Source organism: Phalacrocorax carbo, chromosome 3, assembly GCF_963921805.1.
Source record: "Phalacrocorax carbo chromosome 3, bPhaCar2.1, whole genome shotgun sequence".
In the NCBI taxonomy this organism is placed as follows: domain Eukaryota; kingdom Metazoa; phylum Chordata; class Aves; order Suliformes; family Phalacrocoracidae; genus Phalacrocorax; species Phalacrocorax carbo.
This window is the reverse complement of record NC_087515.1, coordinates 96,291,790-96,500,923: the sequence shown is the minus strand read 5'-3', so window position 1 is coordinate 96,500,923 and position 209,134 is coordinate 96,291,790. Positions and strand designations below refer to the sequence as shown.

Below are 209,134 nucleotides of genomic sequence, written 5' to 3'. Positions count from 1 at the left end.
GAAATGTCTGTCTTGCTGCAGCTCTCTGGAAACCCAAAAGTGTAAAGCATGTTTTTGTAATTAGCAAAGCAGAAGTAGCTGCTGCTTTTTTTTTTTTTTTTTTTTTTTTTTTTTGTTTAAATTTTTTAATAGTAGATCCCACCCATGTAAGGAGGCTTGAATTTGGTTTGTTCTTTGAGGAAAAATGGGTGGTGCAGGAAATCCTGTGATATTTGCATGTAAGTTTATAAAGGAACAGGGCGAATAAAGAGAACATTAACTTCTCTTTCTCTCCTCTAATTTCTATTGCCCAGTGCAGCCCGTACATAGCCCTCTCAGCACTGGAGCTTTTACAGGGGCTGTTTGACATCTTGAAGTCCAAAAGGAACAGCCACTGCTTGTGTGCCCTAAGACAGCCGTGAGTGGCACGGTGACCACAGCGTGTCCTTGAAGCATAGGAAGTTGCACTTACAGACTGTGTCGTACGCTGGTGGTTGCTCTCTGAAAACGCACAACCTTGGATGTTTGGGACAACTGTGCAAACTCCCGCATATTTCTGCCTTCAGTTTACTAGATAGAAGTATGGACTCTGTATGCAGAATTGAACGTCATCTGATGTGGTAGCAGCTATAAAGTGCTCCATCTCACCCCTCTTCTGCTTGAATCAGGGCTTCATCTTCCTGTAGAGACAGTGACCTCTCCTTTATGCGGGGATCCTACAACTGCTTGAAAGAGAATTACGCTGCTTACGGAATGAGAGAGTAAAATTAAGGTCTTCCCATTCTTTCAGAAAGCTGCCAGTCTCTTGGTCCCTGAAGGCAGTAGGCTGCTACTGCTATTTCACAAAGCTCTCAACGATGTTATTAGGAGGTTATTGCATAAAATAATAATAGTGTCTGAACTTTTGTTTGCAAATTGGGAAAAAAACGCTCACGTTCTACTGTGGAAAACACAAGGCTTTCCAGCAGAGCCAAGAAATTCCACGTTGATGGAAAACTTTCTCTAACCACAAAACAGCCTTCACTCCAAGCCAGTCTTACTTGCACAGCCCTGATCAGGCATGGTGTTCTGATAACCAGGCTTCTTGACGCTGTAAGAGAGGACGAGGAGGCACTCAGGCAGAAGCGGGACACTTGCATGCTGCCTGTGGCGGTGCTGGTTGGGGTACTTTGCAGACAGCCCCCATGGCCAGCTTGCCTTCTGGCTCATCTGAATTGACCTGCTGCAGCACTTGTGGTACCTCCGAATGTTCTATCACCTGCTTGGTAGATGAGCAAAGCAAAGCAGCATACGGTGTTGTTTGAGATAAATAATTGCTAAACAGAGGGAGGAAGGCAAAAAAAGAAAACATTGCATTTAATCATAAATTAGAAAATTACTGTGGCATGTGCTACATTTGTATTTACCAATGTTCTGATTTATTACCTCCTCATTCACAAGATCTAGAATACATAATTCAGGAGTAAAAAGTAGATTTTGCATTTTTACAGCAATGAAATAAATGAAGAACAGGAGAAGAAACATGCTTTGAGGACCTCATCGTATTTTTAGGTGGAAGAACAGTTCCTAATTAATCTTACTTTGCTGTTTCATCCTTACCACTGCACATAAGCATGATTTTTCATGGATTTGTGTAAAGCTGTTTAGGAACAGAGCTTACTATTCCTTGGTGCCTGCAGACAGCTTCGTATGAGTATTTTTCAAGGTAAGAATTTCATGATAGTTTTTACAGTATTGAGAACATGCATGGTAAGTTCTTGAAGTTGGAACAGATCTGGTTTTCCTTCTTGCTGCTTTTGGGCAGAAGAGCATTTTTTTTCTGCGTGAGCCATCCATTATTCCTCTTCATTCTCTCTGATCTAGAGGCCTAGGATCTTGCTGCTAAAGAATAGGGTTTCTCATTAATTTTCATCTCTAATATCAAATTAACAATGTTATATAAAAACTGATTGAGAAAATGTCACACATAAGGTAGTCAGTTAAATTTTATCACTTCCAGTAGGTAGGCATCGCCAGATGTAGTGCAATAAACTCAGCGGAGTGTTGCTGCTGTTAATCTACGGAGGAGATCTACTTTCTTAAACTCTTCAGACGGGAACACAAAATGCTATTTCAGACTCTTACCTGAAAGGCTGAGTGAAAGTTTCTTCTGCAGTTTGGTACCTGTAGACAGTGTTTTGAATTTTGTTTTATGGGAGAACAAGGTTAGCTGGAGATGTTAGAAGACTGACAAAAAGAACACGTAGCCCTTTTCAAAACATTAACTGGAGCTCATTCACTGGTGCTCCACCCCATAAGCCCAGGTGTTACTTATCCCAGGGTTAGGTTTGTACTGAGAGAGGGTAGTGTCCCAAGCCCCTTCACTGGGTAAACTGGGAAACTGAAAAGATGTGGTCTGAAGTCCCCTGGTTCAGCACTTGAGTGCAGTAGCTCAGTTTCTTGCTTCCTTCCTGGGAGGGTGAAAAATGTCTGTTCGAGTGCAGAAAAGATAGCAGTGGGGTTATGGGGCCGAGATCAAGTTTATTATTAAATTAATAGTTATGATAATTTTCAGGTAACTTGGAAGTTGTACAGCCTTTAGTTTATAAGGATAAACACTAGATCTGTACATCGCTGTGGCATCAGCCTAAATTATCTCACATTCTAAGTTGCCTTTGTGTATTATTTTCATTGCTTAAAAAAAATATATTGCAGGGCTGCAGTATACATTAAAGGAACGGGTCATTTCAGCAGCAAACTCTTCACCGCATGGGAGAAACGACATGCCTTTGCTCTAGGTTTGGAGGGCGAAGAGGAGAGTTACCGCTTATTTTTCGAGCGCCTCCAAGAGCCCGCAGTTCCCTCCATCAAAAATGAGGCTCGAGAGCCGCCCCGCCCCCGCTCTCGCGGCCCCTGGGTGAGCGCCGCCGCCGTTTGGGCATGTGCGGTGCGCTTGCGCTGCAGCGTCTGACCCACCGGCCCGCCCCCGCCGTGTCCCGGCTCGGCGCGGCGATGGCTCTGCGGCTGGTTCGCGGCGCGCCGAGGGCAGCGAGTAAGAGGCGGGCAGACGGAAGGAGGGAGGGGCCTGGCTTCGCCTCTGAGGGGTTTCCCTGCCTCTCCTCCTCTTCCTCAGGCGGGGGAGTTACTGAGAGAGGGGCGGTTACCGGACGCGACTGTTGGTGTTGGGATTGCTGAAGGGTGCCTAAGATGGCGGCGGGTGGTGGGGAGGGTGCGCGGCCCGCGGTGTGATCCTCGCCTCTTCAGCCGACGGCATCTGTTGAGTGCCGAGGGGTGCCGCAGTTTTTGCTTCCCCCGCCCCCCCCGCCCAGGTTTTCTCCATTTTTTTTTTTTTTCCCCTCTACATACTACTGTTCTCTTCTATATTGCAAACCTATTGCTGTCAGACCTCCCTATCAGTTCCGGAGGTTTTCTTTATCGTTGCTGCGAACCTTTAAACGGTAGTGAAATATTAAGCCTTGGTTTAATATTTGTAGAATTGCCGGAGAGAACTTGCAGTGGTCTTGGAAGTGATTGGTCTGTGCCCTTTATGTGAGGAAATTGAGGTGAGCTGTTCATTGAGAAAGCTAGGCTGGAGGACCAATAAAGTAGCCCGATTACAGTCTGTCCCACATGCAGGCTCAGCTTAGGCTGTTTTGTAGGGTTGCAGGTCAGGCCACTTCCTTCTCCAACAAAAGTTGAGAGTTCTGTGATGCTATTGATAAAATATTCCTGAAACAGACCAGTACAGTACATGTTAATAGAAGAGCTGGAAAAAAATGTTACTAGATATTTTTGGGCCCTCCTAGGCTCTATTTGGCTATTAGGTTTGTGGCAAGATTTGGCCGATGCTCCTACCTACCCTGAGCATCCCACTGCATGAGTGGCTTTGTCATGATAAATTGCGGTCTGTGGGCCACTTCAACAAAAGACTGGGTATTGCAGGTGCTGGCTATGAAGCAACTTTAAAGACCTGGGATTTTCAACTTTGGAAGATCAGCTATATAATTAATACACAGGATGGCTTTGTGACTGCCTGTAAAGGATGAAGGAGTCAAAGATCAGTTTGTAGAGTTTGGTTCATTGATAAAGCTGACTGTTCATCTCATCTTTTTCAGAGATACTTAATGTTGAACCTCTGTCACCTCTGTGTCAAGAAGAATGTATGTTGGTCAACAATATCAATTATTGCAAATAGGAAAATGAATTTTGCCTCTTCTCTGCAGACTGAGATAATGGATTTCATATCAGTACCTTAATCTGACTTTTATTTGAACTTGGACTAGAATACCAGCTTAAATTTAATTTTCTAGCTAGCTTATTTTTCAGCTTGCTGATGAATTACAAGATGCTTGGCAGGAATAGAAAGATCCAAGGTATGCAGAAGGATTAGATTCTTCACTGTTGATAGTCCATTACATCATCCTTAAAGTAAGAAAGAAAGTTATTCCTTTGGGGCGTTGGTAACAGCTGGCAGGAGCAATACAGTTTATGTGACTGTAGGGTTTAATGTTAAGGTTGTGGTATTTTAAGAGAAATGAATATGCTGATCCTGGGAATGCAGGTGGCATGGCGGTTGGTGTACATATAGGTGAGTCAAATACACGGTGCCTGAGGAGGTTTCCTGATGCGATCTCTTTAGCAAGGTAGAATAATAGTTCTTAAAAGTCCTTAGCACCCAGTCTGATATAGGGTGGATTTCTGTTTAAACCTTCCTTCTTAAGGTAAGTCAGTGTTGCTTTAGGCATGTGTCCTTAGCTAAAATATTTTTAGAGGGTACTTAATGCTCACTGCGGACATTTGGCTTTTTAACCAAATGCAGAAATATCAGTCACTTTGAGAGATCTTCAGTTTTTGACTTGTTCATGACTCTAGAGTTATTTAGGAGTTAGGACATCTGTGCACCTCCATTTTTATACTACTTGAAAGAACTTTAGGTATGGATATTAATAGGCTTTCTCCTACATTTGTGTTAAAAAAAATGTTAGTAGGACTTTAAAGGAAAAAAGTTTATGCTTTTAATGAAAGTATTTGCATGCAGTTATATAATTGAACTTAAATGTGCTCAGAGTTTGTCCTGCTTTTGCCTACCAGCTGAATTATTTTACCATCATAAGGGAAGCCCGACTATTCTCTACCAACATTCTGGAAAACCTGTTACTAAGGGAACAACGTTTTATTTTTTAAAGCTTTCCTTTGGGAAAGCAGAAGCTTTTTGTGACTCAAAAGCTGTCGGAAATGAGCCAAGACCTGGAAATCAGCAGGCTTTTTGGGGGAGGATAGGACTTCTCTAGGAAAACAGAATGTACTGGTCTGTGCTAGCATAATTACTGTTTAGGGTCTAAAATACAAGATAACAGCAACGATAAGCTCAAACAGTTTAAAATACACTGTTTATGTGAACAGAGTTACACAACTAACACAATTTTGCCTGCATGTGTTTCTAGGGCCAAAAATAATTATCTGTGCTGATTTCTTAGGTGTTTGTGAGTTGAATGTTAAACTAGTATTTGCAGTTTGTTTTCCTGTCCTTCACTCCATGATTTCTGAAGGGAGGGTTTTTCAGAGGTGCTCTGAACAGTCATAGAGCTACTCAGTACTAATCTCTCACATTTATGCTGCATGTGTCCATTTGTTTGATAGAGTCATCACTGCTTTGCAGCTCTCTGAGGAGCACCAGCTCTAAGACAGGAGGAAGACCTGAACCTGCTAAGCAGTCACTTAAGAAACCGAAGTTACCAGTAGGTCGATTTGATGAACCAGAGGAGTCCAGTATAGAGAGGGAACCCCTGGAAAGTAAGTCATGTTTTACAGAATTGAAAGCCATGTTTTAAAGACAAGACCCTGAGAAACAGTGCTGGTGTCAGTTTAAGAAGCAGTGTAGGCATTCAGCACTCTTCAGAGTCGCTTTCGAAGCTTAATGGCTCTGAAAAGTGGCAGGGCAGTGGGCATAAGTTGGAGCAAATGATGTATGATGCACAAAGTTGTCCAAACAAGGGTGGTCAAACACTGTAACAAGTCACCCAGAGAATCTGTGATCCCTTTCCTCTTGGAGATACTCAGATTTGCCTGGATGTCCTGACCTAACATCAGCCTTGCTTTGAGCAGGGTTGGGGCCAGACATCTGCCTAAAGTGCCTTCTACCATAAACCGTTCCATGATTCTGAGAAAAGTAGCTGGTATTGGTCTGTTATAGTAAATGTTGTAGTAAACTCAGGAGGGCACCAGCTACTTTTTATTATCCAAAAGGCCTGTCGTATTTCTTAGTCCACAAAAGATTGCTGACTCATGCTGTATTTCATGGTCAGTCTTCTCTTAGTTTTGCAGGTAGTGTTTTGAAAGCAACAACGGATACTGACTTTACTGAGCCACTAAATGGTGACCCATGAGGCCTAATGATAAAGGTTTTTTCCAACCTAAACGATTCTATGAACTGCTATTTGTGTTGTGTGGCAGTGACCTTAGTGGGGCTGCATTTAGAGAACTTGACAAGATTGAGGCATAGAAACATTGCTGCTGAAGTCACTAGAAACATACACTTTTTCATCAGGCAGGAGAAAGAGAGAATCTCTTTTTTTCCTTCTTTTTAATTAGCTGTCTTCCTTAACTAAAAATGCTAGTCATGCTTTATCTTACTCACCATAGTGTGATGTTCTGTTCTACTGCTGTTCACCAGTAGTGATAACCCATGTTTATCTATTTTGAGGTCTCTAGGACAAGCTTTTTTTAATGTATCAATAGATTACTATGAATATCCACATGGCAAAATGACTGAAAAATTATAGTATCACCACCAAAATGGCTGCAAGCAATTTCAGATTGTGACTCACTTGAGAACCGACTCAGAGTTGTAGTTACTGTGTAAGCAGCTGTTTAATTCTTGTCCTTTTATTCCCAAGAAAATAAATGCCATCACTGCTTCATTTAAACAAATGCATAGTTACTCTCTTTTGCTTTTTGCTTGGGTGTTACATGTTTAGAGTGAGATTCAGGGTTTCTTTTGGCTTTAAATTTAGTTGTACCTGTATAGTTTTTACATATAACACCAGCAATAGTTTGTTAGAATGCTGACTGCCCATTGTGTCCTCAGTGAGTATTAGGAAAAAATGTAAGAGTTTATGCTGGCCATTTGAATTCCCACTGCTGCATAGCTGTCATGGAGAAATCTTCTGAGCTTCTGCATCTGCTGTCAGCACACCAGTACTGCTCCGATATCGGGGTGATATCTACAAAGCAGTACTAGACGCATTTGCACTCCTTGGACTGCCAGAGGTGCTCAGATACTGACATCGCCTGTCCTGGTCCGCATGTTTAAACAAGTGTCCCAATATGTCATTCTGTATAGCCTGTAGCTACATGAGCCTCCCTCCATCACTGTCCTCCTTTTTCCATGCTCCCCAGGATTTCTGTTGGCTTTTCTCATTTTCAGCCCTGTCCTCATTACTTGTCTTGCCCATCAGGGCTGAGTTAGGGATATGGCTGAGGGAGCCATGAGTTATGCGTATATATGGGAGGCTCTGGAGAATCAGTGTGGCAAGGGGGTTTGTGGGGTGTGGCGAGCTTCAGGGAGCCCTGTGGTCTGGTGCAGGATGAGAAAACGCCCAGCCTGGGATGGTGCTGTGACAAAAAGCACTTCATGGCTTGGTGATGCCCAGTGCGACGGCCGTTGCTCAGCATGGGTGGCCTGAGTTACTACTCTTGAGGGAGGGCCCTCAGTAAGGGAGCACCGAGTAGCATAAGGATGTTGACCTTGAGGAGCAGGAAGCTCTGTGGTGTTCAAGTAGGTGGCGTAAGCTAGTAGGGTGCTGGGAATAGAAGCAGCACTGCTAACGTGTAAGGATATCTCTCTTACTCTCACTTACTGGAGAGGTTGGAAAATCACATTCATACCCCTGCTACAGAAAGTATTCCTCTCCTGAAAGGGCGTGACAGTGACCTGGCGAGCTTAGGTTAAGTTTTAGAAGGCAAAGCGTCTAATTTAGCTATTTAGGGTTTTATAGTACCTCCAGCGATTGAGGTACCTAGTCTGGTGTTGATAAACACCAACATGCTATTCCTTGAAAAAACATACCAGTGTCCATGAAAATGTAGTCTTTTAAATAACAGAATAATTATAAAATCATGGCTAAAATTCTAAAATTAAAACCTGAATGGTTACAGACTTAAATAAACACAGGAAGTGACCTGGTGTTTCAGATGTAGTGACCATGTGTACAGCATGCCTGAGTGGCGCAGGTTATTGCTGGGAGTAACGAGAAACTGTGGTGCTTTAGTGCCTTTGGATATTGAGTTGCGTTTGCATTTGCATAACTGAATATGATAATATATTCCTGACTGTAGTCACAAAACTCTGTGAAACTAATGTTCTATGACTCTGGGAAATGGTTAACTCAAGGTTGCCTTTAAAAACAAAAGAGAATTGATTTTGTATTTGAAGATTAAACTGAGGCAAACATAGTAGATGGTGACATCTTTATATTTGTCAATATTATAGGCATTTCAATGAACTTTCCCTGTCATTTTAGAATTCCCTGATGGAATCAATCCTGCTACAAAAGAGAGGGGTGGACCTAAAGGCCCTGAACCTACACGTTTTGGAGACTGGGAGAGAAAAGGACGTTGTATAGATTTTTAATATATAAAATATCTGTGTCCCTAATAAAATATTTCTGGCTGTTGAAAATGTACAGAAAAATTCCCGCTGGATTTGCTGTGAAGCTTCTTGTTTCTGTCGTGCTTGTGATGAATTTTCTGAGAGATACTGTGTAAATAAACATGATGCTGCAACTCAATTTCTGGAGCTGTTATTTGCTCAATGTACGCCTGATCTTGAATGCTGTTTACACTATGCAAATACAAATGCGAGTTCACTGATGTGAAACCGGTAGTCAGGATCTTACTGAGATGTACAAGGGCTTGGATATCTCTACGTATTTAAACATTTACGTAGTGTCTTAAAAGTGCTGAGCAACCTTTGCAGTTCATGAACCTAGATACTGTTTGTCAAAAGTACAGCCATCTCCAAGGAGATCCGTGCTTGGCTGATGGCCTGTTCAGCACAGGATCTGTTGGTAGAAGCCCCCTCATCAAGAGCCACCCCCTCTGTCTCTGTTAGGGTGGGCTGGGGGTTCTTTCCTGTGTGTCCAGAGGGGATGGAAACGCCATTTTACTTCGTGTCAGACTGACGGGCTGTAAATGTCATGATGGAAATGGAGGCTTAATTCTGAGAGGGTCAGCTCATGATTGCAAGTGGTGTTAGGGGTGCTCTATATGCAGTTTCAGAATACTGTTCTTTATAGCCTAGCTGATTGCGTGCTATTTGCGTTATCTTCTCCTTGACAAGCGGAGATGTCTCTGAAAACTGGCTAAATGCTGTCTGGCGAAAAATAACATTACTTTCTGATACCTTATGGTCAAATGGGACTCGTTACATTAGGTGACCCCAATATTGCAGGTCTTAAAACTAAGTTATCTGGCATTGCATTAAGTATCTTTCAGTTAGACTGAGCTTAGTTCTGCATTCAAGAATTTGCCTACTTGTAAATACTGTAGTAGAGTGCAAATCTACCACTGTGTGGGTACTTAATAACAAGAGTAAACTGTCATTATTAAAATATGTGAACATATGTGCTTTGTATTTCTGTGCAAGTTCTTTTTGATAGCCTAAACAAGTGGATCTTCTCTAGTCTTCAGTTGTAAATGTTTTCTTCATCCCTTTGTGTTTCCTTCTTGGTGTTTTGCTGCTTTTTCAGCTGTCTCTTTTACTTTACACGCTCCAGCTTACCTGTTCACACTTCCTATTGGCTGAGTTTGCCCCAGTGCCACAGTGTGCAATAAAACCAAATAAAAGTTTCTTGGAGAGTCCAGGACAGTCTCCCGCTCTATGGCCTACGTTTCTTTTTCCCATATGGATGTTTTTGCCTTTTGCTATGCCAAAGCAAGTTGTACCTGAATGAAAGTCAGCTTTGCTTCATGATTTCTGTTCTGCATTACTCTGGCTCTCTGTAAGAATGCAGGGCTTTGCCTTTTGCATGATTTTAATGGAGCATTGAAGTGTGTTAGTCCTATCCCAAATCTGTGCAACCTCCCTAAAACTCACCCAGCTTGTACCCAGCGGGGAAGCTGCTCACTGAAATCTGCCAGTTTGTATACCCAGGTTGTATTTTATTGACAGAGTGTCATAGTAGGTGTGAGTCAAGATGCTTGACTCGCTGCAACGATGCCCTACAAAAGTACTAAGTCTGTTCTGTTAGGCTTATCAACGAAATATCTTGCCGAAAAGCAAAATGATGTTTACTAAAGCCTGTTTTTCATAGATGATGTTAACTAGTGGTAATTACGTTTTGAACCTTCAATCTTCTGTAAATTTTAATTCTGCAGCATGGTTTGGGTATCGGAAAATTGATCTGTGTTTATACCTGGTTCATTCTAGTTGCTCCTTGGTAGTGCGGCAGTGGTGTTATCCCAAAATCTATCGAACTTTTCAGTTACCTAGCGACATGCTGGGTCAGCTATCTTTAGTATATGCTGTTTATTAAGACACTTCTAGTAATGATTTGCCTCTTCATTTGCTTGTGGTTGGAAAATATTTCCTCACACAAGACACCACCTTTTCGAAGAGGAAGCAGAAATTTTAATTGGAAACTTCTGTCTCTTCTGGATTGTTATTAATAGGCTTAACATCTTACTTAGCCAAGAGACAGTAACAGTACCATGCTTATTTTTGAATTCTAAATCTTACTCTCCTTATCCGTGGATTTTTGCATGAGTTCATTATCTGCTCTTACCAGGTTTACCTTTCCCAGCACATGCTCCAGGAATGTTTACCTAGTTCCACTTCTTGGCATTCCTGACTTGCAATTCTAATTGCTACCTTCAGCACAGACTGCGGCTGCTGTCCTCTCTGCCTGCAGAATTGCACCTTTTTCATTTAGCGTGTCAAGAACTGGTCTTGCTTTTCTATGGTTTTCTTTATATTTCAGTTAGTTCTCTTCAGTCTCCCCCTGCTTTGCTATCAAGGGCTGCCCAGGCCTCTGCTTTCCTGCGGGTGATGCCTGCCACTGTCGGAGCTGCAGGCGGTTGTTTTTGCTGGAGCTCAGGCGGGTCCTAGCCACTCCCTGCCCGCAGCCATGGAGCACCTGGATTTGGAAGGTGCTCCTGAGAGCACTGTCGGTGCCAGCACGACAGAGTGCTGCACAAGGGCAGGAATTTTGCCTTCTTTCAAAAAGTAAAAAGGTTCTTGCTGGCCAGTGTAAATAGCTGTCAAGGAGCAGGCGCTGAGGAAACAGAGGATACCACTTCAGTCTTACGGAGCTTGTTAGGTTCCTCTTTGCTGTCTCCCAGGTCATGCCAGCAGCTACCAAATATTTGCATAATTTGGTGAGGGAGTGTGTCAATAAGAGATAAGAAACTGAACATTTGGGCAAAATAACATGTAACAGCCAAAGAGCAAATGCCAAGGGGCTGTTTTGTGTGGCCCGGCAATCTGGCATTTACCAAAATGAGGCATCTTGGGCTCTGGTAATAATTAAGTGCAAAGCAATGTCCTGTGGTGCTGCAAAATTGCTTGTGGTATCTGTCAAAACCAATCATGGTTTGAATGCAACGACTGATACAATGATATTGTAGGGCACAAACAATCATTTCTGGTTTGTTTTCTTGCAGTGTCTGCAGTTAGGAAAGAAGCACTTCAGCACTTTTCCGGTGCTGTCTTCCTGCTCTTTCTGGATGATTAATATTAGCCATTCATGGGGATACAGCATTAGGGTAAAGTGATAACTTGTGGTATTAGCCATTAGATTAGCCACAAGTATGTTTTTATCATGAATACTGATTGAATCTATTTTTGTGGCTCTTTTCGTTAGTGTAACAGTGGAAAGCAGCAGGGTTGTATCCATTTTCTGTTCTCTTAAATTTCTGGGAGACAAAGGAAAATTGTTCTGCCTGTGTAAGCAAATTCTTGTAGTGCTGGAGGATGCTTGCTGCTCTGGTTTGTTTTCTTTACTAAAAAGCTCTATGTTGCATTTCTGCAGGAGGTTTTCTTTTTTAAAGTTAAACTTGTTTCTGCTAGTTTGCATAGATACGTTTGGTACATTATTAAAACTGAAGCTTTAATTGTTGGAAGGAATCGTTTTGTAATTATTACAAAATACATAAAGTTGCACTCTACGATAAAATATTTGCTATATATTGCCTTGTTTGGAAAGTATATATTTCAGTGCTGATTTTGCTAAGCTAAAATGCAAGGTTTATTATATAGTTGAATCAGAGTTAAATTACTCTTTATGGATGGTAGCAGCTGTTTGTAAAGGAACGTAGGATGTTCTAAAACTTTCCTACTTTTCCAGTTGACTGCAACAAATGATCACAAATTCCAGCGATCTGCAGTGACAGACATGTTACGTGCCTCTTTACGACACTTATTTTGGTATTGTTATTTAAAATGGCCCACAATGTCTTGTTCTGAAGTGTCAGGAAAATAGCAAAACTGCATATTCATTTACAAGAGAAGAGGATTTGGAAGTCCTGTGAGTTTTGTTGTTCAAGAGTCACTACCATAGCACTGAGCACATCAAAGCATAAGGAAATTATTGGAGATGTGTTTCTGTGTGCTGGTTGTGATCAAAACCATAAAAATCTGTGGTTGTTTTGATGCTTTTATAACATGCAGTATGAAAATACCCTTGCTTAGCGGGTGGTTGGTGTTCTACGTCAGACCGGCTGAGATATGCAGTCTGCATCCTGATGTCGGCATGCCCGTGCTCCCTCTTGCACCTTGGTAACTGGTGGGGGGGTAGTCACATGTCATCTCCCCAAGCACTTCTGTTGCAGAAAGGGTGGCACAGTAGAAATCAAATCATAATTATTAAATTAGGTTTTGGCAAATCCTGAGAAAAGAGCTCTGTTTAAAACAAGTGCTATGAAGAGCAGAACTAATGAAGTTCGGTTTCCTGTGAATGTCTTATACCTCTGGTAGATCCAGTGTCTTTCTCTGTGTTCCCTTGTTGATTGACATTATCTCCACCAGGCAAGAGACGGAGCATCTTTCTGCCCACCTTTTCCCCCCAGGGGCATTATTTGGAGCTCTTTCCCAGCCACTGATTTTCACAGAGCTTGCAAGAACTTAATTACCTGGGATACTCTTCTCTCCTTGACACCTTTTCAGAATAGGTTGAAGTTACTCACTGGCTTCTAAAGTCACAGGGCAGCATGGATATTGGCCCTCCATCCTTTGGAAACCAAGCTGATGAATAACGTTGACCGTATATATTTTCTTCAGAAATATTCAGCATCTCTCTGCATTTTTCTACTGTGAGAACGGACTTATCTTTTTTTTTCCCCTCAAAGAGCATCAAAAGTATCAACTAAAGTTTACAGCAGTAAGGCTTTGACATGCGTTTTCCGGGCATTAAGTCTCCCAGTCAGCTATAGGCTTGGGTCTGTAAAAAGTCACATATTTTAATGTTGCCATTTTTAGAATTAGTGCATTCAAAGAAGCTCTTTAAGGTTCGTCCTTAACAAATTCATTTATAATAAAGCTGACATACCTGGCCATCAAAGCACAGTTGTAATTTTCAGATGTTAGTCTCTGACAAAATCAGGTGAACTATGAAGTGAGCTGGTGGTCAGGTTAGTTCTAGAAGCCAGATATTGAACTATTATTTACACTGGGACTGACTCCTCATCAGCTGCTTTAAAATCAAGTGACTTACCTAGCCATCTGTGCTTCATAATTAATTGTGATGAAGGGAGGTGCCTCTAAAAAGTAGTCCATCATAGCACAGGGAGATGAATTCTTCATTACAGATGGTGAATGGGTGGAAGCTTTAAGTGTGTCCTCTCCATTAACTTTAAAGGCTGCAGTAGCTCTTTTAAGCAAGATACCATTAGGTAGATCAAGTTGAATGTGCCAGCATTGTGAGGGTGACAGCAGAGAAGACGGGGTGTCAGTGAACATGAGGTGTGAACTACTCACTTCCTTCTCAGAGGGAGGGTTGCAGTGAGGCAAGGGGACCTCCAGTGCTTTCACTGCCTGCACCCTTCCCAAATGCCACCGGCAGGGAAAGGGGTGTACAGGGCCAACTCTTAGGCACCTTGTAAAATGGGAGCTTGCTTCTCTTAAAATGAGAGGAAGAAGGCTGAAGCTAAGACTTTTTCAATTCCTTCTGCCTGTCTGCCTCCCAAACAAATGCCTAAAGCATGATACAGTCAAGAGGGTAACACTGGATATATTTATACCTGCATGACAGCAAGTATTTCAAAGCAAGGAATTTGAGGGAGTTTTTTGCCTAATAAGGAAAGGGTGAAATGCGTCAAACTAACAACTAAGCTGCCTTCATCTGATGTGCTGCTGAAAGAGAGGGAGCCAATATCAAGATAAAACCGTCTGACTAGAAAAAAAAAATACAGATATTTGCTCAGCAAACCCTTTGTCTGACTTCCTCGTGAGAGGTTAGCGAACAAAGGATGGTGTGTTTCCATTTGAAAGCTGGGGAAAATTTCTCTGTCTCCTAGAAGATAGGCAGCAAATGTTGCTTAGCTGAGGGAACATCCCGCTTTTGCCCTATTTTTTTCCTCCAGGTTTTTCACTTGGAAGTTCTACAGTATGTCTGTGTGATCTTTAGATAGATTTTTTTCTTTTTTCCCCCAGATGTTTTTCTTGAGATAAGACTGCAGTATAAAGACAGGTAACTCTTTGGTCTGGCAGGCATATGGCTTCATCCTCCCTGTATATGGTGATGTCATTTTTTTTCCGCCTGCTAATGACAGCTACAGCTATTTTTGTGTTAAATTGCATGTTGTTTAATCCGGCTTTTAAGTTTTGCCATCCATAAAGCCATTTTTTGATAGGTACCCTTAGTTCCTTCAGAGTAGTAATGGGATAGTTCACAAAAATTAATCACTAATTGCAGATGTTTCTCCCTCCTTTCTCTGAAGGAAATCTTTTGATTATTTGTATTTTCTGTGTGAGGATCTTGTTGACAGTCAAATAAAAAAGATAATCCCCGTGGGCTGGAACTCCTCCTTTCCTGAGTCTCATCCAACTGTCACTTTCAGGTTCATTAGTCTAGCACAATGAAGCTCTTGTGGGACTTCAGGGATCACTTAGGCGACTTTTACAGGCTTAGTATGCACAGGGAAACCCAGTGCGAAGGTAGTACAGGTCTGACGGGCAGGTACGTTGTTGGCTCACCTGTGAATTACTGTGGGTAGAAACATCTCTTAAATGGCACAGAGCTTTGGGTAAATGGGCTTCCCAGAACTTAGTGACATCATCAGTGATGCGCATGCCTGCTATGCATGATGTCAGCTCAGATGCTGGACCTGACCTTCCCATTTGAGCACTGATGCAGTTGCCTGGAATAGCGCAAGGTTGATCTCTGAGCTGGGCAGTTACCTTCTGGTCCTATTATGTCGCCTCCACTTTGAAGATAGGCTGGGATTTATTCCTCCTTAAGAACAGAGATCTCAAAGAGGTGCCTGTACCCGCCACTCTGTCAGGCGATGTCCTCTCATCCCCTCTCTCAGGAAGACCTCTGAAGGGGGAGCCCCTGGCAGGGAGAGGCTGGATCACACGCTGAACAGGTGCAGGGGGGCAGGCAAACACACATTGGGCAGCTGACGACCAGGTGGTCCTTCCTGTAAAACCATTTGTAGTGAAGCATGGATAACACCGGCCGTATCAGGGAGGCCTGCTGTGCTCCACAAACCCTGTGCGAGCAGGAAAAATGGAATAAGCACAATTTGTGCAGGGATCATGGTGCTTTGCCGGAAGCCAGAAAGCATGACAGTACAGGGATGGAAGGGAAGAAGGAGAATTTCATTTCCCTGTATTATTGAAAATAATGGGGGGGAATGAGATGCCTGGAGCATCACAGTAGCGTGCTGTGTCACTATACCTATTTGAGGTAACTCTGTGTGTGTGTATTACTACTCAGTTGTTATATATTGCATATATTTAAATATTTGTGTCTTCAAAGGCCTCATTTTGTCTGTTTTCTGGCCCACAGCCTCATAGTACTACTTTGGGGCTGAAGAGAAAAAGAATTTTTTGATTGTTGCCACAGTGGCAGCTTAATTGTGCTGGGGCAAATGGGCACCTGAGCAGGGAGAGGTGGACACCTGGAAGGGGGTCACAGCCATTCACCAAAGGAGCGCTGCAGGAGCCTCCACTGCCTGCCCTGTGCACACAGCGCAGGGGTCCATGTGCACTTGCCGCAGCGAACGGGCTAACCTTTGCCAGCAGACACTGGCTGCGGGCGTGGAGGGAGGGGAGGCAGGAGCAGGCTTCTCCACTGGAACTGGTACCAGGCCTGGGCTAAACTGCTGCGGGGGCTGGACACTGTATCCCAGCAAACAGGTCTCTCTTTCTGGAGTCCTTCCTTCCATTCCTGAACAGCAGTGCCACTGTAACATCTAACTGACCTCTTCTCCTAGCCTTTTTCTTGTTGCAGCAAGTCCTGCAGCCCTGGTCTGGCAGGAGCTCCTGCCGTTCAGAAGAACTCCAGCTGACCAAGGAAGCCCTCAGCAGGTCCCTCCTCACGCACCTCCTTTAGCCCGAAATGTTCTGAGCCCTTGAACTGGCAGCATGTGGTGGGGAGCGCTTGTCCCTCACTGACAACAGTCCTGACCTACAGGGATGCATACTTTTCAAGTCTGGTCATCAGAAGAAAATGGAAAAATTACTCATTTATTTTATACCATAACAGAAGTTGCAGTTCTTATCTTTTTTGTACTCTTCCATCTCTGCTGTGACACAATTCCTGGATTTTCCATCACAGCAATGCGTGTGTTTTTTTGTTCAGTTTATGGGAACAAAAAAAGGGTTATGTCCTTTCAGGTTGTGTTGAAATGGGGCTGATGGCAGAGCAGCATTAATGATGGTGCTGGCATTATTTTAGACTACAGTGGCAGCACTGGAAGACACGACGTTGGTCTGTTACCCCTGAGCAGAGGAAAGAACAATTATTGTTCCTGGTGTTTGGGAGAAAATTAATCCATAGAGCTCGCTTCATCATCTGCTGATTGCTGGGAGAGAAATGGGAAGGTATGGAACAAGATGATGAGTGGGGATGGGGAAATTTTATAAGAAACCCCTTGAACATGACGGGCTGCCTGGTCTGCAGGAAATGCTCATACAACCTGCTTTGGGAATAGCAGCCCAAATTTCACTGTGTAGTCAACTGAACCCTTTCCACCTGCTGTGCTTCAACAGCCAGCCACTATTATTAGTGGGGTTTTAAAATATTTTTTTTATATATATATTTACAGTATTACACAGTTACTCATAAAACTTCAGAAGCTCTGGATGTGTCATACTGTTCCTGGACACACAGCAAACTTTTCCTAAGCCTGTGTGGTTGGCTTTTTTTTTTTTTAAAGTTAGGCTGTCTCCAAGGAAGTTGCCTTATCAGAGCCAGTTTTGGCAAGAATACACTGCTTTGCTAGACTCAAGGCCAAGAGGCCTGGATTTACTGTGGATTGAGGAAAGGGCTCAGTGTGCTGGAGACTGGCCGCTGACGCCATGGTAATTTGTTGACATTGATTGGCACGCAGGTGTTATTTTTACTTAGTACATCAGCAGTAGAATGCACTGCAGTGCATCACTGGTGCCACGTCAACAACAGGTTCCGTGGGAAGCCAGCCAGCTTAGTTTCCTGTGAACCGTAAGAAACATACAGTGTGACCTAGCATACCTCTAAGTGTCACAGCTCCCTCTCGTGCACCCTCTGTGCTACCGCCAATCCCAAATTCATCATCCTCTATCACCTCACTCCCAATACTTTCACCTCTGTTGCCCCATCCCTTGGCTACGGGCGGGGCGAACCCCAGCAGCTGCAGACTGTATGAGCCACAGTGCTGTCCCGCTATCCTGTGGAGATGCGGGATGACCTACCGTCTTGCTTGGCAGCGTCCCAACCTTGTCCCCTTGGGGGCAGATAGGACCTGCAGGCTGCTCAGCCTGAACTACCCAAGTGCTCTCAGCCACCGTACGAGCAGCAGCCTGGACTCCTGGCATCTCCTGCCCAGTGCGAGACATGCAGTTCTCCTCTCTGGTCTGCTTTGGCAAGACAAAATGTGTATGTGGTTCCTCTCCATGGAGGGAAATTACTTCAATAAGCCTCTTACACTGAGCCGAAACGGAAAATTGTAACTGTTTCTAGAATGTGAATATCTACACACGTTTACATATCCTTATTAATACATATATATACACCTAATACAGAAACATTTCCAGAGTCTATCCCTGTGTGGGAGGCTGGAACTTCATGAAGCCATTTCACAATGCATCAAAACTTGATAGATAACAATTATAATGAAGTATTGTATGTAGTAAAACTACAGCTAATAGTGTTTCTTCTGGAGTTCGGTTAGTTTATAACTGTTCTATAACATTTAGAAAACTGACAAAGTTACAGGGAGATCAAGACTGGCATAAAAGCAAATACCAGTGTCTCATCTCCACTACTAAGAAGTTGTTTAGCAAATGCACATTTTTTTGTGGTCCTGAAAGAGGAATCCCGATAGGATACGCCAAACTGTAAAAGAATGGATAGTATCTGCTGGGACTATACCCAAAGTCCAGCTAGGGCAGCATCCTTCATCTGGCAGAGGTATCACCCAGTGCTTCGGTCGAAGTCCCCTCATAGCTGGCACTGTGGGGCAACGGTGGGACAATTCTCTGTTTCAGTCTTCCATTATCTCCTACCGTGGTCTTACAGCTTAGCTTTTAAGCATATGTAGTTTTTCAATACAGTTCTGTTCCAGGCCCCATGTTTCTAAAGCAGCTCTATATCTTGAATGCAAAATAAATTGACAAGAGACAGAACTAATATACAGAGGTATAAATTAGCTTTGGAAACAATTTAAGAAGCATTTGATCAGCTTTTCCTTCAAAATTGTTTCTTATGGTTGATTTTTTAATGCTCTGATTAGTCAAGAGGACTTGTAGTTGTTTCCTAAGTGGAAAAAGATAGTCAATAAGAAGATAAACATAATTAAAGACAGGAAGATAGAAAATAAGATACTAGAGACCTGATCAACTCTAACGTTTCTACTGACTTTATGTGAGAGTGAATGCAACATGAATAAAGACTTTTTTTTTTCTCATTTCAAATATTCAGCTGAAGGCACAGGGCAGCATGTTGGGTATCTCTCATTTGTAATAACAACATTACGCTTTTAGAGTAATAGGAGAAGAAAATTTGAAATGCGGTCAGATGTGGTTATATTTCTCAGTGGAGCAATCTCTCCAACTATATCAGTCTTTTTCTTAGTTCTGTTTTCAAAATTTACACTCAGAGGTGAATCCTTGCTTTTGCCTGTTCATATGGCATTCAATCCTATTCATATATATTATTTTATGACTTTTATTTCCACCTGAAATTCTAATATGAACAGCATCTAATTTCCATAATCTGTATTCCGCCCTCTAACCACATGTGCCAAAACAAGAGGTTGGAGGACTGCATCATTCTTGATTTCTCCCCAGGTATGCAGTTTGCTGTATCCCTGACATTAAAAAACAGTTCCTGGCCAAATACAGCCCATATTTCTTGCTCTTCTTACCCAGCTGAGGCTCATGCAGCTTCTGACCTCGTAGTGTTTGCGTTTCTACTTTTAGGCTGTATTTCTGTTCTGTAACGCTCACAGAACTGGCACAAAATGCTTCCTTTGCATCATCAGTAAACAATGGGAAGAATTTGGAAGATATGTAGAGCCTAATACTCGGTAATCAACATTCTCTCAGTTCATGGTCAGCAGTGCTCAGAGCGCTGTGTCATCCGAACTAAACCGCGTCAGTCGTGGCTGAAGTGTGTTTAAGAGCAAGAAAAACAAGGAAGAGTGCAAGAACAATGAAGACTGTGTGTGAATGAGTTCGTTATAGTTGGCTGACGGTGAGGAATGCTGGCTACTGCATGGAGGAAGGAATTAGGGTCTGCAGGGACAATGGTAATTAAAAATTTCTTTGGAAATGTACATATACCCCTTACATACTTCTTGAGTAAGAATCAACTGAAATGCGATATATTCACATAGTTTACCTTTCTAAAGAAACGTGCAGGTATTAATACTCTTGGACATCAATCTGAGATATTTTTAAAGGCAAAGAAACGTGGGTCCTGTGTGCAGCCTGAGAAGGCATCAGAGCAAAGACTAAGTGCTGAGGTCCCATTCTGCTCTCCAGGCTGCTGACACTGTTGCTGCGGGTTTATTGTTACGTTAACAAGTGTCTGTCCTCTCCCTCAAAGAAGAAAGAGGTATCAGCAGAATTTTGGAGAAATTATTGATTTAAACCCTTACAGTAAGAAGAAAGGATTATTTTCATTGCACACACAAGACAACGCAAGCTGAAACGTATGGAGAGAATCAATGACGATGAGCACAATCATCCTGGCCGGGACGATACGTAACATCAACAACGGTTTGCACAACGGGAGGCATCTGAACAAAGTCTGAGATAACACTGTTCAGCCTGGTGAAGGTCAACCTGCCTGTGAAGGAAAGAGCCTGTTCCTCAGACTCGCTGGCAGGCAACATTTGCAGGCTACTCCATACGGCCCAGGGGCACGTGTCAGGAAAATGTACGTAACCAGGCTCCGCTAAAGGCCGCAAAGGAGGGGAGGGAAACAGGAGACAACTGATAAGCTGCATCTTTCAGTTAGACTGAGTTGAAAACAAACACAGGTTGTCCTCAGGCAAGTGAGCTCTTGGAAACATCAGCTAAAACCCTGATTTTAACACACTAAACCACATGTCACATTCAGACTCTACAGTGTGTGGATACTTTGTCAGCTCTTACGCACCTTCCTCAGGACAAGTATGTCTGCGCATGACAGGAATAAAACTTCTTGGAAGGAGCAATCTCATCGGTCCTTGTGCAACACCTTGGGTTCTTTTAACCACTTTGAAGTGGTTCTTTTCTGTATCACTCAATATTTTTTCTCAATTTCTTTTTTTGACAGGGTTTCATTAACATTAAAATCAGGTTAGCTGAAGGAGGAGAAATCCCATTTCTTCTTAATTCCAATTTACTATCAAGTTCTTTGCTTTTCTAGTAACAGCCAATATTTTTTCATAGAGTTTGTGCTAAAAGTACAATTTAAATAAATTGCATCAATAAAAGCTATTTATCTTTGAAAATTTAAAGGAAAAGAGTAGGGCTCCTCACAGCAATCATTCACTAATAAGAAAGCTTCAAATTCTACCAACCTTATAGATTTCACCTGATGTATTTTTAAATGTTTTCCTTCATCTACATTGGTATTAATAAAAGTAAAAATACTTTAAAAAATGTGTTTTCTCTTTTTAGTTTACTAAAAAGGAGCTTTTCCATAGCAGAAAATATGACCTTTTGGTTCTGACCACAGATGAGAGATGGTAGCTTTAGGACTAAACCAGAAGGCTGGACCTCCCCATATGTAAGCCCCACTGCTAAAGAAGGCCTGCCGAGCACCCAGTGCATGCGTTTTCAAGCCCAGCTGGTACACACTAACTGGGTACCTCTCAGCTGGAGACCAGCTCTGCAGGCCCTGCAGTGTACACCTTGGTTTTGAGGGGCAAGAACTTCTCAAACATCATGAAATATTGCTGCCTGCAGACCAGCTTTAGCTGTAGCTCAGGGTCCTGCAGCCTCCTCGCAGATACCCACCTCAGAGGGTTGGGGACTCACGAAGCCCCTTGCTGTAGATCCCCTGCCTGAGCTGGCCAAACTGTCCACACATCACCAGTCCGTAGTAGCATTTTCCTATCACCTGCCACTTCTCACGCTGATGGCTCTTGTAGTATTTCTCACAAAGTAATCTGGAAATGTGCATCAGGCTGTTTTCTAATGCCCCTAAACTTGTTTGTGAATTTGGTGTATTAAGAGTACTAGGCTTCAACTTAAGAGATATGGAATCTAAGGCACATGGGGTATTCTAGTCTCAGCCAGAAATGGGATCAGAAGTGGGGAAACCTGCGTACCTTCCAATTCTGCTCTCCTGATGTATATTCTTGGGAGCTGCAATTCCACAATGAGTCATGCTGGAAACTCTCCTGTATCTGAGAAAGCTTGATGCTGTAAAGGGTCAACAAAGTGAGACAGCTACTCACAAGTGCAGGAAGCAAGCGTTTCCTTGAACCTCAAAATCTATGCCATCTTCTAAAAAGAAATACAAAGCAGATAGATATTTCAGAAAGAACAAATGAGCAGAAGGCAAATGCCTTCACCTTAATCCAAGCTCCAGGGATGCAGGACTCGATAAAATGTTCTTTAGCAGAACTTCACCTCTATAAATCTGAAATCACTTTAAAAGGAGGCCAGTACATTATCTTCACCTCATAGATGGAGAATTAAGCCCTTGGAGGTGGAACGATTTGGCCAAAACCAGACCTGTGTCTGCCTGTATTGGATTAGACCCATTTCATCCAGTCAAAAACGCTGTTCTGACTGCAACCACCAGACACATCACAGGAAAGTACAAGAAAACCCACATTATGTGTGTTGACAAATCTGCCTGTTTACAATATTGTGCAGTGCAGAAGTGACATTGGTGTAATTGCTAAGTCTTTAGTCAAAAAAAAAAAGCCATAGGAAATTATTTTTTCTTTCCCTTTATATGATACAATTAGGTTATGGAAACATGCTACAAAAAAGATAAAAAAGCTTAGAATTGTAGTTTTAAGTTACACCATCAATGTCACGCAAACCATCCTGAAATTAGAGAGCCACTTAAAGAGCTTAGTTAATCTGTCATGTCTCTGAAAGCTGGAACTCGAAGGACATGAAACCTTGTCTTTAACTGTTGAAATGCAGAGAGAGAAAGTCATGGTGAATATAAGGAACTTGTATAACACCAACATGGTGTTATACTGGTGTGACATCCAGGCAAATTTTCTCCTTGGTTATCTGAGGCGCAGGCAGTGAGATTCAGCTGAAACCAGAGGAAGCTGTGAATTGCTTGCAGTGTTTTGAATTACAGGGGACTTCCAAATCATCAGGGAGACAGAAAAACCCACTACTGACCTTGAGAGATTTCATGGAAAACAGCCCCGAACTAGAAATGAAACTAAATATTTATTATCATCCGCATCTAATCAAACTGAAAAACGCCCTCTCCTGTGGAAATAGCAGGGGAAAACACCTGCCCAACACCACCTTTCCATCGGATGCAATTTGAATCCATTTTCATTTTGCATTTTTCCATTGGTTAAAAGTCATACTGTCACCATAAGCCTCCCCTGAGTCAGTTGAAGGGATTCAGTGGAACAGCTTAGCACTCCAATTAGGATTTCTACTGAATAGTCTGTCAGAAGGATGACATTTTACATAGCTGCATGAATATCAGAGTTAAGGAACTGTTGGAGTTTGGTAAGAACTTAGGTTTGTTAGAACTATAACTTAATTGGCATCACTGAAAAGTGCACGACCATTTTATTTTAATCTTAACTATTGTTAATTCACTTACTAAGAGCCTCCTGCTAAGGCTGATCGCTTGTACTTCATAATACAGAGAATACCGAAAGTCTTACCTGGCATTAAAGAGCTGTCATGGACATGAATGCTCTATGCGAGGATATTAAAGACAATTCCTATAAGACTATATGATAGTAAGAATACGTAGAGATAATGGCTGACCCTGGGTGTGTCATTTAAGCTGAAGATTCAGAGATGATCTCACATCGTCAGAGTTGTAAGGACAACATTGCTCATTACAAATTATCCTTTAGAAAGCAAGTAATTATGTCCTGCCTAGCGCTAGGCTATTATTAAATGTGCTGTATTAACACAACAACATTTAAATAGAGCTCTGTGTCTAAATTATTCTGACACACAAAGCATGCAAGTGTTACATTGGACGCCTTATTTCAATAATCTGCTTGTTCCAGGTCATTCCTGCAACTGGCCCAGTTAAGAAAGGCCCTCTCTGCACAGCATCCAAGAACATGAGCAGGGTGTTGCAATGTACTAAAGCTATGAGCATGAAGCAGCAGTTGTTACAGTATGCCATAAAGGGTTTTTTGCCTTTCCTGCAATAGGAGAGGTACACCCTGTACAAAAGGCTCTGACCTGCGCTTTCTAAGGAACACACACAGTTCTACTACTCCATGCATTTACTCGCGTCTTCACAGTTAGCAGGCACTAACATTTTCAAAAAGGGCAGTGTTTGCTAAATAATGATCCTCCTTATTAGGCTCAACATCCCACATAAGATATACTTACATATACTTTTTATTTTTAGTCTAGAATCTGCTTTCTTTTTTCTCTCACTATGTTATAGTACTCAGTAACATGCTTCCTATTTCTCAGGAGACAAATCCCTCCCCCAAAGAGTTGCAGTACACCCTGGAACTCTGCATAGGAGTAAAGCCTGAAAATAGACCATCTTTCTACACTTCAGAGGCTCCAGAATAATCTGGCAGACAAGTGACATTAAAGAACGCAAAATGAAGGTTCAGAAGCAAGAAATGGGTTATGAAAAGTAGATCTTGATCTTGCAGTCAGACAAATGGACATGGTGTAGATCATTCCTAGAAACGAGATTTAGGACTTGTCTCAGAGTCTCTAAGAGTCTTTTTTTATTACTAAACTCTCTTTAAATCTGTCCTGTGATTTTTATAGGATCAATCTTTTCCTTTTCCCCTCTGTAACTTATGCACCCGTTACCTAGCTGGACTTTTTGTTCTATGACCTTCTCCTTTCACTTCCTAAACAAAAAAATAATTTCATATTCAGTAAATTAAACACATGGCTTTCAATGTATGTCTCAGAACAGTACACTCTTCTTCAAGAAAAAGAAATATGGTTTCCAGATAAAACATCAGAATTAAATAAAAACAGAAACAATGTGCCTTTGGGGAGTAAGAAAACACTCCAGGGCTGATTATATTTGCCAGAATGTTGAACATGGACTCATCGGATTGATTAAATCTGTCATAACAGCAAATCATTAAGCCATAAAAGAGAAAATTCAATATACTTTCTGGAGATAGAAGTCTATTTTTAAACAGTCAAAATACTACGGCTTTTAGAAAATCCCTGTTGCTTTGCTTTACTAGTATTTTGAGCAGAACTTTGATATCAAAGATGCTGTAGTAATGAAAGCACAATTAATTTTTCTTTTTTATTACATGACATATCTATCTGGGCCCGTGTTGGTAAAGACAAACGTGCCAGGTGAGGAGTAACCAGTGCCATACAGCACACCAGGGAAAGGAAGCAGCTGAGGGGCAAAGGACCACCACAGAATCTGTACAGAGAGAAAAACTCTTGTTAAAAACCAATGCAGTTACACAGGGGGGTTTCCACAAACACTTCTCTATTCTGTGAAAACCTGATCTGATCTGGAGGGAATTCCGGAGTCAGCCTAAAGTGCAGTGAAAAGTTGAAGCAATCTAGGGAGCTGGGTGGAATCCCAGACGGTCGGATGCCTGACCGGAGGGATATCGTTCTCTTGCATGCGCTGCGTAGGGCCGCGCAGCTCTTCAAGAGTTGCAAATTCTTGGAGTCAGAGATCATATTCTCCTGACACCACACTTCCTGTACAGTATAACTGCAAGTTTTGTACACAGAACAAGCAAAACATCACAGCAGCCATCACTGATTTCATGCTTCAAGAGGCAGCCACCCAGATTTTTTTTAGCTGCCAGATGTAGGCACTGCCCTGTGAACACAGCCAAGTATGTCACTCCTCGAGTGAGTGATCACAGAAGGGCTGCAGGAAGAGATTATTCTTTTTCTTTATTTACAGCAAATCACTTTTCTCATTTCTTGAGTATCCAGTGGCTGAGGAGAAACATGTTTTCCTGCAGATATGAGCTCAGCTTGTGAGTGCTGTGGACGTTCTTTTAGTGACAAAAGACTCACTACTCACTAAAAATATCCAGCTTTTGAACTAGAAATGATCCTTCTCCAGCATCTCTGGACTTGAGAGAAACTCAGAAGCCAGCACAATTTGCTGTGACCTCACCCCCTCGGTCTCCCCTAGTACAAAATTATCTTGGAGAAAAAGTAAAATGAAGTTATTTATTTTTCCTCAACATTTCCAATTCTCTGAGGAAGATTCTACTAAGACAAAAATAGGTAATATTAGCAGGACCACTGCAGACTTTCAAACAGATAAGATCTAACATGCAATTAGTAATTGCTTCTCATCATAAGGGGCATTGAAAAAATACACACTGATTTATTTACACCAGTATTTAAACAGTACTACAGAAAAGAGGAGGGAAAACATACTGTTACAGAGGAAAAATCACCTCAAAAGCTATGCATGTATAGATTCTTTCTTGTCTGCAATAGTCTGAAGCTTGCAATTCATCAGCTAGTCTTTAACCTGCACTCTCTGCGAGTTCATTTCATTGGGGTGAAAAAATGGGCTACACAAATCACAGTTCCTATCACTGAAGAGCTAAAATTAAAATTTGGTCCATGTGAAGCCAAAATCAAAACCTGCCCTAGCTTTAGTGTCTATCCTGTCATTCACCCAGTCAACAAAACATTTTAAAGCTTCAAAGGCCACTTTTTGCACATTAACACATGAAACAATAACAACAATGGAGCTCAGCTGGCCCTCTTTGTATTTTCATATTTCTCCCTAATCTTTCAAATTTATGATTTTGCAACTGATTTTACAGCTGATTATTTCTCCTCTTGGCTAGATATCAAGGGCTACTGATACCTAAGTCTGGTATTATTACCCTCAAAGCCTGAGCGAGCCAAATGCATGACTCACAAAGTTCCATCTAACAGTCTCTCTGTTCAAAAAGCCCAATCTTAGAATGAGATAAACTGAAATGAAAAGACTCAGGCTGAAACATACACATAGCCTTAAATAGCTGAAATACGCCATGAGCTTGGAAAGTGCAAAGCATTTAATTTTTAAGATCTCTTTTATGCTTCAATCGGAACCATATGGAGCTTCCATTTCCTGATATTCTACACCTACGCTATCCTACACTGTAATCCGCACTAGAATACAGTGGCCAAATGCATGCAGTAGTTTACAACGTAATTGTATATGTGCATATTAGCTGTACAGTATGGTATTTTTTTCTGAGCTTACACAATTATGACTGACAGCAAATGTCACTGAAATGCATTTAGTCACTTGCATTCATCTATTTAGTTTATAGTTACCTCCCAGCTACTCGTTTGTATTTACAGTTACAATGCAGATTTACCCATTACTCTCAAGAAAACACGATTGTTGGTGAAGCATCATCATGCACTGGGATGTTACCAGATGACGCCACTTCATAAAAGATGGAGAATCCTTTCTAATTTTAAGAATTTCTGTCTTAATTTTCAGAAGTGCAAATACACCACAATCTTCCAATTTCAGTGTATTTCAAATGCTCAGCGCTTATAGAAATTAGACTGTATTCTCTGGGATGTCATAATGTCGATAATTCATCTGATACCAGGTGCTCAGTCCCTGCATAGAAGTAAAGAAAGAACCAAGAAACTGGAAGAAAAATTTACAACGTCTAACATTTCATCTCTCCCGTCAAGTTGCTGCACAGAAACTAGAAGTCACGGAAAATGCAGCCTCACCTACAAATCCTGCTCTTTTTGTACTTTTTAACCATCTTGGGAGTGACACTGTGAGCGTTTGCTTCACAGGCCAGGCAGTGAGTGCTCAGACTGTAAGAACACATGACTCACGCCACTCCTGGGGCAAGCCCACAACGGTTATTGATCAGACTTCCAACTGCAGTGACTCTACGAGGCTGTCAAACATTTCATAACCATTTTGGGGATGAGGAGATATAATCCTGTTACTCCTACATACATAGCATTTCCAACTATGGTTTAGACAGTCTCATCCCTAACAACATCTGCATTGCATAAGGATTCTTTATCCATCCATTCTGTCCTGTGTAAAGCATAAATTATTATGTTCAAATATACATATAGTTTGTATACTAACATTAAAAAGGTTCATCAAAGCAGAATTAAAATTGAGCTTTGAAAACTAACTCTTCACTTTCTGACTTTCAAAGGCCGGGGCTTGTTGGGGTTATTTTGTTAAAATATTGCATTTTTAAGCACTTTGTTGAATTTGTTCATGGAGCTGTATTTTTCTTTTTAAGCAAAGAAGAAGAATATGAGGAAACCCTTGGTGTAGTTGTAGATTCCCCGATACAGATGTTATTTCATGTAACATGAAGTTTCTATGGCTTCCTCTATCTTTTTTTGATTGAAGACATCAGAACTAGAGCTGGACCAGAATTTTCCTACACAAAGTACACTTCTGAAAAATTCTCATTAATTAAGAACAACGCTGAGAATTCATTTCTGAAATGTCTTTTGTACGCTCTGGTGCGAGACGGTCACCCTCTCTCCCCTTTATAGTCAGTGAGGAGACACAAACGATCCAGAATGTGATTCACCTCCTTCTAACGCAGGCCCTTCCAGATGGTGGCTGAGCTCACGCCAGCCAGACACCTGTCTGAGAACAAGACAAACCACCTTCAGGAATGTCTGTTTCTCTCCACTGGCTATCAAGGGTAGACAGGGCGACTGGCTCATGGCCCAAGATTCTCTGAAGTCCATGACAGAAATTCCATCTAAAGTGTTTGCTGAAACACAGTGGTTAAGGTTAACTTTTCAGGTTCTGCTGTTCTCTGCCAGCCAAGGGCTGCAGGTACCACGTTGTCTGACCCTATGGGCTTCCCAGACTCCGCAGCCTGGGGAGCCAACTTCAAAGAGTTGAGTTTCAGAAACATTATTGAAATGTCCATTTCCCAAGAAGTTGTACATATAGATATCTTTTTTTTATTTTTTCTTAAGAGCATGAAAACATCTCAAGCTTCAAGGGTTCTTATGAATCAGAAATTTGCAAACTGAACAACTCTAACTGGAATCCTGTTTATTTCTGGTCTTTGATATTTGAGGATGAGGCATTAGAGAAACACAGCTATTTTAACACCTGGTTTCAATCCAAGTTAATAACTTTGCACCTCATATATTCTCCCCCATTAAGTCAAATTTATGCTAATACTGTCCTGATTAGCAAATACTATTTAAAGTTGGTTTATGGAATGATTTCTGAATAAGTTAGGTGTCTAGATTCAGTGAATTTCATCCAGGAAGATTATATCCAGTGAATTTCAGCTACCAGATTATAAGACAACATGAACTTCACAAGTTCTCTATAGGTATCCCTGCAAAACAGTGGAATAGCCTCCAGGATGGCAAGTAGGGACAGCTAAGGAGAGGTCTTTTTCATGCTGGGTAAATCTGTGCTTTTACTGAACACAACACAATCTCTAGCATTGAAAACTGCAGAACTCCAGTATTTAATTACTTTACAGAAAATTCAGTTAGCCACATGAAACTCACTCGATTCCAGAGATACAGGTCTTGAAACACACAGGTATGTACTTAAACAATTCCAAACCTGGATTGTGTTGGCTGTGCTCTGCAGGGCTTAATGAAAGGCGAAGCAAAGGGCAGCAAGCTGACAGGCTCAGCGCGACAACTGTGCATCTTTTTCTTCTGAAGGAGCCTTAGGTAGCAACATCTCTGGCCTCTCTGTACTATATTTCGTGGCATGATGTGGGCAGACTGTAACTCATTCTATAAATCACACTGTATCCTGAAAGACATTTTTTTTTTTCCCCTCTGAAAAATGCTTCAGGCAATAACTTTGCATCTACAAACCTCTGCTTCTCTTTAGGATCTAGAAAAAGCAGCAAAGGCACAGAAGGGGTACATTTTTGTCTTCCTTAGATTCATTTGAGCTCTCAGGGAAATACCTACTAATGCATTTACAGCATGCTGTTTTCAAAGCACTATCTATTAAAATATTAATAATCTATTCATCTCAGCCCTATAGTGAAGCAGGTGATTTCATATTTCTGCTGCTTTACAGAAGTGTGGATAAGTACTTTGAAGGAAAGGATAATTTTCAGAGCTGAACACAACAAGCACATCTTCATGCTTGACAGTTAGAAGAGGGTATCCCACATCAATGCACCCAAGCATGCACACAAAGCAGGAGATAGACCCAGGAAATACGCAATAAGGACATCTGGTTTTAAGGCACGAAGGGCCAAAGCACACACCAAACAATTCACTTAATCTGCACTTGTGTGGGCATTTTCAAGCACAGGAACGGAATCAATAGCCACTTTTCATGGCAAGTATCATAATATACATTTTAGTGTCAGAGAAACTGATGCACCTTAAATTAAACCGATTGCTAAAAGCTATTTAATACCTCCTGGCACTATGGTAGAGTGTTTCAGACAATATGTAATTTGCAGGTCAAGTCTGTCACAACATACAAAAGCAACTCCTATTTTCTTCTAAAATGGCAGTGCTGCTGTTACAGTCCTTTGATACAAGAACCCAGGAACAGCTTTCCCAGCATATGAGGGACAAGTTAATCTCCTTTTCCCTCTCAGGGAACTCCTACCCACAGCTCTTGACTTTTTGAAAAGAATTCTGTTCCTCAGAGCCTTGGGATGACAGCAAGGAGCAGAGGTATTCACTACCCTTCTAGCTGAAGCTGGTTCTCCTTATGAAAGATCCAATAATTACAGACACTTTGGGCTAGAAAAGGAAAACAATTGTATCTGCAAGACAGACCGCATTTAAATCAGATCTGAGCCTCAACTTATTCACTGTAGGCACCATCTACCCTAGGACAAGGATTTCCAAAAGAGCTGAGAACTTCTTCCACCAGACCATCTGATAGAAACAGCATCAGCAAGAACATACCATGGTCAAGGTGTTAATGACATTAATACTTGCAGGTAAAGTATTCAGCTAGAAGTCAGTCCTGTTTAATGTCATGTTTAAGTATCCAGGACTACTGCACCCTGATAACTGGGTCCCTAGCCAAGTATAGCTAATACCAGGCTACATTAATGTTTGTTTTACACTCCTTCTGGTGCAGTAAGTCTTTGGATTTAGGCACAGCAGTAAGGCAGCTGGAGCTCAACTTTGCTGTGCCACTCTGTATTATTGGTTTTAACCCTTAATGCCTGCTTCCAGCTAGGATGCTAAACCATCTCTTGGAATTATGCATAAGTACCATGTACTCATTTTGCAGCCTCTTACCCAATATCTCACTGGCCAGGACAATATCCCAGCATGTGAGCAGACCATAACTCCCTACTTTATTTGAAGGAGATCTAAACACATTCTCCCATACTAGGTGCTAGCTTAACTAATTAACGTCATGTGCAGTATTCTCAGTTCTTTCTGTTGTAACTCTTCCAAACTTAGGGGATAATTGGTTAACCATTGGATCTGAGAAAAAGAAAGATACAGAGCATGATTCAGTAATTTAATGGCTGAGAGAGAAAAGACCTGAATTTCCATCTGCCTCACTTAAGTATTTTACAGGCTATATATAGGCTTCAGCTCTTTCCAGAAGGGCTAGATTAGAGGGGAAAAAATAAAGCAAGTAAGGAACGAGCTGGTGAAAAAGGATGTTACTGATGAACAGGCTCAAGAGTATTCAGTGGAGGCAAAGGGACCTCATACAAAATGGAGAAAGGGGAGGCTGGAAACAGTCCTTAAGGTGGGGGAAGCATAGCGGTACGTAGCCTTGGTCACAGAACTCCAGCCTGGGCTATGCTTTCTGCAGGTATGTTGGGTCCAACTCACAGAGAGCCCCGATGGAACGCTGCCTTCCTCTGAGCCTCATGCCACCTCAGCGGGTGTGAAAAAGCACCGGCCTCCTCATTGCAAGGTCTCTGCTTCCCATAATGCTTTCTTACAGACAGAAACACATACTCTTGGAGTAAGTCTGGAGGGCAAATTAATGCAATGGCAATGCCCGTTCAACCAAGAGGCTCTGAGAGCTTTCTTCTCCCAGGCACTGGCCTGGAGAGGGACGCCTGCCCCAAGAACACAGGACTACGTGATACCACCATCACTGGTGGGTCACTTGGCTGTGTGTTTTGGGGTACTCACTGGTGACCTGTGGGCCACCTGGAAAGCCACAGGCCACCAGATACCTCATAGTCTAAAGGGTAAAATAACTGCTTTACATGGCAGAAGGCCCATATTCACCTTGCCACAGATGAAGCGCTGAGCATAGGCCAGCTGCACCGAGGGGGCAGGTGGGCCACAGCAGCCACAGAGGGACAGGCGCTATGCTGTGGGGATCCCAACCCCGGCAAGCCCGGGGGGCGCAGCACGGCAGGCTGAACATGGGCTGTGCTACCGGCCCTCACGGCAAGTCCCAGGACCCGGACCCGGGACCCCCTGCGCGCCCCGGGGCGGGGCAGGAACAACTTGGGAGCAAAGCCCCACATGGGCTCCACGCCCGGAACCCGGCACCGCCCTGGGCGGACGGGTCCGGACTCACGAGTGCAGCGTCCAGGCTCCTACCTCACACCCCACCCCGCCCCGCCCCGCCCCGCCCCGCCCCGCCCCGCCCCGCCCGCACAGGTGCGGCGGCTCCCACCGAGCCCCGCCCTCCCCTCAGGCGGGCTCTACCGGGAGGGCGGGGTCACCCCCGGCGGATGGATACACCCAATACTCCAAGACGACCCTGGCTCCCAGGCATTCCGCTACGCCCTTCTCAAGCCATGTCCGGGCTCCGCGCCGGTGCTGGTCCCTGGAAAACCCCGCAAAGGCGGGTGACGTGTCGACGCGGCGTTACGAAACGGGGGACTATTTTTTCATGCTGGAGCGGGACTACCTCACGGGAGGGAGACCGAACAAGCGGGGAGGGAGGCGGATGCGTGTGCGGCCATAAGTAGTTCCGGTCGAGGAAGTCGGTGCTGGCGGCAGCCGGTTCCCGCGGCCGCGCCTGGGCAGGAGCGCCGCGTCCTCGGCGGTGCCCGGCCCGCACCGGCCCCGCCGCCGCTCCTCCGCTCGCCCGCTGCCGCCGCTGCCATGGCCACCCGCTCCTGCCGGGAGAAGGCGCAGAAGCAGAACGAGCAGCACCAGGCCATTCTGGCCAAGCTGCTGCGGGAGGAGGACAACAAGTACTGCGCGGACTGCGAGGCCAAGGGTACGGTGGGGCGGGGGGGGGGGGGCGGCCGGCCGGGCAGGGCTGGGCCGGGTGAGGTGAGGCGGGGGGGCGGTGGGAGGCCCGGGGAGGGGCCCTGCCACCCCACCCCAACCCGCCCCGCTCCGCTCCACGTCCGCAGGGGCGGGGGCCGCCCTGCTCCTCCTGCTGCTGCCGGCGGCGGCGAGCGTCCCCCTCCCGAAACAGGGCCCGGAGGGGCGGCAGCGGGAGCCTGCGCGGCCTGGGGAGAGCCGTGACGAAGGCCACATAACCTTTAATTTCGTTGCGAACCCATTCCGGCTTCTCTGTCCAGCCGGGCTGTAGCTACGTAGTCCTTAAGCGAGGGACCCCCCGGCCGTGGCTTTATTCAGTGAGTGGCCCAGCCCTTCCATGAAGTTTCACCGCCGCCGCCTCTTCGTGCATCGCCAGGTGCTGGTCAGGCGTGGGCCGTGTCGGTGGGCCTCGGGGAGCCGCCGGCCCACGGCGGGGACAGAGCCCGCGTGAGTTGGGCGCCGAGCGCCCAAAGCGATGCCCTCTCATGTTGACTCGGTCACGAAACCGCCGGGCTCTTGGAGCCCGGGTGTCCGTGCCTGGTTAAGTGTGCCACAGATCGAGCTTTGGTGATGAATGGAATTTGAAAGATGGTGTCGCTGTCAAATCTTACATCTATCTTCAGTCTAATAGTTTTATTCTGCACAAAAACAGATATTTGGGTTCATATTTACCTTGGGTTCTGTGGCTTTGAAATGGAAAAAGGTGGCATTTCATGGTCTTTCATCTAGAGTCGATTCATTCAGATGTTACCCTAAATAAGATGATTGCACAGGAAGTTATTGTTTTAACTATAATACTTCCTGAATAACAACCAGGTGTCTGCAGTGTATGATTAGCTCCAGAACAGCCTTGTTCAGCCCTTCCTCACCTCAGCTCGGGGTTAAGTATGGTGAGCTAGCCCGAGCCACCAGAAAAGGCACTAGTTTGTAATTCCCCTTTCAGCGCATGCTGCTTTTTTCACCATGGATGTAAATAGCGCAGTGATGATGCTGTTTGATGTGTCAGAAGCACAGAAATAAGACTTTGTTTTCCTAGCATATAACCATAAGAAGTCTATCATGTGGATTACACCAAAGATAATGGATCTTTGTATTTTGCAAGTTACTCTTAATTGTTTTCTAGCACAGCTATTTTTGCTCCCAGACTTCTGGTTACTATGTAAAAGACTCACCATAACCAGTAGTTTTCTGGAGAAATCATGCTTGTATGTTTTGTGCATTATTGGCACTTGATATTTCCATGCTGAATGCTGCTCTGAGTTGCTTGCTGATGAAATTCCATATGTGTGTTGTTCCATAGTGTAGGCCTCGGAGCTGGGCTGCTCAAGATCAGAGTCTGGAATTCTCCAACTTAATTTTTGTCCCACCTTCCAAGTTCCCTCTTTCTCATCATCACCTGGTCAAAGTATTGTTTGTTAAGTCTCCATAGTCCTTGGTACCTTTTGCCAGTTCAGTTCAGAAGTGCTGACGCTTTCAGCTTCCTCCTCCTTGTATTTGTATTATCAAGTATCTTTATTTGCTGTTCTTTTCTTTGATACTTCCATACCTCTCTTCTGTCACAAGAGCTTGCTTTCTTAAGTTCAAGCTTTGATGTATCTTGAGTTTGGGTTGTTTCTCTTCAGGTTCTGGAGGACCTACCCATCTCTTGACCAGGCTGCCTTCTGCTGGTACCTGTAATCCAGTTTCCATATTTCTAGTAAATTATTTTACTTGGCTACCTTACTAAAATCTGACTGCATTTCTGAAGGCTTCTGTGTTTTCTCTCTTGCTCAACCTCACTTCTCCCTTGCTGTCTCTTGTATGCCAGAGGCATGGCTTGCTTTCACCCTGTGCCCTGGGAAAGCTGACATGAAAATACTGCGTGATGCAATGTGAGCTTACAATATTGAAGGAATTGTTGGTGTTTTTTTTGTTGTTGTTCTCTTGTTTTTTCTTCTTTCAACTGTAATTTGTGCTTGCCTTATCCTGTTTTGGCAATTCTTATTTTAAATCTTATATCATGTTACCTTCAGAGTGCCATCTGCCTTTGCCAGTACTCCGGTAGTTAAGTGTATGGTTTTCTTATAGTTGGAGGGGAGTGTGTGGAATGATAAACTTATTTTAGTTTCAGCTGTTCTAGAGGCACTTGACTGAGGTGGTCGTATATGGACACTCTGTGTAGATTTCTTTCTGTAAGTTTAGGAGGTGTCCTTCTAGGAAGGAGAGTTGTGTAAACAGTGTTGAGGTGCCTCTGCTATACCCTGAAGTCTAGATTTCTGTATACTTCCAGAAGATGTGTGTCTCAGAAGAAAAACCATGATCAGTTGTTTAGTTGAAAATCAAGTTTGCCGTGAACATGTAATGCTGCTGTTGAACTCTTGTTATATCAGTCTTTGAAACTTCTTGCTGACCAAAAGAAGAGGAAAAGTGAAGGATATTTCTTCAAATTGCAGCCAGCTGTGTTTTCCTAATATGTTGTGTGGTGGCTGAGTGCTAATGGCTTGCTGGTGCCTGGCAAAGTTGTAGTTTTGCTAGTCTCTGTATGCAGTGATGTCTGAGGCAGCAAATTTTAACATGGCTTTATTAGCTAACCAGTGTCTGTGAGCGGTCTGCATGGCTTTCCCCAGACTGTGACACTCTCCTTCACCTCTTGCATCATTAACAGCATCCCTTTCATCTCTGGATGAGTTTGGCACTACAGTCTGGAGTGCCCTATTGGCAGTTCTGCTAGAGATTCTCTTCATCCTGATTTCTGCAGGCATGAACATGAAACCATTCATGACAGAGTATTGAGGACTTCTCCGGTGTCAGTCTGAGCTCATAACATGTGGTTTTCATTTTGTTGATGTAAATGATTCTTTTTTCTTTGAAATACTGTCCCCTTCAGTTTCTGTTATTTTCTGCTTTGCATTAGCTCGGCTCTTTTGTCTGTCATCCTCCTTTCTGTTGTTCAGGTAGGATCCCCAGAGTTCTGCTTTTTGCTTTCTTCCTGTTCACCTAATTGTTCGGTAGTGTTATCTTTGTGATTAACTCTATTTGTGTTAACTGCATTGCAGTTGTATCTTGAGTCTTATTCCATACTTAAATACTTAAATCATTGTTTTCAGTATGGTCTTTCAGGTAGCTGGCAATTCAGCATGGGTTTTTGACTGAAGCTAAGAGGCTGTCATCACTAATTCCTTCCTCTCACTGAAGGTGTTATAGCCTCTCTTAAATCTTATTTGCCCTAGGCTTCTGTTCAGATAGTCACATCCAAGGGACATTGAAATCTTGCAGACTACTTGTATATCTATTTTAACTGCTATTCTTTGAGGGTCTGGGAATTCTTAGGTAGCTAGACATCATTTCAAATCTTATAAATACTCTTTTGACCCTAAAAAATTTAATGTCCTATTTGTGTATTTATCACTCACTGCTTTGATTATATTTACTGTAATACCACTGTTGACCTCTTCCTTCATGTCATTAAGGCTTCTCTGCTGGCTTTTACTTCTCACTTCAGGAAGACAGTTGGAACTTACTACTGTCTTACTGCTGATTCACTCCTGAATTACTGAATTAGCTGTCCTTGCTCTCTGTATAGGACCACCATCTGCATTGCTTGTGAGGAAGTTTCAGGCATGCACCTTTCCTATGTTATCGCATGCTTGCTTTGTGTAAGAATTAAAAAAAAAGCTACCTCTTGATCTTCCTCAAAATAATCTTGCTGTCATTAGTAGTGATCTTGTATCAAGAACAAACCCATCCTTTGGTTTCTGGTCTACTTTTTCAGATACAAGGTATGTAGATACATTAGCTTTGTTCTGCAAGTCTTCTGGAAGGTGGAGAATACAGCTGAGGACACATCTGCCAGAGTAAGCATTAAGCAGTAATTAGGATTGCTGACTCTGGCCAACAGTTTCTGGAAGTGCTATTCACTCTGTATTCGCCTTTAGCTGTTGAAATAGCTGCTATGAATCTGACTGTCCCTGCTAAAATGTGTTGGAAACTACCTGCTCTAGGACCATACTGTAGTTGCCATATGTCACCTTCAAACTGTAAGTCTTACCGCTGCTGGCAAGACTAGATGACGCCTCTGTGGGGAACAAGCCTGAAAATCAAAGGTTCTGGAACTGTCTTTGCAATCACTGAGTTCTTTGGAAGAGTGAGGAGGTTGGGATGACATCTGACAAGGCAATGCTTGTTTTTGTACTGACTGTTCTTTACATCCCTATCTGAACAGCCATCTACATAAGGCAGTAGATATCTTCCCAGTGTTATACTACTGGGAAGTAGTTGTACTACTGGGAAGTATTTATACTACTGTTTCTAATATTTGTAGAAAATAGTAAGGTGTGTTGGCAGTAACTTAAGTCATCCTGAATTTTTCAGAGATAACCAACTGAAATTCCTTTGTGCTCCTCTTTTGTGTATAACTAGGTAAAGCTAGCAGGAATTGGAAGGCTATAGGAGAATGAAATAGCTATAGATCTGTCTGTCTGTCCTGTGTGTAGACTATGCTGAAAGCTTTTGTAAAGCACCTGATTTTTTTTCCTTCTTACTATAGAGGGAGACTAAATGCATTTTTATTGTTTCAGTGCTGATATTTGAATCTCTTAAGCAATAATATCTGTTAGAGATCTGTCAGATGGAGCCAAAATCAAAAACTCTTAACTTCAGCCAGGAACCCTTTGACTGTAGGGGGTATAGTTTGCTATTTCTATGTACTTAGTACCTAGTTATAATGTGCTGGAAGTCTCCTAAGCTTGTGTTATTGCTTGGCAGCAAGGCTGATATTATTTGGGCGCTGATATTAAACAATACTGAATCAAATACCTGGAAGCTGAAGGGTGTGATGAAGTGTAAAAAGACATGCTTTTTCTTAGAAGGGGACAAGATATTCAGCAGTATCAAAGGACTAGCTGTCTAAGTAGGCCCCTAAAGTAAATTGAAGGCAATCAACTTTGGTCTAGTGTGACCACCTGTGCAAATTTGGCCATAAGATTCCAATTACTGTTCCTAACAATGTTTGAACAAAAGAGGTATGTTTGAAACCAGTGTGAATTTTCAAACATGCCTTTTCTGTTTGTTACGCTTCTGTTTGGATGTTGGCTTTAGTGCAAATGGATTGACTACTGAAGTCTGCTTGTAAATTCACCTCTGTCAAGAAGGCAATTAGCTGAGTTGTCAGCTGCTTCAGAATTTTTCTAACTGTAATAAAGTTAAAATAACATAATTGGAAGCTTGCAGACCTTTGTATAGACAATTTCTGAAGGCCTAAGACATCCACAAAGGTGAAAATATTTCTGTGTCAGAGGAGATGTTCTGTGGTTTTTTTGGGGTGGGTTTTTTAATGTTTACTTACTTCATGCCTGGTAGTGCTTGAAGGCTGGTTAAATGATCTTTTACCAGAATCCTAGTACAGAGAGTCACATTGACACTGTTGCTTGTTCAAGCAGATTAAAATTGCTTTACTTTTAATATTACAATGAAATAGTTTTCAATATTTATAGTTGTACTGTACAATCCTTGGATATCTGTATATGACTGAAGACTTGGTCTTTTCTGTCTGAGGAGTGGCAGGTACAGGCTCTTAGGACTTTGAGGAGAGACTGAACAGGAAAGATTGCAGGACTGCGTTTGTGGAGCCAGAACCAATTATTACAATTTTGGTTTCAAGTAAACCTAACTTTAACTTCCCTAACTACTTATCAGTCTCCAACACAAAGTCTCTTAGCAGGTAGGGAGGAAAAAATCTAGTTTAAATTGAAATGGGCAAACTAGCTATGAAAACAAATCTGGAATATTCTAGATTCATTTGTAGCTGTTCAGACTCAGGTTTCTTTTTGTAGGCAGTTAAGTCTTGCATATGATCTATTCTGTGGCTGGAAGATCAACTTATATGTGTATGAACCTCACTTCTTGGGAAGCTGCTTTTGCTGTTTACTTCTTTTGATGGCTGGTCTTCTCACTGTGTTAATCTTGCCTGCATGCTTTAATAAATAGCATACATCTGCCTCAGGAATTAACCTACAGCAAAGGGATAATTCTTATAGCGCTCTGCCTTCAGCCTGTGCAAGGCTTCAGCTTTTGCCTCTGACTGTCAGTGTAAGAATGCTTTGCGTGAGCTTATCAGCAGTATTAGCTTGCTCTAGGACAAGGCAGTGGCTGCTGTACCTCCTCTGGTAGAGACCTTCCATGTCCTCCTAAAGTGGAGAAACTACTGAAGTGGGACACCAGGGGAAACGGAACATAGTTGCGTTATGTTGGAGGTCAGTTCCAGACATCAGCTCAAGTGCAACTTCTAGCCCTATACTGAAGTTCAAACACACTGAAGTAAGTAACCAGGAGCTCTGTGGATATCTTATACCAGTGAATATAGTTGCAAATATCAGATGTGACTTCAGGTTACTTGGATCAAGAAATTGCTGGTACGTCTCTGTGTGATTCTGTTGCAAGGCTGATATTGCTGCTGTGAGATAGATTGGCAAAGATCATATGAGTGCAACAGACCAGAATATGAATTGACAGATAAAACTACTGGAGGCTTCTAGCTGACCAGTGAGGCTTTGCAATATCCTTCCACAGGAATAATGAAGGCAAACTGCTTTGATTCAGGGTGAGTCTTGCTTAAGCTTAGCAACTGGAATGATATATCTTGACCTCTAATAATAGTAAGAAACTATATCACTGGAAATCCTAGTGATCATCTGGTACTTACACTGTCATTTTTCTGGCATCTTTGTGAAAGGTAGAGCCTTCAAAGACCTTAAGGGACCAGAAACTCCCTTCAGTCTCTCCTGACACTTTATCACCAGGAGTTTTTTTCTGGATTTCCTGTTACTAAATAAAACTATCCCAATGCTCTGTGTGTGTTCTGTACACTTTTTACCTGTTGCTGACACTGGTTGTATGAGATGGAAACTTTGTTAGGAATTAGTTGCTGTTGCAGCTCTGAGAGCTGCAATTGTCTCACCAGACAAAAGAGCTCTTCAGAAGGAGTGTGGCAGCTTTATCTTAAAACTTGTAGGTAGGTGGGGTGTTGTAGTATTGGGTGACTAGTGGGTCTTTTCTGCCTGTAAGGAAGGGATTTGTTTCCATCTCCTGAGTCTTACAGTGCAGAAAAAAATTCTGAGGTAAGTCACAGGAAATCTGTTTAGCTTGTAGTAGAACAGAGTTGTTTGCAAATACAGGTTCCTGCTGTATTGTATGCACAGCCTAAAGGCTTTTTACAAAAGACCTTAAAATGGTATATTTGGGTGCAATCTCTGTTGTTCTGGACTTAACTGAACATTACTGGATGAGATCTGAAGTGTTGTCATGTAGCTTTGATGTTATCATTGCTTTGATAGGAGGCTAGGCTAGGTGACCTCTGGAGGTCCCTTTCAACCTGAATTTTTCTTTGACTACTAATAAAAATTTATGTGGGACTTGGTTATTTTTATTGTGTTGTAACTTCTTAGGTTCTCTGAGGTGGATTATACATGTGCGGAAATCCTTATGTCCTTAGTTTGCTGCCCTACATTCAGAAGTATAGGCCTTGGCCATCTAAGCAGTTTCCTTTGTGTGGACCATAAAGGTGGGACAGTTCCTGAAAAGTGACTATTAGTATTGATGAAACCATGTTCTTACCTTTTGAAGTGCAAGACACCCTAGTTCTTCTGGTCAGGGGCTACTGGTGTGTGTCTCCTAATGGTACGTAAGCTGTGGTTCTGCCACCCCTTAGTGACATGAAAAAGATGCCACTGCAGGATGCGGTCCATACCAGCTGTTGATTTTTTGCTTTGTTCCTAAATCTCCTTTTATGGAACTGAAACTGACACTGTCATGTGAATCTGCCCTCTTTGGTCTGAATGCTATAAAGAGCAGCTGTGCTGCAGCTTTAAGATGACCATGTCAACAATGCAGAGGAAGCAATTAGATATGTGTGTGATAAGTAGACTTTTGGGGAGGTATCTCTTCCTGGAGGGGTGGCTCCCTCTTTAATCCATGCTTCCTATAGGAAGAGTCAGTTATCAACCATTACTCAGGGGGTAGTCAGCAGTTAATTTAGCTCAAGTGTTACATTGTCCTGGGCTGGTTCACTAAGGTTCATTTAAGCATGATTTAGCTTTACATCACAAACTTTGTATTTACATCACAATGCTTTGTATTGTTCTCTCGTGGCCATGTCTAAATTCCCCGAGACTGAAAGACTTTGCCTTGTGAACAGTTAAAGTTGTTCAATGATAACTTATTCTCATGTTGAGGTTCTTGAACAGTAACATGGTTGAACCCATGACTAGTTGGATCCATCTTCACTGTACTGTCAAAGACAATTTATTATCAGATATTATGGAAGAGTAAATATGAGTTAAGAGTGAGCTATGACTTTATGGGCATCACAGAGGCAGATATCTTGCACAGCTGAAGGACTGCAATGGATAGATAGAGGCACTTTAGGAAGGGCAGGCTGGGATGGTGATAAGGAGGGCCTGCCATACTCTGTGAGAGCAGCGAGGCTGCATGCAGCTTTGCCTAGAGATGGCTAATGAGCCAGCTAAGAGTTTATGGGTGGGTCAGGATTAGGGGGCAGACCATCATGGGTGGTGATGTGGGTGTCTGCTTCAGGTCACCTGATCAGGAAAGAAGTAGTAATGAGGCCTTCCTCAGACACCTCAAGCCTAACATTCACAGGTCTTGGTGCTCATGGGGGACTTGAACCACCCTGATACTTGCTGGAGGGACAGCACAGTAGGGAACAAGTAATCTTGGAGGCTTCTGGTGAGCATTGGTGCCCACTTCTCAGCACAAGTGGTTAAGGACAAAGGAAGAATCTCAGATAGACCTGTTACAAACAGTGTAGGACAGGTTGGGGATGTGAAGGTTAGGAGCAGTCTTGGCTGCAGTGACCATGAGATGGAAGAGTTCAGGATCTGAAGAAGAGCTAACAAAGCAAAGAATGGGATCACAACCATGATCATCAGGAGAGAAGACTTTGGTCTATTCAGGGATCTGCTTGGAAGAATCATCTGGGAGATGGTTCTGCAGAATAGAAAGATCCAGGAGAGCTGGATGACTATTTCTTTAAGCTCTGGTGTGGCACATCCTGATGAGTAGGAAATTGTATGAAGGCAGTAGGGGTCCTGCTTAAATGAACAAGGAGCTCCTGACAAAACTCAGACAAAAAGGAAGTATATAGGAGGTGGAAGCAGAGGCAAGTGACCTGCAGGGAGCATGGAGACACAGTCTGCATATGAGGATGTGTTTAGGTAGGAAAGCCAATGTCCATGTGGAGTTGAATCTGGTAAGGGGTATGTGAATGGCAGCAAAAAGGGCTTTTACAGATAATTGGCAGCAAAAAGAAGACTGGAGAAAATGTGGGCCTGTTGCTGAATGGGGCAGGGTACCTCATCGTAAGGGATGTGGAAAAGGCTGAGACATTCCATGCCTGCTTTACCTTGCTCTTTACTAGTAAGATTTACCTTCAGGAATTCCAGGCAAGGAAGGCTTACTCTCAGTGGTAGTAGAGGATCAGGTTTGGGAGTGCTTACAGAAACTGGATGTGCACAACTCTGTGGGCTCTAATGGGGTAAACCCATGAGTGCAGACAAAGCTGGACAATGTCATTTTGAGGCCAGTCACAATAAATGTAAGGTCATGGTGACTAGGGGAGGGTCTTGAGGACTGGAAGAAAGCAAATGCCATTCTTATCTCTGAAAAGGGCAAGAAGGAGCATCTGGGGAACCACAGACCAGTCAGCTTTGTGTCAGTCCTTGGGAAGGTGACAGAGCAAATAATCCTGAAAATATATGAAAAAAAAAATAAATGATGGGGAATAGTCAGTGTGGATTAACAAAGTGGGTATCATGCCTGACCAACCTGATAGCCTTCTACAATGACCAAGTCAGATGACTGGCTTGCGAGATGAGGAGAACAATGGGTATTTTTTTTTCCCCTTGATTTTAGTGATGCTTTTGAAACAGTCATGTAAATTCCTCATTGATAACCTGATGAAGTGCAGTCTGGACAAAGTCAGTGAGGTGAATTGAAATGCCAGGCTGAGTTGTGATCAGCAGCTTAAAGTTGAGCTGGAGGCTGTTATGGATTTACGTACACTGGCCACCGTAACAGGGTCTGACCCTAGGATCCCACTGATTAATGCAAGGTCTGAGTGAAGGTTTCCAATTCCTCTTTTACCCGTTCTTGGGTTACAGTTTGAGCTGGGTACCTCTGGAGAGGGACCCCTACCCCAGATCACAAGTTCTAATTATACCTGTACCACGCACCACAGGATACTCAAGTCCGATCACTTAATTCTGGTCCGTGGTATCTTGATTTCTTATTGGTTTCCACTGTTGCTAGGTTGGCTGCCTTCTGAAGTTACCACATTCTCTTGGAATTGTTTCCTTGGTCTTTATCTTCCTCATTCCACTCACATCTGCCGGATTCAGCTAGTTCTGCATTAGCAGCATTAGTTTTATCAAAAAGTTTATTCTTGGTCAGCTCTTGTGGATTGAGGCTTCAACTACTTTAGCTACTAGAGCTAAGCTACTAATGCTAAATGATACTGTTCAGAGAAGAATACAGTTAGTCAAGCTTATTCTACAACATTGGCATAGCTCAGGGCTTGATACTGAGGCCAGCACTGTTTAACATCTTAATTGATGACCTGTGTGATAGGACAGATTGCACCCTCAGCAAGCTTGAGGGGATACAAAACTGGGAGGAATGGTTGATAAACCAGATGGATCTGCTGCTAATCAGAGCAGAAATATCGACAGGCTGAAGAAAGGGGTCAACAGGAACCATGTGAAGTTCAACAAAGAGAAATGTAAAGCCCTACCCGTAGGGAAGAGGTGCTGAGGATGCAGAAGAGATCCTGGGGACCCTGTGGATGACAAATTGGTCATGCGCCAGTGATGCACCCTTGCCTCAAAGAAGGCCAACAACATCTTAGACTGAATTTCAGTAAGAGCATTGTGAGTGACTGGAGCAAAGTGATCTTTCTCTTTTCCCTAGCAATATCTGTAGTGCTGAGTCCAGTTCTGGGCCCCGCATTACAAGAGAAACACAGACTGGAGCAAGTCTGGCTGAGGGGCACTAAGATGAAGAGGTCAGTGTATCTAATGCACAAGGAGATGCTGAGAGAGCTGGGATTGTTTAGCCTGGAGGAGAGAAGGCTATTTGGGATACCTTATCAATTGTGTAGAAATACCTGGTGACGGAGCAAAGATGATGGAGGCAGACTTGTCTGCGGTATCCAGTGATGGGACCAAGAGGCAATTAACACACTTAAACACAGGAAATTCCACTGAAATGTAAGAATAAACTTTTTTTTTACTCTAGGAGAGGTTGAATATTGGAGCAGGTTACCCAGAGAGGCTGTGGAGTTTCCATCCCTGGAGATACTCAGAACTTGACTGGGAACAGTCCTAAGCAACCTGCTGTAGTTTGCCCTGATCTGAGCAGGGGTGGTTACACTAGATGATTTCCAGGGGTCACTTTCAATCTCAGCTACTTTAGATCCAATTCAGCTGTTGCATCACTGATAAGCTGGTATGGAGTCCCACTGCTGATACCATGTAAGTCTCTTCTTGCTCCCTGCCCCGTGCAAGCATCTGGCTGCATAGATTAAAAGTAGATTCTTTGTTTAAAGTTCAAGTACTTTATGAGAAAGGGAAGTGACTGAACAGTAGTAAATACAGGCAGTAGTAGAGTCTTGACTTTGCTTGAAATAGCTGATGCAAAAATCTTGCTGTGGTTTGCCTCCAGGGGTAAAAAGGACCAACTCCAGCCATTTGAAGCAGGTGGGAATTGAGGGGCTATGTAGAAAGGTTACCAGTGTCTTTCATTTGACTGAAATCTAGCTAGAATACCTTGATGACTTAAACTGCCTCTTAAAGCTGATAGGAACTTGCTTAGAACTGGAGTGTCTTGTGTCAGAAATCTCCTGGATCTTAAAACTGCTGGTCTGTCTTATGACTAAAAGCTGTCGCCTGAAAGACTGGGGCAAAACTACTACAGATTCCTGTTCTCACATTCTGGCCTCTTATCTAATTAATGTCTGCCGAGAGCTTAAGCAATATTGCTCTCTTTATGTTTTTCTCTTGATGGCTTCACAAAAAACCACTCACAAAATGGCTTCACTTTTTTTTTGTGAAAACTTGGCAAACTTAGATTTGAATGGATACCTATTTCATATTCATAGTTGTTTACAGTAGATTGATTTACATGGTGTAACGCTAGCTCTTATTTGTCTTCCACTCTTGTCTTGATCACTTGTTGCTTTTCAGTAGGTGATAAATGTATGTGTCTGAATACATACTGTCAAGGAGTTCCTGCTTGGTGTTGATACTTAAACTAATAAAAAGAACCTGAATTCCTGCTTTGTTTCCAGCATATCTAAAATCCTTATGAGTGGATGCCTGTTCCTCTGCCCAGAGGAGCAGGATGCTTCTGTGTTCTGGGGTAACCATCTGCAGATGAGGAAGAACTTGAAGGTTCAGAGAGCATCATGGTGCTTCAAGTCTGTGGTAGATGTGGTTATGGCAAACACTAATTCTGTGGCTTACGGTGATGGTGACAAGCTTTATGGGGGAAGTGAAAACTGCACAAGTCAACTTGCTGTCGAATTTGGTAAATGTAGACCATCAGTTGCCCTCTGTCCCTTCAGGAAAGGTATTTATGACCCGTAGACCATGGAGGAAGAGAGTTAGAGCTTGTAGCTCAGTCCCTGTCAGAGTGGAGCTGTGGATGGCAACGAGTGATACTTAAAGGCAATGTTGTCAAGCAACTAACTTTGCAGCTCTGATTTGGTAAAAGAGCAGTTCTGTTAAAGCTATACCTGGCTCTGATTTTGTGTAAGAAAATGGATATATTGACGAGGAATAGGGAACTGTCCCTCCTGTGTGGATGAGAAAAGGAATGTGACATTCCACGTTTGGCTATTGATTGCCATACTCTTCTTGTGTACTTCCTCCTTAAAAAGGAGGAGGGAACAAGAATCTGTAATGCAATTTTAATGAAGTGCTTGAATGAAAATGGATGAAGCTTCATAGTACAGGACTTCATTAGTAGGATTAAAGGCAGTAGCAGTCCTATAGGAATTCCTGCAAAGGAAGATGGAAGTGATTCATTGTGTGTAACCTACTATTTTTGAATGCAGCTGAACTTGCAGGTAGATTCAAAATGTGGCAGTGAGTGGCAAGTGGGACTGAGATAATTTCAGATAAGCTCATTGTAACATGTGCTCAAGTCATCTGGGTTTATTTGTAATTCACAACAATTTCAAGAAACAGGCAGTGTTCAAAAAGTAACAATGCTTTTAAGTACAGGGGTTTATTTTTTTCCTCCTGTCCCCATTAGGGCATGCACCTATGGGAAATTTGTTCAGTTGCCTGTTATGTGTAGATGATGGCAAAAACGTTCCGCTCTCCAAACATGGCAAATGCCATGCTTAATGTTCCCCCTTTATGTTTTCAGCAGAAATGTACTTGTGCATTTGAGCTCCCCTCCTAAGCAGTGGTTAAGCGAAGAGACTCACCAATAACATGTTGAGTGTAGGCTTTGTGGTCTTTGTTATCATTGTCAAGCAATGTCTAGGTAGGTTATTCTCAACTTTAGATGTACTGAACTGCTGTATTTGGTCTGGCTGGGATGAAGTTAACTCTAACTTTCCCCATAGCAGCCCTCCCAGTACTGTGCTTTGTATTTGTAGCTAGAAAGGTGTTGAAAACACCGATGTTCCGACTACTGCTGAGCAGTGCTTGCCCAGCATCAAATCTGTCTCTTTAACCTCTGCCCAAAGGCCACTAGGCTGGGGGTGGGCAAGAGGCTGGGAGAGGACATAGCCACAGCTGCTGACCTGAACTGACTAGAGGGGTATTCCACACCATATGATGTGCTCAGCAATAAAAGCTAAGAGACAGGGGTGGTGGGGAGAGGCATTTGTTGTTAAGGTGTTTGTCTTCTGCCACATCCACTATCGATACTGAGGCCCTACTTCCCAGGAAGTGGACATTGCCTGCTGATATGAAGTATAAAAAAGATCTTTATTTTCTTGTACTTCTGTGCATGACCTTTGCTTTTCTTTATTAAACTACCTTCATCTTGATCCATGATTTTTGCCATATTATCTTCTCCCCCTTGGTGGGCATGTGGTGGCCAGTCAGTGTTAAGCAACCACAACTGCTGAAGGTTTCTTGTGTGTTCCAAGTAAAAAGTAACTATCATTCTGTTTAATAAAGATTGTGAAGCCTTGATTCACTTCTCTGGCTGTTCTGCAGCCCGTAGCGAGCAGCCTCTAAAACGAGTGATGCTAAATGCCTCTTTGCACTTGTTGTCTTCACTGCAATTTCCATGGAGTTTGGGTGGTCATAGAGTTCCTGTTTAAAAAGGTTATTTCAGAAATATGTTTATACAGCAGAAAGATTCTGTCGAGTGTTCGGTCTTAAATTAGACTTCATAAAAATACAGCAGATACAAGACCACATGCTAGAGGACCCTGCAAAGTTTTGGGGGTATATGTTGAGAATTGATACTTCTCAAGCAACCTTAATTCCACCCTTGAACATTTATTCACAGTTCTGCATTCCAGACTAAATGTGGCTGATTACTGTATTCAATTTCTCTTCCTGGCTTCTGAAGAGAACGGTATTTTGAGGAAGAATATCTTACAGCCACAGCTTCTTCTGACTACAGAAGGTAGCAACCACTTTGGAAGAATAACTTTCAAAAGAAAGTAAGTTTGGGGTTTTTTTGTGTTAAACAAATCTAGTTAAAACAGTTGTGAAGTAAATTTGTTCCTTTTCCCAATCACACATAACTCATATAATGTATGATGTCTGAGTGTTGATGATTGTCATGCTGGAATGCTTAACTGTGTTAATTAAAATTATATTTCATTTAGTATCATCTCAGAGGAGACCACCATAGTTCTAGGTAGCGAGAAGATACTGGTAGAAAATGCAAAGCACATTTCAGCCTTGTGTGGCGTGACACATTCTGATTGGCTATATTTTCTTTCTTTAAACCATGAAGTGGTCAAATATTGCACCAAGTTTTCCTCAGAGGTGGTAGAATGTACCTTAGAGGTGTTCAAGACAACTGAACAAAGTCCTGAGCAGCCTGGTCTAATTAGATCTGTTTGGAGCATCAAGCCTAAATGACCTAAGGAAGTCTGTTCATACCTAAATTCTATAGTTTTTATTCAGTGACTGTGGAAATACAGTAGCTGTATCTCTTAAAGAGCAGGTGTCAAACATCTCAGAGGGCACTCATACCTTCTATTTTGAGGATGTGTATTGAAGCACTCCGAGGTCTGAGCCATTTGCTGAGGCTTTGGGAGAGTACAGTATTGGGGTATAGCTGGGCTGGCATGCAAGCCCTGGGGATTTGGGGGAAGGTTTTGTCTGTGCCACTGGAGGTCAAAGTGGGGGAAAGGCTTGATTCTATCTGTTCTCTTCATCCTGTTCTTTCCCATGGTCTTTTGTGAAGTTAGTACCCTGAGGTCCACAGAGAGTACTGCTCTGAAGATTAATAATATTGTTACTGTAAAACTCAGGGTCATTGAAGAATGGAGTTGCATTTGCATGGTAGGCCAGTCCTGTGCCAGAGAAGTGCGATATATTAGTGTTTGGGAGTAGGCAGATAGGACCCCTCTGTGAGAGGGGTGAATAGTGCAGCATAAAAACCTACTTCATCTGGTCTATTTAACCCGCAGAGGAAGTGAGGGAAGAGGGTGTGTAGGGGAGAAAAGTAGGTGAATAAGTCTCTGCAGTGAATGTGGTGGTTGTGAGTTAATCCTGGTAAGCAGCTAAGCCCCACACAGCCACTTGCTTTGTTTTCCCCTTCCTGTTGGTGGGGGAGAGAATTGGAAGGGTAAGAGCGAGAAAACTTCTGGGTCAAGATAAAGACAGTTTAACAGGTAAAGCAAAAGCTGCGCACACAAGCAAAGCAAAACAAGGAATTCATTCGCTACTTCCCATGGGCAGGCAGGTGTTCAGCCATCTTCAGGAAAGCAGGGCTCCATAACGTGTAATGGTTACTTGGGAAGACAAATACTATCACTCCGAAGGTCCCCCCTTCCTTCTTAATATCTCAGTATTGTATGGTATGGGATGTCCCTTTGGCCAGTTGGGGTCAGCTTTCGCAGCAGTGTCCCCTCCCAACTCCTTGTGCGCCCCCAGCCTCCTCACGGGTGGGGTGGGGTGAGAAGCAGAAAAGGCCTTGATGCTGTGCAAGTGCTGCTCAGCAACAGCTAAAACATTGGTGTGTTGTCAACATTGTTTTGGTGTCAAATCCAAAACACGGTGTCATATGGGCTGTTATGAAGAAACTAAACTCCATCTAAGTACAAACCACTACAGCAGAGAAGACTGGCCAGTTAGTTTACTGTGCCAGTCTTTAAGGATGGTTTCAGTTATTTCTACAGTCCAGAGCCTGATGTTTGGCATTCTGCTTCTTCTCTACAGACTTGGATCTCTGGTTTCCCTTTGCATCTTTTTCAAGAATAGGTTCATGTGGGGGAGGTCATGGAGGTGCATTTACCAACTCTGTAATACAGAATGTATGAGGGAGAGCATCTCCAGAATCACTGAGGGTTTGGAGAGTGTTACTTAAGAGTCTCTTGAGTTGCATTTGAGTAAAAATGGTAAAGGGAAGCTGACTAATGCAATTACTAGATAATTTCTCTCTAGTAGAGAAAGGTAACCTTTCAATCTCGTTTATGGCAAACAAGCTACATTATAAACCTGCCCTGCAAATGAATCTTATTTCTGAGGTTTTCATCATTGTCATTAAAGGAAGAACATCAATTGCTGGCTGAAGACTTTTTGCAGCAGGTGCTTATTTAACCTTTACCCTGTGCCTGGACATGCAGGGGGGGCTCTTGCTACATCCCAACAGAGTAGTATAGATTCACACTTTTATTTATCAGTGATGTTTTTACTTGATGCTTAGCTATCAACTTATGAAAGTGTTTTGTAAGAGCTCACTGTTCCCCCATTTTCCTTTTATTTCTGCATATAAAAGGAATATAAATTGTATACTTAAAACAGTAAGCCTTTTAGCAGTTCCTTGCTGACAAGGGGAAAATAGTCAAGACCAGCTCCAGAAGCTTCCTACTAATACTGTAATATGGTACATAACCTTGTCTGTTATAGAAGGTACCAAATGCTGCTAACAGGAAATGACAGCTTGCACACCTTATTCTTGCAGCTCGAGCTCTGAAACAAGCAGCCTTTCTCCTTACAAGTGAATAGGCAGAATAAAATTAGAGCACTATTCCATAGCCAAATTGAAATTTGACTTCTGAAGTTGTAGGCTTATTAAATATGCCAGGGTTGGCACCTCTGACACTTCTGATTCTTATGGAATTGACTTCACTTTCCAAAGGCTGTGCTGTAGTGAGCTAGGATTCCCCAAGGCTGGTAGGTGTGCTGTGGCAATGTCCCATGCACCTCTGCATGTGCTCCCTACCTCACACTTGCACATGTATATGTGTTTGAGGTAAGCAGGTGTAAGCATGGCAAGCACGATTACCAGCCAAGGATCAGGATCTGCTCTCTGACAGTTCAGTAGATGGTTATGATCCTGGTTGCCTGAGCAGCGTTAAGGATGGTTGGGGAAATCTGTGGTGTGGAAATCTTCCAAGTCAGGAATATAAACTTTGGAAAATTGTTTTAAAGGAAATTTCTGTACAAAACAGTTAAACTGATATTTGCAGTAAAAATAAGTGTGTTAGTGAGGAAGGTGTTCTGTTTAAATCATGTCATCTTATTTGTAAGATGAATAGGAGGCCTTGGTGACATTTTGGGGAACAAATCCCCAAAAGTCATTCTTGATCTCCTTTTTTCTCTTACTTTACATGGAGTGATTATCTCTGTATGTATATAACTTCATAGTGAACTTAAAATATTGTAATTTGTTTAACAACTTAGCATTTATATCATATCATCATCACTTAATGTTTGGTAAAATAAGCTTGTATTTCCAAAATAATAAAAAAAATATCTTCACAGTCTTAACTAAAACTCAGATTTTTAGTAACTGGCTGTTTGTTAGTAGGGCCAAAACCCTATAATTCTTTCATTTTGTCACCTTACAAGGTTTCTTGTCTAATAACCATTTAGCACAAGCAAAAGGCTGTTTATCTCAAGAATAAACTGACACTACCTGTATATCTCCATTCTAGTTAAGGCTTTATACAGCCCTTGAAATAGGGATGCTATCTTAATTTCTTTGAAACACTTTTAGCAATTATTGATGCTATCAAAGCAAATGGATTAGTGAGCTGAAGGAATAATTGAATCTGTTTGGTTTGTATTTCTCTCTCTTCTAGAGGTGGGACAGACTATGCAGGGGGAGAGTTTCATTCAGGGTACTACTACACAGCATCTTTGTTTGGAGTTATGAATAGGACTGAGCTGAATGCATTTGTTGATGACTTTCATGAAAAAAGTTATCCAGATAGAAAAGACAAGCTTAAGGGAATTTTGTCCTTGAAACTCTATATCACTTACTAAATGCTGACTAAAAATAGCCAAATGATGCTTCGAAGGCTTGTCTTCCCACTGTTCTTGCAATATACCTGGAACCACACAAATCTCAGCAGTTATCAAGCTGGGCTCTGGAGTAGCATGTTTAGTTGCTTGGATTGTCTGCCTTCAGTGAAAATCCATGCTGTTGAGTTTGATTTTATTTAAAACTATTAAAACAGCCTGTCTTGTCCAAACTCTCCCTAACATTTTTTAATGTAGCATATTTTAAGGTCTCAAATTCTGGCCGTGACTATCAAAATATAGGCTTACTAAGCCAGCTACAAGAGACTTGTAAAGACTAGAGATATATTTAAACTATGACCTTTTGTCTTTGTTTATATAAAACAGTATTTCCTACATACTTAGACTTTGATATCTGAAAAGCACATAAAGGCTGAGCTTGCGTGGTTTTCTTAGTCTTTGGCTATGGAGGTAAAGCAAGGAAGCTTCCTCTACTGTAGAGGAGAAGAAATCTAGCTTAATGTGGGGGAGTAGATGTGACACGAGACTGCTTCAGGCTAAATAGAAACTAATGCAGTGAATCAGGTGATAGGTAAATAGTCCGATATCAGTAGTCTCCAAAGATTAAAGGTTCAAGGACCTTGATAACACTTTATTTGAGAATAAAAATTCTTGTACTGTGGTTCTTGCAGTTTCCTTTGCTTCAAGATCTTTATGCAAGATCTGCAAGATCTTTTACTCTTTCTAAGAAGATTTGTTCTTTAATTCACAAAGTCTGACATATTTCTCCCTGGCTTCTTACTACTCTTTTGAAGATTAAAACTAATGCAGTGGGCATGATTAATATTGCAGTTAGGCTTTTTTCTTGGGGGGGTGTGTCGTGCGGTTTCTTGTTGGACCTTCCCCCCCCAAGACTCTGTGAATCAAAAAAAAAAAACAGTTGGAGATGGTGGATGTGATTTTACCTTTTTGAGGGAGAACTAAGGAGCCTCCAATGAAGTTAGTAAGAGAAGGTCTTTTGAAGCAGCAGGATTAGACTGAAAATAAATTATAGTAACCTTATTGCTTTTGAGCATTTTAGTATCACGTTGACTTAATGCCTGTCTCTAGTGTGTTATGTTTCAAGGAGAGAAACTCTGAGGAGTCACTACAGCTCTTCCTTGTCTCTTGTTTTTTCCCTGGGTACCCACTGGAGGAAGGACTGTTTTGTTTTGCTTAGCTGTTCTTGTGTTGAATTACACAAAATACAACTGCTGCTTACTCATTTTCCTTCTTTTCTCTGTATCTGGTATATAAGAATGCTTGTCTTCTGTTCGTGATCTTTATCTGTATCTCAGCTTGGAGAAATTACAGATATCCCTGGAAAATATTGATAACCTTGTTGAAATCTTGAGTAGCAGAACACCTGGGCAGTATGAATTGCGTGGGGCAGTAATGCAGAGAGGGAGCACTGCGTGGGCCTGTTGCAGTGATGCAACCACTGAGGCTTTTTTGGTAAGTCCTTGGCCAAAAAGCAATAGTTTTTAAGGAACTGGCTAGCAGCCACTCAGCATGAGTCAGATGCGTGTAGATTTTCTTGCAGTTAATTCGGTATTCCACAAGGTGGAGCCAGCTATTTAACAAATAAAGTTGGTCAACCAGCAGCAGAATTTGGAGAAACAGAAGAGAATTAAAGTAACTTCACTGGGAGTTATAGTCAGAGGACAGGCCGCGTGCAGCTGAGTGAAAGGAAGAATTGTAGTCTGTCAGAAGTCTTCAAAGAAGCCTTTGAAGATAAATTTGCTACAGACTATATTGAGATACGGAGCAGTCAGTGCTCTGTTATATGTAACACTTGGCTTCCTTCCTTGTGGGATTGCTAATTGGTAACTGCAAGAATGTAGAGTGAAAACTAACTCTGTTTTTACATGCCTCTGTAATACAAACCTTATTTAAACTTAGTCTTGACAAGCTTTCTTCATTTAAAACTTTGCTTCAAACTTACTATCCTCCTGGCTAACTGGTTTTATGCACATAGTGTGAAGGGTTCAGAGTAGTTAGCTGAGAGGTAAAACAGTCACCCTTCCCTTTGACAGCAAATATAAAATTGAAAGGCTGTGTGCCTGCTCTTTTTACCCCAATTCTGGCCTCTGTTTGCTCTCTATAAGTTAAGATGTTTAATAAGCGTGGGCAGCACCTGTGTTGCAGCAAAAGTGTTTCATTATTAACCTGCAGTTACAGTAAGCTGAACAGATGGTAGTGGACTGATGGAGGGAAGGAAACTCTGAATTATTGTGATAAGGGAGACAACCATCATCATTCTCCTACTTTGTAGTCATATCTGCAATAATCTTATACTTGCTCCTTTGTAGGCATCTCCCAGTTCTGTCATATCCCATTACTTTTATTTCCTTTAGCCTCTTTTTAGTTTGTTCTGGTCTCCACTGCCTTTTTTTTTTAACTTGCTTGTGTGACAGATGCTCCTACTCCTGCCCAGTCTTGTCTGGTCATGTATAACCATTATCACTAATTTTTTAGCACAGGTAGAAACTGAGTAGAGGATGGAGTGTTGAGTGAGATGTTTAAAGCAGTTAAAATATTTTTATACAAACTAACCAAGTGGAGAGCTAAAGCAACGTTTCACACTGTATTGACTGACTGCTTGGATTCATGTACAGTTAATAAATAAGGCTTCCATGGTTTTTGTAATGCAGATAAAAGTACTTTTTCCTCAGCATTTTACACAAACAGTATCGGGAAGCCTTGTTTTGTACCTGATACAGTACTATGCATCCGCTGATGCAAGATAAAACTCAAGCAGTTTCAAATAAAACTTAAACCTTGGACTTCTGAAAACTAAAGTGCTTCATCTCGTGTTTCCTGTGGAAATATGCTGTACCGGCTTCAGCATTACCATTCCTGTCATTATTCTTGCCCGAAGATCTGTCAGCTGTACCCACAAAAACTTGGTTGTATCAGCTATAATTACATTAGCAGGGTGCGTCAGCAATGCTGGGAATGTTTATTGCGGCTTCTTCAATCAGCTTGCTGATATAATGGAGTAGAACATATGGTCCTAACTGAATGAGTTATAGGGCTAGGGAAGAAAGGGATATGTGGAGGTATATGCACACACATTAAGGATGTGCAAGGTACTAGTCCAGTTTAAATAATATGGAGGAGAAATATCAGAAACGATATCCTGAAGAAGGGAAAGTGTGGGGAAAAGTGGGAAAATTCTTGAAATATGTTGGGAGAAAAGCTTTCACCGCACTGGAGAATATGTAAAAATTACGCCTTTTTCACAACATTCACACTTTGAAGTGCATTTTAGAATAAAATAATGTCATATGAAGATGGATAACTTTTTTCAGCAATTCAAGAATTGATGTGAAATCAACTTATGTGAACACTTGTGCCTAAAATTATGTAAGTTACTTTCAAGCTCTTTATTCCCTAAATTTTAAACAGCTGAAGTCAGTTTTTGAAATGTTCTCAGTTTTTTAGTAGCTGTAGATATTTCTGCAAGTAGGGAGAATGTTACGTACTATAAATGTACTGGCATGGAAGTCTGCTGTAACTGGAAAAAATATCTTCAGGTTGTTTCTTAAATTCACAAGTTATCTAGCAATTCTAAAAATGTAAAGACACACCAGGAAATGTTGTGTCTTCTGGCTACATACTTCTTTCATTCTTAAGTGTCTAGATGGTCTTAAATAAAAGACTCCTTAAATACTCTATATCAAAATTAGTGCTGTTTCTGCGCATCTAATTGGATTCTAGTTTCCACTCAAAACTCGGTATACAATTCCTGAATGCAAGCTAATATAGTAGCGGCTGTGGGGGAGTTGATGCTGGTGAGCAGCCAAACACCCACCTTACTACTTGCATGCTCCCCCTTACCATGGAATGGGGAGAAAATAGAAGGAAGGTGGAAAGACTTGTGCTTCAATATCATGACTGTTTAATAAGGAAAACAAAAGCTGCGAGCACAACGAAGTGAGAGAAGTAATTCACAACTTCTCATCAGCAGGCAGATGTCCAGCTACGTCCTGGAAAGCAGGGTTCAGCATGTGTAACAGTTGTTTGGGAAGGCAAATGCCATAAACACAAATGTCATCATCCCCCCTCACCCTTCCTTCCTGGTTGACAGCCGGCTGAACATGAGCCAGCAGTGTGCCCAGATGGCCAAGGCGGCCAACAGCATCCTGGCTTGTGTCAGGAATAGTGTGGCCACCAGGAGCAGGGAAGTGATTGTGTCCCTGTGCTCGGCACTGCTGAGGCAGCACCTTGAACACTGTGTTCAGTTTTGGGCCCCTCAGTACAAGACAGACATTGAGGAGCTGGAGCATGTCCAGAGAAGGGCCACGAAGCTGCTGAAGGGTCTAGAGAACAAGTCTTATGAGGAGTAGCTGAGGGAACTGGGGGTGTTTAGTCTGGAGAAGAGGAGGCTGAAGGGAGACCTTATCGCTCTCTACAACTACCTGAAAGGAGGTTGTAGTGAGGTGGGTGTTGGTCTCTTCTTCCAAACTACTAGAGACAGGATGAGAGGAAATGGCCTCAAGCTGCATCAGGGGAGGTTTAAATTGGATATTAGGAAAAATGTCTTTACTGAAAGAGTTGTCAGGCATTGTAACAGGTTGTCCAGAGAGGTGGTGGGGTCACCATCCCTGGAGGTGTTCAAAAAACGTGTAGACGTGGCACTTCATGGTGTGGTTTAGGAGGCACGGTGGTGTTGTGCTGATGGTTAGAATTGATGATCCTAGAGGTCTTTTCCAACTTTAATGATCCTATGATTTCTTCCGCTAGCTTTTGTTGCTAAGCATGATGTCATATGGTTTGGGATGTCCCTTTGGTCAGTTGGGGTTTGCTGTCCCTGGCTGTGTCTTTTACCAGCCTTTTGCCCACCCCTGCATACTGGCTGGGGGTGAGAAGGAAGGCCTTGGCTCTGTGCAAGTGTGTCCAGCCATAGCCAAAGCATTAGTGTTATCAGCACTGTTTTAGTCACAAATCCAAATTACAGCTCCATGTGGGCTGCTATGAAGAAAGTTAACTGCATCCCAGCCAGGCCCAGTGCAGTGGGAAATGTTGCTTGGTATTCTCCATTTAACGTGTACTAGCCAAGACTCCAGATTAATTTGTGTGAAGCCATCTCTCAGAAAAAATTTGCACTTGTGTTTAAATTTCAAATCAAAATTTAATCACTGCTTTTTATGAAGGTAACTGAATTACAGTTGCCAGTAAGATTAAATATGCACAATAAACCTTGTGGGTTTTTATTCTGGATTAGCTATTTTAAGGGTTACTTAAATTATTAATGTCATATCATCCTAAGGAAGGTTGTCAGGTATTCACAAGAATGGCCTAATGCATTCAAAATCCTGTCTTGATAATTTCTCTGGAAAATAGCACACACCTTCATAGCTGACCTTAACTAACTAGCTATTAAGAACTGAAAAGGAAATTAAGCCTAATCATTAGACAAATATAGAAAAGAAGGAAGTTTAGACTGAAGAAAAAAAAATATTAGATTCTCATCTTGGAAGTGGCAATCTTGTCTTTGGATTGCTGAAGTTTTTTTCCTTCATCCAGGTAGTGTGTCAAGGACTTAATAGTATCCTAGTATATAGTCTAGTATAAAAATTGGTCATTTTCAGGACATCTTAACTCTTAGGGATTTTTTTCCTTAAATTAACTCTAGCAAAGGATGAAAGAGGCTGAAAATATTTTTAAGCAGTTAAGCTGTCCGTGTCTTAAATGACTGAAGAAATTACCTGAAGTGTATTTTTGTATCAGAGTGGTACAGCAAGATGCTGAAGTGCAGCTCAGCTCTTCTAGTAAAAAGCTTGATTTCAAATAGCTTTCAGAAGAAGAAAATTGCATGAAAACTTGTGTCAAACAGTATTTAATGTTACTATTTGCTGATTAAGTTGCACTGTGTAATGCAGTTCTTGATAGGTAAGATAGTGTTACTACAGACATGTAAAGGAGCTTTAAATAGTGTAAAATAGCAGTAATCAGGTTTCTTAATGTTCAGTCTTCACTTCTGAAGCCAAATGTCTGTTGCCTTAATTGGCTAGCAAAATACATACAGCAGATAAACTAGGTTAATTTGTAAATTTTGCTGAAGAAAAACTTTAAGGAGCCAAGGAGAAGAAACCTGAGAATATTTCTATTAAGTGCAAAATATTTCCTGTGTACAGAGATAAGGATCCTGACTTCATACAGACTTGAGATAACTGTAAATTGTTTATTGAATCAGTCCAAATTACTGTTAAACCTTCCTGTGTGAAAAATGTTTACAGAGTAAGATTTAGTTGACTGGTTAAGCACAGCTGGTTTGATGCCCACACAGGAAAAACCCATTATTTTGTAACTTATTTTGCCTACTGCTTAACTGTGGCTGTAATTGATTTGTATTAATTAGAACATTTTTCATTTGAAGTGTTTAATATTGCATATTGTCATTAGTCTGAAATAAATTGAGATTACACGTGAACATTTTTGTCTGGCCTCAGGTTTGGCTCTTATTCCACTGCTTAGTTTCTTACTTTATTGTTTAAATATATTTGATTTCCCTAAGTTATTTCAGAAATAAGTAGGAATTAATGAAATCTGAGCTTCTGGGAATACAAAAACTGTTCTCTTCCAGGAGAAAACCAGCTAATTCATAACTTGTGTTATGATCTTCCTTTCTGTTAACAAGATTTTAAGTTAAAATATTAAACTACAAAGTTAATGATCACCCTCTTCATTTATTAAGATAGATTTCAGTCATATCAAGCTCTCATTCCAGTCTTCTCATTAATGTAAAACTTGCCTGTCGGGGATATCATAGCTGAGGAAGACTGTGAAGAACAGGAGACTTGTGATGTGTAGTTGTACAAATTCTGTTGTTGTAAAAAGTTTTTATAAGTGGCTGTGTAAACACCCCATAAGGTAAAAATATGGACAGCACACAGATGCTACAGGAAAACATCTCCTGTCCCTATAGTAACCTGTTCAAAACTGTCTTCCCTTGTTAGACGGCACATCCCTGAGTTATGGTTTGGGGGAAAAACTGGAGAAGCTGTTGGGTACACAGGACCTTGCCTTACTTCTTTGTTTATAAACAGCTATGGCTATGTTAAGCAATTGCATAACCTGAGGTACTGGTGGAGTGGCTAAGGAGGTTTTTTGATTAAGTGTCTTCCGGTGTACTACTTTAGCTGAAACTTGATTTAATATGTTGAGGCAAATGGCTTGCAAAACTCTATCCTGGAGCACTAAAACTTAAAGTAGTATAAATTGTAAGTGGGATCTTCCTGTACTATAGATCTACAGACTGTAAGGACAGGGTGAATATTTTGTCTGTAATGTTTTATAGGAGAAAATAAAAAGGCAGGTCAACAGGCTGCTAGTTGTTGAACTATAAGATGTCCATTGCAAGCACCTTGACTGTTTGTTCTTACCTGACAAGTAGTAGTTTTAATGTAAAAGTGCCATGTGGGAAATCATGTGTTAGTTTCAATGAGTAACTGTTAGATCTCTTTACCCTTAAATCCAATTTTATGGTGATAGCACTTATTTTGAAAACTGCCTGTCTTTTGGTCTTAAAGGTCAAGCAATGGACATCAGGTGGTCTGACTTTCTGAGATGTTGAACAAAACAAATTAAGAGCAAGGTGGTGACCCAAAACATAGCCCATATTTCTACTAGTAAGAGGAAGGCTTCTTGCAACAAATCTGGGGAGCTCTGAATGTGTCTTGGGATTCTTGAACACCAATTCAAAAGAACAGAGTCTAACTGAAAGGATTTCTCCTGCTTCCTTGTTTTGGCTATTGCTAAACAGTGCTTGCATGCTGTTAGGGCTTTTTTTTTTTTTTTTCTGTTCTGTTCCCCACAGATGTGTAGGCTAGGGGTGGGTGGGCAAGAAATTGGGAGGAGGCACAGCTGGGACAGCTGCTGACTCCAATTGACTGCTCCATACCATATGATGATGTGCTCAGCAATAAATGCTGAAGGAAAGCAGGAGGAAGAAAGGATATTCTTTGTTATGGTGTTGCCTTCCAACGCAAGTGTGTGTGCTGAGGCCCAGCTTTCTAGGAAGTGGCTGTACCCTGCCTGTGGATAGGAAGTAGTGAATAAATCCTTGTTTTTATTCTTTGTTTTCCTTTGTGTGCAGTTTTTGCTTCACATTTAAAATGTTACCTCAGCCTGCAATTCTTCTCACCTTTCTTCTATTTTCTCCCTGTTCTGCAGGAGAAGAGAGTGAGTGAGCAGCTCTGTGGGTGTTTGGCTGGGGTCAACCCCACACAGTCCTAAGCTAAAGATGAGGAGGGGAAGGCATAAAACTTTTTTCTAGGACCCAGGAAAGTGGTCATACAAAATATTGAAATGCAAAATTCTATAACTGCATAAGTGGTCTAGATGCACATCTGTTATCTGTTGTACCAAAGCAGAAAAAAATTGAAATGTTTTCCAACTCTTTGGTGTGCCGTCTTGCTTTTGATTGTTAATTATTTAATCTCTGAAATCCTTAGAGCTCAGGACTAATAGACTTCAAAGTAGTGCCTTTAACAGTGGTGTACAGAACTGGAAAAAAACCCAATATAAATATGTTTAATTTGAGATTGTGTGGTAACTTCAAGTCAAACATCCCAAGTGTCAGTGTGGAAGTTCAGGCCAGCATACTTCAGTTTCAACAGAAACTTCTGTTTCAACATGCCAACACAGCTGAGAAACAATGGTAAAGTTCATAAATCAACCTGATTCTGTGAGAAAATTAATTGGGCTGTGAATGGCAACTCCTATTGTAGTTTAGGAATCAAGGGTACTGAATGTACTCGGTTTTCCACCATTCTTAGTCATGGATCTTTTCATCAGTTGGTTTAGCAAATCTCTGTATAATCATTCCCTAAGAGCTTGCATGCTACTGTTCTAAAGTCTGTGCTCTATGAAGTATTAAAGGATTTGTTGCATTAATATAAGATTGCCCTGCACTTAATTTCAAGTTAAGTACAGATGTATGTCTTAAGAAGTTTTTAATTGGAGAAAAAGGGGCAGCTTCTACTGATTTCTGCTGATGTTTGCATCTGATGCATAGCTGCAAGGATTATTCAAGATGCAGGCAAAATCTTGGTCTTACTAGTAAGCCAACTTTCTAAAGTTTCTTTAGGTTTTTTTTGGGGGTGTGTGTGTGTGAATGGGGTGGACACAACATATGACTTCCTAGCTTAATGTGGCTAACTCAAATGTTATTTGACATCACTTAGAAGTAGAATGCCGCAAATAAAATTGCTAACAATGGAGACTGTTAGAAGTAATAAATGTCCTTGAGAAACAGCTGTGAGCCTTTTTTCAGACTTGTTTATTCCTGTTGTCACTATAGATTTATGTCAAAGAAAATCTTCACAATATATGGAATTTTGAAAATAACTGATTTATTTCTCTGTTCCCCTTAGGACCAAGATGGGCCTCGTGGAACACCGGTGTTTTTATTTGCATCAGATGTGCTGGAATACATCGAAATCTTGGGGTTCATATATCAAGGGTCAAGTCTGTCAACTTGGACCAATGGACACCAGAGCAAATACAGGTAAAATATTTTAAAATAAGTTTTCAATTTGGAGGGAATGCCAGGAGTCCTTTTGAACGGACTTGAGTTTATCATGATATACTAACTTAAATGTTTTACTATCAAAGTAGTTCTTAATGTGTATATTTCTATGGTAATGAGCTTAAGTTCTGAAAACTCGCTTCAGAAGTTGATTTAGCTATTTTTTTGTCATTTTAGATGTATTGTAGCTTGTCAGGGTGACTCTGAAAGCTACTGCTTTGTTATATCTGTAGAAAATGTGTTGTAAGCTTCATTGTTGTTTTCAGTAAGGGACAGTAAGGTATCATTCACACATCTGTCTGATTCTTCATTGCATTCTTTTGGAGTACCAAGTACTGACTTTTCCGGGTATGCCTCAGTCCAAAGCCTCCTTCTGCTGCCAGGCATATTTTCTTACTCTTCTTCCTCCTGGTCTGAAGAGCCATCCTGAGAGATGAAAGCTTACTTTTCACTGTATAGGTTAGTTTACGCTGTAAACAGCATCTGTGTTGTTAGCTTTTGTCCAGCAAGTCTTGGCAGGCAGCCCTCCTGTGCCATGGGAGCATCTCCCAAGACATGTGGCAGCAGAGAGCTCTCCGAATTAAAAGCTTGCAGTGTCACGTAAGCACACCAGTAGCATTCTGTCTGTTCCAGGATTTAAAGTATTGATGGACATGAACTAACTGTTCTCTACTATTCTTCCTTAGTGCATGCAGGAAATGGGAAATACTAAAGCAAGACTACTCTATGAAGCTAATCTACCAGAGAACTTCCGAAGACCTCAAACAGATCAGTATCCTTTTTTGTTTTAGCTTTCACATTGAAATGACTTTCAATGCAATTTAGATGTTGTGACTGTTTCAAGGAACGGCTACATTTGATAACTCACCTTATTTCATTGATATTGTTGTATAAGAAATCACAGTGGAAGTTTGGGAACAGTTCAGAAAAGGTTTAAATTACTTATAGTAAGTCTACTTTGTACAGAGATTTGGCAAGGCCCGTTCATTTTTGCTTTCAGAAGAGGTGACTTCATAAATTCCCTGCATTTAGGAAGTTAGAGTGATACTAGAGAACTCTTGAATATTCTGTCTTTATCTTGAGTAACTGCCGGCTGAAGTTAGAAACATTTGTACAGGAAATAATGAGCTGAATGGTAAAGTAAAATAAGCCATTGGATCTTACTCAAGTGAATTATGGATTCCTTCCTCTAGATGAGGTATTCTGTAGTTTTTTGGGGTTGAAGCGTATACATTCTATAAAGTGTGTGAGCACACATGACTAGCATTGGAACATCTAAATAAACCAAACCTCCCTGACGGCCACCACTTGTGTTGGTGTGTGGTTATCACCCTGTACCTGGAAGGGGAGGTTTGGAAGAAAAATTGTCTACTGACAATAAATAGCTTTCCTCAGAAAAATACCTTTTTTGACTGTACTGAATCATTAGGGTAATGTATAATGGCATTAATTTAGATTTTTATTAGTTCCTGGTTTAGTAAAGTTACTCCACAGGTAGGATTTGCTTCACCTGATCTTACTGGAACTTTTAACTATAGTGAGATCCTAAACACCTCCTGTTAAGTGAGCTGAATCTTTCCCCAACTCTTAGTGTGATGATGATACAGGCTATGGAGACTGACAAATGGACTTAGTCATAGCTGGATCTTCTGAATGTTGTCTTGTGTATCCAAAAGTGAGTCTGGTTCTTCTGTTTATTTGATGCTATGCTCGATATGCTAAGCGCATAAGATTTTTTGAAGGATTAGGCTCCTCATTTTATAATGCACTCGAGCAAAACAGATATTTTTTCATATTCCAGTACGTTTTAAATTAAACTTACATACACATAAGAAAAAACTAACTAGAACCAGACAGCGCTGTCGTATTCCAGCTGTAGTGTTCTAGAACTTTTGTATTTCAGTCTTATGGCTGAAATATTTGACTAAAACTCAAAAGTGGATTTTGAAGATGTATATTTTGTTCTTACTGCAGCTAACTTGAAGTCACTGGTGCTATTGCAGGAGAAGCAATAATGCTTTAAGTTTTTCATGTCAGATCAGACCAAAAGTCTCATTTTTAGACTTCAGAAATTTTGTTGATGCTGTATACCTTGAAATAATTATATAGCCTTTTGAACGGTTGTCAGTTTCTAAGTGGTGGACGTGGTCAACTGAATCTATTTCATTGTATGTGTTTGCTTTATTAAAAATACAGTGCCAGGAGAGAAGATGCCAACATTTTCTGTTTGATTTCTCAATCTGACCATAACTTTGGCAGCTACTTACCTACTTGGCATTCATGACAAGCTGTTGTGTTGTGGGCTTTTTTGTCTTTGCTCTTTGCCCTTTGTCACTACAAAATCAGAATTGTGTGTCATCAGTATTCTGTTTATGAGTACTCTCAGTATTTTGAATATTGTTTTGGATGAACTATAAAAACACTTTGCATGTAATAATCACTTTCGTATATGTTCTTCTATATTTGTCTTTAGCTTCCTGTAGCACTAGAATACACTTATTTCTATTTTTTAGGTAGTAGAATGGAAACACAGGAGAAACATGTCTCCTGTAAAGGTCCCCCACTGCTTCTGCTGCTTCATCACAAGACTGACTTTTCTGGGCATTTTTTTATTCTTCCCGTGTACCTGGCAGGGATGCTCTGGCATAGAAGCTAACTTTAAGGATCATCTTGATGTTTTTTTTGTATGGCAGTTTTAGCTTCCTGTTTGAAAGAGGGTTTTTTTTGCCAAGAGTAGATTGAATTTTTTTTTGTCTCCATTTTACTCACTACTTAAAACAGTTTTGGTATCTGTTGAGATTGCTTTAAATTCTTCTGTTAACAAGATCACAGTAGGTTATTGGTCTAAAGAAACTTCAGTGTGGTCCAAAAATTCACGAATGTTGAAGTGGCTTAACTTGAATAAAGTGGATGTTTTTCAAAATACACAACTTCATACCCCAATGTAATAGTATTCAGAAGAATTACTCCATGAAACTTAAATACTTGTGATTCTGTGTTAAAAATTTTAAAATGAAAACTAATTGTCTGAAATATCAAGTGTACTAAAGAACTAAAATATCTAACACCAAAATCTGAGCAACCAAAACTTAAAACACTTAACATTTTCAGATGGCACATTTATTTTGTCAATTTTGGCAAATAACTAAGACTTTTTATTTGAAGAAAGGATAGGTTGGTCTAAGGTATTTTATAACAATCAAGTTTTAAATCTTTTCTGTTTACTTCTAAATTAGCTATAGTTTAATACAGTTAGCCAGTTACAGCCCAAAAGTATGGAAAATGAAATTCCATTTCTCTATTGTCTGCCCCCACTGAGATTATATAATATAGTAATTTGTACTGCAGCTTGAAAATACAGTTCTGGAGGGAACCCTGTTTAGTCTTAGCTAAATTTGAAAAGTTGTGGGAGTTGCATATTACACACCTTCCATTCATCTGTAATTTGGTAATACACATAGATTATTTTTTTTTGAGCAAAATGACAGTCCTTCGGTAGGTGTAAATAATCAATATTAGTACTAAGATAGTTGTATGTTCAAAGTCTCAAGATGCCCTTTAAAATGTAGATATGTGGAAAGAGGTAGAGAAGAATGTTTTGGGTTTTTTGCAACTTTTATGAAGCAGCATCTTCACATGATGCTTGCATACAATTTGAAACTAAATGTGAATGACAATATAATTTGCACAGAAAGAAGGAACTGAATGCTCTGAGCTCGCTGTTAATCTTAAGAGATAGTATGTGGAGATAAAGTATCTTTCCATTGAGTGAGGAAAAATTGCTATGGGTGTTTAAGTTGCAATGAATCTGACCTTCCACAGTTGCGATTTTGATTTTTGAATTGATAATCACATTGCCGAACAAATTAGTTTAAAATTTAAAATTAAAATGTATTCTACAGATACCAGAGACACTTCACTAAAGTTAAAGTATTCACACTGCATTGGAAGAGCTGCTTTATGAAGCTGAGAGGATAACTGAGGAAAGCAACGTGTTGTCCTTTTTGTTTGAGCCAGTGAGTTGTCAGCTTTGGTCTTCTGCATCAGCATGCTTGCTGCTGTTTCCACCTTTGTTTCAATATCTTCTGCTCACTAGTGTTTTAGTTCTTTCCCTTTTATGGAGATGTTTGCTGTAATAGGAGACTCTCATGGAGGACTTACTGATCTCAGAACTGTTTTATCAGCTTTTAATGCATGATACAATTTGTGCAAATCAGAACCAGGTACATGCATTTCACCTTTTATCTGAAGAGAAAGTATTTTTTCCCAAGCTATGATGGCAAACTATACTTTATTTACTGTATTTGAGTACATTTGTCCAAGTATCTGCAGTACTACAACCCTGTAGTTTATAAGTACCAAGTGAAAATGTCCTAACTGTGGAATGCTGAGTTAATTGTAGTATATCTTTCTCATACTGTTTCATTAAGAGACAAAACTGATTAATTCTTTGTAGTAAAAACAAGCTCTTTTTGGACACTGCAATAGCAATTGTTCTGAGTAGGGCAGATCGTTCTGTTGTTCTAAAACTACAGAATGAGGTGGAGTAAGAATCTGGTGCAATTCTTTAATTTTAATAACCTGTCAGCTTTTTAGGTTAATGTTGTTATTTATCTGAATGCGTATTTTCCTTAAACTAGCTACTTCCAGAGCTGTTGAATTTTTCATCAGGGATAAGTACGAAAAGAAGAAGTATTATGATAAAAATGCAGTCAATGCCTTCAATGTAAGTAAACAGTTTCACAGTTCTGTCACTTTTCATTTTTGAAAGCTACATAAGAGAAATGTAGAAAACATTATGTGAAAATGTCTTTCCTGGTTGAAAACTTTTTGATACAGACAAAAGAAAGCATTTAGCTATCTCTTGAAAGCTATTCCTAGGTTCTGTAAGTTCAGTCTACATTGTCTATTACATTTGTAAGAGCAAAGCCTTATGATCCAGCAATTAGCTTGTTTCTGACTCTTCTCTTTCAGTGATGGGTAGTTCTTCGACAGTATACTTTGAATCCTTTCTGAGTATCTTTTCCTGTGTTACAGGGATAAGATAGGATTACTGTTTCTTGTGCCTTTGTTTTCCCTCATTCTCTGTAATACCTTGATGAGAAATTCAAGGGTGTTTTGGGCCCCTCTTCTCGGGGGCTTACTGCTCTGCTGAATTCCAGACAGTTGCTTGGAGCAAGGTGCACTGCAATAGCAAACATGGGCGGTTTGGCAAAATGGCTGTTTAATCACGTAGCTGTGTGTTCACTGCAGTAAGTTGGTGAGTGCTTTTCTTGCAAAGCAGTTTTGAGAATGTCAGCCTTTAGTGAAGTGCACAGCCTTGTTTGGGGTTTTGGATACGGCTATTTCTGGGGCATACAATCTAGTTTATAGATTTTTATTTATATAGGTGTATTTATGCTTAAACACACTTCTCTGTACCTACATTATTTAAGTATGGCCTAACACGTAACTTACTACTCCATCTTGCTAGGCAGGGTGCTTTGACAAGGAAACAAGTGCAAGGGTGGGCATAAAGACTAGGAGTTTATGCTGCCTTTGCTATCTGAGAAAATGGATCTTTGAATGATAGCTTCATTCTAGAAGGAAAAAGCCCCAAACCTGGAAGCTGGAGAAGTGTATTTCATTAAACATTGTTGAAGTAGGGGAAAATTGCTTCACTTAAGAGGTAAAATACAACTGTGGTTTAAATTACGCTGCCAGTTATCCTTCTTTACTTTTATTCCAATGTAGAAAATAGGAAGAATTGTTTAAAATCATACTTCTTTAAAAAGTTCAAGACTTTCAAGATCTTTTTAAACAGAGAACCTAGGTTCTAACATAGTGGTCCACTGCTGCCTTAATATGTTTGAAGGAGTATTCAGATTTTGCTAATATGAATTGCTTACCAATCACTTACCTGTTAGAGCACCAAGGATAGAATCCAGACAAGCTGGAGAGATCCATGGTGCTGCTGAGTAGGGAACACCATTTTATTTCTTCCTGCTTGGGCTTTCTTTCATTGACTAATGTAAATGGCATAGAATCATTAAGGCTTGAAAAGACCTCTAGGATCATCAACCCAACACCACCATGCCTCTTAAACAATGCCATGAAGTGCCACATCTACATGTTTTTTAACACCTCCAGGGATGGTGACTCTACCACCTCTCTGAGCAGCCTGGTCCAATGCCTGACCACTCTTCCAGTAAAGACATTTTTCCTGCTATCCAACCTAAACCTCCCCTGACCCAGCTTGAGGCCATTTCCTCTCATCCTATCACTAGTAACCTGGGAGAAGAGGCCAACACCCACCTCACTACAACCTCCTTTCAGGTAGTTGTAGAGAGTGATAAGGTTTCCCCTCAGTCTCCTCCAGACTAAACAACCCCATTTCCCCCAGCCACTCCTCATAAGACTTGCTCTCCAGACCCTTCACCACCTTCGTTGCCCTTCTCTGGACACACACCAGCAACTTGGTGTCCTTCTTGTAGTGAGGGGCCCAAAACTGAACAGAGTATTCAAGATAGGCATTTATGTGCCCTCATGCAGGGGCTGGTGACAGTTTCTAAAGCTTCCTTTTTGCAGTCCTGATGAGATCTGAGACACCTTCGCTCTTCCCTCCCTGCCAGGTGGTAGCTAAGATTCCCTGGGAACTGAGGGGTGGATGGGGAGGAAGGGGGAGATTCCTGCTTGTAGTCTTCAGCCCTCTGCCAAGTGTTCTGGTAGCATCAAAGCACTTGCTAGCACAATACTTGTATGAGTAATAGTCTTGTGAACAGTTCAGGTGGGGTGTCTGTGCTGTGTAATGGCAGGCTCTTTAATGGAAAACTTCTTTACCCCACTTACTTTTGTAGAGGGGACCTGTGTCCTACTTTTAATAAAAAACAGCATTGTTGGGGGTGACACGAGCTTTTCGCACACTTACTACTTGTTATCACCTTTGAAATAGTGATGTATTCTGCTTGGATTAGGACCAATTTAAGTTGGAGATGTGTATGTATGTTGTTGTTTGGTAAAATGAGTCCCTTCTGGGTATGAGCAGGTAATATAGAAGTACAGAAACAGGTTTGCTGTACCCTAAGGGGTGCTTTTCTTAACCACATAATTTAATTGAGGTGGTGTTTAAAAATCTAAGAGGCTTTCCCAGATTTGGTCTGCTGTTACAAGTTGCTTGTGGTAAAAGCTTCCTGTAGCATAAAATTTGTTTTGAATAGTTTATTCTAAAACATGCAGTACAGTATTTCTTTTAGCTTAATTTTGCCAAGAAGGTAAGCTTTTCAGGTTTGTCGAACAGTATAACATCTGTGCTGATGTTAATGTGTCTGTGGGAGCCCAGAACTATATGTCAAAGTTCAGCTCTTGGTTCTGTGATGCTCAGGATTCATGTATCTTTTCTTCTGTTACAAAATTTGCATTTATAATTGTTAATTATGTGATGTTTTGTTTTCTGACAAGACTGTTCTATTACTAAATTTGGTTTTGAGACACACATGCGATAACAAAATTAGCTAGTGCAGAGACCAGTAGTGCCATCAAACATGCAGACTGAAAATATGGAAATATGAAAAATTAAACTATTTTTTTACAGTTCACTGAAAAGCAATGCAGGGTAAAGCTATGGGCAAAAAAAGCATCTGCAGTTTTATTGGTTAGTTAAATTTTAAATAGAATAATGCATTTAAGTAGAAATCAAATATACAATAGAAAAATCTAAGGCTGACTGAAAGCAGCCTGACTTTAAAAAATGATAAATTTCTTAAAATGCATAGATCTGAGTTTTCTGATCCAGCATTATTGGGAAAATGTGAAATTCTGGTTCTGTATCAGTGCTCAGGACTAAATGAGTGGTACAGTTTACTCGGCTGTTATAAGTGGGTTATCAGGAAATAGTTGTTCTCTTGTTTTCTTACTCGGACTCAGTGCAGGCTTGTGACTTGTTTATAGAAGGACCTGAGAGACTGATACCCTTGAACAGTTCAGGGTTTTTTTTTCCCCCTTTGGTTTTGTTTGGTTTGGTTTTTTGTGGGTTTTTGTTTTACTTTGCTTTGTTTTCTTTTCTGTAGTTTTGTTTTGCTTGGTACTGGGAAACATTCTGGTATCATTTAGGCCTAATTCTTAACCACACTCTTAGGCTTTATCCTTGAGAAAAATCTGCAGTGTAGCAGGAATGGTAGCCCCAGGTAGGCAAACTACTTCCAGTCAGGTTAGGAGATGTCGGTAGGGAATTTATCAAAGTGATCACACTATGCGTGTCCCTTCTTGCAGGTATAATTTCATGTGTACTTCAGGTGAAACAAAAAGCAGGAGCTCCTATTCGGAAGGAGCAATGCAGCTGGGGTGGGGAAGCCTGGGAATAAAATATCAGCAGAAAATGACCTTTTTTTTTTACCAGCACTGATAATACAGTTAAAATCAATCTGACATTTTAAGGAATATGTTAATGTGGCTGACTTCTGTGGGTGCCTTTCAGGGTTTTAAAAATTTTTATATTTTTTCAGACCTTGGAACAGAAACCTTTTTCTAATCATGAGAAATCTTTATTATGTGTGTGCTTGCTGTTTCATAATGTTGCAAGAACAAAAAGTTTTAGAAGAATATCTAACAATACATTTGTAAAAATACTTTATTTCCAAAGCACTGGAATATTGCCTTCTTTGAAAATGTTTGTTTAGCTACTGTTACAGTAGCAGTATTTATTTTTAAGTTTTATGCAGAATAAAATAGCCTTCTCAGGGAGGCAAACTGATTTTTTTTTTTTGTACCCCATGGAAGTATCTTCAGATGCATGTCAGCTCTGTGAAAAACTTATAGTTGAAATGATCTGTAGATGCTTAGATACAGTTGTAAGGTTTGATATTATGACTAAAACTGTGAAGACAACTGTATGGTATTAATAAGGATATATTTTCCTAAACATTATAATCAGTGTATATTCTATTTCAACAGTGTAGCCCATGACAGAGTTAGAAGTAGTATTTCTCAAGCCAGTGCCTGTCATAATTCTCTCCCAACATTAACAAGAGTCACACCAGTATAAGAGATCAACACTTCCTTTCTCAGAAACTACTTCATAGTCCCACTGTGTGTAGTGAGACCTCAGTTTGCCAAGATTCTTAAAGACTGACTGCTTAAGAAAGCCATGTCTCTTCATCTGGCCAGCTGCCTTCCTGTTTTGCTTTCATAGGATGTAATTGTGAAACATTCAGGACTTCATGGTTTTATGCTTTTTATGAATGCTTACATTTTTAAAAAGAGGAATAATACAAGTAAAAATACTTGAAGCTGCCAGGGTGTTACTTGGGAATATATATTTGTCCTGTGAATAACACATGATTCGCTGTTGTTAATGGTGGCAACTGGTTTTGCTCTTTGGATGATCTACTTAGGAGCAGCAGTAGCTGTTAGCAAGTCAACTTATTTTAAATATTCTCAGCATAATATTGTCCTCCTAGAATTAATTTTTTTGCCAACCCCCTTCTCGATTTTTAGGCATACATAGCTGTGAATGATGCAAAGTATAGCATAGAATCCAATAAAACAAACCTCACAGCAGTGAAATGAGTAGAGAGTCTTCATAAATGTGGTACATCTAAGATATGGTAACATGAGCAATTTGCCACACAATATGATGTGCTGTTTGACGTGATTTATCCCCGAAAGCCTGTATAACGCAATCAAGAGCTTGCATCACTTCTGTAGTTAACTACAGACAGTTACCATAGGTCAAGTGGTGTGAGGTGATTTTATGTGTTAAAACTCTCCTTCAGGTGGGTGCTGACATGAAACTGTTCAGGAATATCATTCTGCTTCAGACTTGCACCTGGTTATCACTTTGAAGCATAGGCAAATCCTTTTATATTCATCATGGGGTTTTCTGTACACAACAATGCTAGAACTGAAGGGTAAAGCACGCAATGCAGTTTCTCCTCTAGGAATCTTACTCCTGAAGACTGTTGCTTATTAAATCTTTTGTTTGCTTTGGGGTCTCATTAAACTCTATGCTCCTTTAGTTTACTGTCTCCTAGAGTCCTAGAGCACTCTTAGAGCACAGCTTACAATTATACAAACTCCTTTCCCCAAGAATCTGAACTTGTATGCTTAAATAAATGACTTGAAGGACTTTTTCAGAATTGTTGCAGTAAATAAGTGAAGCAAATAGCCTTGTTGGAGACACAAGGTATATTCCAAGAGAATGAAACATAAACCTATTGTGATTTTTTTTTAAAAAGAATAAGGTGCCGTACTATTTTTAGAGACTCCTTATTACAGCAGAGGAGACTTGCATAGTTCTAAATCTGGGTATACAAAAGGAACTCCCAAATGGAAGAACACCGTACAGGCTAGGCAGCTGTCTGCCTTAACTTACTCTCTTTTCAGTCTTGAGTTGTTTTTTGGTTCCTGCCCACTGCCCCCCCGCCCCCCCCCCCCCCCCCCCCCCGCTTTTTCCCTGTTTAGGCTTTTCTCCTATGTTCTTCTCACCAGACTTAGCACAATCACAGTTATTCTTTTGTTTCTGTATATTTTTTTTTTTGTGGGGGATGTATTGGTAATTTTTCCAGATACCTTGGTATTCTCTTACTTCCTCATACCCCTTTCTACCACTCCCAAGAAAAACCTTAGATGAAGACGGTGATGCTGAGCCAGAAAAGAGAAACTTGAATTGGTAAGACTTCTAACTGCAGCCTGTGGATATCACAGCCTGTACATTTATGCAAGGAGATTTTTTTCTTCATTTCCTGTGATGGTATTTTCTTGGAAGGTGTGGCAGAACTAGCTGTTATTGGCTTTTGGGCCAGGTTCTTTTCCCAGTTCTCATGAAATTTATTTTCTGTATTGAGGAAACAATGTTTACAGTAGACTCTCTAACATCACCAGGAGATGTAAGAGTTGTTCAGTGAATTGAAAATGGAATGTTTGCAGTTCATTAATAGCCTGTTACAGGCTGAAAAAAAATGACATCATAGAGTATTCGAGGCTAATTGTCATCTTATTTGAACTATGATAACTTTTCTTTTGAAACACTTGAATGAAACTGAAAGTGGATGATATACAGTTTGGTTTGAATGCAGGATTCAGAATACCACAACAAATGCTCGAGGGCATTTCCTCTTTCCAGTGAAAGAAGGCAGATTTCAAGTGTTAACTTGCACTCCTGACCGTCATGACAAAGCAGTTACTTGACACGTTCACTTTTTGGCCTTGTTGCTTTGCCTTGATTATCTAACAAATCCTAAGGCAAAGGAGTTGAATCCAGAACTGGAAATGGAAGATTGCCAGAGGTATCACTTTCTAGTTTGCAAGAAGTTCTTCAGAGATTAGACGTACCCATATTAGTGACTGTAATAATAAAACCTGAAGAGCAAGACTGCATCATTTCACCTCCATGCTTACATCTTGAGCAGATGATGCCTGTCTGTTTCTTAACTAATATGAAGGCAGTTCCTAGTTGTATAGGAATATAAGTGTATAACGGCTCAGGCTGGTAGCTCTTCACTTCAAAATTAGTACAAGTTTTAAAGAACAGAAATCCTGTTTTTTAAGAGAGAAAAGATGCATATGTCATCTTTCTAATCATTGTTGAAGGATTTAGCTTATCCCAAGGCTGCTTCTCTGCTTAATATTCCTGTCTAATTTCTGCCCATCCTTTAATAGGTTTATCACCAGTACCTGGAATGATGTCTGAGGTGACAATAGTGGGTAGAATTTACTCTTGTTGAATAGAAAGCATTATGAAAGGACAGAGCCCATGGCTTTGTACAGGTTTAAACAGAGCTGATAAAAATGCATTGACTGGGTTTCTGTGCTTGTGTGAGAGGTGCTGCTTGATTTTTGGTTACAAATAGACTAATTCAACATTGTGACTATGCCTGACAGGGTGAAGTGCTCAAAGGGTGTCTTGGCTTATCTTCAACAGAAGCCATTTGTTTGCTCTGAAATAAGGCAGAAGTATGACAAGACCAGTGGGTCCATGACTGGTGCTCTGCATCTCTAAATACTTTGGGATGTTTGTTCTTACGAAAGTAATTTCTGAACAGAGTATCTTGACCGGTGATCTCTGTATTGAGTCCCAAATACTTGTAATCAAAGCTATACAGCTGGTAAGGTGGAGGGACAATTGTTAATGAGACTCATGATCTTAGATGGAGTGGCCAAGAGAAATAGCAAATGATGCTTGTTTTACATTTTTAGGAATTAGTAAAAATCTCCCAAACTTACTGATTAAAGGAATTAAGCTTTGAAATAGACGATTACACAGTTTACCAGTAAGCCAAAAGGAAATATGTGATTTTTAGAACTGAGGTTCCAGAAATAATAAAATCTGTGTAAAATACACTGTAGAGTAACAGCTGCTAGAGTGATTCTCTGAGACACAGGACTGCACAAATGAAGGGGTTTCTGGTACCCAATCCGAATAACTTCATTTGACCGTAACCTACACGCTGCTAAGTTTAAAAGTGTACTGAAATTGCACAGAGGTTTGGGAAATAAAGTTTGAAGCAATCCTATTTTCCAAATCTTTTTAAAACTTAGCACTTCCTCCTTGATTTAAAGTAAAAACTGTAAAAGACAAACTTTTGTTTATTTTTATATCTTATGCCATACAAGTGATGAGGAGGAGCAGTGAGGTCATTGTATTGAGTGTGGATAAAGATTAGCTGGATAGGTTTTATCACAAGCAATCTCTACAGCTTTTAATAAAAATAAGTACATAAGAGAAGAAAGAGCACAACTTCTCAGAATGCATATGGAAATTGCCTTATTCAGGATGGATGTGAATCATCCTAAGTGAATTCCAGAATCTTTCAGTCTCAAAAATTATGAACTGGCACAATCTATTCCACTACATGGCGTGTGAATATATTATCATGTCCTGACAATGTTTAGAGAATAGTAAACAAAATTTCTATATTTAAGGAAGGGTGTAAATTATGTATAGAGCAGAAGTTTTATAAAACTCTTAAGTTCACTGAAGGAGAAGAATAATGGGTCTACATTTTCCATGCTTTCCTAAGATGTTTTGTATAATTTAAGAAGTATGAGCTTAGGCAACTGGATGAAATGTGTTGTGAATTTAGAGATTGTGATGGCACATTTTCCAGAAGGTTATCCTGAAGGAGATTAAATCCATAATGCATTTACTGCACTAAAGTATGTCATGTGGGCACCTTAAGATGGATAAATTGGGGTGTGACGGTGTATGTGAACTGTAAGTTTATAGTATGTAGTGTTGAGAAGCATTCAATCATAGGGTTGAAGAGAAGTTACCGGTTATCCCTCCCAGAATTGCAAGAACTGCAGTAGGTTTTTATTGGTCTGTGAAGATTTTCTGAAAGAAGTGATATGAAATATTTTTGAAATATGCTAATGAAGATAGGCATCAATAGTAAGCACTGAAATACCATACAAGAATTATGACTTAAGGGTAGGGATAGTGAAAATGGGATAAATTGTATTGCAAGATCGTGCTGTTAGAATGGGTTGAATTATAGAATCCAGAATAACTCAGGCTGGAGGGTACACTTGGAGACCATCCAATTCCCCTGTTCAAAGTGGCGTCAACTAGAATGTGTTGCTTACAGCTGTGTCCAGTTGGGTTTTGAATATCTCCAGGACTGGAGACTCCCCAGCTCTCTGGGGTTTCAGTATTCAGCCACCCCCATGGGGTGGGGGGAAGTTTTTATTTCAGTGGAATTTCCTGTGTTTCAGTTTACATTCAGAGCCTCTTGGTCCTGTTTATGGATACCACAGGCAACAATCTGCTTCAGTCTTTGTTCCCTGCCGTCAGGTATTTATGCACACTTATAAGACTTATTCCCTCCTTTCTCTCCCGTTAGCTTTCTTTCCTCCAGGCTAAACAATCTCAACTCGCTAAGCCTCTCCTTATCAGAAAGGTGCTCCAATCCTTTAATCATCTTAGTGTCTCTATGCTGGACTTGCTCCAGTCTGCTCATGTCTCTTTTACTCGAGCCCAGCACTGGCCACGTTTCTAGCTCATGTCCAGCTGCCTGCCAGGGTCTCCAGGTCCTCTTCTGCAAATCTGCTTTCCAGCCAGTTGACACCCAGCCTATACTGGTGCATGGGGTTATTCCTCCCCAGGTGCAGGACTTAGCACCTCCCTTTGAACTTTGTGTGGTTCCTGTTGACCCATCCTGTCAATAGAGCTCTGAATGGCAGCACAGCTATCTAGTGTGTCAACCACTCCTTCTCATTTTGTCCCATTGTGTGGGGCATAGATGAAGTTGTTAAATAGCTGGTCCCTGCATCAACTCCTGAGTGTACCACTAGCGACTGCTCTTGAGCTGGACTTCACCCAGCGATGGTTAAATGAATGAGTTAAAGAAGCCAGGGTGTGGATTTTCAGTAGCATTCTTAAGACCCTGCATGTGTGAGCTACTGTTTTCCCCACTTCCATAAGTACTTTCATTTGAGCAGTAGTTTACAGAGGTGGATTGCCTAGCTATGAGTTACGATGTCCATGTAAACAAAAATTCTGCTGAAGCCTGCAGTGGCTGTGTTGCCAGTTCAGCATGGATCATGAAAATGTGAATGATCTGATACGCAGCAGGGCAAGCCACTTGGGAGAGGGAAAATAAAAAGTATTGTTCTGAAGTGTTGGGAAGCTCTCATGAAAGACAGTTTTCCCTGTTAAAAATACAGAAAGCATCTGTTAGGTTGGACAGGGGAAATAGGGAGCACTCCAGTAAGAGGTTAAAAGCATCTGTTTTGTTTATCCTGTGTCAGCCTTTAGCTAAGCCTTGGTGACTCCCTGTAATATCTCGAGGTGATTACCTAAAGGAGAAGCTAAATAATCTAAAATAATGTGGGCAACAGTAGGTTGCTCTTGGTCAGTTGGAAAAAAAACATTTTGCACTCAAGTCTAATACTATCAAATATATATTTCCCAGAAAGAACATTGAGTAATTACATCTCTGCTTGATGTAAATTTTATGAATGCTTATAGGTCTGCAGGCATGCAGAACTACAGCTAGCTTTTGCATAAGCTTCACCATATTCCTGTAATGAGGTACGGGCACTCTGAAGGGATGAGGGAGTGGTGAGCATATTCAGAATATTGGTGGAAGAGCAGTACCAGCCTCTTTGAAAAGCCAGCTACTGCTGTGTTTTGTGAAACATGGGACACAACATTTTTTATGTGGTGTCCAACGGTTAGAGCAATGAATGAGGGAGACAGTAAGTTTGAAAAAAAAACCTGCCAGTTAGCCTAAAGAACTTAGGCAGAAATTCATAGATAAGTGTTATTAATAGTATGTTAGTATTATACTCCTTTCAGTATTTTGAGATTAGGCCTCTTTAAAAAATAAGCAATTTGTTGTATGTTTATATGCATTTAATAGCAGTCTGTAACTGCTACTGCTTTAAAATAAAACATTAATTTTAGTGGTGTCAGCATTCGTTGAGGAGATATAGTAACTCAAAAGTCTGCTGAAATGAGAAAAACCTGTGTAGTAGCTGAACTTAAGACCTGTAAAATGATTGTGGAGTAGTCCTCTTCATTTAGGTTATTTCCCTGTATATTGTGTGCATATAAAATGGCCACTCGAGGGCACCTTTGTATTTGGTTCGGCTGCTAATTTTCCAAATATATTGACATAGTTTGATAATGCACTCTTTTTTTTAATCATCTTGAATCTTCTGAATGATAGCACCCTAAATATTTAAATGGAAGATTAATACAGCTTTCTAGATCTTTAACTTGAATCCTTTTTAGTAAAAGGCTAAATAACATGCATTACATCAAGAGTAGGATTTTGGAAAAACTACAAATAAAAGTTGATGAAAACTTTTAGTACATTGACCTTAATGACCATAAGTGTTTGTGTGACTGATATCTACCATTAGAAATATGTTAGTACAAACTAAACTAAAGTAAAATCATTCTGAGATTTTGCATGATACGTTCTCTGATAGTTTTATTTACTGCTGCTTTAAGCTTACTTTTTTCACTTAAAATCATAGTTTGGTGCATAGACTACATCAGAGCCGTGGGGCCAAATACTGTTTGTATTCATGCTTTTACATGAACTACTGGCATAGCTTATATTTGGATAGTGCCACTACAAAGTAATAAGAAATACTACAGAAGTTTGTTAATGGACAAAATAGGTACAGGTTACACATTGCCATGTAAGAGGGGCAGGGAACTGGAGTAATGCTGTAAACCTGCAGACATTTTCTTTTCTGATCTTAAATTTTTTGTGAACCTGAGAGTCTCTCTGAGCATAGGTGAAAATGAAATCTTATAGTGCTATTGCAGGTGTATGTATTTTCTTGATCAGCACTGAATGTGCATGATGTTTTACAGACAGTATTGAATTTCATGACACAAAATGGTTATTTTACTTGATCACATTTCTAAAAAGCAGTCCCAAAACGCAAACAATGGAAAGAGAGCCAAGAATTGCTGAAAATGAAATGGCTACAAGTTTTTGATATGAAACACAATTTAAATTTTGAGGACATATGAGTATAAATGTGGAAACTTAAGAAACAGCTCCCTGCCTGCATTCCCTCTCCTAGGTAATTCTGAAATCACTACTTAAGAGCAGTTGGGTCTTTTGATTAAGTTAAAAACTAAAATGTATATTCAGATGCCAGTTGTCAGTTTGCAGTATATTCTCAGTGCATGCATCTACATCAACCTTTATTGTTTTTCTAGTAGCATGCGTGGTTGCAGGGGTTGCCATTGGTTTTGTCCGGTACTTTAAAGCACCGGTAATCAAGGATGTCTTAGCTGACAACTTTCCAGCGCATGGTGCTAGCATGTGTTATCAGAGTAGATCGGTGCATGCTGCTTTACTTGAATTCTGGAAGATGGCTGGAAATTGCTTTTTGGATGTTGATGTAGAAATTCAGATGAATTTGAAGATGTGGCCAAAAGTGGGGGAGGTTTTGGTCACTTGACTTTGGTGGTTATGACGACAAATCTTACTCATAGTACTTGCTTGCTCAAATGTCTTTTTCCATTGGATCTAAATTAAACAAAGATATTTGCTACCTTTCCTGCTGTCTGCTCTACCAGTTTCATAATTGGTGTCAGTATTGGCCAGTTCTTCTAGAAACGGATTCTTTAGCTTTTTTCTCTTTATTCCTACTGGAATGTAACAATTGGATTAAAACTGACAAATGCGAAAAGTGATAACAGAGACAGTTATTGCTGTGGAATAGTGGGGTTTTTTGCCAACCAGGGTTTTGGTTTTTCAGGTGGGATTTTTTTTTCCCCTACACTAAAGAGGGGGAGTGTCTGCTTGTGAACAACAGTATTTTCAGGTACTCAAACTTGGATCCAGGCATGGAGTAGATCTTTACTGGTGCTTCTGATCAAGCTTATAGAAATAACTCATTATTTATAAAAGCTGATAAATACCAAAGAGAAAACCCATATGTTACTTCGATGTGGGATTACATAGTGCTGCTTTTCAATGATCTCAGTCTCCTAAAAAAATGTTTTAAAATTATTATTAAAGCCTTGGTTGGCAATCCTGAGTGGTGATCAGGGTTCCGCTATAAATATTTAAAGTGCATTTGTGGTTTTCAACTAATTAAACGCAGTTTCACCAGGACTGAGTGCAGCACTTACTCGGGCAGACTTGGGTGCATTTACCCGTCATGGGTGAGTGGTTTGATCTGGGGGTTAGCCTACCCTCAGCGCTCCCACTACTGGCCACAAATGTAAAAATAGGTCACTGAGCAGATGCTTCCTCACTTGCCATTTCTTGGCAAGCTAATGAATCTCTTTTGACTACAAACGGGAACAGATCTGTGAACAGATTTAGCACTGCAGTAGTTCTGAAAACAAAGATTTACTGGAAATACGAGCCAGCAGCATGGAACTTGTTGTCAGCCACTGTTCTTTACTGGTGTTTCATCTGTTCAGTAACTCGTATCCCCCATAGCTGATGGTATATCCGCACTGCAAACAGGATGCAGAAGGTATTAATACTACCTTTGAATGGTCTAACCTGGGTTTTGAGAACAAAGTCATAAGAGTAGTGTCGAAGTTGTTTAGGGTTGACTTATTCTAAAGAGAAGGATTGTTCATTGAGGTTTTTGCTATATATTTTTTTCTGTAAAGTGTGCTGCAGTTTGAAAATATGAACATACCACAACCTTTCAAAGTAAGAGTAGGGGGACAGTGCAAGGGAAAACAAAACCTGTGAGGTTTTATTGATGTTTCAGAATATCAAGCAACTTTACTGGTTTGCTAAAATACATAGTTAGTTTGGGTTAGAAACAAATGTTTTGAATCTCCTGGAAACCAAGCACTTCATGACTAAGGTGTTTGGTTCCTCTTTGTGCTTGAAGAGGGTATTAGCATCTGTAATAATGACTTGGATATTAGTGAAAATTCAGTCTTCTAACTGAAAAGATCCCAAGATAATAAAATAATTCCCTTACACTGCAGTGTTACTAGAGTTTTTAGTTTTATTTGATGCTAGTTCGGGTGTATGGACGTGACCCAATGACACCTGCTCACAGATGAGGAGCAGAATAGTTGGCATTGCAGGGACTTGACTCTAGCTGGAGAGCGCTGCCTCTCGCTGAGGCTTCTCTGCACCCACAGTGGGCTGTGCTGGATTGCTGAGGTCAGGAGGCAGCTGGTTAGGTGCCAGCTGGGAACCTTAACAGAGTTAACAGGTCCGTTGTCCCTTAAGTGTCAGTTTGTCCCAATGGCAAGTGTTTTTCTAGGCTTCTCTGGTACCCTGATCAGCTCTTGTTACTCTGATGGCTTAACAACTTGCCTCAACAGACTGTACCCAGCCTCTTTTAATCCCTTTTTATGTTTAGCTTTATCCAGCTGCTCAGTTTGACCTGACTGGATTTTTTCATTCGGATTTCCTTATCTGGGGCAGCGTGGTAGATAACAAATTTAACATGATGCAGTAGTGATAAGGCTGTTCAGCAGCCCAAACTCATGCTATTGCTTTCATTGTATAAACTTAATCAGTTCTTTATACATTGTAATGTGTCTTCTCCTAAAGATTAGCTTCAGTCATATGCCTTTTGTACTCTTGCTTAGTTGGATATTTGCATATGTGAAGTGTGCTTTCAAGTGCTGTTTTTTAGCCTGAAGTGAATGTAGTGCTCCTGTTTATCTTTAAATATTATGCTCGGGCATTTCTCAACTTGTACATCCCATTCCATATCCCAGGCTAGACGGCAATTTCACTCTGCCTCTTGCTTATAGCTTGCATGATGCTTCTCCATTACTTGATTTGCAAAACTATAATAATTGTTTTCAGACCTTCATAGGATTACCTTATCCTAGGTTAGATAATCCCTGAATTTATGAAGATGATGTGCAGATTGATAAAAACTATAATGGGAGGATAGAAATGTGACAGAAATGTCTATAGTGCTGATTTCCCCCCAACCCCCAAATGAAATTCTGCTTACCAGGTTCTGTGTGGTGAGTAGCTGTTAGCTCTCACAGGTGAACAGCAGGTATCAAGCTTAAATTCTATCAAAATCTGAAGCATATGACAGAATGAAAAAAAACCAAAATCCCGCTTTATCTTTACAAACTTCAGCATATACCTAAGATGTTCCATTATCACAATTTCACATATTTGCATTTAATTGAAATCTTAGTAAGGAACATGGTGTTAGAGCTCATAGTTTAATATATGTAATTATCTAATCATTTTCCTGACATCTTTATTTGGTTACAATGTGGTGTAATCAGAATAAACAGGATCTCTGTGTTTCTATAGCAACAGAATGCTACAGTTTGAGAAACTGCTTCATTGCAGCAGTTGTATACATAACTCTTCTAATAACCTAAGGATTTTAAAACAGTAAATTTAAAAATGAGAATTCTGTTTCATATTTCTGTAGGTAGAATGTGGTTTAAAAATTAGACCGTATAAATATCTTTCCTGAAGCTCTACACCACCTTCCAGAATAAATAATAGTTTGAATCTGTAAAAATACTGAATATATTCTATAAATTTTCCAAATACATGTTATGGTACCGGTAGGATTTTCTGTGAGAAATATGGGGTATTTAGACATGAGGTAGGGGTGTTTTTGCAGCTTTCAGTTTCCTTTTAGTGCAAGTGGGTTTTTGTGTTGTTTTTTTTTTTTTAACTAAGTAAAACCCTGTCATCTAAATTGGTTATTTTGATCCAATGTAATGACCTGCTCTGTAATAGCTTCATTTACTTTTAAATTTTCCTTGTAGATAGTAGAGTTGGTACAAGCCAGTGTAGAAATGTCAGCTTTATAGCTCTGAAGATCTTCTACATGTTTGGTAAATGTAATTCGGTTGTGTTTTTGTAGTAAGGGGAATACAAAGATAATGTTTCCATTAAAGTGATCAACTGTGCATAAAGAAATAAGATAAGATGATGTATGAAAATGCATATAAAGAAACCCTATTTTCTTGAGCCAACTGCATCTGTTGCATATATAACTTACACCTTTTGGATAATTCTGGAAGTCTAGTGGTGATAATTGCAATTTTAGATACTGATTCCTAGAAAAGAAGTATCACCGGTCTGGAAGGTCTGGCATCCTACTGCTGGGATCCGGCTTTGTGTTAAGCTCTTTACTCATTTGGAGCTCTCTTAGAGAAGAGTTAATTAGAACTTTAATTAATGGATAACTTTCAGAGTTATTCTGCATTCCTCTTAATAAAAATATTCTGTTACAGTGAACAAGAACAAAGGCACTCTCTTCTCTCCCCCTCCTCTGGGACAGTGTGCCTTCATGCTTCAGGACATTAATATTTCAATAGTCACACTGGATAAAATTGAACAATGGATGAAACCTAATTATTTTTCTTAGGCCTGTGATAGGATCTTATCCAGGTTCATTTTCTTATATTCTATTCTAGTGAGTTTCATTATAAGTCACTCATTCCTACCTGACAGATTTCCTTTAAAAATCATCCTGATAAAAAAAACCCAACAACCAACTTCGTCTTGTTTTTTCTATGTTGTATTGTACCCCCCACCCCCAAAATTATTAAAAAAAAGAATTAAGATTGTCTCTCAGCTGTCTCTGCTCCCCCCTCCCCTTCCCAGCTGTTCTTGCTTATTTTCTTTCTTGTTTCTTTCCTCTGTTTTGTACAGATATCCTCTTCTGATGCTGCTCAGCCTTTGGCATCCTCTCCTTCTCTGCAAGCTGCTGCTGACAAGAGCAAAGCAGAGGTATATTGTTTTCGGGTGTAACTCTCATCATTTGTGCAGAGCAGTAACCTGTTTACATTTCTATAGAGTAATTTCACTGAGTTAACTAGAGAACTTGCATTGCTGGTAATACTTCAGGCATTTAAAATACTTTTCTCCCCCTTGCTTCCTGGACATGATAAATGAAAAGAACCGACATAATGGGACAAAGCCCATGCGCGATTGTTACCTCTTAGTGTTTATGGGTCAAAATTCCAGTTCTGCTCTGGTTTAGTTTCTGTGGAAACACCATTTTATTCCTAGCTAATGGGCATGAGTGACATTGTCATGTCTCCTCAGGAATAATTTCTGGTATCTTTTTTTACGTTACTTGTTTCAGAATCTAAACTATCAGTACTGTTCCAGCCATTTAGTTTCAGTCTCCTTGGGGATAAATATAGAATTAATTCGGTGACACTTCTGTTAGCTCATACTGGTTTTAATATCCATTCTAGCTGGGATATGTGTGAATGTGCTGATGTTATTTATTGTTTAGAAGGGCCTTTGAAAAACCACACCAGGAAGTAGTAGATGATGCATTGTTTGTATTAACTGTTGTTACACTTCATGATTTCCAACAATAATGAAATACATTTCTTTAGAATGTGAATCCTCAATATTAGGCTCTTTTGGATAATTTGCTCTAAATTGAGACTATACCATATATGAAATAACTTATGAACTAAACAAATTGTTTTTTTCTTCTAAATAGAATGTGGACAAATGGTATAAATTATTTTAGTTCAGCTATATTTAGACATTAATAAAAATTGAAAATTGTGTGGACTAGACTACAGGCCTTGGCGAATTTGACATGTGTTTTAAATTGTACCAGGAATAGCAGTGGCCACTTAGAATGAAACTTGCCTTTTCTTTGTTACCCGCCTCTCTTGACGCATTCAAATTTGAAAGCTCCTCTGTGTAACTAGTATGCCATGTTGTTGGAAATGAATCTTGCGGGGAGAAAATGAATAATTTTTGCTTATAATTTAAGATCAGTATAAAGCCAATTTCATTTTATTATCTTCGAGTGTGTTTTGAATGCTTTTGAAAGCATTACTTGAGTTGTAGTTCTGGCATGAATACAGCATCTGAAATAATTTTTACCTAATGGAGCTGAAGCAGAAAGCTTGTGTATTGAAATTGTGAAGTGTGAGGATGAAGTTATGGGTTTTCAAGTCCACAGTGAAAATGAAGTGAATAAAAATAAGACACTGGGAATCAAGAGAGTTTGTGCAGGTTTTGTGAGTTGTGGAGCCAGAAACACTGGTGAACAGTTTACTTTGTCTTCATATTTTCACTATGGAGCTGTCAGGGGTTTGGTAAGGGCAATGAGAGGTGTTTGTTTATATTTGGTCACCTTTATGGAGTGCTTACTCTATGAAACTTACCTCAAGCCCTCCTTGTTCTATAAGTTCTGAAGAATAAAAATTTCCATATGCTTTTTCCTCTTGAAGCAAGGTTTCTCTGACAGACCATATTTTTTAAAAAAATGTTGAAGTCAGTCTGGAAGATGATTGTATGCAAAAAGTTTAACTCTACTTTCACTTCAATGTATTTAAGTAAACTTAGGGTATTGTGTTTCTGAAGTGTACTGTTATGACACAACATCCTTTCCCAGGAGGAGAGCAAACATGTCACAGTTGTCTAAGATGTAGAAAAGCTTCCACAGGAGAAGAGATTTGGTTTATTTACATTATTCAACTTGGAAAGGTTGGAGTGGGGATAGGGAATGGATAACTTCTGGATAAGTTATCGTTCTGATGGTATATCTGTGTGCCGTATGTGATTATGGTCACAGGGTTTTGCGAGTATTTAGAATGCAGGTTGGTACTAGGATCGGTGACACCGTAACTAAAGAAAGGCTAAGCTTTGTTTGAAAGGCATGGCTATGCATTTGTAATCTTAGTTAAGTAAGCCTGCAAGTCTTAGGTTGTTATGATGGCCTCAAAACAAAATACTGCTCTATACCTGTCCCAGTCATACAAACTTTCTCTTGGACACCTGGCACTGCCACAGGTGAGATAGTGTTGGCTGGGCCTCTGGTCTGGACGGCTGTGCTCGTTTTTATGTTCCTTATGTTCACTAAAATCAAAGTTGGTCTCTGTTTCTTTTCTTCAAAACAGACATGCCAAATTGCCCTTTTCTGCAGTTTTGTGACAGAAGCTTGTAGCTTAGTAGTCTGTTTTATTTTTAATACTGAAGCTGCATGGACAGTTACCTAAACTGTCAAACTTCCTCCTAATACTGGGAAACTTGCTAAAAAATAGTGTCTTGTGGAACAAAGCTGTTTTGAAGCTTTGAACTAAGGGATCCAAGTATAATGGCTGAAGGAACACTTAGAAGCTACGGTCTCATCTTCTTTATTAGATATGGTAAACTCTTGTTCCATCCATTTTAATGTTCAAGTATACTCACTAGTACTGTACTGTATTTTTACAAGGTAAATGCAGGCAGATCGCTAGGTCTAAAAATCACTACTAACACTGTTAAAGCAATTGCTGGCCTGAAAAACAGTCCATATCTTCTGTATATTACGATGCCATAAGGAATATTTTTTGCTTCAGCCAGACTAGGTCTATAATATTGCTCCATTTATACATTCAAAACTAAAATGAAAAAAACTTCTGTAATGTTATTATAATGCATTGAAAGTAAAGGGAACTCTTGTTTTTTTTCTTTCTGGAACAACTTAATATCTTATGTCTCAGCAGATCTGTCTTATAGCCCAAGTCAACTTTTTGCATTCTGGAGTATTTTTTTAAGACTTCTATATCAGCTTTTAAAAATTAGTAATTCTCTGCAGAAAGCTGCATGCAAATTACATTACAGTTTTTAGGTCAAAGAGACTGGCGTATATCCTAACGACAGAGGTTATCGGAGTTAATAGCGTACTTGTAGATGTTTTTTCTTCTTTTCAGATCTGCTTACCTTAGGAGAAGCAACACTGGTTCTTTTTTCCTTCTGCTTGTAAGGAGAAATGCAGATGAGCCAGTGCAATAGTGAATTTCTTGAATTCTCAGAGTTAAAATATTTTTAATAGTACTATATGGGCAAAATGAGTCACTTCTGGGAGCAGAGCAGATAGAAGCAAAAACTCTGAATTGAAGTGGAGTAACTGAAGACCTTTGTTTATATTCTGTATGACTGTGGACATTCAGTATATTTGCAAATGCATTGTTGTTGAATACTAGCAAAATACTTTTTTTTTTTGCAGAAGGAAAAAGAAAAAAAGAAAGAAGAGAAAAAGAGAGATAAAGAGTCAGAAAAACCATCAAAACAGTTAGCAGTTGAAAAGGTAAGAATAGTTTATTTTTTCCAGTTATTTAAAAATTACACATTGTATTAGACATGTACAAAGATTTGAAAAAAATGACATTTTAAATGTGTGTATATGCATGTATATATACGTACATATCTGTGGGTGTGAATAGTAATCCAGTAAATCCACATGAATAGTTACTTGTGCTGTTGCTTGCATACAGAGGTTAGTTGACCATATGAGGAGGAATGTGTTTTGGGGGAAGAGGGAAATGAGTTAAGATTTGTTAAGATTTAAGCTCAGATAATTAAGGCTTTTAAGATGTACTGTTGCCATTCTTGCACAGAATCACAGAATCCCAGGTTGGAAGGGACCTCAGGGATCATCTAGTCCAACCTTTCCAGGAAGAGCACAGTCTAGACAAGATGGCCCAGCACCCTGTCCAGCCAAATCTTAAGTGTCCAACATGGCCGAGTCAACCACTTCCCTGGGGAGATTATTCCAATGGGTGACTGTCCTCACTGTGAAAAATTTCCCTCTGGTGTCCAATTGGAATCTCCCCAAGAGCAACTTGTGTCCATTCCCCCTTGTCCTCTCCGTGGGACTCTGTGTAAAAAGGGAGTCTCCATCTTCTTTGTAGCTACCCCTTAAGTACTGGGACATGGTGATGAGATCCCCTCTCAGAGATCCCCTGCACAGAAGATTTTCAGTTTCATTGAGCACTGTATGGCCACTTAATACTGTCTTTCATAAATGAATCAATGTTAAATATAAGCATATAACTTAAAAAATTAATAACTAGGTAACTTGAAAATATTCAATAAGTCATGTCACAAAACATGGTAGACAAACTAGTTAAGGTGCTTCTTTATGCAGCTATATTAATTTTACCTATGGTGCTAAGGCTGCTCATTATGCTTTAAGTCATACGCTTCTGTATAAAGTTAATATTAAACAAAAAGGGAATGGGTAATTTAAGTATTAAATGCAATAATTTCTTCAAAGACAGATGTCCTCTCTCAGATGATGTGAATCCATTAGTACGTTCTGATCTGCAGCGTAGTCCAGAGAATGCATTGGAGTCTCCATCTGTCAGTTTATTCCCCAATAGTGCTATGTTAGAATGATGAAAAATGTTGTGCATTCATACATTATGATTGCAGATGTATTTCTAGTTCACTTTTCAAATAGAAGTTGTTTATTTTGCATAATAAAACAAGATACAAAAATATATGAGCATTTGGAGGGGGAAAAAAGCCCCTCCCCAATACCAGTATCTTTTTTCTGAAATTGGAAAGCAGTTTTGGAATAAGTGCAGAAGGAAACTTTGTTACGACAATTTGCGCAGCTTCACTCAGCTAATGGAAAAGGGTATTATGATTCATGGTAGGAGGTTAAAGCATATATATGGGTGACAATAAAAACATCAAGAGTGTTGATTATTGAAGTTTTACAAGAGCATCCAGTCAAATTAAATGTTTTATTCTGGTCCTTAGAACAATATAAAGGCTAAAAACATTGCTGTAGTTTGGAAATCTTAAGTTTCTAAAACCCAAAGGTCTAGTTTTGGTCTGAGGAAGAGAAGGTTTCCCTTTGCAAGGATGCCTGAACCTTATCACATGGCTGGGAATGCTTGGTTAGGTGAGGAGAAAAGAAGACAGTGCACAGTTACAGCTGAAGGACTACCCTTAATACTTGAAATAAAAACAAATTAAAATGCCACTGATTAGATTTCCATTTGAAATGTCATTAGATAACCAGCTAATGATTAAGGAAGTATTTTAATTTTAAATGCTTGTACTACAAAATGTGGAATTTGGTAAATATATCCGTGTTAGATAACAGTGCTGTTGTAACAGCTGCAAAATGTTTGAAATACTGCAGCATATTTTATTTCATTATTAATGTGTCAGCACTGATTGCTCAAATAGAACTCATCTGTCATCTTTTTAATTTAAGGGATTCTTTAAGCTCAGGATTTTCAAGTCTTTTAAGGATCGTTCAAAATGAACTATTTTTAGACACAGCCTGTAAACTTTACATGTTTTTAAAATCACAGTCACTTTTTAGGATTCAGAGGAAAGAGAGCTATATCAAATGCTTGTATTTCTGTTGGAAAGTACTGCTGAGATAGAGGACCAAAAGGTTTTATTTTTACATATGGAATAATACATTGCCTTTTTTGTGGTGTGATTCTGTTTCAGGGAGCTGATAAACATTATTCTTGGTTTGACTAATAATGATACGCTCCACATCTGATTAGAGACTGTCTACAGGATATTTTTAAAATTCCATGTTGAATTAGTAGGGAAATGCTAGCATCTTGACCATAGTATCATGTTATCAGCAACCATGTCAAGCAGTAGCTGGCTATTTATGCCAGTTCTCAGCTTTCTGGAGAAGGAAACAGAATACGAAAATTCTTTGGACACTTCATATGTGAAGTCACTGGTCACCTTTATTGCAGGCAAGGTATATCTCCAGTCTAGATATTCCAGGTTTGGGAAGCTAATGAATTAAAAATATGTGACCGAGCAACGGGCAGTTCTACCAGTTTTGAGACTTCTCTTGGTTAAGGTAATTCAAGCAGTGTTTAGCTTTCCTGTAGAGGAATCAGTAAAGATGGAAAAAATGACAGGCTTTAAACAAGGAAAAATTTGAAAATTAAACTGAACAAAACTTCAGATCTCTTTACAAGTGTCATGTACTCCTACAAGTTCTAAGTTCCTAGTGTCATCTTTTTTGTATCTTATATTGAGTTTCTTAGCTCTTAAAGAATATGCATCCTAAAAAATTAATGTTCATGTTCAGTTCTCATGTTCTATCTCTGCTTCATAGAACTGACTAATCTGCTCCTGCACCTGCATAAGAGCCTTTCTCCGGTGACTAAACTGACCTTTAGCATGCTGAATGTCTAGTGTGACTTCTGTTGCGTTTTCAAATATTGCTGAAAGCTTGTAGCATTGATTTAGTGAACTGCATTATTCCAATATTGCATTGTGTCAGGTAATCGTGGCATAAAAGATACTTTGTTGATGAGCATGCTTCTATAAGTAAAAAGAGGATAAAATAGTCTATTAACTGATTTAACAATAATGGGCTTCCTTACCGAAATTGCTTTTGAGTAAGAATCATCATGTCCTTAAAGCGGGTTTCATGGGAAGCATTTTTTATGAACATTCAAGCTGGAGACAGTGATTTCAGATGTAAAGATCAGAGAGATCTACTGCAGTCAGCGAGAAGCAAGGATACTTGTTTGACTTTTTTTTCTGTACCACTTTCTGTGACAAAATTAGCAGGTAATTTTTAATATAACAAGATCTTACTATGTCACCTACGGACTCAGTCTAGTCCGGTGACTAGCATTTTATTGGAAGCAGCCAACAGTGTAATGTTTCACATCAGATCTGCAGTGTATTTAAATAACAAAAGAAATTTCATTGCAAAACTACTGGCAGTTGTAATGGTTTCTTCAGTCTAATTGAAGGAAGTTGAGAAACTTGCATAACTTACCCCTTTCTCCCCCTATCCCTGTGCTATTTCCACAATTACAGACCTCAGATTTCCTCAGTGCTCATGCTTAAAATAACCTTATCCTTTCAATTTTTTTTTTCTTCCAAAATAACTGTAAGAAAACTGCAAGAACAATTATTGTACAGTTCTTCATGGCATGAAAACTGAAGCCAGGTTATGTGGAGCTGAGATGTCCAGTCAAAGCCCATCTTGTATGTAAACAACTGAAATGCCAGTTTTAGCAGATTAAAATGTGTTGAATTGCAAGAATAATCAAACAGCAAATTGCATATTTTGTAATTCTTATGGGCCAATAGCAAAAATAATATCACAAAGCAGAATGACATGCAATGGAAGCAATTCTTAGATGTTCTGTATGCCCAGTTAAGATTAAGAGATTTTAAATTGGCTAAAAAATCTGATACTTAAGAGCCCATTTCAGTAGTGGGGAGGGAAGAAAGTTGGTAGTTTGACCACCAATCTTATCTGTTTTGTTGACGGTAACACAGGAAAACTTTTCCTTTGTAGATGAGAAAAACTAGCCAGGCTTTTAATAGCTGTTTTTTTAAACTTCTTCATCCTGTCCATATTTTCATCAGCTGCTGAAGAGCTTTCCCTTCTTACTAACTACTCCTTTGCACAGCTGAAGTTGGGTGAAATCTCCCAAATCAGTCATGATTTTCTGTGTTTTCTTTTTTAATTTCTTTCCTCCTTTCTTTTCTGCCTGAGTGGGCTGAACAGGTTCTTCATTCAGGAGCAGAGTAAAACACTGAACTCTTTATTTCTAATATGTCTACTGAGTAGAAATTTTGTGTCTCCTTAGGTAACTGAACGTGCTCAATTTACAGTCATGTGGTGACTTTAAAAAGAATACACAGCCTACACATTCTGCTGGTGTGTGCGGGAGTTACCAAAGCCTCGTAGTAGTATTCTGAACTAAAATTTGAACTGTGCAGTTGTTTTAGGTAGAGTTTCCGCTCATAGCGCAGAGGAGGGCTTTATGTAAGCTCCATGCTGCCGCTTCGTGCAGCGTGTTGGAGCAGGGTCTGGGTGTGCTCCATCCACCTTGTACCTGTTTTCCGCTGAAAGGAAGCATAGGAGGGAAGGAGATGAGGTGCAGTCTGGTCATCCGGGCTGAAGGATCAGGACTATGGGGGGAGTGGCCGGTGTGTGAGCTGTGGAGTTTGGGTGCCCCAAAGATAAATGAGGCCATTAGAGCTGCAAAGAATGGAGTGAGGAAGACTGCTTGCAGACGATCAAATGATATGCTCTCCACGGAACAGACAGGAAACTCTTCATGCATTTGGCAATACTGCTAAGAAAAGTGGGTTGCATTGAGTACTTCCATTGCACGTATTTGATTTGGAACAGAGAACTTGAGTTGTCTGAATGAGACTTCTTGAATTTCAGAGCAACCAGGACAAATATAGGTTTTTAAAACTAGACCTTTTTATATCCATCTGCAGTACAAATTAAAATTTAAAAAAAGCATAACTAAGTATGACGTCTTGAGGCGTTGGCATGCTCCAAATGTAAAGGGGGAGAGAATTCATATGCCTGAAGCTGTCAGATTTTTGTGGGGTTCAACTTTTCATATAGTTTTAATTTTCTTGATGCGCTTTAGTGCTAGCAGTCCAGAATTAAGCCAGAAGTGTTTTGGAAAATTGTCCCTAGAAAAATTGACTAGTATTTCCAATATCTAAAACTTCAAGTTCAGCTAAGTTTGTGGCACTGAAGCTTTGACAGTGCTCAAGTTCAGCACTGTGTAGCTTTCTGTGGTGTTTATTTTAGAGATTTTGTATCAGTTTAAGACTTTCACGAAAGCATTGTGATGGCTTCACTGTAAAATACTGCATATTGAAGGCTGTAGTTATCATGAAACTAAATCTAATTTATTGAAAGGAAGCTGTTTTAAGACAGATTGTGTTGTATTAGGACAGTAAAGTTAAATGGTTAGGATGTAAAGAACAAGCTATTTTTTCTTCACAAACTAGTGCTTTTGCAAACTAATATTGACATTCAAAGTTAAGACTTTTTTTTATTCTGCTGAACCTATCAGGATGATGAATGTTTCTGAAGGATTGCAGCAGTTAAACTTGATTAACTGAAGCACTATTTGACACTGTAAGTTTAGTTGATTGTATTGCATTTTGAGTTTGAAATTGGCTCTTTTTTGTGTGTAGAGTTAAGTGACAGGAATGGGTCAGTTAGAGGTTATCTTTCAATGGTAGTATACAAATGCTGGTTTTCTTCCCCAAACTGAAGACTAAATTGCCAGTTTAAATTCAGCAATAAAAGTTAACTGCTGCCTCTCAGTTCACTGGTACCAACGAGCACCAGATGGCTCGCTTTATGGAGGTACTGACATAAGTTTATTTGCATTTAAAAAGTACTAGAAAACCCCTGAAGTAAGAGTGAGAGCAAACCATGTTAGCAGCTTTTCACTTTCTTATAGGAAAAGCACTGTGTCAAATACTTACTTAACCAAATAGGAAGAACTTACTGTAGCTTCTTAAGGTAGTGGTTTTGTCTGTTTCCTTTTTCCCCCCCTAAGACAGCTAAAACTCCCACAAAAATCAACCTGTTTGGGCAAGTGAGACAAGAGGAACTGTTAGTCCCCATTAGTGTTTTTCACTTACCCCAAATATTCCAAAATATCATCCTAATCATTTTGTACAAGAAGAAATTAGTTGGAGCAAATAGTGCTCTAGTATTCTTCACTTCTGCAAATCTGTGTAGTGTTGTAAGAATGCGTGGAAGAATGAAAGCCTGCAAAATGTCCTCTTAAACAACAGTTTGGTGGAAAGTCAAGTATTTAGGTGTTCACTTTTAGGTTGTAGGAATAAGTTGACTCACAAATACTGGCCTGAATGATAATATAAATACAGAATTACATTATAAATATTCTAAATGTTTTCTTTATTTTGATACCATTTCGATAATGTATTTGGTAAATCACTTGAATAGTAGCTCATAATGTTTCCCTTGACTTCTAAACATTATTTGTGGTTTTTTTGAGTGATTTCATTTTAAAATGCTTTTTCTTTATGTTTATATAAATGTAATATAAATTTATAAGCAATCAAATGTTTATCACAGGAACAGAAAAACAGAAATGTGTTTTGCCCTCTGGTTGAATGCATAGTCTTATTTATACTCTTAGTCCTTGTTTTCACAAATTCAGACTAAGCAGATATAAGTTAAAGGTAAGCATTTAGGAGTATGTGATAAGACACAGGACAACCTGTTTCCCTGCCTCCTACCCCCATAGAGGATGAAGGGTTTTAAGTCATCTTGTTCTCCCAGTCTGCCTTTTATGGACCTGTCCCAGCCTGGTTTTACATTTCTAATTATACCTTTTCAGTCTTGTGGAAAAGATCAGATGATTTTGGGTTCTTTGGTTGCTTCTAATGCTAATCTGGAAAAAGGCAAATCAAATTAGATTCTTCCCAAAACCGTGTGATTCATTCCTTTTGTGGGTAACAAAGGACTCCTTATGTTTGAAGATTGCCTTGAAAAATAGGCTTACTTAATGAAATGAATCTGTCATGGCTCTTATTACGTATTGGGAGTTGTAGACAAAGAAATTAAGAAATGGATACTGCAGGTAGAAGCTATTGAAAGAGACCCCTTTTTTATCAGGTGGGAAGAAGGGTATTTGTCCCTTTAGTGTTGGAGAAGGAAGGTATCATGTGTTTTTTTCTTGGCTTCTTGTATGTTCTGTATCAGCTTGATCCTCTCTGGTCTGCAGCAGAACTGTATTTTCATGTCTTTTTTTTAATGCTATAGAAAGGAAATCTTAAAACTATGAGAACAAGCTTGGGTTTGGGCTGCTTTGGTTAAATTGGCTTTTGTTTAACTTGCCAAACTATTTTTAACAGAAAGATATTAAGTGTGCTTAGTTTTAATTGATCCTCAGTTATATTTTTTTCTCCATGCAGGGTCAAAACCTAAAACTACCCTGGGTTTTCAGTTGGTAATACTTACTAACAGATGGCATTTTGAGGTTTCTTCTGCTTGCTTGTGATAAGCTTCACATTTTTTCCTGGTGACTTCGAGACAATTAGGAAGGCACCATCTACATATACTTACATGTATATTGAAGCAAAAAACAAAGTGGGCACACTTAAATAAGCGTGAACTAAATCAGCCTTATTTGTGGATGGATGCTATCTTTAGGTAAAAGCATCTATATGACCAAGACTTACTCTTTCTGAGACATTTGAAACCACAGGAGCATTCGTGGCTGAAACTCCAAATATACAATCTCATCTAAAAAGTTTTATAAAAATTATAGTACTAGTTAGGAGATTGTACACAATCAGTCAAATGTGCAAGAACAAAAAGCATGACATTTTTACAGAAGTGGTGCCGATAAATGGAACTGAATGTAAAGAAGGGTAAATATTAGATGATATGAAGTTGATAACAGAAAAAGACATTTAATTTAAATAATGTCACTCAAAATAATAATCTTATCTTGTTTTGAATAATAGGCTTCCTTTTGGTTTCCTAAAAATAATGCAAGTATCAGAGTATGAGCAAAGCAATCAAGTGTCTTTGTGTTCTGTTTCATTTTACTGTGCTTAAGATAGAATGTGCTTGAACTTCTCGGGAGAGATCTCACTCCAGTGTGTGACCATCAAGGCAGGGCAAGGGGTAATGGGAGGCACTGTCAGATGTGCAAATCTTACTTAAGAGTATAGATAGTAACTCTGTTTTCCATAAAGAATAATTTTAGATGACACTGACAATATTAAAAGCTCCAACATTAGCCTGAGCTTTAAATTGTTTAACAAAAAAAAAAAGCCGAGAGAGTTTTCAACACTGTCATGCAATTTTCAGTGTCTTCCAGGTTAAATTCATAGTTGACATAGGTATTGATTGCATGGCTTTTTACTAAAAGGAATAAGAGTATTTGGACTGTTGAATTTACTATGTTTTGATAGCTGCTCATGACACTGGAACAGTTGCACAGAAAACTTTATGGCTCTGGCATTCATCCTTTTACATAGTTATATCTTCACAAAATTAACTCAAAGGTATTTGGAAGATAGTACTGTAGCGGTGGTAGAGATAAAGGCACGATAGGGTAGAAGCAGGATCTTTAACACAATTTGAAGGAAATGAACAAGTTTCTTGCTGTGGATAATTTTGTGAGATAAGTATGGTAGAAAATTAAGTCACGAGTTACCTAGTTGTTCAAATAACTAGCATCTCTCTAATGCTAAGTTCCTTATATCAGTCAACAGTGTTAACCCATCTGCATTCCATTGCCTCCTGCCTCTGCTGAAAAAAGGGTTGCAGCCAGATGAGCTTGTCTTCCAATTTTACTTAAAATTTTTCCTTTATAAAATTGGACCTGCAGCTTGAAGATGGGGCCAGTTCTGAGGTTGGTCCCCATGCATGTCAGCGTACTGTTGAAAAAATAAATCTATCCCCCTTCTGCCCAGCAAAGATGGTCTCTCTCAACTTGAGAATAATGTGTTTCATGTCAAGAGTGTAAGGTACAGCAGGCTTGTTTGCTAGGCAGATAGTGTATTTTAAACTGTAGTAACATCGGTAACTTCTGCTCAAGATGACATACAGATTTTTTTTTGTCTGAGGTACTTAATCCTCAGTTTACACTGTAAATAGATATCCATGTATCTTTTTGCTTTGTTTAAACATAGACTATTTTAGTGGTGTAAAAGAAATTGGTATGGCTGAATCTTAGCATAAATGTTGAAATAGGCGCCTGACCATGCAAGTCAGAGCCCTTATAATATCACTTTGAAGGGTCAGTTGTAAAACTTGAATCTTTGAAGCTGTCAATCTACAAGTTGTAGCCATCCTTATGTTTTGTAAGGATGATTTAAATATTCATTTTCAGATAACCCAGAAATTTTATATAGGTTCACATTATTTTAACTGGAGGAATAAAAGCAGAAGGAAGTTAGACTCATTTCCATTTTAGATGTAGACTGCTAGACTGGACTGTGGCTAGGATGCTTCTTGATACTTGGTGTTAAGGATTATGATGATACAAGGGTGAAGAGAAAGAAAATTGAGTTTATTCAAGTAAAGGGAAATCCATTTTGGGATTTGTTCTGGTTTTGGCTGTGACAGAGTTAATTTTCCTCCTAGTAGCTGGTATAGTGCTGTGTTTTGGATTTAGCATGAGGATAATAGCAACAACTAAAACAGCGTGTTATCGTAAGTAGTGTTTGTACGAAGTCAAGGACTTTTCAGCTTTCCATACTCTGCCAGTGAGGAGGTACACAAGAAACTGGGAGGGAGCATAGCAAGAACAGCTGACCTAAACTGGCCAAAGGGATATTCCATACCATATGACATCTCACTCAGTATATAAACTGGGAGGAGTTGGCCAGGGGGCAATGATCGCTGCTCGGGGACCGGCTGGGCATTGGTTGGTGGGTGGTGAGCGGCTGCATCACTTGTTTTTCATGGGTTTTGTTCTTTTCTCTCTGTTTTTTTTCTTTTCATTACAAATTTATAATTATTTTTATTATTGTCACCATCATAATTTGATTTCAGTTATTAAACTCAGTCAACCCACCATTTTTCTTGCTTCTGCTCTTCAGATTCTCTCCCCCATCCCACTGGGGCAGGGGAAGGTGAGTGAGTGGCTGTGTGGTGCTTGGTTGCCAACTGGGGTTAAACCATGGTTAAAGTTAATTAGCTTCTAAAATAATAGTTTAAAAGTGGTTACATTTGAAATGAGAACAAAACTGAGGGGAAAAAGCTAACTGACAGAAGAAACTAATGCAACTAATTGTCATAGGCATGAACAGCTAATGATGCATAAGTATTAAACATGTCTCCGTCTTACCAAGTTCTGCATTTTGTGAAACAGAATTATGTACTTGTATATGAGGTGACAAAGTACCTGCCAATTCGCTCCTAACTTCTATAGTAGCAAAAGAAAACCCCAAGCTGATATAGAAGTACAAAAAATTAACCCATGGGTTTATTTCAGTCTGATTAGGGGTCAGTGGCAGGATTGAACTTCTATGGAACTAATTGAGAGGCTGTTTTAAAATGCATCTCTGTAGACATAGTATGCTTAAACTTCGTAAAGCGTTTTTATTGTACTGCTTGCCATAATGATAGAAAAGATGCAAATACAGGGTATCAGTCCAACGCTTTTAAGAAGCAGAACCCTATTTGGGAAAAGTCCTAATTCAGAGGCGGTTTGTATGAAACCATATTCAATGTGATGCTCTAAGACTATCTGGCTAAAACATAAAGGCTGCAAGAATCAGAGGAACAAGACAGAGGGCAACCAGAGTAATCTAATGAGTGAAAACAGAGCACAGTGATCTGCTTCTCCCAGGTCTGTTGAGGATGAGTGGTGAGGTGGGTCAAGGAAGGAGATTCTCTCTCAAGAACTCCAGGCAAGTAAGGGGCGATTGCATGCTAGGCTATAAGATTTATTGTGGGATGCAGAGAGAAAAGAATTCAGAGATAGGGCAGAGAATATTGTATGAAGCTTATTATGGGATGTTCAGGTGACAGATCAAAAGCAGGGAAATGGAGGAATCAAGGTGAATTGGGGTGGAACAGGCATGAGGAAGCAGGGGGGAAGGGGATAAAAAGGGCCAGTCATGTATATGCAGGTTGCTGGGTAGTATGCTAGTCTGAGCCCTGCACTTGATCACAGCAGGCTATCCTGTATTCTTGCCAAATTCTATCTGCAACCATGTTGTGTGTGAGTGTGCTGTCTCTTCCATATCTGTGCGTGAACACTAGCGAACTAAGTTGGACTACCAGACAAGGGCAAGAAGTCGGTTTCAACCACTGGAAAGAGACAGCAGGTTTGAGGAACCTAAGGGGTCATCAACTGGAGAGATCAGCATCTAGAAGCCAACTATTGCAAAGGCAGCATGTCTAAGACCAGCTACTGGAGGGCACCTATGTTGTGCTCAAACACGTATGTAACTGCTAGCAAATGTCATGCTGGACTAGCCAGTGAGTAGGATACCAGCATCTGGAAAGATCCAAGGTCCAAGCTGGTGACGGGCTAAGGATGTAGGGTCTTGATATTGGATGAACTCAAGTGTCATGCAAAAAGCATTTTTCAGTAAAAAAGCCCTGTTATAATGAAGGAAAAGAATGCAAACCATACCTTCATGAATAGTGTTAGAAAGCAATGTCTGTATCCAATTGATTCCCGCCCCCTCCCATGAGCTCAGTCAGTTGCTGTACCTGAAACAGCTCATTCTTGTCTGGAGAAGTATGAAGAAGGAATTACAAATATATACCCCTTAGTTCTGACTGGGTACACTGATATTATATTATGTATGACTGGAAAGGTTTTTTTTAAGGAAAGTTATAAAAGAAAATAGTTTAACGAGGAACTGGAACTAATATAGCTGCATTATTGTAGTCTTGCCCAGGCTAATTACCTCAACAGAAAGGGAGTAGAAAGATATAAGCCTAGTTCACATAACCATAATATGCGGTTCTAAAACTAAAAATGTATTTAAAACCGCTTATAAAAATACAAACCATTTTTATTGCATTTCACAGCTTGCAAACTGAGGTACATTAGAACACTTCAACCCTAATCTGATTTATAGATGTCATAATGGGACACTGGATCAGCTACAGCTTTAAGATACATCTACCTTGATTTTCTACTTCATAATGATTTATTCTAAAAGATTTAAAAAGTAGGATTTTTTGGATTAAAAGTAGAATGCTTGGGTTTGATCTAAATCAAGATCCATGACAAGATAATACAAAATAGGAAAAGGATTGATAAACAGCTTTTTGCTCTGCCTTTTGTGTCTTTGTGAACAGGTCCTTGCTTCTGGGCTCAAATGCAGTAATTTCAAAGATCAAGCTGCAGCAAACTCTGCCCAAATCCTTGTCCTCAGAATCCCTAGAAAACTTTGATACCTCTGCACTCAGACTATGTCCCTTTCCTTCTCTGCAGTCTTGACATCTCTAGCTCAGCTTTAGGTTCCTACTTCTTGTTGTGACTGTTACCTAGCAATCATCTTGCAATCTTTTGACACTTGAAGAAAAGTGCCAAATTTAGGAGAAGGAGGTTGCCCTCTTTTTTTCAGACCCTATTTTGAACTGTCAACTTTAAGAACATAATATATTTGAAAATGAATGCATTCAACTGGTATTTCAAACGTGGTGGTTATATAGATTTAATACATAAATATAAGAATTTAAAGAGAAATATTTAATCTTTGATATTTTGCCATAGTCCAGATATGTACGACATTAAAGATTTTAAGCCTTCTTGGAATACATTGACTAAAGTAAATGAGATCTGAGCTAAAATTTTAATTTCATTTAAAATAAAATGGTAGTACTGGGTGGTCAATAAGTAATAACAAAGGAATAGTCTTAATCCACTTTCCATAGATGATATTAGCATATTAGCCTAGACCCAGAAAACATTAATGAAATGCGATTATGGTGCAGCTCTCTGTTAGTTATGTCATGAAGCTTTTAATTCAAATGTCTGAATACATAACACATTTCACATAATCTTGTACAAGTACCTTGCCCTAACTCTGAAAATCTAATGAAATACATATATCCACGTTTTTAAAGTAGAGATGTAGATCAAGGACCACTTAAAAATGTCTTCCTTCAGGAGTGTGTTTCAGCTGAATGACCTTCATGTGTACAGGATCCTATTTAACAACAACAAAAAGAGGCAGTTAGGTTTTGTTGGTTTGCTTGGTATAAATGCCTTCAATTAGCTTACCTGCATCAGCATGAGTAGTTCAGTGTCTGAGAATGATTCACTGGAATAATCACAATAGCCTCTTAAATAAACTTATCTAACCCAGGGGGAAAACATGTTTGAGGTAATTCTAGTTTTATAAATAAGAGTGGTGGCTTTTTTGTTTTGGTTGACATGCAGTTTTCTCTTTGCAGAGTTGCTGTAGTCTATACAACTTGATAATGACACCACTGGAGTGTATCTTGTGATTCAATATAGCATACTTGCTTTCTGGTTTTTTTGCTGGTTAGGTAAAATAGAAGTTCACTTGCTAAGTGTGTCCTAAGTTTTGAAGAGTTAGTCTGATTTCTAAGTTTCTTCATATTTAGTTGCAAATCTGAAAAAATGCTGGTATCTTATAGGAGGGTAGACAGAACAACACATTTAATCTTTAGTGTGATTTAAATTCGATATTATGGAAGGATTTGTTTTTACTTATTTACATGTCAGATACAAAAGTTGTGAAAATGTTTTTTAAAAATTTTAGGATACCTATGTGAAGAATGCTTTAAATAGATAGGGGTGAAACTAACTTGTATAGTAGAATCATAAAATCATTAAGGTTTGAGAAGACCTCTAGGATCATCAAGTCCAACCATCAACCCAACACCACCATCCCTCCTAAACCATGTCCTGAAGTGCTGTGTCTACACGTTTGTTGAACACAAGGAGTCTATGAGAGTATGAGTATGTGATACAAGGGGTGTATGAGCTGTCAGGAAAAGTCATATCTACAAACCTATTCCAAGCTTATAGTAAATTACTAACGTTATTTTCTCATAGGGGAATTCTTGAATGTTTATGCTGTCTTGCAAGTTTTATTGCAAGCAGGTAATGAAGAGGGAAGGAATCCAATTACTTTATGCACAAGGCATACAATTCCCACCTAATAAGAGCAGAGGAAGACACTTGCTCAGTAACTGTAGAAGTGTCTATGAACTCTAGTGAGTAAACTGGAAATAGCTTTTAAGTAATTTAGAAGTGCTTTTCACTAAATTATTTGATGGATGTCCAGCTTTCATAAAGCTTCTTGTAGTTAAGTTATGAAAATAAGAAATGCATGGGTAGCCAGATGTGTTTGAAACAGACTGAATTCTAGATATATATGAATTTTTCATTGAAGTAGAAAATTGAGGAAAATGTACTGAGAATTTGTGTGTAATATTAAAGTATGAAAGTAGTAGCAGATAACTGGACTGGACAACTGATGGATCTGTTTATTGACAGTGACTGATATCTTCAGAGTAGGAAAGATTTATAGTAATAACTTATGACTGCTGTACTTCAGAGCTGTTAGTCACGTGGCTTACATCCTGCACTGTGTATGCTACCCCTTCTAATGCTCTAACATAATGTAAATGAGAATAAGGTCAATGTTAATCCGAAATCCTGATGCTGAAACCCGCTAAATTATTTACATTATCTTGTAGTAGAGAATTCAACAGTTTTGCTTGTTTTTAAAGTATTTTGGGGGTTTACATTTCTGTTGGTTTTCATACATATTTTAGGACTGTTAAACCTTTAAAGTTTGTACATATGAGGATAATTGACATAAGGTTACAGAAGCAGAAAATGGAAACTTGAATTTCCTAACATGATTCCTTTTTCCCAAAGTCACTCATTTACAGTGAAAAATAACCACAGTATTTTCACTGCTTGCTGCTGGCACTTCTGAACCAGGAAGTTTGTTTCACTGTTGTAAATTCTAGTGCAAAATGTCCTCGGCTGCCTCTGTCAGAGGAGAGTAATCTGGTGAATAGGGATGTGCAGAAGAGTAGCCCGAAAATAGAGAGTTCAGACTGACTGTAGGCTCTGGAGTGTATGGTCATATTAAAAACTGTTCTGAAAGGCTTGCAGCATCCTTAATCATTTCACAAACTTGCACTGCTTCTTGTAAGGCTTGTCCTCCATTCGTTCAGGCAGTTCTTGCTATAGTAATTCCTGTAACATGCAACTCAAATCATGGGCTACAAAAATTTAAAGGCATTTCCATTGGAGTCTCCACCCATGGTCCCTTTGGAGCAGACCATAGGGTTTAACATTGCAATGACCTTCTCCCCTTGCCCCTGGCCTGGCTTGGACTTATCAACAGACTGCAGGTCCTTAGAGGTGTACCTGATCCAAGCTAAGCCATACCTAGGTGCCATGGGCTCTCCAGGGGTACACCTGCTGTGGCATAGACTTAGCCACAGCCACTTTGAGGTGTACGTGTTCCAGTGTGGCCTTCTCCATGGGCCACAATGCCTTCAGCGATGTACCTGCTCCAGCATGGACTCATCCACAGGTCACAGTCCCTTCGACTCAAGTTCACACTGGAGTTTCAGCCTGTCCAGCACAGCAGCACAGAAGCAGCAGTGATGCCCTGGCCATCTGCCAACCCAGGTGCCTGCCCATTGCTGTTATCAAAGTGTTCCCAGGCATAGCAGAGTAAGATGATAAGCAGTAGAGTAAGCAGTGAAAGCAAAAAGCAGCCACTAACGAGCACTAGACTGTAATATACAGTGGGGCAAGCAAGCCACATGGCAAGCACAGGAGCATGCCAATTAATAGCTAAACAGCAATAACAGCTATAAACTTGATCTAGCACATTTTCTTAATTATTCCTTTAAGAGAAGGGGGATAACTAAAGAGCAATGTAATTGCTACTGGGTCTGAATATTCTTGGTTTCTTCTCCTTCAAAGTCTAACACATATCAGAAGACCCCATGTATGTTATCTGTCCTGTCAACTACGCAAGCTGGCATAAAGCTTTCCACTTCCCTCTTCTTTCTGTCCATCTTATACACCTAGTATAACATGCATATGGGCACAGTGCTGAGAGTCAGGAATGGACACGGTGGTGTTTCCCAGAAAAGGAGCATGGGTAACACCAGCAATAGACCTCATAGCATCCTGTTATATATGTGCATTTAATAGGTGCATGACTATTAGTCAGGGTGCTACTGACCCTTCCTTTTGTCTTGCCCATGAGATAACTATATCCCTTGTAGACAACATCATATGTGCTGTACTGTAATCTTTGTACAGAGGAAGGAGGAGGATTGACTTGGCAATGTTTTCATTATTTTTCTGAGGGAGAATGAATTATTCATATAATGGTTATCTCCAAAGATAACTGCCTGAACAAAATCTGATTAAATGCCTGACTGAGAAACTGGACTTCCTACACTGTGCAACGTATGCTTCAGGTGTTACTTAATGTTCTTCAGAGTCCCATCTCCTGCAGTCTTGCTGTCTAAGTCTCTGGGAGAAAACATAGCTGTCTGTTCCAGGGAGTGGGAGTTTACTTTGGATGAGGCTACTGCAGAACTATAAAGCTCAGGTTCAGGGCTTTGAGGCTTGTTTATGCTAAGCTTCAGTGGGAGAACAGAACTTAGGAATCACTACGATTTGTAGGGTGAGTTCTGTAAGCAGCTTGATTCACTTGATTAATGCGCTCTTTGTATCTGCTTGGTGAAGTCTATAGAATGTTAGAGAAAAGGAAGAATCATAGAACCATTAAGGTTGGAAAAGACCTCTAAGATCATCAAGTCCAACTGTCAGCCCAGCACTACCATGCTTCCTAAGCCATGCCCTGAAGTGCTGAGTCTACATATCTTTTAAATACCTTCAGGGATGGTGACTCCACCACCTCTCTGGGCAGCCTGTTCCAATCCCTCACAACCCTTTGAGTGAAGAAATTTTTCCTACTATACAGTCTAAATCTCCTCTGATGCAGCTTGAAGCTGTGTCACTAGTAACCTGGGAGAAGAGACGTAACACCCATTCACTACAACCTCCTTTCAGGTAGCTGTAGAGAGCGATAAGGTCTCCCTTCAGCCTCCTCTTCTCCAGACTGAACCACCCCAGTTTCCTCAGCCGCTTCTCATAAGACTTGCTCTCCAGACCCTTAACCAGCTTTGTTGCTGCTCTTTGCACATGCTCCACTACCTCAATGTTCTTATAGTGAGGGGACCAAAACTGAACACAGTATTCAAGGTGTGGACTCACCAGTACCAAGTATGCGGGGACAATCACTTCTCTACTCCTGGTGGCCATACTACTCCTGATACAAGCTAGGAGGATGCTGTTGGCCTACTTGGCCACCTGGGCACACAGCTGGCTCATGTTCAGCTGACTGTAGACCAACACCCCCAGGTCCTTTTCTGCCAGGCAGCTTTCCAGCCATTTGTCCCCAAGCCTGTAGTGTTGCATGGGTTTGTTGTGACTAAAGTGCAGGACCTGGCACTTGGCCTTGTTAAACCTCATACAGCTGACTTTGGCCCATTGATCCAGCCTGTCCAGATCCCACCCAACTTCGTGTTGTCTGCAGTCTTATTGAGGGTGCACTTGATCCCTTCATCCAGATCATTGATAAAGATATTAAACTGAGCCCTGGGGAACCCCGCTCGTGACTGGCCACCAACAGGATTTAGCTCCATTCATCACAGCTCTCTGGGCTTGGCCATCCAGCCAGTTTTTTACCCAGTGGAGCGTACACCTGGCAAGCCATGAGCCACCAGCTTCTCTAAAAGAAGGTGGTTATGAACAAAATGGACCAACACTGGCAAAGTATTGCTGTCTATATGTGTGTGTATGTATAGTGCTTGAATTTAGTAAACAAGAGGTGCTTAGAGGTTGGCTTGTTTTAACCAGCAGAACAAAGGCTGATAGAAACGTGATTGCATAAAACCAGCATAACTAAAATGATAGGGTTATTTGAAGTATTACATCAGTATTGCATGGGATGAGTTCAGAAAGTGCAATGTCATATGGTATGGAATATTCCTTAGGTCAATTCAGATCAACTGCCCTCACTATATCCCCTCCCAACCTCTTACCCCTAGGCTACTCACTGTGGGGGACAGAACAGGGGAAAAAAGAACAAGCCTTGATGCTGTGCAAGCACTGCAGTGATAGCCAAAACACTGGTGTGTGTTACCAACACTGTTTTAGCCACAAATTGAAAAAGTAGCGCCATACTGGCTGCTGTGAAAAAAATCTTCATCCATCCCAGCCAGACCCATACAGGCAATTAGTTTGCGAAGTGTATAGTGTAAAGCAGATTTCAGTTCTCTTGTCCTTGTCAAAAAAAGTCTTTATTTACTAAAAAATTTGCTTTAGAGGAACATGTAAGAGAGAAACAAAATATAAAATCAACCCTAGAACATGATGTGTGAATAGAGTAATTAAGTGTTACTTGCTGATTTATTTGGTTTCAACTAACTCAAAAGTGTTTCACATAAATTAAATTGAACTAGAATGATGTTTTATTGAGGTGGTATATTGAGAGCAATCCATTGTGAGAGTTCAATAAAATGTAATAATGGTTTGTATAAAACTGAGCTTTGTTTTTTAAATTGAGACCTAGTAGGGACAAATAAATTTTTTTTTTGTGGCCTAAACTAGTGTTCCTACACTATTTTTCAAATTAAGTCTTAGATAACTTTTATTGTTGCACAAAATGAGTAAAGAAAGAATAACAGCAATGCAACATTAAATGTAGGTTGTTGAATTACAAGTTATTCTTTCATGATGAAACAGAAAACTTTCTCATTTTAGGTGAACTGGGAAATTTTCTACAATTAAGTTCTTTTGATCTTGTAAGGTTGTAGTCAGAGTTTGAGCAAAATAAACTCAAAACTTTGATACAAATTTTTGTAATTTTTCCACCCAAACCTGATGAACTAGAAAATACTTCAGAATTTTAAAGATGAAATGGTAGAAAAATGAACAAGATTGACAAGTGATTTATCCTACCATTTCCTAATGGTAGGAAAATGAACAAGATTGATTAAATCATAGTCAGTATCTCTGTGAATTGCAAGCAGACTGACTGGTGCAGCTTCTGCTAATGAAGGCATCAGCACAGTGTGAATGTAAGAAAATTACATTACCTAAAATTATTAAAGCAGGCTGAGGCACTTGCTTGCTTTCAAATTGTAATAAATTGCAGATGGCCTGATCTTCTCTACAGTTGTCTGCTTTTAAATTTTGTTGGTGATGGTTTCTTAGCACAAAACATTAAAATTGACTAGGTTGCAATGTGGAGATATATGCAGATTACCAGCATATATAATTCTACCCACAGATTTCAAGCTAGTTGACTTCTAGTGAAAGCGTGTGGAAATTAAGTGAAGATCCAAATATTCATTCTGTATTACCATTTTATTTAAATAGAAAAGAGATGATTCTTCTTAACCGTAGACATAATTTCTCAGCTGTTTGTTTTGCTATATGTAAGTTCTGTGAAGTGCTTAACTAAGTTTTAGGTATCTTCTCTTATATACCAAAATATGATTTATCTCGTTACCTAAGGTCTACTTATGGGTCAGGTTTTAGTGGCATGTTGTTGTATATGTTTTCATTGTGTTGTAGATGTACAGCAGGCAGGATGTAGATGTGGCTTGATTTGGGTATAAAATTGGGAGTCACTCATCACTGGACACTAAATAGAGAATTGAATGAGAGCAAAAAGAAGAAATTGTTTCCATGCTAGCAACTTTGTCGATTTTTAGTGCACAGCCACATGTTTGTCTTATATACTTTTAATAAAATGTAGTCAATACAGCTCATAGGAATGTGTTATCCATGTGATTATCTAATATTTTGACAATTAGTCTGCCTTCTAAATATTAAAATTTGGGGAGGAACAACCCCATGCACCAGTACAGGCTGGGGGCTGAACTACTAGAAAGCGGCTCCGTTGAGAAGGACCTGGGAGTGTTGGTGGACAGCAACAGCAAGCTGTCCCTGAGCCAGAAATGTGCCCTTGTGGCCAAGAAGGCCAACAATATCCTGGGCTGCATTAAACGCAGTGTGGCCAGCAGGTTGAGGGAGGTTATCCTCCCCCTCTACTCTGCCCTGGTGAGACCACATTTGGAGTACTATGTCCAGTTTTGGGCCCCCCAGTTTAAGAAGGATGTGGAACTGCTTGAGCAAGTGCAGCAGAGAGCTACCAAGATGATCAGGGGACTGGAGCATCTCCCTTCTGAGGAAAGGCTGAGAGTCTTGGGTTTGTTCAGCCCGGAGAAGAGAAGACTGAGGGGGGATTTCATAAATACCTATAAATATCTAAAGGGTGGGTGTCAGGACAATGGGACTAAGGTCTTTTCAGTGGTGCCCAATGACAGGCCGGGGGGCAATGGGCACAAGTCGGAACTTGGGAAGTTCCACCTGAACATGAGAAAAAATTCTTTATTGTGAGGGTGACAGAGCAGTGGCACAGGCTGCCCAGGGAGGCTGTGGAGTCTCCTTCCCTGGAGACATTCAAATCCCACCTGGATGCATTCCTGGGCCCCCTGCTCTAGGTGTGCCTGCTCAAGTAGGGGGGTTGGACAAGATGATCTCCAGAGGTCCCTTCCAACCCCTACCATTAAAGAAGAAGAAAAAAATTCAGATAGTTGATTCAGCAGTAGCATTTGTCTTAGTCTCCTATGTATCACACAGTCTTTTTAGAAGCAGAAAAACAGAAATTCTGATCAGACAATAGAAGAAAAAGCTCCTCTTGACCTTAGTCCATTTCTTGACTCCTGTTAAGTACTTGCCTTCCCATACTATCAGCATGGCATGCCTCTCAGGGGAACTTCGTAGCAACTGTTACCTCTGCTGCAGTAGAACTTGATTATTTTTCACAGATTCCTTTTATTATGTATGGAGTAGGTATATTGCATAATATTCCTGCAGAAGATACTTGCACTTCAGTGCTGAAGCAATCTGAAGAGCTGCTACTAAAATGATCTTTGAGAGAGAGCTTCAGGAAGAGGCTATGGTAGATACAGATGAGACAAAATCCCATATGAGGGAATGATTACTCTTAAAGGAAAGGGCTCTTTGCTACAAAACCAATCCTGAAACAGTGTTTCTATGTGCTAGGCATCACACCCGCCACAACGGATTAGCCCTTGAGAAATCACAGTATTCCAGAGAAGATTGCTGTAGCCCCTTCTACAGAGACATCATGAGGTTGTTTAGCGTGCCCGAAAGCATGAAAGGCCTTCAGCCTTGGCAAAAATGTCTGCTAAGAGTCAATAAAATAGCTGACCATTCCTATGTGTTCCATTACTTGAGGTAATCACAGAATCTCAAAATGGTTGAGGTTGGAAGGGTATTGTGGAGGTGATCTTGTCCAGCTCCCTGCTCAAGCAGGCGTTGCTTAGAGCAAGTTGCCCAGGCCCACATCCAGACAGCCTTTGAATATCTTCAAGGAGGGAGGTTTGACAACTGCCCTGGGCAAGCTGTGCCAGTGCTCAGTCACCCTCATAGAGAAAAAGTGTTTCCTGATGTTCAGGACAGGACCTCCTGTGTCTCAGTTTGTGGTCATTGCCTCCAGTCCTGTCACTAAGCACCACTGAAAAGAGCCTGGCTCCAGCTTCTGCACACCCTTCCTTCACGTGTCTGTATACATTGATATGTAACACACACCCCCCCCACACACCCCCGAGCCTTCTTTTCTCTAGGCTGAACAGTACCAGAAGTCTCAGCCCATAAGAGAGATGCTCCAGTCCCTTAATCATCTTTGTGGCCTGTCGCTGGACTTGCTCCAGTATGTCCATGTCTCTCTCCTGCAGAGCCCACAACTGGACACAGCTGTCCAGCTGTGGCTTCACCAGTGCTGAATAAAGGGAAAGGATCACCTCCATTAACCTGCTGGCAATAGATAACCTACAGCCCAGGGGATACCATTAGTCTTCTTGGTTACAAGGGTAAATTACTGGTTCATGTCTGCCAGGACCCCCAGATCTTTTTTTGTAAAGCTGCTTTCCATCCAGTGGTTCTCCAGCATGTACTGGTGCCTGGGATTGCTCTTCCCCAGGAGCAGGGCTTTGTACTTCTCCTTGCTGAACTGCATGAGGTTCCTCTCAGCCCATTTCTGCAACCTATTGAGGTCTTTCTGGACGGCAGCACAACCATCTGGTGTGTCGGCCACTCCTCACAGTTTTGTGTCACCTGTAAACTTGCTGAGGGTGCACTCTGCCCCATCATCCAGCTCATTAATGATGTTGAGCAGGACTGGACCCAGAATTGACCCCGGGGTACACCACTAGTGACTTGCTTCCAATTAGACTAATCAGTTCCTGCTGTATCTGGCCATTCAGCCAGTTTTCAATCCACCTTAGTGTCTGCTCACCTAGGCCATACTTCATTAGCTTCTGTATGAGGATCTCATGGGAGACAGTGTCAAAAGTCTTACTGAAGTCAAGGTAGACAATATGCACTGCTCTCCCCATGGCTTCCAAGCCAGTCATGACGTTGGGTTGGTCAAGCATGACTTCCTCTTGGTGAAGCCATGCTGATTCCTCCCAGTCACCTTCTTTGACCTTCGTGTGCTTGGAAATGGTTTCCAGGATTAGTTGTTTGATCACCTTCCTAGGTACTGAGGTGACGTTGTCCAGACCGTAGTTCCCTGAAGATAGGAATGACAGAAGAATGTACTTTGGTAAAAGGTCAGAGGGACAGCAATGGGAAAAAACCCCAACGGATTACTGTATCCCAGTTACCTTCATCTGCATGATTGCAAAAATTTATGATGCCCATACTGGATCTGAATGAGTGTGTCCCTGTTCCTCCATGAAGTGATGTGTTTTGTAGGTGAAAATATTTACAAGAGGTTGCAAGATTAATTCTTTATTTGTCTCCTTAACTTGGCAGATGTACCTAATACCTGCTGAATAAGGGGTAACTTAAATGAATTACTGTGGCTCTTTTGAAAACGGGCTCAGTTTTTCTTAAGGCAGAAAATTCCAATATTATACTAGATAATAAACTGGTCATGTGGATGATGGGAAAGAATTGATTCCCTAGAAGCTTGTTCTGGCCTCAGTTACTTTCAGTGATATTTGCAAATAGACTGTTTTCACTAATCCCAGAATATTTTAAGGTAGAGGACATTGCTTGGTTTCAGTAGATACTCCAGCGTGAGAACAACTTTCACGAATAGTGTAGTGGCATTAGTGACAACTGTGAGAATGGAAATGTAGGACCTGTATATCAAAGATGTTTTGATGCTCTGCTGTTTTCAAGAAGAGTGTTTCAGAAGAATGTACTAGTGCCATAAAGATGATTTTGAATGAGAAGCTGTTAATACACGACCCGCAGTAAATATATCTAGGAATTGCTATAACTAGGTACTTCACTTAATAAAACCATGTATGTTGCTAAGCCAATCTTGAATGTTGTAAAAAAAAAAGCCCTGCTAACCTTGAAAGCTCCACTTGAAAAAGCACAAAATTTTGTACCTGTTCCCTTCTATTTGGCTTTTTAATAGCAAATTTTAAGTGCTATTTTTAGTTCATTTAATGCTGCTTAGTCTATTTTTTATGCAGCCTTTTTTTCAAAGGACTCAACAAAGAATAGTTTATCTAGTACCAGTGTCAATATTTAAAAATAATTGTTGTGGGATTCAAGCAGACTAGTAATAGAAACTGAGATGAATCTTAGTGCAGCAGGATTCCCAAGCATTTGTCATGCTATATTGCACCTCTGCAAAATGCAGTAATTTTAGATAAAGCACAACAATAAATTAAACATTACGTTTAAGAAATGTCACTGCCTTGTTATGCAGTTTTTTGTTTGTTGCACATTTCTGTGCTCACTGCATACATCTACCTTTAACGTCTCAAAAGACCTCTCTCTACATAAAGGTTAGTCGGGTATGAGTCCTGTTGGAGCAAAACTACTGAAAAGAAATTAAGCATAATATTTCTCTTTATGATTTGGAGTAAATTTTTTAAGTGGCTCCAATATGACTTCCCTTTTTGTTCTTTCCTGAAAGTTTCAACACCTCAGTTATGCCAGAATTATCTAGGTTGGAAGGGACTTCAGCAATGTCAGCAACTCAGTGACTCTGTCAAAGCCATATTATGGGGGTGATAAAGGTGGGAGTGAAGCAGGTTCTGTTGGTGTCAACCCAATGCCCAGCCTGACAGTGCTCTACTGCCATTACTTGGTAATCTGCTCTAGTACTGGCTGTACTCATTGAACAACCAATCCACTTCATGTTTTTGTGGTAAGATGCATATTAAATGCATGCAAGAGAATGCATCTATCATGTCACTACTATAACGTAGTTTGTATTAATTTTAAAATTGATATTTTGATGGATTCGGGTGATCAGCCTGATATTGGTATGAGAAGAACTATAAACAGATTTATGAAGTAATTTTCATAATCAATTTCATGTCAATATAATCTTATATTTCAAAGTCTCTAGGCAAGCAAAGACTAGGACTTCCCTTTTCAAAGGAGAAAACTACTGTTATTTGTCTTCAGGTTTACAAAGTAAAAGACCGTGAACAAGATTATGTCCGTCTGTATGTAGCATCTGTAAAGTCAATGTTCTGCAGACACTCTTCAGGGAGGCTAGTCAGTTTGTCATTTTAAAATTTAAGCTTTTAAAAATGTCAAGTTTTTTCTCTTTAATGCTGCAGAACTGTCATGTTTGGATGCTAAAATTAGTAAATAATCAAATTATAGAAAGTTTTTTGTCTAGTGCATGATATGCAGTGATTCTGTTTAAGATTTCAGCTTCTTTTAACCTATCCTGGAGCTTACATTTATTTAAAAATGTATTACATACCAGTGAAGGCATAAGGATAATTTTTTACAGTCATGTGCCATGTTCCTTACAACTTATTTAGTTACAAATCAAATTCATTCTGATAAACAAATATAGAAAAGGGGTTTTATTTCTGATACTGGAGCAGCATCTTTAATGGGAAGTTTTTAAGCACTGTATCTTTTTCAGAAAGGTTATTTGTGTGTTTTTTTTCCCGCTTTCAAGCCACAGAAGAAAGAAGATCAGCAACCAGAAGCTAAAGCAAGCCCAAAAAAGTCATCAGAACCCACTATTGACCTTCTAGGACTTGGTAAGAAATACATAATTTCCTGTTTTTCAATCAAATACAGATATGTAATTTTATATTTTAATAAATACACTTTTATTTTCTCTGTGCTTACTGATAGCTGAATTTGAAAACCATAAGGTTCAGTCTGTATGAATTTGAAACTATAAAGGAAAAGGCCATAGGGATCTGTGTATATCAATACTTGTGTTTTGCTAAGGACAGTAATGAGCTCCTGTGGGAAGGCGAAGTTATCAAAGTGATCTTCAAAGGGCTTCTGGATTGTGGTATTTCAATGTTTATGGTGCAAGTGTACTTAATGAAAATGGTGAGGTCATCTGAATTGTCTGTCTGTAAAATACCTTATATCCTAAAATACCTTATATCCTAAAATTCCTGTATTAGTAAAGGACCAGTAAACTGCTTGGCTGCAGCTGACTAGTATCCTGTAAAACTTAATAAATTGGGTGTTACAGTGTTGTGTACTGACTTTGGCCATCATTAATTTTTATCTAATATACCTTTTGCTTTCTGACTGGTAGGTAGCTGTGTATTTGTCTTGTAAATAAACTGCTTTGGATCTGAATAATTTAATTTGAACTGGCTATACTGTTGTGGTTTTATGCTTTTTCTCTGCTTTTTGAAGGCTGTAGTCATAAAAACTGTCTTTCACTTGTCTAGTGTTACTCTAAGTGTGTTTTTCCATTGGATAGAATCTTAAAATGAAACCGGATGAATTAAATATTACAATAACTATTTTTAATCCCTTTTATTGTTCACTGTTGAAAATTTTCAGAGTTGTGGATGGATATTAGAATATTCAATTTATATCAATATAAAGGTTATTCTTAAGTTTCTACACAGTTTTTGCCGGATATTGGAGGAGGCTGATAAGTCTTTTAGATGTATCTACATTATTCTAACTTGAATTTGAAGATAAATGTTTTGTTGTTGATTTTTAATTTTTGGTTTTAAGGTATGAATAATGTTGCAGCAAAGCAATAAATGTCTTTCCTGTTTTAGAATTCACACTGTCATTCAAAATGCATGTTATTTTCCCTCTGGATGTAGAGTAGCTGTAAAATACTATTTTTGTACTGGTTATGTATGTGTTGTGATCCATATCTCATTGCAAGTAATCTGCTACCATAGACAAGCAAATCTTAATTAACACAGTAGAAGTTAGATTATGGATGTAAAATGAACCTATTAAAAACAAAAGTAATTCAGACTTAATGGAAAGCTGTTTCTCCTTTATTTTCCTTTACCAGACCAACAGCCTAATTAAGAACTAAAATTTAATCAATATGTGCTTCTGAGATTGTCAGTCTTCTGTATCCTTTTAGTCATGATTTGAAAAGAATCTTGGTAACGCTGTTTTATGATGTGATAATGAACTCAGATTGCATAGGCTAACTTGAGCTGTAGTATGCAGCAAAGTATTATAATTGGTGTTCAACAGCTGTGCTTCAGTCTAAGGAAGCACAGTGAGATATGCAAAGGGCAAAGTTTATAATTTGTATGTTAACAAAACAATTTTAGAGGAGGGAATGTTTAGAGATCTTTTAAATAACAAATTGAAAGGCGGTGTAATAAACTAGTATCACTTGGAATCCACTGAGCTGCAAATGAGATTATGTATTAATGAGAGCAGACCTGCGTAGATAACTCTCCAAATGCCTGCAGTAGACTACTCGGATAGTATTAAAAGATCATTTCAACCCAATTTGTTATAGAACCATAGAACAGCCCAGGTTGGAAGGGACCTTGAAAGATCATCTGGTCCAGTGTATGAGAGAGGGAGCCTAGATGAGATTATCTAGCATCCTGTTTGAGCGCATCCTGATCCATAGTGAGGTTGTTCTAGTGATTGATCTCACTGTTAAAAATTTCTTTCTTATGTCGAGATGAAACCTTTCCCAGTGCAACTTGTACCCGTTGTCCCTTGTCTTCTCCGTGTGGCTCCTTGTGAAGTGAGAACTTCCGTCGTCTTTGTAGACGCCCTATAAGTACTGGAATACTGTGATGAGGTCCCCACTGAACCTTCTCCAGGGAGAAAAGACCGAACTCCGTCAGTCTTTCCTCACAGAGCAGGTTCTCCAGCCCTTTGACCATCTTCGTGGCCCTCCTTTAGACCCCCTCCAGTTTGTCTGCATCCTTCTGGAATTGTGGGGACCAGAACTGGGCACAGACTCCAGGTGTGGCCTGACGAGCACTGAGAAGAGTGGGTTGATCACACCTCTATCTCTGCTGGTAATGCCCCTGTGGATGCGGCCCAGAATCCCATTTGCCTTTGTTGCTGCAGTGGCACAGCTGCTGATTAAAATGTTCAGTAAGTCCTATCAAACAGTATTAAAATGGATATGATGGCATAGCTCATTCTTCTTACTGAGTGGACATGTTTCTAATGAGGAATCATTCTCGTAGGGCTTAATTTCTGCAAATGAAGAATAGTAGTAGCTTTTACTGCAGCAGATCAGAATCGCTTGTGATAGCAGGTTAACTGATTTTAATGGCTCACAATTCATGCTAGAAAAATTTTGTCTTTCAAAACAGCCTGGCCTCTTGCAAAGTATTTTCTTGACTAAGCCTCAGTGCTAGCTTTGGGTATGGGGTTAACCTTTGGGTCATTCCTCTTTTTGTCTCAATTGGGGTTTTAATAGTGACCTCATCAGAAGGTAAATAACCTGTGAGATAGGACTTATTCAGTGGCAATTGTAGCTAGACAAGATAATTTTCTAAAAATAAATTGTTTTTTATTTTTCTTTATAAATTTATAAATTGAAAAATTCTTGAGATAATATGCCTAGGAAAATTGTATCTTTAAGTCTTGTAATAGCAGAAGAGGTGTAATATCCTCAATGACTGTACTACGATGTTTGCGTTTCTTCTGAGCCTTTTTAAATAGACTCATGTAGCTCCCTCGAGTTCATGGTCGGGGGGTTTATTATTAAGACAGTGTTTTGATGACCCAGGTACGTAAACATACGTGGTTTTTGGCCCTTTGATTCAGAGTAGATTTTAGTTCAAAACTCCACACACAGAAAGGTGGGGAAATAGACACTTACAAGCTAAATATTTTTACATTCTCCACAAGCAATAGTGTTAGTGTTCTTGGTGTGTAACCCCGAAATTCCTTCCCTTTTCTTCTCAAGCGATGAGAAAAATATAGCCTATTTCTTGTAGGCTAAAACTGAATGATCTCTGCAATTAGTTGGATCTTGTCCACATCGAAAGTGTGCCCTATTGAATATGTAGGGACTTAAATTTGATGCTAAAATCAATAATATGGGATTTTATAACATTAATTTTTAATAGGGGGATTACAGGAAACATTTTTCAGTTTGGAAGTCATAGCATGTAAACCAAAGTCTTCAGCACTTAAGTCATTGGCAGTGCTGTGTTTTCATCCCACTGGTGTTAACCATGTGTTCTGTGCTGCTTGATATTTTGGGGTTTTGTCTTACAAGTTGGTTGTCTCCACTTATGCCAGACTGAGGTAAATAAAGAGAGTTTTTTAAAGTACTTGTAAAAAAATTGTATGATACCTGTGTATGACAGTGGGAGTCTTTTTTTGGAATCCTACACAGGCAATTTTGGACCACTCTGTCAAGATATGTCACCTAGAAATTATTTCAGCATACAGAAAAAAAATAAATAATTTTAAACTGCATTACCTTACAGAATTATCAGAAAGATGGAAAGTGCATGTTACATATTCTGCATCATTTACCGTGGTTAGATGTGCCCTACATAAAATAGCCAATTGCACATTCTGGAATAACCACTCTAGTAAGTTATAATGGATGACCAGGAGAAAGAGATTTTATTATGTTGTTATTAACTGTATGTGATGTGTGGGGCATTCATCTGGCATGGCTGGAGGTGAAGTGTGATATGCTAAAAGCTGTATATCTGCTTGCTGGGGGGAAATATTATCTGAAGAAATTCTGTGAAGTTTTGAGGGTTTAATCGTGGTATGAAATGTAGCTGAATGTTGTGTATCTGAGAAATGTGCTTTTGTCAGTGCTGTCTAGTAAGTACTGAAGCAGCATGGTCGGTCATAAGTTGGAAGGCTGCATTTAAGAAATAATAAAAATACATTTATAAGTACTAAGTATCATATATGCATATATAAGTACATGTTAACAGAGCAACAATACTAGAAATGTTAAGTTTATGCTTAAGTAAGCAATGTTTCTACCCAAAATGAAAACGTTTACAACCACTTAACTCATGCAGCATTGTTAGCTTTCTGGCTTTCAACAATTTATATTGGTGACTATCCTACAGACATAGCCTCCCTGTGAATGCTTTTTCGCTTCTGCAAAGGTTTTAGCAGCAAATAAAATTTTAGTAATGCGGTAAATAATTCCACAGTACTTTGGACACAAAAACCTTCCTTGTATATTTGCACAAGATTTCGTTTAAAGTATTGAACTATTTCTCTCAGCGCTGCCTTTCTAATAATTTGGTGGAATAAATAATCATATGTATATTCAAAATAATCTTCTCTCCCTCCATTGCAAGTCTTAGTATGGGTGTAGTAAATGACTGTATACCTAAAAATACATGGCAGCTTAGAAACAAAGTTCTTGTAGATATTTTGCCCCAGAATTTTGGAAACATAAGCAAAGTTTAAGAGCTGATCTTCTTTCTTGCTGTTCCCCTTTCTTGCTTCTCCTTTGATGCTCTTCTGTTGGTCATTCTCACTGTTGGTGAGAATGACAGATACATATACCAAGGATTTATGCTGTGTGTGAAAGAAAGCTTTCATAACAGAAGGCAGCACTGAACAGGGAATTGTCATGTCAGGGATTAATAAAATATATGCAGAGGAGTGCTATAAAGGTAAACTTCACTGGAACCCTCCACTTACTCTATCCTGGTGAATAGCTTTTGTTTCTGCTATCAAATTAAACCAGACTCCCTAATGTGAAAGCAGAAGCACGTCTGTTGTTGCACAGTATGGCAGACAGCAGTCGGATATTATCTGTCATATTGTCATAAATATAAAAAGAGAATTTTTGAGACCACAACCAGGAGCAACAGTGAAAACCTCTGAGCGTGGAAGCTCTGCCTTGCCTACGCTGTCATTGCAATGGGTTCTGCCACACCCGATACTTCATTCCTAGCTACGGATTTGATTAAAAGTTAGTTGTTTCAAAGGGATTCTGTGATGGTCTCCATAACAAGAATTCTGTTGGTTAAAACTATAAATATCTCAAAATAATTAGACAGGCCTATAGAACTTAGTGTGACTTTTAGCTGTTCCCTGGAAGAACTACAACCATGTTTTCTTCTGTCAGATGCACGCCACCTCTTTTGAACAGTTTTTAATGGTAGGCAGCAAAAGTTGAATTAAAAGTAACAGAATAATTTAGAACTCAGAACTCCACTGGAGCATCTTTCTTATACTACAGAAATATTTTAAAATGAGGAGGGAAAGACAGACGTACATCCTAATGCATGGACGGGTGTGCTGAAGTTGAGAATATCCGTAATCTCTGTGAAGAAGTGTGAAATGTTATATTCAAGTACAAGTTTGTGTATGCCTGCATATATATACATATTTGTCGTAGTATTAATTTATAAGCAGCATATTAAATACTTGAAAAATACTATGTTCTTGTGAATGTGTTCTCCCATGAATGTTCTCAGTATTTGAAATGCTTGTTTTAGTAAATGATTACATTTAAATTTTCAGTCTTATTTGTTAAGCTTTTTTACATTCAGGGAAACAGAACCACTTTGGAATATGATGAGAGGTTTTTTTTCTTTTTTTTTTTTTGTAATACATGTGCTTCACTGAGAAAATGAGAACACTAAATTATTAATTCCAGACAATCCTTTTGCATCAAAATTATGCACCATACATTCCTAAATTTATCTGAAACAGTGAACCTTTGGGGAGATGTTTTTGGAACTGCCTGTCTACAGAATAACCTCAAAAGAAGCTTGTTACTTAACTTGCAAGTATATTTATCTGCACGTATCTTAAAGCACTGGTGTGGATGGAATGGTGGAGCAGATTATACATGCGATCATTTTGCTGCACACTGACTTCCATTCATCAGAACAGAAATAAGGGAAGGAGAAGACCTTTGTAGCTAAGGTATAAGTAGCTTTGACATAATCATAGACGAGTTCGTAATATTGCATTTCAGAATTGTTGGAATGGCAATCCTCACAGCAAAGTCAAATCCCAACATGGCCACCTCAGCCGATTTCATTAGTACTTCACTCCTATGGTCATTGTTTAAACCACTCACTGTTTGCTTAGCATAGAAAACCTAATACGGCCAAGCCACGCCCGTGGCCATTTTCACAGAATCACAGAATCCCAGGTTGGAAGGGACATCAGGGATCATCTAGTCCAACCTTTCTAGGAAGAGCACAGTCTAGACAAGATGGCCCAGCACCCTGTCCAGACGACTCTTGAAGGTGTCCAATGTGGCAGAGTCAACCACTTCCCTGGGGAGATTATTCCAATGGGTGACTGTCCTCACTGTGAAAAATTTCCCTCTCATGTCCAGTCGGAATTTCCCCAAGACCAACTTGTGTCCATTCCCCCTTGTCCTCTCCGTGGGACTCTGTGTAAAAAGGGAGTCTCCATCTTCTTTGTAGCTACCCCTTAAGTACTGGGACACGGTGATGAGATGCCCTCTGAGCCTCCTTTTCTCAAGGCTGAACAAACCCAGTTCTCCCAGCCTATCCTCATATGGAAGACTTCCCACTCCTTTGGTCATCTTGGTGGCCCTTCTCTGGACCCCTTCCAGCCTGTCCACATCCTTTTTGTACAGCGGGGACCAGAACTGTACACAGGACTCCAGGTGTGGCCTGACAAGTGCTGAGTAGAGTGGGATGATGACTTCTTTCTCTCTGCTGGCAATGCCCTTTTTGATGCAACCCAGCATCCTGTTGGCCTTCTTGGCCACAGCAGCACACTGTTCCCTCATGTAGAGCTTTCTGTCCACCAGGACCCCCAGGTCCCTTTCCACAGAGCTGCTCTCCAGCCAGGTGGGTCCCAGTCTGTGCTGCACTCCTGGATTATGTTTTCCCAGGTGCAAGACCTTACACTTGTCCTTGTTGAACTTCATAAGGTTCTTGTTAGCCCAATCTTCCAGCCTATCCAGATCTTCCTGCAGAGCAGCTCTCCCTTCTGGAGTGTCTACTTCCCCACTCAACTTGGTGTCATCAGCAAACTTCATCAGGCTACACTCGATCCCGTTATCCAGATCACATATGAAGATGTTGAATAACATTGGGCCCAATATTGATCCCTGGGGGACCCCACTTGTGACAGGTTGCCAGTTTGAAAAGGAGCTATTTACCACCACCCTTTGGGTGCGGCCTGTCAGCCAGTTCCCCACCCACTGCACAGACCACTTGCCTAGGTCATAACACATCAATTTCTCCAGGAGGAGACTATGGGGAACCGTATCAGAAGCCTTGGAGAAGTCCAGGTAGACAATGTCCACTGCCTGCCCCATGTCAACCAGGCAAGTCACTTTGTCGTAGAAGGCCACCAGGTTTGTCAAGCACGATCTGCCTTTAGTGAAGCCATGTTGGTTTTTCCCAATCACGTCTTCATTTGACTTGTGATGGCCCCCAGGAGGATTCATTCCATTTTGCCATTGTGGAATTGGGTCTGTCTTAGTCCTTGCAGACAGCATAGTTACCCTCACAAATTTGCACAAGTTTGGCCAATAAATAAATTTGCTGAGGTTCAGTTTCTTGCGAATGCCACTCGCTTCTGTCCTTCTCATATCCCTGCCTTCAAGGTATTTTGGTCCTTTTTACTGGGCCTGCTTGCCATTGATATTAAATTAGAGTATAAAATCATTTGTGTATCTGAAATAGTCACAAAGGGAAGCGTATAGCTCTCAAAGAATTGCAAGCCAGCACCTTTCTGCTTGGCTGTTTCATAATTCCCCGTATGAAAAAGGTGCAGTAAGTGCTTAAAACATATGCTGGGGAATTCACATATGCTGAAGTCTGTTCAAACTTGTATTTCTGTAGCAGCTATAGCTGTACCACATTTCCTGTATGTACTAAGGCGCAAAGGTTAGCGGCTCTACAGTAAGACCGAATTTGGATATGCATGGACTTCTGATGTGTTCCACATTGTTGGGTTTTGATGTTCATGACTTTTGTATCAAGTTTTCACATACACAGCAGTGACAGTCTTTATCTTTAAAATAAATACTTTGATGTAAGGCAACTAAAGGGGGGTCACCTTCCATCGGAGTTGGAAGGCAGACAGAAATGAGAAGGCATCCCTGAGTGGTGATCTTCTGACAGGATTGTTTCAGAACGCAGTGCCTTCTCATGACAGTTAACAGCCAAAAATCTTTTTGGACTTATGTGATAGCTGCCTCAGTCAGGTGATTTCCAGGCTGGTGAAGTGACTGGTGCTTCTTACTGTTTCCGGTGTTTTGTTCCAACTTGTCAATGTCCTGGGCTACCAGGAAGGGTAGACTCCAACTGTAGTGATTTTGCACGTGACAGAACAAAGTAATGAAAAATTATAATACTTGACATGCAGGGAGACAAATCTTGGTATGGTCTCCCAGTTATTTGTGTTCTTAAATAAAAAGGAGAGGAGAGCTAAAGGACAGCTTCCTTTTACGTAACAAACTTAATCTTTTGTTCTATTACATCTTTTTTCTTAGAAAAATATAATACTGAGTCTGCAGTTTTCTTTTGCAGTAGGGAAAGAATGTTGCAATTATGTGAGAGATGGAATTGTATTCTTTCAAATAAGTGTTGGAAGCTTACTATCATTTGATTTTAATTAAATATTGCATCTTGACTGTGCTCTCACTAATCAGACCACCTCTGTCCTCATTAGAGTTGTAGAAACTTTAATATGCCTAAACCTCACATCTGCCTTCAGCCTTACATGGGTCTCTGTGGTAGTAAGACATATGTTTCGTGTGTTATCATTCAATGTTGATGCTGATACTCTGATGATCAACCTTAGCTCTTGAAATGGATCTTTTCACTTAGGCCGGTAACTGTCATGGGTGCAGGCATCGGAAAATAACTTCTTACAGTTTAGTAAAAGGAGGAAGCGACTGTTTTTCTGAAATGTATAGTAACTATTTTTTTAAGTCCTTCATGCATTTTAAAGTTTAAAAGTGGTGATTTGTGTATTCTGTTGTGTTTTACATTGGAATGTATTCCTATGTTAGTTTGTAAATGTGTGTCAGGAGTTTCCGATGGATATATTTGAAGTTAGCTACCTATGTGTAATTGTGTGACCTTAAAAACAAACAAACAAACAAACTCGAATCATTTAATTAAGATGCTAGGTTACAGAAACTATGAATGATGAGAACAGTGGATACAACACATGCATCTAGAAGAAAATTTGTTCTGTAAACACGCTAGAGCGTTAAGTAGAAATTGTGTTAAGATTTTTGGTAGTAGGTTTTCCAGTGTACTGTAATCTAGGGCGTTCAGAATATTTATCCTCCTGTGATGTGTGAACAGCCATGCCAGTTGTCATGGTGATTTTTTAGTTGGAGGGAGAGTTTTGACTTAATTCAGCTGGTTTGTTCTGCCAGAGATGTCTGGCTTCTGCAGTGAGTATTGGATACTTTGAGACTTATCTTTCTGTTTTTCCTAAAGAAGCTTTCTTAAGTTTGCTCTGTTCCTGTAGCACATTTTGTGATGTTTTTATCCCTACATCTTTTAAAGTATTTTCTTGCAGTTCTCCTTAAAAACGTAATTCCTCAGCCCTTCTTTTGTCCTAGATCACTAACTGTATTCATGTGTTAAAACAGTTAGAAGCACCAAGGCTGTAGAAGGTTAACTCTGTACAGAGCAAGAGCCGGAGGTTCTTAGAGATAATTAGCCCAGTGTGCCTGGCAGGGGTGTTCATGTGGAGCTATAAAATGATGTCAGTGCAAAATACTTTTGAAAAAGGGGGAAGGATGGACTTTTTTCCTAATGCGAAGTTTAATTATGTACCCTTGAGTAAATTAGCATATCAAGAATAACTTTATTGATTCTAAAATGCAAATTTTAATTCAAGAACCCATGTGTGTATTTTGTCTGATACATGGCTACCAAGTTGGGGCCTTGTCAGTAAGACATCTGCTCAAATTCTCACTCAAAATATTGGTGTGCTTGAAAAAGGCACTTGAAAAATGAATAATGTATACTGATAAATTGACGTGGCTGTCTGTAGGGAAGTCTTTAAGTGTTTTGGTTTGGGGTTGATTTTTTCCTGAAGCACACTAGTATACCATCTTTTTGGGGAAAGAAGTCCTTAGAAAATCTGAACAATACCACAGTCTGAAAAATATTTATCTCTGAAATTGATGCATCTTTGATGGGGGCAGGGTAGGAGGGAATGGACAGCTTTAATTCTCACGCTGTTAAAATATTGACAGTTTTCACTTTAAGTGTGATTCTTTTGTCTTTTAAGATGGTCCCGCTGAAACATCTGTTACAAATGGAGGCACTGCTGCTGTCACAGCACTGAATGATGACCTGGATATCTTCGGTCCAATGATCTCTAATCCTTTACCAGCAGCCGCTGTACCTCCTGCTCAGGTAAAATTTATTTAGTTTTGTGTGTGTGTAAACATGTGCGTGCACATACATATTCTCCTTCAAGGAATTGTTCATTAACACAGAAGGAACGCATACTTCTCAACGCTCATGACTGGAGACTCTTTAGCTGTAATGGCTATATTTTTCTCACCTCTTCAAGCTTCTGTGCTGCTTGGATATAGAATTAGGAGATAGCATGGTCTTCCCTTCTTATTCCACCTGGTTATCCAGCTAAATCGGAATCTGTCTTACCATGGTGATAGTGGTCATGCTTTCTTTTCATTTATATTCATCGTGTTCTTTTTTTAATAGGTGTGGCTGAATGTATTTTTACTTTATGTTCTCAGGTTATTTGGGCTTTAAGTCATACTTTTTAAGGATGTCTTGTTGCTTTGTGATGCTGGTATTTAGGAAAGGCTACAGCAGATGCTTCTGTCTTAAGAGCTGCTAGAAATCTGGGTCTCAAGCTTCCTGCTTAAAACCAAGCATGGTTATCAAGAAGGGCTGATGTTGCTTCCTGGGCTCTGGTTTTGTCTCATCTTGGAAATGTGTGTCTGTCTTCAAGGAAGGGTAGCATAACCCCTGCACATGGCCCGCTCCCTCTTACAACCATGATAGTTTGGAAGACACCCTATTGCCAGGCCTGTTGTAGCCGAGAAAGGCAGCTTTGGGATGCACCAAGGAAGTGCTTAAAGCTGCTGCTCCTTTCAGCTTCAAAGAGCGAGGCGTTGGGGCTGAACATGGCTGGTGCAGATCAGAAAGCACGTGTGCAGGCTTCCTTACCCACACTGGCTTCTGAGAGGGAGACTTTGGAGGAGTAGTCGGCTAATCACCTCATCTCTGAGGCCCTCTTAATGTAATTTAGAGGCTTATTTTTGCAGAATACTTTCTGTCTCACTCAGCCAAGCCAAAAAGAACTGTATGTATTCTGGAACTTACAGTTTTGGCCCTGTGATCTGTAGTAATTTCTCCTTATATAGTAGTTTTCATGATACATAAAATAGAAGGGATGATTCAATTCTGATTGAACTGGTATATCATAGTTTTGTTTCCAGATGTTCTGTTGATCATTGCGGTCACACAATGATCCATGTTGTTCAGCAGATGTGGTTGTAATTGTTATTTATCCTTCAGTCTCCCTTCCCCTACTTGTTGCTGAGGGCTGACTTCGTGCAACATGCTAGGTAGGGTTTTAGAGAGTGAAACCATGTTTCTTTTTAAACATAAACCTACAGGTAGAGCAAGGTTTATTAATATTCACTAGTCAGTCTTCTCTGAGGCCTTTCAGAATTTCAGCTTTCTCTTGTTTCTGTTCCATAAGCGAGTGATGTGACCTGCTGGTTTAGCGGTGCTTTAGCTGTAGAATACAGGAAATCCAAAAGAAGGATAAATATTCCAGTGTGAGAAAAAGCAAAGTGATTCTTTGGATGGTGATAGTTGATGATGTGTTAAATAATGGAGTGGCTGCTGAAGTATATTGAATTTATATGTATTAGCAATCAAAGAAAATAGATTGTTTAAAGTGCCTTTCTGTGATAAAGATTGGTCACTAGACCTTCTGTGAGAGAAAGGTTTCGATACATGTAGTTTATGTCTTACTGTGCTAGTTTCTAGACCAAGTATGACACTTACTGAATGGACTAAAAAGCAGTAGAAAGGATAATATTATTCTCAATATTCGGTAAGTATCACCTTGTGTGCATACTAGAGAGCTTGTATATATTTACTTGCTGTTACCAAACCAGTCCAGGTTCTTAGTGACATTTTGCATTTGTCTGAGTGCCATAATCAGGAGCAGCAGACAGAACTTTTATAAAGTACATGGTCCTTGTGGCATCTTGCAAGATTTAATTCTTGGTTATCTTCCATTCTTAATTATTTCTCAAAGAAAATGTAATATAACCAGATGAGAGATGGGTAGGTAGCAGAAGATAGGTCTCCAATTCTGATTACATGGGTTGCTTGGTAAACTGGGACAAAGGGAATATTCTGTTTTGCTCTAGGATTAAAAAGGCCGCGCCGGCCTTGCATTTCAGGACTGTCCCTGAACTGTCACGTCACCACTGGCTAGTCTGGGCACTGATGCTGGGCAGCAGCTGAGGGTGTCTCTCATTTGGCAGTGGTAGGCGTATTTCTATTAGAACAAAGGTTTTTGTTGCCAAACATTATATAGGAACTGAACAAAGGTCTGTCATTCTTAGCTATGCTTAAAACAATTTCCTAAATTGTTTTAGCCAGATGTTAATTTCAGTCTTTTTATGGGTATTTCATCCAGCAAAAGAGTGATCTTCATTCTTCACTGAAACTTGTAGGGAGGGGGGGAAGGGGAGAACTGTGAGGTATTAAGTTTGAAAATATTAATTCACAGAAACAGTTAACATAAGTCTTTCTCCAGGCAGGATACTAAAATCTAGTCACCTAAAACTGTTTTGCTTTTTTTGTGTGTGTGTGTCTGTGCCTGATTTGAATTGTAATGGGAGCTGAAAATTGGTTCAGTGGCTACAAAAATACATTTTTGTAGAGATGGTATATGTTTTTCATGATTCATGTCTGACAAGCTTTCACCTAGAGTAGTAGCGTGTTTTAGATAACTAGATGTTCTTAAATACTCATTTTCCCCTGGGGGCAGGTATGTGTACCTAGCATGGTTGCCATAGATCAGCAGACAAGCATCAACTTCTTAACAAGTTGTGGTGATGCTAATGTGTCAAAGTCCTCCTATTTTATTGAAAAAAATTAGTTATTTCAGAATTTTCCTTTACTGTGAATGTTACTTAAGCAAGGACTTACTGGAGAGCTATTTAGTCCTATTCTAATATGAGCAGCTGAATTGTTTGTAGCTTCTGTTTGTGTTCATGTTACCTCTCTCTAAATTTTGAGATATTTGAAAGCTAAAGTTTAATACCTTCATCTGGGTCAGGGCAACAGCGGATATCAATACAGGCTGGGGGATGAAGGGATTGAGAGCAGCCCTGCAGAGAAGGATGTGGAAGTACTGGTGGATAAAAAGCTGGACATGACCCAGCAATGTGTGCTCACAGCCCAGACCACCAACCTTATCCAGGGCTGCATCAAAAGAGCAGGTCTAGGGAGGTGATTCTACCCGTCTACTCTGCTCTGGTGAGACCCCACCTGGAGTCCTGCATCCAGCTCTGGAGCCCTCAGCACAGGACAGATGTGGAGTGGGTCCAGAGGAGGGCCACAAAAATGATCCAAGGGATGGAGCACCTCTCCTGCGAGGACAGGCTGAGAGAGTTAGGTTTGTTCAGCCTGGAGAGAAGGCTGTGGGGAGACCTTCTAGTAGTCTTCCAGTACCTGTAGGAAGACCTTCCAGTTTCCTGTAGGAGGACTACAGAAAAGATGGGGAGGGACTCTTTATCAGAGAGTGTAGTGATAGGACAAGGGGTAATGGTTTTAAACTGAAAGAGGGTAGATTTAGGTTAGATATAAGGAAGAAACTCTTCACTATGAGGGTGGTGGGACACTGGAACAAGTTGCCCAGAGCAGCTGTGGATGCCCCTTCCCTGGAAGTGTTCTAGGTCAGGTTGGATGGGGCTTTGAGCGACCTGGTCTAGTGGAAGGTGTCCCTGCCCATGGCAGGGAGTTGGACTAGGGGATCTTTAAGGTCCCTTCCAACCCAGAATATTCTGTGATTCTATGATTATCTTCTATTTGGTGCTTGAAATGCCTTAGGTAGAACACAGTGGAAGAGTAGGCATTGTACTTCAAAACCAGAGTGGACCATCTGGACAGTATCTAGAGGAAAGGAAAAATATTTTAAGTTCTAGAGAAGAGAAATCTGAAGGGAGACTTAGAAATGAGCCCGCAGGGTAGATAAATGTCTTCAAGCCTAGAAAAGGTTGATTGCGAAGACAAGGCTACATTGTTTACTGTGAGCACTGGACATACACCAGGAAATAAATCTGGTTTTTTAGTCTTATTGTAAGGATAATTATGTTCTTGTCTTACCTGAGACAGTGATAGAAATTTTCATCTGACTTTTTTCAGGGATTGCTGATAATTCCTTAAAGCAAGAGAACAGATGAGATTTCTCAGTGTTTTTCTTTGATTCTGTGAACTGAATACAGTTGAGTGCTCATTTCCTCATCAGTTATTACCAGGAAATAACAGTTGATGTTTTTTAGTGGAACTGTCTAGATGCCTAAAAACAAAATATGCAAAATCAAAACCAGGAGGAGTTGAAATAACCAGCAAGCCCATTGACACTACAAAGATAAAAAGGATAAGAACTGTACACAGAATTCAATACCTGAATAGGGTACTGCCTTACTTGCTTATGTAAGAATAATGATGTGCTAGGCTGTTATTTTCCCTGCATCCCTGGAATGCAGGTAGCTTTTCCAGTCAGCAGGGAGAAACCGAAAATGTTATGTGGAGCCGTTACTTATCACCATACCAGAGGTGTACTGTTCTTCAAGGGCTGCGTCACCAGGTGGAGTTGTTATGGCAGGAAGCGAGCAGGCTGTGCAGTGTCAGAGCGGATGAGAGACAGACAGGATCTTCTCCAAGACACAGCAGCTGCAAGAGCCCCGGACCCCAACTGCAGCGCAGAGACCGGCAGAGTCCACTCCTGGCAGAGTGGTAAGTGCAAACTCTGGGGAAGGCGACGAATGGGAGCTGGTGACTTCTGGCACCAAGAAGGTGGCTCCAGCTCCACCTGAAGACTTGCAGCTGTGGAACTGGTTCACTGCTCTCAAAGCTGAAGAGGTGCTTTCAAGTGAAGCATCTGAGGCAACCACTGCTGAGCCATGCAAGGCCACCAGGATGAAGTGGCGAGTGATAGTAGTGGGCAGCTTCCTGCTGCAGGAGGCAGAGCCACCCATCTGCTGACTCGACCTGTTGTCTGAGGAAGTTTGCTGCCTGTACAGGGCCTTGGATCTGCAACGTTGTGAAAGGAGTACTGAAGCTTGTCCAGCTCTCTAGTACCCCTTGCTGTTCTTCTGTGTAGGCACTGCCAGGGGCAACCCTGAGGGAAGAGTTGACTTACAGAGCTCTGGGGGTGGTAGTGAGCAGCATATGGGCCCAGGTCACATGCTTCTGAGGGAATGTGTAAGGAGGAGAGCACTGATACTCCCTTTGTGTCTGGATGTATTTGACGTAAACTCTGATTGCAGAGCTGATGACGGTAAGAGGGTTTTAGTTTAACTGACTGTGGGACCCTGTTTGAGGATCAGCATCTGTTCGGGAGAAATGGGATCTACCTCGCTAAGCGGGGTAACGGTATCTTTGCCAGCAGGATGGCTGACCTCGTAAAGAGGGCTTCAAACCGGGGGCAGTGAGGAAGTTACCAGCAGCCCTGTGAGGAAGTGATGGGCAGGGTCGACAAGCAAAGGGCCTACAGTGATGTGAAGGAAAGGGAACACAAAATCAAAGAAACAGATTTTAACTGGTGTCACCTCAATCATTTGCATGTAAGCAAGGAAGTGCCTCTAAGACACCATTATGGACAAAGCCACCAGACAGACCCCTCTGGGGAAATCAGCATGCTGAGGCATCTCTACAGGCGCACTGAAGTGTGCTAATGCACGCAGCATGGGGAATTGACATGAGAAATTGGAGATGTGTGGTGTTGCAGGGTTGCGATCTGGCTGGGATCACAGACACGTGGTGGGTTGGCTCCCATGACTGGAGTCCTGCAGTGGAGGGACGCAGGCTCTTTAGGAAGGACAGCCCAGGAAGACAAGGAGGTGGAGTTGTCCTTGATGTGAGAGAACAGCTGGAATGCATGGAGCTGTGCCTGGGGATGGATGAGGAGCCAGCTGAGAGCTTATGGGTAAGGACTTAAGAGCAGAGAGGTATGGGTGACATTGTACTGGGTGTCTGCTACAGGCTGCCTGACCAGGAAGAACAAGTGGATGAGGCCTTCTACAGACAGCTAGGAACAGCCTCACACTTGCAGGCCCTGGCCCTCATGGGGGACCCCAGCCACCCCAGTGTTTGCTGGAGGGACAACACAGCAGGACATAAGGAATCCAGGAGGTTCCTGGAGAGCGTCGGTGACTTCCTGACCCAGGTGACAGAGGAGCCAACAAGGAGTGGGGGCTTTGCTGGACCTCATGCTCTCAAACAAGAAGGGGCTCATGGGGGTTGTGAAGGTCAAAGACAGCCTTAGCTGCAGTGACCATGAGATGGTGGAGCTGAGGATCCTGAGAGGCAGGGCAAAAAGCAAGGCCACAAGCCTGGACTTCAGGAGAGCAGACTTTGCCTTTTCAGGGATCTGCTTGAAAGAGTCCTGTGGGATAAAGCCCTGGAGGGAAGAGAAGTCCAGGAAAGCTGGTTGATATTTGAGGATCACCACCTCCAAGCTCAAGAGTGGTCCATCCCAATGTGCAGGAAGTCAGGCAAAAGATGCCAGGAGGCCTGCGTGGATGAACAAGGAGCTCCTGCCAAACTCTAACACGAAAAGGACGCATACAGAGGGTGGAAGCAGGGAGAAGTAACCTGGGGGGAGTACAGAGACACTGTCCAAGCATGCAGGGGTGGGGTTAGGAAAGTCAAAGCCCAACTGGAGTGGAAGCTGGTGAGGGATGTCAAAGGTGACAGAAGGATTTATAAGTACATAGGTGACAAGAGTAGGGAAATTGTGGGCCCATTGCTGAAAGGGGCAGGGGCCCTGGTGACAACAGTACTGATAAACGTAAAGGGGTGAGGTACCAAACGTGTTCTTTGCCTCAGTCTTTACTAGCAAGAGCAGCATTCAGGAATCCCAGGCCCCAGAGATGAGGCTGGAGCAAGGAAGACGTACCCTTGGTGGACAAGGATCAGGGTAGGGAATACTTAAGCAAACTGGATGTAGACCATGGTGCTGATGGAATGCTCCCATGAGTGTGGAGGGAACTGGCTGATGTCTTTAAGAAGGCACTCTTGATAATCTATGAATGATCGTGGTGACTGGGAGAAGAGCCTGAGGACTGGAGGAAAGCAAATGTCACTCCTGTTTTCAAGAAGGACCAGAAGAGGGACTCAGGGAACCACAGGCCAGGCAGCCCCACCTTGATCCCTGGGGTGCTGGGTCCAGTTCTGGGCTCCCCAGTGCAAGAGAGACGTGACATGCTGGAGAGAGTCCAACAAAGGGCCACTAAGATGATTAAGGGACTGGAGTGTCTCTCTTGTGAGGAAGGGCTGAGAGAGCTGGGATGTTCACAATATTTCACAGTGAAAACTTCCTTTGGATAGGTATGACCTTTTACAGGTAATACATAAGCTATTGATGCCAAAAATTATTTATGTTTAAACATGAAGCGTATTGGAGATGACTTCTAGGAGTTCTGAAAAATTCTGTTACACTAACATCAAGAAACTGCTCAGCAATATATTCCCTAACCACCTGATGAGCATTTGGTTTTGGTATAATGACTGTTTGAGAGGACTACCTGTAGCCTTTCTTAAAGGAAATCTATTATATGTGTGCCGGGCATGTTTCTACAGAGGTGTTGGGTAGCATGAGAATGTTAGATATGTGAAAATCGTGTCAATGGGTTTTTTTGTTTGGTTGGGTTGTTGTTTTGTTTTTGGGTTTTTTTTAACTTGAATGCCACCTGCTGTTTTCTTGCCATGTGTTTTGCATACCCTTCCTTTTATTTAGCTGATGAACACTTCAGGGAGAGCTTATTCAGTGCTTTGGCTCCTCTCAGAATCTTCCAAAACCAAACTGAATTAAGAGATGTTAAATGAACATTTAATCTTGTGATGTAAACATAATAAATGATTGGTCCTCTAGGTCCGCAGCTCTCCCTTCTCTTCTGTGGACGCATGCAGCGATTGGCTTTGTTTTGTTAAAACACTATACTAACAGCGTTTGATAGATCTGGAAACAGTCCAAACTGTGGCTCATCCCAGATAAGAACAGTTTCTCCAACACTATTATGTATTTTAAAAAAGCCACAACCAACAAACCCAGCCGTGTCTGCTCCTCTCCCTTGTAGAGAAAGCAAAACCCCTTCCTTACTGCAGCGCAAGCAGCAGTGAGGAAGCCACCTCCATTAACTCGCTTCCACTGCTTACGTGTAGGTCTCCCCTCTGGTGAGCAGGGCTGTGGAACAGAGCCTGTCTTAGGCGGGTGCCGTGGTAGGGGGACCCTGTCAGTATGGAATAATTCAGTAATGGGACCTCCCGGGTATGTGCATTGTAAACTAATTACTGCGATTTAGGATGGGCTTTTCCCTGAATGCATTATTAAACCTGGCTCTGGTATTTTCAAGGACTGGTTATGCCACAGTGCTGAAGAGTTGTCTCAAATGGAGAGGGCTTCCCACCAACTGTTAAAATACTTCGATTTTGCTTTGCAATCAGGAATTTTTTTGTCAGGAATAAGCAAGAGGCAGTAGCTTTTATAATACGTACATAAGGAAGTTGATAGTTTAAGCATACATTGACCAAAGAGGTGTCACAGGAGCTGAACAATTCCTTGTCACCCTACCTGTTGTTGCTTACCAAGGTCTAGTGACCTTGGCCCCAGTCAGCTGTTGTCTAAGTGCAGGGTTTTCGGTGCCATCGAGTTTCCATTTCTTGTTCATTTTCTCTTCCCTTTCCAAGCAGTTTTGGAGATTTTTCACCATCAATGACGTGAATCTGCACTCCTTTCACCTGATGGTTTCTGGCCAATTTGCTTGGTACCAGAATTGCTTTGCAGGGCTTTTCCCCCTCCAGTTCCTAGCACTGAGCTTTTTCATTTTTCAAGAGCTTTTTAGCACTTCAGGAGCCAGACGTGTTTTCTGAAGCTGCATATTGAATGTTTGTATTGTGGTGTTTGTGCAAATCCCGTGTGACCGTAGGGGACTTCTCAGGGCCCAGTCAGCAGCCTGCCAGCAAAACCAGGAAAAGTTTGGAGGTCGTTGCTTTACACAAGAATACGGGGGGGTGTGGTACCCTATCTGCGTGCGTTGTGGTGGCTTCTTGTCTCTCTGATAGACTTTGGCGTGCCTTGACAGTGAAGAGAGGGACCTGGTTGCAGCTCCAGTCCGTTTGTGGTAGTGTGAGGAGGATTTCCCCTCAGTGAGGAAAGGGTATGAGGGATTAGGCAGGTGTCTGCTAAGCGGTTCGGGATCGTCTAGGTGGACTAAGATAAGGCCATGATTTAGGTAGGCATTGCAGACCTGGCTCTTTTTCAAAGCATATAGACTTGATTTGCATTAAAAGTTCCTGCTGGTAACAGGTCAGAGTTGTGTATTTTAAGAACTATAACAAGAATGGGTTGCATTGGCTCGTTACCTGAGTGAGCCCCCCATTTGGCGCCGAGCAGCAAAACAGCAGCACCGAAAGACACCAGGACGTAATTTGTTTACAAAATGTTTTGGTGCAAGAGCAATAAAAGGCCCGACAGCCTGCCTGTATTTTAGATTTTCAGTCATAGGCTACAGTGAGTTTTAGACAATTATGCGTTCTCAATACATGAAACGTGCTTAGTGAACTCTAAGCCAGTTATAAACAATGAATTTTAGAACTGTTATTACTTTAAGTAGATCAACCAAAATTTTACTTTTGCCTTTTCTCAAAAAACACTGTTCACCTTAGTTGTAGTATATTCCAAAGCACTTAATCTTTTAACTCTTCTCTAATTTGTTCTGCCTATGAGAGGATTAATGAGATGTGAATTGTAATCTCCTTATTGATTTCCTAATTATTTCTCATAATCTAACTACAGCTCATGATTTATGCTTTTCCCTGATGAAAAACGTAAGAGCATCAGGAATGACTAATCTGTACGTGTATGCCCTGGAGCTGGTTGGGGTTTTAGTTTTGCATGTTTGTAGCCTCCTTCTGGTCTTCTCGCCATGCCGTATGTACTGCGTCTTTGTCTCTGGTCATACCACATCTTTTTAAATCCTCATTTACTTACTTTCTGTAAATGAACTGTTTTTTATTTGGTTCAGGAGTGAGGATGTGCAGTAAATACATAACGTGGCATTTTTTGCGGGTTTCACTCAGCATTCTGTCTTGACCTTTATTTCCCAGAGCGCTTCCGCTAAGCCAGCAGCTGCCACCTTGTCTGCGGCATCTGGGGATCTTGATCTATTCACTGAGCAAACAACAAAGTCCGAGGAGTCGGCAAAGAAACAACTCTCCAAAGACTCCATCTTATCGCTGTATGGCACAGGAACTATGCAGCAGCAAAACGCTCCGGGTAAATAATTTTGTAAAGGCTTCTGTGCCGTCCTGTTTTAAGCTTTACCTAGCACGGGTGTTATCTCCTACAAGTACAGCACTAAGGTCGGGTACCCTGCTGCCTGTGTTCAAATGGAGGTTTTTATTTTTGCCAATTACGAAAATGAGAAAATGACTGAAATGTCATACAGAAATACAGAAGCTAAAGAAAAAAAACAGGATGTGATTTTAATCTCTTTATAGCTGTTCAAATTATCAAGTACGCAATTTACTGAAATATTTGTGAATTCGGCTTCTGCCACCTAACTCATCGCTCAGGGTCCGAGTCTCGGCTGGGCAAACAGCCGGCTGCCCCGTCCTGGCGTTAGTGATGTTCGTATGAAACCCAAGAGCCTCCACCAGAGCGATTAAAAGTTCTGGTTCACCACAGGGATTTGCCAAACTCTTTTTGGCAGCTAACCTCTGGTGGTGAGCCCTGACCTGACCCTTTTTTTTTTAAGTTTTTTTTTTCTTTTTTACTTTTACCAGAAACGGAATGAACAGCACTGACGTGCAACTGGACAAAGTTATCCTTGAAAATTGTCTTGGTGCAATTCTGACTTTGGGGGTGGGGGAGAAAATCACAGAACACTTTTTCTGAAATCTTCCCTCTCTGTCACAGGTATGTTCATGGGGTCGTCTTCTATGCCATTTACCACACAACCATCAACTCATTTTCAAGGCTTTCCAGCCATGGGAGTTCCTGTGCCCGCAGCAACAGGGATGATGGGAAACATGATGGGACAATCGGTGCCAGTCATGGGACAGAGCGCAGGCGTGATGGTAGGAATGGGAATGCCCAATGGATTTACTGGTACTACACAAACTGGTGTGATGGGACTTCCTCAGAATGTCATTGGACCTCAAGGTGGAATGGTGGGACAGATGGTCACTCCACAAAACAAGTACGGATTGCAGCAAACCCAACAAGCTCAGTGGAGCCTCTCTCAGGTAAACACTCGCTGTTCCCAGGCTTTAGAAAAGATGCTGCTTTTCAGGGACAAAACGTTTGGCTGTAGGAGGAGGGTTGCGGTGTAGCCGAGGTACAGACTGCTGGGCTCTGAACTGCTCAGAGGCACGTGGGAAAAAAATGAGTGAATAATTCAAAGATAACTAATATATAAGCGGGGAATAAATTTTGCCACGGTAGAGCAAACTCAGTTCTCCGCTTCCGTAGCTACTCTCATGCTGGCATCTGAAGTAGCCAGGTAAAAAGCTGGCTTAGCTATAGTTACAAAATACTGCCATGTCAACACAGCTTATAACTAAAAGCAGAATTTAATTGCTTGAGGAAAGCCATTAACAATTCATACTGTCATTTACAGGCTTCAGGATAAATTGCAGTGGATTGTGCAGTGCTTCACACTCTATAAAGTTTGCCTGTAGATAATTTCCTTAGGCTAGTCTCTCCTTTATCTGTAGCATTTCCGTGCTGTTTTTTTAAATTTCTTAAACACGTTTCAAAAGTCCTCTCAAAGTGTGAGTGTGCGCTTAGTACCGTATTTGCACGTTATCTAGTGAAACGTCTTGAAATCAGGTATTTGAGAGGTTACTGGGCAGGGAACAGACCTAAATGATGCCCTTGGGGTTCAGTCTGGACGATAGCAGCTATTTTTTTCATACTATTGTTTGAATTATAAAAGAACAATATAATAATTCCATGCTGCTCACTCTAGTGATTCAGGGAGTGCACCATACTGACTTATTTAGATCAGATTGTATTCATTTTTACTGTTCTGCTCAGTCCCATGGTGTGAACATTTATGAAAGTAAGCAGCATTTCTTAGGTAAATAAAACAGCCCCTATGTGAAAATACATGCTGTCATTCTGCTTTGAAAAGTAGTTTTTAAAAGGTGAGAATTTCAGAATGTCAGACTAAAGAAAAAATCTGTGGATTTAGTGGTAACAATCTTTTTCTAGGTACCTAACTTTAAAAAGACCTGTATCAGCTTTGAAATTAAAATCATGCTTCTTAGCAAACATATAATTAAAAGTTGGCTCACAGAACAAGCTCTTAGCGTGTTTCTGCACTCCTGGCACGTCAGGCCTTATCGGCACGCTGACATTCCGCAGTTTGTAGGGGAACCGTGATCTAATCTCTGACTCCAGTTGAAAGGGGGAGAGGTTGCTTTGCTCACCAGAATAGCGTGCTTTCCGTAGTCTGCTGCTTAAGAATTCCACTCCAGAAGAGGTTAAAAACTAGGGTAAAGCATGTTTTCATCATCTTTTTTGAAATTCCCTTGTTCGGTGAGGGCTTGTTTCTGCGGATACAGGCGTGACAGCACACAGCCCTGAATTTTTCCCTGAAATATTAGCTTGCAATTTACTTAATTTGGTTTTTTCCACCAGTGTTTCAGTTTCATTTTGCAACCCAGTATTGTTAGCTTGTGTTTACATGAACCCTGATTTTTACCTAATGCCATGTCTAACTTGAATCTGATGTTGCTTATCTGATGTCCCTCTTCCTTGACACTGCTTGTTAATGGCTCCCACTGCTCTTGTGCTCTCAAACTCACGAGAGGGCATGTCTTTACTCCCTCTAGACAGCTAGGTTTTTGGCTTGTCGGTAAGTGCGCATTATTTGGAAGGCGAGGGAGAGTAACCCGGAGAACGTTTTTATGTTGAGCACCAAAAATGACAGTGACTAGGTAATATTTGTAGGGAGCAGAAATATTTTTGCACCATCCCTGAAGTGAGCGTGCTGAATTTTGAACTCTTTCCCACCTTTAACTAGATGTCATCTTTGATTTCACATGAATGGCTTCACTTGTTTCTAAGAAATGACGGTAACTTGAGTAGATTCTTTAGCAGGAATGGTTAGATTTAGGTAATACTCAGGTTTATAAACCCACCGTTCTTTGTTGATTGCCACCTAAATGGACAATTTCTATAAAAACTTGTGTATTCCAAGGTTTTGAGGTCTCCAAAGAAATATTGCTGGAACAAAAACCATCCGGGATTGCCAATGTGAAGGCTGTATTACTTGCTTTGGAGTTCCTCTATCGCAGTTGCCACAGCTTTGGTGGTTAGTTTTGAAACCTTGAGAGCAAGCTCTTACCGACTGAGACGCGGCGGGCTCCGTGGTCACACGCTCTGTAAATTCACTAGTGGAGCGTTCACGCAGGCTTGTCAAGTACGCCAAGTGCTGCGGCCGCCAGCTGATGTATAATGGGGATTGAGTGGTCCCGGAATAGCTGCTAGCTTGAAAAATGCTTAGAAACTTCTATTGAGTCCATGCTTTTAATGAGAAGTGCAATTTTAGGGAAAAGTACTTTAGCCGGGTTGCTAGCCGGAGGCACGTCCGCTTTCCGGCTAGCAGTGTGTTGTGTTTTGGCACCGGTGCTAACTAGGCTCGCGTGTATGCTTCACAGATGAATCAGCAAATGGCCGGAATGAATCTCAGCAGTTCCAGTGGTGTGATGGGCTTTGGGCAGCCCCCCAGCACAGCGGCAGGATGGACTGGAAGCTCCTCTGGTCAGACTCTCAGCACACAACTGTGGAAATGAAAGTTGCACGAGGAGTCTCGTCCAGAACAGCCACCTAACATTCCTTGTTCAAGCGCATTTCCTTTCGCGGCTCCTTCCATGTACATATTCTTTTTCTTTTTCCCCAGCTGTTCAGATTAAGAGTCTAACTGACTGACCGTGTTGTGGTCTGTACTGATTTAAATTTGATGTAGTGAAAAGCAGATCAAGAGTACATTTATACGTCATTGGCAGCATTTTCATACAGTGCATATGATTTCATAGACCATATATTTGAGAAGCTGCTTAGCCACATACTGATTTTTTTTTCCCCCTCAAAATTCTAGATCAAATGTTTGCATATAAGGGATGTAGCTATCATGTTAGTAATATCCAAAAATACGAACCCTGACCCCCCAGAACTACCCAGTAATCCTGTAGAAGGTACTGTATGAACAAATGTTTAATCATATATAAATAGAATGTAAATGTATCACCGAGCAATGTTTTCTAGTGTATCAAACGAATTTTGTTTCATCATACATTTCACTGTGATGTTACTATGGTGTGCATAACAGGGAATGTGGTTCTTGAAAGAAAGATAAACCTGGATGTTGCTGTAGTTCTACAAATCGATAGTTTATTCTTTTAAAAATGAGCGTTTGATCCATTGGAGTTTCCTGTGATGAAGTACCCAGCCTGGCTCGCGAGGCACGCGCACAGTATTACTGCTGAGAACTAGCGGCACAACACGTACACAAGGTAACTCAGTGCAAACAGATGTATTTTTCCTTGCAGAGATATCCAGGTTTATGACAGTGATTGTGTTTACATTTTATGGTGCCTCGTAATGATAAAATGTTATTTCCCTATATTAAAAGGATAAATCCATAAATGAATTGTGGGTTTTTATTTCATTCGCGTATGACCTATTTGGCCATTATTTCTTCAAGAATTCTACTTTTAACGAATGAAAACATGTTCAATTTGGAGGATCCATTTATGCAAATATTTAGATGGACAGTTGGCGATGTAAAATCTGTTTGTTTATAATTACACCATCAAGCTGGATAAATACAAAAAGTATATACATAAACAATGATTTTGAAAATACTCCATTGCGGCCACGTTTCTCTTGATTGTTTTTACTACGTGGAAACAGCCTTAAAACAAAGGTAAGTGTCAGATTATTGAGACGAGAGGTCAGAAAAGCATGCAGACAAGTTAGAACAAAGCACACCCACTTGATTTGCTTATTAGGGTATCTGACAGCTTCCTTTTGTTTCCACAGAAGTCCGTCAGATGACTATTAATAGCTCTCGCGCAGAAGTAGGCTATTTCACTGGCTGAATTTGAACGCCTTCCGACGCGCCCGTCGTACTGTACTTCCTGTGTAACTGCGTCTCCACATCATACCTCAATATTGACTGTGTCCAGATGGTATTTTGGCTCGTTAGCTAGATTTACTTTTTCTGTTCGTGTGTGCCATACAAGAACCTGCAAAACAACATTTGTGTTAGTACAGTCATCGGCAGCGACAATAGGGAAGCTTTTTAGGGAGCGTGGAAATCGGTACCTTTGTGCAGTTGTTTGCTTTAGGCTCCAGTTCCTCCACCGTTGTTATCTGTTTCAGAAAATCAGATTCTTGCATTCCTGGCTGAGAACCGCGGCGCTTGAATACGGCTTTTGGATGCGACAGAATCACTTGAAGACTCACAGCAAATCCTTGGAGAGAGGGGGGTAGGGAAAAAGGTTAAGAAAAACCTTTAGGCTTTACGTTTTTGTGCAAGTTACACTTAAGCCTAGAAATCTCCCATGTTCTTTTTAAAAATGTGTACGTTTGATTATATGGATAGGCAACATTTGGTAGGTTTGTACATCCTACATTGTTTTGTTTTGCCCTGAAGGTGCAATCAGATGTTTTTAATTGCCCCATATTTTCAATATGTTTAATCAGTTTCCCGTCATGTAGGGGGATATATGCTTTTTTGCATGGAAAATCAGGTACTGCTAAGATCTTGGACTGTGCTTCCTTTCTACTGCTAAATAAGAAATAAAACTGAATTTTAAGTAAAATAAAATGTATGAAATTTATACTATACAAACACTTCTAGGTTTAAAGATGAGAGTCAAAAAAAAAAAAAGGTTAAAATATGTTACTTATAACAACCGTGGTCTTTGGAGATTGTTAGCCTTTAGAGACTTTTAACATTATTGTTGATGAAAGACAAGCCATATTATTGTTGTGCCTTTGTGGCCGTGTAGTTAGTGTGGGCTTGAGTCATTTTCACCAACACTGGTCTGCAAGACAGTCTGCGGCTGATCTGTGCATCGCACAGCTGAAAGAACTTCGGCAGCACACGTGCCTCTCCTTGCCAGGCGTTCCTCTACTAACATACGTTGGGTCCCTCAAAGGGACCTTACAAACTCGCCCTCTCTGAAGCTGCTCTCATGAACCTCCAATTTGCCTTTATTGACAGAGATCTCCAGTTTTCGCTCAGCAAGGTTCAGTCACACGTATGCTTCTTTAGGTATGACTCAAAACTCAACTGATACACTTGTAAAGAAAAATTATATTTGTAACGCCGTGGGTCTAATTGCCAAGCCTACCACGGAAACCCTTTTTCTGTCAGTTCAGAGTGGTTCCAGCTGTCCCTTTATGACTGAAGTAGTAGCAGTTTTGACATCTGTTCTGGAAAACTGCAAGATCATTTAATTCTAAAGCCAGTATTAAAATTTCCTCATTTTCAAATGAGTATAACTGTCTCTAATGCAATTTAAATCTATCCCCTTTTTTGCTAGAATTACCTTGCTCTATTTTCCTTGAAAGTATCTTTGGCTTTTATGGGAGCCTTTTAAAGAGGAAAATCTAAGGAAATAATTACTACATCACATGTAAAGGCAGCACACTGAAACCACTTTTGTCTTAGCTATCATGCTTGTAGCAGAGCTCAGGAAACACCAGAAAGTGATATTTTATTTTTTTTTAATAAAGATTTAGACCCTGCCCACAAAGACTACAGGTTCGATGTAAACTGAGGTTTCCCACTGACAGACACAGTTGAAGAAAACGTGTTTAACTTTATATCCTGCCTAAGATAAAGAACAGGGGTCTAGATGGAAAGGGCTTATCCACACCTTGCAGAGTATGCTAGTGAATAAAAGACTTCCAGGAGGTGTGAGACTCTGGCTGTAGCCTGTCCTCATGCTGTGCAGTTAAGCGCCGCAGCTCCTCTGCAGACTGTGGTGCTGGGATCCAGCTGTTCTCTCTGCAGCTGCGGGGTTTCGGCAGGCAGTTTGGCCTTTTCTTCCCAGTGTTTGCCTTCAGCAGGCTGCAAGCCTGCCTTCCCGGCTATGAGGGAGCACAAGGTGGGCTCCATCCGGGTGCTGTTTGTAACCAAGCGTAATTGTTCGTGAAGAGCTGAGGTTGAGAGTTTAAACTCCCTCAGCAAGGGACAGCTGTGGTGCATGCAGCTGGCTTTCTGCCCCCTGGAAGATGACCATAGACATTACTGATTAACAAATTGGCCTGGTTCAGTCCAGTATTTTTGATTAGGGTTTCTCCCCCCCAAATAGAACAAACTAGAAATTTTTGGTGCACCTGGGCTTTAGTGTGGTTGCTACTTTGGGCACCAAAAAACCCTGTTTGCTTTGCAAGGGAAGGCAGTGTTGGAACCCTGAGTGGCTGTGTGAACTGCTTTTTCTTTTTAAAAATATTTGAACTTAATTTTTTGAGATATAAGCTGGTCATCCATGAAGAAAAAAACTTTCAGTTGACCTTTTTATCACAGTTTGATCATTTTGGCACCCAAGAGAAGAGATGCTTCAGGTTTTGACCAGACTGGCACTGGTTATTTCTCTCACTAGGTGATGGTCCTGTGGCAGTAGATGAAAAGACACTGTTGTTTTGAATTCCATCCCCAAACAAACAGGAATTAATCTGGGATTTTTGTCTCCAGTGTAGCATAACGGGAACAGTGCCACATGCATACAATTCTTTTACTTGATCATTATTTCTACACGGCCATATTGGGCTTAAGTTCATATGAAATGCCACAGGACAATTTCATAGCCAGGTGTGAAGAGGTGTTTTGGGGATTTATTTTTTTGTGTTTAATGCAAGGCTGTAAATTAAATCAAATTGGCTGAAGAGCCACCTAGATAAGAATTAATTTGCTGGAGGACAAGATACCTGGGAGACATGGCAAAGATTACATCTGTGCTTCTTTCTACGGAAGCTGTTTCTGTTAATTCACACCTTGACTGGTGCTAGATCAACGGCTTCTGTTAAAAGACAGGACCATTTTTCTTCATCTGATTAGACTGAGCCGATCTTTAAAGATTTTGCTGCCATGATTAATGCCTTTGCTTCCTGAATGCTCTAGATAGGGCAGTAGCTGAAGGCAACCCGGGGACTGGAAGCGTTTATCATTTCTGGAGTCTATAAATGCTAATGCTCAGTGCTGAGGTTGAAACTGATACACTGGTTTCCAATCAGTGTAAGGCACTACCTTTGGCTTGTTGAACATGCCATGGCTTGGGGTCCGCTTCCATCAAGTTGTCTTCTCCCTGTGACATACTGTTTGGGTTGCAGGAGGGCAGAGGCGCCCAAACAGGGGTTTGTGCAGTTCATAATAAAGGCATCTGCTGACAGTTACTTCACCGTGGAAGACGCTCTCGATTTTAAACTCAACATTTAAACTAGTTGTTACCCTTTGGGGGGGGGTGGGTGGGTGGGTGTGTGGGTGTGGTCTGGGGGCTTGTCCCAAGTGTGTCATCTGCCATAGCTTGTACTTCTGACTTCTAGCAGTGCCTCTTCCAGTCAGACAAAATATGCCATGGGCTGCAATGTCATTCATAGAAGAGCTTTTTTCTCAGGGAACCGTAAGGAAGTAGCTTCCCCCCCAAAAAAAACCAGGCGGTTGCTCAGGCCCTAGCAGGAAAACTTATGGCACAGTGGATGAGCTCTGGACCGTAAGCCCAAAATCTGCTTGCCCAGTGATTCACAGGCATGGATTAATCGCCATGACTGAAGTAGCTCCTGGAATGCTAATGTAAAGCATGCATCTGCTTCCCTTGAACAATCTTGACATTAGAAGAATCACAATCTGACTTGTTCTCATGAGTGGTGAAAAACTCTGGCACTGGGAACAAGCCACAATCACAGAATCACTAACAGCATCATTTAATATAGAAGATTTTAAATCAGCTCTATAATAAACAACACAAGTGCCTACCTCAGAATCAATGTCACTTTTTCCTTTCAACACCTAGTTCTCTCTTGCTTTTCTTCCCTGACGGTAAGGAAGTCTGTGTCAAATTCTAGAACTCACCTACAGTTAAAACTGAGGCAGAACTTAAAATTAACACCAGAACTAATTCATATGGTGCATTGGTTGCCAGACAAGAAGCAACACAGGGAATGGCTACTCTGCTTTCTGAATGCAATTCAGCATTGGAGAATAGCGGTGTTAACCATGAACTTCTGAAAAGAAACAATGTTTACTGAACTGATCTAATGTTATTGCCATGTGTGAGTATGTCAAAGAATCTAGGGAAGTTGGCCAGCCTAGGGTCTTTGAGCTGATCCCAAAGAAATCAGCAGGCCCTGTCTCCACTTGTAGATTTGAATTTGACCCTGTATTTTGAAGTCTATTTTGAAGCCTAAAAGCAAGGATGCACCTCCTCTGAACAGCCACAAGTTAAATCAGGGGTCCCAAACCTTTCAAGTGGCCATTCTTTTCACACCCAGCCTCATGATCAAATTCCTGTGAAAATCAGCAAAAAAGATATTCCTGTAAACCAGAGACAGCCTCCTTGCCATCACCTTGGGAGTCAGAACATTAGTCATAAACAGCTGTAGACAGCTGAGTGGTTTAATATATGCACCTCGGTTTTTTTCATGGTAATATTTTCAAGAGAGAACCTTGATCTTCCTTATATGGTATATGGTATAACCTAAGTTGCTTGTATACTTGGTGCCAGCAGATGGAGGAGTTCCAGTGGTACGCTACAGCATGGACTTTGGTTCCTTAGCAAGCCCTCCAAGTCCCCAGGGGTATGCTGGGGAGTTGGGACAGGGGGCCAAGGATGGAAAACTGAGCATTAACATACATCCTGTAGATTGCACCAGTTCAGGCAGTTCTGGATTTGCAGGTTCTGTTCTGTTTGTCTGTGCCCTTCCACCATACTCCTGAGGGGAATGAAGCTACAAACTTAACATATTTTTTACCAGCCTACACAGCATCCGTTTCTCTCCTTTCTGAAATTAAAAATGTAGCTTAATTTCTTCAGTTAATTTTTGAAGACTAATAAAAGTTCTCTCAAAGTAGTAACTCCTTGTTTGTGGATCTGCAATAACTTCCTATACTTTCAACATTTGTACCTTTTTCTCTATAACCCTCCTTTTCCATTACTTCAGTAAAAGTATGAGCAGGTAATGCTCCTAATGGAGCTGCTTTCCACTCATGCCAGTGTTTCAGCCAGGAACTGCAAAGTGTAAACAACTTAAGAACCCTCCGTGTATCTCTTCACCTCTGGATTAAGAGTCCCTTGGCCAATGTTGTGTAAAGGCTTTTTGCCTGCTGCTAATGAATTATGAACCATGCCATCATCTTTACAATGCCCATAAGTAACCACTTCTACAGCATAGTATCAATACTTAAGTCCACAGGCAAAGACTCTTAAAATGCACAGCTGCAGCCCTCAATAGGATGCACAGGTTTGGGGTGGACATACCTACTTTCCCCCCAAGGAATGCCTCTACCCGGACACGCAAGTATTTGTTTTCATGCCAGATGACACCATTCACTTGAAATGCTTCTAGAGTGCAGAAAAATTCACTTGCTGTTTCTTCCTTTGAGGTATTAACTACTATTAGTTCTCCTTTATTCTTTTTAACCAATTGTACTGTAAATACCATACATACTTTTCATCAAGCATTTCAATCCGTATAAAAATATTCTGCTGAGATGAGAAAGCACTGTCCTTTTCCATCTCCCAAAACATACGGGTAACAGAAATAGAAAACGGCTGGCTATTTCTACCCCATTCTTGCCCTTGTATTGCTACTTTTCCCCTTCCCTCTCCTTCCTGAATACAGAAGATGCTTAAGTGCAAATTTCATTACATTTGTTGGGAAACCAGCTGCTGCTACATCAGAAATCGGACTTCTGCACAGCAGTGATTCATGTGGCAGTTGCAAATATATACAAAAGATTGTCTAAGCATGGACTGACAGCAAGACAGAGCTATGTGGCATGCTAACTTCCCAGCAGAAAATTGATTAGATCCATTTTGAAGCTTTTCTGCCTTCATCTGCTAGGCTATAGCTGTCAGTTATTTTCCCCCTAAGCTCAGTGTTTCAAACTATATCCATCTACAGTTATCACCATCATTCCAAATAACCAGTAAAAAAAATGAATAATTGCATGAGAGTAGCATTTTACAACATGAGGTCTAAGAAGGGTCTACATTTACACTGCCTGGTGTAGACTGATGACATCATGAAAGGCAGGGACTCATTGCAAAAATTAATTGGATTAATTAATTTACAATTAACTTGTTTCAGACAAACAATTTATACAACATAAAAGCCAAGTTGCTGCATAAAATAAAAAAGAAGTAAAAGTAAGTTCAGATATCACCGAGCAGCAACTTCATTAGACCAGATGTGCAAGCTAAAACTTCCAGGGTATTTAGTGCTAAAGGGCTACATAGAGTGGCTGTACTTCGGAAATTTTAAAAACCACTTACACTGAGAAATGTAAGGATAGTATGAGAAACATTCACGTGTCATGAAGCTGGGTACTTACCTGCCATGTCAATAGCAAAGGGCCTGTCAGCTCTCCAGCCAGTGTACCAGCCAACAACTTTGCCGTTTTCCACGACTGGGCGCTCATACCGTCGTCCTCCTACCAGTCCCACGGGCCACACTGACACTTTGCGGGTTGTACGCATCTGCAAGAGGCAGGCACAGCGTGACTGCACGCACATTTTCCTAGTAGGCTTTTTTCTAAGCGTTGGTGGAAAGCCTACACATTAATCATCAAGACTAGGTATTTAAATGCAATTCCAGCTTACAGATTTCAGCCCAACAGAGTAAGTATTTGAAAGCTGCATGTGCCCACTCATTGTCTGTGAAGTCTCCAGCTCTCTAGCCCATAAGCACTTCAATTCTACTGAAAATATCCTATTAATATTATTTTTAATAACAAAAAATTTAAAATACATGAAAAAACAGCATTCGTTTTCTTGTTTGTTTGGGCTTTCAGCGGTGTAGTAGATCTTTTTTTTAATCTGCAAGACTAGCATTCTTGCAGTAGGGTTATTTCTATAGATTGCTGAGGTATTATACAAGCCCAGCGAGAGAGAATATTATAATAATGATTAACAAATACACACTTCATTAAGACAAGTACAATTTGAGACTGGTAGCAAATACACTGAGTACAGGAAATTGCAACACACAACTCTTTCCCGACCTGCAATGTACCAGGTTTGTACAACAGATGCAGCTCAGACCTAATAAAGGCTCACCAAAAAAAAGATTTAAATTTGGGCTAAGCCTTTTTAACTTCTACATTTTCTCTTGAAAAGCTCGGCTGAGTTCCTGAGAAGGACAGAAAGCAGGTCGGGCAGGGTGCTACCGCTATTTGTTGCAAGTAATGGGAGTTTCTCCCAGTGGTGTAAACGTAACTAAATAAAATTCTGGAAACATGGTCCTCATACAACCTAGAGGAATCTATAGATACTTACAAATTACTCTTTCATTAGCAAAATGTGTGCATGACTGGGAGCCAGTGAATTCAGCTCACTGGTTAATAGACCATTTTCTTCAGTAAACAGGAGGTAACGTGACATGAACCCTGACGCGCTGCTCCCCACAGGCAGATCACTGACAGTCTGGCGTGAGAACTTGAGAAGATGAGTGCACAGACACAGCAACTTGCACAACTTAACCACACTGATGCAAAAGCCACTGTTTTAACTACTGTGCTTAAATATGGTCCTATTTAAGCAGGTATTAAACTCTTTCAGTGTAACGTAGGATTAATTTGATCAATTTTTAAAACCATCTCTTGTATACTGTTGTAGCTGAGGCCATTCCTTAGGGAAAGGTTATCCCTTTCTCCTTTCAAGCACTCCTCTTAGCAAAAACAAACAGTTTTACATATTTGTAACTGCAGTCCCCTATCAATAGATGCTGAAGTAAAAGACAACCTTGGTTAAATATTAAACACTTCCCCCTCTTTCTGCCAAGGTGAAAGATTTATCATGCATATCATCTAGACTCCCAGGAGATGCACCCGAAAAAGCAAAGACATCACATCACTCAGGTTCACATTTCTAAGCTAGAAACATTAGCAGATTCGTAGGAGAACTTTCACATAGGGAAGGCATTAAATACATATTTAAAAATCCACAAATATGTACATACACACATAAGAGAGGCACGCACCTTCTCTCCCTCCAATTCTTTGTGTTTCTATACATTTGTTTAGCGAGATTTTCTCACTTCCACACTAATAACTGTTGCAGCAAGACAGACCATCTCACTCAGTAGCAGCAGTCCCTACTGCATAAGAACAGGGTACGTATACAATTGGGAATTGAGGGATTTCTCATTATAAGGATTCTGTCCAAACCATTGACTCTTTAATTGCCAGTGAGAGACTGCCAGGAATCTCTCTACAGGTTACAGACACAGGGCATCATCCCATTGGGCTTGCCTACGCAGGCAAATTTCCAATAGGTTTCCAAGGGCATGGTCAAGCCACATACACCCAACTGTGCTACGCCAGTGTTAGCCACAGGACCCACTAACTTTTTTTGTGTTGCCATTAATACCTTCTGAAGGGTGTGGGTACCTAAAGAAATTACTAGTGTACTGATTTACAGCATTTTAGCTACCCTGTGCCAACTGCCTGTACCCATGGTAAACAAAGTGCTGCACGACAGGGGCAGGCACGCTCTAACTACACGTGAGTAGCTAATGCATGGGAAGGCCATACCCTGCCTTTTCTCACAGTAAGCATTTGGGCAGCTGTACCACAAAATGAGCCAGATCACACAAGACTCCTGAACTGGTCAACAGCTGCCACGGCATTTATTCTAGCAGAACCAGACTGATTTAGGTGAATACTTTACCATACACAGTGTGTAGGAAAATCTTATCAATAAGAAGTATCTCACTGACCTCATGAAACCAGCATGGAATGACCCAAGAAGTTTTAGTTATTACGGTCTTGGGTCCATCTTGGTGTCTATGAGTTAAGTCACCAAAGCCACCACACATCAGAAGGAAGTAAGTAATCCCTTACAGGGCTCTTTATTTTGTCCTTGGGTTACTTTCTTTTGTTCACACAGGTTACATTTTTGGAGAATGAAATAAACAGGTGTCAAGAATAAAGCAATCCCTTTTAAGTAAAAGCTGAAAGAGCACATCTAGACCAGTACTTATGCCAATTCTGAAATACCTTACAGCCTCAGGATATGCTAGGCAGATGAAAGTACGAATATTTTTTTTAATCTTCTGAGAACAGCGTTACTGCAGTTAACACACTGATGTGTTAAGGCTGTATTTATGTATGATGGGGAGAAAGCTATTATTTGGATTAAAAGGCCAGCTTGCATCTGGAATTTGATGCTGCTAATCACTGGGACACAAAAAGGTGATTCAAAAACATGTTAATTCTAAATCGCTTTATTGCTGTGGGTTAAACAACTGCCAAAATCCTGTAACTTACAAACAGCTTCCTAAATTACTCTCCTACCTGTCATTTTAATGTGCAGTAGCACATGATGTCAGCATTTTAAGTCCTAGTAGCTTACATGGATGTAACAAATCTTACTTATGCTTAGCTCCCTGTAAGTTAGTCATCTGGTCTATCCTAGTTAGAGTTTTATAGGTAATAAACAGAGATAGGAACCTACTGACATGATTCATCCTGCCTGGCTTAGACGGCTGTGTTAAGGTAGGACAAAATGCTTTTGTCCTCTATATATTTTTTGATTATTTGAAAGGGGGCTTGGGCATAGGAGGAGAGTGATGTACTGGGTGGGGGAAGATGAGAAAAGGACTTTAAGATGGCAGAACAAACCTGAATGAAGCCAGGGGACACAACTGGGAAGGAGCAGGCAAGGAAATGACTGGAGAGAGAAGTAACAACTGATGAAAGAAATCCCAGTGAGGTGATGGGCAGTAAGTAGAGTAGCAATGGAGGAACCACTAAAGAATAACAAGCGAAAATGCAGAAAATGTAGCTGAGCAATAAAAGATAGTGATAAAAGCATTGCCAAAAATAGCATCTCATTAGTCAATCAAGAAAAGCTGCTTAATGGGATGCACCAGACTGATGGATAGGGAAGATACCAAGCCAGTAACAAAACAGAAAAGCCCAAGGGGAATGAAGGCAAATGACAGACAGAAAACAACACGGCCATACTTCCTACAGTGAAAAGGCTTCCAGGCTGGAACAACCATCCTAGTGTTCTTGCAGCACGATGTTGATGCATTTCTATTCAGTATTCAAAGCTCACAGCAAACACAAACCTGGCTGCCATGCAGAGTAAGCTTTTCCGCCCCCCACCCCATTCTCTACCACTTCAACCCCCATATAATTTCTGATCTGTACTGGTCAGACCACAGGTTATTCTCCAGGCTCGCCCCCGCCATCCCAGCGAGACTCAGTCAGATTTCTGTGCAAAATTCCAATTGATTATTACCAAAGACAGGATCTAGAGCTCCTTCACTACAACTCTTCCACAGGGGAAAATGTTACAGGTTAAAGCACAAGCGCAGCCAGGTTCGTATCAGTTTTCACACAGGCATCCTGCATTACTCACAGGTCATTTAAAACCAAATCCTTCTTCAACAAAACTTACATGACTGCACTGTGAGTCAGAGGGATAGCTCAGCTGCAGCAATGCTGCGCCCTGTTACTTAGCCATTACATGGAGCTTCTGCCCCTACTTACTGTTACTTTAAAGGAAGTCCTGAGTCACAGAAAATCTGTGCCAGTGGTTTTTGTGGTTCAGGGACTGTGATGCTTAAGGGAGAGTAACTTCAAAAAGCAAATTTTTTGTCAGTAAACTTGACCATAAAGGGTATGTCTCCATGGGAAAACTTGCAGAAAGGGCCTACAAATCAAAAAAATTGTCAATCAATTGTCAATTGATCTAGCCTGCTCCACCACCCTCACAGGTGATCTGATTTAGTGCTTCACCATCCTCAGTATTCAAAAGCTTTTTTCCAAACATCTGCTTTAAACATCCTCTGCTGATTCATGCCCAATCTACAGTGCAGAGGAAGGATAGATTAGTTCTCTCTTCTCTCAGGCAGCATCATACATATCAGATACAATGATTAATGCTTCTAAATTATAACAGCATCTTTGGGCACAAATGTCAATATTGCTTCCCTACAGGAGAAAACTGTACTAAATTTAACTAAAATGGTTAGAAGCCAATTTCTCTGGATTGGGAAGACTTCCAAAACATTTGCTATCCATATTTCCTTTTGACCCTTCTACTTAACAGTTCTTTCTCTCATCTTACTTTCTGTTACTCTAAAAGGTTGTGCTTACTGTACCTCTGAAGAGCTGCTGAGCATTCAAAATTAATTTCATAGTAACAGCATCAGTTTCACAGGTAAGACGATGATTGCTGTCGAAGTGCAGAAACAGGCAGTGCTCAGCACTTTGTAACCCACAGTCCCTCACTGGGATAAATCTGTTTCAAATAGCTTTTTTTTTGGTCACAGTTTCCTCTCAGTTTTAGGCTATTTCATTGTTTTGCTACCAGTCTTTTCTAATCCAGCCTCTTTAGCATAGGTATTACATGCCTATGTGCAGGGGGAATGTCAGTGTGCATTTAAAAACCTGTCATGTATTCTTAAATCATTTATATACTAGAAAGGTATTTAATGCACTGCTAACTCTATTTAGACCTTTTTTTATTATGAAGAAAATAACTAATGACTGCCAACTAATATTTAATTCTGTCTAGACTACTGAATGTTATTTTTAAGGCTATAGCAAAAATTTGATTCTTCCGACCAGCTCCAAGATATAGAACAAAAGATCTCCATGTTTACAAAGGTAAACAGATTCACTTATGCTAATTTTAAATATTTTTGCATAAATGTATCCATTTGAAATAGACAGATGTTGGCTTAATACAGTGTATAAAGATTAGGACAGTTATGTAGAAGTTATCGAAAGAGCACTAACCCTCCCCTAGTCAAATTTGAAATAAATAGTAAATATTCACCTTTTCTGTAATGACTTTCTTAAGTTGCTCTCAAAATACTTTACAAAGATGACATTGGGAAAACTGAAGCCTGCGTGAAATGCAACGCCTGCAAGTATTTCTGTTCTATTTTTAATAACAAGGATTTATTTTTGTGGGCTACCGACTGTTAAGAGCCATTAGAGTATCTGCTGCCTTCATACATACCTTTCAGGAGAGTGAAGGACAGGGGCATAGGAAAATGTTTTCAGTCTGAATCACTGTCACAACTTGCCCTCTGCTCTACAGTGCCGCTATGAAAACTACCAGAGCTGGACAGCCCTGACCTTCAATGAGGAGGTCACGCCCATTAGCCAAAAAAAATGTTTCCTATTTTCCCTCTGTTCTTCATGAATCTTTGTTCCCATCTGGCTGATTTGAGGATGATCCTACCTGGGCAATTTAGGCCACTACAGAAGCAATAACACACCTTCAAAATATTACGGAATTTTTGTTTAATCTGATGTTTAAGTTACTCCTGCAAAGCACAAACCAGCTGACTGTCCTCTTCGCTGATCATATTCTTACCTTCACTGTGACTCCGCGAATCTTGAATTACCTGTAAAGACCACCTCAGCTTCAGAAGGGGTTGAGCTCTCTCTCCTCCTACCTCCTCCTTTCCAGCTTCAACTCTACCATCATAGTCAAGGCATTCTTGTGCAGGCAACAACTACAGCAAATTGAATTCTGGTCCCCAACTCAGTGGGCAACAGGGCTAACTGCTAAGCTATTTAATAAGTGTTTGGGGTTTTTTTCCCTTAGAAATGACAGTTAATGCTGTGATATACTTTGAACTCCATGCTGCAAGGCTGTATTCAGATCACACCTTATAGCATGGGTTCTTCTAAGGAGACCGAGTCTGCAGATTCTCAACTTGCACTCAGACAAGATAGCGGTACATGCCATACTTGCACACTCCAGGCACCTAGCAAAACTTGCTATGATGTTTTAGACACCAATGACCAAAGGGCTAGTGGTGGAAACGAGGGAGGCCATAGTTTTAGATATGAGCATTTTAATTTCACAGACACCTCAGTTTAGGTTTCTGAGCAAAATATGAGCAAAGGTGACAGATATAACCTAGACAGGAATATCTAAAAATCAACACATTTCTGAATGCAGCAAGTTCACTTTCTCACACATGTTGAAGACCTTTACTCCTGTTCTTTGTACTCCTTAAGCAGCTCACCCCTCACCCTCAAAGGTTTCAGGGGAGTCTGCACAATCAAGAGCAGAGCGGACCTCCAGCGTTAACTCCTCCAACTTGTGTACATACCTATACACAGACCAAGGAAGCAGTGGCCTTTGGCCAACTACTCGCAATATGGGAAAGGGCAGAGAAAAAGCCTCAGACGTGGAAACACACTAATGATGTGAAGAGTTAAAGAAAGTGGAACATAGCTATATCTAGCTTTGGTTTCCAGTGCTTAGGCTAATCTTATTTTTAAAGTCTCTGAAGGTGACATGCCAGCTTTATCTAAGGTTTTCTTTCTGTAATTCTAAAACTATGAAATTGGCAGTTGTTATACTTCAGTCACAACATTACAATAACTTGCATTCAGGAATAAGATGAAGCACAAATGTAACAAACTGTAACAGAGTCGGTCCAAAAAGAACAGCCTATAGTAAAAAAATAGAAGTTATGATGATCCATGTAGAAACATCTGTAAAGCATATCAAGTACAGCAGCTGGGATTTCAGGCCCCTCAGTGGTTTTGTTATGAATGCAGGCTGATGTTCAACTGATAAAAAAAGATATTTTCAGAAAGCGGACTGTTGTTTTTGATGGGAGAGATGCAGATGGACACCTCCAGGTGAACAGATCATACCTGAGCAGAAAAAATATAAATTATTTTCAAGGTCTGGATCCCCAAATAATAAGTGACAAAATACCACATGCCAGAACCACCAGCATTAAAGCAAAAGCATGATTTTTCACCTGACCACCATAATGCTCTCAAGTAGGCAGAGTTGGGAATAACTTAAACGCAACACCTCCGCTCCTGGAAATATTTCTTCATCTTTGCTGCAGCCCCACTTAGTACTCTAAGGAATTTCACAATCACTAAACCAATTGGTCCTTTCCCTGAAGCCTTTCCAGGGAAGGTGTTCCTAACAAAAGGCTCAGCTGAGCCAATGCTGAATACACTGTAGCAGGAGAAAGACAAACCAGGCTCTCCACCTTGTTTCAGAAATCACAACTAAACCTGCTCAGACCCTGCCCTGTTGGACTTTTGAGGACATAATTTTGCCAGTCAAAAACTAAGCTATATACCCACATGCCATCATATGTCTTAGGAAAACACAATTATAAACAGCATCAGAGGGCTCCAGATTTACTACAGATGGTGACATTTTCCAGCAAAACACTGCTGAGGCTGTTGGGGTTTGGTTTTTTTTTTCCTGATTTCTATGAAACACATTTGGCCCAGGTCTATTTGGCCCAGCTAACTCCGTATCAAATATAAGGTACTCATTCCTATAAGTACCAGACAGAAATACTTCGGACAGAGATTAGAATTTCCTCATCAAAAGCTCTCAGAAGTATCCGATGGGATTTCATGTCAAAGCATGCTCCTTTTGGTTTATACACTTCTACTCACAGTAAAGCCTCTGCTGATTTTGCTTTGTTAAAAAGGCTCCATCTTCTATAAGGGCGCTAGGGAAACCCACAGCAAAGGAGCTGCCTTAAACATAATCCTTCACTGACATGCAGCTACCTGGCACGCCTTCTGCTCCGCAGTAATGCTTTGTCAACCTCTGAGCGAAAGGCATCCCCAACACCAATGCTTCTCCCATGTTGGTTTTATGGTCCTAAGTAGCCTTGGTTCCCATCCCCTCAAGCCCTCACTGCTGTTCCTGAAACCAGCTTTGACCCAGAAGAAAGCCATTACAAAGATGGCAGACCTACTATTTCATAAGCCAGCAAATGTACATAACTGCTTGCGGACAGATGCTAGTGAGTGACATGCTGAAGGTCACCCAGCCAGCACAGGATGGTGGTAGGACCAGAATTCAGAGCTCCTGTCTCATCCCTCTACATCCACACTACCCTCCCCAGCAAGCAGACTATAGTTGACCACAACTCCTTTGGGATTTTGCGACTGCAGGTCTGCAGAATTGTTCCTGGCAGGGTAACAAACTGAAAAAACCTCCCTCTCAGGTATCGTTACCACCACTTTCATGACAGAAATTACTACCAGATTTCATATGCACACAATGCATTCTAAAGCTGTTCTCTTCATGCTCAGAGAAGATGAGCATAGTTTACCCTCATAAATCAATCAACCCCTGAAGGAGAGATTGGGATTTACTACAGCGCTGTCAAGCCAGAATTCATAAAATCAGAGAATTTTTTTTTGACAAGGGAAAAAAAAAAAAACCACAAACCCAACCCTCAAGCAGTGCCTGGACTGAAAACAAGACTCCTGGCTCTCTCCAAATGCAACCTCCCACTTGTGGTAAAGGCATATCCAATTGGCAAAGCCTGCAAAGGGGCAAAGTTAACAGAAGTCAGGTTGACAAGGCATTCCCCATGTTACTACCAGCAGCATCCCAGAGACCTGGCATACGGCTCATTAGTGACCCCAGAAAACAGCCATGGGAACTTGCAGTGGTAACTGAAGCAAAAGCTCCTTCTCTGCTCCCCGTAACAGAGCTTTCCAACCACCACATTTCACAGGCAAAACTCATTCACACACGCATGTTTGCCTGCCAACACCGGGCTCAGAATGAACACCTCTTCCCCAGCAGCTGAACCCCGGTGAAAGAGAAGCCTTCGGACTACAGAGCTACATGCTGGAGGTTAGCATTTCTGTTAGCAAAAGGAAACATAGATTGCCTGTTGTGCTTGCAATTTTCAAGGTTAACCCTTCAGACAGATTTATCCCCTTGCTTTCCTGCATTTCCTAGCTGATCAGAGAGGTAATTTGTACCTTTTTATTTCATCATACACAGCAATTAGAAGAATAACACAGGAAATTATAAAAGAAGAAACCTGACTGGATGCCCTTTCAGCAGCTGTGGGTCACTCAAGTGACATGCTTGCCAATACTGTTCCTTTAGCTTGTCCCCAACATCGGTACTTAAAAAAAACCAGACAAACAAGGTAGAGATTCCTCTCCAAATATCATTTGTCCCACACTATTTATTGTGAAGTGTATCAATTTACAGACTCCCTAAGATTGAATCAGATCAGTTTTATATCCCTGAACAGAGGTGGACACTCCCATCACATCAAAGATGGGTACCTGTAATTACTCCGCATTATAATGCTCTAAGCACAGCCCTGAGATTTTAAGAAAACCAATGACAAGAAAGGTTTAGCCTCCAGGCAAAGGTCTTCAAATTAGCAGCTTCCATGCTGCATGCCAAATGGGCAAAGGAAGTAGAGCGTCCCTGCCGAACACAAACCCTGCACCTGCCTGCATACTGGAAACGGAAAGGGATGCATTACAAATCTGAACACAAACGAACATAACCTTTTCTAAAACAACTTGCTCTAAGGAATTTCACGTGCTTTGTATTTCTGTGTATTGTGTTCATTTTAACCTACTGACTATAAAGCATGTGAGGAAGCACAATGCTTCCAAACTGCAGAATATGGGTGTACACCACTAAATACAGTGCTGTCTGCCAGCGGAAGACACAGACTGCAGTCCGTCTGAAGTCCTCTATGTTCCCCATCTGCTGCCAATCCACTTTTCTGTTTTCCTCCCTCGCTTCCCTGCCAAGGTTACTCTTCTAGCTGTCACAGAAGATGTACATGATCTTTCTTCTTCTGTTTTATGTCCACTTGTTAAACACCCCTCCTTCCTGCTAGGGGGATCCCAGAAAGCAAGCTGGATACCCTCTCCTCCGAGAGCTTGCCAATTCCCACCAAAAAGGAGAAAACCCCTTCACCAAAGGGCTGCAATAAAGACAAAAACAGGTCCCTTCACAAAAGAGACTCCTGAAAGGATGTTTAGTCATTACACAAACGATTTGCTGCTTTTAAGAGCGAAAGGCTTCAAACAGACTGGGCAACTCCGCGTGAAGGAGCCGGCTCTGGCTTAATTCATTTGCGCCAAGAAAAAACCTGTGAAGGATGGCGACTCTTGATGTGAGTTTGCCCTAGAAGGAGAGGAACGCAGCTTGAAAAAAATAAATTAAAAGATCGCTTTTCATCCCAGTTTTAACAGACACACAGGATGCCTTATATAAACCCTACGCTTGCTTCGCTCCGCAGAAAAGAGAGAAAACAGAAGTAAGAAGTTGGGGGAAACGTGGAGTTGAGGGACAAGAAACTTAGAGGGGTGGTCACCCACAGGCAGCGCTAGGGAGCCCGTCTGAGGGACGGGGCGCTGGAGGGTGCCCGCGCCGGGGAGAGGGCTTGACACATCCGTGCGCGGGCTTTGGGTGAGGGGCACCGAGCCGAGGGGCACAGCCCCCGCGAGGCGAGGCGAGGCGAGGCGAGGCGGGACGGGCAGCCGCGGGAGCCTGAGGGGAGGCGAGGAGAGGCGGGAACGGCGGGCGCCTGAGAGGCGGCGAGGCGAGAGCGGCGCCTGAGAGGAGGCGATGAGAGGCGGGAAACGGCAGGTGCCTGAGGGGAGGCGAGGCGGGCACCTGAGGGGAGGAGAAAGGGGAAAACGGCGGGCGCCTGAAGGGAGGCCGTCGGTGTAGCGTCGCGGCCGCGCCCACCCCCACCCCGCACGCACCTCCTGGAAAAGCTCCAGACTGTAGGTGTTGTCGTCGTCGGCGAAGAAGAGCACCCCGGGCTGTGGGGGCGGCAGGTGCTGGTGCCGCTGCCGCAGCCAGGCCAGGCCAGCGTTGCGCTGCTCGGTAGCGCGGGGCAGCCCCGGCCGCTTGTAGCGTCGCGGCGTGGGGACGTGGAGGTGCGTGCAGGGCAGGCCGGCGCCCGCCACGAAGCGGCTCACCAGCTCGCTGCGCGCCGCCGCGTCCTCCACCAGGATCCAGTGGAGCCGCGCCACCTGCCGGAAGGTGTTGGCCAGGCGGGTGAGCTCGGCCTTCTGCACCGGGCGGCTGTAGGTGGGCGTGATGGCATAGATGGTGGGCAGCGCCGCCTCGGGCCGCCGCTGCGGGGGCGCCCGGGCCGCCGCCGGCCGGGCCCCCCCGCTACCCCCGCCGCCCCCGCGGGGGGCCAGGGCGGGCAGCGGCGCCCGGCTGCTGTCGATGTCCAGCACGATGATGACGATGAGCACCCAGGGCAGCAGTAGGAGAAAGCGGCTGAAGAGCAGGGACTTCATCCTGCCCCCGGCGCCCTCCCGCCGCGCCGCCCCTCAGCGCCGCCCCATGGACGGGCGCGGCGGCGCTCAGTGCATGACCGCGGGGGGCTGCGGGGATGCCCCTTTGCCCGCCGCTCCTCCGCGGGACGGCGGCGGCCGGGGAGGGTGGCTCTGCCTCCCGCCGGCGGGGCGGGTCGGGTCGGGGCGCCCTGCGGTGCCCTGCGGCAGCCCGGCGGGGCAGGTGCCCGGCCCCGCTCCCGCCGCGCCTCTATTCGGCGAGCAGCCGCCCTTCCTCCTCCTCTTCCTCCTCCTTCACCCTCAGCATCGCCGGGCCGGGCCCGGGGACGCCGCGCCGTCGCGGCCGGGGGTCGGCGGGGGCGGGGACGGGTCTGGGGAGAGACTCCTTCTCCTCCGCTTCCCCGGGCGGCTCTGGCGGAGCGCGGGGCGGGCGGGGAGGCGGGAGGGAGGCTCCCGGGGGCCGGGGGGGGGGGCTCCCGCCCCGCCCAGCCCCGCCCCGGCCCGCCCCGCCCCGGCTGCCGCCCCCCGGGCGCCGCGGGGAGCGGGCGGCAGCCGGCGGAGCTTCGCGCCCGGCGTCCTCGGGGCCCTTCTTCCCTCCGCCGCGGCGGGCACCGGCATGGGCCGGCGGCCGGAACGCCTTCCCCGGGACAGCGCCTTCCCCGGGCCGGGCCGGGGAGGCGAGGCGAGGCGAGACCCCCGTGCCCCGCCGCGGAGGGGTGCGTCCCGGAGTACCTATCCCTCGCAGCGGCGGGCTGCCGCTCGCTTCGGTTTTTATGCTTGGGTTTTTTTTAAAGGAGGAATTTCTTCGAGCTCCGCAGAAGTAAGAAGTTGTAAATAAGGCGGCCGTTTCGTGCGGTTCCCCTCTTTTATCCCCCCGTTCTCTACCGTGCTGCTTCCCAGTGTTATCAGAAGGGCTTGCGAGCGTTCGTGAGAATTTCGTCATGATCCACCTGTCTTTATTTTGAGAAAAAGGCGTTCATCAGGTGCCGCAACACACATGAAATGCACAATCTAAAACCTCTTACGAATCCTTTCCTACCAGGGAAGTTCCCGATGCATTTTTCAACACTCCCTGCTGTCATAACTAAACACTTACCGCTTGAATTATGCTTTTAAAACCTCATGTTGTGTAAAAACAAAGAAGCCCAGTGTTAGTATTTACAAATTACTGAATTCTGCATAATTCTTTGATTAAAACATGCACCCTTGTATGGATCAAATGATGGTCCCACTGACTTGCGGACTATGTGATATCAGAAATAGGGTGATTCATCCCAGCTGCGTTGACTTACTGGTAGGAACAGTGCGGGTTAGAGAAATCGGTCATGTCTTCACACCAGCCTCCTTGTCTTAAGCTACTGCTTTCGCTTCTGTTTTATACGCGTCCTTCACTTTTGCATGTGTACAACAAATGCAGATAATGTGGGCACTGTGTATATCTATCATTCATGTCTATCTGCAATCAATTTGTTATTCAAAAGGGCATATTAACCCAGAGGGCTCACACACAGAAAGGACGCTGAAGCGATGTAATAGAAGCTGAAATCCATGTGAAAGTGAGGGTGACACACGACCAGGCACTCAACATCTGAACGAGGAAACATCTGTGTAGCAGGGAGCTAATTAGAGTTAGCATGTTCAGTGGAGGAGTGTTGTTATGTGATTAATGAAATAATATGGAGGAATGCAGTGAGCATAAATAGTTCAATATATCCAAATAAAAAACATCTCAGACATGAAATTGCAGTTGCCTGTTTTGTGCTGATGTAGTTTATCTAGAGGACAATCATCTAAACACCGTCTCTGTCCGATGACTGAACATACCATTGTTTTCTCATTTACAGTACAACCCTACTTACAGATACCATTTGTTCAAATAATGCAAACATATGTATCAAAGCAACATACCAAGAAGCTTTTGCTTGTTCTTGTTTGGAAGTCAGTAGTCATTTGGAAAAGCTAATTTGAAGCTGATCACTTCTAGATATTATACCACGTCCAGTGCCTAAAAAGCCATTGGGGCAGAACTGGGAAGCTAAGGGGTACAAATGGATGTGCTTAATTGACATTCTTTATAGCCAAAAATGTTATAAGATTAAAAATCATTACTTTTATCTTTGTGTTATTTTTCATCCAAAAATATTATCTTCAGTGGACTTGTGTGTCGTATTCAGAGCTTAGCCAAGAGAGAATACTTGATAGTTTATGGCTATAAGACCTTAATAAAGGCAGCAATAAGAGCAGCTAAACATAATTGCAGCAGTTTAGGAAGGAGCACAAACACTAACTCAGCACCAGGGAGGTATCCTGATGAGCTATTTGGTGTTCTTCAGACTGTATAATTTTGTTCCTGAAAGCTGGTAACTACGTGTTTCTGTATGCTTGCTAACGCAGTATTTACTGGTTCTAACTGTACACAAGATCCGTAACGTAATGAGATGAGACACTTGGCTGTTTGGTAACAAATCACAATAACTATATTTTTACCCAGAACCCTTGCAATGTGTTTTTACGTGCCACAGAACGGACTCGGAGGTCATAAGTTGGGTACATCAGGTGTGATATCAAACAATGCAGCAGCATTTTCTGTTAGCTTTACGTATAGATTATATTAGATGGAAAGGTAAAAGATAATGAAGGTACTACGTACAAACCAAATGTTATTTATCAAACTGTTATTTCATGATAAGCAAAGCAAAATGTTCTTCCTTTCAAAATTGGAGGAACCCAGTCAAATAACCGCTCTGTTTGTGGGGACAAACTGTCTACAGAGAGAGTTTTTTTTCTGCCAAACACCTTAGCACTGGTTATTATAAAAATTGTCACATTTGATTTGAGACCTCAGGTGCAACTCTGAAACAAAGGACGAGTTTCTAACTTGTGATGGATGGTACCAATCATTGCGTGACTCAGGCTGTTCCTATGGTTTCACGCACAATATGCAGTACAGTGCATATTCTGGGTTGTATCAGGGCGTGTGGGCAGGCATTTCTCTTCAGGATCTGGTCCAGAATTGTTTGTTTGCAGTAGTTTATTGCTTGGCTCATCTATTATGGTATTGCTGATTGCTGGCCCCAGTCTCCAAAGATTTTTGTCAGAGATGTGTCAGGACTTGGCACCCGATTTTTCATTTGTTTTTTAAAAAAGCTACCTCCAGTTCAGCGGACTGTGCCTGACTATGGCAGGAGAATGCTTGAAACAGTGCTAGAAAGCAGCACGTGCGTGCAAGTGTGCAAATGCATGTACACGCAAAAGAAATCTCAGCCCTGGGAACATTCTCTACTGGCCCACAGAGGATTTTTTTTTTTCAAATTGGAACACACTGCAGACTTTTCGCCCTGTGCTGGCTGGACACAGTTGTAAGGGATTGCAACGCTAGCCAGCAACCGTGTGCCCCAGTTTGTTCCTTTTTCACTGGTTTCAGTCTTTCCGACATATGTAGAAAAGGATAGGCACGGCACGAGAGTTCCTCTAGCTGTTGCACTTCTAAAACAACTCACTTCTTTTTGCTTTTCTCCCCCTCACCACTCGGGTCACCCACCCATCAGGCAGCTCCCTCTAGAGGCTTCCGCTGCGACCCAGCCTACCCACACAGCCCCCCAGCTGGACGTGCCAGGGCTGGGGGGCACACGACAAGCTGGCCAAGCCTTTTGCGTGCTTCGTTTGAATTTCCCCTCAGTATCTGAACGCCAGCATTTGCTCAGGCTAGGTGCAATATCACAGACCGTTCTTTTTCAGATATTGGGAAGACGGTCAGAGTTACAGATAGCATTTGAAATACAGCTATTAAAATTTATTGTTTTGTAGGTTCTGTGGCTGATAGAACTCTTACTGTCCTGTGGGAAGCAGAAGCAAAACTAGTTGGATAAACATATAAAAATGTGCAATTATTTTTAACTAGTGGATAAAACACTGCAGAGAAATAGTTCCAATTTCACATGGCTGTAATTGAATAGATTAAACCCAAGAATGGTTCGTTTCTTTGGACTGTTGCATGGTTTTCTTTCAACAGCAGTGACTGGTGATAACTAAAGGTGGGTCATCGGCTCTGGCTTGCAAAGGTGGCTCATCAGCCTAGTTTCTGTAATGGGTAAAACCAGATACCAGGTGACACAAATCCTAGCAGGCAAAAGGCTAGCCTGCCTGTCAAAACTAAATATATGCAGTGCAGTTTCTAGTGTTTGAATTTACACCTTTTGGCATCACTCAGTCAATCAAAATGTGTTATTCGCCAAAAAAAAAAAGAGCATTGCGGCTGCATCTCACAGGAGTGTCAAAAACATCTACTGCCTGCTGCACATTCAAGGGCACAAGCCTGATCTCAGCGGAGGCAGTGTATCTAGGGATTTAGATGAGAACAGGTTTATTATATGTCAGTGAAGGCCCAAAAGACCGATGCTTAAGCCAGATGTCCCACAGAGAATGTAATGTGCTACCATCTGACAGGCACAGACCGCCACCCTAAGTGTCTCCACAGAGGTATCTTGGCGTCAGCAGGAGGCGAAGAAAGGAAAAAAAAAAGGAAGCAGCAGCACAGGGTGCAGCAAAACCAGAATTTCTCCTGTTCTATTCTGCTCCTTTAGACTCATTTCAGCCTCACTCATTAGATCACCTAGGACTTTCTCCAAGACAGTACATTTTCCGTCGCTATCCAGTTGTGGAAGCCCCCAAGAAATTTAATCATTCGGCGCAGAAGTGAAGGACCCCATGCTTGCACACAGGATGCTGTGTGTCAGAAAAGACAGGCAGTGAAGGCCAGGCTGGGCTTGCTAAAATAATGTATATGGGGTCTGTGCTGTTCTAGAAACAAGAAACCAGCTGCCCAAGCTGACAAAGAACGAGATTGCATGTTTATGTATGCACATAGGCCATTTTGAAATAATTTTCTCTAGCGCTTTGTTCCTTTTCCTAATAAGCCAACTTGTTTATCACTATAGCAACCAGCTACAGATTCCTGGAAAGAAGAGCTGCAAATGCCCATTTGGACCTCTGTGGTCAGAGGCAGTTGGTACGAGTGAGGTATCGTACCTACCTCCCAGAGCTCTGAAATGCCACGTAGGGACAGCAGGGTGAGGCAGGCGTGACACAGTGTAAGGGGAACATGCAGAGTCAACAGAGCTATGCATAGCTTGATGGAAGCCATCACAAACATAAACATTATTTTAAGTGAAAATAAATGTGTTATATATAAGGTAAAAAAAGTTTGAAACGCAGAGCTGAATCCTCAATGCTGAAAAGATTCAATTATCCCTCTGTGCCACAGGCTGTGGTGATGAAGACTGGAAGAGGCGCAAAACAGATGTGCAAAGAACCTGCTCAGGGGAGGTCCTCCAGGCACAGGTAGGGATGGAAATCATCGCTCTCACCAAGCATCTGCTGCCAGCACATACCTCTGAAACCTGAGCTGGTGAGTGTCGCACAGGTGCTAAACCACGGTCCAGGTGACATCTCACAACCCCAGTGTTTGCTCAAGGGGCAAAGGTCAGTGGGGCAGAGCAAAAGATGTAATCTCTGGAGATAACCTGCAGGGGGAACATAATTGCACAGAAGGGAAAGCGCTTATTTGCTTTTCAGCCTAGAAAAATGCATGCACGATACGTTACAAGTATATTGGCAGAAGTGCAAACTAAGGTGTTCAAAGATAGGAAGCAGAATCACAGAATCACAAAATCACAGAATGGCAGGGGTTGGAAGGGACCTCTGGAAATCATCTTGTCCAACCCCCCTGCTTGAGCAGGGTCACCTAGAAGAACTACAATTAAGATTGCCTGCTGAAGCTTAAAGGGGTCTCTTGAAGCATTTGCCTTATGATTCAGCTTTTGCACTTTCAATCTTCTTTTAAATCTAGCTTTTCAGGTAATATGAAGAGGATCATCCTTACGTTGTTTGGCTACCCTTCCCCTGTATTCCTGTAACTCATGTCAGAAGCTCTGGAGCTCTCCCTGAGTCCTGGTATCTGGCCAGTTTGCTTATATTTTGAGCAGGCCCCAGCTATGGAAAAAAAATAAAGTTTAAAGCCATATAGTTTATAAAGGCTACTTGACCCTTGGTCTTCACACAAAGGGGGTTGAATGTTTTATTCCATGTTTTGTTTGTAATGTAATGTTATATTAATGAGGTAATGTTGTTGTAGTACCAGCGTCCTAGCGTATGTCAGGCAAGCTTGTAAGGACATGTATCTTCTAGTAGATTACATGATACATTAAAAACAAATCCAAGCAGACAAGTGTTCAGGCATACAAGCTTTTCTTCAGGTCTGTCCTGGTTTCAGCTGGGATAGAGTTAATTTTCTTCGTAGTAGCTAGTATGGGGCTGTGCTTTGGATTTGTGCTAAAAACAGTGTTGATAATGCGGAGGTGTTTTAATTGTTGCTAAGTAGTGCTTACACTCGTCAAGGACTTTTTCAGCTCCCTGTGCTCTGCCAGGTGCACAAGAAGCTGGGATGGGACACAGCCAGAACAGCTGACCCAAACTGACCAAAGGCATATCCCACACCATATGACTTCATGCTCAGCATATAAAGCTGGGGGAAGAAGAAGGAAGGGGGGGATGTTTGGAGTGATGATGTTTGTCTTCCCAAGTCACCGTTATGTGTGATGGAGCCCTGCTTTCCTGGGGATGGCTGAACCCCTGCCTGCCCATGGGAAGTAGTGACTGAACTCCTGTTTTGCTTTGCTTACATGCACAACTTTCACTTTACCTATTAAACTGTCTTTATCTCAATCCATGAGTTTTCTCACTTTTACTTTTCTGATTCTCTCCCGCATCCCACTCCAGGAGGAGTGAGCAAGCAGCTGAGTGGGGCTTTGTTGCTGGCTGGGGCTAAACCACAACAAGGTCTGAAACAGCAACTTACTGAAATGCCCTCAAAAGAGGAACAGCTCCAGTTACTCCCTGGAGTTATTCCTGATAAAGAAAATGTTTTCTTTCACCATGTTGTAACTTTTTGCAAGAGCCTCAAGTTGATGGATTATTTTTTTGTCCTTGAGAAGTCAAAGAGTCTGCTCCAGTTTCTCTTGAAATCATAAAGGAACCTCCCACACCTTTATGTTTCAGACCTACATGAGGCCTTGTTGGCAGAAGAAATTGTTTTAGCATAACCAGATGTGGACTTAAACCAGCATTGCCAAATGCAAGCAAACTTCTCAGCAAGCATGCTGTGCCCTACCTGAACACTAAATCAGCCCTGTGTGAATCTGTTATCCTCTATCTCACTGGCTATAACCCCACCTGGGCTGACAGCAGTGACGCTGAGACAGCTGGCAATCACTATGGTAAGTGGGGTTTTTTATGACAAGGCTTGCAAACTGTCTTGCAAGGCAGGAAAGGAAAGGAACAGTGGAAACATAGGAAAGTTTCTTGGTCTTGGCTGGGGACTTGGTTTCATGATACAATATTTACTTCTGGGTTAGCCCTTGCTACATGGAAATAACTGGCCGACACTGGGTCTGTTTTTTATGGAGCTGTATTTTGAAAACTGGTGTTCAGAGTGCATCTCTGAGATGACGAGTGGTTTATGGCATCTCTGATATGATTTACGAGTGTTTTATGGCACTGTAGTGTCTGAGCAATTGGAGGCTGGCAGACCACTTCAAAGACTTAGAGCATATACCTGCATCCCCAAATCTCCAGGGAGTTTGGGGAACTAGCTGGCCAAATTGGGGATATTTCCTTACCATATACTATTATATGTGTTGTATGCAGTAATTGTATAAGATTTTGGAAGACATTAGGCAGGCAGTGTGAAGAGACATGTATGAAGGTGCAGTCTCTGTGCAATAACCTTACAGTCCCAGAACAGCTGAGGATTTATCACGGTTAGGGGAGAGCAGGCACCTTTTCAAACCACCTCCTCCCTGGGCTCACATTTTTCTCCTCAAGACAGGCTTGCCTGTACAGGTCAATTACCGAAAAGAAAGAGGAGTTTGCTGCAATCTGGTGCAGGCTGTGTATGGTGGTATTTCCAATGTATTGAAGATGGCATCTTTGTTATGGACAAGATGGGTAGTGGAAAAAGGGTCACACTATACCAACACCAACCAGAAACTCGTGCACTGGGAGTGTTACTTGAAACTCTGCCTCTTTTTTTTTTCTCTGTAATAGACTAGACCAGAGAGAGGGACAGCTGGGCTTGGTCAGCACCCTGTTGGCCTGCATGCCTTGTCAATATGTCTGTGGATTACTGCTGCCTTTCCATCTGTTCATGGTGTCTCCTCCCACACTGAAATTCTCATTAAACCCTTGCAGCGGTCATGATACCATAAATATACACGTTACACAGAACCCTTGTGATGAGCTTGCAAACTCAGCCTGTGATTAGTTGGGCTCAGCAGCAGTGGTATTTGTAACACTGCTGCCAAGCCACAGAGCAAATATATTCCTCCTTCCCTCTTCGCTCACCTTCCCAGTATTTCTTCTCTGTGTTGTTCCAGCAGGATGTCCCTGGAGCCTTACAGCTTGTCAAGCGCAGCACACTGCTCTTTGTTCAAAAGCATATGGCCAACAAAACAAAGAGCTCGCAGCTGGAATTTGAATGTGGCACAAAACTGAATTGCTTTAAAAATCAAGGTATGTGCTAGAAAGAAACAAGTTGTAGAAATGCCAGGCACAAAAGGTCATGTAGTCCAACCACTGATCTTATGCCAGGAGGCATTTTTTCAAACTTCCCATGATGGTAATCCAGGCATCTCCTGATGTAGTAGTACCTAACTGTTCCAGCGGTAAGAAAGTTCTCCTGATATTTAACACAAGCCTTACTTGTTACTGTATGTTCACAGATTCCTGTCTTGGTGCAAATGGAGAATAACTGACAACTTTTCTGTTTATAGCAACCCTTTACACAGCTAGCACCAACACCTCCCCTTCATCTCTTCACCTTTGCTCCAAAAAGCATTTTTTCTAGAAATTCTTTTCTTAATTCATTATAAAGTCTTCTCATTACACCTGTATATTTCCTAAAATGTGACCTTCCATCCAAGAAATACTGTTCTGATCAAGATCTTAGTGCCATGTGAAGGACAGTATTTACCACCTATGCCTTCCATATGATAAGTGGAACAGTTCCATTCATTTTTTTATCTATTATAGGTCCCTTTCTATGGTAGTGTTCCCTAGCCAGGTTTTCTGTACATAATCCTACACCCTCCTTTCTAAACATGGCAAGATGGCCATCATTCTTGGGATTCTTCTTGTTTTTGTTCTTATTCGTGTTCCTGTTCTTCAGGGTTTTGCCTGTTCCCCATGAACTCACAAAGTGCTCAGGGATTTCTGAGATTTTGTCACAGGCATGGTAATTTGAGTAATTCCAGCTCATCCAAATATTCCTTAAAAGATTATTATCCTATTCTAGCCTGTTCTCTCATTATTCATTTTAAACTCCATCAGGCAGTGGATCATAGTTAATCTTTTTAGGAAAGATTAAGCCATGAGAAAAGACATTGCACCTCTCAGTCTTTCTTAGGCTGTCATTTTTGACAGTCTGTCCTTAGTATTCACATTAGTTCAATGGAATTACAAAAGTTTTCTAAAATCCCCCTTTCATTAGATGTAAACAATGGACAATAAGTCACCACCTGTCTCCTGATCATATTCTGATTTTGAAAGCTTGTTGTAAGCTGACTGTCACTCTGAAATATGATCAACAAAATGCCCCGCAGGATCATTGCTGAAGGTGTGGTGGAACAAAAAGCACATTTTTCACAAACAGCTGGGATAAAATAGAGCAGCAGAGACACTTTCCTTAGACTGCTGGTAGGCTCATGCATTCAGTTCTCAAAGAATCACAGAATGGTAGGGGTTGGAAGGGACCTCTGGAGATCATCTCGTCCAACGCCCCTACTTGAGCAGGCACACCTAGAGCAGGGGGCCCAGGAATGCATCCAGGCGGGATTTGAATGTCTCCAGGGAAGGAGACTCCACAGCCTCCCTGGGCAGCCTGTGCCACTGCTCTGGAAACCTCACAATAAAGAATTTTTTCTCATGTTCAGGTGGAACTTCCCAAGTTCCGACTTGTGCCCATTGCCCCCCGGCCTGTCATTGGGCACCACTGAAAAGACCTTAGTCCCATTGTCCTGACACCCACCCTTTAGATATTTATAGGTATTTATGAAATCCCCCCTCAGTCTTCTCTTCTCCGGGCTGAACAAACCCAAGACTCTCAGCCTTTCCTCAGAAGGGAGATGCTCCAGTCCCCTGATCATCTTGGTAGCTCTCTGCTGCACTTGCTCAAGCAGTTCCACATCCTTCTTAAACTGGGGGCCCAAAACTGGACATAGTACTCCAAATGTGGTCTCACCAGGGCAGAGTAGAGGGGGAGGATAACCTCCCTCAACCTGCTGGCCACACTGCGTTTAATGCAGCCCAGGATATTGTTGGCCTTCTTGGCCACAAGGGCACATTGCTGGCTCATGGTCAGCTTGCCGTTGCTGTCCACCAACACTCCCAGGTCCTTCTCAGCAGAGCTGCTTTCCAGCAGGTCAATCCCCAACCTGTACTGCTGCATGGGGTTGTTCCTCCCCAGGTGCAGGACCTTGCACTTGCTCTTGTTCAATTTCATGAGGTTCCCCTCGGCCCAGCTCTCCAGCCTGTCCAGGTCTCACTGCATGGCAGCACAGCGTTCTGGTGTATCAGTCACTCCTCCCAGCTTGGTATCATTAGCAAACTTGGTGAGGTTACACTCTATCCCACCATCCAGGTCATTGATGAATATGTTGAACAGGACTGGGGCCAGCACAGACCCCTGGGGAACACCACTAGTGACAGGCCTTCCAGAGTCTGCACCATTCATCATGACCCTCTGAGTTCTGTTGTTGAGCCAGTTCTCAATCCACCTCACTGTCCACTCATCCAACCCACACTTCCTTAGCTTGCCTGTGAGTATGCTATGGGAGACAGTGTTGAATGTTTTACTAAAGTCAAGATAGACACCAATCCACTGCTCTCCCTTCATCGACCAAGCCAGTCATGCCATCATAGAAGGCTATCAGGTTGGTCAAGCATGATCTTCCCTTGGTGAATCCATGTTGACTACTTCTGATAACCTTCTTTTCCTCTACATGCCTGGAGATGACCTCCAGGATGAACTGCTCCATCACTGTTCCAGGGATGGAGGTGAGGCTGACTGGCCTATAGTTCCCCAGGTCCTCCTTCTTGCCCTTTTTGAAGATTGGAGTGACCTTTGCTTTCCTCCAGTCCTCAGGCACCTCTCCTGTCCTCCACGACCTTTCAAAGATGATGGAGAGTGTCTCAGCAGGAACATCCGCCAGCTCCCTCAACACTTGCGGGTGCATCCCATCGGGGCCCATGGATTTGCAAGGATCCAGTTTGCATAGGTGATCTCTCAGCCAATCCTTCTGAACCGATGGTAAGTCTTCCTTTCTCCAGATTTTTTCTCCCTCTCCCTGGGGGCTGAGATGCCTGAGGGCCAGCCTTAGCAGCAAAGACTGAAGCAAAGGCAGCATTCGGTAACTCCACCTTCTCTGCATCCTGCATCACCAGGGCCCCTCCTTGTTCAGCAGTGGGCTCACTGTGTCCCCAGTCTTCCTTTTACTGCTGATGTATTTAAAGAAGCCCTTCTTGTTATCTTTGACATCCCTTGCCAGATTTAATTCCAAGTGGGCCTTGGCCTTCCTCGTCGCATCTCTGCACACCCTGACAACAGTCCTATATTCCTCCCAAGTGGCCAGTCCCTTCTTCCACATACTGTGAACCTCCCTCTTCCATTTCAGTTTCTCTAGAAGCTCTTCGCTTATCCATGTGGGTCTCCTGGCTCCTCTGTCTGACTTCTTCCTCCTAGGGATGCAACGATATTGAGCTCGGAGGAAGTGGTCCTTGAATACTGTCCAGCTCTCCTGGACCCCCCTGCCTTCCAGAGCCCTAAGCCATGGGATTCCTCCTAGCAGGTCTTTGAATAGGCCAGAGCTGGCCCTCTTGAAGTCCAAGGTTGTAACCCGACTCGTAGCCCTGCTTCTACCTCACAGTATCCTAAACTCGACCATCTCATGGTCATGGCAGCCAAGGCTACCCCCAACTCTCACATCCTCAAACAGCCCTTCCTTGTTTGTTAGGATAAGGTCGAGCGGCACATCTCGCCTCGTTGGCTCCTCCACCACTTGCATCAAAAAGTTGTCCGCAGTGCTCTGCAGGCACCTTCTAGATTGTGCATGGCTCGCCATGTTGCTTGTCCAGCAAATATCAGGGTGATCAAAGTCCCCCATGAGGACCAGGGCCTGCAATTATGAGGGTACTTCCAGCTGTGTGTAGGCGGCTTCATCAATTTCCTCTTCTTGATCAGGTGGCCTGTAGCAAACGCCCACAACAGTGTCACCCATATTTGGCTGTCCCTTAATTTTCACCCACAAGCTCTCAACTTGTTCTCCTTCCACTCCAAGGCAGAGTTTGATGCATTCCAGTTGCTGCCTCACATAAAGAGCAACTCCCCCACCTCGCCTTGCTGGTCTGTCTTTCCTGAAAAGCCTGTAGCCATCCATGACCACATTCCAGTCATACGAGCTATCCCACCGTGTCTCTGTGATTGCAATGAGATCATGGCCCTGCGACTGCACACAGACATCTGGTTCCTCCTGTGTGCGTTGGCGTACAGGCATTTCAGAAAGGTGCTTGAGCACACAGGTTTCCCCAGAGGGGTGTACGAGGACCAACTACAGCCATGCAAACCCTTGAGGTGGTTGGTCTCCTCGTTACCATCGCATGAGGCCACTACAGCACCTTTATCACTGCTCAGGTTGTCCTGTCTTATTCCCCCATTGTATGTGATGGCATTAGCATTGCTAGTTTGTCCCCCTCCCCCAAATTTCTCAGTTTAAAGCCCTCCTCACCAAGATTGCCAGCCTGCAAAGATTCCCTTGCCCCTTCCAGACAGGTGGAGTCCACCTGTCCCTAGCAGCCTATGGTTGCTGAAGAATGTCCCGTTGTCATGAAAGCCAAAACCCTTACATCAACACCAGCCATATAACCAGGAGTTGATTTGCATTATTTTCCTGTTTCTAGTCATCCATTTTTCTCCAACAGGTAATATGGAGGAGAAGATAACTTGAGCACCAGTATTTTTCACTTGCTTTCCCAGGGCTTTATAGTCTTCCTATATAGTCTTCCTTTATAGTCTTCCTTCTCAAATGATTTGATTTGCCTTTGTGCTTGCAGTCAATGCATGATTACAGAAAAAGGTGGGAATAAGACTTTGGGCAGGATGCAGGAGTGACTGGATAAAACAGCAGACCAGGGATGGGAGAGGCACTGCAGCCTCCCAAATCAGTGGTACCCTGGCTGTAAGGTAGGAGGAAATCACTGCATAAATCCCCCAAAAACGAGCTGCTTGAAGGCCTGCAACAGATTAGCGGTGTAGACCCTGGTTCTCCAAGGGAGAGGGGACATGCCTCATACCTTAGAAGGGATCGGGAATAGGAGGAATGGACTTTTCTTCATCATAAGGGAAAGGATGAGGACACACTATTATTCCCAGGAGTTATTTTTCAAGGACAATTTGCCCTCCGGCACCGTTGTTTTGTTAATAAGGATGTGGCCAAGCTAAGCAATTTTCTCTAAGGCATTGTGTGCATTTCTTTCTCAAACCATGTCCATGGCAAATTACGTATAATTGGGCTGTAAGGCTCTCTGTGTCCTGCTTAATCTGCTGTTTACTGATATGCTCTTTATCAACACTGACACTTTTTTCCTTGATGATTTTGTCACCTCTAACAGAATGTAAACAGTGATTATGTAAACAGCTTACACTCTTATTCACCGTGTTCAAACACTTCGATTTCTTATCTTTTTAAGGGTGAGGGCTGGATACAGAAACATGGTAGCATATGCTGCAATTTAATATTATTAAATATTATTAGGGCTGGATGGAAGCACTGTGCTGCATTAGGGATGGGCCACCCCTGCTGTGCTTTGCTGAGGCTTGCATGTAGGACTGTAACGTCAGACAGTGCTTGGGGCATACTGTCAGCCAGCTCAGTCCCCTCCTCCAGAGAATGGGGCTGTGCCAGGCATTTGTATACCAGGAGAATTCTCTGATAAGCACAAGTAGCAGGTCGCAAGTAAAAATATGCCCTCATCCAACCCGATGTGCCAGTGTAATGATACCATGGCTTTTGCAGATGTGAGTGCCAAAGCATGAAAATTAGGTCTTTCCACAGTAGATTTCTTGCCCTGCAGTTTGAAATTCAGTACATATCAGTGAGATACCATATGCAGAAACTTTAATTTCTTTTCTTCCCTGGCAGGTGGAGTTTTAAGGATTTGGGTTTATTGTATTGTTTTAACGAATAATAATCTTTCAGAAATCCTTGACCAGTTTTGGCATTTGAGAAGAATAAAGCATCTCATCCTTTGTGGAAATACAAGGCAAGTGGTTGTACCTGTCACAACCTTCCTCTCAAATTACACTATTTGTAATTCCCAAGTAATCCAGTTTAACACAGCTTAGCTATTTGCCAGAAGTTTGCACTAAATATGAAATATTGTATAATTCTCAAATGGCATAGTTTAACACACCAGCTCTTCCAAGTCTACACTGATGTTCTATTATGTATAGCATATGTTGCCTTAATGGTAGGAGTCGGAGGAGTCTGAGGAGTCTGAGGAGGAGTCTGAGTGGCTAGGGTGAGACCCTACCATTGAGTAACAAGGTTCAGACAGGATCCCTTTGCTTTCCAAGAGGAGTCTAGGGGCGGCTAAGCCCAGTCTTAGTCTCAGACTTGGTCAACGGCTTATTTTCTAAGGACTGTAGAAGTAACCACTCATCAGAGTATTTGTTGTTAGTAACTAATTTGGCAGATGCCCAGGCCTGTCGTGTTCAATGAGAATGATCATGGCTAGATTAACGGATAGTGCAATTTATTAAAGCAACAGACGCACAGGTTCTTTGGATTACCGGTGATAAGATTGCTGGTTGTAAGACATACATAAATACCAAAGATATGAGTACACTGCTAGGCTACAAGTATGCTAAACAAATATGAAGCAACTCTAATACGTTAGGGATTTAAAGTGACTCAGTAGAGGTTTCCAATCTTACCCAAAGGCGTCCCAGTGGGGGGAAGAGAGGCTCAGCCTGTTGACTGGTCCCGGAAGTCAGAGTGGTATGCAATGGTATCTTCTAACACCCTCTTTCTCTTCACACATTTTATACTATTTTTTATCTTTCAGGTAGAGCTTGAGTGACTCTAGTCATACATACCTTTATTAGGATTGGTGTAAAATTTCCTCGCTTTGAATTTCTTCTAGTCTACACTTTTAAAAGCAAAGTGCATGCCCAGTGAGGGGTGGTCACACCTTGGAGAGGGGTAACTTTTGGGATGAAGGTGTATTTTGGTATTATGATGATATTATAATAAGCAAAGTTCACCAAAAGGAGAGCATTTTGTCAAAAGTATGATGGACTGTTGGCCCAGGGTGGCAAATATGCAGCATACCAGCTCCATGGTACCTTGAGTTCCCATATGTCACAGAGTCTGGCGGTGATGCCTCCACACTGCTCCATCCTCTGGACAACTCCTCTTAGAGTCAGTACGCCAAGTTCTCCTGGCATTACCGACATCTATAGTTACTAGGGAACTTCCATGGAATGGATTCCTCACATATCAGCTGCACTTCACCCTGACAGCTTCTTCAATGCTGTACCTTTTCTAAAAACATAAGTTTAATTTCTAAGTCACTTCCAGTGATTATTTCACGGCATAAAGAGAAAAGCCTCATGAACTTGCTCTATTGGTAGTGGATACTGGAACTATACCATTTTTTATCTTTGTTCTTCCATTTTGAGTCCTGCTGTTATTCCAAAGAGGAGTGAAATTATTCTGCTACTTCACAGAAATCTCTACAGTGTAAGGTTGAAAATGTCCTCAAGAGAACATTTCATCTAATGATTTCCACACATTTTCAACCAGTGGATCAGTGCCAAAGTTCAAAATATTTCCCAGGCTACCATCCAGCTTTATTGGCACATCTTTAATGGGGAATAACTGCATCATGATTCTATAGGCCAGTTATGGACCAGTGAACCCCAGGCTCATGACCACCAGGTGTCCCAGGACCTCAGTATGGATAGCTCAAGTCCAGGAATAGCTGCTCAGTCATCTTCTGTTGCAGATTCAGGTGTATACTGCTGCCACCCTTGTATTTCACACAAACTATACTTGGCTCCCCCATTTTCAAGGTAATCCTCAGACCTGGGCAGAGAATGACTCCTGAGCAGACAAACTGCACTGGCAACAGCCTGCTCCCAACCACTGTCCTCCCCAACTGGCTCTGATCCTCCTCTGGTCAGGGAAGCTGACATGTTCCTACAATATGAGAGAGCTTTCTAGGAAACTGTGAGCTGGGCTGCCCCATACATCTCACCCAGATCACGCTGGCTTCTGGCTGGCAGCAGGCTGGGCAAATTGTCCAGGAAATCTACAGATGGTCAGCAGAACAAGAGCCCTGATTTAGTCTATCCCCATTCCTAAAACAAAATTGAAGAGATTTACACCATCCTCAGCTGCTTTTAAAATCTTTTAGTGTAGGGGTTGCTGGCAGTCCCTGCGGTAGCCAATGCTCTATTGCCCTTTCGATTAAAAGGGACAGTCTCTAATCTAAATTACCTTTGCTCTCAGCAACCAAGATTACTTGTGTTCCTGCTGATTTTGGAGGAAGATTACATATCTTGTACATGTGAAGACTCACATCATCCTTGTCTTCTTTCTAGAAAAGACACTCAATTCTTTCAGCCATTCTCAAGAAGTCCCATTTCTTACTATTTCTGTTGCGCACCTCTGAGCTACAAAGCTACGTCCTTCTGAAAAGACCTGGCCCAAAAATGGACACAGTTTTCCAGCTGAGGTCACTAGCGCCAAGCCGAGCAAAAGAACCGCTTCCTATATTTTATACCTGTTAATGCATCCCAGAAGGGCATTTAAATGTCTTCCATTAGTGCTATATTTTGCACTTTTAATTGCAATCCATTGTCATGTTCCAGATCCTTTTCTGCAGCAGAATAAAACCAAACAGATCAGGACAAACCTCTACAGGGCCCCATCTCTTGTCTCATCACATTTAAGCAACCCACTGAATTGTAAATGCGAATAGTGGTTCACAATCAGTTGTACATCCACCTTAACTTTTTTGGGGTCATTTTTCTTCAGCTTGCTTATAAAAACATTGTGCAGGATTGTCAAAGGTTGTGGTATGGTCAATATAAATCCTGTCTGTGGTTCCTCATGCTTTTGTTATGTTTCTAACCTTGTTAAGGAATTTTCTTAGAATGGTATCATGTTATTTGCTCTTAACAAAATGCTATATTACCTGTTTTGTGGTTATTAAGTGACTGATCAGTGACAGCATTTCCAGGTACTGAAGTTAAACTCATCCATCACTGTATGTCCCATAGATTTCTTCCTAGTCTTGCTCTTAAGATAGATTTTGATTTTGGATTTCTTTTTTTCATTTTTCCAGTCCTCTAGCACTCTCCATCCACATGCAATTCTCAGAAATGATCAACAGCAGTTCAGAGGTTGCTCAGGTAAGTCCTAAAATACTCTTGGAGAAACTTCCTCATGTTCACATTCATGCTGACATGAATACAGGCAGCCTGTCTGGATGGTCCATCCTCTGCTCCTGTGCTCTCATTGAAGTTAATTGCATGAAATATCTGGTTAAATTTTTTTTTTTTTCTGATTAATGAAGGAAAAAAGGGAACTTCATGGAAGATCAGTCATGCATATTGCTTTTAAAATGCTATGCGTATTTGCGTAGACTTTTCAAAAACCTCACCTACAATGCAATATATAAACCCCCATGGACAGTGCTTTTAAATTCCACCCCGAGCTCCATATGGCAAATATTAACTTCACTATCAGAACAGTTGCAGGCTAGATTAAAACATAGAGATGGAGTCACAGTCACCAAAGTCATTCCATGAGAAGATCAGTCTTTTATAGATCACTATTTATTGTAAAGTCTAAATAATTTCTCTTTCTCTGAATCCATTAAAGGATTAAGTGTTAAATTATACATCATTTTAGGAGCTGGGTTTGCTAGTTCTTTCTCTCCTCATAATTCATTGCCTTCACCTCTACCTGTATTTATAGTGTGCATGAATGAAATTTGCCCAGGCAGAACATAAGATAACAATACTTTTGAAAGCTAGTTAATATCTGTACTTGGATGCATCACATATCAATGATCATTCTTAATTTTTCAGATTCCTCTTGTTCTTCCAGCTTTCTGTGATTGATGTCAAATTTACACCTCTACATTTCTTTTATGCAGATTTTTTTTTACACGGTTCCTCCTTCTCATGCCAGAGTGTTTTTCTGTGATAGAGGCAAAACATCACATGAAATCCTGGGTGTGCTCCTTTTACTTGCACACAGGCTCTCTGTACTGATGCAGATTCACCTATTTATAGTGTCAGGTGTTCAGGGTGGTTAGAATTTCTAAACAAAATTTTTGCTGTTTGGTAGCTCGGTGGTAGCTTTGCCACTGACTTTAACAAGGTCGGACCATCAGCCACTGTCCAAAGCTTTCAGTAGAGCGTTCCTATTGTGTAATTTATACGACTACAGGGTAAATAAAAGCATTCATCCTCATTTGCATACTACCTCTTCGCAGGGAATGGATAATCACACAGAATGCACCAGGATTAAGGTCTCACAGCACTGGTTACACATAAAGAAACTCCAGTCACAAATAATTCATAATCTAATTTCAGAGACAATAAGTGACTATAGCACAGAGGTAGGAAATGAAAGGAAGCATGAGAAGTTTTTAAGGTCTTACAGAAAGATACTTCCTCCAATGCTAAATAGCGTTTTTTTTTGTGGTAAACAGACCTTTTCTCCTCAATAGGGAGCTACATGCTTTTTATGCCTTCTAGATATTGCTGCTTTAGCCAGCAATGCAATAAAACAGGCATTTTCATTATTAAAACCTTTTCTTCAACTGCTTATAGTTTTCTGAAAATAAAACTTGCTTGCCTCATTTCTTAACGTTGCAACTGGGAAAAAAATAAGAAAAAAAAGCAGCAGAGACTGAAGTGGTATAAGGAACATGTAAAATATTAAATAAGAACAAACAAATAAAGGTTGTTCAGTCTCCTAGATTTACCCAACACCAGGCTTGCTGGCGTCAGATGGGGATTCACCTTTCTCAAAGGGATAAGAGGGTCTTTGCTCCCGAGCTAGTGGGGCTCACTGACAGACCTTCAAACTAGACTTGAAGGGGGAGATAGATAATATCAGGCTTGCCCGTGACAAACTGTGGGATGACACTCCAAGGTCAGAGGGATGGGGTGCTAGTGAGGGCCCTCAGCCTGTTGCTTTGAGATGTGTTGTCTACACTGCAGCACACCCAAAATCTTACGGAGATGAGCCAGGGGCTCCTGAGGTAATAGGAGCCAACATGGAAACACCAGTGAAATACCTCAAAGGAATTAAGGGATGTTCATCTAAGAAGGTGACGTGGCCGACAGCCCCGCTGAGGTGCCTCTACACCAATGCGCACAGCATGGGCAACAAACAGGAGTTGGAAGCCACCGTGCTGCTGGAAAGATATGACCTAGTTGCCATTACTGAAACTTGGTGGGATGAATCCTGTGACTGGAGTGCGGCTGTTGATGGCTACAGGCTGTTAAGAGGGGACAGGCAAGGAAGGAGGGGTGGAGGTGTTGCCCTCTACAACAAGAAATGGATAGAATGTGAAGAGCTGTCTCTGAAGAACAGCCGTAAGTAGGCTGAAAGCTTACGGGTAAGAATTAGAGGCTGAGGCAACAAAGTAAACTTTGTGGTTGGTGTCTACTGCAGGCTGCCCAGTCAAGGGGAGCCTCTTGATGAAGTCTTCTTAGTCCGTCTACAGGAGGCATCATGCTCGCAGGTTCTTGTCCTGTTGGGGGACTTCAACCACCCAACATCTGCCAGAAAAGTAGCATGGCGAGCTGTAGGCAATCGAGAAGACTCCTGGAATGCATTATGGATAACTTCTTAAACCAGGTAGCAGACAGCCCTACCTGAGGGGATGAAATACTGGACTTGATGGTCACCAGTGCAAGCCAGCTAATTGGTGACATCAATATCGGAGGCAGCCTGGGCTGCAGTGATCACGCATTTGTGGAGTTTACACTCCTGAGGGATATGGGTCAGGGAAAGAGTAGAAGTCAAGACCCTGAATTTTAGGAAAGCAAAATTCCAGCTGTTCAAGCAGTTAGTCAATAGGACCCCCATGGAAACTGCCCCCAGGGACAAGGGAACAGAACAGAGCTGGCAGATCTTTAAGGACACTTTCCTTAGAGTGCAAGAGCTCTCAATCCCCAGGTGTAAGAAATCAGGGAAGGAAGGCAAGAGACTAGCATGGCTGAGTTGAGGCCTTGTGGTCAAACTAAAGGGCAAGAGGAAACTGCACAGGCAGTGGAAGCAGGGACAGGTGTCCTGAGAAGAGTATAGGGATGCTGCCTGGCTACCTGTGATGGGGTCAGGAAGGCCAAGGCGCAGCTGGAGCTGAACTTGGCAAGGGATGCAAACAATAATAAGGGTTTGTACAGGTATGTCAGCCAGAAAAGAAAGGTCAAAGAAAGCATACCCCTCTGATGAACATGACTGGCAAACTGGAAACAACAGATGAGGAGAAGGCTGAGGTACTCAACAACATTTTTGCCTCAGTCTTCACTGGCAACCTCTCTTCCCACACCTCCCGAGTGGATGGACTGCAAGACAGGGACTGGGGCAAAATCCATCCCACTGTAAGAGAAGATCAGGTTTGTGACCACCTGAGGAACCTGAACATATATAAGTCTATAGGACCTGACAAGATGCAGCACAGAGTCCTGGGATACCCAGGGTTCCCCATAGACAACTGGCTGATGTAGTTGCCAAGCCACTCTCCATGATATTTGAAAAGTCATGGCACTCAGGTGAAGTGCCTGGTGACTGGAAAAGGGAAACATTGCACCTATTTTGAAAAACATTAGAAAGAAGGACCCGGGAAACTACTACCTATCAGCCTCATCTCTGTGCCTGGCGAGATCATAGAACAGATCCTCCGAGAAGCTATGCTAAGCCACGTGGAAGACAGGAAGGTGATATGAGACAGCCAGAATGGTTTCACTAGGGGCAAGTCCTGCCTGACCAACCTAGTGGCCTTTTATAATGGAGTGACTACATCAGTGGACAAGGGAAGAGGTATGGATATCATCTAGCTGGACTTCTGTGAGGCCTTTGACACAATCCCCCACGACACCCTTCTCTCTAAATTGAAGAGATATGGATTTGATAGATGGACTGATTAGTGGATGAGGAATTGGTTGGCTGGCCGCATCCAGAGAGTAGTCATCAATAGCTCAATGACCAGATGGAGATCGGTGACAAGTGGTATCCGTCAGGGGTTCGTACTGGGACCAATACTTTTTAGTATTTTAATCAATGGCATAGACAGTAAGATCGAGTGCACCCTCAGCAAGTTTGCGGACAATACCAAGCTGAGTAGTGTGGTTGGCACACCTGAAGGAAGGGATGTCATCCAGAGACACATGGACAAGCTTGAGAAGTAGGCCCATAGGAACCTCATGAGGTTCAGCTAGGCCAAATACAGGGTCCTGCACATGAATTGGGGCAACCCCTGATATCAATACAGGCTGGGGGATTAATGGATTGAGAGCAGCCCTGAAGAGAAGGACTTGGGGACACTGGTGGATGAAAAACTGAACATGAGCTGACAATGTATGCTCATAGCCCAGAAGGTCAACTGTATCCTTGGCTGCATCAAAAGAAGTGTGGCCAGCAGGCTGAGGGAGGTGATTCTGCGCCTCTACTCTGCTCTCACAAGACCCCACCTGGGGTACTGTGTCCAGCTCTGGAGTCCTCAGTACAGAAAAGACATGGACCTGTTACAGCGGGTCCAGGGCCACAAAAATGATCCAAGGGATGGACTCCTCTCCCCTGAAGAAAGTCTGAGAGCGTTGGGGTTGTTCAGCCTGGAGAAAAGAAGGCTCTGGAGAGACCTTACTGCAGCCTTTCAGTAGTTAAAGGGAGCTTATAAGAAAGATGGGGACAAACATTTTAGCAGGGCCTCTTGTAATAGGACAAGGGGTAATGGTTTTAAACTAAAAGAGGGTAGATTTAGACTAGATAGAAGGAAGATATTTTTTACAATGAGGGTGGTGAAACATTGGCACATGTTTCCCAAGAGGTGGTTGATGCCCCATCCCTGGAAACATTCAAGGTCAGGTTGGACAGGGCTCTGAGCAACCTGGTCTAGTTGAAGATGGTCCTGCTCATTGCAGGGGGGTTGGACTAGATGACCTTTTAAAGGTCCCTTCCAACCCAAACTATTCTATGATTAAAAAAATGATTTAAAAAAATAAAGATTAGGTAGAGTAAGCATGGTGGGGAGAGATGTTACTTTTCTGACAATAGCTGTTTGCAGAAGTTTGCATGGAATTAAATTGCCTAACTAGTGCCCCATGAATAATCTTAACAGCACTGGCTCAAGGTCCAGCCCAGAAACCCAGGAGACCCAGTTGCTTTATCTGTGTCCCCTTGATAAGCAACAATTCCCCAGTCGCAGAAAAAAACATATTCAAAGACAAAAACCAAAGCTTTGCAGGTCTGTGCCTGCATCTCGTCTCTTGCCTTCTTCAATGAGCCCAGGCCAGACATGGGCTCTTCAGACATGGCTGCAGCATTGGGTTCTGCTGTACTACCTCTTGATTTGTCACTGGTGGTGACCCAGAGGTGATGTCCGAGTGCAGAGCACTCAGACATGCAGACCTGCTTAGGAGACACCTTCCCAAGAAGCTTTTTCCTTTGCAATTTCCCATCTTTGCCTGAGATCTCATTATCAAACCTATTCAAAACAGAATCGTGCTCAGTGCTCTTGTTTAATGCATAACATAAAGGGACAATAGGATTTTATTAACCCCAGATTTAAAAGGTATCTGTACCTTACCAGGACCAGTCGTCCTACCAGTCTTACAAATAAAAGGGAAATGGGTCCTGGGTAAGCCCAATTTCTTCTCCTCCAACTCCAGCAGAGGCTGGCCAAGAGCTCCCTCCTCTGTAGGACTTCCGTCCCCTGCAGCTCCTCATAGATCTGCTCTTTCCTCCAGTGACTAAGGATCCTCAGAGGTAACTGACAGGCTCCCTGCATCAGCTGGCACAGGGGTTAACATTACATGGATTCATTAATCCAGCAATGCAGACAGACTCCTACACCTGCACAAGGTTCATTGCAAGGCTGGGGTCAAAATAATTCACAGCTCTACTGTATGCTATAGTCAGGCTCAGTTACTCATCCCAGCCTCCCATCAGAATAAGGCCTAGGGGTGAGTTGAAACCAGGAGGAAGAAAATCAAATTAAACATCCAGAATAACAGAATTTTCTTACATTATTTTCTCTATCAAATGAAATATCTCTATCTTTCCCAAACCGCTTTTGTCAAGCGCCCTGTCTGATTGGTGCTGTAGGATTGTTTGGCATGAGCATGGTCTGAAAAAACAAACTTCACCCCCTGGAGAATTTTGCTGGGAATAATAGATCCGCGTGAAGGTCTAAATCGATAGAAGTCTTTCTGAATGCATTTCCAGGAATCCTCACCAGTCACATCACCAGTGACTTTGACTAAAATACAAGGTGCCAGCCACTGTTTGGAAAGCAATTTATAGTTAAGTAATTTAAATTTCATAGTGAAGAAGGCCATATTGTGAGAACCTCATCCACTGCAGGAGGGGGAAGCTGGAGGCATTCAGGGATGCGGAATGCTTGCTCAATTTCGGAAGAAGGTTTGAGGGTTGTTTTTTTTTCAAGTATGATTTCTGGATCCCCTTCTGATCCCAAAGGAACACCTTCTTCTGCCTCCCCTGAATCTCAGCATATATTCAGGTTTTGCCTATGGTTTTTTTCCTAAGTTTTATTTTCTGTCAGAGGATTATTTTCCCCTTTGTTAAAAGCTTTCTTTTAGGCTATTGGGGTAGGTGTTTAAGGTCTGGATTCTGTCACTTCTTGTTTACATGTTTTCAAGTGTTTCTTCTCAAGCTTAAGCTTAACTGAAGGAGAGTTAAATGTAGAGGCTATACCACCATACAGTCAGTTGAAAAGCACACCAGGGATTCCTCCCCTTTTACCATCCACTATTAAGAATAGAACTTATGAAAGGTCTGATTCTCTTAAGCCCAATTTTATGACCCAATGCCACCCCCAAACCTTTCTTTTCATCCTGCAGACACCTAAACAGGGGATGCATCACTGTGTGTCAACTCCAGTGTTCACCAGTCTCATTTTACCTTGGCCTCTCCTTGACTGAGTAGCTCAGCAATTACCTTCAGCCCAAATCCAGCTGGGATGGCTTAAACCAGATGATTATACTATAAGCAGCTGGGTGAAGTCTCATGATCACTAGCCCTTGTCATCGTGGGGGACTTCAGTCTACTGGATATATGCTGGAAATACAGTACAGTGGAGAGGAAACAGTCTAGGAGGCTCCCGGAGAGTGTGGAAGATAAATTCCTGACACAGCTGGTGAGGGAGCCAACTAGGGAAGGCACCCTGCTGGACCTGCTGTTTGCAAACAGAGAAGGACATGTGGGTGATGTGATGGTTGGAGGCTGTCTTGGGCATTGCAGTCACAAAATGATAGAGTTTTTGGTTCTTGGAGAAGTAAGGAAGGGGGTCAGCAGAACTGCTCCCTTGGACTTCCAGAGGGCAGACTTTAGCTTGTTTAGGAGACTGGAGTCCCCTGGTAGGCAGCCCTGAAGGGCAAAGGAGTCCAGGAAGGCTGGGCATTCTTCAAGAAGGAAGCCTTAAAGGAACAAGACCAGGCTGTCCCCTTGTGCTGAAAGAGAGGCCAGTGGCAAACAAGATGGACCTGGCCGAACAGTGTGCTTTGGCTGGAACTCAGGGCAAAAAAGGATAGTTTATGACCTTTGGAAGAAGGGGTAGGCAAGTCAGGAGGACTACGAACGTGTAGCGAGGTTACGCAGGGAGAAAATTAGAAGGGCCAAAGCCCAGCTAGAGCTTTACCTGACTACTGCTGTAAAAGACAATAAAAAATACTTCTATAAATACATTAGCAGCAAAAGGATGGCTAAGGAGAATATCCAGCCTTTATTAGATGTGGGAGGAAACATAGTGACAAAGGATGAGGAAAAGGCTGAGGTACTTAATGCCTTCTTTGCCTCAGTCTTTAATAGTAAGACCGATTGTTCTTTTGGTACCCAGCCCCCTGAGCTGGAAGACAGGGACAGGGATCAGAATGGAGCCCCCATAATCCAAGTGGAAATGATTAGCAACCTGCTACCGCTTAGACACACACAGGTCTATGGGGCTGGATGGAATCCACCCAAGAGTACTGAGGGAACTGGCAGAAGTGCTCACCAAGCTACTTTCCATCATTTATCAGCAGTCCCGGCTAACTGGGGAGGTCCCAGTTGACTGGAGATTAGCAAATTTGATGCCCATCTACAAGGAGGGCTGGAAGGAGGATCTGGGGAACTACAGGCCTGTCAGCCTGACCTCAGTGATGGGGAAAGTTATGGAGCTGGACATCCTGGGTGCCACCAACTGGCACGTACAGGATAACCAAGTGATCAGCCCCAGTCAGCATGTGTTTAGGAAAGGCAGGTCCTGCTGAACTAACCTGATCTCCTTCTATGACAAGGTGACCTGCTTAGTAGATGAGGGAAAGGCTGTGGATGTTATCTACCAAGACTTTAGTAAAGCCTTTGACAACATTTCCCACAGCATTCTCCTGCAAAGACTGGCTGCTTACAGCTTGGAGGGGTGTATTCTTCGCTGGGTAAAAAACTGGCTGGATGGCCAAACCCAGAGAGTTGTGGTGAATGGAGCTAAATCCAGTCGGTGGCCGGTCACAAGTGGTGTTCCCCAGGGCTCAGTATTGGGGCTGGTTCTGTTTAATATCTTTATCAATGTTCTAGACAAGGGGATCAAGTGCACCCTCAGTAAGTTCGCAGCCAGCACCAAGTTGCACGGGAGAGTTGATCTGCTCGAGGGTAGGAAGGCTCTGCAGAGGGAACTGGAATGACTGGATTGATGGGCTGAGGCCAGTTGTATGAGATTCAACAAGGCCAAGTGCCGGGTCCAGCACTTCGGTCACAACAACCCCATGCAATGCTATAGACTTGGGGAAGAGTGGCTGGAGAGCTGCCTGGCAGAAAAGGACCTGGGGGTGTTGCTCGACAGTTGGCTGAACATGAGGCAGCAGTGTGCCCAGATGGCCAAGAAGGCCAACAGCATCCTGGCTTGTATCAGGAATAGTGTGGCCACCAGGAGCAGGGAAGTGATTGTCCCCCTGTACTCAGCACTGGTGAGGCTGCACCTCAAACATTGTGATCAGTTTTGGGTCCCACACTACAAGAAAGGCACTGAGTTGCTGGAGCGTGTACAAAAAAGAGCAATGAAGCTGGTGAAGGGTCTAGAGAGCAAGTCTTATGAGGAGCAGCTGAGGGAACTGGGGTTGTTTAGCCTGGAGAAGAGGAGGCTGAGGGGAGACCTTATTGCTCTCTACAACTACCTGAAAGGAGGTTGTAGTGAGATGGGGGTCAGTCTCTTCTCCCAAGTAGTGAGTGATAGGATGAGAGGAAATGGCTGTGCCAGGGGAGGTTTAGACTGGCTATTAGGAACTATTACTTCACTGAAAGGGTGGTCAGGGATTGGAACAGGCTGCCCATGGAAGTGGTTGAGTCACCATCCCTGAAGATGTTGAAAAGATGTTTAGATGTGGTGCTTAGGGGCATGGTTTGGTGGTGAACTGGCAGTGTTAGGTTTACGGCTGGACACAATGATCTTAAAGGTTTTTTCCAACTATACAATTCTGTGTGTATTGTATGATTTAGTGGTGGACTTGGCTAGGTTAATGGTTGGACTTTATGATCTTAAAGGTATTTTCCAATCTAAAGAATTCTATGATTCTATGACTCTATAAAGCCACATTTGTTACCTTCAAAAAGTGTGTCCTCTCCGTGAGGACATACACTAGTCAAACCAGAGACAAGGGGAAGAAAGAAACTGTGATTTCTATACACTGACTGAAGCAATGCCAACAGATGCACAGCAGCGAGGGCAGAGTCACAGGGACAGAGAACAGAGAGGGAGAAAAAAGGGATTTCAAGTCACCTGGTGCTCCCACCTGGGATGGCAGCAGGTATTGCTCAGAGCTCCCCCAGGCTGTGGAAGTGCTGGCCCTGCGTTTCTGTCTTTCTAAAAGTGCGGTTTTCACTAATTGTAAGGATATTAAATTAAATATGGGGCCTGCTTTCTCCAGCCATTTTAATTTTTTCCCTCAGTTTATGAACCAGTAGTTCATAAACTTCTCTTGGGAGACGGCCCACGTGTCCACAACCTGTCTAGAAGGAGGCATCCTCTTGCACCATGGCCTTTCGTGTCCCTGCCCATTCCTCTCTGACCAGGCTTTTGAGGGGCCAGCCTGGCCATGAGCCCACTGGAAGAGAGGGGTGACTACACCACCAGCCACAGGGCCCACTGCCAGCACCAGGGCCACCACGGTCTTGCTGGCATCCATGTACTCTATGAAGGGGCTCAGTTAGGTCAGCCCCACAGCAGAACCCTATGATGATCTCAGGATTGTAATTCTGGCTTTACCACCACACTGCTATGAGCTGGATGTTGATGACTTTAAGTGTTGATTACACTTCCTTTTGTCTAGGTTTGGTTGATACAAACTCATTTGCTTCCAGGGACCTCATACTGGGGGCCATCACAGTCTTGAAACCTTAGAAAGAAACTCAAAGTGTGAAAACACATGGCAGCAACAGAGAAAAAAATCTGCAGGAAAATAGAGAGCAGCAGCAATAAGGGCAGGGGAAAAGGAAGCATCTCTCCAAGGCACCCCCAGGACGTGGTGAGCTAGCAAAAATCAAAAGAGAAAACAGCATGCAAGCCTAAATCCTGCCAGTGGCAAGTCCAACAAACAGCTGGAGCAAAAGGCGGCGCTTGGAAACAAAGCTGCTGCTCACTCTCACCCCTCCTTCAGAACTATTGCCCATACAGAAGACAAGACACCATGAAACATTAGCCAGTTCTGCTCTCATAAATATCTCTCCCTGACTTTTCCCTTGCTTCTGCCTGTTGCTTTTACCCTCAGTGGCCTCCCCCCAGGCCTGCTGCACTGGGGCTGGGGTGCCAGCGGGGTGTTCAGGGCCGTGCTCCCTGGGCACCCTGGTCAGGGATGGGCCTGCAGGCGCTGGAGGGAGTCCACAGCTTCAGCTGACTTCCCACATCCTTATACTCAGCTTTTCTTTTCCTTTTAAAGGCAGGAGAGGCAACTGGAGAGAACACATCTGGTGTTCATAGAACAATTTGGGTTGGAAGAGATCTTCAAAGATCCTTTAGTCCTACCCACCCTGCCATGGGCAGGGACATCTTCTGCTAGATCAGGTTGCTCAAAGCACCATCCAGATTGACTTTGAACATTCTAATGATGAACCATCCCACAACTTCTCTGGGAAACCTGCTCCAGTGTCCCACCACCCTCACTGTACAAAATTTCTTCCTTATATCCAATCTAAATATAACCTCTTTCAGTTTAAAACCATCACCCCTTGTCCTGTCACTACAGTCCTTGTTAAAAAGTCTCTCTCCATCTTTCTTATAAGCCCCCTTTAACTACTGAAAGACTGCAGTAAGGTCTCCCCAGAGCCTTCTTTTCTCCAGGCTGAACAACCCCAACTCTCTCAGACTTTCTTCAGGGGAGAGGAGTCCATCCCTTGGATCATTTTTGTGGCCCTGGACCCGCTGTAACAGGTCCATGTCTTTCCTGTACTGAGGACTCCAGAGCTGGACACAGTACTCCAGGTGGGGTGTTGTGAGAGCAGAGTAGAGGTGCAGAATCACCTCCCTTGACCTGCTGGCCAGGATACAATTGGCTTTCTGGGCTGTGAGCTCACATTTTTGGCTCATGTCCAGTTTTTCATCCACCAGTGTCCCCAAGTCCTTCTTTTCAGGGCTGCTCTCAATCCATTCATCCCCCAGCCTCTATATTGATACTGGAGATTGCCCCAATTCATGTGCAGGACCCTGCACTTGGCCTAGTTGAAGCTCACAAGGTTCCTATGGGCCTACTTCTCAAGCTTGTCCATGTGTCTCTGGATGGCATCCCTTCCTTGCAGTGAATCAAACGCACCACTCAGCTTGGTGTCATGTGCAGGCTTGCTGAGGGTGCACTCAATCCCACTGCCCATGTGTTGAAGTTACCCATTTCTATGTTGAGTGCAGTGTTCCAGTCATACAGAAATATATATATTTACATAAATAGGATGCCTCTTCTGAAGTATTTATAATCTAAAAGTACAGAATGGTATAGTAAATAAACATGGAGGCTGTAGGTTTCTACATCTAGAAAATTCATAGAAAGTTAGACTCTTGCTCAAAACATGGGCACAGTTCACAGCATTGAACAAGGCTTTAAAAGGGATTTGAAGGTCAGTGGGAATGGTGCACTCAGCCCCAACTCTGTCTTTTCAAGCCCCCCTGAGTGCTTAACATTTGTGTTTAAAGCAATTTCAAGATGACTTTTAATTTGGCACTGTAACTATATTGTTTTAAAATATTTTCATAACAGAAAAAAAAAGAAAAAAATTCATTGTGAAATTCTGCACTAGTATCCTTACCTTGAGATTTTCTAGCTGGAAAATTACAGCTAAGGATTACAAGCTCCCAATACAAATGCAAGTTTGGGTGTGTGCTTATAATACACCCATGAAGGAGTAGAAGGAAACAACATCTATTTTGGCAACACTCGCACTTTTCAAATTGGATGCAGAAAAGTTATTCTAATTATTTAAAGGTCTCTGAGTCTCAGCAAATTGTATTGACAGAGCTTTCACTTTCAATAAAAACTAAACCTGAAATGTTTTTGTAAATGTGTTGTTTTCATCAAGGCTTTTCTTTCGCTGTTATTGTCCTTTTTTCCTGGGCAAAAATTAGGCAGGCAGCCATGCTTATGCACATCCCCATCCCTAGTCCCCTTCTTTTCCACCACAAGGTTCCTGATTTCTCCAGTCTTTTTAACATCCCCACCTCCTGTCCCAGCTGCACACGAGCCAAGGGCCATGGGTTTGCTTCTAAGTAAAGGTAGAGGCAGGAGGAGAGAAGGGGAAAAAGGAGTTTAAGGAGGGGATTTGGGAGTGCAAAGCATGAAGCTGGAAGGACAGGCAGTATGAAGAGAGCTGAGTACTGGCGAAGCAAGACTAAGATGAGGCAGGATGACTGAAGCAGAGAGGAGCGAAGATTTTGCTACAGATTGTCCTGTCATGAAATTGAAATCCAGGGCTTTAAATTGCAAGGCAGGTGAGGCAGAATGAGATAAAAGGAAGCCAAGGGAGTAGTAGTAAGCAATAAGCTGTGTTTGTGATGTACGTGCACAGTAAACGCATGAACCAATTAATGAAAATATTGCATTAGCATCTGCAGCGGGATCGTCCATCCTCCGCGCCCACACGGAGCTCTCTTGGACGTGGCTGCCTCTTTCCAGTTGGGTTCCGCTAGTGCCCATCCACATTTTCCATCAGAAGAAGTGTATTGCTCTGGTTTTAACGAGTCCTCTAATAAAGAGATGATGACTGGCAGTGTAATTTCCCTTCTACACTTTGTGCTTTCATGACTGGAGTTTATTATTAACCTCACTACTACATTTTCTGTTATTTTACTCTGGTGGTTTAATTGTATTTTCACCTCAGTCATGTGCATTTGCTTTCTAATAGTCTTCTTTCCCAGATTGCTTTCATGTGAGCAGCAGGGTTTTTCTGTTAAGTACTCTGCGATGTTTTTAGTATGCATTTATTTCTGGTTTAATCTCTCTCTTTTTTCCTCTCTGTCCATGTATTAGTCATCCTTAATGGGGTACAGCACCTTGTGCGCTCTGACATGGAAAACGGGGACAATGTAAGCAAACATCAAGGACAAAGCATGAAAATAATGGAGGCAGTCTCTGTAAAAGGGGAATTAATGACTCAGGCAAGTATTTGCCACATGTAAGTAATTTTAAGGAAATAAAGCATCAGCCATGCTTAGAAATGCAGATGTATTTATCGCCTTTCAGCCCCCCTATTTAGCTGTTGCTAACAGTGTTATTGAAAGGCAACACAGGGAATTTCTGAATGCAGAAGCAGGCACGTCTTATCAAGGTGGTCCAGAGTAATGGAAATTTAGGGCACAAGCAGCAGGCCTGATTCTTATTTTATTAATGCTGACATAAATCAGGCATGTGTATCCATTGAAGGAGTGAATGAAGTTATGCCAAGGTAGGGTTGGAGAGAAGCTGGTCAGGTCTCCCATCTCTACTCTGTCACGAAGCAGCAGCCCCCTCAAGAAGTGCACCTCTGCTCTCACTAAATAAAAAAAGATGGAATTAAATCTTTGTACTCCACTATAAAACATTAGGACACGTGAACAGCCGACTCAGGGTATGTGAGTGCTAGTCAATGTGTGCTTCTAATAACGCAAAAGAAGCAAAAGTGCAGTAACCCTAATGGTATGGTCAGTGGTTTAGTATTAAGTCAATAAAAATAATTGAGAGTCAACTCCTTATTTACAGTCTGCCCCCTCTCCAACATCAACATTTTAGGGGAGCCGTACATTGGATCTAAATGAAATGTAATTTGCTGGAGTTAGATAAGGTCTCTAATGTCAATGAGAATCAGGACCTTTGATTTTACATTGTGGTGCATGTTTCCATTTGACGTGTTACACAAACGCTGTTTGCCCGTAAGAAGTAAGGGCGGTCACAGTCATTTGCTGCAAAATTGTAAGCAGTGCAGAAAGCCTCACAAAGCTGAAGCAAGGCTCAGAGGGATAGCCTTGTAGCAGAGGACAATGCTTCATGCTGATGGGGTTATGAGAAAGACCCCTAGCTGCCTTGGTTACGGTTATAAATACCTTCATGAGAAGAAAAATCTGGGTGCTAAAGAGCTCTTTAAACTACTGGAGAAAGGTACAAGAACCACAGGCAGGTGGAAAAAATGGAACAAAATGAAATGGGAAACGAAACGTCTGAAATGGCAAAGCCAAATAGTCTGTTGATACAGTGTAAGTGGGTGGTGAACTCTCCATTTCTGGTTATCCAGGCTGCATACCCTGCAAAAAGACATACTTTACCAAGGAACCTATAAAGGGTTCAGGAGGAGGGATCCTGAGTAAATTTAAGGGCTTGTATTAAACAAAGGTTTGATTAGATGGTCTAACGGTCTTGGCTTTAACCCCCGTCAACCATTTGCTCTGGCTGTCCATCGTGGCCGTGCTCTTGGCCAGCTGCCCTGGAGCGGGGATGGCGGGCGAAGGCAAGACGCAGGCAGAGGCTGGCCGGGAGAGGAGCAGCTGTGCACGCAGCCTTCAGCGTGCGTGCGCCTGGCTGTGCTAGCAGGGGTAGGCTCTTCCAAAAGCGATGCTAAATACAATCCTGCCGCAGAGCTTTGCAAAACGCGGGAGCTCCTTTGGGTTACCCGACCGAAGAGCTCTCCAGTCTTTTGGCACGGGAGCGGCCTGCTGTGGTTTCACAGAGCCGGGGGATGCCGGAGCACTTTGCCAGCATCCTTGCAGGACCCATGGTGCTCCTGTGAAGAAATATCAGTCCCCACCTTGCAGACGGTGCAGTGAGGCACCAGAGCCCATATCACCTGATCTGAGGTCTTCAGCGTTTTCTGCCACACCATCCTCTGTCTTTGACTTCCCCATGATGCCTGATGGGGAAACGTTCCCAGAGTTACGGGGAGCCCCTTCCTCACCTCTACAGTGAGACCAAACAGGTGGGAACGCAGATAAAATGGTCCAGAATAAAAACTTACCTGCAAGTAAACTATGGGGCCCGTTACAAGGACGTGAACCGCATGTATTAAAATAGTTTTCTTCGAGCAGAAGTTTAACTGGCGCTGAGGCCACGGCAGCCCCCGCCGCTCGGCAGGGCCGTTAGGAAGGGCTTAACTAGACCCGCGCTACGGGGCCCTGGGGAATCTCGCAGCTCGCTCCCGCGCCCGCAGCAGGAGGGGGGTGTGCCGGGTGCGCGGCGGGTGCGCGGCGGGTGCGCGGGGGGTGCGCGGCGGGTGCGCGGGGCGGGGTGGGGTGTGGGGTCCCCGCCGCGGGGCAGCGGGCGGGCTGCAGCGCCCCCTGGCGGCCAGCGGCGGAGGGGGGTGCAGGGGGGGCTGCGCGCGCTTCCCGCCGCCGTGCTGCCGCTGGAAGGAGTTTGCAGAAGGAAGGGGGGGGGGGGGGGGGGAAGGGAGTTTTCGGGGCTGGCAGGTTAAAAATGGAGCTGTGGCCTGGGCTGCCGGCTGCGGTTTTGGTCAGTGGAAAATCAGTTATTAATCAGCAAAGAACGATTGATCTCCCAACCGCTATTTCAGTAGAGCGGTAAGGCAGCCGTTGCGGTCGGCGAGCTGTAAAGCGCCACCAGGAGCACCTCTGGGCCAAAGGAGGGAGTCGATCCGCGGCGGGAGATACGGCATATTCTGGGGTCACCGCTCACAGAGAGCAGCTCCCAGTTTGTGGAACAGGTGAGGGTGCGTTTTACGTTTAGAATTAACAAAGTAGGGCAAATTCGCTGTTACATTGGGAAGCAGAACGGAAGATGTGGCATACTGTTCAACTCCGTGTAAAAACGTATTTTTGATGGATGTAGACTGCTTCCAGTCAGTTCATGGTGGACCTGAGAAATACATCACTCTTCCTCTGTCAGAATTCAGTCAGCAAAGCAAGCTTCTCCTTTCTTTCTTTCTTTCTTAATGCAGTGGAAATATTCATAAGGTCTTCAGCGAGATACAATCTTCTGACCATTTTTCTTCTACATATAGATAACTTGTGATGGTCCACCAGGCAGACGTCTGCTGATCTGGACCGTATGTACTTGCCTATTTATTTTAGCTAGGTCTGTAATGGAGATTTTTATCACCACCTGCTGGGATTTGGGTCCTTTCTATGAAACTTGCCTGGAAATGGAACATTCTGAGACCTGAAATTCTTTTGTAGTCTTTGTCCTAAAATCCCTGAGTAATATACTCAAGCACATCATTGAAATATATCCACAGTGCAGAGCTTATGCTGACATTTACCCAGGAGCACTTCAGCATCAGCAGTGTATAATGCTGCATAATGGGAACAGGTCAGTGTTCATTCATACTTTTTAGTATGAAAACTACAATTTTATGATCTAGAAGATGCCCTGATTTGGTTCTGAATTTTAACTGTCCAGCAGTCAGCAGAGAGTGAAGGTTGGCTTGGGTCTATTTTAGCTACCTTTTCAATATGCACATAGTTGGTGTTACTCTGCATTTCACTGCATTTCTCTGATCAAATTGTGGTTTTTTCTTCAGTCATGGTCTAGGAACACAATGACAGTAGCAAAGACAAGAGCTCTCACAGCTGTCATTAAGAATCACAAGTTCATTTACTCATTACTGAAACTTTTATCTGAAATAACCCAATACTGCACAACCATTACAGACAACTGGAAAGAGGGATAAAAATGTTTCTTTGAAACTGGAGCTGTAAAAGAATTACCCTGGACGTCAATACGAAGAGCATAGTGCATAGCTTTACTCTGGTGATCACCAGCAGGAGAACACTGGAAGGTAGGTTTAGATGCTAAAAATGCTTGTGGAGGATAGTGTCCCCAGTGTCACAATTGTTGCTGCCGCTATGAAGAACACAGTCCTGGCTTCATACAGCATCTCTGGCACATGCAGCCCTACTGCAAGGAAAAGCTGGTCAGCTCACATGGTTTCCATCAGACTCGGATAACAGCAATTTTTTGATTTATTAGCAGTGCACATTTAACCTGCAATCAGTGAACTGTATGTTCAGGACTGAAATCAGCAACACGTCAGATAAACCACAGTACTAGACACTTGCAAAATGTTAATAAATGCCTGCAGATTTCTAAGCATGTCTTTATAGTCCCAACATTTAAGAGCCCACCTCCCAGGCAGTGTGGATTACATACCCCATGCTCTGTGTGTGGGTGCAGGTACCCTGCACGCAGACCCTCCTGTGGAGATGTCGGTGCTCCAGCAGTGCACACACCCCTGCAGCTGCCTGCACCCTGCTAAGGCACCACTGTGGGCACGTCGGTCACATGGTCCCACGTGCACCCTGAGGAGAGGTGTCCCCCCATGCCACCCCCATGCTGTGGGTCCCTGGCTGTGTGCCAGCGGCTCCTGCGCTGTCCTGGGAGGCTGCTGGGGATGCTGCGGGGTGATGCCTGGCAGTGCCCCAACAAGGTCACTGCTCCTCCTCCTGCTCCAAGGCATCTCCTACCGGTCTCTGTCATTCCCTGGTTATTGTTTAATCAGGCTGGTCATCTTCCTCATTAACGCTACCTTGTTTGGGCAATCACCGTCTCAGGCAGTTTTGGGTGTCCCAAAAAGCCACTTAGCTGATGGGACCATGGGGCGCCCCGGCTAGGGAGGTGTTCCTGTGTTTCCATTGCTGCCTGCCCCTGTAGGAGCTGAGCAAGCGCATAGCCAGCACTGCCCTTGTTTCTGAGCGCTGAAGGTTCTTTAGCTGACGCTCATTTCCCTGGTGTGCTGCCTCGCTGGGGAAGGCCCCTCGCTGCTGGCAAGGGGAGCTGAGCAGCAGCTCTGCCTGCCCACTCTTGGCCCGGTCTGGGGTCATCCCAGGTGACTTCCCCAGAGCAAGACCTTTACAGACATGAACCTTTGCTTTGCTCTGTTAGAAGAGCTTGCAAAACAGCTGCAAAGATCTAAGTTTACTGGTGGTTGGCTATATAGGCCTGGGCCTGTAAAACTATATAAGTTTAAGATCCTCCCTGTAGCTTCCTAGAAAACTGGCCATTTGTTACAATAGTTTCTCTTGCTCCCTTGTACTGATGTACTTCCTATCTAGATCATAGTATTTTATGTTTCTAGATATGCTTATTTTATTTTCAACCTAATATTTCTGCACCTCTTCCTCTTTTTATATTTTTCTTTTTTTTAACTTAACCATGTTTTCAAGACAGCATTCTCCCTTTATGACTCCTTCCTTTTCCATGCAGTTTTCCTGAAATGCTTTCTTCCTCTGCCACCTTCCCATCTGTGTTGGACCCTCTCCAGCTTGATGTTACTCTTTTTTTTTACCTCCTTTCGTAGAGGTTTCATCCCTTTGGTCTCAGTCACTGTCCAAAAGCAACCCAGAGTGTTCCCAGTGGCGCCAGGGTGACAGTGCACCTTGTGCAGTGGATGCTGTTGAGTGAGCATCCATGGGGCTACACCGGAGCTGATCTCAGCATCTACAGTTAGCGTATGAAAGTGTGTGATAGCGCTGTGACTCTCAGTTTGCAGCTGTTTGTGTTTGACCAGGACATGGAAAAAGAAACAAGAATTTGAGGGCATGTTTGTCTCTCTTTTTTTTTTTTTTGTCCTGAAAAATTTTAAGTGATCCGAAATGAGACAGTTCTGGTGCTTCTCTCTGGTGGCTCTGCGGCAAAGCTTGACCCACAGTACAAGAGGGAGGTGAAGAGAAAAATAAATAACAATAGTGATATTTTCAGATGTCAGAAGGTCCTTATGGCTATAGGGTTTTAGTGTTCTCCAGCTCTGAGAGTGCTGAATAGGAAAATAGGAGAAAAAAGGACAAAGTGAAAATGGAAAACAATCTCTTTTGAGTCCCTTCTTATATTTCCCATGCACTCATGTCTCCCATTTCCTAGACCAAACCAGGCAGAACTGATCCTCGTGTCAACTTCTTCCACCCTTTGAAAGATGCAAAATGCAAAGTCCAAATAAATCAACAGAAGTTTAGATGAGAGTCACATTTGCAAAGATACAATGAAACATCTTTAGCTCTCTCTTTGCAGCCCTCCTGTTCTTATGCTTATGCACTACGTGAAGCTTTTTAAAGCTGACATTTGGGATTTATCCCTGGAGGATTATCTTTGAAGCAACATATCACTTCTTAGTACTTAAGATATTTTTACATCCTGCATTCATAATGCTAAGACGCAAATAATACTATCAATATTAATGCATTGAAGAAATTTTCTTCTGTACCTGAGGATATGTTACTACCCACAGAGATAAGTAAAATTTCATAAATACATACAAAAAATCTTAACTTTTGTTATCATGACATGTCTTCCGTGCTGTAATTGTAATAACACTTCAGAGCATAACATTGTTACTGGCTGTAAAGGAGCCAGAAGCTACTCTCAGTAAAAATTGACTCCATTGAGTCAGCATCTCTACTTATGCTGAGAAAATACTGATTAAAAATATGACTATATGAGTATATAAATACACACAAAGTGTGGTTACTCATTCAAGTGAAAAGAATGTCCTCTTGTAAAAACCTTTCAATAAGCTTTCTGTGAATATCTACATTAAAAAGGTTTGTACATCCAAGAAGAAAGAGTTAAATAGTTGTGAGAGGGCATGCTTAGGCTTCTATTGGCATAAAGATTTCATAGACCCTCCTTCTGCATTTAAAAGGTGCCATCTTCTCCTGTGGCTGCAGAATAATACTGTCTTTGTTTTGTAACTAGTGAATGGTCATCTGTTGTGTGTCAGAATTCCTTGGGCTGAAACAGGTCTACTGAAATCACTAGAAAATTTTGAATAAAGGTAAAACAATGGCATTTAAATCCATTCATGGATAACTGATACGAAGGAAATAGGCTTCATTTAATTATTTTCTATTGTAAATAGTGGTTCTGGTTCTGTTCTCATTCTTGGATGTAAACCTGGAGTATCTTCATCAGTTCTGCTGAAATAGTTCCAGGTTTACTATAAATTTTAATAAATAATAATTGCTAACAGAATTAGGTCAGTCATGTTCACTGCAGAAGAAGAAGAATGTTAGACACAATCAATGTTGATGGATGGTTCTTAGCTGTTCCATGTAAATCTTGTGTCTTACCTCCTTTTGTGCAAGAAAGGTGGTATGAAAGAAGAGCTTTCAGTTTCAGGATAAATGCTATGAACAATACTGGATGTAAGCGCACAACTTTTATGTCTCATAGCCACAAGTTTATGTACGCAATGTGCCTCAAATACAACAGGGATGTTGTCTTGTTATCCACATAGATAGAGAATTGGGTAAGTTACCGTATTTATTTCTTACCATTTATGCTGAGGAAGACTAATGTCCCTTGCAGCAGAGTGCTCCCTTTACCTCTTCCTATTTTTTGTGTAATGTTTGTTGTCAAGGCCTCAAGATTTTTCTTCAATATAATTTTTAAATAATAAGTATAATTTTTATTAATTATCTAATTCTCTTTTAGACATAAAACAGAAATTAATAAACAAGGGTACTTGACAGACATTTTGCATTTTGACTACAAATTAGATAGGAACAATTGATGTACTGAGTATTTATATATTTCAAATAGGAAGAAACAAAACTTAAGAGAGTGTATTTAAAAGCTTTATTAAAGGCCCTAGGCAAAGGATTTATTCTGGTAATGTATTTTAACATGATAACTGATTTATGGATAATGAAGGTGCATGAAATGTTTGCAATGGAATGGGGGTCACCTGGAGTTGGTCTTGTCGTCATCACAGAATGAAACACCCTTCACCCAAACATCACAAGCTATAGCTGTCTCACCACTAAATCATCTGTGCTGGGCTGCTCAGCCTCTGGCTTTCCTATGTGTATAAGTCCAGAAAGGATTTTTGCGTCTTCTGGTCCCACAGCATATTGGGTCACAAATCCTATCTGAGACTGCTTTGGCCTCACTTTGTGGCTTTTGCTGGCTCCAGTGGTCAGAAACCACCTCCTGATTTCCAATCTAATTTTTTTCCTGGCTGGTTTATACCTTTTTTTTTTCTTGAGCCATTATAGTATTTTATCTGAAATAGTTTTTCCCTTCCTCGAGTTTACCTCTCTGATGTAGAGGAGCCTCATCCTTCCTGAGGGTCTTGCTCAGCTAAGCAAACCAAGCTGTCCTACTCATCTTTACTAAATATAACAAATACCTCTGCTCAGCCTAAAAGTTCTATCCTATGCCCAGGCCAGTTAAAATTCAACTTTCTTGTACATAAGTGACTACAACGGTATGAGACCCCAATGACAGTCTGTGTTTTGTCAGAGTCACCACAGCGTTTCACTTGCCTTTGTCATGGCTGCAAGGCTTGGAGACATCTGCAAGTACGCAAAAGTGCTTGTGTATATGTACAAGAATATATATTTCACAGAATCATAGAATCACAGAATCATTAAGGTTGGAAAAAACCACTAGGATCATCAAGTCCAACTGTCAACCTAACACCACAATCCCTCCTAAACCATGTCCTGAAGTGCCACATCTACACATCTTTTGAACACCTCTAGGGATGGTGACTCCACCACCTCTCTGGGCAGCCTGTTCCAATGCCTGACCACTCTTCTAGTGAAAAAATTTTTCATAATATCCAATCTAAACCTCCCCTGTTGCAGCTTGAAGCAGTTTACATAAGTACACACGTGCACACACATATATCCACATATTATTTTTAGTGTTCGTTGCCAGCTGAGGAACTCCCAGGTTACAGTGCACACATTTAGTATTATTATTGCTGAAATGCGTGGCCTTGTGTGCTGTGGTACTCCTTTGGGATTGCTCCTGTCCTCAGGACCATCTTTCCCTGTGTGACAGCCAGTCTCCCCCACACTGAGGATGGTGTACTTGGCAAATTTTTTTACCACTTGTCCACTTTTTACACTATTAATATTGCTAATACGAAACCAGAGCCAGTCCTTGAAAAACCGTGCTCATCATCCTCTTCCAGCCTCATAGCATCCCTTCCAGCCCACCCAGTTGATTTTTTCCCTTCAGGCATCCTTACTCATGCTACATGGCCTGTACTCACTCTTTTCAAAACAGAATAATTTCCTGTGTGGCTATATAGCAGATGTTTCACAGATGCCTAGATAAATGAGATTTTGGTCTTAGTAATGCATAATAGGAATAGTTAAAAATCTCAATTATAGTGTGCAAGGAATATGTTAGGCCCATCTGACAGGTATGTTGCATTAATCTTCCATCCATCTTCACATGTTTAATTAGTTTTTCTTCAAAAATGACTCCAAGGCTGCATATATGAATCAAGTCGGTCCCATATGCTCTGAACCGCACACCCGAGTCTTCTACTCTTTTCCTTAATTTTGTTTAAGATCTCCACTCTCAGACTTGTGACTGTATGAGCCCAGTCTAGCATGGTCCAGTTTCTCTGGTTCTGGCCATGCTGCTGATACTGAGGCAACGGCTGCTTCCATCGTTGTGTTTCAGTTTGAGTTACTGTATGCAAGAGCATATCCCTAACGTGACTGTTGCCAATTACAGAACAAACACCTCTCTTCATTCAGTCAAAGACTTGCATCTGCTTCAGAGGAAGCTGGAAAAAGTCCTGGTGAAATTTACTGTTTCTGCAGGAAGGCAAGGAAAGCTTGAGGTAAGGGAAGGTGGGATGGACCAACCACAGTAGCTCTGTCATTTCTGTCATTAAGTTCATCACCTTAAACCTGGAATGAAAATACCTCTTTCCCATGCTCCTCATCCCGAAGCAGTTGCCAGCTAGCACTTTTATAATTGTGCCTATGTTTGGGGTGGTTGGATGCTACCAATGCTCTGGCTGTGCCCATCATCTCTCTGCTCCCCAGATATATAGCCTATGCATATGGCCTGGGAGAGTATGTGGTTGGTGTGAATGTGCAGTTGACTTGCCTACCTTCGATGCAGTAGGAAACATTGCTGCTGAAGCTGTAGTAGTCCTTAGACACAGAGCAGGAGAGAAGGGCGGCTGAGACTCTTTTTGGGAGGTGACGGGAACACATCTTTGACCTGTGTCCCTATTGAACCTGGACAGAAAATCAAGGCCTTCGTGTCTAATGGGGACAGCAGCAGCCAGAAGCAGGGGTGGGATGCAGGGTCATGGTGCCCGCTGGGAGGGGAGGATCACTGCCTCCATGGCAAGCTGTGCGGCGCCTCTTTGAGAAATGCTCCCCAACGGTGTCTCAAAAAGGGAAACAAAAACGGGCTGAGGAACTTAAAGAGCACACACAGTGTCAATCGCAGCAATAGGTCTGCCTAAACTCTTTCTCATTTCCCAGCTGCAGTATAATGAAGGTTTTCTCCCCCAGTTAGCTTGGTTTTAATCCCTATTTTGAGCTGGGCATGCCTTTCTCGTTTTTTTATAATGCTTAATAATCATGTATGTTCAGTCCCCTAGGTGGTATGTTAATTCTTTTCTTTCATCTACTTAATTAGAAGATTTTGTTCTGCATAAAATATATGAGGCAGCTGGGGCAGGGTCTTATGAACTGGTGAGCATCCAATAACTATATTAAGCAGTTTCTTAAGGCTTTGAAATTGTCTTCAGATGGTAGCTGTTGACAAACCCTGAAGTGATGCACTACTTGAATATTCACATTAAAACCACCATTGCAGTTAAGTTAGCGATGCATGATTAATTGGCTTAAAAGCAATGGATTCACATAGAGTAGAACATCTCTATGAAAATCAATAGCATGATTACAATTAGCAAGAGCATTACTTTGAAGATATTAAGGGCCACAAATCAAATTTGTCAGCTGAGGAGTAATAGCGGCTGTATATACAAACAAACAGCAGTTGTGTCTGTAACACAGCATGAGGGGCTTATGGATCTTTTCACATATTCTTTTTCTTAATAGCCACAGTAATAGGATAGCGTGATAGCTACTCACAACAAATAACAGATTCAAAGGTGCTAGTTTGCTTCCACCTCCCAGGTTTGGCCAGGACTTCTTGATTCTGGGCACGTGCAGGTGTACAGGGCTCGATGCTGTCACCCAAGACTGGCTCCCTTCTCTTTGCCACCTGTGCTCTCCCCCATTTCAGCTGGTGCTGGCAGCCTGTACCTGTACCTGTACCCCACAACTGGAAGATGGGCAACCCCAGAGATTCACAGGGGTCTTGCTCCTCTCCCTTGAAAATCCAAAGCCTTCTTTTGATTGTACAGGTGTTATACGTACTGCTCCTCTCTTGTTGCATCCCCACAAACTCCCTTTTATGCTATCACATAAAAACCTCTCCAGGACTGAGAGTTGCTTGAATCCGTAGGCAAATGAAATACTGTATTGTGGTCATGTTTACTGTGGTACACAGGGAAATGGTACAGATTTCAGAGTCTTCCTAGGATATGTGCCCTGAATTAAAAAAAAAAAAGTGCACCATGTGGGTGCATTTTCATGTCTTTCACTCACACAAATATGGTGAGTGATTGATTTCGTGTATCACTGCAAAAATAGAAAGCTGTCTGTCTGCGGGGGCACTATTACTCTTGGCTTGAAGCTGATGTAAACAATGGTAAGTATTTTAACTTGGAAACAAAGGGAGAAGGATAGAAGAGACTTTAACCCCCATGCCTGCAGATCTAATGTAAAAAAAAGGGAAAAATAAAATAAACAGCAATATAATAATCTGTAATGGAAGTACAGAAGATGAGAGGATGCCAGTACAGAGAAGGAAAGTGCTAATACTGATGAGAACAGGGAGGCTAAACAATGGCCATATTGATGTAAAAATAAATTAGCCTCAGATATAAAGCAATCCTCACTCTTCAAAAAACACAATGAAGTACCTACACTCTTCTTAAAAAATAGGTGCTATTTAATTGTGTAAATTATTAACTAACATGGAAAAACACAGTATACTATAGAAATATTAAGTTGGGATAGAGTTTTGTTAATGAACCTTAAAGCTAATAGTAAGGGGGTGCTTTTGAAATTTGCTGGTGGCATGAAGATGGGAGGCGTTGCCAATAAGGCAGAAGATTAAGATATCAGGCAGAAAAAACTACTATCCCAAAAAGACAGTGCAATAAACTTCAGCAGAATAAAGGGCAAGACCATTTAAAGACTAATGTGGAGAATTTGCACTAAAAACTGGGAACTTATCAGCTGGAAATGGAAATGGGGAGAAAGCACTGGGTCACTCAGTCAGTCAGGATAAATATTGTCATCAGTGTGATCCAACCAAGAAAGGCAAATCCAGGCTGAGGATATCCCTGATGACATGTTTCCAGTGGAGTGAAAGTAGCATTCAGTGGGTTTTGTAGAAGACCATGCTGAGACCTTATCTGGAGTATTGTGCGCTGTGGTGGCACCCCCATGCCTGAAGGACAGAGGAGCTGCAGAGGACAGCCTGTGGGATGGATGTGGGAAGGAAAGGCAGGGGCTTGGCTCATTTAGTCTTTCCAAAGCTGAAAAGAGATGTAATTGCTCCCTGCAAACACATCATGACACTAAATTCTGGAGAAACTGGAGAAGAAAAGCTATTTAAGCCAAAGAATATAATTCATATAGAAACAAGTGGGAATATATTTAGGCAGGATTTCATAAAATGTTTTCCATTATCAGTGTACTGAAGATCTGGAATAGAACAGTGGAGTTGTAAAACTTGGTCATTGTTAAAATGAAGTTTTGTCAGCTCACTAAATAGTATGACCAGTATTTGGCAAGTGACTGGTATTAAAGGCTCAGGAGCTCCTTTCCAGTCTTATATTCCTCTCACTGCTTAAAGCTAGGAATAGATAGTCTCATATCCCAGAAGAGTTGATGCTGCTGGTCTGTAACACCAGGTCCAGGCTGTTATAATTGCTTAAAACTCAGCCATCCTGGTCTTCTTTCATTAGAGCTGTGTTTGCTGTGGGAATTGGAGGAGAAGCAAAATTGGTTTCATCTCGTTTATTCGCAGCCCAGCTGCTGTTTATCCCTCTGAGATAAGTGCCCAGCAGTCCGCCTCCTGTGCTGCATTAGACTGGCACCTCTGTCCCCATGCTGCAGGCAACGAGCGTGCTTTCTGTGGAGCATGTGCTGTGCAAAGCATCCTGGTGTAGCAGACATCCCAGAACAAGCCCAATAAAATTATTCTGAACCTAGGTGTGAGATTCAGACCTGGAAATTCCTTCTCCTCACTGCTGGACCTACCCAACCCAGAGTCAGCTCCTTTGGCAACCTCAAATGTTGGCTAACCCAATACTCAACTGCAGCAGCTCTGAGCTGCTGCAGAGGAGGAAGGGTCAATCAGAGACTGCCGCGCACTGAACATACTTGACTTTGCCTCTGCAAGGTAGGGCCACCTCAGGACTGCCATAATTCATGTTTGGCTTCTCATGTCTTGCGGGTGCAGCAATAGTGATGTTGCACTGTGCTCCAGGCACCCCTTCTTCTGCCTGTCTTATAGGTTCAGGAGAAAGGATGCTGCACCTTCTGGCTCTGGCTCCCCCGAGCCAGGCTGGGAGGCACTCCTTCCTCCAGCCCCGGCCCGCATCACTGCTGGTGGCTAACAAAACCTGCCCCACTATTTAATGAAGCAGAAAGCAGGTGTCAAAGCATGAAGGGGTGTTTTTTAGCCTCTTCTAAATGAATAACTGCACCGCAGGACATGGTTGGTGCAGCTGTCAGGCAGGCAGACATGCAGCAGGATTGTGCTTCTGAGCAGCTTTTTTTAAAAAACGCTCCCATTATTGAATCCTGGGGAGGTGTGGAGGGGAGACAGATTTAATAATTTTTTGTCTCCTAAAAAAAGTGTGATTTATTATCTGAAGGCAATAATTCTAACTGCTGTTATTGGTATGCGGCACGTGGGAATCTTAGTGCTAGCGCATCTTTATTAATGTTGTTATAAAAGCTTCTACTGGGATCCTAGTTATCAAATGACTCTGACAGCAATTCATCCACAAAGCCCTGTGTTTTAATTTCTCACTATCTGAAAAGAAATGGGCTGGGTGGGTGGAAAGACTCCTATTTTCAGCTGCTTTGTCCTTTGCTTTAAAGCCTGGCATGTTGCAAACGTAAAGGAGGAACATGTAGGATTACAGCAGGAGGAATACATCTTTGAAAAATAAATATTCTGCCATAAAAAGCATGTTACAAAGTGACAGGTGCCATCTATTGATATAATGGAATCTTTGATTCCCATAGTGCCGGCCATTATAAGAAGCAGTACATGAAGATGTGAGCCAGAGCCTTGAAAAAAACCCCTTTGAATAACAGCACAGCCACAAATAGCAGCAAGGGATTTAACGGTAACACATTTTACAAAGATTTGGCTGTATGCACTGTGAAACAATAGAGAGTTAATGAATTACTGGAAACAGCAAATGTCTCCTTTGGTACGAATCAGAGACTGATCGGGGAAGCAGATAATTTCTATGACTTTTTCCTTCTTCAGCCCGCTCTCTAGCCATGGTTATACATGATCGCACAGGAGGTCCAGACCCAGCAGAATTTGTGAGTAAAAATGATCAGCTAACCCAGGTAAACAGCTGAAAAATAATACTTTTTTTTATTACTTTCTCCTGGCAAGGCTCAAAACTTTTCCAATTGTGTGATATTACAGTAGAGCATCATGTGAATGTAGCAGAGTGAGTGCTGCGTGAATGATGCATGAGCTGAAAGTGGAAATGGAAATGGTGGTGGTTCTACAAAATTGTAGGCACATGTATGTCTGAACTTCCCCCCGCCCAGCGCATTGCTTAGCATTTGTCCAGGCAAATCTGTCCTTGCACCTCTTTTATCAAACCCTGGAAGGACAATACATTTTCTAGATTATAGCTTTAGGGGCCAAGTCTCTCCCACATGGGTCTTTTTGTGTGGCTGGAAAATGCCATTTCAGCAACACTGTGGTGTGAAGGCCCTTGTTTCCGAGGAAGATGTATTATTGCTTGTCTGGAGAACCTGTGGCCTTGGGAAAATAATTCCCTTTTATTAGAGATGCAGGTGATGCAACCTTTAAAATGGTCTTTAGCCTATTTAGAGATGAAGAAGGTAGTAAGGTGTGGGCCCTGTGAGACTGGCTCTTCTTGCAAGGCCAACAGAAAAAACAGACATCTGCAAGGCTGTTTTATCCAGACAGAATTTTATTTGTCACACTGTCCTGCCCCAAACCTTTTAGTTTTGCAAGATTATATAAGAACCTTTGAGTTTTTCTCTGTTGAAAATGCAGTCTTTTAAATTAATTTCTAATGAACGACGGCTTTTTTTGTGGCTTTGGCTTGATAAGAACAAAGTGTAGGTCTCAAAACTGACGCCAAGCAGGGGCTCTGTCACAGTGTTTGTTGCCAGTATAGTTGTATTTGTGCCAGCATTTTGCCACCTAGGTCAGGAAGTCTTCTGCTAGCTGTTGTACTAGGAGCCAGGTTTTTAATCCAGGCACTTTTTGGCCTAACCCTATGAACAGGCTTGCCAAAGCTGCCTAAGGGTTGTACACAAACAAAACAAAGCGTTTTGGAGTCACTACTTGGTTGTCCGTAGTGCTCTCTCCTCCTTTTACTTATCTTGGTGTAAAACTGAGGTTTCTGATGAGGTTTGGCATAGGCTGTGGGTGGCAGGGAGCTGGAGCATCCGCAGGGTCCCTTGCCTGGGTACAGGGAAGAGCAGTGCGGGGTCCTCTCCAGCCCTCCTCTTCCTGCTGGCTACCCAAGCAACCTGCCCCTCTCCTCAATCCTTTACTTCAGAAGAACTTTGCAACCAACATGGCTTGAACTTCAGCCCAAGCCAGTTGCAGGGGGAGTGAGAAGCTGCTGGGTGTGAGGGTTTGTGCTCAGGGGAGCCCAGCCCCGGGTGAGCTCTGCGGTGCAGGGCCTTGAGTGGTGGCCGCTGTGCTTCTTGGAGGAGGATTTTTGCCTTGGAAGGCAGCAGCTCAGGTGTCCAGCATAGCACTAAGCATATTGCTGGTATTTAACAACCAAAGTAATAATTACTAACTGTCTACAAATTCACCACTGACCATAAATAGCTGAGGAAGTAAATAAAGACATAGAAGCAGTAATGCTACAGTGTACAGGGGCTGTATCTGGAGCAATACAAACACCACTCAGAATTTAAAACCTTTTATCCTGGCAGCAAGAATGGTCCTCTTGTCAATAAACTTTCTGGTCTTAATTGCATAACTGGAGAAAAGAAAAATTAAAATAAATTTTTACATATATGTCTCAGACATGTGCTGCCCTGCTTTTTATAAGTGGCCTGCAGCTTGGGTCTCTGTTAGAGATATGTATCTCTATGAGGTATAGAAGCAACAGGAACGGGCTGCTATGTGTGTTTTAATCTTGGCATAACTTCATATTGTATTAAAAATGTTAAGGGAAATTAAACCAATCGATCATCCATAGGAGTGCAAGGCAAAGTTACTGTGTGGTCCTGTGTGGGTGGAGGCTGGGGAGGTGATATGCAGGAGCAGAGTTGTTTGGAAGAGCTGCAGCACCTTGTAGCAGGGCATGGGGAGGATGGAAACTCAGGTTTGCTCAACAGCTCTCTGCAATTAAATCCCCTCGTACAAAGCAAAAGCAAGAAAACTGGAAATAAAGTAGTGAATGAGGATCCCTGAAGCGAGCAGCACTTTAGAAATCACAGCCAGACAGTGACTATGGCAACCTTATACTAACCAAATGAGAATAAATAATTTAGGGAAGATCCATATTAAAGACTGAATTTCTCTCCCAGGCTCAGACAGAGGGACTTCTTCCCTTGGGTAGATAATTCCTCTCTTTTAACAAAGTGCAGCTCCATCCAGAATTTCAGCAAAAGGTAACACCAGACCCGCAGAGCTTTTTGCTTTTTCAGCAGCCAATGCTTCACATATACAAAATAAAGATAATATTGAATTAACCTCATCTGTAGTAGAGCATGTGTGAGCAGGAGTGCTTTAGCTGCCTAGCTAGAGAAAAATAATGGGGTTTTTTTTCAGGATGAAAATGTATCTAGTTAAATAAGTGCACCGTCTTGTGCACTGCTGTTACATGGCAGCCCAGGTGAAGTCCCTCCTGCCACTACCACTGCCTCTAGCTTAACTTGAGATCCCCCTTCACTGAGGGATGACAGAACACCCACCAGGCAGTACGTTTTTTTTTTCCCCCAAAGTTTGGGTCTCTCTACAATATAATAGAGTTACAAGCTACTTTTTTGCAGCTGAATTGTTTTTCCTGGACTACACGCATTAGTAGCTGCAGCATGTGCTGCCAAATGAAGAGTATGGGGAAAAAAAAAATCAGTGAATGACAAGAAATCCATCTTGAAAAGCCACCTGCACATGGGAAAGGAAAGAAAGGAGCCAGGAGTGTCTGAAAGTTAAATTTTACCAAAGGGGAAGGCAACATGTAGAGTTTTAGCAGGCTCTTCCCTCTGCCCTGGTTCTCTTCTTTCCCTCTTTGCTTGAATTGCCTTTTATATCCCTTTCCACCTGCCCTTTCCTTTCATTTTCCTTCTTCCCTTCCAATTAGTGTTCTTAAAATAACAACCACAGTAACGATAAAAGTGAGAACAAGAGGAACAGAAGTAATCCTAGAAGGATAGTAGCATTTGCCTCATCCTGTAGCTCACTGGCACGTTCAGCACTGGTCTGGGCTTCTCCAGCTGGATACTCACTGAGGCAAGACACTGATGGCACTGGCCAGCTGCACAGCGCGATCCATTTTCCAGGCTTTTAGGCACTGCTGAAAGAAGTATGGAGGTTGTTTTTTATACATTACCTCCTTCCCACTTCCACCACATCCCATCCCAAAGGCTCTGCTCCCATTCTTCTGGGAAGTCGAATCCCGTGTTGTCTCCTGCCACTCATGATGATTGTCATCTGATGGTGAATGGAAGCCGCAGGGTTACTCAGGCTCCTGGGAAAGCAAGGGGGGGAGCAGAGGCACTGCGGGTTAAACAAATGATGATAGCATGAAGGCAAGGGAAATGAGTACAATGAAAGGTTGTTTGGCCTTGGGGACTGGTTTCTGCAGGCCATTTTGAGGTATGGATCTCAGGCTGTTTAAATAGGAGCAGCTGTCAGACCTTTCTTCATCACACACGTTTGCCTGCCATGTTAGACTGAACTCCCTGATTAGAAAATCCATGGCTGGGAAAGGACTGTCTGTGGGAGCTTACACTGTATTTTTATTACTTGCAAATAGCTGTTGTTTCCTACTGGAATTCCAATTCATTCAAAATTTTCAGTATTCTCTCCTGAAGTACATTAAGCTGCATATAGAGTCCTTAAAAATCAAACCTTGGGTAGTTTCCAAAGAGCCATAAAGCTAAGGTTGCAGGATGATAACAGTCATTTGTAAAAGTAAATATGATAAAATGAACAGCTGCTTCCATGAAGTAGCACCACAGACTTCCTAATGACTAGATTGGTTCATCTGGGGTTTCAAAATAATTTGGGTTCTGCTTGTCTGAGTGTTGTTAATTGATCAGAAAGTAAAGCTGATCACTGCTTGCTTTTCCCATGACATATATGTTTTAATAAATTATTGCTTGCAACCCATGCAATGTTACTCATTATTGACTTCAGATACATTAGCTGGCTGGATGGAAAGGACTGTTCAGCAGAACCATTAAAATCATACTGGAGTTTTCTGAGGTTCTCAGCAGGACCTCTGCTCTCTGACAAACTCCCTTCAATGACCTGTTGGTTTTCAGGAAACTGCCAAGGTATTTTTCTTGGTAGTGTGTTCAAGTGAGCTCTTCCAACTAGAAGAATTTTCATGTACTAAACACATTTATTTCGCCATAGGCAACACATAAATATATGTCCTCAGATTTCAGCTGCTGATAAAGGTTTATTCTTTAAGGCACATTTGTATGCAACACTGCTGGGTCTGAAACTGTAAACTGGTGCTTTCTATATTTTCTTAGTGTCTCTGCTTTTGTGGCAGTCTCTGCAGAAAAGGTGCTTGACTTGGGAAACCCTCTCTCCTCTGAAAACAGTCTCATACAAGTTTGGAAAACTTGTTTGAAAACTTGTAGAAAACACATTTTTCTAAACTTGTGTGAGACTCAAGAAAATGCTGGCTGGGAGACTGGGCAAGGATGACACGAAAAAGGGGCAAGGAGAAAGAAAAAAGTGAAAGAGGCACTTGAAAAGAAAGGTAGGGGAAAAGCCACTGAAAATGAAATGAGATAAGAAAATATGAAAGGGAAGCAGAAGAAGATGAAAAAATAAGCAGTATATATGTTTATTTTATAGGAAATTGGATGACAGGCTGAGTTTCTACTCTGGTCAGGGAACTGAAATTATGGTGGGCTCTGGATGAAAAGTGAATAGCAAATATCTTAAATTAAGAACTCAAGAGACTGAAATCTATTTGTAAAACTGTTCTGGAACAACAAAATCACTATATTTTAAGAATGAAGCTTGTTGATGAATTATTTGCAAGCAGAAAACAGGCTAAATGTCTTGGGTAAGAAAGCACTAGAAAATGCTTGCTCAGAAACACTGATGAAATGAAAGACCATATTCTGTTATCAATTTTCTGTACTTTGAATTCCATTTAAAATAATGAGATAATGAACCATTTGCCATTAACAATAATATTCAATTTTCCTTTCCTGCATGCAACTGTCCAGGTCGCTTTGTGGCAGTGCTGATTTACGTAATCGTTGTAAGCTTCTTGTGTGACAAATGTTAAATTCATGTTACAGGGGTGAATTCAGCTCCACTTGTGATGGAAATGTGAGGATGGGGAAGTAAAAGGAAGGACTCTGTGGAAACGAGAGCTGGTACCTGATGGCCCGGGGCAGTACTGCTGGGAGATTCACTGACCTTAAGGTTGCTTAAAGAGAAAAGAGGATGAGCATTTTATTATTTTTTTGATAGTACCCCAAAACAAGTCACTGACTCTGCTGTAATCATCCCAGCAAAGGTTTCTCTGTGCGTGAATAACATCAGCCTTTTGGGGTCCTGACAAATAAAAGAAGTGCTGGTTGTAAAACTGACTTTGTTACTCATTTTTTAACAGAGGTGGAGCTAAAGATCCTAAAAATGGGATAATCTGTCAGGGTACTGAATGCACCCATTGATGGGTTGCTGGTGACATGGGTGGTGCTGCAGGGATCTAGGGCTGAGGAACCAGTGAGGTCAGGGTCAAGCCCTTAGTGGGGACCAAGCCATGGGGCCAGCCAGCCCTGTGCCCAGGGACAGCCCAGCCATGGTGCCATGGGGCAGTTCAGCCTATTGGTGCATGACAGTATCTGAGCTTGGGAGGGAATTAAAACCACCTCTGGGTCTCATCCAAAAGGCTACTGCAACCCTACCACCTGTTGTTTATTGTCTCTTATCTTATCTGATCAACTGTTGGAGATATGCAATGGTAAGAAAGTGCTGGGTTTTCCTGTATTGGTTGCAAGATTCAGTACAGCAGGGGGAAATTTTCACCCTAAAATTAATCTGGGATAATTCCCAGGTTTTCACTCTTTCACTGGTTTTAGCCATTTTTATTCTATCAGCTTCAAAGGAGGTGTGCAGTCCTGATTGACATCACTATCACTAGAGCAGAAATGCACCCCTCTTTCCTAACAGAATGGCCTCCATATTTCATCATAAAATCTTCCTGTAGGAAACCCATTGCTCGCATGACAGCACTCTGAATTATAAAATCCGTGAGAAGGGGTATCTGTCAGGACATATCTCTGCTCTGTTTTTCTAATCCATAAATCAAGCAAAGCAGAAAATAGGGGACGAGGAAAGACTTTAATTCAGTATTATATTTCCACGGTAATAGAAAAATTCAACACTGTAGAACACAAACCGATCTAGTATGTGCAGTACGCCAGACTTTGCTACACGATTGGTTAGATCTCTTATACATCTCTGGATCAAGTTGGAGGGATGTAACCACTCTGCCACACTTCAGAGAAGTTTGACATGTCAACAAGGAGAAGGTAGCTAAAATAACACCAATGTCTTCTTTAAAGACAGATCTATGTTGCCATCCAAATTAAAGGTGTATGCAGAGCAAACGGTGGTGGAGGTGTTTATCTGGGTACATTTTGCCTCTGTTTCTTTGAAAGAAGCTGTAGGAAGAGCAGAGGCGTTTAGAGAGAAGACAACAGTATTGGTCTGGCAAGGGAACCTCTGACACAATAATGTTGGGGAAAACAAGAGAAAACATCCAGGGGTGATCATCAATTGACAGGGCATTCCTTGCATTACTTTAGAGCTCAGAGAAACAGAATTTATCTTAGTCTTGGTGAGGAAACAAAGTTGCATTAAAGCCATCTCACACTATGGCAATATTTTGTCTATGAAGTTAAACTGCAGTCTGATGTCTGGCCAACAGGTTGGTTGAAAAAGTAGTAAGAGCTCTAAAGATGAAAGTACAAACAGAGTGCAAAGTGAACAAGTAATGAGCATCAGGTATCCTGGATCCACACCATTATCAGCCTCCAGAATATCATGTTTCATGGGGGCCTCAAAGCACTGCTGGACTCACAGAAGCACAGAATGGCTGAAGTTGGAAAGGACCTCTGGAGGTCATCTGGTCCAGCCCCCTGCTCAAGCAGGGCCACCTAGAACTGGTTGCCCATGAATGTGTCCAGATGGATTTGGAGTATCTCCACAGGTACTCCACAACCGCCCTGGGTAACCTGTGCCAGTGATTGGTCACCCTCACAGCGAAAAACTGTTCCCTGATGTTCAGGCAGCATCTCCTGTGATTCAGTTTGTGCCCATTGCCTCACTGAAGACTACTGAAAAGAGCCTGCCTCTGACCTCTTTTCACCCTCCCTTCAGGTATTTACACACATTGATGAGATCCCCCCTGAGCCTTCTTTTCTCCAGGCTGAGTAGTCCCAGCTCTCTCACCCCTTCCCCATAAGAGAGGTGCTCCAGTCTGTTAATCATCTTAGTGGCCCTTTGTTGGACTCTCTCCAGCATGCCCATGTCTCTCTTCTACTGGGACCCCAGAACTGGACCCAGCACTCCAGATGTTGCCCTCACCAGTGCTGAGCAGAGGGGAAGGATCACCTCCCTCAACCTGCTGGCAATACTCCTCCTAAAGCAGCCCAGGATGCCATTAGCCTTCTTTGCAGCAAGGACACATTGCTGTTCAACTCAGTGTCCACCAGGCACCCCAGGTCCTTTTCTGCAAAGCTGACTTTATTCTAAAACCTGGCAAAGACACCGCTGGATGGCTAAGACTATGATAGTGATGGCCACGTACTGCATGTAGAAACTAACACTGCAGAATGGGCTAACATGTGGACAGGCTGCCACCTACTATACTGCAAGGTAGGGACCTAAATTTAACATGTCTGAAAAATGAATTAAAGTTGGAGAGTTGTGTGTCATAGCAGTGTAACAGTGTGTACCAGTAAGAATTTCTTTTATGTCTCCTACAGTCATTAGTTTCGTATATGGAAATCATGTGCCTGCCAGAACTGGAGAAGAGCTGGAATTACACTTCAGCCAGAGCTTGTGCTCTATTATTATCTTACGCTCCATTATTATCTAAATGCAGAGCATGCTCTGGAATCAAAACTGTTTCTGTGCATCTGGAGATAAAAAGTCACGGGAGAAAAAGTAGCTATATAGCTATTTTTTAAATCCTGTGAATACTCTTCTTTCAGACAGAATTCATAAACCAGTAACTTCTTATCTTATATTCATGAAAAGATTACCACCAGCATGTAAATGAGATATTTAAAATCTTAATCACTCTATCACTTATAAATGCAATTTTAGATTTTAATGTAATTATGTTACAAGAAGTTCCATAAAATAAAGGTGAATAATTTATCACTTACATGATACAGCCAGGAACGGAGACTCCAAAGTGAACTATAAAATCTATTTTTATTTGGACTTTTTAAGCAACAAGAAATAACATTTTAACATATGATACTGTAATATTGGCTCCTGATAAGATATTCCTGATATTCCAAAACATAGACAAACTAAGCATGGACTAATTGGATTGGGACACACGAAAGCTGAGAGAGGAAAGGGGAAATACTAACATATGCAATAACATATGGATAATGAAAGAGCATATGCTTATTATAATACAACTGTTCTTGTGATATTTAAAAGTTCTGTGGTAAGGAATGAGGATGTGGAAGTCAAGATCCCTGATGTAAAAACTGAATCCTCATGTATCTTAAGAGACTTCACAGCATATAGATCTTTCAAACAACATAGAAACCATGACTGTGTTTCTGTGAAGTCCAGTTCGTGGAGATGTAAAGATGCAGAGAGCAACCTGCACACAGAAGAGCCGTAAGGAGGGGCCCACCTGTCTTGTAAAGGGTGTATCATAATTGCACAAACTTCTGCAACCGGGTGCTGGCAGCTTTGATTTGTCACTGTTTGTTCCCAGGGACCTTCTACCAACTTACAGCAGTGATCTGCAGAATGGCAAACAGGAGAGACAACTGGACAGCTTTCCCTTCCTTAATACTTCTTCAAAGCATTTGATCTGATCTGGTTATGTTTACAGGAAAGGGAAGTTTACGTTAGATATTTGTGGGGTTTTCTTCTTAGTAGCATGGTGGAGTATAAACAGGGACTTTACAACTTGTACGTAGCACAGCCAGCTTATAAACCATTAATGACCTGAGTAGAACCTGATTACCAAAATAAAGCTTTTCTCTAAAGGACAAGGAGGCAGCTTTGCAATGACCCTGTATTTCATAATCTGGTCCACATATGTCTCGCTTAAGTTGATCACCCGTGAAGAAAGTTACTTGCAGACTATAGTTCGGCTTTGTCAAAAGAATTTTCTTAGCCAAAAAGTGGAGCAACGCCAGGAGAGAGTGCTTGCAGCATCATCAGTCATTTCTATACATCTATAAATGTTTTCTGCTTCTGACTTCTGAAATAAATCCATCCATTTGGCTATATATAAATCGACAGGAAGGCGATTTGAATCTTCTGCCATATGTAAAAGATGTGCTGTTTGTTTCAGTTGCCTACAGGGTCACGTTGTCATTTGGCAGGGCCAATGACTTCCTTCAGCTCTGTATTGCCTCTCTTTTCTCTTTCACCTCAACAGAAAAACATAGGTGAAAGCACCTTCAAAAATATCTAGCGTTAGCTAAAAGGAGTATGAATCTAATGGAGATGTGTGAAAAAGAAGGCAGGTAGAGAGAGAAGGTACAGACACAAAATAAGCCAAGGCTTAGTGTTAGGGTGGACAACCAATATACAGCCATAGCTGTG

At 41.9% G+C, this 209,134-nt stretch overlaps 3 protein-coding genes across 5 annotated transcripts; 2 read left to right on the top strand and 1 right to left on the bottom strand.

Moving 5' to 3' along the window:
• Positions 1 to 2,883: 2,883 nt before the first annotated feature.
• Positions 2,884 to 8,747, top strand: SDHAF4 (succinate dehydrogenase complex assembly factor 4). Of its 2 annotated transcripts, none has more exons than XM_064447825.1 (3): positions 2,884 to 3,010; positions 5,599 to 5,751; positions 8,481 to 8,747. In XM_064447825.1, exons 1-3 carry the CDS (start codon positions 2,899 to 2,901, stop codon positions 8,588 to 8,590), a joined length of 375 nt encoding a protein of 124 aa, XP_064303895.1. In that variant the 5' UTR covers positions 2,884 to 2,898; the 3' UTR covers positions 8,591 to 8,747. The 2 variants fall into 2 exon arrangements, with proteins under 2 accessions (XP_064303895.1, XP_064303896.1); XM_064447826.1 differs by lacking the exon at positions 2,884 to 3,010 and adding an exon at positions 3,071 to 4,331.
• Positions 8,748 to 32,652: 23,905 nt separating this feature from the next.
• Positions 32,653 to 135,596, top strand: SMAP1 (small ArfGAP 1). 2 transcript variants are annotated; one of them, XM_064447822.1, is made up of 11 exons: positions 32,653 to 32,918; positions 60,831 to 60,964; positions 61,672 to 61,757; positions 65,636 to 65,711; positions 82,063 to 82,140; positions 85,376 to 85,456; positions 110,446 to 110,530; positions 120,945 to 121,072; positions 131,048 to 131,216; positions 131,859 to 132,187; positions 134,609 to 135,596. In XM_064447822.1, the coding sequence occupies exons 1-11, from the start codon at positions 32,801 to 32,803 to the stop codon at positions 134,741 to 134,743; spliced, it is 1,419 nt and encodes a 472-aa protein (XP_064303892.1). In that variant the 5' UTR covers positions 32,653 to 32,800; the 3' UTR covers positions 134,744 to 135,596. The 2 variants fall into 2 exon arrangements, with proteins under 2 accessions (XP_064303892.1, XP_064303893.1); XM_064447823.1 differs by lacking the exon at positions 82,063 to 82,140 and having other exon boundaries at positions 32,654 to 32,918.
• A 59-nt stretch (positions 135,597 to 135,655) lies between these two features.
• B3GAT2 (beta-1,3-glucuronyltransferase 2) lies at positions 135,656 to 154,631 on the bottom strand. The gene is made up of 4 exons (XM_064447824.1): positions 153,688 to 154,631; positions 142,516 to 142,660; positions 136,278 to 136,426; positions 135,656 to 136,198 (listed from the first exon to the last, which is right to left on the bottom strand). Exons 1-4 carry the CDS (start codon positions 154,234 to 154,236, stop codon positions 136,112 to 136,114), a joined length of 930 nt encoding a protein of 309 aa, XP_064303894.1. The 5' UTR covers positions 154,237 to 154,631; the 3' UTR covers positions 135,656 to 136,111.
• Between the last annotated feature and the right edge of the window lie 54,503 nt (positions 154,632 to 209,134).

What these genes read in the sequence shown, in the direction of transcription:
- SDHAF4 (XM_064447825.1), top strand. Translation starts at nt 2,899, where the DNA reads ATGTGCGGTGCGCTTGCGCTGCAGCGTCTGACCCACCGGCCCGCCCCC. An exon ending in CGGCGCGCCGAGGGCAGCGA is followed by an intron (nt 3,011 to 5,598) that starts GTAAGAGGCGGG and finishes TTTGTTTGATAG; the next exon opens with AGTCATCACTGCTTTGCAGC. An exon ending in AGAGAGGGAACCCCTGGAAA is followed by an intron (nt 5,752 to 8,480) that starts GTAAGTCATGTT and finishes CTGTCATTTTAG; the next exon opens with AATTCCCTGATGGAATCAAT.
- SMAP1 (XM_064447822.1), top strand. Translation starts at nt 32,801, where the DNA reads ATGGCCACCCGCTCCTGCCGGGAGAAGGCGCAGAAGCAGAACGAGCAG. An exon ending in CGCGGACTGCGAGGCCAAGG is followed by an intron (nt 32,919 to 60,830) that starts GTACGGTGGGGC and finishes TGTTCCCCTTAG; the next exon opens with GACCAAGATGGGCCTCGTGG. An exon ending in CTGACAAGAGCAAAGCAGAG is followed by an intron (nt 82,141 to 85,375) that starts GTATATTGTTTT and finishes TTTTTTTTGCAG; the next exon opens with AAGGAAAAAGAAAAAAAGAA.
- B3GAT2 (XM_064447824.1), bottom strand. Translation starts at nt 154,236, where the DNA reads ATGAAGTCCCTGCTCTTCAGCCGCTTTCTCCTACTGCTGCCCTGGGTG. An exon ending in GTCTGGAGCTTTTCCAGGAG is followed by an intron (nt 142,661 to 153,687) that starts GTGCGTGCGGGG and finishes TGCCTCTTGCAG; the next exon opens with ATGCGTACAACCCGCAAAGT. An exon ending in AAGCAAACAACTGCACAAAG is followed by an intron (nt 136,199 to 136,277) that starts GTACCGATTTCC and finishes GTTGTTTTGCAG; the next exon opens with GTTCTTGTATGGCACACACG.